Source organism: Schistocerca nitens, chromosome 9 (genome assembly GCF_023898315.1).
Source record: "Schistocerca nitens isolate TAMUIC-IGC-003100 chromosome 9, iqSchNite1.1, whole genome shotgun sequence".
Lineage (NCBI taxonomy): Eukaryota > Metazoa > Arthropoda > Insecta > Orthoptera > Acrididae > Schistocerca > Schistocerca nitens.
The window spans coordinates 395,906,421-396,130,454 of NC_064622.1; the positions used below are offsets into that span (position 1 = coordinate 395,906,421).

Here is a 224,034-nt window from a genome sequence, read left to right on the forward strand (position 1 = left end):
TCTTAGTTGCACCTAGTTACTCGAGTAAACATGGCTGGCGCAAGGCTCACATTCGATGAAAGGAAGTCAGTTTTGAAGTGGTATTTTAAGTACGAAAACAATGAGGTTCAACGGCAATGGCGAAATGAGTATCAACCAGAGCGACTGTAAAGCAACAGACATAGCACAATGACTAATAACCGACAATAATGAACACAGGAGAGCCAACATTTTATCGGTGGTCACCCGTAGTGTTAGTGTGTACAACTCTTCTCTGTCTTATACACTTCTTTCACGAGTCCTACTTTTTTCTGAGGTTATTGCTGAAATCAGCGAAGGTACTTTAAATCTGTCTTGCGCCTCCAAGGAAATGGGTGTTTTGCCGGCCGCGGTGGCCGTGCGGTCCTAGGCGCTACCGTCTGGAACCGCGCGACCGCTACGGTCGCAGGTTCGAATCCTGCATCGGGCATGGATGTGTATGTTGTCCTTAGGTTAGTTAGGTTTAAGTAGTTCTAAGTTTTAGGGGACTGATGACCTCAGAAGTTAAGTCCCATAGTGCTCAGAGCCATTTGAAGCCCATTCGAGACAAATTTGAAGCCGAAGGCTGTGTTAAAGAGGTACACAAACAACGATATGGACGACCTGTAACAGTAACAAGTCCAGCTAACTCCCGTCGTGTGTTACAACAATTCACTCGCTCACCACAGAAGTCTGTGAGACAGTGTGCCCGTGAAACTGGAGTGAGTCGCGAATTTTGAAGACAGCCAAGTGGAAGTGCTCCATCCCACGATTGCTACACGCAATGAACAAGGACGACCCAGATCGTAGAATGTAGTAGTGCGAGTGGTTTACTAACATAGTGCACAACGATGAAGAGTTTGCAGAGATTATTGTGTGGTCTGATGAGACACAGTTCAAACTCAATGGTACAGTAAATCGCCGCAATTGCATGTAAAGGGCCGCCGGAAATCCGAACGTCCATGTAGACAAAGCCATGAATTTGCCAGGAGTAAATGTGTGGTGTAGTTGTCTTACCGGGACTTGATTGGGCCATTCTTCTTTGACGGCACAGTTACCGGAGAGGTGTACCTTCACAAGCTTCAGAGATCCATTTTATCTGCATTCCGAGACTTGTATGGAGACGGAAGATTTTACTTTCAACATGATGTGCCCCAGCCACTACCAAAATCGTGTTAGGGCGTATCTCGACGAAAATCTACCAGGAAGATGGATAGGCCGTAGAGGTGCTGTGGAGTATCCACCACGTTCCCCAGACCTCTCGTCTTTTACCTGTGGGGAACACTAAAGGACGTCGTTTATCGACAAAAGCCACTCACATTGGATGAACTTCGAGAATCCATCGTGCGAATATCCAACTGAACACGTTGTAGTCAGTAGTTCCTGCTGCAGTTCGGCGGCATCGTTTGTGTGTGGATGTTAATGGTGAACATTTCGAACACCTACAGTGATATCTTTAAGTCGGACTTTAAGCTAGACTTTCACCTAAAATGAGACAACTCCGTCAATTAGTTTGCAAGTTACGGACTTTTAAACAGAGGATACATTTTTTTGGACCCCTCTGTATATACATATTACGTATATCAATAGTTCCTACGTCAAATCTTCAGCGTCACTGAAAGAAGGTAGTGCTGGCCAGGGATACGCTATATTCTCTCACGAATATCAGCACTGCTTGACGTTAGAAAGGATTGTTCCTCCCTGCACTGCCCTTCGCCTTTCGGGAGTGCGTGTCGGTGGGCGGAGATTGTCTCCCGCACCCCCCTCAGAAATCATTCTTGTGAACAGACTGTACTGAGGAGCCGCTATTCAACAATGTGCGACGAACGGTGTGCTCCGAACACCTGTGGCTTAGCATTATACCCTGTCTACAGATCCGCCAGCCCGCATCTCGTGGTCGTGCGGTAGCGTTCTCGCTTCCCACGCCCGGGTTCCCGGGTTCGATTCCCGGCGGGGTCAGGGATTTTCTCTGCCTCGTGATGGCTGGGTGTTGTGTGCTGTCCTTAGGTTAGTTAGGTTTAAGTAGTTCTAAGTTCTAGGGGACTGATGAGCATAGCTGTTAAGTCCCATAGTGCTCAGAGCCATTTGAACCATTTGAACAGATCCGCCACATCGCCGCCTATCCTGCTTTGGTTTCACTGCCCTTCAACAAACTTTCCGTAGATATGACAGTAGCACGCGAACAATACAATAGTCTAGCATCTCCGTTTCCGAGATGTTCCCTCCCAGGAGGCAGACCATAACAAGGTCACGTATGTCAGCGGACTTCCGCATTTTCGGCCCGTATCGTTTCTGCTCCGCTTACGTACTTTCCTTAGCGCATCAAGTGCCCAGAGCGATGGGCGGTGGTCACAGTGTTTTGGTCACCACTGTGTGATGGTTCCTTGTCAATTCTTAAGCAGTTCAGGTCTAGGCAGCGCGATCAGATGCGACGCGGAGCACGTGCCAGAGCGTGTGTAGAGGCGGCGTTTATCAGCGGCCTAGGCGGCTGTGATTGGCGGCTGGCGCAGCCACCAGACCGCGGCTGATGGTCGCGGGCAGCTATCGACTTCAGACGCCGGTTTATCTGCTGACTGGACGGGCCGCTGCCGGGCCGTGCGCTTGCCGCTGATAACTGCGCTGATAGCCGTTGCTGATAGCTGGCGCCGCCATGGACCGACCGCGCGCTACACTCCTGCTCCAGGTATGTGAGCCGCTGAACACATGTCTGTCACCCACACCCAAACTGCGTCAGTACGCTGCCGGTCGCCGGGGTCTTCCGTCACGAGATAACCTCCCAGGCGGGGCTACAAAGCCGCAGCATTAGCAACCAGTCGGTCGGCCGATAAAGCTGGAATACATGCATTTCAGACGGAAGTAATGTCAACGGTTCAAAACAGTGTTAATTTATGGATGACATCCAACGCTTGTTTGCCCTGGGTCCGGTTTGCTAGGCATTCGTGACAGATAAAGCTGGATTGCAGCATTAAGAACTCGCTTGTTAGACAGTACTGAACGGAGAATTGTGAGTAAAGAAGAGCCTAAATTACAGTCGTAACTAGACACTTTCATGTCCAGTTCCCGGTCTTTAGGGCTCTTGTTAAAGCTGAGATTGTAATCTGGGCATAAATATCAGCATTTCGTGCAAAGTCACGGTTCAAAACTGGATGCGTTTGATTTATTTGCGTCTTGCGAGCCACGTGTACCCAGGTGCTAGGCCTTTTTTTACGAATTAAACTGGATTACAGGCTGAAATACTGGCATCTAAGGCACCACTGAACGCAGATTCGTGATTGAAAGGCAAGCAGGATCTGGTGCTGTGTGAAATATGTCAAACATTTGCCCGGGACTCCTTGTTAGACCACCAGTACAGATGGTGGAAAGAAGCAGCAACGAATATGGTCATTATGCTCGAAATAAACAGGAAGGAACATTAATGTTTAACACCCCATCGATTGAAATAAACAGAGTATTGCTATTTTACAACTGACTATATTTGTTTTCTGTGTGGAATTCTCCAGATTTTGAGGGCTAGCGGTTACATGATAACACATCTGCATCTCAGCTAGTGACGCAGATACCTCTGCGACGTGCTAAGGTTAACACGTTCACTGCCACTGTAATTGGCCTTGCTTTGCCACGTAACCAATATTTTTCTTAATAGAATCTGAAAATATATTGCTAAAAGTAATATAACATGTATTTATTTTATAAGTACACAATCAAATTTACTCTCGTGAATCAAAGTTGTTTTGGGGCGCACTAAGGCGTCAGTGGCATATCAGGCCATATTCTGTAGCGGGTGGCCGTGGACGCGCCAATGCGTCTAGTGTATTGTTCCTGGTTAGTGTGACAGTTTAGGTTACTACAATTTCATTTTATATTCATAAATGAAACGAAACATCCTACTGACAAACGACATATTTATTGGACAAAAAATATAGTAGAAACATTCAAATACAAACACAAGATCTCGAAGAAACTTCTGAAATAAAATGTATGTCAAATCTAAGAAAAATACAATCTAGAGCTTTATCCATTACTCTCAAACAAATAAAATAAATACAAAGTTTAAGAATAGTACCGACACATAACTGTCGAAAAATAAATGAGCAACGAAAGTGCTATCTGCCTTTAGAGGTGGTGAATAACACAACAATTCAAACAATATCCTGCTTTATTTGGGCAATCTAGGCACTCGTAAATCGTGTCTGTTCGTTGTCCACGGCTGGCGCATGATCTGCACTTTTTTCGCGGTGTTTTTGATTTTCCATTTGATTCTCGTTTTACCACAACATGTTGGGGATTTCTGACTGGCCGTTCTACCTGCTTTCGTGGCAATAGTGCTCTTATAATACTGAGTCTAAATTCTTGGAGGGGCATTTTTGTGCCACAATATTTATTGTGTAGGGCATGTGCGTTTGTCAGTATCATTTCCACAACGTGGATAAAAAGTTTCTTGTACCAGCGTATGGTTTTGCGTTCCGAGAGGTAATATGATAACATCTGATCGTGCCGATCAACTCCCGCCATAAATTTATTGTAGTTTACAATGGCCAAGGGCTTAGATTTCTTCTCCTTTCTTTTGGTTTCAACCTCAACCATTTCATTTGTAAATGCATTAGAAATGTAGCAAACCTCCCTCTTATCACGCCACTTACCTATCATAACTCCTTCCGCAAATCTGGCAACGGCTTCACCTTTTCGTAGTTTTGCTTCCTGTATTTCCTTGGGTGTATCCTTCCTATTCGCCCTCAGAGTTCCCGTGCAGTGGGTCTTCTTATCCAGGAGCAGCTTTGCCAATGCGAAGCTGTTATAGTAATTGTCCATGTACACATGGTGACCAGCATTCAACTTTTCATCTAGTAAATGAAGAACAATTTTTTGCGCATGGCCTCTTCCTCCTAAATCGTCCAGCATGCCAGTGTATACCGCGAATTTTAGGACCATTCCAGTGGGAGTTGTCAAAATATATAGCTTTATGCCATATTTGTGCTTTTTGTTTTTGATGTATTGGCGGAAAAGTAATCGTCCACGCCAAAGGATCATTGATTCGTCCAGAGACAGTTCCCGTCCAGGGTAGTAAACTTGGCACATCCTTTCATTGAAAAAATTGATAACGGGACGTATTTTATACAACCTGTCGGATGGTGTTGGTTTGCCCTGTTTTGGATTTTCAGAAAAGTGTAATGCACGTAGTATTAGCAGAAAACGATTTCGTGAAATACTATCGGCAATTCCTTTCACGTTGAATAAAGCGTCCTTTTTCCAATAGTCCTGCAAATTCCTCATCTTTACATTTCCCATGTGCAGGAAAACTCCCAAGAACACTAACAATTCGCCAACAGTCACATCTTTCCAACAGTTTATTCGTGATTGTCCTTTGGTTCCCGCAGAAAGGAATAATTCAATCGCGTTTCGATTTGTTTCTTCTACAACTGTCAATAGAAATTCGTCCGTCAGCAAAAGACGAAAATAATCTAAGGGAGTGTTTTCCGTCGGTTGAATAAGCAGTCCCTCTTTTTTTATAAATGGGCAATTTATCATTCCAACTGGCTCTCTTTCCCACGCAACAGTTGTATCAGCTGCGTTATCTCTTGTTACCACTCCTTCTGCCATTTCCCTGTCGCTAGGATTCACAGCCATTTCTACAGTCTCATCTAAAACAAACTCGGCTCCGTCAGACTCTTCACTGGATTCCACGCCGTCCTCCTCACTGGCCAGTTCCGTTTCCGAATCGCTTTCTTCTAATATTCGTAATAATTCCGCATCCGTTAGTTTTTGTACGTTTCTTGTGTCCTGTGTTTTACGTTTCTTAGGTTCTGAAGGGCCCGCCGTGTCACGATTGTCTTCCATTTTCAGTCCCACAACAGAGAAAAACTGTAGGGAAAACACACGAACCGCACCCGCAAAAATTGAAAACAATACGTTCTTAGAGTGCCTGCGCAATGAACCACACCGAATGGCTGTGCCCGACTAAACTGTGGCGCTGAGAAACAGCTGAGTGTCTCGCCGCGCAGGCGCGTCGACGGCATATGCACTAGTATCGGCCGGACGCGCTGGTGCGCCGATGGCAGTGAACGTGTTAATGCGGTAGTACCACAATAAATCTCGAGCTGTGTTATGTAATTTGTCAGTACAGATCGTTATAATGCACAGATTTCTGTTTCTCTGCCAGAAAGTGCATTTTATTTCTAGTAAAAGGGTGTCAATTTTTAGTTCACATTTCTGTTGCTCTGGCTTCTGTGATGCATAAAACTCGATCCTTGAGAGGGCTATATCAATGGCAGGGCTATGCTTAAAAACGAAATAAACATAACCTGACGGTTTTTCTTTTCCTACATTAGACGTTCAGTAACATAATACCAGTCTCATGGGCAACTGGCTAATCCTCGGTGGTGACACACATAATTTAGGCAGAAACAAACCTACGTTCACACTGCGTTTTGATCTTTAAACATTTATCAGTAGAAACACAAACTATACGTGTTATTAACTCTTTATATAACTTGTGAAACGGTTTCAGTTTCACAGGATCGTGAAAGAATACTGTTAGCAATCTGCATTGTCTTGCGATGCCATTGCAAGCTGAAAATTGCTTCGCGGTATAAATGTTATAGAACATTCGCAGACTGTGTTTTAATTGACAGATACGAAATTGTTCCAGCAAGTAGCTACGGGAGACTCCATCAACATGTTAACATGTTTTGTATCCCACCACAGACGTGAAATGCGGTAAGGACTGAGCAGAATGATGCCTGCTTTAAAAATAATGTGTGAAATATGACAGCATAAATGAATATGTGATATGGTACTATTATTGTTTATCTGTAGCATACGGCTGCTACGGCTCCGTGATGTGAGCTGTCGAAATATTTCAGAAATATCGTTTTGCATCCAATCTCCTTAAGTAACTGTATTGATAAACCTGAGTCCGCCATGTTGATCACATATCAGCGCTTTCCATTTCCTTTATGTGGCAGTTTAGTTAAGCTGCTCGTGACGCAATTGGTAGCTGGTCACACAAGAATTTTTATATTTGTCAGTTGTCGTCATATGAATAGTACGAAAACATGTAGCCGGCCGGAGTGGCCGAGCGGTTCTAGGCCATACAGTCTGGAACCGCGCGACCGCTACGGTCGCAGGTTCGAATCCTTCCTCGGGCATGGATGTGTGTGATGTCCTTAGGTTAGTTTAAGTAGTTCTAAGTTCTAGGGGACTGATGACCTCAGAAGTTAAGTCCCATAGTGCTCAGAGCCATTTGAACCATTTTTTTAAACATATGCGGGAAAAGATATTAAACTTACATGTAACATCTTATTGTTATAAAGGCGGTTTCAGAATTCCTATTACAGACTTCTAGGAGTGGCGCAGGCACCTGGTGCATGATGTTCTGGGAAAGAGCACATGTCGGGAGGGGTACCGTTTGCATATAAAATACATCTGCAGATGAGTCCACTTTCAGATCTCCCGTTTCACGGTATGCACTTAGAGGATAGCGCGGTCGTCGGTCCCCGTTATAAGAAGGGCATGACATATAATTTTCATCCGAGTGCAAGAAGCCAGCGCGTTCGCAACTGGTGTGAGTGGGCTTCTTCTGTGTTGGCAGCGCTGTGTAGCGCTTTGCATTGGATCTCTGACTGCGCTTTCTTTGTAAGAGACTCTGTGGCTGGTTGAACTCGTTGTTGGAAGTTAATCGCCTGTAGTGTTGGGCAGTTGGAAGTTAGTCGCCAGCAGTGATGGAAGTACTGTTGGGCAGTTGGATGTGAACAGCCAGCAGTGATAGATGTCAGATGTGAGAAGTTAGCATTCACGGAGATCCGAAGCGTTAGCTTAGGCTAACGATCTGTACATGTTCGACTTGGAGACTGAATATTATTCATGATTGTATACGTTTGTACTAGATGCCAATGACGATTTATATTCGTGTCTGATGTCACATTATCAAGGTAAAAAAATACACTCCTGGAAATGGAAAAAATAACACATTGACACCGGTGTGTCAGACCCACCATACTTCCTCCGGACACTGCGAGAGGGCTGTACAAGCAATGATCACACGCACGGCACAGCGGACACACCAGGAACCGCGGTGTTGGCCGTCGAATGGCGCTAGCTGCGCAGCATTTGTGCTCCGCCGCCGTCAGTGTCAGCCAGTTTGCCGTGGCATACGGAGCTCCATCGCAGTCTTTAACACTGGTAGCATGCCGCGACAGCGTGGACGTGAACCGTATGTGCAGTTGACGGACTTTGAGCGAGGGCGTATAGTGGGCATGCGGGAGGCCGGGTGGACGTACCGCCGAATTGCTCAACACGTGGGGCGTGAGGTCTCCACAGTACATCGATGTTGTCGCCAGTGGTCGGCGGAAGGTGCACGTGCCCGTCGACCTGGGACCGGACCGCAGCGACGCACGGATGCACGCCAAGACCGTAGCATCATACGCAGTGCCGTAGGGGACCGCACCGCCACTTCCCAGCAAATTAGGGACACCGTTGCTCCTGGGGTATCGGCGAGGACCATTCGCAACCGTCTCCATGAAGCTGGGCTACGGTCCCGCACACCGTTAGGCCGTCTTCCGCTCACGCCCCAACATCGTGCAGCCCGCCTCCAGTGGTGTCGCGACAGGCGTGAATGGAGGGACGAATGGAGACGTGTCGTCTTCAGCGATCAGAGTCGCTTCTGCCTCGGTGCCAATGATGGTCGTATGCGTGTTTGGCACCGTGCAGGTGAGCGCCACAATCAGGACTGCATACGACCGAGGCACACAGGGCCAACACCCGGCATCATGGTGTGGGGAGCGATCTCCTACACTGGCCGTACACCACTGGTGATCGTCGAGGGGACACTGAATAGTGCACGGTACATCCAAACCGTCATCGAACCCATCGTTCTACCATTCCTAGACCGGCAAGGGAACTTGCTGTTCCAACAGGACAATGCACGTCCGCATGTATCCCGTGCCACCCAACGTGCTCTAGAAGGTGTAAGTCAACTACCCTGGCCAGCAAGATCTCCGGATCTGTCCCCTATTGAGCATGTTTGGGACTGGATGAAGCGTCGTCTCACGCGGTCTGCACGTCCAGCACGAACGCTGGTCCAACTGAGGCGCCAGGAGGAAATGGCATGGCAAGCCGTTCCACAGGACTACATCCAGCATCTCTACGATCGTCTCCATGGGAGAATAGCAGCCTGCATTGCTGCGAAAGGTGGATATACACTGTACTAGTGCCGACATTGTGCATGCTCTGTTGCCTGTGCCTATGTGCCTGTGGTTCTGTCAGTGTGATCATGTGATGTATCTGACCCCAGGAATGTGTCAATAAAGTTTCCCCTTCCTGGGACAATGAATTCACGGTGTTCTTATTTCAATTTCCAGGCGTGTATATTATTTGGTTTGCAACAAAATCTTTTCTTTGCTAACCACATGCCTATTAGTAGTTAGTGGCTTTAGTAGTTAGAATCTTTTATTTAGCTGGCAGTATTGACGCTCGCTGTATTGCAGTAGTTCGCGTAATGAAGATTTTTGTGAGAGCCGGCCGGAGTGGCCGTGCGGTTCTAGGCGCTACAGTCTGGAGCCGAGCGACCGCTACGGTCTCAGGTTCGAATCCTGCCTCAGACATGGATGTGTGTGATGTCCTTAGGTTAGTTAAGTTTAATTAGTTCTAAGTTCTAGGCGACTGATGACCTCAGAAGTTAAGTCGCATAGTGCTCAGTGCAATTTGAACCATTTAGAACCATTTTTGTGAGGTAAGTGCTTAATGAAATGTATAGGTTATTGTTAGGATTTCTTTTTAGTTAGGGCCATTCTTTTGAGTTAATTTGGTAGCAGTCGGATTGAGTTACCGTTGTATATTAAGAATAATTAATGAATACGAAAAGTTTGAGTTCTGTTTGCCAGGGCAAAGTCAGTAGGTCAGTGTTGTAAGGATAAAGACTAGAAAAGTGACACCTGCATTCAATTTCATTCTGCAATTTAAGTGCAGACACACTCATTTAAATAAAGAAGTTTCACTGGGAACAATGATTGTGGTGCATTCTTGGCGCCGCATTCTTGACTTTCAAAAGGACTTCCTTCGTCTCGCAGAAGAGAACCCTACCACGATTGTACTAGAAACACTGTCCATGCCATTGGCTCTTGTGGGCGCACAGGTCAGAGCACATTGTCTCCGCTGTATGCGGAGCGTGAGAAGGAAGAACTGAAAGTGAAACCATCTTCAGCCTTATTTTACGCCCAAACCAGACAATTCTGGCTATGGGCTCTTTATCAAAATTTTATCTTCTGGGTATGTTCTACAGCCCCTAAAACCTGTAGTAGGACCTGTCGAACACACTGCGTAATTATAGATGTCGCTTTTAGGTACTGAATTCGCCATGCTGTTTGTAACAGGTAAAAATTGACATTGCCTGTGTTTTATTACAATGATGTTATATGCATCGCATCAAATTGTTAGCAGGTGGTTACATGACGCAAATCTCTAATCCCGATAACAGCGGTGAGCACCACTTCGTACGTAACACATTGAACTCCGTTGCAGATGGGCAAGAAATCATGCCGAATGGACGCCCCACGATTGGCGTCGGCTGTTGTTTATGGATGGAACTCAGATCGGTTTGTACCCTGATAATCGCAGACAACGTGTTTAGGTGACAACCCGAAAGTATCGGAAGCACCAAACACTGTGCCCCACATGTGCAACACGATGGTGATGGAGTGATGTTCTCGGGGTGCCACTGTACAGCTCTTAGTTTTTGAGGACAATTTTAGTGCACTGCCGTACAGGAACAAGAGTCTGCAACCGATAGTGGGGCCATGTCACCAACATTTTCGTGACATAATTTTGGTGGATGATAACTCGCGTGGTTGGGATCGCCCTAATGGAGTGCCCTGTCTGTTCCCCCTACCGAATATGCTTGAGACCGATTGGAACTACCAGTTTGTGGACTTTCACAGATACCACGTACTGCGCAACCTACGCAGAATGGCCTTTGAAGAGTGGGACAGTTTGGATCAGGGGTGACGTGACGACCTCATCGATAGTGTGAGAAAAGGGATTCAAGTCTGCATCCGAACAAGGGTGCGTTCCGCCACGTATGAAGGCGCGCAGCAGTGCTGTGAAAAACTATTCAAGTAAAACAGAGACTTTATTGTAAGAGAAATTTTTCTTTGATTTGGTGATCTGGACACACTTCAAATGAATATATAGGCATCCCTCGGAGCCAATTTTTGTTTTCTGTGCCACGAATTTAGACAAACAGGAGGGAGGGGGGTGATGCATAATTCTTGTTGATGTTTATGTAGAGAAATGAGGATTTTTTAAAAATTCTTTCGTGGAAAATGTTACGATTTTTACAAAATCATGTTATAATAAATGATGTTTCTAAAAGAACGCTTCGCTGGACTTCATTTTGTTTTTCAAACTTTATTAATGCTGCCATATTACTATTAAAATATAATCACCGATGATAATGTGAATGATTTCCGGTAGGAGTCGATTCTTAAGGTATGTAGATGCAAGGGAAATGTAATTTGGATGTAGTGGGGCAGCAGGGTACTTGGAGTGCGATACTGGGTGCCTAGACTCGCTTTCGCGGCTAATGTATCAGATTCGAAGGTGCTCTAGGAAGAGGAGGTGGTGTGGTAAGTGGTTGAGATGGTATAGATGCGAGATGCGGAAGGTAGGAGGATATCAAAGGATATGTAGAATGTAGGGGTGGAGAAGCTAGGAGATGTCGAAAGACATCGTCGCATTCACTTGCAGAAGGCTATTTTCCCGTGCTTTTTCGGGGAAGCGGAGTTAGTAGGTACAAATCTTACGGCTGCTATAGGTAGACCGTCGTCATTGGACAAATTCTGAAAGCCGATAACAGGGTGGGGAGGGGGGTGAGGAGGAATCCAAATTATTATCCTTGTTGTGTCACCTCAGTTGTTTCCTGGTAGCTGCTCATGTTCCTCGCTTGTCGTGACTTGATATTTACTTAACTGACAGCGCGTAGCCAGGAAAAAGGAAGTCTGCTGTTGTTATCCGTATTGAAACTGTACTTATTCTTCGATATTTCGACAGCCTCTCTGACGTTCCTTCTGTAAATATTGCTTTCTCTACCTATACCGCGTTAGGTTCTTAAATAACATAGCCTGGTCACATTCTATTTTTAGACAACATAGTTGTGTGGAGATAACAGCGATTCGTTTACTTATAATCAATTATTCAAAATGACAGTCACAATCGCATTATTTATTTTGCCGCCAACCGGTTTCAACTCGCCATGGGGTATCTTCAAGGCAATTTACCAGCGGGCGACCAAATTGTGTAAATTGCCCTGAAGATGACCCCATCGCAGGTTGAAACCGCTTGGCGGCAAAATAAATAATGCTATTGTGACTGTCATTTTGAATAATTGGTCACATTCTTCTTGGTGCTCCACTGCCGCTGATTTTACATTTTGTGTTACACGTGTGTGACCTTCGTGCTCTTTAACGCCGAGCAGTGAAATAGTTTGATAAGGAATATAATTGTATCGTACTTTCGATACAACCACAGGAGGAGATTTTACTCATCGCCACCATCAACAATTTATAGTGCATTGAGGGAAATACTAAGAAGAGAACAAGGAGAACGCAGAGCCCCGATAATGATCGGTGACAGGAACATAGACATTTAATGACGAGAAGTCAACTTTGTACAAATTGGCTCAGGCATCAGATCCTGAAGTTCAACTACTATTCCAGAAGCTAAGGCTGCACAGTTGGGTTGGGTTGTTTGGGGAAGGTGGCCAGACAGTGAGGTCATCGGTCTCATCGGATTAGGGAAGGACGGGGAAGGAAGTCGGCCATGCCCTTTCAAAGGAACAATCCCGGCATTTGCCTGGAGCGATTTAGGGAAATCACGGGAAACCTAAATCAGGAAGACCGGAAGCGGGATTGAACTGTCGTCCTCCCGAATACGACTCCAGTGTGCTAGGGCTGCATAGTAAACACTTCTTGTCCCACTAGAGTGTTCACTGAAGATGGGCCGGTGTGAACTCGCTAGAAGCAGACGATGCGGCGCGAAGTACCCGAGTAGAAGGCGGTCTTCTTGGTATTCGAGCTGACTTGGAACTGTCCGCTCTGCCGTGGCGCCGGCGCATTTCTCTGGCGGCGCCACCGCTGCAACTTCTTAGTGTGGCAGTCACTGGGCTATACGGAGTGGGTTGTCAACCTATCGATGCCTGTCGTGCTGTCTGATGGTGCGTGCTGTGCTTGCGACACCACATCCAGGCCCCCAAATCTCCTGGTCGTGGTCGCATGTGGTTGCGGTGTGAGCTGACGGCGAGGGGGACGTCTGGGTGCAGATGCAGCAGATGGGACGAGAACCGGGACTGAAGTCGGCGACAAGCTCCAGAGCCCCATGGGAACACCTGGAAAACTGCAGGAAGGGTGCACGCCTACATCCAGGGTCGGAGTCTCGAGCGCTGGAGGATCCCTTCGGAGAGGAAGGTGGCAGAGCGCAGGCGCGTCGCCCACGGCGGCATGGGCTGCTGTGATGATGGCATCGGGGATGATGGCACGTCCACCTCCACAGCAAGCGCCTCAGGCTGAGATGTCATCCTGTCCGCGGCAGACACGTGCGACTCTGGCTCCTGGGAATGTGCTGATCTGTAATACGAAACGCAGCGGTAGGAGCACGGAGCCTCACAGGGTAAGGCTGGTTCCAGGGTCTATTGAGCAGCAACCCTGTGCAGAAAGAAACCAAAACATGCTGTATCCAAGGACATGCAAAATGGTCCCCTGTTGCCATCGCTGTCTGGGCTGGAAGGTCCTGAAGAGACCTGAAAATGAGAATCTTTATACTGACCAGTACTCCTTGTTAGAGCGTGTAGCAGATGAAACAGAATGTGACGCTGGTGGCCACGCAGGAGTTCAGCCGGGGACGGTCCATTTCGAGACATAGCACGAAAGGTGGGCAGGGACAGTTGCAAGGCCTGTTCTCGTGAGTGAGTTGAACAGAATTTACTTATCTGCCCTTGATTGTTCGCACGAAACAACCAGCTTCACCATTTCATTGTGGGTGGAACGGCGCTGTAGTCTCATGTTGGCCACGCAAAATTGTTCAGATTCCTGTGAGGTGAACTGCGGTCCATCATCAGACACTAACACTTCCAGCAAGCCCTCGATGCAAAAAATTGACGTAAGTGTTCTGATAGTACTGACCAAAGTCGTAGAGTTCATCGGAACCACAAAGGGAAAATGACTGAAAGCATCCTTACAATAATCCATTATGTGTTCCACAAAGGTCCAGTAAAATCAATGTGGATGCGTTTCCACGTACTGGTGGGGCGTGGCCAGTCATAAAAGCGTTGGGGTGGAGCCGCTCCATGCGAGCGATGCAGTGTGACGTCATGTCCTCATCCTGGGAGTCCGTTCCTGGCCAAGAACAATGGTGTCGAGCAAGCTGCTTTGTCTCACAATACCCCAGTGTCCCTGATGCCACAACTTTAACCTGCTGAAGGGTGCTTGGGATGATGGACTAGAACTGGTCATTCTAAAAAAGTACCGTATAGCGATCGCACGGTTCCAGACTGTAGCGCCTAGAACCGCTCGGCCACCCCGGCCGGCGGTCATTCTCAGTGTGGAACAGTGGGACGCCATGCTGTACTGACAACGCTTCACGGTGAGCGAAGTATCGACGTACTTGCGACGGAACAACGTCTTCCATTCTCCTTGGCTACCCGTGGGCATGTACGAGGTGCGGCTAGAAAAAAAAAAAAAAACCGGACTGATGCTGGAAAAAACATTTATTTACAATTTCATGTTATCTCCTTCAATGTACTCTCCTCCTCGGTCTCTACACCGCTCCATACGAATTTTCCACTGTTCATAGCAATGCTGCAGATCATTTTCGGTAAGTCCATACATTACTTCCGTCGCTTTTTCTTTTACTGCTTCAACAGTCTCAAATCTAGTTCCTTTCAAAGCTGACTTGACTTTAGGGAAAAGAAAAAAGTCACAGGGGGCCAAATCAGGTGAGTAGGGTGGATGATCTAAGATGGGAATGTTGTGTTTTGCCAAAAACGTCTTCACTGACAACGCACTGTGAGCTGGGGCATTGTCTTGGTGAAGGATCCATGACTTTTTGCTCCACAAATCGTTCCGTTTTCTCCGTACTCGCTCACGTAGGGTAGCCAGGACGCTAATGTAGTAATGCTGATTCACTTTTTGTCCCTCTGGTACCCAATCAATGTGCACAATCCCTTTGATGTAAAAAAAACAATCATCATTGCCTTGAATTTCGATTTTGACATTCGTGCTTTTTTTTGTCGTGGAGAACCAGGAGTTTTCCAATGCATCGATTGGCGTTTAGTTTCGGGATCGTAAGTAAAAAACCACGATTCATCGCAAGTAATAACATTTTGTAAGAAGGTGGGATCACTTTCAATGTTTTCCAGGATGTCAGAACAAATCATTCTTCGGCGTTCCTTCTGTTCAATTGTGACACACTTTGGAACCATTTTTGAACACACTTTGTTCATGTTGAAACTTTCATGAAGAATCTGCCTAACACTTTCCTTCTCAACTCCTGTTAACTCAGACACTGCTCTGATTGTTAAACGGCGATCTTGTCGAACAAGTTTACCGATTTTTTCAATGTTTGCATCAGTTTTTGCTGACAATGGTCTGCCAGTGCGAGTGTCATCACTGGTGTCTTCGCGGCCATCTTTAAATCGTTTAAACCACTCAAACACTTGTGTTCGCGATAAACAATCATCGCCGTACACTTGTTGTAACATTACAAACGTTTCACTTGCAGATTTTCCTAGTTTGAAACAAAATTTGATGTTAACACGCTGTTCTTTCTGTACTCTCAACATTTTCCGACGCACAGACAAAACGTCAACTACTTAAAACAGACGCCACGGGCAGACTGAGTGCAGGAGGCAGATGAAACTCGAGCAGTAGGCGGAGCGAGAGTCACGTGACAGGCCACGCGACTTTCAGCCTTATTGCATTCGTTTTATTGTTTCACCAGTAGTAGTCCGGTTTTTTTCTAGCCACACCTCGTAATTCATGCTTAAATCTGCATCCTCAGTTGTCCGTCGTGCTCTGCGACGAAAGTCCATGGTAAAACTGAACTGCGGAAGCATCCAGAGCATTTATCTGACAACACGATGTTCAGAAGTGTCGAACTGATCATCCTTGTCCACTGGTAACCTTGACAACACATTGGCGTTGGAATGTTGAGTCGTAGGGCGGTACAAGATTTCATAGTTGTAGTTCGACAGCAATAGGCAACTCGTTGCAATTTCTGTGCCGTGTGTGGCGCAACGGGCTTGGTTGGGTGCAAGAGTCGAGTGAGTGCCTTATGATCCATGACCATGTAAACTTCCTTCCATAGAGGTAATCATGAAACTTCGTTACAGCATAAATGATCGCCATTGCTTCTTCTTCAGTCTGGCTTAATCTGCCTGAGTCTTACAAGTTTGGAGGCAAATGCTATTGGACGATCCGTTGATCTGAAAGGACGCGACAGAACGGCGCCTAGCCCAATAGGAGAGCCATCGGCCGCTGATACCACTGGTTCAGCCGGATTAAAATGTGTGAGGCACGTGTTGCTAAGTAGCGCCCGTTTCAATTGAGAAAGGCACTCGAGATTGGCTAAATGTTATTCTGCAGAACGTCATGACTATGTAATCCAGGTAATTTGAGCAAGAAGGCACCTTGGCAGTCACTTGTTATAAAGCGTTGAAAGATCAGCGGTGCTGAGGCACCACCGAAGGGCAGGCGTTGAAATTCAAATAACACGAGGTGAGTGTCAATAACCAAAAATTTCTTTAAATAATCATCCAAAGGCAATCGGAGGTAAGCATATGCCAAGTCTGTCTTGAGAAAAATAACAAGCCTTGTCTGATCTGTCCATCAGTTCCTCTGGGCAGGACAAAGGGTACGTGTCTATCACTGTCAGAGTCAAATGGCTCTGAGCACTATGGGACTTAACATCTATGGTCATCAGTCACTGTCAGAGTCCACAGGCGACTTAACACACAGTCGAAGACGTCCTAAAGATTTACGAAGGATAACTAATTGGGAAGACGACTGACTTGAACTGATCGGCTTGATCACACCACCAGCTTGCCATTGCCGTAATTGTTCAGCGACCTGTTTCCTACTGGCAGTGGTCACTTGCCTAGCTCGAGGAAACTTTGGTTGTGCACTGTCTTCGAGTGACACAAAGACTAAAAGATTGTTCGTACAACCGAGACAGTCGCTAAAAAATTCATTAAATTTGTCACACAGAGTTTGAAGCTTGTCTATTGGCACACCAGTTGAAATTTGCAACATTGACTTGTGGATTGACAGTCCGAAAATGTCAGAAGAATCTAAGTCAAAAATATGCTGCGAAGATTTGGCAGAAAGCACTGTGAATACAACTGCCTTTGTTACACCTTGAAAAGTAGCTGGCGTACTGAAAGTTTCTGAAACTGGAATTTCCTGTCCGTTACAAGCTGACAAAACATGCGTAGCTGGACTCAGTATTGGTGAACCTAATCATTCATAATTAAGTCTGCTCAGAAGTGTAACTGAAGCATCAGTGTCCAGTTGCAGTCTGACATCTTTCGTAGCTACAGTCAAAGTAACAAACACCTTGTCCTGACTACGTTCCACATCTAAGAGAAAAAAAATGGCTCTGAGCACTATGGGACTTAACATCTGTGGTCATCAGTCCCCTAGAACTTAGAACTACTTAAACCTAACTAACCTAAGGACATCACACACATCCATGCCCGAGGCAGGATTCGAACCTGCGACCGTCGCAATCGCGCGGTTCCGGACTGCGCGCCTAGAACCGCTAGACCACCGCGGCCGGCATCTAAGAGAGAACTATCACTTCTAGCCCGTTGCTGTCAGCTACTACAATGTGTGACAGGCGAAGTGGGCAAAGATTTGTTAGTGGACATTTGTTTGCACCGGCGTGACTTGTTCGGCACACGAAAATCACCCGACTGGTGTTTTGTATTTGGGGGACCTTTCACAAAATTTACTGCAGCCACCGGGTCGTACTGTTCCGTGGCTGCCTGTGGCATGACGACATTAATGATCTGCACTGGTTGCTTGGGAACTTGCTGTCCATGCAGCTTTTTCATGCACACTGACTGAACATGACGTTTTGTGTTGCAGAAACAACAAATATCGTCGCGACTTCGGCACTGAGCACGATTATTGCGACTAAAGCAGTTTGGGCAAGACTTAGCTATGTTTTCCTAACTACGGGCGTTCTGCCGGCGCGGCATGGTACTGTTTGTTTCTGTACGTGACGTCACATGCTGTGTGTCAAGGGCTACGCGGGGACGGGACTGCTTGCGTTCTACCGCACTACTAACACGGTCACTATGCAATTCGTTGATATTTGACACTTGCATCTCATACTTCGCCAAATCATAAGTGTCCTGAGCCTCAATTACCTCTAACACTGGGTATCTAAAGAAGGATAATGTTTCAAAATGGCAGCACGAATTCTATCGTCACAAATATTTTGAGTTATAATGTCATGCAGCATGACATCACTGTATGACTGTCCTTAACGACACAAAAAAAAACTGTAGTGCCCAGTTAAACCTTGTAATTCAGTGCTCTGCTGTTTATGAGTTTGACTTGCTACCGGCTGAAGGCGGAAAAAATTGAACCTTGCAGCAGCCACCGAGTGTTTGTTCACCAAAGTAAGTGGTTAAAGCTAAGTAATGTCCTCTAACTGTTCTGATTGTTTGTTAGGAAATAATTTCACTATGAGTCTGTAAACGTCCGTGTCCAATACGGAAAGAAAAAATACTTTGCTCTCCCTACCTTGCAGCTGGTATGCATCAATATGAATCATCAATTCAGCTAAGTATTCCGACCATTCCTCATGCTTTTGCACGTCCATCCTTTTAGCAGAAGGTCTTTGGGATGACAGCCGTTTGCTATTGTGAGAAAATAAAACGAATACAGCCGTCTCTGGAGTGAGTTGCCGATCTATCGACGCCTGTGGTGCTTAACGGTGGCGCGTGCTGTGGTTACGACACCACAAATAAGATGCGGCCTACATCTACATCTACATCCATACTCCGCAAGCCAACTGTCGGTGTGTGGCGGAGGGTACCTAGAGTACCTCTATCGGTTCTCCCTTCTATTCCAGTCTCGTATTGTTCGTGGAAAGAAAGATTGTCGGTATGCCTCTGTGTGGGCACTAATCTCTCTGATTTTATCCTCATAGTCTCTTCGCGAGATATACGTAGGAGGGAGCAATATACTGCTTGACTCCTCAGTGAAAGTGTTTTCTCGAAACTTCAACAAAAGGCCCTACCGAGCTACTAAGCGTCTCTCTTGCAGAGTCTTCCACTGGAGTTTATCTATAATCTTCGCAACGCTTTCGCGATTACTAAATGATCCTGTAACGAAGCGCGCTGCTCTCCGTTGGATCTTCTCTATCTCTTCTATCAACCCTATATGGTCCAGATCGCACACCGGTGAGCAGTATTCAAGCAGTGGGCGAACAAGTGTACTGTAACCTACTTCCTTTGTTTTCGGACTGCATTTCCTTAGGATTATGCCAAAGAATCTCAGTCTGGCATCTGCTTTACCGACGATTAATTTTATATGGCCATTCCATTTTAAATCACTCCCAGATAATTTATGGAATTAACTGCTTCTAGTGACGAAGCAGTCTTTACCATTATTTTTGTGTTGTGTTATACTGTTTGAGTATTATGGTTTCTGGGTAAAATGCCACTTGTTTGAACAGAATCCATTCACTGGGGTTTTTGGCGATCGGTAAAACTGGAACAAAGACAGAGAAATAGAAACACTCTGCAGAACTACACAGAAAATCGTGGTGTCCGTAAATAAAAAGAGAATCCACTTCACTATTCATATAGCAGCGGTAAAACTACCACACCTGAGGTTCTACACATAAAATTTCTAGAGCTACAAGATGGCTTTTTTTTAACTTTAAATGTGGGATTTAAAAGTAGTTATGTTTCTCTGACTGAACTAGTCAAGTTGAGTGGATAGAGCACAACGCGTGGAGTCTTATGTCCTAACTGTGAATAGGAATTTATATGTGAGGAGAATACTAAGTGCAAATCAAACAGTTTCCGCACAAAATGCGAAGGAGGTTCAATAACTAATGCAACAACTTTTATTTCTGCCAGTTTCAGTAGACAAAGTGCGGAATTTGTTGTGGGTAATTGTCGAATATTCCTGTTTCAGCTCCTATAGTACATGCAGTTCCGATAGGTGGGGGCTCTGAACATAGCCTTCTAAATTGGCGTCTGTAACGGAGGAGCGTTCCAAGTAGAGAGCTGTCACTGAATTTCTTTTGGCGGAAAACCAGAGCATCGAAGGTATTGATAGTCGCTTGCAGAATGTTGTCGAAGACCTGGCAGTGGACAAAAGCAAGGCGAGTCGTTGGAGGACACGACTGACATCGTCGCAAGGTCCGCTCTTCCTCGTGCTGGCTGGCAGCACACACCTGCGGCTCCTGGGATGTTGGAATGTGCGGACACGCATTCGAAGCGACCCACGGATCACAATGAGAGACGTCGCTGCTCAACTGGACTTCGCTGTTGGCAGTGCTGACACACTTTTTCCACTAGTTGAGGTACTCAAAGGCGTGTGCCCTCTGGATTCCTCGCGCCTAACAGATCTTCCGACTTCAATTGTTTGGCCCAACGAAGGACGCACTCTGTGGAAAGCCGTACGTCGCTGATGGGGGTCCTATTGTTGCAGCAAGATGTTGGCTCAGACGTCGGCCAGTAGAACGATACCATGCAGGCATACAGGCCCTCACAGTAAGATGGCGTAAGGCTGTTGTACTGAATGGAGGTGATGTTGAAAAACAGGAATTATGTAGCCAAAAGAGTGGGAAAAATATGGTGGATTGGAATTCACAATAAATCCAAACTGCGTGCAGAAAATAAAGTGCTGCACTACTTATTGAACGTCCCTCTTATGTATCCGTGACTAAGAAGCGTATTAAAAGAACAAAAATCCAAGCCTAATGCTTCACCTTCAGGTGCCACCAAACAACTATGGAAACATAAATGTGTGGCGGTCGGGCCAATCAGTCACGGGGTATCACACCAACGTCAAACAAATGCATGCTAGCGCAGGACCAGCGACCGTGGCGCCCGCCTCGGCAGCACGATCCGGAAATGACTGGCCCGACCGTCACGCATTTATGTTTCCATAGTTATTTGGCGGCACCTGAAGACGAAGCTGTATACTTCGAAACCGGTCGTACCATAAATTACTGGCAATTGAAGCGGATTTTTTATTCTGTTAATGGTTTTCTACGTTTATTAATGTTTCATCATTTCCACAATTTATGAAGCGGAATGATGGGATGTAGAAGCTATTAACGTATTTCATTATCATGCTGAGTACTTGTAACCCGTCTGCAGACTAACAAATTCCATAATAATGTCTAACAATAGTTTCATTTCGATTTTGTCTCATACAAAAAGGGGTGAGTGCGTGTAGGCTAATATGAACAGTATAATCGTTGCCAAAAAGACACGAAGCCAGCACTCACCACAGTAGTTTAAGTTATATGCCAACTGTCTCGGCAAATGATGATGAGATTGAGAGAATGTGTGATGAGATAATTGAAGTTACTCTGACAGATACAAGAGACGAATATTGAATTGTGATAGGAGGCTAGAATTAGACAGTAGCAAAGGGATGAGGAGGAAAAATAATAGGAGAGCATGGACTGTGGGAAAGGAATGACACCGGAAGCCAGCTGGTACAATACCGCACAGAGCATAATTTAATCGCAGTGCGAGGTAGCAGTGCGGTATAGGGCGCCCTGCCTCAGTACGCACAGCTCCCTGTCGGAGGTTCGTGTCCTCCCTCGGACGCGCGTGTGTGTGCGTGTGCGTATTTTGGCCTTAGGGTAAGTTAGATTACGTCGTGTGTAAGCCTCGGAACCGATGACCTCAGCAGTTTGGTCTCATAGAGATCCGAACTGGGGGCTATTCTGGAATCTGTTGCCAATGGAGAGATCATCATGACACTTCTTCAATTACAGGCCACATGTCCTGAGGATACACGTTACGTGTCTTTAAAGCAGTGCTCTCCATTGCCTTCTGCATCCTCATGCCGTTGATCATTGCTGATTCCTCCGCCTTTAGGGGCAGTTTCCCCATCTCTAAGACAAGAGAGTGCCCTGAAACTCTGTCCGCTCCTTCGGCCTTGTTGACGAGGCCGTTGGCAGAATGAAGGGTAATTTCTTATGCCGCAAGTCGTCGGCCGCCAATGCTGATTAGTAATCAAAATTTAAGCAGCTGTGGGATTCGAACCCGGGACCGAAGACGTTAAAGATGCTACCCCTAGACCACCGGTGCATCCCGTGCAACTAAGGTAATGGAATGCAATCGAATTAAATCAGGTGATGCAGATAGAATTAGATGAGGAAATGAGACAATAAAAGTAGTAGGCGAATTTTGCTATTTGGGCGGCATTGTAACCGACGATGGCGAAGTATACGAAGGTCACTCCAAAAGAAATGCACACTATTTTTGTAAAATTACAGTTTTCGTTCTGCAAGTGTGAAAGTTTTATACTATGTAGATACATCCTTCCCGCTTGTTTTCAAACTTACTTCAACCTGATTCCGTGAGTGGCGCCGTCACAGCATGTCTTCAAGATGGCTGCTACACTTGACGTTCGTTAGAAGCAACGTGCTGTCATAGAATTCCTGTGCTGTGAAAACGGGACAGTGGGAAACATCCACAATAGGTTGAAAAAGGTGTGTGGAGATGCTGCTGTCGATCGCAGTACAGTTAGTCGGTGGGCAAGCAGGTTACGTGATGAAAGCGGACACGGCAATATTGAGGATTGTCCTCGCAGCGGCAGGCCTCGTACTGCACACACTCCAGACAATGTGCAGAGAGTTATCGAATTGGTGGCTGCTGACAGACGCATCACAGTGAACGAATTGTCACGCTACGTTGGGATAGAGGAAGGAAGTATTTGCAGAATACTGAAAATTTTGGCGTTAAAAAAGGTTCTTGCCAGGTGGATTCCCAGGATGTTGACAGTGGCTCACGAAGAAACACGAAAAACGGTATGCAGCGAACTTTTGGAACAGTACGAGAATGGTGGAGATGAATTTCTTGGAAGAATTGCGACAGATGATGAAACATGGTTCCATCATTTTTCACCAGAGACGAAGAGGCAATCAACGGAGTGGCATCATGCAAATTCACCCAAGAAAAAAAAAATCAAAACCACACCTTCTGCTGGAAAAGTTATGGGTATGGTGTTTTCGATTCCGAAGGACTCTGGCTTGTGGACATCATGCCAAGTGGAACCACCATAAATTCTGATGCATATCTGTTTGTTACGAAGGTTTTCTTATGGTACTTGCCTGGCGTTTATCCTTGTACAGAAGTTAAATCTGGATGATAAATAGTTCAGACAAGAAGAGACTAGAAGCCTGTGAAATGTGGTGCTACAGAGATAACACTGAAGATTAGATGGCTATATCGAGAAACTAATGAGAAGGTCCTACATCGAATTGGGGCAAAATGAAATTTATGGCACAACTTGATGAAATAAGATATCAACTGCCAGAACACATCCTGCGGAATGAAGGAATTGTTTGGTGATGGAGAAAAAAATGGTTCAAATGGCTCTGAGCACTATGGGTCATCAGTCGCCTAGAACTTAGAACTACTTAAACCTAACTAACCTAAGGACATCACACACATCCATGCCCGAGGCAGGATTCGAACCTGCGACCGTAGCAGTCGCACGGTTCCTGACTGCGCGACTAGAACCGCGAGACCACCGCGGCCGGCCGTGATGGAGAAAAGAGTGGTTGAGGGGAGGAGGGGAGCAAAAATTTTAGGAAAAGGTGATGGGATAAATATAATAAGCAGTTTCAAACTGATATGCATCAGCCGAAGTTATTCGGACGTGAAGAGGCTTACACAGGAGACAGTGGTGTGACGGACAGAATGAAACCAGTCTTGGACTGAGGACCACGCCAACAAACAACTCTTATGAACACTGTCTTTGTTGATGTCTATGTTCACAGATTTTGGACAACTAGAAACAATATTCTGGCTCCTTATACGCTTTTTTTCCATTACTGCTACAGTTCTGGTAGTACACATTTTTTTACAGCTTCAACTAATCTGTAGATAATTAAACCATCTCCATTTATCTTGGCTTACATTACTTCACTACTTCCTCCTGCTTCCATGAGGACTTTATTGTTAGAGGGCGGAAGTGCTGTAACAAACGTATGAGAAGGCCGCACGCAGAATCATAGTTTTTTGAGCTACGAACTGGGGTACAAAGTTTTTGGTTTAGCCCACACTAGCGACCATTTATAGAACCATTACTGTAGTCATGTTACAGTATATTAAGGAAGGTTTGAACGATGGACCAGAGTTGGCGCCCAGGCAAATTGTGCGAATCAATTAATTCCTTTTGTATAGGAATGTAATTGGGCCGAAATTAACGCTCAGCAATGGCACAATTTTTATGTGCAGATTTCGGATTTTACTTGCAAAAACAGTCAAATTTGTTCAGGTTTTACGTACAAAAACGGTCGCCTTCGTTCGGATTTTACGTGCAGAAACCGCCACCCTTTGTATGCAGTACACTTGCAGGCCTCTCTGGTTCTATGTTGCTACATTTAAGTCTGCAGTGTATAGTATGTCAGGACTCGCTGCCCTCCGCTTATTTCCACTCCCCAGTGATGAGACGGAATACGTTCTTTATGTAAAAATACTTTACTCCGTTATATGTTGCAAGTGCACAAGGTGATATTCAGTAATACATCGCAAGCTGCCCGCGCGCCTCGGCTCTTGGGCGGTCGAGAAATACGTCTGCTCGCTGCAGTACCTCCAGGCTACCTGAGGCGTGCGCTCTCAGCAGATGCCCGGCAGTGTTCTGCCCAAACAAAGGACCTGGAAAGTCCAAGCTAACCGGTCCAGTTTGCACTTAGAGTGGCAAGTGAGTCACAGAACTCAGCACCTTTAAATAACTCCGGACTGGGGCGAGACTGATGGTTCAAATTTGATCCACCGGTGTATAGGACTTGGGTCTCAGAAAAGTTTTAGCCGTCTGAAAAAAATCCTACTTCGTTTGGATTTTACGTGCAAAAAAACACGTTTTATGGGAGTTTGTCGATTTGCGCCATTGCTATGTGTCAAACTTGTTCAAATCGGTACAAATTTTGTTAGAAAGCAGACAAACACATGTAATTAATGATTGTCCTGTTATTTTGTGAAGACTGTACCTTTCGTCACGATATAAGCACAATTGTTAGAAAAATAATAAAAAAAGCCTTTACCTGATCAGTAGTCGCCGGAGTCAACAAATATCTTCATCGGGTACCAAGTTATCGCCGTCTAATGTCAAAATTGTGGTAGAGTAAATGTCGGGAAACGGAATAAAAAAAGGCGAGTAACAGTTAGGGACATAATAGAAGGGGAGAACCTTTCTGACTTATCTGGCAGCTTCAAAGAGATTTAAATTGTAACATCTTGACATACTCGCGCTTTTTTATGAGATAACCCCAGTGCAATGAGCTCTCTTAGCTGCAAGGTGTTGAGACAGACACCTGCATCTTGCCGTTTATACGCTAACGTCCTTGATCCTGTGCCCAAAATCCAGAAGATTCACCAGGCATAGTAAACAATATATGTAATATCGTACGACTGAAGAGCATACATGCAATAGGTAAAAACGTTTTTCTAGGATGATAAAATTTCTGGGGGTGTTTATGTTACTGGTAGGTTGATTCTTTCCCCACGGTGAGCATTTCTCCCCAAAACCCACCCCCTGTAACATATACGTTGAGAGGTGTAATAAATAAGACACAAATTAAGTGCTTCTAGAGAATGAGACGCACCTATAACAGAATGTATCCGAGAGTGAGGATGCATCTGTGGTAAGAAGTATCCCAGTTTGGATCATAAACTTTAATGACATGTATGGCATTGCAAAACACGACAAATGCTATGTTCAATGAGTTGACACGATGCGTTATATTACATGACAAGGTTACTTATACTAAAAAGTAAAAAAGAGCGATCATCACAAAATGTTTTAATTTAAATGTCTTTGAAGCTGCTGGATAAGTCGAAAAGCTGCTTCCCTTCTTTTACATTCCTAACTCTGGCCAGGACATATTCGCCTTTTTTTGTGTTATGAGAGCACTGCGTCTTCAGGCCACAAGTGGCACCTCGGGACCATCCGACCGCCGTGTCATTCTCAAGTAAGGATGCAGATAGGAGGGGTGTGTGATCAGCACACCCGGTCGTTACGATGGTTTTCTTTGACCGGAGTCGCTACTATTCGGTCGAGTAGCTCTTCAATTGGCATCACGAGCCTGAGTGCACCCCGAAAAATGGTAACAGCGCATGGTGGCCCGGATGGTCACCCATCCAAGTGCCGGCCACGCCCGACAGCGCTTAACTTTGGTGGTCTGACGGGAACTGGTGTATCCACTGCGGAAAGGCCGTTGCCTTGCATTTCTTCATTTCGAGTATAAATTCTCGAAATCAGAACGCAACTAATGCTCACGCACAAGTAATAAGTGTCCCTGAACGTGTTGTAAGATGTATGTTAAACAACATTCTCTCTTCTCGGTTTTCCTTCTGTGCCATTTCTGTTCATTGGTATCACACGACAAGCTGACATTTCCCCATGTGTGCGATTTTTGGTGTTAAAGCAAGATAGATACCTTCGACACATTCCTTCATTCCTTGCGGACCATCTGGTTTTATTTTATTTCACAGCACTGCCGATCCAAGTCAATTTGTATTACTCGTATTCATTCTTCATTTATTTGAGCATGCCATCTACATTCAAATAACTTCCGGGAATTCAGCCAGGTAACACTTTCAGCGACCGCCGATATTTCGGCGGGAGAACACCCCGCCATTTTCAAGGCAAACTGCAACGGACAGGCGGAGTACATGCAAATTTAATACCTCGGTTCTCCGACAGAAGCAGGAAAGATAACACACACACACACACACTGAACACTAGTGCCACCAAAGATGACCAAAGTCAGAGCTATCGATAGTGAGACTATGAATTCGCAGGTGAGGTAGCATTGACTCTGTTCCTCTGTTTTTTGACAAGGGAGAGAGCCGGATTCCAAACAGAGTTTAAACAGAAACCTCCATCCCTGTTAACGAGGTTGCTCGCTAATTTAATCTCAACTGCCTCCCTAATGACACTGTCCCAATAGCTGGACGTGCATGCCAATATCTCGGTGTTATTATATAACATGGGGTGACCAGTATCCAAGCAATGTTCGGCAATTGCAGATCTATTTGGCTGCTGTAATCGTGTGTGCCGTTTATGCTCAGTACATCTGTCCTCCACGGTCCTGATAGTTTGATCAATATATGCCATGCCGCAGCTACAAGGAATACGATATACACCCGCCTTACGCAGTCCAAGATCATCCTTAACGGAACTCAAAAGTGCTCTAATTTTAGATGGAGGTCGGAAAACACATTTCACATCGTATTTCCGTAAATACGACCGATATTATTGGACGTGTTTCCTACGTAAGGCAAAAAGGCAGTAGACTTAGGTGTTGACTCAGAATTATCATCAATCACCCGATGTCCAGTTGGTCGACAGCGCAACGCACGTTCAATCTGTCTATCACTATAACCATTTTGACGAAATGTAACTTCAAGATGGGACAGCTCAGCTGGCAAAGTCTCAGCGTCAGAAACGACATGTGCCCTGTGTACCAAGGTACGAAGTACCCCTTCACGCTGAGCCGAATGGTGACAACTATTAGCTTGTAAGTACAAGTTGGTGTGAGTACGTTTCCTGTAGACTGCATGTCCCAATGATCCATCATCCTTCCTCCTAACCAACACGTCGAGAAAGGGAAGGCAACCATCCTCTTCCACCTCCTTCACTGTTGAGTCCACAAGTAGGACGGTGTGAACATCATATCAGGAACTCAGCTGATTTTTTACGTCGTTTGGAGGGACTGAGGCTGAATGACTCTGATATTTTAGTGAGTTTCGATGTGGTCTCTCTCTTCACTCGTGTTCCTCTGTCTGATTCGTTGCGGTTAATTGAAGCCAGGTTTGCTGCTGATTTAACTAATCTCTTTAGGCATGTGTTGACATCCACTTACTTTTTATTTAATGACCAGTATTACGAGCAGACAGATGGAGTTGCGATGGGTAGTCCGTTGTCTCCTGTGATCGCAAATTTATTTATGGAAGACTTCGAGGAACGTGCATTGGAGTCAGCGCCTTTAAAACCCGCCTGTTTCTTTAGATACGTTGACGATACCTTCGTTGTTTGGCCTCACGGTAGTGAGAATTTGAATGTCTTTCTAGAACATCTGAACTCGATCCACCCGAACATTCGTTTTACGATGGAGGTGGAAGAGGATGGTTGCCCTCCCTTTCTCGACGTGTTGGTTAGGAGGAAGGATGATGGATCATTGGGACATGCAGTCTACAGGAAACGTACTCACACCGACTTGTACTTACAAGCTAATAGTTGTCACCATTCGGCTCAGCGTGAAGGGGTACTTCGTACCTTGGTACACAGGGCACATGTCGTTTCTGACGCTGAGACTTTGCCAGCTGAGCTGTCCCATCTTGAAGTTACATTTCGTCAAAATGGTTATAGTGATAGACAGATTGAACGTGCGTTGCGCTATCGACCAACTGGACATCGGGTGATTGATGATATTTCTGAGTCAACACCTAAGTCTACTGCCTTTTTGCCTTACGTAGGAAACACGTCCAATAAGATCGGTCGTATTTTACGGAAATACGATGTGAAATGTGTTTTCCGACCTCCATCTAAAATTAGAGCACTTTTGAGTTCCGTTAAGGATGATCTTGGACTGCGTAAGGCGGGTGTATATCGTATTCCTTGTAGCTGCGGCATGGCATATATTGGTCAAACTATCAGGACCGTGGAGGACAGATGTACTGACAAGGGGAGGCCGCCAATTGTGAAATTCAGATTCGATTCATACTGTGCATAATAAAAGCTCATGGCCAGAGGTGTAATGTGGCAAAGCACCAAGATGCACTTCTCGGCCGTTGTCGAGAAAATAGACAGTTAAAAGAAATCATGGCGCAGCGGTAAGCGCTCGTGTTCGTAATCCGAAGGTAATCGGATCGAACCTCGCGCCATGCAAATTTTTTATTTTGTTTTTTGTAATTCAAATGTACACACACACACACACACACACACACACACACACACACACACACAGACATATATCCAATCCATCGTTCACCACCAATTGTCTTCTCCGATTTTTGCCGATATGATACGATACGCGTGGTATGCATCAAACCTTACGAACGACAGAACAATTTTTTCAGAATGTCAATCAGGTGTGTTTCCCAACAATTGTTCTTGTAAAAACGCATCGTTTATCAGATGTGCTCGATATCGTGCTGTTTTCTGCTTTCCATGTTTCTATGATAACTATCACTTTGGTTCGTGCGATACTCCAGCTACTTCTGGTCACTAATTGTTAATTATGTGCGATTGTATACCGAACTTTTCAATACATTGTATCCACTTGAATACTATTTGTGATATTGTGTTTTATTTCAAGATATTTTTCCACGACAAACGACTTTCAACAACTTATTACATGCATAATTGTTGCAACTGCTTGCCGGGAATTTTATATATATATATATATATATATATATATATATATATATATATATATATATATATATATATATTGCATGGCGCGAGATTCTGTCCGGCGACCTTTGGATTACAAACCCGAGCGCTTACCGCTGCGCCACGACGCTACAGAAAATTAACAATCGTAGAGAGTATTTCACCGTAACGGTTTCTTTTAACTCGATTTTCTCGACAACGGCTGACAAGTGCATCTTGGTGCTTTGCCACATTACACCTCTGGCCATGAGCTTCTATTATGCGCAGCATGAATCGAATCTGAATTTCGCAATTGGCGGCCTCCCCTTGTGAGCATAAACGGCACACACGATTACAGCAGCCAAATAGATCTGCAATTGCCGAACATTGCTTGGATACTGGTCACCCCATGTTATATAATAACACCGAGATATTGGCATGCACGTCCAGCTATTGGGACAGTGTCATTAGGGAGGCAGTTGAGATTAAATTAGCGAGCAACCTCGTTAACAGGGATGGAGGTTTCTGTTTAAACTCTGTTTGGAATCCGGCTCTCTCCCTTGTCAAAAAACAGAGGAACAGAGTCAATGCTACCTCACCTGCGAATTCATAGTCTCACTATCGATAGCTCTGACTTTGGTCATCTTTGGTGGCACTAGTGTTCAGTGTGTGTGTGTGTGTGTTATCTTTCTTGCTTCTGTCGGAGAACCGAGGTATTAAATTTGCATGTACGCCGCCTGTCCGTTGCAGTTTGCCTTGAAAATGGCGGGGTGTTCTCCCGCCGAAATATCGGCGGTCGCTGAAAGTGTTACCTGGCTGAATTCCCGGAAGTTATTTGAAAGTTGTATACGCCAGGAGAAACTCAGGTCTCACATGCCATCTACAGTTTCACTGAGTTAAAGTAACTGAATGACAAGATTTTATATACTGCAACATTTCTCAAAGGCATCTGACTGAGCAAATTTTTCTGGAGAGGCTTTACGTTTATGGCTTCCGGGTTGCAATGAGTGTAAGTGGTTCACTTCATATTGAGCTGAAAGGAAGCGAAGGGGATGTTACACAGTTCGTGTAACAGTCGAGACGAACCTTCTTCTGACTGAATATAAATTGTTACTAGCATTCAGTATGGCTCAATCCTGAGACCTCTCCTGTCCTGGCTACAGATTAGTGACTTCTCTTGCACCGATAAAGCAGAAATGTCGCCCAATAGTGCGGCGACAACAGGTGGAGCAATACATGAAATGTTTACATCGTCGTTCAAAAATGGCTCTGAGCACTATGGGACTCAACTGCTGAGGTCATTAGTCCCCTAGAACTTAGAACTAGTTAAACCTAACTAACCTAAGGACATCACAAACATCCATGCCCTAGGCAGGATTCGAACCTGCGACCGTAGCGGTCTTGCGGTTCCAGACTGCAGCGCCTTTAACCGCACGGCCACTTCGGCCGGCTACATCGTCGTCAATAACACAGCATCACAGCGGAAAGGTAATATGTAAAATGGATCGTTCAAAATTCCTGTGTGTCCATATTGATCAGAACTTCAACTTGAAATTACATATTACAGAGTTTCTGAAACGCCTCATTCAGCGTATCATTTGCTGTACATGTTATTGCTGATGTTCGTTATTAATATATTACTTTACTTTGATGTCACATGGAATAATTTTTTGAGGCAATTGCACACATAGGCACAAAGTATTCATTGCACTGAAACGTGAAATAAAAATAACGTCTCGTGTCCATCCTCAGAGTTCATGAAGGCAACAACTCAAAAAAATGAACTGACATACTAACAACATCCTCGCAAAACATTTACTTTCTTCTAAAGTTTTCTGTGAAGAATCAGACCTTATTTAAAAATAAGAGGAACATTAATGAATAGAACAGTATGAATAAAGGTAGCCCCCGTTATCGATAACTTAATCTTACACTTGCACAGAAACGGCAAGCTATGCAGCGATAAAAATATTTAACCACCTCCTTTTCGAATTAAAGGTGCGGGTAGACGACAAAAGCTTTAAAAATAAATTGAAACCTTAATTACTTGACAACTTCTTTTATTCGATGGATGAATTTCTAACTGTATGTGGTCGGATAACATTAATCAAATTTTATTATAGAAATTACCAGCAAGTGGTCATGTTATCGCAGAGCATATGTAACTTATTTGTAAACCTTCTGAGACGTTCCATGTCATGGCGAATCTAGTCATCGAAATATCAAAAGACTAAACTAAATCTTGTTTACTTTCTGTTCACCGAATTTCTCAGTCATGGACAGCAAAACAGATGGCATTCTTTCCTTCGGTTATTCAGCTGAATTACATTTATCTGTAAATTTTCTTAAAGGGGAAAAGGAAAAACCTCGTTGCTTGTTAAATTTATGCCTATAAACGTAGCTCCTGACGCTTTATTCTGGCTATGGCAACGTTCCGGTCCTAACGTACTAATACATTTGCAAGAAAAAATGGTTCAAATGGCTCTGAGCACTATGGGACTCAACTGCTGAGGTCATTAGTCCCCTAGAACTTAGAACTAGTTAAACCTAACTTACCTAAGGACATCACACACATCCATGCCCGAGGCAGGATTCGAACCTGCGACCGTAGCGGTCTCGCGGTTCCAGACTGCAGCGCCAGAACCGCGCGGCCACTTCGGCCGGCCATTTGCAAGAGGTAACCACTTAAAAAAAGGGGTATGTTAGAAAGAAGGCAGGTTAAGGTTTACGTCTCGTCAACGACAAGGTCATGACCCAACGGGGCTTTGAGACCAGGTCTTTCCGAATGCGAGTCCAGTGTTCCAATGATGGTTAGTGTTACAATAGTGTAACGATGTAACGACAACGAGAACTCCGCTGTCATTTAGTCAGATAAGTGAGAGAGGACAACTAAGGAAAAAAGTACTTCTTTTTCTCTTTTTTCTGTAGCTCAGCTGTCGGCATATTACCATTGCAAATATTGTTTCTGTTGCACTAACGCCGGCCGCGGTGGTCTAGCGGCTCTAGGCGCTTCAGTCCGGAACCGCGCGACTGCTACGGTCGCAGGTTCGAATCCTGCCTCGGGCATGGATGTGTGTGCTGTCCTTAGGTTAGTTAGGTTTAAGTAATTCTAAGTTCTAGGGGACTGATGACCACAGTAGTTAAGTCCCATAGTGCTCAGAGCCATTTTGTTGCACTAACGAAGCAACTGTAGGTCTGTTTCTATACCATTGCTCTATTCTCGATTGTTTGCAATTAGCCGTTCTTGTTAATAAAAGAGGATGTAACTGTTCGACTGAAAACACAATAAGTTCTGCGAAAGTGACTCACCACTGGATTGCGCCAACAGCTGTAGTTCGACATCCCGGTCGAATATCTGTGTAGCGCGCTTTCTAGATAACCTCTGCGATCTGTTTGCTTAGTGAGCACCGATAAAGGATCAGTTGCTATCAAACGCGCAAATAGTTTGGAACATAAAACGTGACAAATTTGTATTCGCGCACAATTAGATCCTGTTCGAAGATAAATATTGGATGCATTGGTATGTGTGATTTATATACGTGACACCTTAACAAAAACCTATTGTCCTTACGACAAAGCCGGCCGCGGTGGTCTCGCGGTTCTAGGCGCGCAGTCCGGAACCGTGCGACTGCTACGGTCGCAGGTTCGCATCCTGCCTCGGGCATGGCTGTGTGTGATGTCCTTAGGTTAGTTAGGTTTAAGTAGTTGTAAGTTCTAGGGGACTGATGACCACAGCAGTTTAGTCCCATAGTGCTCAGAGCCATTTGAACCATTTGAACTTACGACAAACATTTTCACAACGCAGAACTGCTCTCCTGAGAACTATCTACATTACCAGAAAGCTATCGCGGAACCCGGTACCAGCTGCAGCTTAGGGGCAACAAAAATCTGATTTTCAGTATTTCGTGTAGTTTTTGACCGAACTTAAAAGCTCAAAATGCCATCGTAGTCTACCCATTAAGAGATACAAACTCATTTTAAAAGTTTAAAACAATAAAACACGTATTAGAGTTAGGAAATTTGTCTTGAGGCAGGCCGGCCGCGGTGGAGGAGCGGTTCTAGGCGCTTCAGTCTGGAACCGCGCGACCGCTACGGTTGCAGGTTCGAATCCTGCCTCGAGCATGGATGTGTGTGATGTCCTTAGGTTAGTTAGGTTTAAGTAGTTCTACGTTCTAGGGGACTGATGACCTCAGATGTTAAGTCCCATAGTGCTCAAGGCCATTTGAACCATTTTTTCTTGAGGCATCGTAAGTGACGGCGAGAAAATACACGGACTACATTCATCCAGTATTTGTCAATAAGAGCACGCAGTGACTTCCAACAAAGTTTACACATGAACCTTTACGAAACTTTTCTCGCTGATAACCACCACTAAATGGTGAAAAGAAAATAGTACGTCGCTTACTACATTTTCACAGTTCATGCAGTCAAACTTTATTATTAGCCATGACGTTTTAATTTATTACCTCTTAAATACCAACTGTATTCGCAACACACTTTTCAGACAGGAGCTACATATATCACAGAAGGTCCCTGCAAAATTTGTATCACTGTACGACACGTAAGTCAGAAGATAACGACGTCATACGTGAAATCCTATCTTTTGCTTAAAATGGCTCGCAAGTTACCCAATTTACATTCATCCACTTAGCGACTTCCAACAAACTAAGCATAATTTCAAACCGTTTCTAAACTGCCTACTCGTCAAATATGGGCTGCGTAGGATACCTGCTTTCTAGGATCGCTAGACAACAATTCAAGCAAATCGTATTAAAGAGTTATTACGAAATGAATCAATGACAAAACTTTGACAATAAAATAGAAGCGTCGCAAGGAAAGGGCGACATGCAAATAAGAAATCCAGTTCTTTTTTTCTAAAAAAAAGTTTGAGGGTACTCCGACATGGGATATAATGCAGCGAAAATTAGTTATCTGAAGCATAGGATACCACCCGTCTGCTTTTAGCCATGACGTCATCAACATGTCGAACTAAAAAAAAAGTATCGGACTCTTCCGTTGACTGCTCAAATGAAGCAGGCGATACCGAAACACATACAAACATACAAGAGAATGTGGTATCGAACACTTCAGTTCACATCACATCAAATGAAGCATGCGATTTGAGCGTTATGCATATCCGTTTAGCACTACCATCGACCATTAGCGAGGCACTACATGCTTGTTGAGCTGGCTGCCAGCGATTCATTTGTCGAGAACGCTTGCCGCAGCTTCGAAGTGCTTGAAACAGTCAATGACACCGATTTTCCCACCAAAACCTGCACTGGTATCGTTCGTATTGCAATTACCAATATGAAAAAATGAAATAAAAAAATGTACGTTTATGAAATAAATCTTTGGCACTCTTCCAAGTTCTCAACAGCGTAAAACATTACTTTGTCGACGAAAAAGTTTAGGGGTACGCATCCCCCAGCGTTCTCCCAGAAAAACAGCACTGAAGAAATCTCTTCAGCATATACAATTCCTATAGAAGTGAAGTAATACAGTGGATTCTTCTATCCAGGTCGCTGGTCTTTGCGTTTTTGTAGAACTCGTACATCTCGGTGCGGCCAGATGTGTGCAGCACTTCTCTTCGCGTAGAGGGCGCTGCTGTCGCGTTGTCGTGCTAGAGAGTGGTCGGTCCGCATACAATTGGCTGACGTCTTCTTCACGGCCGGCTCTGCTCTAACGTTGCCGAGCGGCCTGCTGGCGCTTGACTTTACGCCGGAACATAAACCTTTGTCGCTTACATGCTTAAAGGCAAATAATGAACATGCCGATTCATTTGTGAAGTAAGTAGACGTTTGAAGCCGTTTTATACATAGCTGTGCCACTATTCAAAGTGTGGTGTCACAGCCAGACACCACACGTGCTAGGTGGTAGCTTAAATCGGCCGCGGTCCTGTAGTACATGTCGGACCCGCGTGTCGCCACTGTGTGATCGCAAACCTAGCGCCACCACAAGGCGGGTCTCGAGAGACTGACTCGAACTCACCCCAGTTGTACGGACGACAGAGCTAGCGACTAGACGTACGAAGCCTTTCTCTCTCATTAGCCGAGAGACAGAATAGCCTTCAGCTAAGTTAATGGCTACGAACTAGCAAGGCGCCATTAGCCTTACAGTGATTGTAATTAGAGTCTCACTTGTGTTCACCATAGAGATGTACAAGAAGAAATTAAAGATAAGTATATGAGAAACTCCGTTCTTTTCTTCATAGCATTAATTACGTATCCTGTTCCAGTACTTCACGCCCGTCTGCGTTAGTCTCGCGTGCATTAAGCCACCTCTATCTACAAGGTGTTGGCCCAGCTGCCGACACATCACAAAGTATCGGGGTTTTACTGGTATGGTACTATTCTTCAGAGGCAAAGAAACTATCTCCCTGCTAATATCACGAAGTTTTTTTCTTGTCACTCCTTAACGTCGCAATGAAACTGAACAACATTTCGCAACCAGCAGGATGACGCTGTGTCTGCTTTACCATGAAAGAATGATCAGACATCTATTTGTAGCAGAATTCTACTGGTACGGAGTTACTTAACAGCTGTTTTGTTTAACCTTTAAATCTAAAGGGGGTGGATGGGCTGACCCAATAAAGTGAACATTTCAATTCCAATGGGTTTATTAATTAACCAAAACAATCCCACTTAAAATCAGTCAAACGCCACTTGGGCAAGATTATTTAAGAGACATTCATTATATAAATCACGAGCAAGTTAATAAATAATTTTAGCAAACTATTCTAGTTAAGACATTATTTAGGACCTTTTCAATTAACATTACATGTAGCCCACGATTTCCCACCAAAATAGACAGGAGCTACTGAGGCTGAATTTAACCATAACTTTAACAAACAGTTCTAGTTAAGACACATTATTTAATACCCTTTCAATTAAAACCTTACATTACATGCAAAATAACGTTTGACACACAGCTTCAGCTTTAACACGAATACTTAAAACATATTTATAGCTAGGTCAATCTTACAGAGCGACCCTGAAATTATTCAAATGCCCATTGACTTGTAGGATGGACTTTTAGGGCACAGAAAGTTACAACTTGGTGCAATGATGAATGTGTAACAACAGAAGCAAGGTCCAAGCTTGGAACGCCGAAGTTTAACCACGAACGGTGGAACCGACTGAGAGAAGTAATACTTAACTTCTACATCTACGTATATACTCTGCAAACCACCATGAGGTGTATGGCAGAGGGTATGTACCCTTGTACCGGTTATTAGGGTTTCTTCCTGTTCCATTCATTTATGGAGTGCGGGAAGAATGATTGTTTGAATGCCTCGGTGCATAAGTAATTATTCTAATCTCACCTTCATGATCCCTGTGTCAGCAATACATTGGGGAATGTAGTATATCCCTAGAGCAATCATTTAAAGCCAGTTCTTGAAACTTCGTTAATAGACTTTCTCGGGATAGTGTACGTTTGTCTTCAAGTGAATGCCAGTTCAATTTCTTCAGTATCTCTGTTACATTCTCCCAGGAATTAAACATACCTGGGACCATTCATGCTGCCCTTCTCTGTATACATTCAATGTTCCCTGTATGTCCTATCTGGTACAGGTCCCACACACTTGCGCAATATTCTAGAACTGGTCGCATGAGTGATTTGTAAGAAACCTCTTCTGTAGACTGATTGCACTTCCCCAGTAATCTACCAATAAGCCAAAGCCTACCACCTTCTTTACCCATGACTGATCCTATGTGATCATTCCATTTCACATTCCTGCTGGGTGTTACACCCAGGTATTTGTATGAGTTGGCCAATTCAAGCAGTGACTCACTGATATTATAGTCATAGGATACTACATTTTTTCGTTTCGAAGTGCAAAACTTTACATTTCTGAACATTCAGAACAAGTTTCCAATCTGTTCACCTTACTGAAAGCTCATCAAGATCTGACTGAATATTTAAGCAACTTCTCTCAGATAGTACTTTATTATAGATAACATCACCATATTCAAAAACCTGATGTTACTATTAATATTGTCTTCAAGGTCATTAATATACATGAACAGCGGGATTCCAAACACACTTCCCTGGGGCACACCCAAAATTACTTCTACATCTAATGATGACTCTCCATCAACTTCGAACCAGGACGTGAATTCGTTTGCAACCCCACGTCGCGTAGGCCACCAAAATGTGAACCAAGCAAACGCTACCGAAGAGGAACACACGAGCTCAGGAGAAGTCCACCGCCCGTAAGCCAAACTTGTAATCTAAAGGAAGCCCTGCGCTTCGGTTGCCCCCTGCCTCAGCTCACTGAAACACAGACCACACCCGACAACAGAAGACAGAGAAACCTTTCTTAAGCTTAACATTTAAGATTGACCAGTAAATGAACTCTGTAAAATCAAGGTTAAACAACAACTAATTTGACTAGGAAGTGCTTCCTTTAACTGAAACAGTGCTTGGTAAACAAACTCTGAGAGTGGAAAATGAACTAGCTCAGAAGAACCGGCACTCATTAGAACTTAATGACACACGTCTGCAAATACATCAGTATTATGCGGAAGCAGTGCACACTCTTAGTAGGAGGCCTCAAATGAAAAGGAACAAGCATAACACCACACGTCGTGCAACGTCTTACTGTACCAAGAGCGATCACAATCACAGTTAACAAAGCGCTCTTAGTAACTAGCGTACTTAACTGGGTGTCTTGATGCTGGAGCGATTTTGCGAAGATGCCAGACCATCACTTCGCAAGACCTTGGCAGCGTGTGCCTCCAAGGAAGCGGGCACATCCACAGCTCACGAGGCTGCCGGAGAATGCACAGCACAGCGCCGGCCAACTCCCGCCGCCTCCAGTACAACCACGTGATAACCACCGCCCGGCCTCGGGCGCGCCGTCTTCTCTTCTGCCGCCAGCCAATCGCCGACTCGCGCACCGCCGCCTTCCGTTCTCAAAGCGTTGTGTCCTCTCTCCCTACTCGCGGTCGGCACTTCATTATACACTACTGGCCATTGAAATTGCAACACCACGAAGATGATGTGCTACAGACGCAAAATTTAACCGACAGGAAGAAGATGCTGGGATATGCAAATGATTAGCTTTTCAGAGCATTCACATAAGGTGATGACGTGAGGAAAGTTTCCAATCGACTTCTCATACACAAACAGCAGTTGACCGGCGCTGCCTGAGGAAACATTGTTGTGATGCCTCGTGCAAGGAGGAGAAATGCGTACCATCACGTTTCCATCACGAGGTCGGATTGTAGCCTATCGCGATTACGGTTTATCGTATCGCGACATTGCTGCTCGCGTTGGTCGAGATCCAATGACTGTTAGCAGAATATGGAATCGGTAGGTTCAGGAGGGTAATACGGAACGCCGTGCTGGATCCCAACGGCCTCGTATCGATAGCAGTCGAGATGACAGGCATCTTATCAGCATGGCTGTAATGGATCGTGAAGCCACGTCTCGATCCTTAACAGATGGGAACGTTTGCAAGACAACAACCATCTGCACGAGCAGTTCGACAACGTTTGCAGCAGCATGGACTACCAGCTCGGAGACCATGGCTGCGGTTACCCTTGACGCTGCATCACAGACAGGAGCGTCTGCGATGGTGTACTCAACAACGAACCTGGGTGCACGAATGGCAAAACGTCATTTTTTTTCAGATGAATCCAGGTTCTGCTTACAGCATCATGATGGTCGCATCCGTGTTTAGCGACATCGCGGTGAACGCACATTGGAAGCGTGTATTCGTCATCGCCATACTGGTGTATCACACGGCGTGATGGTATGGGGTGCCATTGGTTACACGTCTCGGTCACCTCTTGTTCGCATTGACGGCACTTTGAACAGTGGACATCTCAGATGCGTTACGACCCGTGCCTCTACCCTTCATTCGATCCCTGCGAAACCCTAAATTTCAGCAGGATAATGCACGACCGCATGTTGCAGGTCCTGTACGGGCCTTTGTGGATACAGAAAATGTTCGACTGCTGCCCTGACCAGAACATTCTCCAGATCTCTCACCAACTGAAAACGTCTGGTCAATGGTGGCCGAGCAACTGGCTCGTCACAATACGCCAGTCACTATTCTTGGTGAACTGTGGTATCGTGTTGAAGCTGCATGGGCAGCTCTACCTGTACACGCCATCCAAGCTCTGTTTGACTCAATACCCAGGCGTATCAGGGCCGTTACTACGGCCAGAGGTGGTTGTTCTGGATACTAATTTGTCAGGATCTATGCACCCGAATTGCGTGAAAATGTAATCACATGTCAGTTCTAGTATAATATTTTTGTCTAATGAATACCCGTTTATCATCTGCATTTCTTCTCGGTGTAGCAATTTTAATGTCCAGTAGTGTATTTCGAGCCGGCCCAAGCCCAAAGACAAACGTGTGCACTAGGAAATCGATCGGACTCATGTCAGAGATACTAGTCCCACAGCTCATCTACGACATGCTCGTAGAAGCCAACGTCGGGAAACATCGTGCTCATATCCCTAGTAAGTGGATAAAGGATGGAAAAGGCCCGCTATGGTTTAATAACGAAATTCGGAGGACACTGAGGAGGCAATGACTGTTGCATTCTCGGTTCTAATACGAACTCTTAAATGACCAGCGAAGGTTAGTGGAGATTCGGGCGTCTGTGAAAATGTCTATGCGGGAAACACACAACTACCACAGTCGCACCTTGGCAGAAGAGCTGACAGAGAACCTGAGGGAATTGTGGTGTTATGTAAAAGAGCTACGCAGGTCTAAGGCTGCCATTCAGTCCCTTGTTGACCGGTCTGGTGTAGCACTTGAAGACAGTAAAACGAAAACCGAAGTTTTAGATTTCACGTTCAAGAAATCGTTCACACACGAGAATCGCACAAACATACCGTCATTTGACCATCGTACAGAATCCCACATGGACGACATAGTAATAAGCATCCCTGGCGTAGAGAAAGAACTGAAAGATTTGAAAACAAATAAATCACCAGGTCCGGATGGAATCCCAGTTTGATTTTACAAAGACTACTCTACGGCAGTGACTCCTTACCTAGCTCGCATTTATCGAGTATCTCTCGCCCCGCACAATGTCCCAAGCGACTAGAAAAATGCGCGGGTGACTCCAGTATGTAATAAGGACAAAAGAATGGAGTCGCAACATTACAGACCAATATCTCTAACTTCTGTTAGCTGCACAAACCCTGAACATATTATCAGTTCAAATATACTAAAACTTTGTTGAGACTGAGAACCTTGTGTCCACGAATCGGCATGGTTTTAGAAACCATCGCTTGTGCAAAACTCAGCTTGCCCTTTTATGACTTGATATACTGCGAAATATGGATGAAGGGCAACAGGCAGATTCCATATTTCTTGATTTCCGCAAATCATGTGACACGTTGCCCTATTGCAGACTGTTAAACGTACGAGTATATGAAATAAATTCACAAATATGTGAGTGGCTCGATGACTTCTTAAGCAATAGAAACCAGTGTGTTGTCCTCGACGGCGACTACTCATCAGAGCCAAGGATATCGCCAGGAGTGGACCAAGGAAGTGTGATAGGAGCGCTGTTGTTCTCTGTATACACAAATGATTTGGCGGACAGGGGTGGGCAGCAGCCTGAGGTTGTTTGCTGATGATGCCGTGCTGAATGGTAAGGTGTCGAAGTTGAGTGATCGTAGGAACTTACGTATAAGACGACTTAGACAAAACTGCCAGTTGGTGTGATGAAAGGCATCTAGCTGGAAATCTGGAAAAATGTGAGTTAATGCTGATGAGTAGGAAGAACAAACTTGTAATGTTCAGATAAGTATTACTAGTGTCCTATTTGATACAATCAATTCGTTTAAATAGTGGGCGTAACGTTGCAAAGCGATATCACATGGAACGAGCGTGTGAGAACTGTGGTAGGAAAGGTGAATTGTCGACGTCGGTTTATTGGGAGAATTTTGGGAAAGTATGGTTCACCTGTACAGGAGACAGCATATAAGACGCTGGTGCGACCTATTCTTTAGTACTGCTTGAGTGTTTTGGACCCGTACTTGGTCGGATTGAAGGAAGACATCGAACCAGTTCAGAGGCGGCCTGCTAGATTTGTTGCTGATACGTTCGAACAACACGTTAAATATTGCGGAAATGCTTCGGGAACTCTCTGGAGGGAAGGCGACATTCTTTACGAAGAACAATATTGAGAAAATTTAGAGAACAGGCATTGGAAGCTGAGTGCAGAATGATCCTACTTCCGCCAACATACGTTTCGCGTAATGACCACGAAGGTACGATACGAGAGATTAGGGCTCATACGGAGGCATGTAGACAGTCGTCTTTCCCTCGCTCTATCTGCGTGTAGAACAAGAAAAGGAAACTAGTTGTGGTAGAAGGTACCCTCCGTCACGCACCGTACGATGGCTTGCGCAGTATATATGTATATAGATGTAAATGTAAGAGTAGGTGTAAAATACAGGATAGAAGGATGTCAGTGATAAAGTACGCTGAGGACACTTCGATCGTTAGTGTAGTCTGGGAGAACTACAGAACCTGTTGAACGGAAGATAAGGTATACTGAGCACAGAATATGAAGGTAAGCCAAAAAGAGCGGAAAGTATTGAGGAGTAGCGTAAGTGAATTAGCGATAAACGTATCGAAACTGCGGGCCAGGTAATAGGTAAAGAGAAGGAATCTGTTACCTAGGCGAGAAAATAACCCACGACGGAGGAATTGAGGAGCACACAACAATGAAACTTGTACAGTGAAAGAAAGTGTTCCTGGCCAAAAGAATTGTGCTAGGACGAAGGATACGTCTTAACTTGAGAAAGTTATTTCACTTCATAATAAGCTGATTTTTACAGAAACCATTTTTCACAACTGTGGTGACATTGGCGATTTTACGATTTCCATGGGGATCTAGTCCACCATAAATGTCACTTAGATAGTTCTATTCACCATCAGTTCTGACCAACCGCCATATCAGCAGGTGATATGAAACACACATGATAGCTTTACACAAAATCCTATGAAGCCTTAACAAGGCGTTAGACGTCATTTGTAATAATAACTCTGCAACTGAGACTGTTCTTTTATATAGAAATTTTTTGAGGCTGTGTGTCTGGAACGCAGTACTGGATGAGTTATCGACAGTGAGAAAACTGGAAACCAAAAGAATGGCGGGTTTTGCATTGTGGTGTTACTATCAACTTGTGAAGCTCTATCTCCTGAATAGATCATCCAGTTGTTCTGAAATTGTACTCGTTTGTTTGTCTGAACACGCACATCATATCTACCAATATCCGTCCCATTCTTGATGCGTCGTTTTTATGTCGTAGAAGGTATCTCAAAAACAGCGCATCGGTTTAAAAACGGAAAAATACGTGTTCAGTGTTTTTGTAAATGCTATGCCGTGATACCGATGTTGACGAACGCCGACCCACCGTCATGGTGTGGCGCTGTGAACAACTGTGAAATCTTAAATACCAAAATCCTATTTTTACTGTAAAATCTGATTCTGTGAGACAAAATACGTAACTTTTGTATGGGGTACTTTTGCCGTCGCGGGACAGATGGCGCAGAAATTAACAAATAACACAATTTATTTCCAAAGCGATGTCATCTCGAGAAAAATGCATTAGATCAATAACACAAAGACGGACTTGAGTGGCAAATGACTTAGTGTTTTGTAGATTTCTCCGTGTAGCTGTTTTGAAACATTCATTCATTCGTTCGTTCATTATTTGACTTGATTTCATTGCATGCAAAAGTCGTCCCTCATTTCTTAAATACGTTCTTTCATAACCTGAGCACGTTATCAATTAGACTGCAGGCTATTTACGATAGAAGAGAAAATTAGAATGGTTTACACTTTTGAGAAAGTGGCAGGAGCGCCGATAATGCTGTAACCCTTTATGCTTAACATTTTTCAAACACGGTGCGATCACAGGCTTCTTTTTGTTGCGTTCTTCGACAGTTCTCCTCCACGGGAACTGTACAACCAAGGAAGAGGAAGCATCGAAGAAAAATTACTGGAGAGAATTATGAAACTGCGATATTAACTGCAGTGAATCATAACCCTCACATTGGAACTCGGCAGTAAATCGTGAATCGTGTAGCGAATTTTGAAACGTGGAAAACAACATCCGTTTCGCACTTCCCTCCATCAGGCACTTCATAGCAATGATTTACAGAACCGAGTAACATATTGCCAGTGGTAGCTTCAGCAAATACAGAGAGGCCCCAATTTCTTTGCCCGACTATGGTTATCTGGCGAGTCGACCATCTCGAACCACGGTACGATTGACACAACATGCATCATTGGGAACACACTTTGGTTGCGCCAAGATGAACATCTTCCGCGGAATGTGAATGCTTGGCGTGGAATAATTGGTTGAGAAACTCATTGGTTCATTCTTTATCGATCACCCCTTAAATTATGATAAATATTTTACATACTTGGAAGATGAGCTCCCAGTACTGCTCGAAGACCTTCCCTTGGAACTGTGACAAACAACGTGGTTTCAATATTATGATGTCCAGCACATTAGTCTGTAGCAAAACGGTATTAAGTTCCGTGTGCCATCATCTGTGGATCGGAAGAAGCGGTCCAGTGTCCTGGCCTGCAAGACGGCCAGATTTTACTTCGCCTGAGTTTTGTTTATGGGTTCACCAACTTTTGTTTATCGGTTTACCAGGAGAGTGAAATTTATATGAAGTACCAACATTGAGCAATAACTTGATTCAGGGTATCACCTGGCATTCTCACATGTTTCGAATGGCTTCATGGTTCAAATGGTTCAAATGGCTCTGAGCACTATGGGACTTAACAGCTATGGTCATCAGTCCCCTAGAACTTAGAACTACTTAAACCTAACTAACCTAAGGACATCACACAACACCCAGCCATCACGAGGCAGAGAAAATGCCTGACCCCGCCGGGAATCGAACCCGGGAACCCGGGCGTGGGAAGCGAGAACGCTACCGCACGACCACGAGATGCGGGCGAATGGCTTCATGCACGGATAAATAAGTACATCGAAACATGCCGCGATACCTTTGTGCACTTACTGTGAAATAAGCACCGCGTTCGTGACAGCACATCTCAAACCAGCGCCCCGTTGTTGAGAGATGAGAGAACGCACTTCTAACATGCTATTTTCATAATTGCTGAACACATCTGCCTGTCTTTTTTTGGTCCAATGTTATTTGCTGGAGATAATAACGTTTTGGAACTCAACTTTGTTATTTGTCGACTACAGCACCATCTATCGCCCAACGATAGTGTTAGATACAAAGGTTACAATTTTTTTACGTAGAACCCGAGTCTACAACAAAAATGGAATGTTCCTATTTAAAATTTCAGAGTTGATTTTCCGCTACACCCTTGAGGGGTGAAGCACGGGGGTATCGCCGGATAGCATTTTTAAAAGCACAGAACACGTATTTTTCCATGTTGTAATCCGACGCATAGTTTGAGATATTTCGTTGCCCCAAGATAAAAAACTCATCCTCCATGCAACAAGTAATTGAGAATTTTTGGTGTAGGTCCAGGTGCTTCAGTGAGATGACACACACACACACACACACACACACACACACACAGAGAGAGAGAGAGAGAGAGAGAGAGAGAGAGAGAGAGAGAGAAAGGGGGGGGGGGGAGGGATCGTGGCAAACTCTGTCAAACCAGCCACGAAACTAAAGACCTTTACCCAAAAGAATTCTAAGGATTTCTACTGCCGAAGGCAAGAAGTTACTCGCATTTTGCCGCACATAACGTCATAGCCGAAAATAGATAGACGTCGATCTGTGAATATCCTATCGGATAGCTAGCGCAGTTCTTACTCGTAGCTCTCGGTCGCTCGAAAGCTCTGGTTCCTTTCTTACAGGAAGTGTCGAAAACATCCTAAATACTAAGACAACTTGTTCAAGGCCACTCCGAAATTCCAGAAGCGGTTTATCGACAAAGACGCGCTAAAATTCCAATCCAGTTGCAGCAAAATAGTTCAGAAAATTATGAGGACAACTGTCCTGCCAAAACTAAATGTTCCGCACAGTCGAAATTTAGCTATGTACAACGTAAATTTAGGTTATGTGCAAAAAAAAAAAAAAAATTCCAGGCTGCAGGAGATGTTCACTTATCGATCATGTACATTCTGATTGTATTTTGTGTGTGAATCTCAGCAGATAATGGAATTATATCACAACGTTTATCGGCAGCCGACTGAGTAAATTACAGATTGTCTAATTTTATATTAAGCTGTAAACGGGGCAGGCTGTGGAAACCAACATGCGGTCATATTAACATGCAACTTTCTCTTTACACCTTCCACAATCTACTTATCAGTCATTAGATAAAGATATCGGCCATGCTGTTCTATAGCCTTATACCACTTTCTATCTTATTCACAATAATGTGTTTCATAAAGTTCGAATCGTTCACTGTACTTCGGTGCTCAGTGCTTCCACTGCTAGACTTTATTTGGAACACTATTTATAAACTGTCCCATTACTGTCTCGTTACCCTGTATGCCAATTAATAGCAAAGCTCTAAATCCAATCAACGCTATGGTTAGCATTAACCGGCAGGAACGGCAGAATCCTAAACCGTACTGTACGGACCGATACTCGCACATCCTTGACAAATACTGCCCAGTGCCCCCGTTGTGGATCAGGTGTAGCGGTCGGAATGGTAAGTCAGGCTGGTCGTCTTGTTTATCAGTGATAAGAAGGAATGCTCCACGCTGCTAACAGTGATGCACACAACACCGTTTTTGCTGCAGAGTTAACGTACAAACTGTAACTTTATAAACACAGTAACGGAGAACATTCCAACGCAATTAAATAAAAGAATGTACACAATTCCATAACATGCGTGAATTAAATAGGGTACAGTAAGTGATCTACTGGACATTTTGAAGTACAGAACATTGGGCTTGCTAAGTCAGATCACGAAAATTCTTGCGTGAAAATTCTCTGCCGAGTTTTGAGATTCTACGTTGTGTTAGACTGTTTATTTTCACTCTGTTTCCTTAATTTATTACTTATCGCATATTACGCACTGTGTACCCATTTCACGCTCCTATGAGACATTATTTATCACACAAGATTTAACATCTGTTACTTTTACTATCCATTTGGCATGTAGCACCTCTCGAGCCTTCGTGGAGTTCTTCAATTAAGGAAGATCTGTGGAGAAAATGGTTCAAATGGCTCTAAGCAATATGGGACTTAACATCTGAGGTCATCAGTCCCCTATACTTAGAACTACTTAAATCTAACATAAGGACATCACACACATCTATGCTCGAGGCAGGATTCGAACCTGCGACCGTAGGCAGCAGCGCGGTTCCGGACTGAAGCGCCTAGAACCGCTCTGCCACAGCTGCCGGCATCTGTGGGGACGACGGGAAAAAATTTACCAATTCAGATAACAACAGCTCGGAACCGTATGTGCAGAAGGAAACGTCCATTCACGTGCAGCTGTTAAAATTTACAAACCTAAGTTAATTACAATATAAACTACGAATTTCTTTTTTCGTTACAAGAGGTTAACTTTACGGAATAAACAAACTTGACAGATTGTTAGAGCTACGTCGAAATTGACCAACTCGCTATTAAGAATTGATAACAATGCTTTGTCTCGCTATCGCAGATTATATCAGGTGAACAGTTCTGCAGATAGGTTGGTATCTTTCTTCTTCAGCGCCCAGTCACTTCTTTTTCCGCTGCGCTAAAATCTGCTTATTCGTCGCTGTGTCTGGTTTTATCCTGCGACAATGTCAGCAGAAATATCCTGTCATTTCAAATGCCCTATAGGTGTGAAAATACTGATTCAGGAGGCTTCTTCACATAACAAACAAACGCCATGACAATCCGTCTAGAAACCACTCTGTAAACAAAGATGTAAAATATCGGCGACATTGCGAAACAACTCAGCCACAACACGCAAGAACTTTTACTTCTTCGTTTTCGGTTTCTATTTCAACTAAGCTTCTGCAGGTATTTTAGATCTCTCTCTCTCTCTGCTGCAATTTTTCTTTATTTTTCTATATACTAATAATGCGAAGACGCCATGCAACGAACTTCGCCTTGGTATGAAGCAAACTACACACTAGGATATGGCCGTGCGGTTCTAGGCGCTGCAGTCTGGAGCCGAGCGACCGCTGCGGTCGCAGGTTCGAATCCTGCCTCGGGAATGGATGTGTGTGATGTCCTTAGGTTAGTTAGGTTTAATTAGTTCTAAGTTCTAGGCGACTTATGACCTCAGAAGTTAAGTCGCATAGTGCTCAGAGCCATTTGAAGCAACACTAGGATATGCAAATGATAAACATTTTTGCGCAATCACACGAAGTAGGAAGGAGTAATGCTATTTAACATCTGTGTACTGGGCAATTTAAAATTAGTATCGCGGTTTTAAGGCTTTGTAGCATTTATTATATTCAAATTACAATTATAAATAATGCATCAAATGTAAGAGCAACGCAAACAGTTTTTCTTATAGTGTTCAATGTGAGCACCATTCGTGTCACGGCACATATCGAGACGTAGGCGAGTTCTTCCCAAACCTCGATCACTGTGCCTGGAGCAACTGCTTCAATCCTGTTTCTTACGTCGGATAAATCCGCTGGTAGCGGAACCTCTATGTACCCCCAAAGGTTAAAAATTGCACGGCGTCAGATCGGATGAACGTGGAGGCCATGCGAGAATACGCTCCGTAATCCAGCCCCTGATGGCCAATCCAGAGGTCGGCTGTAACGACATTTAACCAATCGTGTACTGAGTTATGCCAGCGAGGCGGCGCACCATCTTGCTGCCAAATAAAGTTCTGTGGTTCTGCTTCTTTCAGTTCAGGAAAGAGCCACAGTTCTAGCACATCGAGATAAGAAACACCAGTTACAGTAAGGCACATAAATTTTCCACCGGGATATGGCACAAGAAACATTCAGTTTAGGGGAATCTCATTGCAACTGTACAGTTTACTTTGGAACACGATACAATAAATCTTCGTCGTCATACAACTGCATTTCGTTTGCAAACTTAGTGCGTAGGTTTTAGAGATTGCAACAACTGCAAACGATAAGAACGTTGTCCTGTCTCCTTAAAAGTTTCCACAGAAACACCACTGGAACTGCTAATTCGCGAAAGCCTTCCGAAATGATTTCTTGGGGCAGTGTGTGAAAAAGTCTCTCACTCATTCGACGCGTTTCTGAGTCACTCCTGGTCGTGCCGTACTCTTTCCTTCGCTAAAACAATCGGTGTCTTCAAACTCATGATACCATGTATGGATGTTATTATCATTTGGAGGTTAACAATGGAACTTTATACAAAACACGCGTTGCGCTATAACAACAGATTCAATCCTTGCAAACTGTAAAACACAAAAAGCTTTCTGTTCACTGGTCGCCATCTTTTCTACTCTCGCTTTCTAACGGAAGACACAGCAAACAGTGCATGGACATGCGCACAGGTATAGAAACAAACCTCAATTGTTGTTTCATTTGATGTATTTTTTATATTTGTAAGTTGAAGCACTTCAAAGCTTTTAAATTCTGATATTCGTTTTGACACACCTGGTATGAGAAAAGATTATGTAGCGGGTTTCTCACTCGGAAATCATATTTAACTGATAGTTGTTTTCAAGAAAATCATGTTATGCCGTGTGGGAGACGGAGAAACATCTTCCAGCACACGTTGGCAGTCGACAGTGGTAGGATGGAGTGTTTTCGAGATTACTGTTTATCGTTCCGCAGTACTGCTCCACGTGTTGACTGAGATCCCACACCTGTCATGCGAATATAGGAGGGAAGTACCCAACGGCATGCAGGGCCTCAGTAGCGCCGCACGTCTAGCGCCTGAGGGGACAGACATTGTTCATGCAGCATCGTATAGTCATGTCACGTACCTCCAGCCTCGAAACGGGCTTATTTGCAGCATAACAAATGTCAAAATGGGTTCTGTGACGACATCTGGAGCACAATGTACTGTCAGCACATCAATTATTGTGTAGGCTTATTTTGATACGGCAATAGAGAATGGCGCACCTACAATGGTGCGCCCGAGACCAACACTGGGCCGGCCGAAGTGGCCGTGCGGTTAAAGGCGCTGCAGTCTGGAACCGCAAGATCGCTACGGTCGCAGTTTCGAATCCTGCCTCGGGCATGGATGTTTGTGATGTCCTTAGGTTAGTTAGGTTTAAGTAGTTCTAAGTTCTAGGGGACTAATGACCTCAGCAGTTGAGTCCCATAGTGCTCAGAGCCATTTGAACCATTTTTGAACCAACACTGGAGACAGGATACACACAACATCATAATGACTTATACACTGATCAGCCAGAACATTATGAGCACCGACCTACCATCGATGTAAACCCGTTCAGGCGATAGCAACGTCACCTGGCGAGGAATGACTGCTAGTCAGACATAAGCACGGTTCATATACTATCAGTGGGTAGAATGGGAAAGATGCGTGATCTGTCCAAGTGTGACTGAGGGTAGATTATGATGGCACGAGCATTTCGGAAACTGCACAGCTCGTCGGGTGTCCGAGGATTGCTGTGATGAGTGTTTTCAACACACAGCGAAACCAAGGTGAAAACAAGTCCAGGCGTCGTGGGATTGGGCGGCCAGCGCTCATAACAGATGTTACTTGTCAGGCTGGGCAGACTGGTAAAAAAGGGTAGGCGTTGCACTGTGGCGGAACTAACTTCAGCCTTTAATCTGGGCAGAGTACGAGTGTATGAACACTAAAATTGCACATGTGCACGTGCCAATGTTAACACAATAACATCAGCAACTACGACTGAAATGGGCACATGACCATCGGCACTAGACGTTGGCGCAGTGGCAGACCGTTGTATGGTCTGATGAATCCCGATGCCTTCTTCACTACATCGATGGGAGGGGACGAATCCATTGTCTTCCAAGGGAACAGCTCCTTGATACGTAAAAGGTGGGGTGGGGACAAGATGGCGGCAGCTCCATTATGCTCTTGGGAACAATCACGTGGGTGCCCATTAGTCCAGTGGAGATCGTGCAAGACACCACGACGGGCAAGGAGTATCGTACACTGGCCGCCAAACACGTACATCCCTTCATGAAGATCATGTTTCCCGAAGGCAGTGGCATTTTTCATCAAGATGCGCTATGTTACAAGGCCAGGAGTGTGATGCAGTGGTTTAAGGAGCACAGTGGCGAGTTCCAATTGAGATGCTGGCCCCCAGCTCACCAAATCTGAATCCGATCGAGCACATCTGTGATGTGATGGCGGCAGAACTCGTCGCCCACTCTACGCAGTTTACGGGAAGTCAGTGACTTGTGTGTGCAGACGTGGTGCTAATTCCCTCCAGCGACCTACCGAGGCCTCAGTGCTTCCATGCGATAACGCGTCACTGCTGTTATCCGTGCCAACGGTGGACCTATCGTCTATTAGGTAGGTGGTCAAAATGATCTGGCTGATCAGTGTGTGAGTATGGAAGCTCAGATGAGAACAAACGTTCGATTCTACACAGAGTACGCGAAAGAGCTTGCCCCCCTTCTAACAGCCATGTACCGCAAGCCTCTAGAGGAACGGAAGGTTCCAAATGATTGGAAAAGAGCACAGATATTCCCAGTCTTCAAGAAGGGTCGTCAAGCAGAGGCGCAAAACTATAGACCTATATCTCTGACGTCGATCTGTTTTAGAATTTTAGAACATGTTTTTTGCTCGCGTATCATGTCCCCCCCAAGAACCATGGACCTTGCCGTTGGTGGGGAGGCTTGCGTGCCTCAGCGATACAGATAGCCGCACCGTACGTGCAACCACAACGGAGGGGTATCTGTTGAGAGGCCAGACAAACTTGTGGTTCCTGAAGAGGGGCAGCAGCCTTTTCAGTAGTTGCAGGGGCAACAGTCTGGCTGATTGACTGATCTGGCCTTGTAACACTAACCAAAACAGCCTTGCTGTGCTGGTACTGCAAACGGCTGAAAGCAAGGGGAAACTACGGGCGTAATTCTCCCCGAGAGCATGCAGCTTTACTTTATGGTTAAATGATGATGGCGTCCTCTTGGGTAAAATATTCCGGAGGTGAAATAGTCTCCCATTCGGATCTCCGGGCGGGGACTACTCAAGAGAACGTCGTTATCAGGAGCAAGAAAACTGGCGTTCTACGGATCGGAGCGTGGAATGTCAGATCCCTTAATCGGGCAGGTAGGTTAGAAAATTTAAAAAGGGAAATGGCTAGGTTAAAGTTAGATATAGTGGGAATTAGTGAAGTTCGGTGGCAGGAGGAACAAGACTTCTGGTCAGGTGAATACAGGGTTATAAATACTAAATCAAATAGGGGTAATGCAGGAGTTGGTTTAATAATGAATAAAAAAATAGGAGTGCGGGTAAGCTACTACAAACAGCATAGTGAACGCATTATTGCGGCCAAGATAGACCACGAAGCCCACGCCTACTACCGTAGTACAAGTTTATATGCCAACTAGCTCTGCAGATGACGAAGAAATTGAAGAAATGTATGAGGAAATAAAAGAAATTATTCAGATAGTGAAGGGAGACGAAAATTTAATAGTCATGGGTGACTACAATTCGTCAGTAGGAAAAGGGAGAGAAGGAAACGTAGTAGGTGAATATGGATTGGGGCTAAGAAATGAAAGAGGAAGCCGCCTGGTAGAATTTTGCACAGAGCACAACTTAATCATAGTTAACACTTGTTTCAAGAATCATAAAAGAAGGTTGTATACATGGAAGAAGCCTGGAGATACTGACAGGTTTCAGATAGAATACATAATGGTAAGACAGAGATTTAGGAACCAAGTTCTAAATTGTAAGACATTTCCAGGGGCAGATGTGGACTCTGATCACAATCTATTGGTTATGAACAGTAGATTAAAACTGAAGAAACTGCAAAAAGGTGGGAATTTAACGAGATGGGACCTGGATAAACTGAAAGAACCAGAGGTTGTACTGAGTTTCAGGGAGAGCATAAGGGAACAATTGACAGGAATGGGGGAAACAAATACAGTAGAAGAAGAATGGGTAGCTTTGAGAGATGAAGTAGTGAAGGCAGCAGAGGACCTAGTAGGTAAAAAGACGAGGGCTAGTAGAAATCCTTGGGTAACAGAAGAAATACTGAATTTGATGAAAGGAGAAAATATAAAAATGCAGTAAATGAAGCAGGCAAAAAGGAATACAAACGTCTCAAAAACGAGATCGACAGGAAGTGCAAAATGGCTAAGCAGGGATGGCTAGAGAACAAATGTAAGGATGTAGAGAGTTATCTCACTAGGGGTAAGATAGACACTGCCTACAGGAAAATTAAAGAGACCTTTGGAGAAAAGAGAACCACTTGTAAGAATATCAGGAGCTCAGATGGAAACCCAGTTCTAAGCAAAGAAGAAAGCAGAAGGTGGAGGGAGTATATAGAGGGCCTATACAAGGGCAATGTACTTGAGGCCAATATTATGGAAATGGAAGAGGATGTAGATGAAGATGAAATGGGAGATACGATACTGCGTGAAGAGTTTGACAGAGCACTGAAAGACCTGAGTCGAAAAAACAAGGCCCCCAGAGTAGACAACATTCCATTAGAAGTACTGACGGCCGGGGGAGAGCCAGTCCTGACAAAACTCTACCATCTGGTGAGCAAGATGTATGAGACAGGCAAAATACCCTCAGACTTCAAGAAGAATATAACAATTCCGATCCCAAAGAAAGCAGGTGCTGACAGATGTGAAAATTACCGAACAATCAGTTTAATAAGTCACGGATGCAAAATACTAACGCGTATTCTCTACAGACGAATGGAAAAACTGGTAGAAGCTGACCTCGGGGAAGATCAGTTTGGATTCCGTAGAAATATTGGAACACGTGAGGCAATACTGACCCTACGACTTATCTTAGAAAACAGATTAAGGAAAGGCAAACCTACGTTTCTAGCATTTGTAGACTTAGAGAAAGCTTTTGACAATGTTGACTGGAATACTCTCTTTCAAATTCTGAAAGGTGGCAGGAGTAAAATACAGGGAGCGAAAGGCTATTTACAATTTGTACAGAAACCAGATGGCAGTTATAAGAATCCGGGGACATGAAAGGGAAGCAGCGGTTGGGAAGGGAGTGAGACAGGGTTGTAGCCTCTCCCCGGTGTTATTCAATCTGTATATTGAGCAAGCAGTGAAGGAAACAAAAGAAAAATTCGGAGTACGTATTAAAATCCATGGAGAAGAAAGTAAAACTTTGAGGTTCGCCGATGACATTGTAATTCTGTCAGAGACAGCAAACGACTTGGAAGAGCAGTTGAACGGAATGGACAGTGTCATGAAAGGAAGGTATTAGATGAATATCAACAAAAGCAAAACAAGGATAATGGAATGTAGTCGAATTAAGTCGGTTGATGCTGAGGGAATTAGATTAGGAAATGAGACACTTAAAGTAGTAAAGGAGTTTTGCTATTTGGGGAGCAAAAAACTGATGATGGACGAAGTAGAGAGTATATCAAATGTAGACTGGCAATGGAAAGGAAAGCGTTTCTGAAGAAGAGGAATTTGTTAACATCTAATATTGATTTAAGTGTCAGGAAGTTGTTTGTGAAAGTATTTGTATGGAGCGTAGCCATGTATGGAAGTGAAACATGGACGATTACTAGTTTGGACAAGAAGAGAATAGAAGCTTTCGAAATATGGTGCTACAGAAGAATGCTGAAGATTAGATGGGTAGATCATATAACTAATGAGGAGGTACTGAATAGGATTGGGGAGAAGAGAAGTTTGTGGTACAACTTGACAAGAAGAAGGGATAGGTTGGTAGGACATGTTCTGAGGCATCAAGGGATCACCAATTTAGTATTGGAGGGCAGCGTGGAGGGTCAAAATCGTAGAGGGAGACCAAGAGATGAATACGCTAAACAGATTCAGAAGGATGTAGGTTGCAGTAGGTACTGGGAGATGAAGAAGCTTGCACAGGATAGAGTAGCATGGAGAGCTGCATCAAACCAGTCTCAGGACTGAAGACCACAACAACAACATCATGTCGTTTCTGGAAAACCAAAATCTACTCTTTGGGAATCAACATGGATTCCGGAAACAGCGATCGTGTGAGACCCAACTCGCTTTATTTGTTCAAGAGACCCAGAAAATATTAGATACAGGCTCCCAGGTAGATGCCATTTTCCTTGACTTCCGGAAAGCGTTCGATACAGTTCCGCACTGTCGCCTGATAAACAATGTAAGAGCCTACGGAACATCAGACTAGCTGTGTGGCTGGGTTGAAGAGTTTTTAACAAACGTAACACAGCATGTTCTTCTCAATGGAGAGACGTCTACAGACGTTAAAGTAACCTCTGGCGTGCCACAGGGGAATGTTATGGGACCATTGCTTTTCACAATATATATAAATGACCTAGTAGATAGTGTCGGAAGTTCCATGCGGCTTTTCGCGGATGATGCTGTAGTATACAGAGAAGTTGCAGCATTAGAAAATTGCAGCGAAATGCAGGAAGATCTGCAGCAGATAGGCACTTGGTGCAGCGAGTGACAACTGACCCTTAACATAGTCAAATGTAATGTATTGCGAATAAATAGAAAGAAGGATCTTTTATTGTATGATTATATGATTGCGGAACAAACACTGGTAGCAGTTACTTCTGTAAAATATCTGGGAGTATGCGTACGGAGCGATTTGAAGTGGAATGATCATATAAAATTAGTTGTTGGTAAGGCGGGTGCCAGATTGAGATTCATTGGGAGAGTTCTTAGAAAATGTAGTCCATGAACAAAGGAAGTGGCTTACAAAACACTCGTTGGACCTATACTTGAGTATTGCTCATCAGTTTGGGATCCGTACCAGGTCGGGTTGACGGAGGAGATAGAGAAGATCCAAAGAAAAGCGGCGCGTTTCGTCACAGGGTTATTTGGTAAGCGTGATAGCGTTACGGAGATGTTTAGCAAACTCAAGTGGCAGAGTCTACAAGAGAGGCGCTTTGCATCGCGGTGTAGCTTGCTGTCCAGGTTTCGAGAGGGTGCGTTTCTGGATGAGGTATCGAATATATTGCTTCCCCCTACTTATACCTCCCGAGGAGATCACGAATGTAAAATTAGATTCGAGAGCGCACGGAGGCTTTCCGGCAGTCGTTCTTCCCGCGAACCATACGCGACTGGAACAGGAAAGGGAGATAGTGACAGTGGCACGTAAAGTACCCTCCGCCACACACCGCTGGGTGGCTTGCGGGGTATAAATGTAAAAATGGTTCAAATGGTTCTGAGCAGTATGGGACTTAACTTGTAAGGTCATCAGTCCCCTAGAACGTAGAACTACTTAAACCTAACTAACCTAAGGACATCACACACATCCATGCCCGAGGCAGGATTCGAACCTGCAACCGTAGCGGCCGCGCGGTTCCAGACTGTAGCGCCTTTAACCGCTTGGCCACCGCGGCCGGCAGTATAAATGTAGATGTAGATGACAGACACCATGGTATTTGGGCCCAGCACCTTGTGTGATGGTATGGACATCACTGGGTTCGTAAGCCTCTGGCTCGCGTAACTGCTAGTTTGGACACCAGACGTTACTTCTGTGAGATATTAAGGCCAGTGGCTGTGCCACGTCTTTGAGGTCTCCATGACACACTCTCTCAATAAGGTAACTCGATACCACATATTTCCCTGTTGTCCTGACCTCCCTCAGTACGAATGATGTTTGATTGTCCTGAGCCATGCGTTCTCCGGATGTCTTACCCACTGGTCATCGTTTACCTGAGAGGCTAGTACGTCGCAACTCATCAGTCTCTGTGACTGATGGACTCTGGCATAAGGTGAAACACTATTATTCAGATAGCTTACAGAATCAGCAGGTGGGTCAATTTGTACCAAAGAGCCTCGAGTTTCACATTATGTTGTCAAGGGTCATTTTGGTTCGATGTGACTACCATTTCTGATGTGACAAACATCCCACCGGTAACCAATTTCTTCCCACATTCGTTGCAGCAAATCTGGCGTATCTCGTGCAACAGCAGCGCAGATTCGATTTTTCAGTTCAGCTAAATTGTTTGGTAGGGATGGGACATAAACTCGGTCTTTAATGAAACCCAGAGAAAGAAATCCCGTGAGGTCAAGTCAGGGGAGCGAGGTCATCATGCGACTGGCCTTTCACGGCCATTCCAACTACCTGGGAAGCTATTATCTAGCAAATTCCGAACTTCCGTGATGAAATGAGATGGCGAATCGTCTTGCTGGTAGGAAACCATCCAATCTCTGTTGTCTTCGTCGATCTGTGGAATTAACTTTCAGTTTGCTAAGGGCATAAAGCACACCGAGCGAGGTGGCGCAGTGGTTAGCAAACAGGACTCTCATTCGAGAGGACGACAGTTCAAACCTGCGTCTGGTCATCATGATTTAGGTTTACGTGATTGCCCTTAATCGCTTCAGGCAAATGCTGGGATACTTCCTTTGAGTGGACGCGATCACTTCCGTCCCTATCCTTCCCTGATCCGATAGGACCGGTGGCCTCGCTGTTTGGTCCCTTCCCTCCAAATCAACCAACCAACAATAAAACACATTAACTTTGGGGCTGTTACAAACATGTTGCACGTGGATTCTCGCTGCCCCATATTCTATAGTTGTGGGTGTTCACTATGCCGCTGATATGAAATGTTGACTCCAGGCAAAACTCTTCGTAGCCTGTTCGGCATAATCATCTACATGTGAGCGATATGGTGATTTATAATGTCACAGTGAACAACAATCCATCTCAACAAAGTTCTTGTGCTAAGAGAAAATCGTAGGCCTGTTGGAAGGTTCTTTAGCATATTCGGGGGGAAATTTATGCCGAACAGTTGTAGCAGAGTTTGTTTCATGAAATCAAAACGCACAGCGAGCACACTGCGCACAAATGAAATTAGCCATTTTGACAGTGCACTATACTGACGCTCCTGGTGGCCGGATAGGGTACTGATGCACTACGTGAAACAAACTTGAGGTTGAAACTTCCTGGCAGATTAAAACTGTCTGCCGGACCGAGACTCGAACTCGGGACCTTTGCCTTTCTCGGGCAAGTGCTCTACCATCTGAGCTACCCAAGCACGACTCACGCCCCGTCCTCACAGCCCTACTTCTGTCAGTACCTACCTTCCAGACTTTACAGAAGTTCTCCTGCGAGACGAGATACTGGCAGAAGTACGGCCGTGAGAATGGGGCGTGAGTCGTGCCTGGGTAGCTCAGATATTAGAGCACTTGCCCGCGAAAGGCAAAGGTCCCAAGTTCGAGTCTCGGTCCGGCACACAGTTTTAATCTGGCAGGAAGTTTCATATCAGCGCACACTCCGCTGCAGAGTGAAAATCTCATTCTGGAAACTTGAGGTTGTTTGCTGTAAAATGACACACCGATTCTATAAGTAATATGAAATTTCTATGTCATTCCAAAGTTGTTCTTTTTGACTCACTCTTTACATAAGCTGAGTTCAATTCTATGCCCAGCTATGTTCGAGTCATCGTTGCTAACCACAGACTGCACAGTTGTCTACTAAATTTCGCACCCTGTATACCCCAAAACAACCTACAAATTTAATCATGTATTATTCCTGCTAAACTGAATATGTACAATAAGTGAAATTCTTTTTTATACTGCGCCAATAACTGATATCGACAGCAGCGCAGAGGTGCTACAGGTAGCAGTTGATAATTGCCACCAGGGGGGGAGGGGGGGTGAGCGTCATGTCATATGGGCTGAGCCGCTTGCAGTAACGGGACCAAGCAGGCAGCCGTGATTCAGTCTAGTACAGTCCGTTACATGTGCTACTATCCACCACGCCGTTCTGCTTATTGGATTTCGACCTCGCATTGTACCTCAACTTTGTTCTCGTTATTGGCTTTCATTTAGTGTTCTGCTTTATGGGTTACATAATAGTGTAGACAACAGACAGAAAACTAACAATGACGTCTTTCTCTCTCTCTCTCTCTCATACACACATACATACACACACACACACACACACACACACACACACACACACACACATACACACACACACTGCCAGTGTTATGGATCCCAAGTTTCTGGAAATAACTACAGCAACGGTTTCCAGCTCAAGAGTAACAGCGACACTAACAGTAACAGCTGTGACCGCAACAACAGAATACCAAGAAAGCATCTCCTGCAGTTCTTGCTTCAACAGCAGTAGCGCCAGTCGGTGGCCCCTGTTTACCTCCACAGCCGTTCGAGTTCTTTGATGAGAGAGGTGTTAAACTGCTTTGCTTACAGTTTTTGTAAGAACCAAAGGGCTTTGCTCTTGTCTTCCAGCAACAGTATGTACGCAGTGGTTCAAAAGATGCGACCACTCCCACCACTCCCGAACCCTAATGATTTATCTCACAATGAACTATCTAAACCGAATACTATGGTTGGCAGACCCATCTTGTTGCAGATAGGTCCCATGTGAATCAGTGTCACAAACAACATGAGCAGTCTTATGCAGCGTGGGCTCTCGACTTGCAGAATTTTGCACGCTTCTGCAGTTTCACTTGTCAGAGCCGTCAAGTTTGCCATGCAGAATCAATGGTTCATGATGTGGTTGTGCGTCTATTCTCCGACAGGGAGGTTACAAATACAGCATTCCTCACATCCAATTCTAGTCTTCGTGAAGTTCTTAAATGAGTTAAATCTTTTGGGGTTGCTTCTGATGCTACACTGTGAGCATGTTGGGTGCTATTCTGTCATTCTGCGCAACGGATCAATCTGAGAAGTACCCTTTACCCTGTGGCTCCTGCAAGATGCAATTTCCACCCCCACAGTACTACAGAAGTCAGACAGACGCTCCTAACTTTCTAAAGAGAAATGCCTGAAAAACTTTCAGCAATAAATATCTTCTGGAGTCGTCCGCTGTAAGGAAATGACACAAAAATTCACAAAATTTCTTACATAACTAGTGGGATACTTGGGTACTGGAGTAGTGCTAGTTAGTGTAAGAAAAACATGAAACTAACGAAAATTATTATTTATTTTGCAAAAATTCTAAGAAATCACAATGGCACCTTTAGTTATGAACTCAACAAGTTATTTCCGGTTCTTTTCAGGATGTGAAGTTACCTCTCAAGGATAGGATTCGCTAATGAAATTTCTATACAAAGTTTAAGGTTGTTATTGACTTGGCAGAATGGCTGAGAGCTGCGCCTACTCAACTTGAATAATTATCCATTAGAATGTTGCTAGGTACAGCTGAGGCTGTCGCGTGTGAAATGCAAATGAAGTGTTCTGTCGTGGAGGAAATGTGGGTTCGCAAGAGCTGTACCGCCCAATACCGTAAGCTGCGATGACTGCTGTTTGCACTGCTCGCTGCTGACAAATAAGATAAGTCTCGTTCTATCTGGATTGATCTTCGCCAATAAAACTCTCCCTACGCCTTGATGAAGTCAAGGATTCCTATTCGCCCCTATTCTAACTATTGGCATGGTACACCGGTCAGATAACCAGTCCACCGTGATGCCACTCAAAAATTCGCTCGCAGGCTTTTAACTATAACTCTGTACGTTCACACCACACAATTAGTGTGGCGGCCAATACTGTGAACAATGCTTAATCGACTCAATAAAGAGTCGCACTCCGATTCGCTCTCGACAGTGGTCCTCTCCCAGTGAAGTACTGAGGAGAGGCTTGCTCCTCACTCTTTGTGTACACGTACAAGCGAGCACGCTCTCGTTACGTGTTCTCGCTCCAAGAGCGACAACGGAACGGCCCCTCTCCACGCCAGACATGAAGGGGTATGTCTTTTGGTCTCTTCCATTACTCCTTCAGCTCAAGGCGTCTTTTAAAACGGGAGAAAGACGTTTCCTTTAAGGCAACCAATCCGGAAATCTGTAGCATCGGCGTTTGGCGTTTGCTGTCTCCCTGTGAAAATCTCTGAAACTGCGTGCTATGTTGTAAAGAATGCGTAGGCTGGGCGCTCCCTCACAATGTAGCGGAATTTGCTTTTAAGCCGAACACAGGGGCGTTCTTCCTTTCACTCGGGCAAACGCTGTCCGCTGCATGGGCGGCCGAGTTTGACTCGTCCTCTGAAGAGACTGGCGTACTGTTGTGTGGTTTGCATCTCCCTAACTAAAAGCTCCTGTGACCGTCGTGTCTGGAATGTATGTGTGTACGCCAGCCTCGAGTATTTCACCCATGGTGAGCTTACTTGTTATTTGTATATCGTTTACATGAATTCATACAACACTGATTTTATCTTATCGAGTTTGGGTTCGAATGAAGCGTCTTGATGTGCGGAATATGATTGTGAGGGCGGAATATGTAAGCAATGAAGGTCAGGAGACCACGACGTCTTACAACGCATACCTTCACTAACGAAATTCAAGTGTCTAAAGTAGTTACTAGTTTCGTAAGCAACAGCAGGCTGATGATTCTGATTCGCGTCATCTTTTTACGCCCACAAGTGTCACCTTAGTTCACAGTCGCCCAGATTGCCGGCGTTGCGTGACACACTAGACGTGAGTGCAGCTTGATGGGGAGTGGGCAGAATGTTCGACGAAGTCAGAAAGAGAGCTGACGCTGTGGTGTCGAGAGTTCAGCGGTCTGTACAAGGTGTACATAAAGTACTGGAACACTTTCAGTTATTTATTGGACAAGAACTAAATATTGTACAGATGTAATACATATTGCATTTTGAAGAAAAACACTGATTTTTTTTTTCTCTTACAAACATTCGCTATGGGCACCATGAGTGACCCGGCAGACGTTAATATGGTAATCGAATTCTTGCCGTACCCGTCCCAGCATGGGATCGTCGACTGTGGCAGTCACTTCCCATATTCTCTCCAGGAGCTCTGCTACAGCACATGGTAGAGGCGGTACATACACCAGATCTTTAATGTGTCCCCACAGAAAAAAAGTCACACGGAGTGATATCTGGTGATTGGGGAGGCCATTTCATGAAACAGCTGTACTCTTCTGTAGCACTCCATTTTGAATGGTTTCATAGACAGCTTCTGTTGCAGAACTTTCCACACTGTTATTGGAGCCATTTCCAGTTCACGGGATGCACGACACACCGATTTCTTTGGACTCCTTATGAATGTCTCTCGTACGCGCTCCACATTCACTTCACTCACACTGGGATGTCCGCTTCTCTTTGCCAGGCACAAGCAACCTGTCGTAACGAATTTGTTGTGCCAGTGGTAAATGGCCTTCCTGATTGATGGCTTCTTACCGTACTTGATTCTAAACATCCGTTGAACAGCTGTAGCACACTTGTTTTTGTCGAACTTCAACATACAGAAAGCTCGCTCCGCACCTGAACTCGCCATGTTTGCGACTAGCGCTGACTATCGGCAAATTACCAAACTACGTCTTGACGGTACCCTTGTCGGTACACATGAAAAACAACTTTCTGGGTTTCTCATCAAAATGACATTTTTGTATTTATGCGACACCTTTTACAAACAATATAATTACGTTGCCAGAAGATTTTCGGATGAGATGCATAGAGTTGCAGTCTGACATCCAACTGAAATAAAAATTTGATCATGTATTTTTGGTGGATTTTTACAAAATTTATCTGCCCAGAGGCAAATATTCCTTGCTGCACAATCATGCGTTGTATGTGTCACCTTTGTTTGGAAGCAGATACGTTTGTGAACAGTTATTTTCAAGTGTAAAGTTAACAAAGAGTAAACATAGAATGAAAATCTCAGATGAACGACTTGAGAACATCCTGTGAATTGCTACCACTTCGATCGTACCTGATGCTTGTACATTAGTTTCACAAATTGAAAGTCAAACATCACATTAATTCTCTGACTTGTAATTATTTATACATCCGACCAGTTTTTTTTTTCTCCTTAGCGGTTGTTGATAGTGTTAAGTATATAATGTGCGGCTCAAAAATACTGGAAAAATATACGTCTTTTCCCCAACGTGGCTCATTTAAGCAAAAAGGTTGGCCACCCCTGGCTTAGATGATGATCCACGTACTGGTTGCCCAAGATGTGTCACTGCCACAGAAACTGTTCAAAAATGGCTCTGAGCACTATGGGACTCAACTGCTGAGGTCATTAGTCCCCTAGAACTTAGAACTAGTTAAACCTAACTAACCTACGGACATCACAAACATCCATGCCCGAGGCAGGATTCGAACCTGCGACCGTAGCGGTCTTGCGGTTCCAGACTGCAGCGGCTTTAACCGCACGGCCACTTCGGCCGGCCCACAGAAACTGTAAAAGTGTATACAATGGTCATGGAGGATCGCCCACTTAAAGTGCAAGAAATTGCTGAAGTTGTACAGGTGTCATCCGAACAGGCATGTCACATTTTAAGAGTGGAACTGAAAATGAAATAAATATCTGCTTGATGGGTTCAAAAATGGCTCTGAGCACTATGGGACTTAACTTCTGAGGTCATCAGTCCCATAGACCTACTTAAACCTAACTAACCTAAGGACAGCACACACATCCATACCCGAGGTAGGATTCGAACCTGCGACCGCAGCGGTCGCACAGTTCCAGACTGTAGCGCCTATAAACGCTTGGCCACTCCGGCCGGCGCTTGATGGGAAATGATTTTTTGCGCCGGTTTGTGATCAAAGATGAAACTTTGGTCCACTACTATACCCCAGAGACAAAAACAGTGAAAGCAATTGAAACACGTTGATTCAGCAGCACCAAAGACAGCGAAGGCAGTACGGTAGGCCGGAAATGTCACTGCGTCAAATTTCTGGGATGCGATTCGAATTCTGCAGATAAATTGTCCATCAGCTTCCCATACAATTCCTGGACGGTACTAAGCTAACGTTCTGGGCCAACTAGAGCAAAGTATAGGCGAAAAAAAAGCCGGGTTTCATCAACACAATGCACGCCCGCACAGAAGTGTCATTGTCACGGCAAAAATACGTGAAATAAGATACGAACTATTGCTACACCCGGCTTATTTGCCTGCTTTGGCTCCATCGGACACCCACGTACTCTCGAAGCTCAAAATTTTCCTTGATAGACTGAGATCCTCCTCGGACGAAGCACTGACAGCCAAAGATGAAGACGTGGCGGAATATAATTTTCAAGATGGGATCAGGACATTGGAATATTGCTGGACCTGGTACATTAGTATAAGGGACACTACATTGAAAAAAAAAAAAGTTTCACTGAGGTACGTCTTTTTTCTCTATTCCATTCCAAGAGCTTTCCAAACCACCCTCGTAGATGCGAGTACTCGACGCACATGCGCGAATCTTCCACCGCAGCGACCATATTTAAAAACAGTGCTTGTTTATTAAAAAAAAACGCCTCATATCTAACTGCTGGTTGCTGCTGTGTGGACTGTATTGTGGTGACGGGCGGCTATGTTTTGCAGGGTGCGGTGCTGCTGTGCCTGGTGACGCACGCCGTGCTGCAAGATGGCGAGCAACAGGAAGGCGGAGACGGTAGCTCGTCGGTCTGCGGCGGTTGCTCGTGCGGGGGCGGCCTGCTGGACTGCTCGGGGCTGCCGCTGGAGGGCGGCGGGGGCGGCTCTTGGTTCTGGCCGCGCTGCGAGTGCGCCGCCGCCTCCAACCTCACGGCCGTCTTCCGCGCCTGCGGCATCAAGGTCAGCGCCCACAGGCTTCATTAAACACACTCTGCTCTGCAAAAAAACGGCTCTGAGCACTATGGGACTCAACTGCTGAGGTCATTAGTCCCCTAGAACTTAGAACTAGTTAAACCTAACTAACCTAAGGACATCACAAACATCCATGCCCGAGGCAGGATTCGAACCTGCGACCGTAGCGGTCTTGCGGTTCCAGACTGCAGCGCCTTTAACCGCACGGCCACTTCGGCCGGCTTCTGCTCTGCATAAACTTACATATGTTGCAAGAATGCAATCTCTGACAAGGGAACCTCCCCATCGCACCCCCCTCAGAATTAGTTATAAGTTGGCACAGCGGATAGGCCTTGAAAAACTGAACACACATCAATCGAGAAAACAGGAAGAAGTTGTATGGAACTATGAAAATGTGGTGTCACCGCTAGACACCACACTTGCTAGGTGGTAACTTAAATCGGCCGCGGTCCTGTAGTACATGTCGGACCCGCGTGTCGCCACTATGTAATCGCAAACCTAGCGCCACCACATGGCAGGTCACAAGACACGGACTTGACCTCGCCCCAGTTGTACGGACGACATAGCTTGCGACTAGACCTAACAAGTATTCCTCTCAATTGCCGAGAGACAGATTAAATAGCCTTCAGCTAGTCCATCGCTACTACCTAGCAAGGCGCCATGTGTATCATTGCTAATTGCTTACTACTATGCAAGAGATGTATTTCAACAAGAACAAGACTACATTAAAGTTAAGTATATTAAAATCTCTCATCTTTTCTTTATAGTTTTCATCCAGTCTCCTGTTTCAGAATTTACGCCCGTCTGCGTTAGTTTCGCGTGCACCTAGCCACTCATTGTGTCGAGACCTTAGGGAATCGACACAACAATATTTTGGCGACGAGGATGGGATGCCGCGCCCACGTTGCAGTCTTTGTGTTCTATTTGCTCTAATTTGCTTGTGTCATGGCTTCGCCGCATTCTCCAGATGTACTGTCCGAATTTTTTCGCTTGCAGAATCAGCAGACGCAGGCGTTATTGGAAGCCCTTGGACAGCTCGTCCAGGGTCAACGTGCGCTGCAAACCGATGCGGCACCCGCCGCTTCATCGCTAGCGCAGCCACACAACGCTGTCGCACCGCCATTTAGGCCCTTTGAGGCCCATAACGAAAGCTGGACTGAGTGGGCCGATCAGTTCACCTTCCACCTCACTGCTTATGGAATTCAAGGTAAAGAGCGGCAGCCGTTTTTGCTTTCTTGTGTCGGTGTGTCTACCTACCGGGTGATAGTGAAATTGTTTCCCCGACGCGACGTCGCAACTCTGTCCTACGAAGAAATTTTGTCTGCTTTAGATGCCTATTTCAAAGAAACAGTTAATGTTGTTGCCAAACGGTATACGTTTTTTCGTACAAAACGTACGGCCGGTCAGACTAATAGGGAGTGGGTAGCAACTTTGCAAGGACTTACTAGAGACTGCGCGTTTGCCTGTGAATGTGGCCTCCCATATTCAGATACTATGGTGCGTGATGCAATTGCACAAAACGTTTCTGATGTTCGCATAAGGGAACAGATTTTGAAACTCGTTAATCCCTCCCTGCAACAAGTGATAGACATATTGGACAGGCAAGACACACTTGACTTTGCTCAGGCATCATTTGAAACTTCGCCGGCAGTGTGTCACGTTAACCGGCCCGCCCGGCCCGCTGCACGGGACGCTAAGCGGCCCTCGCGCCCGACTTCGCTGCGGCCGCCTCGCTTGCAACCACGTGCGCCGCGTAAGCAAGCAAATGCAGTGAAATCTTGCCCGCGGTGTGCTACTAGACATTCGCGTGCAAATTGCCCGTCACGCCAAGCTATTTGCTTTTACTGCCAAAAGAAAGGACATGTACAAAGTGTTTGCCAGAAAAAGCTTAGATCAGACAATCACACAAATTCCAGGCCCTTTGCTTCGCGCCGGAATCGAACCCAGGACAATCAGGCTCGTGGACCTTCGCCCATGGACATTCATGTCGTTCATTCCCACCCGTCCAGTGACATTTTAGCTAACAGTGACTGTGTTCGTCCCACCCAACGTGTGCGTCGACGTCGCCGGAAAGCCCGTAAAGTTGCACGTGCTTCTGGACCTGTATCAGTTCACATTGCACGAGACAGTCGCTCTTGTCGTCAACAAGACAATGAACTTTTTGTGGACTTAGACTTTGCAGGCAAAGTGATCCCATTCCAGCTCGATACCGGAGCTGCAGTTTCATTGATTAATCACGACACGTACAAACAACTGGGCGCCCCGCCATTGCGTGCCGCAAATGTTACGTTAACTAGTTACTCGGGACAGCATATACCTGTGTTAGGACAGTGCAGCCTTCTTGCAACATACAAGGGACAGACAAAACTTGTGTCATTTTATGTTCTTCGTTCCTCTAGTGCAGTGAACTTGTTTGGATTAGATTTGTTTCAATTGTTTAATTTGTCTATAGTAAATCAGGTCCTTTCAGTGAATCAGACTGTGCCTTCCGCCAGTGTTTCTAGTCTTTGTGAAGAATTTGCAGACATTTTTGCACCGGGCCTTGGTTGCGCTAAGAACTATGAAGCGCATTTGGAACTGAAAGACAACGCGCAACCGAAATTTTTCAGAGCGCGCAATGTTCCCCACGCATTGCGTGATGGGGTCGCAAACACATTAGCCGAATTAGAATCTCAAGGTGTAATTGAACGTGTGCAGGCTTCTCTCTGGGCCTCACCCTTAGTCATTTTGCCGAAACCTTCCGGAAAACTGAGACTTTGCGTGGACTTCAAGGCAACTGTGAATCCACAACTGGTGACTGCTACTTTTCCTTTGCCCCGCCCGGAAGATCTTTTTGACAAACTGTGCCCGGGAAAATATTTTTCAAAATTGGACCTAGCAGATGCGTACTTGCAACTACCTGTGGACGAAGAATCCCAGCGCGTCTTAGTGGTAAACACGCATCTTGGCTTGTATCGCTTCAAAAGACTGCCATTCGGGTGTGCATCCGCCCCTGCTTTATTTCAGCAATATTTACAAACTATTTGTGCGTCGGTCCCTACGGCTGCGAACTATCTGGACGATATTGTGATCTCAGGAAAGACAGAAGCCGAACATTTGCAGACTCTCCGAACATTATTTCAGGTATTGCGTCAGCATGGTCTTCGCTTGAGGAAGGACAAATGTGTGTTTTTTGCTCGTGACTTACCGTACCTGGGGCATGTCATAAATGCCCAAGGTATACATCCGAGTCCAGAGCACCTTCGTGCCATTCAGGACTTGCCGTCACCGCCGAACTTAAAACAGCTACAGAGTGTGCTGGGTAAGGTAAATTATTATTCAAAGTTTGTGCGCAATGCTTCTTCCATTTCAGCTCCGCTTCATCGCTTACGCCGTAAAGGTGTTCCGTTCGTCTGGACGACGGAATGCGAACGCGCCTTTCGCCAGTTGAAATCGGCGTTACTTTCAAATACTTGCCTTACGCCATTCGATCCCCGAAAACCCCTTTTGTTGATGGTAGATGCATCGGATTTCGGGATCGGTGCTGTGCTTGCGCACAAGGATGGCTCGCATGATCGCCCTATTGCCTTTGCGTCCAAATTGCTCTCATCTGCGCAACGAAATTATTCACAAATAGAGAAGGAAGCTTTGGCTCTTGTGTTTGGTGTCACAAAGTTTCACGATTTCTTGTATGGTCGTCACTTTACCATCATCACGGACCACAAACCTTTGACATCACTTTTTCATCCGAACAAGCCTGTACCTCCACGTACAGCGCAGAAATTCATTCGCTGGTCTCTTTTTCTCTCGCAGTACCGCTACGATATCTTGTATCGGTCCACTGCTAAGCACGGAAACGCTGATGCGTTGTCCCGTTTGCCTGTTGCTGAGGATAAAGCATTCGATTCTTCCGAACTTGCTTGCATGTTCATTGATTCGGAAGCCGATGACGTGGTCGCATCGTTTCCGATTGATTTTCGTCGTGTAGCTACAGCCACAGCTGCTGACCCTGTCCTTGCTCCTGTTTTGCGTTTTGTTGCTACGCAATGGCCCTTGTCAAAGTCACGGATCGAGGATCCTTTGGTTCGCCGTTTTTTTGCTCACAAGGAGAGACTTTTTGTCCGACGTGGTGTTTTGTTGTTGCGTTCCGATAATGATCAATCCCGCGTCGTGGTCCCACGTTCGTTACAGTCCTCTGTCTTAAAGCTTCTTCACCAAGGACATTGGGGTATAGTGCGAACGAAACAGCTTGCTCGTCAGCACTGTACTTGGTTCGGAATCGATGCTGCGATTACGAATATGTGCTCCTCTTGCGTGGCGTGTGCCGAACAACAATCCGCACCGCCGCGGAAATTCTTTGCATGGCCGAAAGCCACTTCCCCTTGGCAACGCTTGCACGTCGATTTTGCTGGTCCATTCTGGAATGCTCGATGGTTGGTTGTGGTCGATGCTTTCAGTAATTTTCCTTTTGTTGTCCGGATGTCTTCCACGACGTCTTCTGCCACAATCCGAGCCTTGTCTGCTATCTTTTGCATTGAAGGTCTTCCGCAGACTATTGTTTCCGACAATGGCCCACAATTCATGTCCGCAGAATTTCAGTCGTTCTGCAAGGCCAATGGTATTCAACATCTGACGTCCGCGCCGTTTTCGCCTCAGTCAAACGGTGCCGCTGAACGATTGGTCCGGACTTTCAAGTCGCAGATGTTGAAGTTGAAAGAGTCGCATTCTCGGGAGGACGCTTTGTTGCTCTTTTTGTCCTCATATCGCTCTCAGCCTCGCGATGGTCGCTCGCCGGCTGAGTTGCTTCATGGTCGTTCTCATCGAACTTTGATGTCTTTGCTGCATCCGCCACATCAGGTTCCTGTGCTGCGGCAGTCTCCTGCTTTTGCTCCTGGCGACGTTGTCTATTATCGCAACTATCGCGGTTCACGGCGTTGGCTCGCAGGGCGCATTCTTCGCTGCCTCGGCCGCGCGATGTATTTGGTTTTGGGGGCCTCTGGTGAGGTGCGTCGGCATCTCAATCAGCTGCGCCTCTGTCGTCGCCTGGGTTCTGCCGCTCCCCGTCTGCTTTCAGCGACGGAGCCGTCCGGTCAGCGCCTTGGGGACCCATCTACTGGCTCGCCTCATCCCCAGGTGTTACCGACGATGCCTTCCATTTTGCCTCATGGCGTCGCGCCGCCGCAGCCGCCGCCGGCGCCGCCAGCAGCGGACGCTTCGCTGCAGCCGCCTCGCGCCTCCCTGGGTCACGCGCCGCCGCTTGCTTCCCGTGACCAGCCGTCCTCCGCCATGGACCTCTTGCCCGCTCCGGACCAGATGTCGTCTTCGCCCGTCGGGTGCTCCGACCACATGGAGGTCGACCCCGCGGCTCCTCTTATATCATTACGTGCGCAAACACCTCATGTTGACGTGCACCCTGGACTAGGTTTGCAGGCGTTTCCTAGCTCCCCTCGGACCGAATGGCCGGGTGCGGGTGGCACAGCCTCGCCTGTTGTTAGGCTCCCCACCTCATCGCATACGTCACCATGGGGTCCTCCCCACGGCGGGCGGAAGCCTTATCTCACGACCGTTCGCCGATTTGCGGGGGAGGAATGTGGTGTCACCGCTAGACACCACACTTGCTAGGTGGTAACTTAAATCGGCCGCGGTCCTGTAGTACATGTCGGACCCGCGTGTCGCCACTATGTAATCGCAAACCTAGCGCCACCACATGGCAGGTCACAAGACACGGACTTGACCTCGCCCCAGTTGTACGGACGACATAGCTTGCGACTAGACCTAACAAGTATTCCTCTCAATTGCCGAGAGACAGATTAAATAGCCTTCAGCTAGTCCATCGCTACTACCTAGCAAGGCGCCATGTGTATCATTGCTAATTGCTTACTACTATGCAAGAGATGTATTTCAACAAGAACAAGACTACATTAAAGTTAAGTATATTAAAATCTCTCATCTTTTCTTTATAGTTTTCATCCAGTCTCCTGTTTCAGAATTTACGCCCGTCTGCGTTAGTTTCGCGTGCACCTAGCCACTCATTGTGTCGAGACCTTAGGGAATCGACACAACAGAAAAAATAAGCAAAATATACAAACTGAGTAGTCCATGTGTAAGATAGGCAACATCCAGGTGGGTGTAAAAATATGAGCGCCGTGGTCCCGTGGTTAACGTGTGCAGCTGCGGAGCGATAGGTCGTTGGTTCAAGTATTCCCTCGGGAGAAAATTTTAATTTTTATTTTCAGACAATTATCAAAGTTCAGGCACTCACATATAATCATCTTCGCTCTCCAAAATTCCAGGACATGTTCAGATTTGCTTGGACATATGCAGGATTTGACGGTTTACACACGGAAAAATTTGAAAACGTTAAAAACATATGTTTTGACAGAGCACAGACAAAACTGTGCGACTGTGAAACTGTTGCATTCATTTGTTGCAGTTTATGTGACAAACTCTTATGTTTTCACACTTTTTCGGAAGTGATTATCACATCCACAAGAAAACCTAAATTGGGCAAGGTAGAAGAATCTTTTTACCCATTCACCAAGTGTACAAGTTAGGTGGGTCGACAACATATTCCTGTCATGTGACGCACATGCCGTCACCAGTGTCGTATAGAATATATCAGACGTGTTTTCCTGTGGAGGAATCGGTTGACCTATGACCTTGCAATCAAATGTTTTCGGTTTCCATTGGACAGGCACGTCCTTTCGGCTACTAATCGCACGGGTTTGCGGTGCGGTCGCAAAACACAGACACTAAACTTATTACAGTGAACAGAGACGTCAATGAACGAACGGACAGCTCATAACTTTGCGAAAATAAAGAAAGAAAAATTTTCACTCTTGGGAAGATTTGAACCAGGAACCTCTCGTTCCGCAGTTGCTCACGCTAACAACGGGACCACGGCGCTCCTGAACGCAGATTGTCCTAGACGTTGCCTATCTTGCACATGGACTATATATATTTTGCTTATTTTTTCATAGTTCCACACAACTTCTTCCTGTTTTCTCGATTGATCTATGTTCAGTTTTTCAAGGCCTATCCACTGTGCCAACTTATAACTAAATCTGAGGGGGGTGCGATGGGGAGGTTCCCTTGTGAGAAATACAAGCGAAGCACCCTGAAGCCGTAGTCTGCTGTCAATGTAACTAAGTACCCTTACACTCTATCGGCGAGTATGTAATTGATTAACGACCACCGTAGTGCATTAATGTTGTTACCAGGCCTGGTAGGCTATACAGAGTGTCCCGAACTTGTGACAAACTTCAAGGGCTTATAGAGGGTGTCTTCAGGAACAAATCGAGGATACGAACCCGTGTCCGGAAATGTCATCCAACGATGCAACAGAGCAGCAAACTTAGAGACAGCAGCGCCTGACACTAGGCCACCATTTCGGCAGCAAACGTGACTTTGTGCGTTGACGCCTCGCAGTGTTGTTTCTTATTCGGTGAGCATGACTGACTGCCACGATCTTCATTGGAAAAGCTGGAGGTAGCTGTTGCGTATAAAGGTTTGTTTCTATGAATACAGTGCTCTATTGCTTCAGTGGATGACTATTTTGGACACTTTTCCATCCACAGTTCGTTTTTCTTCTGGAGCCGTCTAAAATCTCCAATGCTTTTCGGTATACAGGAACAAAATAAACTCCAGACGGGAACCAATATTCAAAATCGTTGTCAAAAAGGCAACGGAGCATCGTATTCACAGAAGACGCTGTATACGCAGCAGCTACGTCCATCTTCTCCACTAATGATCATTGCCATCAGTCGTTATCACTGAATAACAAAGAACATAGCGAAACGTTCCACCTACGGTCAACCAGCGTACAAAGTCACGTTTGCTGCCGAAAGGGTGGCCTAATAGCAGGTGCTGGCACCTATAAGTTGATGCTCTGTAGCGTCGTTGGATGAAGTTTTCGGACACGGGTTCCTACGCCTCTAAATTTGTCACAACAGTTCCGGGACACCCAGTGTAAGAGGTATAAACAGGGTCTGATGTTGAGTGATTACTGTGAAAGATGAGACGCCGAATAATCGTGTGGAACAGCGCTAGAATGAGTTCTCTTCGTGGATCAATAGCATGATGTTGGACTGCGTGGGCAGATACACTCATCGTGAAGGATCTGGTCGACTACGTATGCCCACCACACGAGAGGATCGTCGTCCCATGCACCAAGCACACCTTCACATCTGCAATTGTCAGCCATGAACTAATAATGCACTCCCTACATCAGTGCTTGGAGGTCAGCAGCAGGAGGACTAGGTAACGACACACACACACACACACACTCTTAGTGTCTCTGTCTCTCTCTCTCTCTCTCTTATTAGGAGAGAAGGAGAGGGGAAAGGAGGAACTTGATAAAGCTGAGGAGATGGAAAGGGAAAGGGGGGGAGGAAGAGGATGGACGGAGAGAGGGGGAAGGAAAATAGATATATATGTTCCATTTTCCTCCACCCCTCTCTCTGCCCATCTCCTTTCTTCTTTCTGTCCATCTCCTCCTCTCCCCTCCATCTGTCCATCTCCTCCTCTCCCCTCCATCTGTCCATCTCCTCCTCTCCCCTCCATCTGTCCATTTCCCCCTCTCCCTCTCTCTGTCCATGTCCACGTCGATTGGCCGGCCGGAGTGGCCGCGCGGTTAAAGGCGCTTCAGTCTGGAACCGCACGACCGCTACGGTCGCAGGTTCGAATCCTGCCTCGGGCATGGATGTGTGTGATGTCCTTAGGTTAGTTAGGTTTAAGTAGTTCTAAGTTCTAGGGGACTTATGACCACAGCAGTTGAGTCCCATAGTGCTCAGAGCCATTTGAACCATCCACGTCGATTTCCGCACTATTTGTTTCCATCTTCCTCTACACTCTACCACCCCCCCCCCCCCCCCCCGCCACCGCTCCTCAATGGGAGGCGGGTGGTTCTTAACGTCACAGTATTTCTTTCCATACTGTAACTAACATGTATAGCAAATTTGGTGGAAATTGTTCTAGGGGCTTAGGATGAGGTCTTTACCCGTAGCTTTGCCCACATACTTACATTTGAAATGTATTTAACAAATTGCACATGTATATGTAAACATCTCTACCGAGTTTCACGCTGGAGTTTCATTTTCACGCAGCTCAGTGCTTATTGCGTCATATCTCCTGAACTGTATGTCCTAAAATGATATAATTTTGCAGGTAATCCAGTGGCGAATTGTGTTGTGTATAGAGTTAGTAGTGAAGAATTAACAAATTTAAACGTCATGCATGTGCAGTAGTTTTTCATCCAGCTTAATGTTTGTGATGTAATACCTCCTAAAATAAGTATCTTATAATGATATGATCTTGCTAGTACATTCAGTAACATATAGGAGGGTTGGAACTTTAATAGTGGCACCTATTTTATTTACAGCTCGTACAAAATAGATGTGTGTTTCAAAGTTTTACTGACCTTCAAAGTAGTCACCAGCTTTGTGTAACCCGTTGCCAGCGATGTGGAAGTCGTAGGATACTCTTAGCAGTGCCAGTTGTGTTGACAGTTTGAGTGGCACGGTCTATTGCCCGACGAATATGTAGCAGTTCTGAAGCGAATTCCGTGAAGTGTTTCCTTCCGTTCAGAAATCGAGTTGAACTCACGAGGGCTTAAATCAGGGGAATGCAGTAGGTGGTATAGCAGTTAGCAGCCCCATCAGTCGAACAAATCTCTATGCTGTTCATTTTTGAAACACACCCTACGACCAGCCTAGAGACAGAAGTGATGACACTTTCTGCAGGACCTGACCCTCATTTCGCAGGACAATGCTCAAGCACGTCCAGTGCAAGCTGTTACTGATTTGTTTGACTGATAGGGCTGCTATACCATCTACTGCGCTCCCCTGACTTAAGCCCTCGTGAGTTCAACTCGATTTCTAAACTGAAGGAAACACTTCACGGCATTCGCTTCAGAACTGCTACAAATTCGTTGGGCAATAGACCGCGCCGCTCGAACTGTCAACACAACTGGCACTGCTAAGAATATCCCACGACTTCCACATCGCTGGCAACGGGTTACACACAATGCTGGTGGCTACTTTGAAGGTCAGTAAACTTTGAAACATGTATCTATTTTGTACGAGCTGTAAATAAATAGTTACCACTATTAAAGTTCCAACTCTTGTATGAGTACTGTCTGCAAAATGTGTCGGGAATACAGTTAGTAGTAAAGGAAACGTCATAACGTATGCGGCAGTTTTACTGTCTAAACAGCGAAAATGTTGTAAGCGATACAATTATTTTCTTTCATCATTTTGTGGGGGGTGGTCAGCGAAGAAGAGTTTCGTAAAGGTTTGAACTTAACGTGTGAAGTTCGTTGCAAATCACTAAGTGCTCTCATTCTCAAATACTGGATGAATGAAGTATGGATATTCATGCGTCATGGGCTACCTGCTTTTTCACCCCAACCCTGTGATAAGACAGGTGGTTCTTAAAAAAAATGGTTCAAATGGCTCTGAGCACTATGGGACTTAACAGCTGTGGTCATCAGTCCCCTAGAACTTAGACCTACTTAAACCTAACCAACCTAAGGACATCACACACATCCATGCCCGAGGCAGGATTCGAACCTGCGACCGTAGCAGTCGCGCGGTTCCGGACTGCGCGCCTAGAACCGCGAGACCACCGCGGCCGGCGGTGGTTCTTACCATCACAGCGATTCTTTCCAGCCAGTAAGTGGTATGTGTAGAAGTTTGGTTGAAATCGGTCCAACGGTTTAGAAAGGGATGTGGAACATACATGCATACATACATAAATGTATATGTACATCCATTTCTATAATACGTTTTGATATCAATAAGGTGTCGACGTCCAAAAATCCTGCCTGTCATTGTGGATGCACATCATGAGCGATCTCTTACGGGAATCGGGAACTGCAAGTGAGGGCTTTATTGGTAGGTGACGGTATGTCAGTACTCTGTGACAGGCTGAGAATCTGGGTCAGATGGGAAGCGTGATCGGATGGCCAAGGCGGTTAAAGCGACCGCTCGTTTTAAGGGGGAAATCCGGGTTCGAGTACTGGTCCAGCACAAATTTTTACCTGTTACCAGATTCATTTCAATGCTGAAATGTGGCTAACGTCACTGGAACCTTTGGACTAGGTAATTCTTGCCCCGTGCGTACGCTGCCGTTAAAACTACACAAACGACTTCGTTTTGACTGGTGCCGCAACAGAGTAGCATGGGTGGCTGGTGAATGGCGTTCTGATCTAGCTCAGATAGCCATCGTCGGAAGAGAAGATTGGTAAAGATACGGAATAAGGTTCTGCGTCTAATTGGCTAGGAAAGTAATATGTGGAAGACGACTAGTAAAAGAAATGGCGGTATGTCATTCACTAAGACATCGTGGAATAACTTCCTCGGTTCTAGTGAGAGACGTAAATGGAGAGAATTCCAGAGTAAGGTAGACTGGAATACACAGGATGGTCAGAAACAGTCTGGAAAGCTTGTAAGAGTTGTTGTGCTGAGAATAATTCTTTAAAAAAAAATCGACGCTTTGTGCCGTTTGTGAATTGATTAGCACTGAAGTTAGCCAATTAGGCCACTGCGCGCGCAAATTCAAGCAGCCCGCCAGATACAAGTAGTGTCAGTTGTTCTCAAAGATTAGATGATAGCGCACGAGACAGAGCAGCCTTTGGCTCGGGTTCGATCTCATATCGAACTTTTGTATCGCTATTTTGTTCGGTTATACGAAACCAATCGAACAACACGTCTGGCGATACCATTTCTGGCAGGCCGCATGAATTTCCACGCGCAATGGCGTGACTGGCTAACTTCAATGCTAATCAACTCACAAACGGCGCAAAGCATCGAATTTTTTCTTATCAATTATCTCTCAGCCCAACCTACCCGGCAACACCTTTATATGCATTTCAGACTTTCTGTCCCCACTCTAAAAAACAAATAATTTACGATTTTGCGTATAAAGTGTACAGAGGAAATCGCATGAAGCGAATCAGGAGACCGATGACTTGAAAAGGAGAAAAGAAAAAAAGAAAAAAGGAGAAAGGAAAAGGGAAGAAAAAAGAAAAGGAAAAAATAAAGCGGACTGGGGGACTAAATTTCATTTGCAATATACAGCCAGAGTTGCTAGTAAATGTTCCTCCGCACACGTCGATTCTGGTTAGTCTCAGGTACAAAGGGCCAATAGTAAACATCTGGCATGTGTGTGACGACGCTTAGGTGTAACTTATCATCTGTAACAAATTGTAGTATGGCCCTATCGCTCAACGGATCTCAAGCGAATTGACTTTATTAACAAAGGAAACTGGTACCCAAAGGACTCCGTGATCACATTACCTATATGAATTAATTCGCCTAGACCAATTACAGTTTTTTTTAATTACATTACTTTGCACTGTACCTCGACTCTATCTTCGGATACAAACTTAGACCTTTCGAAATAAAGTTCAGTGTCGGTATACGATAAATCATACAGTGAAGCAACGAGTCAACCGTTCCTTGCAACAACATAAGAGGTATAGATAATTTGTAGACACTGTTTTGCAGCCAGAATATGGTTCTAGAAATTCACAGTGATGTGGTCAAGACTATAGTAAGCTTCTGGTTTACTCTTCTTTAGAAAATAGTGTAAATATTCTGAGAGACTGGGTGAGACCGTACATGTGACTAGAGTTGTGCTCTGGAAATACTAGCTGGACTAAAGATGCTCGGTAGCACTACGTTGAAACGGACGCAATACGTGAAAGAGGTGCTTAGATAAGAGTTTTGGGCAACCATTTCTACAGACTTAAATTATTCTTTGCGTCCACGGAACAGTTTTCCGAAGTTTACCAGAAACCATGCACATTTACATCAAATGTTTGCCTTAGTTGCTGACGTCATCGATTTGTTTCTTCCCTCCCAGATATGTCCTTCCTTTAAGCGACCATTTCATTTTGTGTTTATACAATATCTCCTGCCTTCGTATTCCATCAATCTGAGTACGAGTTCTGTTGACTTGTAGATCTTGATGATGCCATACCCCGCATCCTTGCCGTTTTCTGAGAGCTGATTCACTACTTGAGGTGTTTCTAGCTTTTGTTGTGGGCTAGGTCTTGCTCAAAAGTGACGGCCGTTGTGTCAGGCACCGATGAAACTACTCCAGATAAGATAGATTAGCTCGTATCTGGTACAAGCTCCGCTTACCTTCCACGAAAACACTGTTGTCGTGGAGACGAAATATTTTTCGTGTTTTTCCATGAACTAAATCCCTCAACGTAAACGAAAATGTTCGTATTTATTACGTTGACGTGTCACGCTTGAGACTCTGTCTAGTGACTGGTCTAAATCAATTTAAGCGCTGCGTTCCTAAACAACCTGTATACAGAGAGCGGTAATACCGATTTTCCGGGTAAGGACTGAGCTGTATGAGCAAAATGACCCAGAAGAATAGAGTTGTGATCTAGAGCGTATCATGGTTGTTTGTTTTGCTTTTAGGGCGCAAAAACAACTAAGGTCATACGCGCCCATGTCAGAGCTGTAGAACACGACGACAAAGAGAGGAGTTAAAAACGACGACACTTTAATGCCAATCGACGAAAGAGAAGACAGCTAAAAACAGGAACGTGGAGAAAGGTCTATAAAATACGCCATAGGTCCTGAACTAAAAATTAAACGGTGTTCGCCATATTGCTAAGACGGATAAAATTAAAACGCGGTCGACAGCCCAACGTCGTTCGCTGAAAGGCTGAAAACTCACAAGGGGAGGCCACGACGTTTGGAACGCGGATTTACTGCAAACTTCGTACACTCGTAGTACTCCATGAGGACAACAAAATGTGTAAGCAGTAGCGCGTACTTCTCAAGCGTTATTGAGAAAATCGCAAGATAATTTCGGTCGTCAAATATATACCTGTGTGTGGCCATTTTTACCATGAAGCGGCGGCAGCCGAGTGGTCCTCTGTAATAAAAAAAACGGAGTTAATGGATCAACAACGAACTGCAATGGATGTCTTTCGACGTCTGCCCCGAGCAGATACAACGAACTAAAACGAACAAAATGAGATTAAAAAAAAACAGTGGTTAGCGTTCAAGCCCCGTAATCGCTGGATCGATGGGTCAAGTCCCGTTCGTCTGTTTTTTTATTTTCAACACAATTTTTTATTATATTTACAATTTTATCTGGCTGTCTACAAATTTTCACCATCACAAATAATATAATATTCATAACTATCGACTATTATATTAATATTTATAACTATCGACTCCTCCCCCCATGAACCATGGACCTTGCCGTTAGTGGGGAGGCTTGCGTGCCTCAACGATACAGTGGCAGGAGGAACAAGACTTTTGGTCAGGTGAATACAGGGTTATAAATACAAAATCAAACAGGGGTAATGCAGGAGCTGGTTTAATAATGAATAAAACAATAGGAGTGCGGGTAAGCTACTACAAACAGCATAGTGAACGCATTATTGTGGCCAAGATAGACACGAAGCCCACACCTACTACAGTAGTACAAGTTTATATGCCAACTAGCTCTGCAGATGACGAAGAAATTGAAGAAATGTATGAGGAAATAAAAGAAATTATTCAGATAGTCAAGGGAGACGAAAATTTAATAGTCATGGGTGAATGGAATTCGGTAGTAGGAAAAGGGAGAGAAGGAAACTTAGCAGGTGAATATGGATTGGGGCTAAGAAATGAAATAGGAAGCCGCCTGGTAAAATTTTGCACGCAGCATAACTTAATCACAGCTAACACTTGGTTCAAGAATCAGGACAGGAGATTGTATACATCGTAGAACCCTGGAGATACTGGAAGGTTTCAGATAGATTATATAATGGTAAGACAGAGATTTAGGAACCAGATTTTAAATTGCAAGACATTTCCAGGGGCAGATGTGGACTCTGACCACAATCTATTGGTTATGAACAGTAGATTAAAATTGAAGAAACTGCAAAAAGGTGGGAATTTAACGAGATTGGACCTGGATAAACTGAAAGAACCAGAGGATGTACTGAGTTTCAGGGAGAGCATAAGGGAACAATTGACAGGAATGGGGGAAAGAAATACAATAGAAGAAGAATGGGTAGCTTTGAGGAATGAAATAGTGAAGGCAGCAGAGGATCAAGTAGATAAAAAGACGAGGGCTAGTAGAAATCCTTGGGTAACAGAAGAGATACTGAATTTAACTGATGAAAGGAGAAAATACAACAATGCAGTAAGTGAAGCAGGCAAAAATGAATACAAACATCTAAAAAATGAGATCAACAAGAAGCGCAAAACGGCTATGCAGGGATGGATAGAGGACAAATGTAAGGATGTAGAGGCTTATTTCACGAGGGGTAAGATAGAGACTGCCTACAGGAAAATTAAAGAGACCTTTGGAGAAAAGAGAACCACTTGCATGAATATCAACAGCTCAGATGGAAACCCAGTTCTAAGCAAAGAAGGGAAAGCAGAAAGGTGGAAGGAGTATATAGAGGGTCTGTACAGGGGCGATGTTCTTGAGGACACTATTATGGAAATATAAGAGGAGGTAGATGGAGATGAAATGGGAGGTATGATACTGAGTGAAGCACTGAAAGACGTAAGTCGAAACAAGGCCCCGGGAGTAGACAACATTCCATTAGAACTACTGACAGCCTTGGGAGAGCCAGTCCTGAGAAAACTCTACCATCTGGTGAGCAAGATGTATGAGACAGGGGAAATTCCCTCAGAATTCAAGAAGAATATAATAATTCTAATCCCAAAGAAAGCAGGTGTTGACAGATGTAAAAATTACCGAATTATCAGTTTAATAAGTCACAGCCGCAAAATACTAACGCGAATTCTTTACAGATGAATGGAAAAACTGATAGAAGCCGACCTCGGGGAAGATCAGTTTGGATTCCGTAGAAATATTGGAACACGTGAGGCAATACGGACTCTGCGACTTATCTTAGAAGAAAGTTTAAGGAAAGGCAAACCTACGTTTCTAGCATTTGTAGACTTAGAGAAAGCTTTTGACAATGTTGACTGGAATACTCTCTTTCAAATTCTGAAGGTGGCAGGGGTAAAATACAGGGAGCGGATGACTATTTACAATTTGTACAGAAACCAGATGGCAGTTATAAGAGTCCAGGGACATGAAAGGGAAGCAGTGGTTGGGAAGGGAGTGAGACAGGGTTGTAGCCTCTCCCCGATGTTATTCAATCTGTATATTGAGCAAGCAGTGAAGGAAACAAAAGAAAAATTCGGAGTAGGTATTAAAATCCATGGAGAAGAAATTAAAACTTTGAGGTTCGCCGATGACACTGTAATTCTGTCAGAGACAGCAAAGGACTTGGAAGAGCAGTTGAACGGAATAGACTGTGTCTTGAAAGGAGGGTATAAGATGAACATCAACAAAAGCAAAACAATGATAAAGGAATGTAGTCGAATTAAGTCAGGTGATGCTGAGGGAATTAGATTAGGAAATGAGACACTTAAAGTAGTAAAGGAGTTTTGCTATTTGGGGAGCAAAATAACTGATGATGGTCGAAGTAGAGAGGATATCAAATGTGGACTGGCAATGGCAAGGAAAGCGTTTCTGAAGATGACAAATTTGTTAAGATCTAGTATTGATGTAAGTGTCAGGAAGTTGTTTCTGGAAGTATTTGTATGGATCGTAGCCATGTATGGAAGAGAAACATGGACGATAAATAGTTTGGACAAGAAGAGAATAGAAGCTTTCGAAATGTGGTGCTACAGAAGAATGCTGAAGATTAGATGGGAAGATCATGTAACTAATGAGGAGGTACTAAATAGGATTGGGGAGAAGAGAAGTTTGTGGCACAACTTAACTAGAAGAAGGGATAGGTTGGTAGGATATGTTCTGAGGCATCAAGGGATCACCAATTTAGTACTGGAGGGCAGCATGGAGGGTAAAAATCGTGGAGGGAGACCAAGAGATGAATACACTAAGCAAATTCAGAAGGATGTAGGCTGCAGTAGGTACTGGGAGATGAAGAAGCTTGCGCAGGATAGAGTAGCATGGAGAGCTGCATCAAACCAGTCTCAGGACTGAAGACAACAACAACTATCGACTAGTAAACGACCAAACGCATGAAGTGATACTGAAAATGTATGCTTGTCCGTGGTTTGGGGAATCCTTTATACCTGGAAGGAGCCCGAAACTACCTGTTACCTACAAGTTTCGACCGGCACACACGGCTTTCGAAAGATGTAAAATTAATCGTCGCTTTCGACGTTGTGAGTACAAGTTGCAGGAAGGTATTTTTCGTCAAAACATGGAAAACATAAAGTTATGAATATTGTATTATTTGTGATGATAAAAATTTGTAGACTGCTAAATAACATTGTAAATTTAAAAAGTTTCAACCGATTATACGTATTTTTCCCATTATATCAATTGTAATATAAATAGTAAAGAAAATGACTGTGTTGAAAATAAAAAAAATTGACGGTCGGGACTCGATCCAGCGATACAGCGATTACGGTGTTTGAAAGCTAACCACTCTGCGACCGAAATTATCTTGCGATTTTCTCAATAACACTTGAGAAGTACGCGCTATTGCTTACACATTTTGTTGTCCTCATGGAGCACTACGAGTGTACGAAGTTTGCAGTAAATTCGCTTTCCAAACGTCGTGGCCTCCCCTTGTCAGACGGCGAACACAAATGAGAACGTAAGTGGTTAAAAAAAAAAAAGGGGGCATTCCGTCAGGAAATGGCGAACCGCCAAAGGTCGAGCGCAATGAGTACAAGGTGGTGAGGGAGCGCCATTTAAGGAAAGGCGATGGCTAAAGAGACAGTGTCCGATACGCAACCTAGCTGAAATCATCTCCTCACGGCGAGAGGGCCGAGAGGAGTTCGTCCAAGGCGCTGGGAGAGGCTTAATAACCCGGAGCTTGTTCCCGTGAAGGGAGGACCAGTGGGGGTGCCAAAATGACACCACTTGCTGACAGAAGGCACCACAGAGACTATAGGGAATAGCGGGCTGAGGTAGGAGGACTGCAGCCTTGGCAGCAGCCTCCTTTCCTGTCAGACCGACGTGACCGGGAACCCACATAAACATCACAGTGGTTCAACCAAGAGTGAGCAAGTGACAGCTTTCCTGGCCCCGTTTCTTTAAGGAATGGACGGTGTACAGGGCACATTTGAAGGGCACTATGAGTTTCCGAGCAGATGACGCAATTGAAAAGCCTCTCTCTCTCTCTCTCTCTCTCTCTCTCTCTATATATATATATATATATATATATATATATATATATATATATATATAGATAGAGAGAGAGAGAGAGAGAGAGAGAGAGAGAGAGAGAGAGAATGTTACAAAAAGGTACGGCCAAACTTTCAGGAAACATTCCTCACACACAAAGAAAGAAAATATGTTATGTGGGCATGTGTCCGGAAACGCTTACTTTCCATGTTCGAGCTCATTTTATTACTTCTCTTCAAATCACATTAATCATGGAATGGAAACACACAGCAACAGAACGTACCAGCGTGACTTCAATCACTTTGTTACAGGAAATGTTCAAAATGTCCTCCGTTAGCGAGGATACATGCATCCACCCTCCATCACATGGAATCCCTGATGCGCTGATGCAGCCCTGGAGAATGGCGTATTGTATCACAGCCGTCCACAATACGAGCACGAAGAGTCTCTACATTTGTTACCGGGGTTGCGTATACAAGAGCTTTCAAATGCCCCCATAAATGAAAGTCAAGAGGGTTGAGGTCAGGAGAGCATGGAGGCCATGCAATTGGTCCGCCTCTACCAATCCATCGGTCACCGAATCTGTTACTGAGAAGCGTACGAACACTTCGACTGAAATGTGCAGGAGCTCCATCGTGCATGAACCACATGTTGTGTCGTACTTGTAAAGGCACATGTTCTAGCAGCACAGGTAGAGTATCCCGTATGAAATCATGATAACGTGCTCCATTGAGCGTAGGTGGAAGAACATGGGGCCCAATCAAGACATCACCAACAATGCCTGCCCAAACGTTCACAGAAAATCTGTGTTGATGACTGATTGCACAGAGCAATGACTCGCATGTCAACACAAGCACCGAAGTCAACATTACCTTCCTTCAATTGGGTCGACTGGCGGTGAATCGAGGAAGTACAGTACATACTGACGAAACTAAAATGAGCTCTAACATGGAAATTAATCGTTTCCGGACACATGTCCACATAACATCTTTTCTTTATTTGTGTGTGAGGAATGTTTCCTGAAACTTTGGCCGTACCTTGTTGTAACACCCTATATATATCCTAGTTGTGAGCTACTAGGGAGCTGGGAGGGGGCGGAGGGGGAGGGGTGAGGGAGGACAGTGTTGACGAGGGTTGTGATGAATAGGATGAGGGGTCTCTTACTGATTTCGTGAATTACAAAATTAAACTCAAAATCAGCAATCTTGATGCCACTTTATTCTAGATACATTCTACCTACAATGCCTTGAAGGGTATAGTTTGCGTCCGGTGTATTCATATTCTTCCGCTGTCAAGCAGGCAAGCACTGCTGAAAGCTCTGAGAACCCTGAGCCATGTGGTATTTTCAGTTGCAAGGAGAACAGCGGCGGATGTGGAAATGAAACCATTGGAGCAATAACCATATAATTCACGTTTACATACTTCGAAGTAAAACACAAGAAACTGCAATGGAATTCTAAAACTTATAGGTCACGTCTTTTCCCGATATTTATTTAGGCCATCAACACATCTTAACAGCTTATCATATAAAGAAACGATACTTATTAAGTACAAAAAAAAATTGGACCTGCTTCACTCTTGCACCAAACAACTTTATTTTTTAAATAGGTCAAAACAAACCAGTAATTTAATACGACGTTAATCCCAAAAGTAATGTCTCCTATTTTTTGTAAGTACATAGACCTGTTTATTTCTACAATGGTTTACAACAGTTTACAGCTTGAACATTTAGCTATTTTTCGACATAATCACCATTTCTGTCAATGCATTTTTGTAGATGCTGTGGCAGTTTTTGTATACCCATGTCATACCAGCTCGCCGCCATGCTGTTCAGAAACTTATGAACCTTTTCTTTTACCTCGTCGTCGGAGCTGAATCGCTTTCCTGCGAAATGTTCTTTTAACCTAGGGAAAAGGTGTTAGCCACTGGGCGCCAAGTCAGGACTATAGGGTGGGTGGGTGATTATGTTCCACCGAAACTGTTGCAGGAGAGCAACCGTTTGTCGGGCGATGTGTGGGCGAGCGTTGTCATGGAGAATGTGTACGCCCTTGCTCAACACTCCCCCTCTCCGGTTCTGAATTGCCCGTTAGAGTTTTTTCAGTCTCACAGTACCTGTCAGCGTTAATTGTGGTTCCAGCGATTCAGCTCTGACGACGAGGGAAAAGAAGAGGTCCATAACATTCTGAACAGCATGGCGGCGAGCTGGTATGACATGGGCATACAAAAACTGCCACAGCGTCTACAAAAATGCATCCACAGAAATGGTGATTATGTCGAAAAATAGCTAAATGTTCAAGCTGTAAATTCATGTAAACCATTTACAAATAAACAGGTCTACGTACTTATAAAAAAAATAGGAGACCTTACTTTTGGGATTACCCTCGTAAACAACAACTACTACCACTTTCCAGGTCACTGGTTATTTAATATGATGAGTCTGTGAGTTGGCTTCCACCTCCGCTCACTGAAATATTTCAAATAAAACTTTACCAGAATCAGCTTTGTAAACGCCCCAGATTAGTTTTTGGGAGCAGCGTAACAGAGGATGTGGACTAATTTTAGAAAATGTTAATTGCATTATCATGATTTAGTAACTGCTCTGTGCTTTATGATTGATTAAAAAACAATCTCTGACTACTACTCCAAATGACACCACGCTCTTGTCGTACGATAAGCAAAAATGAAAAAAAATTGCCGATTATTAATAAAATCACGTCAACGGGCGTATCGGTGCTACATCAAAGTTTTGCTTTCCCCGCGAGAAAAGCTGAAAAGTAGAACTTGGCATAAACGTGTGATTACGCGTTACAATAAAGCTGCAACGTGTTCGTAGTACAAAGTCAGTTCCTCATCTTTGGAATCACTTAGAGCTACATGCCACGGCTTGCATTCTGACGGCGCGGCGGGAACAAGACAGACAAATGCGAACAGCCAGGCTGCTTCTAGATGTTCTCTAAGAAATTTGAAGCCCGCGTCTTCTTTTATTACACAAGCATCTCTGACATTTAAATCAATAGATGAAATCTCTACATAAATACAAAAAATAGCTTTTTAGAAAAGCATATTTCAAGTCTAAGAATTATACACACAGAGAAAATGCGGATATCCTAATAAAAGTCGTAGGTGCGGAAGGCTAATAAGAAGTTCATTGCGCTTCTCCTATTGATGTACTGCATGTAGCATCCGTAATAATTCCGCTACAGCCACTTCATTATAAAATACCATGTCAGAGGCTGGAAGATACTTCTTGGCAAGTTTCGTGGTATCTTCATACAGCTTTAACTGAATGGGGCACTTTATAAAGTTTTTTATCAGGAAACGTCAGTGTAATTTAGGCTTTTTGAATGACGAAATCACCACAGGTAAGTTGTAATAATGGCGCACTACAGAAGACTACATGTTTGTGTGTAGTAGTGTACTCAAGGAACTTTTAAACAGTAAGCGTCTATCAGCACTCTTAATAGTAGACCGAAACAGCTTTTTCGGGTGGAACAAGGATTCTAAAAATGGATTTTGTGCAACATTAAGCACAGTGAACTTCTTAGGTGTATTTCACATGCCAAAGTCTGACTATTGTTTGAAGCAATGAGAAAGCAAGCCCTGGACCTGTCTGGTTCTTGCCTCAAACGCATGACGTCAACAGGCCCACTCCCTTCGTTATTCTGAATTAATTTCATGGATAGGTCTCTTTCTTGCACAAAACCACAGAGCAATTTTCAAACTATGCAGTTCTAGTGAAATCTCATTTTCGGTCAAAAGTGGACGCGCCAATGCCTTGAAATACGTCTGATATTTCACAACGTGTGGCTCTGGCAATACGTACTGTGGCTTTTTAAAACTGATAAACCTTTGTTTGTAGTTGTGGGGCAGGATGCGAGTCTGATTTGCGAAGATGATACTTTTTTATTTTTTTGGTGGGGTTGGGGGTGGGAGGCGCTCTTCCCTTGGCAGTCATCTTACACGAGCTCAGGATCACATCGACCAACCTACTGACAGTTGTCATTACGGAAAACTATTGCTTGAGCAATGTTCGTTGAAGTGCTCACTCTGACGCACAGGCGTTTCCCAATGCTGTCTGATATTCCAACAAATTTAAATTCTGACTAATCTTTTAACTCTAATTGTGTGCACGCAATTACTAACAAATTAGCTTTTGCCACGAGAAACAGGTAGCAGACAAAACTGCTTTTGACTATATCCAAAGACATATCCCTTACATAGGTAAATTTATGAGTGAATGTTTGTGCCTGCAATGAATACTGATTTTGTTCTTCGATATCTCCCGATAGTTTCGTGACTCAGACAGTCGGCATTTTGTAGCAGGAGGTATCAGCTACCTTGCTTTATTCTTTTTACGAATAATACGGTCTACATCTCGTTGTTTATGCAACGTTATTACTTTTCTTCTATTTTATTAGCGATAACTATTGGTGAAAGCCTACTGCAGCAAAAACACCGCTTTGTATGTTTGTATATATCGTGGCATATAAGACACCATGCTTCCTACGTGTGACCTGCTGTATTATTCTGATGCCTTTGCTATAGTACAAGGGCACACTATTTGTAATTACCGATCTGTCTTTCTCCACCACCGGCGATTTGGGAAAAAAAAAATTTACTTACCCTGTATGGATTTCTTGATGTCCTCTTATGCTGTATAAAATGTGGTGTCACCGCCAGACACCACACTTGCTAGGTGGTAGCCTTTAAATCGGCCGCGGTCCGCTAGTATACGTCGGACCCACGTGTCGCCACTGTCAGTGATTGCAGACCGAGCGCCGCCACACGGCAGCTCTAAAGAGACGTCCTAGCACTCGCCCAGTTGTACAGCAGACTTTGCCACAGATGAATCAATGACAAATACGCTCTCATTTGCCGAGACGATAGTTAGCATAGCCTTCAGCTACGTCATTTGCTACGAGCTAGCAAGGCGCCATTACCAGTTTATATTGAGATTATAATTAATGTATCATCAAGAGCGATGTTCTCCCATTATGGATTAAAGTTAAGTATTCAAGCAACTCCGTACTTTATTTAGTACTCAACTACTTTACCTTGTTCCAGACCTCACGCCAGTCTGCGTGAGCTTAAACGCGTGCATTTCGGCCTCCTCTAGCAACACGGTGTTGGCTCTTCTGCCAACACATCATAATATGTATGAGTTTCTGCGTAAGAGGGCGACAAGTAATCTGTTAGAAAAATTCACCATTAGACTTATCTACAATATACAGAAACATACATCAGGCATCAGTAATCAGAAAACCATGCGTATTTATAGCACAATAAGGACACTAAAATAAGGAAGCAGCTCAGGCATTGGAAACTCGCTTCTAAAGTGTCATGACGCTCGAGAAACGGAATTGACAACGGGATTTACGTCCAGAAAAATAAAGGAAAATCGTAACGGGAAACAGCATATGTTATTTTATAACGAACAAGACCATTGTAATTACCGATTTCGATCGAGTTGCAACGACGTTCACGTACTGTCGCCGATGGCAGCAACCATACTGTATTTTAGTTTTAGTTCTGAAGAGGGCGTAATTCGACCGAATCTTGTAGTTAGTTTCATGCTTTTGTAGAAGCAAATTCAGTTGTTTTTACATGCTAGTATATAATTAAGACTTGTGTAAATGTATGCATACAACAGGATAGAAATCAACAGATTATAAAATATTTAGAAATATTTTACTGAGAAAATAGCCATCCTTGATGCAAACATGTATTTGTGATTCATGAATGTGTGTACACAATTTCTGGAAGTGAAAGATAAATAAAAAAGTCACCTCTGAAACAGTTCATTAAAAAGTGGAACTCCGACCAGCAATTTTACATTTTAATCTTATTTTTTCCTTAGTTTTGTCGCATTGGCGTTCATATTTGAGTTAGTGGTAACTGGTTTCCAAAATATTAGTTCAGTTTTGAAACCATTACTTGAGTCGCTTTCGTATGATTAATGTTATAAAATTGTTTCATTAATGAGATGAGAACGATGAGGTAATGGTTTGAAAAGGAACATATACGTTGGAAAACGGTCAGTATTAACTCAAATATGGACTTAACTAAGACGTTAAACTAAAAGAAATAATGTAATTAAATTCTTACTATAATCATATTTCTACGCAAACTGGAGACTCTTACTATACCACATCTAATTCCGTATACCTACGTCGCCCGGCTAGCTCAGTCGGTAGAGCATGAGACTCTTAATCTCAGGGTCGTGGGTTCGAGCCCCACGTTGGGCGTAAATTTTAACCTAATACTACAACATCCTCATCCAGCAAGTACGCTCTAATCGAAGTTAAAAACCCGCTTAGAGTTTCATCATTATGGTATTTTGAACATTTGCCTGACGAGGCATGCCATCAAATCACAGCGGCTCACGGTCGTCGGCCGTGCACGGTATGATTTATAGGGACAACTATACGCCAGCTGCGAATCGCTACGCATTATCTTGAAAACAGACTGAAATTTGGACATTTTTCCAACGTACAAAGAAATACATTGGTGTCCAAAATTAAAACAACAAACAGCTACTTCCCCGTCCTGTGTCTAATTCACGATACAATCACACAAACTGTCAACACTTGTTCATACATACACTTGTTCGTACAATCGTGTTCTCCACGGAAGATGGCATTCCGGTGAACGGGCAACCACGCCAACGATGACGTCAGGGTATTTATCAAATGAGGTAGTGTTTGCCGGGCAGTCCCACATCCGCAATCGCTGTGTACACAGCCACAGACGGTGCAGTATGACGCAGAGAAGACATCTACCACACACTGCGACGGAGGGCCATAGCAAGAATGGAAGCAGGACAGTCGCCAAGTCATTCGGCCGGATAGCTTAATGTGAATCGCTCTGTTGGTTCTCGGATGTGGCGACATTTGATAGAGACCGAAACTGAATCCTGGACCCAGGGCAGGGCCGAACATGTGTGATATCAGAAAGAGAAGACAATTGTTTGGCTGTAAGGGCACGACAGTACCGCCGTAGTACAGCACGGCAGCTACCATCCGACCTCAAACATCCACTGGACATATTGTATAGAGGTAAACAGTGTACAGAAGGCTTCAGCAGAATGGCCTTTATTGTTGTAGACTTGCTGTTGTGTTTACCTCAGACGTGTCTTCACAGAAGGGAACGTCTAGAGTGATGTCGTCATCATGCTACCTGGACGGTCGAACAGTGGAGCAATGTTCTTTTCACAGATGAGTTCCCGTTTGGTCTGGAGAGTGAGTCTCGGCGCATTCGCTTCTGGAGGGAACGTGGAAAACAATTTCTGGACTCAAAAATTGTGGAAAGTGAGCGATATGGAGGACGATCCCTCATGGTGTGAGCAGGGATTACGTCGACCACTCTAAACACTTCTGCATTGAATTGTATGAGTGAATCGGCAAGGTTTACCTGCTGTCAGGTATAGTGATGAGATCTTGGGACCTCATGTACGGTTGCTGCGAGCTGCTGTGACCAAGACTCCCTTATTCATGGACGATATGCTCGACTTCATAGAGGAGGGGTAGTTTATGTTGCGTTGCCTGCTCGCTCTCCCGGTTTGAATCCACAGAGCATGTCTGGGATTCACTAGGCAGACAAGTTGCATCACGTTAGTATCGACCAAACACTCTCCAAGACTTGCGAGTAGCTCTGCGGGAAAAAATGGGCGTTATTGCCTCTACATGCGATCATTCACAAAATTGTATTGCTACCAAAGGTGGTAACACCCCATACCGAGCACATTAACCAATCGTCGGAATGTGTGTGCTAATCAGTAAGTTGGAAAAAACGAAGAATATTTTTGCCTATCGTTATGCATGCTGCAGTTGTTTACGTTCTGTATTCTTGACATTGTTTCTACTTTACCATCACCCGTTATGCTGTTTTGTGGCAAAATAAACACAACCTTGCAAAATTTCCGTTTGTTGCTTTAATTCTGGACTCCAGTGTAGTATTAACAGTATCTGACTTTGCTCCACCACAGCATAATTTTCAGATCCACTTGAAAATGTAGTAACAATATAAAGTCGAAAACAGTCGTGGAATAAAATAAAGAACTTTTGGCACTTGCAGCGACTATTCATTAATTTTGTACATGGATGTGTAGCAGTGGCGCTCTCCAGACGTGGAGAAACCAATAAGACGTGACAGTATCAGAAATCGGAAACTACGACAGTGGGTAGAGTTTGAAGGCTCTGTTTCTCCAATTACTTTGACCGACGCAAAGAAGAAAACCATTTCATAGCAGGTGGCTGTATTCTTAGTGAGATAGGTCCACTGTTTCGTGTGTTAGTTTAGGCCTTGTGGGCATTTTCAAATGATGCATTTAACACTTGCATCTTTCATTTTTGCAACAACAAAACAATCTCTCGCAAGTATGTGACAAGTACCCAACTGGAATAAACGAAAGAGTGTATTATAAAGGTGAACATAACCAGAACGAGTAATGTGCGCACAAATGTTAAAGGCATGAAACAAATATCAGGAAGTCCAATTGCCCAGCACGTAAATGATTGAGGTAATATTTAATTTCGTAACGTCGAATACAGCCTTGTTAGAAGCGATAGAAATTGCAGTTCTTTTAACAGCATACTAACGCAGGTCGCTAGATAAATGAAGCGTTACAAAAGATAGCAAACATGCGCAGGTCATTGTTTTCATAGAAGGTCGTCGAATAGACTCTCACAAGTATAGAACTATATCGGTATCGTCAGTTTGCTCTAAAATTATCGAACACGCTTTATGTTCGCGTTTTATGACCTTTTCGGGGACTAAAAATCTCTGTAGGAATTAACATGGAAGCCGTAAACAACGATAGCGTAAAACTCAGAAACCCAGCTGGCTCTGTTTATTCACAAGACACGGAAGGCAGTAGATACCAGATTTTACTTCCAGAAGGCGCTCGATACAGTTCCGCTCGCAACTAAAAGACAGTTAGGTCCGTCTTCTGAGGGTAGAGTCAGTCTGTTGCACTCATCCCATTTACATGGGCCTCCCAAAACCGGATTTCGTAAACCGATCTCGCAATACCGCTTCTGGGCGGTCATGTAAACACTTCAAAATCTATTCCGGAAATGCGCCTCTGGTTGCCGGTTTTACAATTCCGCAATCGATTTTCGCTCCCATATAAACGCAACCAGTTTTGAAACGTCCTTTGGCTGTCAGGTGTTTTTTTTTTATATACAATTCGTCTTGTTTTTACAAATTTTCGGCCAATATGGACGGAGTGGCTTTTTGTAAAGGTAAGCACAGGACAATCAGCCTCATTTCACATGCAGCGAATGTGATGTTAACAATAATTAATAAGAGACTTGAAAAAGTAATGGAGGAGAATCTTGGCGAGGAGCAGTTTGGCTTTAGATGGAATACGGGCACCAGAGATGCAATAGGGCTCCTACGAATCTTGGGAGAAAGGTTTATTGAACAAGGAAAAGACCTATATATGTGCTTCATGCATCTAGAAATGGCATTTGACAATGTGGTTTGGGACAAGCTGGTGACTATAATGAGGGAAAAGGGAGTGGACTGGAAAACCAAAAGCCTTGTAAACACAATGTATCTTCACCAAACAGCCTCAGTTAAAGTGAGAGGAGAAAGTACAAATTGGATCGGACTAGGAAAAGGAGTAAGACAAGCACGCTGTCTATCAACTACGCTTTTCAACCTCTACCTGGAAAATATGATTGACCAATGCTCATTAGATGACAAAGGATTAGAAACTGGAGGAAGAAGAGTAGGATGTTTGAGGTTTGCTGATGACATGGTTCTTCAAGCCACAGGGGAAAAAGAATTACAGGATTTGGTGGACACCATTGAAGCTAACGGAAAAAATTATGGAATGAAAATTATCACAAAGAAAACAAAAGTATTGGCACTAGGAGGAAATAAAGAAATAAAAATTAAGCTGAATGGAGAAATATTAGAACAGGTGCAAAATTTTAAGTATCTAGGAAGCAGGATAGACACCAACTGGAAGTGCACCACAGAAATTAAAACAAGGATAGCAATGGCAAAAGAGGCATTTTATAATAAAAGGAGAATTTTCTGCAGCGGTCTGGACAGAGAACTCAGGAAAGGACTCATAAAATGTCTTGCATGGAGTGTTCTTCTGTAAGGCACTGAAACATGAACTTTGAGGAAAAAAGACAGAAAGGCTGGAGGCTTTTGAGATGTGGACATGGCGGAGGATGGAAAGAATAAGTTGGATGAACAGAGTAAAAAATGAAGAGGCACTGAGAAGAGTGGGGAAGAAAAGACAGTTACTAGATGTAATAAGAAGAGGAAAAGGAAATTGGATTGGGCATATATTAAGAGAGAGTGACGGACTGATAAAACAGTTTTAGAATATTTTATGTAGAAGGGAGAAGGAAGCGAGGAAGGAAGAGATTTCAGATACCGGATGACGTGATGGACGATACAACATACAGCAGCCTTAAGAAGGGAGGAATGGATCGCAGAAAATGGAGAGGCAAAGGACCTCCTAATATAGCAGAAAACTGATGATGATGATGTAGTATAAATATTACACTTACTGTTTACACCTTGTCTAACCGTAGAGAAACAGCGTTTGTGCCGATTAATCATAAAATGAACAGCGTTTTCCAGGCGCCATATTTAGCTGGGCTGGCAAATTCGCTTCAGTCCTTAACATGTAAACGCGACAGCGAAAAACGCTTTCCCAAATTCGGTTTTCGTCTTCCGAAAGAAATGTCGCATATAAACATAGTGACTGAAAGTTTCTTTTAAAAATAATGTTCATTTGTTTTGAATTCGCTGGCTTGGTTGGTTGGTTGATGGTAACTTTGCTGTTGTTTAGCATTGGGTGACTGCATTTCCAAGTGCGAGAGAAACGAAATGTATCTGCTTGCGAGAATACAACATGAATTTGCCCTGTGTTATAATTTTTCTAAAAATGTGCAAATTCATTAAATCCTGAACTTTACTATAACTCTCTCTAATTAAATAAAAGTAGTCCCTGTGCCTTAATAATCTGCCTAATAATGCTATTCATGAAACGGTCCCTCTGCGTTGATAATTTTCGTATCAAACTGATCCTGAAATCAAAGTATCTTACCTCGTGATGAATTGCTTGGAAACGCGGTGCTTTGCTGTTCTCTGTGGGCCAGCTGCAAATTTCTACCTGCAGTTGCTGAGAGCTTTGTGCAATGCTCCGGGCTGCAAGTAAACTATTTTATACACATCATTGAGTGAGACACCTTTAAACAAAAATGACTTTGATCGAGGATGGGGGCAGCGCCCTTAGGCGAAATATTTCTTTAACAGACTGTTTATAAGTTATCTGATATTATTGCTTGTATGAAATTAATGTTACAACGCTCATTAACATTGATAAAGGGCAACATTTATATCAGTCTCTTACTCTCACAAATGTTAGACAAATAATTAATAAACACGAAAAGTACCTTACAGTGAAAATTACTCAGTCCTCAATGAAAAATCTGAAGTTCCCTGATATGGATGTCTCATTCAACAATGGCTCCAAACGAGGCGCTACTTCAATGCAGCTAAATAAAAAATACGAGGGCGGTTCAGAAAGTAGCCTCCGATTGGTCACAGTGCGGGTTGTGGGGGGAGTAGCGACGCCATCTGTGCGTTCACGCACTCAACAGGTCAGTCGGCATCAAGCCGTGGCCGAGTGAACGTCGTACCTGCGCTAGTTTAGTTTTTGTGGCAGTTTGAAATGTGTGCTGCAATAGAAAACCCCGCCAAATGTGAAGTGCGTGCTGTCATAAGGTTTTTTACAGCCAAAGGATATTCTGCAGCAGCTATTCATCGTGAGCTTTGTGCCGGGTACGGACCAAGAGTTATGAGTGAAGGAGTTGTCCGTGAATGGGTACGTTTATTTAAAAGTGGACGAGAAAACGTTCATGATGAAGAGAGGAGTGGTAGACCATCATTGGTGACTGACGAACTCGTTCAGACAGTTGATGCAAAAGTTCGTGAAAATCGACGTTTCTCAATGTCGGAGTTGTCTACTGGTTTTCCACAGATTTCTAAGACTCTCTTGTACGAGATAGTGACAGCAAGATTGGGTTACCGTAAGTTCTGTGCACGATGGGTGCCCAAAATTCTTACCGACCACCACAAAACTCAAAGAATGGCCTCTGCATTAGACTTTCTGTCACGTTATGAGGACGAAGGAGAACCATTGTTAAACAGAATCGTGACCGGTGACGAAACCGGGATTAAGTACATGAACCCTGAGACAAAAGAACAATCAAAGATGTGGGCACATTCAAATTCGCCTACCAAACCAAGAAAAGCCTCGCAAGATTTTTCTGCCAGAAAACTGATGGCAACGGTGTTTTGGGATCCCAAAGGGGTGTTGTTGGTTGAATTCATGGAATGTGGTACGACCATTAATCAAGACGTGTACTGTGAAACAATAAAAAAGTTACGACGGGCTATACAGAACAAACGCCGTGGTATGCTGACTTTCGGTATCGTTTTTTTGCACGGTAACGCCCGTCCTCACTCTGCTCACAGAACAACGGCCTTTCTTGAGTCCTTCAAGTGGGACGTTATCAACCATCCACCTTACAGCCCAGACCTGGCGCCAAATGATTATCACCTCTTCATGCATTTGAAGAAATGGCTCGGGTCACAGCGGTTTGATGACGACGAAGAGCTCAAAGATGCGGTCACAGGCTGGCTCCAGGCACAAGCGGGTGATTTTTATGCAGAAGGAATTTCAAAGCTTGTGAAGAGATACGATAAGTGCCTCAATCGCTATGGAGACTATGTAGAAAAATAGTGCAAAGATGTAGTTGTAAGATGTATATATTAAAATATTTTTATTTAACTTGGTGTATTTTTTTAAATCAACCGGAGGTTACTTTCTGAACGGCCCTCGTAATACCTTAACTCCTCTTCATATGATTTTCTAGTATCATTACATACCACTTCATTCTAAATCACTAATGGAATCTTTCTCCTCTGTTTCACAATATTCAAACAACTGATTTACTTGAACACAGATGCCCGTAACATTGCCACGTGCCCTCTCGTCGGCGTCTGTCTCATTACTCCCCTAAGGATAGAAATCCCGCGCTCATGGTTGCCAAGCAGCGTTGACAAAACAAGCATATCTCCAGTGACACAGCTACTCTGACCAAAGATTGCGCGCAAATAATTAACAATTCAAAACTGTCGCTTAGCGTTTGCGACATCCAAAGTATGTACAAATTCTAGAAATGCAAATCACAAACTCCCAATAGACCTGTCTCAGCACGTACAGAATATGACAAGCTCTGTAACTGAACTGGAGCGTCCCTTTCAAATCGAACGTGTTAGAGTATTAACAGAGTGAAATCCTAGGACTAACAGTAACTTCAGGCGAACAGTAACGAAATATTTTCTTTTTTTTTAGTTTATCTGTCTTACGTCAGGATTCAACTGAAGGTTCTCCGTGTACTGTTCTGAGCATCTTCCTTCACCTGTTCGGCCTCTTCTGATATCGACTATTATTCCAATTCTTTTCCTACCTCCTCTGCTCATTCCCTCCACTTTTCTCTAATTCTTGGCTGGAAACATTTCTACACAGTATACGGCCCAGGTAAGATGTTTTTACTCTTTCCGAACACTTTAAGACTCTTCTTTCTTTCCCCGTTTCCTTCACTGCCCTTTCATTCTTAAGCCTGACAGTCCATATCACCTTAACTATTTTTCTGAATATCTTCTTTCTTTCTTTCTTTCTTTATAACTGCCTATGATTCACTAATAGCTAACACTAATAACTAACACTTGGTTCAAGAATCATAAAAGAAGGTTGTACACATGGAAGAATCCTGGAATCAGATACATTATATAATGGTAAGACAGAGATTTAGGAACAAGGTATTAAATTGTAATACATTTCCAGGGGCAGATGTGGACTCTGACCACAATCTATTGGTTATGAACTGTAGATTAAAACTGAAGAAACTGCAAAAAGGTGGGAATTTAAGGAGATGGGATCTGGACAAACTGATTAAACCAGAGGTTGTACAGAGTTTCAGAGAGAGCATAAGGGAACAACTGTCACAAATGGGGGAAAGAAGTACAGCAGAAAAGGAATGGGTAGCTCTGAGGGATGAAGTAGTGAAAGCAGCAGAGGATCAAGTAGGTAAAAAGACGAGGGCTAGTAGAAATCCTTGGGTAACAGAAGAAATATTAAATTTAATTGATGAAAGGAGAAAACATAAAAATGCAGTAAATGAAGCAGGCAAAAAGGAATACAAACGTCTCAAAAATGAGATCGACAGGAAGTACAAAATGGCTAAGCAGGGATGGCTAGAGGACAAATGTAAGGGTGTAGAGGCTTATCTCACTAGGGGGAAGATAGATACTGCCTACAGAAAAATTAAAGAGACCTTTGGAGAAAAGAGAAACACTTGTATGAATATCAAGAGCTCAGATGGAAACCAAGTTCTAAGCAAAGAAGGGAAAGCAGTAACGTGGAAGGAGTATATAGAGGGTCTATACAAGGGCGACGTACTTGAGGAAAATTTTCTGGAAATGGAAGAGAATGTAGATGAAGAGGAAATGGGAGATACAATACTGCGTGAATAGTTTGACAGAGCACTGAAAGACCTGAGTCGAAACAAGGCCCCCGGCGTAGACAACATTCCATTAGACCTACTGACGGCCTTGGGAGAGCCAGTCCTGACAAAACTCTACCATCTGGTGAGCAAGATGTATGAGACAGGCGAAATACCCTCAGACTTCAAGAAGAATATAGCAATTCCGATCCCAAAGAAAGCAGGTGCTGACAGATGTGAAAGTTACCGAACAATCAGTTTAATAAGCCACAGCTGCAAAATACTAACGCGAATTCTTTACAGACGAATGGAAAAACTAGTAGAAGCCAACCGTGGGGAAGATCAGTTTGGATTCCGTAGAAATATTGGAACACGTGAGGCAATACTGACCTTACGACTTATCTTTGAAGAAAGATTAAGGAAAGGCAAACCTACGTTTCTAGCATTTGTAGACTTAGAGAAAGCTTTTGACAATGTTGACTGGAATACTCTGTTTCAAATTCTAATGGTGGCAGGGATAAAATACAGGGAGCGAAAGGCTATTTACAATTTGTACAGAAACCAGATGGCAGTTATAAGAACCAGGGACATGAAAGGGAAGCAGTGGTTGGGAAGGGAGTGAGACAGGGTTGTAGCCTCTCCCCGATGTTATTCAATCTGTATATTGAGCAAGCAGTAAAGGATACAAAAGAAAAATTCGGAGTAGGTATTAAAATCCATGGAGAAGAAATTAAAACTTTGAGGTTCGCCGATGACATTGTAATTCTGTCAGAGACAGCAAACGACTTGGAAGAGCAGTTGAATGGAATGGACAGTGTCTTGAAAGGAGGATATAAGATGAATATCAACAAAAGCAAAACGAGGATAATGGAATGTAGTCGAATTAAGTCGGGTGATGCTGAGGGAATTAGATTAGGAAATGAGACACTTAAAGTAGTAAAGGAGTTTTGCTATTTGGGGAGCAAAATAACTGATGATGGTCGAAGTAGAGACGATATAAAATGTAGACTGGCAATGGCAAGGACAGTGTTTCTGAAGAAGAAAAATTTGTTAACATCGAGTATAGATTTAAATGTCAGGAAGTCGTTTCTGAAAGTATTTGTATGGAGTGTAGCCATGTATGGATGTGAAACATGGACGATAAATAGTTTGGACAAGAAGAGAATAGAAGCTTTCGAAATGTGGTGCTACAGAAGAATGCTGAAGATTAGATGGGTAGATCACATAACTAATGAGGAGGTATACTTGGAAGGAGAGACAGCATTGGTCGTATATTTTTGTTTATCATCGCAAAATCGATTTTCGGTCACGTAGTGACCATCTTCAGTGCTGTAATATATAACTTAAATTAGTAAGCACTGGTGTCAATAAGCTTACGGCGATCACATAGACTCTATCACATAGACTATGTGATCGCCGTAAGCTTATTGACACCAGTGCTTACTAATTTAAGTTATATATTACAGCACTGAAGATGGTCACTACGAAACAGAAAATCGATTTTGCGATAATAAAAAAAAATACACGACCAATGCTGTCTCTCCTTCCAAGTATACCCATTATCTGGTCGTAGTGCACAGGACACTATGGAGTCGCCAATCAATAATGAGGAGGTATTGAATAGAATTGGGGAGAAGAGGAGTTTGTGGCACAACTTGACAAGAAGAAGCGACCGGTTGGTAGGACATGTTCTGAGGCATCAAGGGATCACAAATTTAGCATTGGAGGGCAGTTTGGAGGGTAAAAATCATAGAGGGAGACCAAGAGATGAATACACTAAGCAGATTCAGAAGGACGTAGGTTGCAGTAGGTACTGGGAGATGAAGAAGCTTGCACAGGATAGAGTAGCATGGAGAGCTGCATCAAACCAGTCTCAGGACTGAAGACAACAACATGATTCACTTCTGTGTAACAGAACACTCCATCCTATAATTTAGCAGACCTTTTCCTCAGTTCCATAGGAATGCTTCCAGATGTTAATAACTGCATTTTTTTTTCAAATGCTCTTCTTCCCACAGATATTGTCCTCCTCCTGTACAGCTTCCGTTAAATGTCATTAAATTTTCCAAGTACAGAACAGACTTCACTTGTTTTATCTTTTTCCCATGTAAGAATATGTTAGCTGGAGCTTGCTTCCTGCTTATGCTCATCCCTTTTGCCTTTCCCATACTCCTCACACCTCACTGAAACACTCTTCAACCTCTGCTGTAGTTTCTCTTCTGATTCCGCTAACACAGCTTGATAATCCGCGTGTTTTATAGTCTTTAGCATTTCCCCTTCAATTACAAAGCGTCTTGCGTCCTCTAGCCATACACGGTGAACAGCTTCGGTGACAGTGAGCATCCTTGGCTTACAGATCTTCAAATATACACTTCTTACAATTCCTCATTCCCTACTGTTACTTTTTGCTGCACATCTGTTTTATCATGGAAGTGTTATAAAATTAGTGGTTTCGCGTCATCTGCCCACAAGGGCAAAAGAAGACTAATAATTTTTTTACCACGTTTGAATACCACTGTAGCACGTGATGTACAACAGGAGGCCTTTTCTGGGTTTTGTTTCAGCTTCCTTTTCTGACCAGATTAATTTGATTCTTTCAGAATGGGATCTTTTCCGCTCGGCACAACAGGTTGTTCCTAGACTCACTTTGTGTTTATTTGTCTAACCAACTGTCCAGTCGTCAATTTCCTGACCAAAAATTTTTATGTCCGGTACGTCAATTTCTGTTATTCATACTGCCTTCAGACCAATTTTTACTGCACCGACCCGTTTTCTTGTTTCATTATTAGCTTTACTGCGAGTTTTGTAGAATTTCACAACTCCTCTAATTAACCTGGTTACTTCCATTCATCCGGCCGGTGTGGCCGTGCGGTTCTAGGCGCTTCATTCTGGAACCGCGTGACCGCTACGGTCGCAGGTTCGAATCCTGCCTCGGGCATGGATGTGTGTGATGTCCTTAGGTTAGTTAGGTTTAAGTAGTTCTAAGTTCTAGGAGACTGATGACCTTAGAAGTTAAGTCCCATAGTGCTCAGAGCCATTTGAACCATTTTGCTTCCATTCATTTAATATGCCCATATAATTTCACACTGTGCTTTTCATAACCGAAAAATTGTCGATATACTTTTCACTTTCTTTATTATCAGGTTGGTTTAAGGTAATGGCTTAGGATAGGTAAAGATCCAGAGAGGCAGTTCTAAAGTTGCGTTTGATACCGGAAACCAGACAAGAAAATCAGGATGCGCTCATAGGATTTCTCGATGTAGAACAAGCTTTCGTCAATGTGAAATAGTGCAGGATGTAGAAATTCTGAGAAAAATATAAGTGATGTACAGTGTGTACATGAACCAAGAGGGAACAATGAGATTGGAAGATCATGAGCGAAGTTCTCTGATTGCAAACGGATGCCGTCTTTTATCTTTACTGTTCAGTCTATACACTGAAGCAGCAGTGACGGAAATAAAAAGCAAGGTTAAAAAGTGAGATTAAAATTCAGAGTGGAAGGATATCAATGATAAGCTTTGCTGACGATATTGCTAGTCTTAGCGAAGATGAAAAATTGCAGGATCTGTTGAAGGGAATGAACTGCCTACTGAGTGCAGAATATAGACAGAATGCAAACCGGAAAAAGAAAAGAGCAGTGAGAAGCAGCAGAATTGAAGACAGCGAGAAACGTAACTTGAAAATTGGTGGTCACCAAGTTAAAAAAAAAAAAAAATCAATGAATTCTGTTGCCTTGGAAGAAAATAGCCAACGACGGACGAGGCAAGCACGACCAAGAAGGCATTCCTGGCCAGCGTAGGCTTTAATTTGAGGAAAAAAAATTCTCAGTATGTACGTTTCGACCACAGCGTTTCATGGTAGTGAACCATGGACAGTGGGGAAAATCGTAGCAGAAGAGAATCAAAGCATTTGAGATATGGTATTACAGAAAAATGTTTAAAATCAGGTGGAGTGATAAGATAAGGAATAAGTGGTTTTCTGCAAAATCGGCGAGAAAAGGCATATATATGGAAAACACCGACAAGAAAATTACGCAAGATGATAGGACATGTAAGGCATCAGGAAATCCCTTGGCACTAGGGGAATTGTAGGGGTTTAAGAATTGTACGGGAAGACAGAGATTGGAATGCATCCAGCAAGTAATGCAAGCAATGGGGACGTAGCGTGCAAGTGCTGCACTGGTGAAGAGGGGGAGGGGGGTGAGGACGGAAGCATTTCATTTCGGAATGTAGAATCTTAAGCCCCATAAAACCACACAGAATTGATGACTGTGTGGTAGTGTCTCAGTTCGTGTTTTGAGATGCATTTTATTGTTGCATCTATTTTTTGTTAATCTGAAATCGGTTTCCACTTATAGAGCACGAATCTCGTAATAAATCTTTTCCATCACATATTAGTGAATTGTTTCGTCTAAATATATGAACTGAGAAAATCTCTCGATTATCCCTTACATAGGTTTTAAAATTTTGGCTGCCAGATTGTTGCCCAGTATGAAATTTGGAGCCATTTCTTGTGATTCATTGAGAATTTTTATTTGCTTTTGTGCGGCTGTAGTGTTTTGACAGACTAATTTATATGCTCATACACTTGCAAAATGACAGTTTATTTAGATAACTGCGAGTCTTTCTACCACTATCGTGCCAGTAAACTATCACACCGGCTAGTTATGTTGGTTTTATTTATAGAAATCTATTGTCATCAAAAGCACTTGCACAGATATGCGATAAAAATGAGAGCGCTAGTTTTGCCGTGACCAGGATTCGAACCTGGGTTATTGCGGCCACAACGCAATGTCCTAACCACTAGACGATCACGGCTGCTGCTGCTCCACCTCAACATTCCCCTCATCTTCTGGTCTCCTTCGCACCCTACAGCAAGGGGCAAAAAATCGCCCGCTGCGCTCCGGTGAACACATCGACGCAGTGGGTCAATTCGCAGAGCTACTGCGGGAAGAAGCGCACCGCCGCAACCACTATATGACTCCACAACTACATCTAGATCCTGTCATCCAACTGCTGCTCTTGTACTTTTCGTTGTCACTGTAGCGCCACATACACTACCTTCATATACGATGCAGCTTGCAGAAAACGAAGTTCGAAACGGATTTTCGCTGTCATCTTTAAGCGAACAGATTTTGATAGTCGTTTCAAATAACTGTACAACTTTACGACTCATCAGCGTGATCAGCGGTATCTTCGTCGTAATAATTCATAAAGAGAGCTTTCGATTTCCGTACACATGTCGAAAGAGTTAGAAGGAAGAGACTGTTCAAGAAGAGATGTTTAAAAATATTACCTACGCCAGTTTATGCTTGTGGGACAGTTTTATTACATCTGCCTAGAACATCTGGTTTGTCAAAAGTTCGAAGTATCACTGCTGGAAAATTATTGTATACCAACATTTGAAAGATTCTGAATGGCTAGAAAACTTACGAATAAGTGAAGACGCATTCCCATTCCCATACACCGATTTTCGATTATTCTGTCGCCAGGCACCAATTGTGTGTGAGAATACAACCACTAAAAGAAGGAATGAAATTAGCCAGCTGTGTAGTTAATGATCAAACAAATAGGTTTTGCCGATTCTAGGAACATTGTCGAACATGGTCGCTTAGGTGGTGCAGGTGTTATGGTGCGGGGAGCCACAACATTGCATGGACGTACTGACCTTGAAACCGCTGAGTGCGGTAAACTCATAGGTCAATGTTATTGTGACACTATACTTGGGCGTCTTTTCAAGGGTGATAATGTGCGACCGCATCGAACAGAGCAGAAGGAGCAGCTCTGAAACGAGAGGATATTTGGCGAATGGATTGGCCTGCCCGTATCCCCGGCTGAAGTCTAATGGTTCAAATGGCTCTGAGCACTATGGGACTCAACTGCTGAGGTCATTAGTCCCCTAGAACTGATAACTAGTTAAACCTAACTAACCTAAGGACATCACAAACATCCATGCCCGAGGCAGGATTCGAACCTGCGACCGTAGCGGTCTTGCGGTTCCAGACTGCAGCGCCTTTAACCGCACGGCCACTTCGGCCGGCGGCTGAAGTCTCATCGAGTACGTGTGACACGCGTTGGGAAGGTGTACTCAAGGACGTCCACATGGACGCAACTACCATTCAGTACTTGGTAACCGCCCTGGGGGAGGAATTTAATGTCCTACCGCAATAACTCCTTGCCAACCTCGTGGCCAGCGTGGGAGACAAAAAGCATGCACTGTCCTCCGTGGTGAGTACACACCTTATTAAGAATAATGTATCGTCGTGTGTAACGTCCAGAGGACCACCATAAATCGCGGCGACTTCAGTGCAATTACTGTCTTTCAATAAAAATGTCATTTGTGTTCGTCTCACAGTGCATTTCGTTCAGTTACCTTCTCTACTAGACTGTAGCGTTTCTTTCTGTGTATGGTACACGTTTCATTGAGCTATGTTATTTGGCAATGACAGACATACCACGCGAAAGTTACTTTCGTTTTTAAGCTTTGCCCACCAGCATAAGATCTCGAGGTGTGCAAACGTCTCGACCATGAACATGAGAACGTTCGTCGCAGTTCGCGTCCACACTATACATACTTCCCTCGTTAGTTCCCGTAAGTAATATGCAATATCACCTTAATTCCTCAAAGTTACGTTTCAAGAAAGAAAATGTTTTAATTGAGAACAAGTAAACTGTCTTGCATGTGTAAAAACTGTAACCAACCACCTTCAGTAAAATTCCTTATGGTACTTCGTTTCGAGTGGAAAAGCAAAATGAATATATATTTACAATGTACATATATACAATATATATTAAGTTTACATTTTGTAAGAAGTCACAAGAAAATTGTGTTTTCGCACAATTCACGGTTCAAGAGCTGCATTAAACGTTAAGAACGGTTGATCGCACGAAAATACGACAGACCATCGTTGAGTCATCCTTTTCGCTGGGTAAATTGCTGTTCTTACTCAACCATTATATTTCTACAGTAGGGAAGTAGCTTAAAACATCTATTACTGATAAAACTAGACCTTTTCTGAACTGCTCAATCATTTACTTTTGCGATTGGAAACGACTGCCTTACATTAGCAATTACGATATATTGAGCGCGAAACTGAGTCCACATCAACGGTTTTTTCATCGCTTGCAACGTTTTCTTCCTTTTATACTTTGCTGCTGGAACATCATTATAGCAAGTTTAAATAACTCTACATGTGTCTAGCACGCGCTAATTTTATTCTGTAGTTCTAAAATTAGAGACTGAACTGTATTAGAAAAGTTGCTGTTTGTACTAATATCAGAATTGCTTCTGTGTTATTTTCTCCTAAGAATCTTAATTACTTTGGCGTTATCAGTTCAGTGTTGTTTATCGCGTCCCACGATGTATCATTACCGAGCATTGCCAGAGCATGTTAGTTGTAAGACTGACACTTCTACAGGTATATCTATGGATAGCTTCACTGCCGACAAGTAGTGTGTCCATCATACCGATTCTGAATAGTTTGTCATGTATCAGTCTTTTGCATCTTAGTGCTAAATCTAAAGCAGGTTGCATATTTCGATACTTCGCCTTACTGTGTTCCACTTAAGGCTTTGGGTTAGTGTTATACGAGTATATTGTTCTTTTTTAGCGTCGGAAGAAATTAAGACATATATCTTCCTTATACATTTACTGGCAGTTATTTGCCATGCAATTTTGTCATTTGATGACATGGTTGAAGACCGTGGCTGTTATTTGAAAACCAATGTTCATGGTGTTGAGACAGCAACCAGCCATAAATCTATTTTTAAGTTCCTTTATTCAAAAGGTACCATTACCGGTTTCGAATCATACAGTTCCTCGTCAGACGGCTTTCATGCTTTCATTAGAACATGTGGTGCGTTTTTTTTATTGATTAGTTGTCCTAAAATATAAAAATGGTTCAAATGGATCTGAGCACTATGGGAGATCATCAGTCCCCTAGAACTACTTAAACCTAACTGTCGCGCGGTTCCGGACAGAAGCCCCTAGAACCGCTGGGCCACCGCGGCCGGTCGCAAAATATAAACAATACGTAATTATAAGCACGCCACACAGATGGTTGCGATACAGATTTGCACTGGAATGTGACTTACGTGAAATGTCGGTCTGTAGTATTTGCTTTCATAGTTTTCGTTCAAGAAATGATGTTCGTAGTTTTTACCACATTCCTATCGTTGTACACATAAATTTGTGTCAATGAGCACTTTAGATTTGTCACAGAATACATTTCTACGATGCTTTACATGTTTTGGTAGATACAAACTGTTTACAAGTGCGTGAGTGTGAAAGAAGCTATGATATATCGTAACATTATGAAGATGTCCCACGTCTGGAAAAGAATCATATATTTTACACTAGCATAGAGACACATTGATTTTGTGAATTTTAGTGCGAATACTGTTACATTATAAAGATGTTCCACGTCAAAGATTTTTTTAATATCTATGGATATGATAGTACATTACTTATTTACATTTAGCATCATAAAAATTGTTAACATATAAATTTGGTACTTGATGTGCAGATAGGTGTAGGAATATTATTGCTTTGGAGGGTGGAAATTAATTTTTGGAAACTTTTCCACCATGAATACACCATGAATTCACTGGACTACATTCCATTTCCATTGTTTTACTTTTGTTGATGTTGATGTAACAGCCTCTTTTGGAGACGTTATACAATCTGTTGAAATGCTCTCCTACGTCTTTCGTCGTCTGATAGAATTACAGTGTCATCAGCAAACCTCTTAGATTTTATTTTTCTCTCTGAACTTTGGTTCCCTTTCCAAATTTATTCTTGGTTCCCTTTCATGCTCTTCGATCTGCAGTTTACTGTTTCCGCAAGTTTAGATGACTTTTTCTCCTCGTATTTTAGACCCGCTATATTCAGAATATAAAACACAGTATTCCACTCAACATTGTTGAAAGTGTTTAAAAATCATACCACGAGGATACAGTAAAAACGAGAGCACTTCGGTTTGCCGTGACCAGGATTCGAACCTGGGTTATTGCGGCCACAACGCAATGTCCTAACCACTAGACGATCACGGCTACTAGCTCCCTGTGAGCGTGTGCTCTTACACAGAAGAAACAGGTCGCCTTTCCGCTCCGCGTAACACAATGGTTCGATTCACAGCGAGGTGGCGCGCGAGGCGCGGGGGAGAAACGGGGGAGCGACGCTGCCGCTACGTCATCAAACAGAAGGCGGCGCTGTCATGCTTAGCAGTAACGCCGCTCCTGAATGAGGGACACCATTTTCTGTAACCCTGTCCAGATGAAAACCACCGACTAGATTACAGCTTTCACGTGACGTGCCAGAACGAACCGTCTGCAAATCGGCTCACAAAGCGCCGTTAGTTTTCCTGAACATGTCAAATGGTTCAAATGGCTCTGAGCACTATGGGACTCAACTGCTGTGCTCATAAGTCCCCTAGAACTTAGAACTACTTAAACCTAACTAACCTAAGGACAGCACACAACACCCAGCCATCACGAGGCAGAGAAAATCCCTGACCCTGCCGGGAATCGAACCCGGGAACCCGTGCGTGGGAAGCGAGAACGCTACCGCACGACCACGAGATGCGGGCCTTGAACATGTCGTTGGACAAAAATATGTAAATACTGGGAGAACTGTGCGCTTGAAGATGAATGAAACCTCAGGCCAAACCAAGCTTCATGAATTCCAACAGGGGCAAACAGTTGGTGCTCTTATAGTGGGTGCTTCCCTAACCAAGGTCGCTGAAGAGTTGGTGTTTCAAGAGCACCGTTTCGAAGATTTATACTGCATACAAGGAAGCGGGAAAACACCATCCGCTACGTCACAACGTGGACGAAAGCGTGTGGCAGACGGTCACTAAAGAGGACTGTGACGAAAAATAACAGGACGACAGCCGCAAAAGACATTGCAGATTTCAGTGCCGCACATGCGAACCCTCTCAGCATTACAACACAAGGAGAGCTCCACAGACGGAAAACTACAGGGCCAGCTACAATTTCAAAAAACCACTCACCATTGACGCAAATGACCATAAAATCGGGATAATCGAGCAATGGAAGAAAGTTGGTTGGTTGTTGCACACTGTCTGCAACTACTGGCTGAGAGTGAAACATGGAGGGGGTTCGGTGGTGATTTGGAGCAGCCGTATGGTAGTATTCCCCGGGAGCCATAGTTCCTCTGCAAGGTCGTATTACTGTCAAGGATAATGGCCCGTCTTGGCTGATCAGGCCTATCCCATGATATAGGACTACGATTTTTGTTCCCCTACAGTGATACCTTGTTCCAAGAGGACACGGCCACTGATGACACAGCTCGCATTGTTAGGCATGGTAATGTGTTTCTGGTTGTCCCTGTACTCCTCCACTTCTCGCACTCCGTGGGTGTTAGGAAGACTGGTGGAAGGGTCAGGGCAAAGGCAACGGCATGTAAGTGCGAGAAATATCGCACTATGGCCTTGACACCTCATGAGTGCGAGTTGTTGACAAGAATCATACACAGAAGAACGGAAAAGAAAACTGAGAATCCAGTGGATGACTATCAGTCTGCTGGCTTTAGGAAAAGTAAAGACACAAGAGGCAGTTATGACGTTGTGCGTAATAATGGAAGCAAGACGTGAGTAAAATCGTAAATTGGTGCAAGGTGTTCAAAATTCGCAAGGAACAAGCTGTAAGCTATAGGGAAAAACCAGAAATATTCAACACACACGGGAACCAAGAGGGGGGGGGGGGGGAATAAAAATGAAGGTTCAAAAATGGTTCAAATGGCTCTCAGCACTATGGGACTTAACTTATGTGGTCATCAGTCCCCTAGAACTTAGGTTTAATTAGTTCTAACTAACCTAAGGGCATCACACACATCCATGTCCGAGGCAGGATTCGAACCTGTGACCGTAGCGGTCGCGCGGTTCCAGACTGCAGCGCCCAGAACCGCTCGGCCACTCCAGCCGACCAAAAATGAAGGAACAAGAACGAAGTACTCTGAATAGAAAGCATATTTATGCCCTTTCTAATAAGACTACTTCGTTCGTATACCCTTTCTAATCCTAGTACTTCGTTCTTGGTCTTCTATTCTTATTTTTCCCTTCGGTCTTTCGCACCTACTGTCCAATCGAAGAAGAAACGACAAAAATAAAAGATTAAATTTCAGGGGATTCAAATTCAGGGAAAAAGTATCTCAATGATAAGATTCGGTGGAGAGGCTAATGACCATACACCGAAAGAAACTTAAGAAAGACGTTAAGTAATGAAGGTTAGCAGAAATGAGATTAGTGGTAAACTTATCAAAATTGGGGACCACGAAGTAGGTCAAGTGAAGGAATTCTGCTGCTTCAGAAGCAAAATGGTACATAACGAAAGTAGCAGACTACCACGGGCAAAGAGGTCATTCCTGGCCAAGAAAAGTCTGCAACCGTTCAGAAGACGGATTAGAAAAATAACACTGGTGTTGCGTCGTTTTTACTACAAACAGCTGTGACTCTTTAATATACAGTGATGTATCGATAAGAATTACACAGAATGTTTGTTCTACATGTGATGTATTACACACAGCAATATTTTATGATCTGAAGATCATTGCTGGCACAATCGAAACAGGTCACATTTTATAAACTCCCGATCTAGACAAAGTTCATATTGAAAATTAATATCGCTCTCCCGCTTTCTTGACCACGTCAGTCCTTAGAAAACTTAACATAATTATTGTTAATAATTTATAGGTGTTCTATATGACTCCTGTACATCACACGAACAACATCCAAGCGTTATCCACTGTACGCCTACATTTTGAAGCATAAATTGAGTCAATAATTCCGTTCATTACAAATGCACATTTTGAATCCTGGAATAATTTTTAGCAAAGGCGGCGTACCCACAAGGTCATTTATAAGATCTCATAAAATGAAATCCGTAGCTGTCAGGTCCGGGGATCTAGGTGGCCATCAGCAAAACACCGCATCATCATGTCCATCAAAAGGCTTGCTTGATGCTATTTAAAGACGACAACTGTTAAAAACACACAGCAGGTTTTCTGTATAGGAATCGCCATTTTCGAGCACGACCTGGAACTTTTCACTTTAGCATCACCGCGCATGAGCCGGTTTGCGGTTCACTGTGCTTGTGCAACAATCGAGAATTTGAACTTACTTATTAGTGTATCGCTACGCATTAAATATTTATAGCCGTTTGTCATCGTCATATTCATATTCATTTTGAATTGACCTGTGTTTTGTCGCATAGCGACGCTGCTCTCCGCTTACTCTTCTGAATTTAACAGGCGGCAGAGGAATATGGTATAGCCGAGCGGTCTAGGGCGCTGCAGTCATGAACTGTGCGGCTGACCATGGCGGAGGTTCGAGTCCTCCCTCGGACAGGGGTGTGTATGTTTGTCCTTAGGATAATTTAGGTTAATTAGTGTGTAAGCTTAGGGACTAATGACCTTAGCAGCTGTCCCATAAGATTTCACACACATTTGAACATTTTGAAGATGGTATGGGCTACCACGTCACCTAGTATTAGAAACTAGTCAAACGAGAAACAGTTCAAAGGACGGAGAAATGTCGTTCTAGTTCGTGTACTACGAGAAAGTTCATTTATTAAATCTTTCCTAAAAGTTAAATTATAACGAAGTGCTCTACTCTCTTAATATTTACTGTTACGTGAGGAAATAGAAGTAGTTTTATATATGGAGCACGGCAATTCAGCCCTGAATAAATGAAATTTTACATTTTTGCAAAACTACTAGAATACAATGTCTAATAAATCTTTTGTTGATGTTGGCAACTTTAAAGATCCAGTCACGCTTTCTTTCTTTCCCGTAGAAAATTCACAGTCCAGTAAAACAATGTGTTGTATTAGTTAGGAATTCATCTTGGGTGTCACACATTTCGAAAAAAACTATGCGTGTTCGTAACTTTGAGGAGGAGGAGGAGGATATTAGTGTTTAACGTCCCGTCGACAACGAGGTCATTAGAGACGGAGCGCAAGCTCGGGTGAGGGAAGGATGAGGAAGGAAATCGGCCGTGCCCTTTCAAAGGAACCATCCCGGCATTTGCCTGAAGCGATTTAGGGAAATCACGGAAAACCTAAATCAGGATGGCCGGAGACGGGATTGAACCGTCGTCCTCCCGAATGCGCGTCCAGTGTGCTAACCACTGCGCCACCTCGCTCGGTCGTAACTTTGATTACTAGCTACAATTGAAGTCACGAACGATGGCGGTCACATTTAGGCTTATTCTGCGCATCTATGTCACGCGTTCTTCGACAGCCAATGAGCGTTGAGTAGTGTTAATGAGCGCTCTGCTGTGAATGTTGTACGCAGTTCGAGTATTAAACATGACTGTAGCGAGTTATTTAGTGAATTTTTATTCAATTTGTTGTGAGTTGTCATGACTTATGTTGGTGGCGAATGACAAATTCTACACAAGCAAGCGAGAGACATAATTTGCAGAACACACGCTTCCACGAAATGAAGAGCACGCGCACACGGCTGCAGCAACTGTCGCTTGGAACGGGCAACAATGCAATCCCCGTCCTTGTCTCGACCAGCGCGAACCGCCATCGTTCGTGGATATGACTACAGTCGAGGATGTGGTACAGTGTGAAACGCCTTGCGGTAATTACGAAGACGGAACGTACCTCTTCACCCGCGTCTACTGTTTGCAAGATGTCGCGTACGAATAATGCACGCAGTGTTCCACATGATGGTTTCTCCCGAAACCGTGCTGATTCTTTGAGCTAAGGCTCAGTTCGTTTTGATGCTTTCCATACACTAAGTGGTGAGCCCCTGTGAGATGTGGTGCCCAAACACTATATAAACGCTGCAAAGTCGCCTGAGGTGTCATAAGCAGAGATTAAAATGCTTGGATGGACTCACTGAACCACATACACGATCTCATCAAACTTATCTAGACACCTATTCGTGGACACTAAAATGGGGTATATCCAACTTTCGCCTTTATGACTTGAAGACTGCTGGGGACACATTCAATGACGTGCCTAAATGACAGCCCATTCGTCCTCAAGAGCTGAAATAAGAGGTGGTGATGTCTGGAGCAGCGTCATCGTTTTAAATCATCCCAAAGACGCTCCAATGGATTCAGGTCGGGGCTCTGGGCAGACCAGTCCATTTCAGCAATGTTCACGAACCATCGCCTCAAATGCTGCATTATGGCAGGGTAAAATGTCATTTTAATACAAAGTCATCTTCCCCGAACTGTTCCTCTACTGTATACAGCACACACTGCTATAAAATGTATTCGTATCCCTCCACATTCAGCGTTTCTTATGTACAACAGGGGGTTCACACCACAACCACGAAAATTGTTCAAATGGCTCTGAGCACTATGGCACTTAACTTCTAAGGTCATCAGTCCCCTAGAACTTAGAACTACTTGAACCTAACTAACCTAAGGACATCACACACATCCATGCCCGCGGCAGGATTCGAACCTGCGACCGTAGCGGTCGCGCGGTTCCAGACTGTAGCGCCTTTAACCGCTTTTTTTATTTTTTTTTCTTTCGCTACCCCTTTTTTTGCTTTTTTTTACAGAGAGTACGTAACCCTCTTTTTTTAATTTTTTTTAAATTTTTTTGTAGCGGCAGAACCGCTTTTTTTTAACAAAAAAAGATTTTTTTTCAAAGCCAAACTCAATTTTCTTTTTCCTTGAAGAACAAATTGTGAGGAATAAATAAGGAAATTTTTTTTCTTTTTTCAAAAGAAAACAAAGACTCCAATTATACTGGTTTCTCCTTCCAGTAAACAAAAATGAGTCTCCTTCGTCTTGTTGGCGAAGAAGCAATCTTTTGGAACAAAAAAAAGTTTCTCAAAGCCAAAAGCAAATTTCTTTTTCCTTTAAGAACAAATTATGAGGAATAAATAAGTAAAAGCTTTTTAAGTCGTCGTGCGACTTGTAGTTAAAGTCCAGTTCTTACAGGAGCTCCTGAAGTGTATCCGCCGACAGCATGCCAGCTCGTCCATACCGCTTGGCCACCACGGCAGGCCGTACCTTAACTGAACTACTCTGTACTTCACCTTCGGCACTGCACATGGTGATAGGTAACGTTCTACAGGCCTTCGCCATATCTTTATCCCTCCATCGGATTGCCAAAGGGTACAGTGTGGTTCACCACTCAAATTTATTCGTCGGTCTTTACAAAGAGTGCTGACTAAAGAAATGCGTGACTTACGAGGAGGTGCTCGACAATTGTACCATAATCACTGTGCTAGCTGGATTGGTGGAAGCACTTTGTAACTCATCAGTGTTTCCTTCCGCTGATTTCATGCTATTTTTTACAATCACGCTCTGCAATAATCAGCGGATGCTGTCCGTCAGTACATCAGCTCTATCTGCTCTTCCTTCAGCTGTGATTGTTCCTTGGCGTTTCGTCGCCATAGTCAGATCACCAACACTTGACTTGTGCAGCTTTGGATTGATTGAGATGTCCCTGACGGATTTGTTACCGAGACATCCAGTGTCCAGTCGACGTTAGAAGTCACTAAAGCTCTCCTGGCTGAGCCACTTTGCTCTTACTATTGCGCTACTGACAACACAATACCACCACCACCACCCTCACCCCCCCCCCTCCTCCTACTATAATGGCGGATCCCCCTCTCGTGACAACTAGTCATCAGTTCCGCATTACATACGAATTTGCCGAAACTTTTGATCGTGTACTTGATTGCGTCTGAAACGTAAATGAACAGAAGTGTTATTAAGGAAGTCCTCACAACTTCAAAAGCTGTTGTGTCTGCTATTCCATGTAATGGTCAATTCAATGCATTTGCTGCATCTTGCCTTTTACACGGGTATGGACCCTTTTGCCTGTCTCTCTCAGTCTTCCGTTTCCTCCTCTGGTAGACTTCCCGTCTTTGTTGCTGTTATCGTTTCTCCTTTCTCACACCGTGCGAGGTAGTGCAATGGACTCGCATTTGGAGGGGAGGTAGTTCGAACCCCGCCTGACCATGCAGATTAAAGTTTTCCTTGGTTTTCCTCCACCACTCACGGGAAATGCCTGGATAGTTCCTTGGAGTCGTCACGATCGTTTTCCTTCTCCATCTTTCCCCAGTCTGATATTGTGTCTAACCTAAAAAAATGGTTCAAATGGCTCTGAGCACTATGGGACTTAACTTCTATGGTCATCAGTCCCCTAGAACTTGTAACTACTTAAACCCAACTAACCTAAGGACATCACACAACACCCAGTCATCACGAGGCAGAGAAAATGCCTGACCCCGCCGAGAATCGAACCCGGGCGTGGGATGTCTAACCTACAATGGCCCCTACGTATGCGGAACATTGGACCATTGTCTGTTTTTCCTGCAGGTGCTGTTCCCACTTCCGGAGCAGAGAGGTGTCTCCAGCCTGTCGCTGCGTCACAACCGTATGGCCGACATACACGACGGAGCCTTCGCCAAACTGACCGGACTCGTCGAACTGGACCTCAGCCACAATCTGCTGCAAGGTACCGCACTCGCATAGTTTCTTGTGTGAGTACCCTGCTATCGTAAGACAGTACTCACTAACGCTGCTTTTCTCCACAAGCTTCTCGTTTTCATCTGTACAAATAAGTACAAGGCAGCCTACTTAGTTGAGCGGCCAGCACGCCCGAACACCATGCGGAGAACCCGGGTTCGATTTCCGGACTCGCCAGGTCCTGTGGACGCAGTTTACATTTCGGAAAAATGCCCTATCTTCTTCGCCTCAAAATAGGAGATCATGTCGTGAGTAGGCTAGAAATCCTTTGGCAAGATTCAAGAGTCATTCTAATATTCTGAGCGTTGAGGACATCGTGAAAATCTCTCATTAGCTGCCTTGCGAGGATAGCAAATTCAAAGTTTATTATGACACGAATGTACTCTAAAAAAGTACCTCAAACTGCATGGAACAGTACGAATACGCATTTCCTCGAAAGTGGCATATTCTAATATTTAATAATCTTTGATCAGTATAAGGAATCGACGTTTAGACGACCTCAGTTTATATCTGACTAGTTAAAAAAATCGGTGTGGCGGCGACCAAACTTTTAACTTCTCCAGTCAAGATAAGGGAATAAAATTTGGTTCACGGGAGACGAACGTTCAATGAAGAGATTTCATATGTACTATCTTATCGGCAAAGGTTCGTGATGGGTGAGGACAGAAACGGGAAAGTATTTTTAACAAGGAGACTAAAGTGCGGTTCTACTTAAGGAAACGCAACTCTCTGAATATTATAATCATAGGCTTCCGAATGCTGATTATGGCATGAAATTATTAGAGGGCCATACTAGAACTAATGAACTCGTGGGGAATATGCTACTCTTAGAGGAGCAATTTGAAAACATTACAGCAACGTAAAGCGTGAACCCATGTCACGGTGATTCAACCCACAGATCAAGCGAGATTCAGGGCTGACTGGAACTGTCAATACGTCAGGGCATAAATGGAATAGTTTTTACCAACATCAACTTGGCCTGTGCTACAAAATGGTTTGACGGATTTTCGACCAGCGTAAAAGCCATTCTCACAATCGGTCTCACATACACAGGGTTCACAAAAAAATGGAAACACACCAAAGACATAACACAGTACCTGCCCGTAGAAATACTGCTGGTGTTCAAAATAGCTTCCAGCCGTCTCGGAAAGGATGACTACAGATCTTTTATTGTTTTCGAGAGATCATACCATTCTTCCTGCCCTATTTACTCCGTACAGTTCCTCTATTCTATGCTGGGCCCGACGCAAATCTAAGGCTGGCCAGGTAAGATGTTAACGCGTATTCCTTATCCAAATGTTCAAATGTGTGTGAATTCCTATGGGACCAAACTGCTGAGGTCATCGGTCCCTAGACTTACACACTACTTAAACTAACTTATACTAGGAACAACACACACACACCCACGCCCGAGGGAGGACTCGAGCCAGCCGGAGTCGCCGCGCGGTTCTGGGCGCTACAGTCTGGAACCGAGCGACCGCTACGGTCGCAGGTTCGAATCCTGCCTCGGGCATGGATGTGTGTGATGTCCTTAGGTTAGTTAGGTTTAATTAGTTCTAAGTTCTAGGCGACTGATGACCTCAGAAGTTAAGTCGCATAGTGCTCAAAGCCATTTGAACCATTTGATTTTGGAGGACTCGAACCTCCGGCGGGAGGGACCGCGCGCTCAGTGACATGGCGCACCAAGCCGCGCGTTCACTCTGCGCGGCTATTCTTTTTCCATCCCATTTAAATGAATATAAGACCTGTTCCAAGGATGTGGGAAATAGTTTTGGTGAAACGGATTCATTTCGATTAAATCCTTTCTCATCTCCAGATGTAGTCGAAGGTGAGATGTAAATTTGTTGCATAAACTGAAGAATCTGTTGTAGTTAGATTTTGTTCCTTGACTGTCAAGTCCCACCAGCACAGACTTTAATGTAACAGAGTTAAATGCTTTGTCATCCTTTACGTATTACACAGAAAATGGTACATGATATATGTTGCTTCTTTCTATAATTTTGTTGATATGTGTAGATGGTCCACTGTGTTACACTCAGCTTAGAAAGCCAACTTGACCTTTGTTCTACTTACGGCCTAAACTTATCGTTACATAGTAATACCTCTGTTTTGTCAATTACCGTCATAACAGAAAATTCTTGAAAAACAGTACCATGAAAATCCAATTACAGTAATGAGAAATATTCGTATGCTTTTGTGCAGCCTTCCTGTCTTGTGTCAGAAACGTGCTCCAGCTGGAAACAGCAGTCAGTCGATTGCCAACATTGAACTCACCTTGACCTGTGGGGGCACTCTCCCGTGCAAGTTGATCATAACATGTCAGCTGATTGTTGACACAGCAAATTCAGTTGAAATTAAATAGTGACTATAAAAGACAGCCTAGATGGTATATCTCAATGATCATCCACTGTCCGCTTCCTTACCAAAGCTACTTACAACTGCGATAAGGACGTCGCAATAGAAACAGCAGCCCACCTGTAAAGCATGGTTCGTACTCTTAGCTGATCAACGTGACATATCTCGGCTCAACACTGTGCTGTGGCCAGCAGTGTAGACTCGCGACGTTGCAAACTCCTCACACAACAAATGCTCACTAAACTGCTTGGCTAACACTTTTACCAGTGTTGCCGGTTTGGTTCCTGTTTGCTATCGGCTGGACTTCAGCTTGAGTGTCGACTTTCCACAGTGGAGGACGTGCGGCCGACAGTGCTGCGCGGAGCTTACAGTCCCGTCCGCTACGAGCCGATGGCGCTGCAGCTGCTGGACCTGTCGTACAACCAGCTGCACTCTCTGGACCCACAGGCCTTCGAGCACTGCCCCAGACTCACGGTGCTCCGGCTGGACTACAACCCGCTCAAGGTCATCGACGGCCCAACGCTCAGGGCGGTGGGCACGCCTCACCTGCAGGTTCGTTACCAGCGCTTCGCCACAGATCAACATTCATCAGTCTAGCTTCCCCCTCTCGACTAGCTTGCTATGGTATTTCCATTGTTGTGCTGTTACTCAGTATCTCATGCTTTCGCTTGGATGGGTATCAAATGCTAACACGTCCTTTTTTTTCCATCAATATTCTGGCACCTCAGAGTGGTATTTGTGCCCTATGTCGTCAATAACTTGTATGTTTTCCACTCTCTGTCTCCCCCTAGAGTTGTTACCTTCTACAGATCCCCTATTGCCGGGTGGTTATAATTAGAATGCAGCTACTCACAGTGGTCCAGTGTGGACTGAATTTATCGTATGGCAGCGAAACTGGGTAGATATGTTAATGCATTAATGTAGAACTGATTTATGCTGGGAAAAAATTAGTGCCAATTTTGGCCACCAGGCGCAAATCTGGCGCTGTACAGCATCTCGTTGACATCTTCAATGCTCATATTAATCAAGTTGTGTAAGTGGTGGTTAATAATAAAATCAACATTATGCCTTCCTCACTTGTTTCATCTTTTCTGCCCAGTGCTGTTCCTAATCGACTACATGTGGAAAACTTTCCTGTGAATCTTTCTTGCATTCACAGACCCATATTTGCATCTAGTGGCCCAAACTGTAACTATTTTTTCCAGCGTAAATCGGTTCCGCATTAACACATTAGAGTATCTCCCAAGTTTCGTTACCATTCGATAATGTGGTTAGTTGTACTTTAATTATAACCACCCAGTACCATGGAACTTATTCTCTTATCACTTACCCTGCTATCCTGTTCCTTCTTCTGGTCAGTATCTCCCATATGTATCTCTCCTCGCCGACTCTATGGAGTGCCTCCCTACTTCTTATCAGTCCACCTAACGATCAACGTCCTACAGCATACTTCTCAAACGATTCGATTCTATTCTTATCTAGTTATCCCACACTCCACGATTTACGATCATACCATGTTGTGCTCCAAACTTCAAATCCCTAGAATTTCTTAGATTAGGCCGATGTTTGATACTAACGGATTTCTCTTGGCCAGGAATGTCCCCTTTGCCTGTGCTAGTCTCCGTATGTTCTCCTTGCTTTGTCCGCCATGTGTCGTTTCGCTTCCTGGATTTCTTAACTTCCTCTACTTCGTGGTCCCCAGTCCTGATGTTAAGTTCATCGCTAATTTCAGTTCTGTTCTCATTACTTTCGTTTTTCTTAGATTTCCTCTCAATCGATATTCTGTACTCATTAGACTATTCATCCAATTCAGGAAGTCTCTCAGTTCTTCTTCACTTTCACTGAGGATAGGAGTCTCACCAGCGAATCTTATCATTGATCTCCTTTCACTCCAAATTGTACTAACATCTGAAACACCCCAATTTTCTTCTAATTCTTCTACGTATTATTCTTGTCAACAACTTTGACGCATGAGATGTTAAGCCGATTGATTCACTCACGTTTCTTGCCTTACTCTCTTCCTGATTGTGTCGATCATATTTTCTCAAGACTCGTAGATTCTACAAACCAACCTGAATAGGTTTACCTCAGTGACTTCGGAAATTCCAAAGACATGTTACCTACCTCTTCTGCCTGATTTTATCGCTTTTCTATTGGCTGCCATTTTCTGACTAACGTCACGTAACTTCGTGCCAGTCGACCACGGTTTCTCCAACCACGTTGCACGTGTGTGTCAGACCAATACAGGTGACTTTTTTTTTTTTTAAGCCATTTAGACTGGCGTGACAGTTTTAATATTTTCACTGCCGCCGAAAACAAATTACCCCACGACACTTTATCAATGGGCTGCGCAATTCTGTGTTGGCTTCCCTTTTTTGCGTCCTACGGGACTGAAGAGCGGGAAATTAAACGTGTCCTGTGACTGCAGACATATTAACAGCAAAGAAACAAAACATTAATTACTTAACTTTAATTTTCGAGTTGATAATTGGAACTATGACTGCACTCTCACATGTATAGACGTTTGATGTCTTGTAAACAGTTAAAATTTCAGCAGCAAACGTTCGTGAGGGCGGGGGGAGGGGGGGGGAGAGGGCTGGCGACTGGAATAATATTCGTTCCACTGTCATCGATGGTAAATTGCTCTCGATATGAACGAGTTTCAGAATCGAGAAATTTACTACAGTAAAATATTACCTAAAATCGCCGCAGAGTACAACGTACTTTCGGCGAGACAGTCGAAGTTGCTGAAATCCGTCGCCTATGGCATCTGGTCTGTTGAGCTTGCACCGCAGTCCTGCATCCACGAATCATCATCATCCTTCCTGGTGTTAGATCTCTTGACCTGTTATGGTCTCGTCTAAGAGGTCCTGTAGCCATCTTTTCGCTGGTCAACCCAGCGATACTACGCCCCTAGGGTTGTAGGTTTCGCGTACGCACCACTAAGATAAGATGCGAGAAATTAGGGCTCGTACAGAGGCTTCTAGACAACCGCTCTATTCGCGATTGGAACAGGAAAAGAAATGAGTGTTAGCTGTACTTGGTAGACTCCGCCATGCACAAAACGGTGGCTTCCGGAGTATGCATATATGTAGATGATATGTAACTAGGATTTTTGGATCCTCTGAGCTCATGCATTGTAGATGTTTTCTCGAGTTGTTTTGGTAGGTCTGTATATAATTTGTGATGGGTTCCATTTCCAGGTCCTTCACCATTCCTTTTGTGATCCCATTTAGTGTGACCAGCTGTTCGTCTCAAGAACTTCATTTCACAGGCTATTAGCTTTTCGCATCTTTTGTCTATTGCCCAGGCTTCGCTACTGTAGCACAACACAGGTCTTACTAAGGTCTCAAGTCGTTTTCTCGCGTCCTTCTGGACTATGGAAGCTTCCATTACATTACTTATAGCGCCCATTGGTTCTTTATACCTAGTGGCTAGAGCTGTTTCTCCCGGAAAGGATAGTTTACTGTCAAAATATTTGATGATGTTCACTCTTTCTAGAACTTTAAATTTCAAAAAGGTTTTACGTTGTACTAAGTATTTTCTGCAGGGGGATATAGTTTGGTTTTTCAGTGTTATGCTCACGCAACTTTTCTCGGATATTATCAGTACATTGTGTATAGAAATCTGCAGGTCATCCTCTGAAGATTCTACAAGAACTAAAGCCTACATGGAAAGTGAGGCTTCTAGATGGAACCACGCACTCCTGTCTTACTCCAACAAACATTCTGCCCCAGTCTGATAATTTTCTTGACAAGATTAAATAAATGTGTCAGTTTGCCTCACACAGGAATGGACTCTACCTCTGGACAGTACTGATCCAACGGACGGGGCCTCATGTCGGCGTGATATGGGCAGGCCGGACCCGTAAAAAATATCCGCTGAACTTGCCGCTGTTCTGGCTCATTTCAGAAATCCGCTTTTGTCAGGTCAAATAATTTGGGACTTACATATGTGCGCAAACCTTAAAGAAGAAAGCAACCTTGTGTGATGTGTCACTGACAAGTCATATAACTCGACAACACTTTTACCATGCATAGAAAGAACTGCTACAATGTAGTTCAGAAGGTAACAGAGCGAAATACGCAGTGAGACGAATAGGAATGATACTTTTATTCAAAAACAATAATTATATTTAAGCCAAACGATTTATGATGGTCCCGTGAACATAGCCAATGGTGAAACATGGTTCCTAATATGGTGTGTGTGATCACCACGTACTGCTATGCATGCACTGCAAAGTTCTCCAATGCTAGCCACAAGACTGGCAAGTTCTTGTGGTAGGGCGTTCCATTCCTCCTCAACGCGGTGGATGGTCGTTGGTGCATGTGTACATGCTGCAGTACGTCCCCCCAACGCATTCCATACGTGGTCGATCAGATTTAAGATGGGGGAACGGACAGGGCAGGCCAGTCCATTCGTCGAATATCCTCTCGATCCAAGACTACTCGACCTGCGCAGTTCGATGTGGTCTCCCATTCTAATCCACAAAAATCATATCGCTGCGAATTCATCCATGGAAGGATGCACATGGGGAAGGAGTACAGAGTCACAATGACGCTGAATGGTGAGTGTACCGTGTTCAAGTATGTGGAGGTCAGTATGCCCATGCAACATTATGGCTCCCCACAGCGTAACATCTGAACCACGAAAACCATCTTGTTTGACGTCGTTCCTGGGTGCATTACCTGTCCCCACGTCTCACCATATGATGGTACATCCAGACTGGGATTGCTTTTATCGGAGAAGGAGAGGAGACCCCACTCTTCGTTCGTCCAGTCCCTTGGCTCTTGGCAACACTGCATACAGTGCCGCTGATTTGCTTGTGTCAACAGAACACAACATACTGGGCGTCAGGCAAAGAGACCACCACCATGAAGTCGCCGTACCAATGTGGAGCGTGAGATTCCGTGCCTTGCAGGCATGTAAGAAAGTGGTTTCAGCTGTCCCCGATGTTTGACATGGGTCCCTTCTTGCCTGTTGCACAATGTGGCAGTCATCTACTGCTGTGGTCTACCATGGTCGACCGATTCCTCTACTTCAGGCAGCCAGTCTCTGTGGTTTGGAACACACTAATGCATAATGCTGTGAGGAACATTGAACTTCTGGGCTACGCTCCTCACACTTCGTCGTACCTGTAGCTTTCCGATGATTCTCTCCACGTAATGTCATTCAAATGTTAATCACTCGTCCTTGTTGCAATAAAGGGAACCACTATAGTAACTGCACGCTTTTGGCACACCCCGTCTCTTCCCGTTTCTCCAACTGCCTGGTTTTGAGTCGCCAGCTCCATTTGCTGTTATACTGATGCTGACCACACGCCAAGAGACGCCCAGCTTTTTGTGCGCTACTAGGAGGGCTCTGGTAACATGTTGCCGCACTTTTATCGTCCGTTTCCACAGAGTAGTTAATTCAATAACGGAAAAACCTCCCAAGACAATTCTTCTTCTTGTGGTCTTCAGTCCTGAGACTGGTTTGATGCAGCTCTCCATGCTACTCTATCCTGTGCAAGCTTCTTCATCTCCCAGTACCTACTGCAACCTACATCCTTCTGAATCTGCTTAGTGTATTGATCTCTTGGTCTCTCTCTACGATTTTTACCCTCCACGCTGCCCTCCAATGCTAAATTTGGCCGGCCGAAGTGGCCGTGCGGTTAAAGGCGCTGCAGTCTGGAACCGTAAGACCGCTACGGTCGCAGGTTCGAATCCTGCCTCGGGCATGGATGTTTGTGATGTCCTTAGGTTAGTTAGGTTTAACTAGTTCTAAGTTCTAGGGGACTAATGACCTCAGCAGTTGAGTCTCATAGTGCTCAGAGCCATTTTTTTGCTAAATTTGTGATCCCTTGATGCCTCAAAACATGTCCTACCAACCGATCCCTTCTTCTAGTCAAGTTGTGCCACAAACTTCTCTTCTCCCCAATCCTATTCAATAACTCCTCATTAGTTACGTGATCTACCCATCTAATCTTCAGCATTCTTCTGTAGCACCACATTTCAAAAGCTTCTATTCTCTTCTTGTCCAAACTGGTTATCGTCCATGTTTCACTTCCATACATGGCTACACTCCATACAAATACTTTCAGAAACGTCTCCTGACACTTAAATCTATACTTGATGTTAACAAATTTCTCTTCTTCAGAAACGCTTTCCTTGCCATTGCCAGTCTACATTTTATATCCTCTCTACTTCGACCATCATCAGTTATTTTACTCCCTAAATAGCAAAACTCCTTTACTACTTTAAGTGTCTCATTTCCTAATCTAATCCCCTCAGCATCACCCGATTTAATTTGACTACATTCCATTATCCTCGTTTTGCTTTTGTTGATGTTCATCTTATATCCTCCTTTCAAGACACTGTCCATTCCGTTCAACTGCTCTTCCAAGTCCTTTGCTGTCTCTGACAGAATTACAATATCATCGGCGAACCTCAAAGTTTTTATTTCTTCTCCATGAATTTTAATACCTACTCCGAATTTTTCTTTTGTTTCCTTTACTGCTTGCTCAATATACAGATTGAATAACATCGGGGAGAGGCTACAACCCTGTCTCACTCCTTTCCCAACCACTGCTTCCCTTTCATGCCCCTCGACTCTTATAACTGCCATCTGCTTTCTGTACAAATTGTAAATAGCCTTTCGCTCCTTGTATTTTACCCCTGCCACCTTCAGAATTTGAAAGAGAGTATTCCAGTTAACGTTGTCAAAAGCTTTCTCTAAGTCTACAAATGCTAGAAACGTAGGCTTGCCTTTTCTTAATCTTTCTTCTAAGATAAGTCGTAAGGTTAGTATTGCCTCACGTGTTCCAACATTTCTACGGAATCCAAACTGATCTTCCCCGAGGTCCGCTTCTACCAGTTTTTCCATTCGTCTGTAAAGGATTCGCGTTAGTATTTTGCAGCTGTGACTTATTAAACTGATAGTTCGGTAATTTTCACATCTGTCAACACCTGCTTTCTTTGGGATTGGAATTATTATATTCTTCTTGAAGTCTGTGGGTATTTCGCCTGTCTCATACATCTTGCTCACCAGATGGTAGAGTTTTGTCATGACTGGCTCTCCCAAGGCCGTCAGTAGTTCTAATGGAGTGTGGTCTACTCCCTGGGTCTTTCAGCGCTCTGTCAAACTCTTCACGCAGTATCTTATCTCCCATTTCATCTTCATCTACATCCTCTTCCATTTCCATAATATTGTCCTCAAGTACATCGCCCTTGTATAAACCCTCTATATACTCCTTCCACCTTTCTGTCTTCCCTTCTTTGCTTAGAACTGGGTTGCCATCTGAGCTCTTGATATTCATACAAGTGGTTCTCTTATCTCCAAAGGTCTCTTTAATTTTCCTGTAGGCAGTATCTATCTTACCCCTAGTGAGACAAGCCTCTACATCCTTACATTTGTCCTCTAGCCATCCCTGCTTAGCCATTTTGCACTTCCTGTCGATCTCATTTTAGAGACGTTCCTTTTTGCCTGCTTCATTTACTGCATTTTTATATTTTCTCCTTTCATCAATTAAATTCAATATTTCTTCTGTTACCCAAGGATTTCTACTAGCCCTCGTCTTTTTACCTACTTGATCCTCTGCTGCCTTCACTACTTCATCCCTCAGAGCTACCCATTCTCCTTCTACTGTATTTCTTTCCCCCATTCCTGTCAATTGTTCCCTTATGCTCTCCCTGAAACTCTCTACAACATCTGGTTCTTTCAGTTTATACAGGTCCCATCTCCTTAAATTCCCACCTTTTTGCAGTTTCTTCAGTTTCAATATGCAGTTCATAACCAATAGATTGTGGTCAGAATCCACATCTGCCCCTGGAAATGTCTTAAAATTTAAAACCTGGTTCCTAAATCTCTGTCTTACCATTATATAATCAATCTGATACCTTTTAGTATCTCCAGGATTCTTCCAGGTATACAACCTTCTTTTATGATTCTTGAACCAAGTGTTAGCTATGATTAAGATATGCTCTGTGCAAAATTCTACAAGGCGGCTTCCTCTTTCATTTCTTCCCCCCAATCCATATTCACCTACTATGTTTCCTTCTCTCCCTTTTCCTACTGACGAATTCCAGTCACCCATGACTATTAATTTTCGTCTCCCTTCACTACCTGAATAATTTCTTTTATCTCGTCATACATTTCATCAATTTCTTCATCATCTGCAGAGCTAGTTGGCATATAAACTTGTACTACTGTAGTAGGCATGGGCTTTGTGTCTATCTTGGCCACAATAATGCGTTCACTATGCTGTTTGTAGTAGCTAACCCGCACTCCTATTTTTTTATTCATTATTAAACCTACTCCTGCATTACCCCTATTTGATTTTGTATTTATAACCCTGTAATCACCTGACCAAAAGTCTTGTTCCTCCTGCCACCGAACTTCACTAATTCCCACTATATCTAACTTTAACCTATCCATTTCCCGTTTTAAATTTTCTAACCTACCTGCCCGATTAAGGGATCTGACATTCCACGCTCCGATCCGTAGAATGCCAGTTTTCTTTCTCCTGATAACGACGTCCTCCTGAGTAGTCCCCGCCCGGAGATCCGAATGGGGGACTATTTTACCTCCGGAATATTTTACCCAAGAGGACGCCATCATCATTTAATCATACAGTAAAGCTGCATGTCCTCGGGAAAAATTACGGCTGTAGTTTCCCCTTGCTTTCAGCCGTTCGCAGTACCAGCACAGCAAGGCCGTTTTGGTTAATGTTACAAGGCCAGATCAGTCAATCATCCAGACTGTTGCCCCTGAAACTACTGAAAAGGCTGCTGCCCCTCTTCAGGAACCACATGTTTGTCTGGCCTCTCAACAGATACCCCTCCGTTGTGGTTGCACCTACGGTACGGCCATCTGTATCGCTGAGGCACGCAAGCCTCCCCACCAACGGCAAGGTCCATGGTTCATGGGGGGTCCAAGACAATTAATATAAAGTAAAAAGATTTCGGTAATCCATCTGTCTAGGAAACATATTTATGTGCTTAACGTTGCAAGTTCCCACGTTAATGTAAGCGCTATAAAAGCCTAGGCGAATGTGATATGGTGTTACATTAATAACCGTTATAACGACCAGCATGTTTAATTCAAGCATGTAAACGTGCATGCACTGTGTTGTGCAGGTGCTAGGTGTCAGTTTGCGGGATGGAGTTTCATGCCTGCTGCACCTGGTGAGTCAATACAGGAACGGTTATTGCTGATAGTGGATGAGTCAGGAGTTTTTGTCCGATGATGTCCCATAGATGCTATACCGGAGACAGATCTGGTGATCGAGCAGGCCAAGGCAACAGGTCGACACTCTGCAGAGCATGTTGGGTTACAACAGAGCTACATGAGCGAGCGTTATGCCATTGGAAAACAATCCCTGGAATGCTGTTCACGAATAGCAGCACACTAGGTCAGATCACCAGACCAACGTACAATTTTGCGGTCGCTGCGAGCGACAACCAAGAGGGCACACCTGCAGTCCTACGAAATCGTATCCCAGACCATAACTCCAGGCGTATGTCCGGTATATCTAGCACGCAGACAGGTTGGTTGCAAGCCCTCTACTGGCCTCTTAATCAACACACTACCTTCACTTAGACCAGGGGCGCGCAGGAATCCTGCACATGTGCGGTGCACTTGCACGTGTGCAGTTAACAGGTGTTCCGCGCGCACACAGGGGCAAGCTGGCCACCCGCTTATCTCCCATCCCCACCATACCTTCTGTCCGCTCCTTCCTCTGTAATGCGTTTTGTTTCCTAGCTTGCTTTATTGAGTGAATCAATAAGGTTAGTAGGAGTGCTTGAAAGAAATCATGGTTTGAAAGAGTACCTATTACCTACGATACGTTTTATTTAATTATCACAGGTGGAGTTTACAATACGTTTAATATCTGGAACAAAATTTCTACATACAGAGAAACACAAACAGTTACGTAAATTTTCATCACTGATGTTTGCTCTTAACCGAGACTTATTAATTCAGCAAATGGTTTTCCAACTCTCGCTATATTAAGCGCAGTCTTATAACTTGCACATACCGCTGGGCTATTATTGTTGTCGTCCTGAAAACTTGAAAACAGTGCTCCATAAAATGTTAGATCAGTTAGATGAGAGACATGACGAGAGAAAGTCGCAGATCTCTCGTGACAACAGCAACTACGACAAATTCAAATGGCTCTGAGCACTATGGGACTTAACTGCTGTGGTCATCAGTCCCCTAGAACTTAGAACTACTTAAACCTAACTTACCTAAGGACATCACACACATCCATGCCCGAGGCAGGATTCGAACCTGCGACCATAGCGGTCGCGTGGTTCCAGACTGTAGTGCCTAGAACCGCTCGGTCACTCCGGCCGGCCAACTACGACAGATTCGACTGGTATCGTCAGATCGGTCTTCTTAAGCTCAGTCAATTCCCCATCCGCTCAGAATCCGACAATAAATTGTACTCGTCCTTGTGAAATTTATTATAATGGCCTTCAATACTAAACTTCCGTGGACCAGCGAGAATACTGCCACATATTAAACATTTCGAATTTTCACGTTTTTGCACAAAGAGAAAATGATTCTCCCATTACTTTTTAAAAGATAGCAAATCTCCACTTCTCCGTTTCTTGAAATACAACGTTCACTACATAGTGCTCGCTTCGCATCAACGTCCGCAGCTTAGCCTGGCACTACACTGCCGCAACCTGCCGGCTGTCGCCACTGCCCCGGTCGACGATTGCACGCGAGCAGCACACGTGCAGCGCTGTGAGCTCATGAGCCGCGTGCAACTTTTGCCCGCCCCTGACTTAGACAGAGGCACACGCCGCTTTCATCAGAAAACAAGACACATCTTCACCCTGCCCTCCAATGAGCTCTCAGTTGAACCACTGCAGTAGTAAACGGCAATGGTTTGGAGTCCGTGGAATGGATGTTACAGGGCGCCTGGCTCGGAGCTGTCTTTGAAGTAACCGATAGGTGACATAAGAAACTATCAGCATCGATTGCGGTAATGAAACTAACCTTTACCTAGCTTTCAGCCCAGATAATTGAGCCTTCTTCACAAGGTATACCTGATTCTGTAATTTGTCTAAGAGGACATGGTCTAGAAATAAAACTGAAACAGCCTGAATAGGCGTAGTCACATTTTATCTTCTGAAGAAGGCTCAATTATCTGCGCTGAAACCTAGGTAAAGATTGGTTTCACTACCGCAATCGAGGCTGCACGATTGCTGACTGTGCTGTAATGTTTAAAGTACAACAATTTTTACCTACCGCGATATGTAACACTTCGTTGTGTCACTTTAGTACCAACTGCTACTCTAACTGCTGTTTTAGACGCAGTACAATGCGCCACAGCAGTACGTCGAACACTACGGTCCCCACGTGGCCGTCCAGAGCCCGGTCATCTTGTGACTGTTCCTTCCCGTGACCACCACTGGCACCAATCACGTACAGTGGCTACATCCCTATCCCGTCTGTCTGCAATACTGCGAAAGGAACATCCAAGTTCTCGTAGCCCTACTACACGATCTCGTTGAAACTCCAAGCTGTTGATAATGGCGTCTTTGTCGTCTTCAAGGGATTCTGTACTATCAACTCACTACGTGCCATCTCGAAAGTAACTAACGCTCAAGATCGTTACAGCGCATATTTAAAGCATACCTACTAGCGCCAGTCTTACGTGACTGGCGAGAAATTTAAATGGGCGCCTTTCAGACGTAAAAACACGCCTACCAACTCTCGCACAACTACTTCTTGGTGCTGGGATTTTTTTTTCCGTCACTTTATGTCGTGTTACTTTGCGTATCTCGTATTAAGCTTTTGTGGAGTGGTGTATATGGAGCCGTATTGCGCATCCAAATCTTTTCCACGTACCATTAGGAATCAAAATACACTACTGGCCAGTAAAATTGCTACACCACGAAGATGACGTGCTGCAGACGCAAAATTTAACCGACAGGAACAAGATGCTGTGATATGCAAATGATTAGCTTTTCAGAGCATTCACACAAGGTTGGCGCCCGTGGCGACACCTACAACGTGCTGACATGAGGAAAGTTTCCAACCGATTTCTCATGCACAAACAACAGTTGACAGGCGTTGCCTGGTGAAACGTTGTTGCGATGCCTCGTGTAAGGAGGAGAAATGCGTACCATCACGTTTCCGACTTTGATAAAGGTCGGATTGTAGCCTATCGCGATTGCGGTTTATCGTATCGCGACAATGCTGCTCGCGTTGGTCGAGATCCAATGACTGTTAGCAGAATATGGAATCGGTGGGTTCAGGACGGCAATACGGAACGCCGTGCTGGATCCCAACGGCCTCGTATCACTAGCAGTCGAGATTACAGGCATCTTATCCGCATGGCTGTAACGGATCGTGCAGCCACGTCTCGATCTCTGAGTCAACAGATGGGGACGTTTGCAAGACAACAACCATCTGCACGAACAGTTCGACGACGTTTGCAGCAGCATGGACTATCAGCTCGGAGACCATGGCTGCGGTTGCATCACAGACAGGAGCGCCTGCGATGGTGTACTAAACGACGAACCTGGGTGCACGAATGGCAAAACGTCATTTTTTCGGGTGAATCCAGGTTCAGTTTACAGCATCATGATGGTCGCATTCGTGTTTGGCGACATCGCGGTGAACGCACATTGGAAGCGTGTATTCGTCATCGGGATACTGGCGCTTCAGTCTGGAACCGCGCGACCGCTACGGTCGCAGGTTCGAATCCTGCCTCGGGCATGGATGTGTGTGATGTCCTTAGGTTAGTTAGGTTTAATTAGTTCTAAGTTGTAGGGGACTGATGACCTCAGATGTTAAGTCCCATTGCGCTCAGAGCCATTTGAACTGGCGTATCACCCAGCGTGATGGCATGGGGTGCCATTGGTTACACGTCTCGGTCACCTCTTGTTCGCATTGACGGCACTTTGAACAGTGGACGTTATACATTTCAGATGTGTTACGACGCGGTGCTACCCTTCTTTCTATCCCTGCGAAACCCTACATTTCAGCAGGACAATGCACGACTGCATGTCGCAGGTCCTGTACGGGCCTTTCTGGATACAGAAAATGTTCGACTGCTGCCCTGGCCAGCACATTCTCCAGAACTCTCACCAACTGAAAACGTCTGGTCAATGGTGGCCGAACAACTGGCTCGTTACAATACGACAGTCACTACTCTTGATGAACTGTGGCATCGTGTTGAAGCTGCATGGGCAGCTGTGCCTGTACACGCCATCCAAGCTCTGTTTGACTCAATGTCCAGGCGTATCGAGGCCTTTATCACGGCCATTGTTCTGGGTACTGATTTCTCGGGATCTATGCACGCCGGCCGCGGTGGTCTCGCGGTTAAGGCGCTCAGTCCGGAACCGCGCGACTGCTACGGTCGCAGGTTCGAATCCTGCCTCGGGCATGGATGTGTGTGATGTCCTTAGGTTAGTTAGGTTTAAGTAGTTCTAAGTTCTAGGGGACTGATGACCACAGAAGTTAAGTCCCATAGTGCTCAGAGCCATTTGAACCATTTTTGATCTATGCACCCAAACTGCGTGAAAATGTAAGCACAAGTCAGTCCTAGTATAGTATGTTTGTCCAATGAATACTCGTTTAGCATCCGCATTTCTTCTTTGTGTAGCAATTTTAATGGTGAGTAGTGTAAGTAACGCTCACAATCGTTACAGCGCATATTTGAAGCATACCTACTAGAGCCACTCTTATGCGACTGGCGTGAAATTTAAAAGGACTTCAGATGTAACAACACGCCTACCAACTCTTGCACAACTGCCCCTCGGTGGTCATGTCATGTTACTTTACGTAGCTCCTCTTAAGCTTTTGCGGAGTAGCATATATGGAGCCGTATTGCGCATCCAAATCTTCACGCAGCATTAGGAATCAAAATAGGAATGGCGCAGGCACAGCGTGTAAGCTCGATCTCTCATCTTGGTGAGTGTACGGTGACACGGTGGCACTGTTGGCAGGAGCTGGGCCTGGCGGGCGCGCAGCTGTCTGCGGTGCCGCGGCGGCTGCTGGAGCAGCTGGCGTCGCGGCGCTCGCTCAGGGCGCTGCGCCTCAGCGACAACAACCTCACCGCCGTGCCGGACGGCCTGCAGCTGCTCGGTGAGTGCTCTCGCCTCCATTCACACCTCACTCGGCGCGGTGGCTGATGGGAGCATTTCCCGTTTACAGTCGCTCCCATCAGCCACCGCGCCGAGCGTCAACTTCGTTTGCGCGAATGTTACTTCAGTCCGTTCACACAGACGCGATGCACACGGGACGGGGAAGTCAAATTTTATAACGTCACAGCACGAAACTTCACGTTCCACGGCATTATGTAGCGCGAGAGACCGAATAACGCAAGTCAGACTTTTGCTTCGTGAAGAGGAACGCGCTCAATGAGATGCAAGGCCATACAACACAAGCAGTACTTGGGAGACGCCATATTTGATATCGTCAGTTCAACTGAAGCTCATATTTGGTGCATTTTATAACTTAAATCTTACAAATATTTGCTGTTTCGAAGCAGTAGCGCATTGATGATCTCTTGACAATATATCGTTATTGTTGTAATTTCTTGCAATAAAATAGTGGGAAAGGTCATACTGGTGGTTACAGAAATTTCTTACCTGGTTGTTTTCGTGTCTTAGCTTTTGTTATGGAAGTATGCTAATTCAAGGCAAAGGAGTATTAAAAATTTATCAAAAATGAAGCTGTATACGTTAATACCACCTTTTGCAACTGTAATAACAGCCTTATTGCAACCATACACATTTCATTTTATTTTAAAGGGGGTGTATGCAAAATTGCAGTACTTTAAATAAACTTTATAATGTTTTACTGAAATTCTCACAAAGTTCGACACAGTTGTTAAGAAATGTTAGACAAGTTTTCATGTTTATTGACATTATACGTTTCTACAAGTAAAGATAAACATTCTTAATTTTTTTCAACAAGGTGACTATGAATGTTCTCTTTTTGAAAAATCCATCAGAACAAAACACATGCATTGTTGTACAAAATTTGGTATACCTTTTTATAAACATTGTGGAACAGAATTTTGATTTCTTCTTTTGCTGTGTTTACAGCTCTCCAAATACCTGGGGGGGGGGGGGGGGGCGGAATGCACGTAATTTCAGGGCTTCTCTCTTACATAATGCCTTACTATTGTATTAAATGAATACTCTTCCACAGAATATTTCACTCTAGTATTGACTTGTTGCATCGTACATTTAAATACTCGAACGTCAGTTGTTTGTGAGGAAAAGGTACATGAAGTTTTTAAAATGTTAAGTTATGGTAAACCTGAATCAAAGATATAACAGTGTTCGTATAAAGGCCTTATCTTCTGTGCGTAAACTGGTGTAAATTGGTGTAAACAACATGCATATTCCTCTTCATTCTCAAACAATATTTTTCTTTGCTTGTTGTCTTCGGTTAATCTGATTTTCGAACTAATTAGCAACAATGTCAGCTGCAGCAACTCTCCTGTTATCTGTTTCCTTCAACATCGACAGTGTGAAAGCGCCTTGGCTGAAATCTTAGCCTATGTAGAAATCATAGTCTGCCAAGATTATTACAGTGCAGTAAGTACACTTCAATGCAACGAGTTATCCTGCAGACTTCCATAAACTTTACACTTTGGTAAACTTTACTCTTTTGCGAACTCTTGGAAACAAACACCACTAACCAAAGAATACAAAATAAGTGGCAGCAATGCTATTCCACAGCCTTCTTGATGTACTACAGAAATATTTCCTGCGTAGTGTTTGAGTGAAACTAGAAGAAAACGCCTTAGGAATGAATGAGGAAATACAGAATAAGAATGGAGCCTTTTGCCAATTATTATTTCTATCACTCTCAGGAGTGAAATTGGAACATAATATTCAGGAATTTAGATTTCAATACCATGTAGTAAATGAAGACCTAATAATTTTTTTTCATTATTTTTGTCACATATGTCTCCTGTAACTGCATCTTTAGTGGTCATTGTAACACTATCGCTTCTATTACAGTTAGATCAACAGTTCACATGGTTAACCTTACTACCATGAACAATATTGAATTATTATCATTACTCACATTCTTAAAATTCTTATAGTCATATGCGTGTCGCTTTCACTTTCACAAAATACACACTTCGAAAAATGTTTTGCATCACCTCGGTTCCAGAACCTGTACAGGAAATTTGAATAGAGATCAACATAAACATCATTTCCGCCCTTTTCATTCCTCATGGAAACCACACATTTCATGTTGTAGCACCATATGGCGAGACCTTCAGAGGTTAGGTTAGTGTTGTTGAACGTCCCGTCGACAACGAGGTCATTAGGGACGGAGCATAAGCTCGGGTTAGGGAAGGATGGGGAAGGAAATCGGCCGTGCCCTTTCAAAGGAACCATCCCGGCATTTGCCTGAAACGATTTAGGGAAATCACGGAAAACCTAAATCAGGATGGCTGGAGACGGGATTGAACCGTCGTCCTCCCGAAAGCGAGTCCAGTGTGCTAACCACTGCGCCACCTCGCTCGGTACCTTCAGAGGTGGTGGTCCAGATTGCTGTACACACCAGTACCTCTATTACCCAGTAGCACGTCCTCTTGCACTGATGCCTGCCTGTATTCGTCGTGGCATACTACCCACAAGTTCACCAAGGCACTGTTGGTCCAGTTTGTCACACTCCTAAACGGCGATTCGGCGTAGATTCCTCAGAGTGGTTGTTGGGTCACGTTGTCCATAAAGAGCTTTTTTCAATCTATCCCAGGTATGTTCGATACGGTTCATATCTGGAGAATATGCTGGCCGCTCTAGTCGAGCGTATCATTATCCTGAAGGAAGTCATTCACAAGATGTGCACGATGGGGGCACGAATTGTCGTCCAAGAATACGAATGCCTCGCGAATATGCTGCCGATATGGTTGCACTATCGGTCGGAGGACGGCATTCACGTATTGCACAGCCATTATGGTGCCTTCCATGACCACCAACTGCTTACTTCGGCTCCACATAATGCCACCCCAAGACAGCAGGAAACCTCCACCTTGCTGCACAGTGTGTCTAAGGCGTTCAGCCTGACTGGGTTGCCTCCAAACACGTCTCCAACGATTGTCTTGTTGAAGGCATATGCGACACTCATCGGCGAAGAGAACGTGATTCCAATCCTGAGCGGGCCATTCGGCGTGTTTTTGGACCCAACTGTACCGCGCTGCATCGTGCGGTTGCAAAGATGGGCCCCGAATGGACGTCGATAGTGAAGTTGCGTATCATGCAGCCTATTGCGCACAGTTTGAGTCGTAAAACTGCAGTAGCAGCCCTTGGGCGGCCTGAGCGAGGCATGTCATCGACAGATACTGTCTATCTCCTCCATGTCCGAAGAACATCGCTTTGGTTCACTCTGAGTCACCTGGATGCTTCCCTTGTTGAGAGCCCTTCCTGGCACAAAGTAACAATGCAGACGTGATCGAACCGCGGTATTGACCGTCTAGGCACGGTTGAATTACAGACAACACGAGCTATGTACCTACTTCCTGGTGGAATGAAGGGAACTGATCGGTTGTCGGACCCCCTCCTTCTAATAGGCGCTGCTCATGCATGGTTATTTACATCTTTTGGCGTGTTTAGTGACATCTCTCAATAGTCAAAGGGACTGTGTCTGTGATAGAGTATCCACTGTCAACGTCTATTTTTAGGTGTTCTGGGAACTGGGGTGATGCAAAACTTTTTTTGGCGTGTGTGTGTGTGTGTGTGTGTGTGTGTGTGTGTGTGTGTGAGAGAGAGAGAGAGAGAGAGAGAGAGAGAGAGAGAGAGAGATATCTAGGGTGGATTCGTTGCCTAGTTTGTGACATGCTATTTTTGTGGTGTTAAGAGGGTATTTTGTATTACTTTAAATAACGTTTAGCTGTTAATGTCTGGTCATTTATTGTGTTTTTCATTTCTACGATTGCCTTTTGGATTTACAAGTTTTCTTGAAGGTGTAGGCGATGTTTCTTGTTACTGAATCAGATTATTTACTTGCCTGTATCTAATGTGGTGAGGTGTTGGCTTTGTTGTTATAGGTATTCTACAGATGTTGAGTGTCTGGTGCCATATTTGCATGCTCTTATGTTCTTTATACCTCATTTCGAATATTCTACTGACCTGTCCTGTGTATAGAGCATCGCAACTGTTACACTGAAGTTCGTAAATGGCAAATTTCGATATGTATGTCGGTGTCATCGTCCTCCCTTAAACATTTCTACGTTGCACATCGAATGAAGTCGCAATTGCGAATAAGAACTGCCATCTGCTGTAAAATGGAATGACAACAATGAAAATTCGTGCCGGACCAGGACTCTAACCTGAATTTCCCGCCTATTGCGAGCGGTCGCCTTACCGTTTGGCTACCCATGCTCGACTCACGGGCAGACCCAAACTTCCATGTCGTCAAGCATACGTCTACGAATCAGGCGTAATCAGAGTAACACAGGCACTGCTATATCGTATATACACTCCTGGAAATTGAAATAAGAACACCGTGAATTCATTGTCCCAGGAAGGGGAAACTTTATTGACACATTCCTGGGGTCAGATACATCACATGATCACACTGACAGAACCACAGGCACATAGACACAGGCAACAGAGCATGCACAATGTCGGCACTAGTACAGTGTATATCCACCTTTCGCAGCAATGCAGGCTGCTATTCTCCCATGGAGACGATCGTAGAGATGCTGGATGTAGTCCTGTGGAACGGCTTGCCATGCCATTTCCACCTGGCGCCTCAGTTGGACCAGCGTTCGTGCCGGACGTGCAGACCGCGTGAGACGACGCTTCATCCAGTCCCAAACATGCTAAATGGGGGACAGATCCGGAGATCTTGCTGGCCAGGGTAGTTGACTTACACCTTCTAGAGCACGTTGGGTGGCACGGGATACATGCGGACGTGCATTGTCCTGTTGGAACAGCAAGTTCCCTTGCCGGTCTAGGAATGGTAGAACGATGGGTTCGATGACGGTTTGGATGTACCGTGCACTATTCAGTGTCCCCTCGACGATCACCAGTGGTGTACGGCCAGTGTAGGAGATCGCTCCCCACACCATGATGCCGGGTGTTGGCCCTGTGTGCCTCGGTCGTATGCAGTCCTGATTGTGGCGCTCACCTGCACGGCGCCAAACACGCATACGACCATCATTGGCACCAAGGCAGAAGCGACTCTCATCGCTGAAGACGACACGTCTCCATTCGTCCCTCCATTCACGCCTGTCGCGACACCACTGGAGGCGGGCTGCACGATGTTGGGGCGTGAGCGGAAGACGGCCTAACGGTGTGCGGGACCGTAGCCCAGCTTCATGGAGACGGTTGCGAATGGTCCTCGCCGATACCCCAGGAGCAACAGTGTCCCTAATTTGCTGGGAAGTGGCGGTGCGGTCCCCTACGGCACTGCGTAGGATCCTACGGTCTTGGCGTGCATCCGTGCGTCGCTGCGGTCCGGTCCCAGGTCGACGGGCACGTGCACCTTCCGCCGACCACTGGCGACAACATCGATGTACTGTGGAGACCTCACGCCCCACGTGTTGAGCAATTCGGCGGTACGTCCACCCGGCCTCCCGCATGCCCACTATACGCCCTCGCTCAAAGTCCGTCAACTGCACATACGGTTCACGTCCACGCTGTCGCGGCATGCTACTAGTGTTAAAGACTGCGATGGAGCTCCGTATGCCACGGCAAACTGGCTGACACTGACGGCGGCGGTGCACAAATGCTGCGCAGCTAGCGCCATTCGACGGCCAACACCGCGGTTCCTGGTGTGTCCGCTGTGCCGTGCGTGTGATCATTGCTTGTACAGCCCTCTCGCAGTGTCCGGAGCAAGTATGGTGGGTCTGACACAGCGGTGTCAATGTGTTCTTTTTTCCATTTCGAGGAGTGTATCTGCCGTTACTGGGCAAGTGACTTTGAAGTACCAGCGTCTGACCTGTAAGAGGCTGTACATAACGGACGTAAGGGTCGTAGATGTGTGGTTGACGACATATGGAAGTTTGGGTCTGGCCGTGAGACGTGCACGGATATCAGAATGGAAAGGCGACCGCTCGGGATAAGCGGGAAATCCCGGTTCGAGTCCCGATCCGGCACTAATTTTCATTGTCGTTATTCCATTCTACATCTAACTGTAGTCCTTATTCAAAATTGCGACTTCATTTGATCGTTTCGTAACGGCTATGGTCGTCGCAGTGCCTGATCGTTTTTACATGCATACGTGTCCAAAGGAACTTTGTATCGTAATTAGAATAACACAAGCACTGCAGTATCGTATTTCTGTGTTAAATTATTGGTTTCATATTCTTAGCAAATCCATGTGTTGGTATGTTTCAAAATGTGAGTCTGTATGGCCTTGTTCTGGGTCCCTGGATTTGTGTGGTGGCTGTTTCTTTTTTACTTTTATGTTTTCTGGAATTTCTTATTCAATTTTTCGAACCAGAAATTCTCGATACCCATTATTTTTGTTAGTTGAATTATTATGTCTAGCTCCATATTGCATCTGTGTTTGCCACTGGTATTGTGTTTAGTCTGTGGGGCACCTATCGAGTGAGTGCGCGCCAGTAGCCCTGCAGAAGTTACAGATATTCAAGGGTATGAGAAAAATGCATTGGTCCCATGTCCGCTAAGGGTTCAGAGTAAATTATTACAAAATTCTAAAACATAGGTTCTTTTGAAGTGCAGTGTGGCAGAGGGAGGAAAGCAGTTGATCTGACATCTGTCGAAGATGTGGCCATAGCATTCCAGGAGGGGTCGAGGCGGTGGCGTGCAAACATGCAATGCACGGGGAATTTCCCCGAATGTTGGACATGCCTGAAGGCACGACGCATAAAATCCAACCGAACATCCCACATTACTATACATACAAAACCACGTATGTTCAGGAGTTGCTTCCTGCTGACCTGCCAGCACGACAAATGTTTGCTATGGAATTTCTTTCTTGCACGGAAATGGACAATGAATGGCCGTGCAACGTTCTGCTGACATTTCAGTACGCAGAATATGGGCAACGGAAAATTCGCATGCGCATCAACTGGTACTACTTTATTCTGCACGTCACTGTGTGGTGTGGGTTGACTGCGTCATTTATCTTAGACCAATTATTTCGGAGATGAGTCTTGTAGGTCCTATTACCTATATAGTCTCTGGTAAACATTACGTTAGAGAGTCTTTTGCGCACCAACGTAAATTCCAACCGTTCAACAACGTGGTTGTGTGGGTAGGATCATTTTTATGCAAGACGGCACTCCTCCGCCCACTATATAGTCAGTGAAGGGGCTGCTGCAGAGGCATTTCGGGAATGCAGTTATTTCCCTACAGCCTGGCCATCCAGATCACCTGATCTTAATCTGCCTGACTTCTGATTGGGGGTTTATTTGAAAGATGGTGTGTTCAGTGCTCCAATTACAAACATAGCTGAACTGAAGCCACGCAATTCGCAACGCATTCTTAACGTGAACCCCCCGAGAGATTCCAATTGATTGTGGAATATGGTGTTTCTTCGAGTTCAACTTGAGGCAGAAAACGGTGGCCTGCATACTCAACATGTATTGTATCAGTTTCACGAAAATTAGAAGCCGATGTCATTTTGCTTTATATGCGGTTTTTGGTCCCAGGACAATTAAAAAACGATTTTAGCCATCCGATGTGGTACGTACGACTTTGCTTTCGTTGATAAGCCTGCCCTGGCCCTCTTGTTTTCCGTTCCAGATGGTGCTGATGAACGTCCCTCATATTTCGACTGCTAATTCACGTCCATCGACCATTAATTTTGCTTTCCCTGTTTCGACACCTGTCCTGAGTATAACTGTTGTCCCTCATCGTATTTCAGCATCTATATTGGTGAAGCCGTATCCTGGTACCCATCCTAGTTATGACATGACTACTACTTTTAGTAGAGCTATGCTGGCTGTGCTACAAGGTGTCAAAGAGCGTGTAATTTAACTGTGAAGCTCATTCTGTTGACGTTACATCGGTGATCGCGTATTCCGTATTTCAGTGCATTTCCAAGGCGTTAGGGGTCTCGTGGGGTGTCTGGTATTTGATATGAGCTTAGAATGACATCCCTCAGGTTTGTCGTTCGCTATTTTTGTGATGTGTCCGGCGCCTCCGCATCGTATGTACCCATCTATAATCCTTTGTTTTCCTAGCTCAGCCTTGTTTGCCTGGAGGCTCTTTTTCGCTTTTCCCAGTTAAATTTGTTTTCTTTGCATTCGTGAAGGAATTCCTTTAGGATTTGCGCTGATATCGATGTCTTTATGTTCTATTCGCGCATCTCGTTGTTCGAGGTGGGCGTGTGGGCGCTGGGTCCGGCAATCTGACTGCCTCCAGCGGTTTCCTGGACGACTGCGCTGGGCTCCGTAATTCTCTGTCGACTGGTTGGTGGGGAGGGAGGGGGCCGGTTCGTTCTCCATTGTAATATCGCCCTGGGAGTCGGAGCAGACGTTTCCCCTAGCGCTACCTGCGCCGGGGCTGGGCGCCTTTACATCTCAGCGCTCTATAGTGTAGCTGGCTGTGTCAGCCTGTTGCGGAGTATTCTCATTTTCTCACCTTGGCAGTTGAGCTGGCCGTTTGCTAATTGGGCATGTTTGTCGTGTATGTTCTGTGGAGCTGCAGATGCAGCACGTCTGAGGCTTGCCATTTTACTGAACGACACCTCTGTGTCCACCTATTGTCAAAGGCGGCATCTGTTTCTGTAGCTGACCAGTCGGACGCCTGAGTCTACCTTTTAGATACCCTTTACATCTCGGAAGTCTCTGGTCACGGACAAAAACTCTCCATACACTCTCAGACAATGTCCTACCTCTTCATTAGTGCCTGAAATGGTAGGTTATACACCTTTACGTTTAGCACGCTTTGACCGCCACACAAAATTTTTATTTCGCTAACAGCAGCGTCCCTTTGCTTGAACTTCCGTTACTAAAGCTCCAATCAGATTTCCAATCTGAGATTTAAGGAGCCACACATTGAAGTCCATCTGTAGCCGATCTATTTCGTTGTCATTGAGCTGTGCAGCGGCTTGCGTTGGTGCTGTTTGTAGGTTTCTGTTCTCTGTTGGTGGCCAGACCGTATCGTTTAGCTGACATGGTTGCGGTTGTTTGCCTTCTTCTCGTGTTGACTGGTGCCATTTGGTTTCGCAAGTGTTGCCTGTCCGCTAGTGGCAGCAGCGGCCGTTATCGATATGTAGTAACTGTGGCCCTATCTTTGGACTGACATCGTGGTTCTACCGCGCAGTGTCAGTGTGTAGTTCAGTTGAGGACTCAGGAGCAGCCTGGGCCGTACAGTGCGAGAACGTGCTGGGACTGCTGGCGGTGAGCATTGACTGACAGATGGAAGGCCTCTCTTTGGTCACGAGGGTGCACGACTTCGTCGTAAACTTGATCCAGCAAGCCTTAAGATGAGTGCATTTCAATCATAGTGATATCCCACAATTCTCCAGTGACTTTGGTTCCGTGTTGCTGCCAGTAGTGTCGCCGAGGCAAAGAGCAGCGAGTGCTTGGAGAAGGCGGATCTGATTAGCTTTCCCGCACTTCTAATTACTATTTATTGCTTTCAGTTTGTTACTATTTGATAAGTTCAACCAGTGGTATTTTTCCTGCCTCGTGGCCACCATCATCCCAGTTACCTGCCCTGGGGGTTTGTATGTAACAGCAGTGTTTCCTCGCCATGCCGCTGCTGTCCAGTGTGCGCGTATTTTTGACAGCTTTCTTAATTGTAGGTTGGTTGGTCATTCTTCTACTCTGGTGGTAGTGATTCCTTTCTTGTTCCGGGCACTCTAAGCACAGTATTCTGCAGGTGGAGTCCAGATCGCCGGTTCTGGCTTTGGCGTATATTTACATCTTTGCATTTGGTTTGAAACTTTCTGGCAGATTAAAACTGTGTGCCGGACAGAGACTCGAACTCGGGACCTTTACCTTTCGCGGGCAAGTGCTCTACCGACTGAGCTAACCAGGCACAACTCACGCCCCGTCCTCACAGCTTTAATTCCGCCAGTACCTCGTCTCCACACAGTTTTAATCTGCCAGGAAGTTCCATATCAGCGCACAATCCGCTGTAGACTGAAAATTTCATTCTGGCTTATTGGACATCAGATAGCCTCAGCTAGATCATCATTAGTCATTCGTTAGACTGTCACAAGTCTGAGTTACCATCTTCTGAAGTGAATGCGACTCTTGGCCGGCCGGTGTGGCCATGCGGTTCTAGGCGCTTCAGTCTGGAACCGCGTGACCGCTACGGTCGCAGGTTCGAATCCTGCCTCGGGCATGGATGTGTGTGATGTCCTTAGGTTAGTTAGGTTTAAGTAGTTCTAGGGGACTGATGACCACAGATGTTAAGTCCCATAGTGCTCAGAGCCATTTGAACCATTTTTTTTTTGTAACTCTTGGCTGCCTATGTCGTCGCTCGCGAAAGTTGATTTTTTTTTTTTTTTCCGGACCTACTCAGAGGTCGATTCCTGGTGCACCGTCTGTTACTGGCTCTTTTGCGTTATCACTGTATGTTTCTAATTTTTTTTTATGGTATTACCATTCTTGGCGTTACAGCAGGTTTAAATGTTTGTGCCACCAAGTTTACCATCATTCTGTCTGACCTGTTTGGTGATCAGTTGCCTGTCTTTTTAAATTAACCTTGCTATTGTATTGCTGCTTTATAGTATGTTTGTTAATTTTTTTTTATAATTGCCTTTCCTGGCGTTAGACCGATGACCTCTGCAGTTTGGTCCCTTTCATCCCTAAACCTAAAAACCTTTCCTGGCGTTAACTGTCTACAGCCGTGATTTGGTTATTTGCCTTAAAATTCTAATTAGCATCACATTGGCTTGTTTTTAAAACATCATTTTCTGTCTCTGTATTTTATGCTCATTTGGTAAATTGTAGCGCACTGAAAGCACTATTAACTACACAGTCGTTTATTCCTTCATTAATAACGTGTGATATCTTTATATTGCTGAGTCTGGAATTACCGTTTTAAAATAAATGTGTGTAATTGCAAAAGGGAACCAACAGTAACTGGCTACGGCCCCGTGCACAATCGTAACCGAATCCTGCCTTCCTTGACTACTAGGTTAGTAATTTTTCAGTTCGTGATGCGTCCACACCTGAATTCCATAAGACGATGGCATTTCGTAATCTGGGTTGAAAGCACACTGCAGCGTGGTGTTTGTTCTACTGAACGCTGCCATATTGCTGGTGTGAATCACCAAATCGTTGAAAACGGAGAGAGAATCGCCGACGGCGAAACAGCTGTGGTGAGGCGCGGCGTGGTCACCGGCTGGTGTCTACCAACCGACCACCTTCTGCTTACCAGTCTAGTATGCTAACAATCAGGCTATGAGTGACAGACGTTTTTTCACTGCTGCTATTCTTTTAAAACCTGCCGCCTTTATACATGCCACGGGTTCTACGAGGTGTGAGAAAGGTAGTGAGTGATTTTTTATCTACCAAAGTTTTTATTTTTATTTTTTTGTTTCAAACAACAATGACGCCTCCTTGAAAGTAGTTGCAACTATATACCTGCGAAGTCTGTGTCCCCAGTGTTGGTAGCACTGCTGAAATGTTTCAACTAATAGGGACTTCAACTTTTTCGTCACATTTTTTTCAGTTCTGGCCTGAGTCCCAAAATGACATCATTTTAAGACATTTTTTTTTAATTTCGGGAAAAGAAAAAAGTCACAAGCACTCTGATCAGATGAATAGGGAACTGTGGAACAGCAGGAATGCCTTTTGAGGTAAAATATTCTGCGATTGCTGTGGCCATCTGTTATGGCGCTTTGTCATAATGCAGCATCCACCTGTCTACATCTACATCTACATGATTACTCTGCAATTCACATTTAAGTGCTTGGCAGAGGGTTCATCGAACCACAATCATACTATCTCTCTACCATTCCACTCCCGAACAGCGCGCGGGAAAAACGAACACCTAAACCTTTCTGTTCGAGCTTTGATTTCTCTTATTTTATTTTGATGATCATTCCTATCTATGTAGGGTGGGCTCAACAAAATTTTTCGCATTCGGAAGAGAAAGTTGGTGACTGAAATATCGTAAATAGATCTCGCCGCGACGAAAAACGTCTTTGCTTTAATGACTTCCATCCTAATTCACGTATCATATCTGCCACACTCTCTCCCCTATTACGTGATAATACAAAACGAGCTGCCCTTTCGATGTCCTCCGTCAATCCCAGCTGGTAAGGATCCCACACCGCGCAGCAATATTCCAACAGAGGACGAACGTGTGTAGTGTAAGATGTCTATTTAGTGGACTTGTTGCATCTTCTAAGTGTCCTGCCAATGAAACGCAACATTGGGCTCGCCTTCCCCACAATATTATCTATGTGGTCTTTCCAACTTTAAGTTGATCGTAATTTTAACACACAGGTACTTAGTTGAATTGACAGCCTTGAGAATTGTACTATTTATCGAGTAATCGAATTCCAACGGATTTCTTTTGGAACTCATGTGGATTGCCTCACACTTTTCGTTATTTAGCATCAACTGCCATCTGCCACACCATACAGCAATCTTTTCTAAATCGCTTTGCAACTGATACTGGCCTTCGGATGACCTTACTAGACGGTAAATTACAGCATCATCTGCGAACAACCTAAAAGAACTGCTCAGATTGTCACCCAGGTCATTTATATATATCAGGAACAGCAGAGGTCCCAGGACGCTTCCCTGGAGCTCAATTGCTGTTGCTACTATATCTTTGAATTTGAGCCACATCTCGTCTACATTTGCATAGTCAGTTCGGAAGGAATGGAGATTTTCTCTTAGAAAGGCTTCTTGTGACAGTTTATCCGCTTTTTTAAATAAAATTATTTGCATTGGTTACTGGTGAATTTGAAAGAAACGGTATTGAGACTAGCTACAACGACCCGTGATCACTAATCCCTGTATCACTCATGATGCTCTCTATTAGCTCTGGATTGTTTGTGGCTAAGAGGTCAAGTGTGTTTTCGCAACCATTTACAATTCGCGTGGGTTCGTGGACTAACTGCTCGAAATAAGTTTCGGAGAAAGCATTTAGGACAATCTCGGAAGATGTTTTCTGCCTACCACCGGTTTTGAACAAGTATTTTTGCCAACATATCGAGGGAAGGTTGAAGTCCCCACCAACTATAACCGTATGAGTGGGGTATTTATTTGTTACGAGACTCAAATTTTTTCTGAACTGTTCAGCAACTATATCATCGGAGTCTGGGGGTCGGTAGAAGGAGCCAATTATTAACTTAGTTCGGCTGTTAAGTATAACCTCCACCCATACCAATTCGCACGGAGTATCTACTTCGACTTCACTACAAGATAAACCACTACTGACAGACACAAACACTCCACCACCAATTCTGCCTAATCTATCTTTCCTGAACACCATCTAAGACTTCGTAAAAATTTCTGCATAACTTATTTCAGGCTTTAGCCAGCTTTCATTACCTATAACGATTTCAGCTTCTGTGCCTTCTATTAGCGCTTGAAGCTCAGAGACTTTCCCAGCACATCTACAACAATTTACAACTACAATTCCGACTGTTCCTTGATCCAAGTATTCCCTGTATTTGCCATGCACCCTTTGAGATTGCAGCCCACCCCGTACTTTCCCGAGGCCTTCTAACCTAAAAAACCGCCCAGTCCACGCCACATAGCCTCCGTTACCCGTGTAGCCGCCAGCTGAGTGTAGTGAACTCCTGACCTATGCAGTGGAACCCGAATCCCCACCACCCTATGGCGCAAGTCAAGGAATCTGCAGCCAACACGGTCGCAAAACCGTCTGAGCCTCTGATTCAGACCCTCCACCCGGCTCTGCACCAAAGGTTCGCAGTCGGTTCTGTCAACAATGCTGCAGATGGTGAGCTCTGCCTTCATCTCGTAAGCAAGACCGGCAGCCTTCACCAAATCAGATAGCCGCTGAAATCCAGAGAGAATTTCCTCGGATCCAAAGCGACACACGTCATTAGTGCCGACATGTGCCACCACCTGCAGCTGGCTGCACCCTGTGTTCTTCATGGTATCCGGAAGGACCCTTTCCACATCAGGAATGACTCCACCCGGGATGCACACGGAGTGCACACTGGATTTCTTCCCCTCCTTATCCGCCATATCCCTAAGGGGCCCCATCACGCGCCTAACATTGGAGCAATGTCCGAGGTCTCAATCGATTCACTCTACTCTTGAGCCTTCAAGGACATCACTCTAAAACAAGTAGTTGACAGTTTATACAGAAGTAACAATTTCACAAGAGCACGTACAAGTTCGACGTTTTCGTTGGTTTCTGAATCTGAAGGTTCAGCTTCAATGTGTTCTTGGCCTTCCAAATATGATTTGTGCTAGGGAAAAACTAGTGCTCTTGAAAAGGGTTGTCCCCATAGGCCTGTTTCAAATTTTCAGATGTCACACTCGCGGATTCCCGAAGTCTAACACAGAACTTTATGGTACAACGTTGCTCTAATTCCACTACTCCATTTTCGTAACACACAACAAAAACATCTTCACTGATGGCGCTCTCAAGAATCACGTGAAGGCTGTACGGTGCTGAAACACTGACAGAGCATCGGGAAGGGATAAACACACCATTCTACACAAACACACAGAACACAGCATTGCCAGATCACTCGCAGTGTTGCCTTTCTCATTACGTTTCTCACACACCTCGTATTTCACACAGGCTGGTTTCTTAGCTGACACACGAAGCAATCCTGCTGTATGTGGCGTTGTCCGTGTCCCATCACGTGGAAGTGGATCATTGTGCCCTCTGTTTAGTCATTGTTTGCAGCTTCGTCTATTTTCTTTAAACAAATATAAACTGGTATTGACTTACAAAAATTTTCACTATGATGCAATAGTTTAAAATAAAAACTGCAAAAAGAAATGTTATTCCATGCCTGGAAGTTTAAGTGGTTTCATTCGCTGTTATTTCATTCACAATGCCTGGATATAAATTTGAGTTTATGATTATTTAAACAGTTGACAATACTGGTAGGTAGTTTTTGGATTCATAGTACAAAGGTGTCTTGGAACTCCCATAATCATTTGTAATCACATACGATTGTCTCTAGTCAAAGTACAATAGTTCAGTTTTTACACTTAACACTCAGATTCTTGATGCTCTGCAATATTATACTTGACGTTCTGAACTTCTATTCTGAACCCTGCTAACTGTTTTACTAAGACTAGCTTTAAGTCCTGTACGATTTATGTTAGGTTTTGGGTTTTTATCATAGCTACTTTTAACATAAGAATGTGAATTATATTCCCAGATAACTATATAACTGTAACCTTAAATAACAAAATCTGGGTATTCCACCACCTTGCCACCTGATGTAGTAGAGTCCGCAGCTCGTGGTCGTGCGGTAGCGTTATCGCTTCCCACGCCCGGGTTCCCTGGTTCGATTCCCGGCGGGGTCAGGGATTTTCTCTGCCTCGTGATGACTGGGTGTTGTGTGATGTCCTAAGGTTAGATAGGTTTAAGTAGTTCTGAGTTCTAGGGGACTGATGACCATAAATGTTAAGTCCCATAGTGCTCAGAGCCATTTGAACCATTTTGAAGTAGTAGAATATTGAAACGTAAAACTTTAAAACATGTAAATGCTTAAACATGTAAATACCTATTTTAAAATTTTACCCCCACTTATGTCCAAGCCTCAGACTCAATTTTAAAACATTAATACATTAAGAAGCTGAAGTATTCCACCTAACTTAAAACACACAAAATATTTAGGAGACTGCATGTTATTTATCAGCTTGTTAATTCTTAAAACCTTAAGAGAATTTAAAATATGACAACATTGTAATTAAAATAAAAGATTAAAACCTTTTAACTTTTAGACCTTTAAATTTACATCTTTAAACCGTAAGATACTAAGAGTGTTTATCACCTTTAACACGTGTCACATTGGTCATGACAGTTGTATATATGGTGACAATTTACATTATTTCTTCATTGTTTCCACAGGTGTTAATGCTGTCTTGCTTTTCTGTACTGCCCTTGGGCTCTTGCCTGCAGCTTCAGCTAATTATTTCCGTATCTCTGGATCCCACATCGATTGATTTAAGTCATATTGTGACAGCTGGATTTGCCATCTTGGTTCCTGTCTGTTGCACGTCAAAACAATGTGGCGTACCCTGACGTCGACATCTGCAATTACCTCCGCAGCCTTGGTTTATGCGGGTTATGCACATTGTGTATGGTCCACAGCTTTTTAGGAAGTGGCTCTCTTCTCTGCTTGGATCATGTTCCATACGAAATCCTTCCTCGATGTTAGGGAAAAATGAGTACAATCTTCTAACGTTAGCGCTGGCATCATAGTGTTGTTGTCAGGCAGTCACCCTGTATCTTTTTCGATAGTTTTTTGTGGGTATGCCTTCCTAATCTCAGCCAATATGTTCAACTCTACATTTAACGGTATGGTCAATTGAATAGGTGACAAGCAACAAACACCGGGCTTCGATGTACGTTGTTCCAAAGGCTCCTGATAGCTGTACTACACTTCGATGTCCTCGGCGAGCAGCATTTACGATAGTTGATAGGTTTAGTCTGTGTGCCCAATTACTCGCAGCGAGAAACACTATGGACTCTTATAATGCATAGTAATAGGTCTTAAATCGGAATTAGAGGCATTCTGTATTCGATGGTATTTATTCTCGCCAATTTATGCGGTATTGTGACTGCCTTTTCTGTGACGAGTCTTATGAGGTTGTTTATGATAAGTCTGTCATGCAAGTGAACTTCTAGGTATCTAGTAATCTGCTTTCTTACGATGTTGTTTCCAAGACGTGTAGTAGGGTCTTACCACAAGTTACCTTTCATTAGCATGTATAAAGTCTTGTTCAGGGCTAGGCTAAGCTTATTCTTCCAGCACCACTATTTCATTTCAAGGATTGTTGCTAGCGTTGCGTTGAAAGTCTGCTCTTGAATCGTCGGCATATCCCACTATCCTGATGGTGTTTGCGTCCTACTCCCCAAGGTTAACGAGTGGAACTGTTATGTCCCAAAATACGTGCCCCAGGTAGATCAAACTGTGGACATCCCTTTGTTATTTTATTTAATAGTTGGCAGTTTCCTGCTCTCCGTTGTACCACTATCTCGGCGGTAGCCCCTTTAACTATGATGCAGGTATGCTGGTATTTGCAACTTCTTAGGCGCGCAAATAATGCGGGCCATCACGTATTGTCGAATGCACTTGGAATATTTATCAGTATTACGAGCCCATATTTCCAGTCTGTTTCGTGGGTTAGCCGTAATGCTTGTTTAATGTGATTCACAGCGTCTATTGACTTGTTCCTTTGGAACCCGAACTGGTTATCACTGAAGCCCATAAGTTCTCTGCGTGCTTTTAAGAGGTTAAACGGCAGCCGTTCTTGCGCTTTGCCTAAGGTCGGATTTTTTTTTTCTATGAACTTGTTGATAAGATGTGTATTGGCTGTTTTTAAAGTCGCTGGTACTTATCGTAATATCAGAGCTTCATTTAGTATGTCTTTTAGGAATGGTGTTATTTGTTGAGCGACCTCTTGTAGTGTCTCCAAGTGAATCCACGAGCTCCAGGGGTTTTTTTCTTCATTTGAAAAACTGCTATTAGCACCTCCCTTTCTGCAAAAGTAAATGTTGCTGTCCCAGTCTCATGGTCAGCGTCTAGATTTCTCCACAATTCTGTATGCTCTGGGCCATTTGACATCCAGTTATAGTCTAGGAGAGGCTTGTGAAGCAGTGCTCCTCCAGTGCTGCTGTCTTATGACGATTAGTTTCTCTCTGTATTTAGCTTTTGCTCTCTAGTCTCTCGGTACTATGTTTTCCAGCACAGTTAATACCCTGTGGTAAAATTTACGCTTTTCGTAGAGTCCCGACGCAGTAGTGTAAGCTCGTGGGTCCAAGGTTTTCTTGCATTTAATCTATTCTTAAACTTCGGAATTGCTCGGTCCTGCGCTCTTACTAGCAATTGCGCGACGACATGTGCTGTGGGGTCGACACTGCTGTGTCCCATGTCCAAATTAGCTGTTTCCATTATTGCCTTACTTTTGCCCAGTTTGCTTTTTGCAAGTTTAATTGCTTGTCATTGTAATTCTCCCTCTAGTAAGTTGCCTGCAGCTCTATTACTATTGCGTCGTGATTGCTGTGTGTCAGATATTGATGTACATCCCGTGTATGACAGCAAGGGAGTGCTGTGATTGGCTACTGCGATATCTATGTTGCTCTGTACCCTGTTACCAATAGCTGGCCTGTATTGACGACATACTGGTTGAACTGAGCAAAGGCCTCGATGAAGGTTTCCCTCTCGTTACTGCGTCACAAGTGCTACCATGCCAGAGTGCTGACCGAACATTTATATCAGCTAGTCAACAGCTTTCTCCCCTTTGCATACTTTGCCCCAGTCCATCCACTGCACATGTGGTTGGATCGCGTTGAAGTATTGGGCATGCACTGAAGCTACAGTATAAGCGTCATGGAAGCTCATTACTCACTAGCCTGCTCTCCATCACATTAAGGGGCTCCGGAACGCCCTATACTTGCAATGTTAAAATAACGCTTATAAATTACATCTTTCCTCACAAAGAAATTGAGGTAGGAAGTTGAACTTTTTACAGATTATGTATTGGAATATGGGCTACAACTTAACACAGGGATTTTACAAAATTTTAGTTCAGTTATTAAAGATGATTTTTTTTCAATTGTAATGAAAATTCACAACTTTTTTTGCAATTTTTTATTTATATATTCAAAAATATACAGTTTTTTGGAAAAAGGCTGTGTTAAATTATGCAGAAGGTACTGTGTAACATTTACTGAAAGTTTGAAACAAATATGTTTGGAAGATCCTTAGAAAACATGTAATTAGTATGAGAAAATAAAAGTTTTGGGAATCGAGCGACAAAGATTGGATTAACTTTTTAGTGCATTCCAGGTCCATAGGATCTTCATCCTCTGCAAACTCCTCCTCCAGCTTCCTCTTGTTCCTCCTCCTGTTTACTCTTGCTTGTATTTCTAGACTCTTTACAGCCCTGTCTGCAGCCCGAAGGCGTTCCTTGTCTAAAGCAAGCATCGCTCGTACCATGTTAGAACCTATCTTCATTCCCATATTTCTAAATACCTTGCACCTTACAATGTTACCATCATTGAAAGTCGCAACAGCATCATACACACCAAAGTGAAGTGTTTCTATTCCAACAAATACAGTCTTGGGGATTCTCGACCATATAACACTATTTACACTTTCATTGGGGTTTTGAGTTTTTCCGTGAATACACTTTTTCAACAGTTCAGGTGCTGCTAAGTCTCTGAAAATAGGTTTTATCACCTCCATTATTGCATGAGGCAGACTATGCTTATGAGTGTACACTTCACCAGTTAGCAATCCTTTGTTATATTTACACCAACTGTCTTCTTCTTTGGGACACAAGCTATGTTGGGGATTTTCATCGTCTTTATTGTTTACAGTAATAACACATACCTTTGGCTTTCCAACATTTCTCCTTTTCTTAAAAGCCTTCAGAGGATTTCTAATAACTTTACTTTTACTCATTATTATACTTCAACAAAACAGAGACTCAAGAAACAGAATTAATTACGAATATTTTCGAGATAACGACAGAGTAAATAAACATGAAACAATCGACAATCACACCAGCGATATATATTGAACGATCACAGGTTAGCCACAACACATACTTTATCTCACATCACTAAAATGTACCTGATGAACACGGACGTTAATAATAACACCATTTGACAGCAGTTTAACAGCGCCACAGTGGGTCACGCCCATGTAGAACACATTTCAAAAAAAATTTAAAAATAGTTGTAGTCCTCGGAATTGAATAAATTATATATATATTAAAAGGTAATAGTCTGCAGATTCATAAAACGCAAAAAAGTAAAAATTGAACTTTTCATGATTTTGAGCCTTTCCGGAGCCCCTTAAGTTGAAGTAGTCTCAGTTGCTTTCCGTCTTCGCGATAACTCAGACGGCACTTTTCCGATCAGTCGGTCGTGTAGTTGTCTGTTGGTGGGGCACTCTGGTCCTTCGCTTTTTTGTAAGTTATGTTTCTTTGTTTACACGGGATGCAGTCCACAGGAGAATCCCTAATATGCAATTTGCTTTTAAATGTCCTGTTTCTCCACACTTGGCGCCAGTTATCTGTGTCTCTCGGCGTATTTAGTCACAAGTCCCAGAACGCAGCACTTTGTTGCTACGCCATAATCCTCTACGTTCGGTGCCATGAAGTTAATAAAAACACTTTCTTTATTCAATAGAATTGTATAAACTTTTGGTGTGACTTCCAGGATTATATTTGTTGTGTTTCGTCCTTGGGGTCTGCTTTGAACTTCAAATTCTTCTCTGGTTAGATTGTCAACCATGTTTAGTTTGTGGAGCTACATGAATTCGTCCTCAGTTACTGTCCTTGGAACCTTGTACGTAACTACGCGCTGTTTGTGCTTTTTTCCTCTCTTCACACTTAGTATACACTGTCCTTGTCTTTGCTAGCAGCTTCTTACAGTCTACTTATATAGAAATCTACCGTTGGTGTGATTCTAATCGCTTTGATTTTTAGTTTTCACTGTTCTGGGTCTATTTCTGTAGTCATAGTTTCTCTGACGTCGTCTATGTCTTTATTATTAGTACGTCTTATGAATATTATCGTGGCCTGTTTTTCTTTGGCCTCTTCTTTCTGTGGTGTTTTTGCTGTATTTTTGGCTTCCAGCTGCTGCAACAAATACGGAGGACTAGGCGAAAATTTTGTTTTCAGTACTTCGAGCTCGATTTTCATTTAGTGCCTCTCGCAGTTCGTCTTCAAAGTGCTGTATTTTTTCTTTGGCATTGGGTACAGAGTCGCAAAACAACTCAACTCCTTGTGTTTACCGCCGATTTTCTTCTAAGCATCTCATCTGTCCCTCTGGTCTTTAACGGCCGAAGGCTTCAGGGACCGTGATCCCTGTACCAATATGCACTCTGAGGTCAGTACTTCTACTCGTTGCATCAGCTTAGTGTTCTCTGTGCTAAGTGCCTCTACTTACCCTTCTAATTTTGCCTGTTGTAGCACTGATTTCCATATTTTGTTCTTCACTAGGGGAGAAGTATTTGAAATGCCTTTTTGCTTCAGAGTTCGGCCGAGATGTCGCCTGTACACCACAATGGCTATATTTTCGGGATTTGATGAGCTTTGTACGGCATCAAAGGTCGCCATGTTAAGCCCTGTTGTTTCGTCATCCTATATGACTTGTCATGGCGTACTACTGAGTTCTGGATCACAGAGTTTAGTGTAACTGCTAGTGCACATTCTTGCCATAGTAATTATATGGTACTGCTTATAACTGAATCACGTATTTAAATTCTGAGTTCATCTTATGGCTATCAATGGGCGGAAACAAAATCTCTGTAGCAAATGGATATTAGAAAATGGTCGTAGTAACATCCTTGCACTGTGAAACTGCTGGAGTACCAACTTGCCTGAGGAACCGTTTATTTCCAGCGACATAAAATTTTATAGAGAAATACATACCCATTTCTTTAACAATGGAATTAACACAATGTCGTCAATTACATGTTATATTTATTATCACCAATGAAACTACACAGTCAACTGGTAACAACAACAAAATCAAACGCTAAGAGTCGTAACACAGTTGAACATAACGTATGCGTTTAGTTTTTAAAAGTAACACTAATAACACTGTAACCAATGTCGCAGTCTAAAAACTACTATTTACAAAATGTCCAACAATTTCTCAGCTAGTCCTCAGAGTAGAAAAACCACTGCTTACGGGGGAGACAAAATTATTTTTAAATCTAAAGGAAAAAGGGCACTCACAGTGCCAATGTCAGTGATGACCAATCCAGAATGTATTGATGTATAGACAGATGCTGATGAAAGTTTGACTTAAAGGAACTTGTCACAGAGTTCATATGTTCACAATTAGAGTATAGATTTACGTTGGAAAAAAAAAAAAATCTGACAACACTGTGATCCAAATTATCTGTTCTAAAACATAATGCGTGTAAGGATTCGATTATTATCTATTTCTGCAACAGAAGAGTTACTCCTGATGACTTAATGATTTCCTCAGGCTTGACTCCCAGTCTCAACAGACCGAAGTTAGTGTTAGTTTATTATGAAACCATTTTCCGTAATATCATAATAAAATCATTTCAAAATATAATTCTCTCTGCATAGGGAACATTTTGCACATTATTTTATGTTTAACTTAAAAGTATGTGCGTTCATCAAAATATGTGGCACAAAGTGAAAGGTTCATTGATGGTGAATATAAGGAATTTGCCTTTACAAAATGTAGCCAGTGTAATTTTGCTTTTCTTCCATTGAAACTAATGTCATATAGAATATAATGTTACTGTGAATCTCTTTAGCATTTTTGCTAACTGTTTTTCTACAATTGTATTCATAAAACCTGAACGATGTCAAGTGTATAGATAAGCAAGGCACTTTCAATTCCATTTCTTGAACTATACACATGGTAGTTTTTCCCATCATATACAAACTCAAGGAATTGATCGATGAGAGGATGCAGAACAAAAAAGGTCTGATGAACTTTTGTCCTGAAATACATTGTTTCCATTCTAGGGACCATTTATTCAATCATACGTTGTTACAGAGACGAAGATGATTCCCATGTGCTTCAATGCATGCATGTTCTGTATCTCACGTTTACATCGCCTAGGCTGCATCCGAACAGTGTCAAAGGCAGCATGAATACACTGCTCCAGTGTCTCCACATCTGGAATAGGCTCTGCATACACGATACTTCTGAGATGGCCCCATAACCAGAAGTCGCGTGGGTTTAGATCTGGTGAACGAGCATCCATGCAACTGGACCCCCTTGTCTAATCCATCGACCAGGGTGGACACGATGCAGATGCACCTGGACGTTAACGGCGAAGTGGGTTGTAGCACCCTCATGTAGCAGCCACATAACCCTTCGAAACATCACTTCTTCCAGCAGGGGGCAAAAGGAACGTCGATAGGTCCGGTCTGTTAAGCGACGTGGAAGGAAGACTGGTCCCAAAATATAGTCGCCAGTTATCCTGGCCCATACATTCCAGCTGCACCGATGCTGATGATTCACTGTCACGATGCCATGAGGGTTCTGCGTACTATCCCACAGATGACTATTGTGAAAGTTGAAAATACCACTCCGCATAAAGGCGGCCAACTGCCTGGCACTGACACGGCAGTCGCCTTCCACAGTGTTAGTTACATTTTCTTCCAAATCTGGTGTCCGAACATTTCGGGTACGTTCTTCACGATTTCCTGCTTTCTGAAACAAGCCTGTCTCAGACAAATGGCGAAACACTGTTGCAAGCATTGAATGCTATGATTGTTCTCGGTGGGGATAGGTCTCCTGATATAACATTGCTCCCTGCTTGCTATTGCCATTTGTCTTTCCATAAGTAAACACCATGTCGGCGAGCTCTCGATTCGAATACGTAACCATTGTGTACAACATTGTGTCACGTCAACTACAAGGTCAGTCAGCAAGAGAAGTCACTCGGACATAACATTACCGGTTACAATGGCAGGAGAGCACGCTACGGCATGACGTACGAGGTACAGTACCACCGTCTAGGAGAAAACCAAGCATAGTGTAACAGTGGCTGCACAGTATAGTACGTATTGGACTGCAGTCTCAAAAAAATCACGCGCACACTATATATTGAACCCTTTGCCAGGCACTTTATTGTGAATACATTGTTGGAGTAATTGCTAAGGTTACTCTTCAGTCTGCCTTTTAAAGTGGTCTTCTGAAAAATCGATTTACAACTCTTACAAATGTGGTTGACATACGAAGATGGTTGCACCAAACCCACACGGTTTTTAATTGACACCAAACTCTTAGATTATTTTAAAGGGCTGTTCTCACTGTCCATGGAGATAGATAGCCCTTAAATATGCTTTACATTTTATTTTCCAATCTAGGTTTCGTGCACCGTAGTCTGCAATGTATTCCACAACATCCAACACAAAAGTTAAAAAAACTGGTTCCACTATTGCAAGGAAGTCGTCTTCATTGCTTTCTGTTGTAGCTTCAGAATCTAACAGAACTGATTTTTGCACAGATAAAATAAACTTATCTTCACTGATTAATTTACTGTCTGTGCCTAGTCCAAGAAGATCGATTTTGTCAAGTGCTGTTGCTTTTCCACTATTAGCATCGCTGTCATGTAGCTGTTTATGTGTATTTTCATGGCAACTGGCAGAACTCGTAGGCACCTGGGTTACCGTAGTTCACTCCTCTCCTCCCGATTTAACGGAACAGTCGTTTTAAATAACTGTCTTCTCTTACACATGGGTATGTACTTCAGTAATTTGTAATGTTGTTACGTCTCTCACATATTGCGTACACTACTCATACCAACAAGAATATCCATTAAACCATGTTTCCGGGAGCCACTGCGCTCAAATCTGCCAGTTCTCTTTCAGGCATTGGATGTAATTTTCTGCCTTCTCAAACGTGAGAAAAGCCTCAGCTTTGTTACTTTCGTTGCTGGCTTGTTTCAAACATCTTTCTCTAATGCTTCTTGAGTTCAGAATGTCAAATAAGTTATTAAAAATTGTAGTGGATTCGATTGTACGTCATCGTCTTCGAACGCGGTTGTGTTCTTTACTTTACAATACTTTAAAGCATCCACAACGCTTCTACTTAACAGTTGAGCTGCCGACTTAAGTTCCTCTTTTTGATTCTTCAACCATACATGTTCTTTTTTAATTCGATTTTTTCGATTTCTTGCAGTTGCAATAATTTTTGAAAAAAAATTCCAGTCGGTCGCTCTGCCATTCGAGTCCATTACGTTTTCGTTGTCATGCAAAGAATTTTGCACTAACTTTAGTATGTGAAGAGTAAGCCTACACGGCTGTTATCCGGATCTGGTACAAACCGCCCTCTTGAAGAAGCCTTACATGGTGAGATTCAGTTGTTAAATGTGTCAACAGTTGTTTCGGGTCTTTCAAATCACAATTAAGCCTTTCAAAAGAAGAAAAATTCCATGACGTACCATCGCGAGTGATTGGGGCGACTTTGATGTTCATATTTGATGGATGCTGCAAACACTGAAATGTCAGCGCATAGCCGGCGTGGGTGGCCGAGCGGTTCTAGGCGCTACAGTCTGGAACCGCGCGACCGCTACGGTCGCAGGTTCGAATCCTTCCTCGGGCATGGATGTGTGTGATATCCTTAGGTTAGTTAGGTTTAAGTAGTTCTAAGTCTAGGGGACTGATGACCTCAGATGTTAAGTCCCATAGTGCTTAAAGCCATCTGAACCATTTGAACTCCGTACTCCGAGATTTGGACTCCACCCCCTAGCCCCTACAAACTATAGCATGGGCGCCCTTGGATGTTGATAGCTGTAAATGTGGTAGAAGTCCTGAAACTATCGATGGACCGGCATCCTTCCTCAAACGTCTTCGAAAACGATAATCGTCAATCTTCTCTTAAATGGGCACTGCAAATAGGATTGTGATTCGATGGTTTTGCAGTTCTCCCTCCTGATTGCTCTAACCAATTTTTCTTTCATTTCTGAATATTGAGGAAACAGCTGGAAAATTTTTTTATTCCCTTTATCCCCCCCCCCCCCCAAACACACACACACACACACACACACACACACACACACTTTAAAGCTGGATAATGTCGATACAAAGTGACAGAAGCATACAAAGCTCAACTACTGTCTCAAACATTCCCGAAAGCCACTGTTTACTTCTATGCTCTGTGGATAGAAGAGCCAAATTTATGAAATGATGTACCCACTACAGTGCAGATTCTTTTGTGATTGTTAATAAAAATTTCAACTTCAGGGCTCAGGTTCCTCGCACAGTATTTCCTATGTAGATGTGTCACTAAACTACCACGCAGGTGACTGCAGCTTTCTGTCTCAATACAAATTTATATTCTTTAGGAGTTCAAAAAAGAATGCACGAAGTTCCACTTTTTATTCAAAGAACAATCCGACCAATCCACAGAAGTAAAAGTTGAAATTAGAAAAAAAGTCTTCATTAATTTCATGAAAAATACATCTAGAGATTAAAATTTATGGGTATCCTACATAAAATCTTATACCTCCGTGCCATAAAAATAATCGACCCTGCCAGGATTCGAACCTGGAATCTTCTGATCCGTAGTCAGACGCGTTATCCATTGCGCCACAGGGCCACATTAGCTAAGTGTGTCATCTACCCGTATTACCCTATCCACGAATATTAGCATACTTGTATTTCTACATAGCATGCTTGTATTTTTGCTCTTCGCTGGTTTCATTACTCACTCAACATGAAATGCATAGGTTGGGTCTGACTTCACGCACGAGCAGTGATGCTCGCACACAAGATGGCGGCTTCACTTTCTGCGAAGCTCTTTCTCTATCAGGCAACTAACGATCGTAACATATCACAGCGTTGAGGGTGGGGATACAACATTTTGTAGACTGTAATTAAACAATTAACTTGTAAGAACGAAGGAAAAACGACATAATAGTAATTCAATGAACAACTGATCTGTCACGCACGTCACTGTTTGACTTTAACCAGTTTGAGGAAACGCTGAGCCCGTAGCTCCAGTGGCGCAATCGGTTAGCGCACGGTACTTATAAGACAGTGGTCGTGAGCAATGCCGGGGTTGTGAGTTCGAGCCTCACCTGGAGCATACTTTTATTTCGTCTTGTCATAGCGCACTACTCATGAACCAACAGTTTCATTAATTTGATACATTATGCAGATCATACCTGTTCAAAGTGCGTTCACTTCCTTCTAGGGCAAATTGTCATTTTTACACTAACAGAAAGCTTGTACCTGTATCGCATTTGTTCATAACTGCAACTACAGTTGCTTCTCTGGAATAAGGTATGTTCATGGTATCCGAAAGGAGGAGAAAAACGTGGATTTGTTAATTTATTGTATTCTTAAAAATTTATAGAAGTTAAAATACATAAGTTCCTTGTTGTGGCCATTTTCGCAATACTTTTATATAGACTGTAGTTTACAAGAAAATCGCCTTCGGTATGCTATATATTAATTGTTTTATTTTATTTATCAGCACGCGAAAGATGTTTTTCACGTAAAATTACTGCAAATTAGAAGAATATACTAACACTGAGCTGTTCACAACTGAGTGCATGAACTACTTCTTCTGGCACTAAATGAGCTTCGGAACTAAACTCTGCACACATGCGGCTAAATAACTACTATTCACGCAAAGGCGGAAATGGTTATGAAACAAAGATTCCCAATTTTCTTGGCAAAATGATTGAGATATCCTATACAAATATAATGAATTACTAACTCGAACGTAGGTCTACATGTCGGTATTAATAGCAGTCCTAAGAATTTGTATTTCTTATTTTTTCATGTGTGCGTTGATATGAAAGCCATATAACGCTACTACAATACGATTAAAATAACTTTCTAATCGACGTATTTGCGAGTCGAGTTGTAGGAGCCAAACACACGTCTTACAAATTCTCCACCCGCTAACTTTGTTGCCGTTTTTGTCAGTAGAGTACAGGTACTTGCGAAACTTTACCAGGCAAGGCAGGTCCCACAGCGTGCAGGAAGGTGACTATCGCCTAATACACAACTATTTTAAACGAGCTATGTAACCCTTTCAGGATAATGGATTGTCTGCATTATCCATTGGTTTTGGATCACACCACTTGGCCGTAACTATAATCCACTTCCTACAGACAACTTGAGACAGGAGGGATAAGAACATCTTGAGAATTATTTCAGTTATTAAAGTTATGTATAGGAGTATGACTAAGAAAGGACTATTAACTTTGGGGAACACCGGGAAGCATGAAAATTCAATTCACATACAAAATAATGAACTGTGTCTTGCAGAGGATAAGAAGAAATATGCTAAAGAATAGTTGAGTGCACCTTGTGGAAAATGGGGAAAAAAACTCTGGGGGCGAGTATTTCGGCGAACCCAGTCCGTTTCACAAAAGCACTAAAATGATCAAAGGTACGGAATGTTCATTCTGAGAAGTGGAGATGTGTCATTCATATACAGTAATGTACTCCGGTTGAACTGCTGGTGAGTATAAATAGATTGGGGGAGGGCGTGGCGGATACGCGGCTGTTCACAACAGGGAAACCAGTTGATTGAAATAAAAAAATACGATATGACCACAATTTTTATTAATAAAACTCCAATATATGAGGTAGAACTAAATATAGGTGGCTAGGTCATCGAGCAGTCATCGGTGTTGCGTACTGCAGAAAAGTTAGTAGGAAGATACTTCTCAAAAATGTTACTGGATTCTGATGACAATACATGGCAAAACTTTTCACTGAAATGTGACAATTCAAGGTAATCGAATAAAACAGAACACCACAAAGCATGGGAAAGTGTGCCACGATGTTTCAAACAATGAAGTATATCATTGTTTCATTTTTCTAATGCAAGGCTTTTTTTTTAAGAAAAGCAACACAAAAATTTTACGGCACATATATAGGCCATGGAAAAAAAAGAAAATTTTGTCTGAAATAGGGGCAGTAATCTGCAGATTATTGAAGCTTCCGTTGTGACTTGTTGACGTATTGCGTGTTTACTTTATAAAGACGTTCGGCTGGCATTATGTTTAATGATTTTTTCCTGACATTTCTCCTGCACGAGTGGCTGGCATTGTCAAAGAGTCACCTTCTTTTGCAGGCGGAAGAGTGGCGTCGAGCCTGTGGTTCTAGACTACAATTATACTTGCTGCGCCAACTTCAGGGGGACTTTCAAGGTCATTATAGGTGTGGTTCTCCCCCTGTTACCAGCAAAATTTGTTCGCTACAGCAAGGGAATTCAGGATCCGTTTCTCTTGAGGGTTTCTTCATCAAGCTATTGTCACGTTTATGGATTTAAATGGCTTGCCTGGCGCTGATTGTCCGGCCATTCGAACATTAACACCAAGACCATCGAACACACACTGTATTAAGTATATCCATTACGGGTATTTTAGAACCCGTGACAATTGAATGTCAATAAGTGACATAAAACTGCAAATAGTAACTTTTTGAATAATTATGTTTTATTCCATAAACTGGTTTTCGAACCTGTTTTATTCAAAAAATCGGTTTTCGAACCTTTTCATGTTCGTCTTCAGATGACGGAAGCCCCAGAATTTAACCGATTCATGGAATCAGACAATTATTCAAAAAAGTGGCTGGTTGCAGTTTTATGTAACTTATTTAAAAACGGTATTGGAGTCTGGTTGAGATGGAGAAATAGGTCGTGGCGAAGCACGTGCTTTGTGAGACCAAACGGGATATAAAATCGACCCACGAGCACATGTTCTCGCCGTGGAGAAGAGCTACCACGTTCCTTTGTTCGGGAATGCCATTCACAGGCAGGACGCCAGTCTTATCAATAAAGAAAAAAGCCTAAAGATAAACGGATCACGCCAATCCGTGATGCAGTGAACGATCGCTGCATTAAAATGGGGACAACCACAAAGGTAATGACTAGGGATGTGCAAGTTCATTAACGAACTAGATCAAATGAACTGCTTCGGGAAAGAAACTGTTCAGAGCGATCTTCCCTTCTAGCTTCCTCTACCCACAGGAAGTTAGGATGCCCATGAAAGAAGCTCTCCTTCCGTGGTAATGAGTACAGGCCTCTCCCAGGGCCTAAGCGTTCCAAATACTGGACTAAGGATGGCAGTTATCGCTGAAACAACCAGTTTTCGTCTACATCGTGTTTTTCACCATGCTATTTTAACATGACTGTTAAAGCCGCTCAAAAAAACCGGTTTCTGAAATAATCGATTTTCGGTTTTTTATTCCTATAACTTCCTGTGATAAACGTAGAATCGGACAAAAACTGAAAAAATTTGATTCTCTCAATGTCAACAAACATACATTAAGTAGGCAAATAAAAGAAAATTAGTCGTCCACCGTTCGCTGCTTTTCCCGAAAAGTGGTACGTGTTTGAATACTAAAAAAAACAATCAGTATTCTCTAATTGATTACAATTTTTTTTTAATCTCTGCTCAAAAATTATGCTGTAATCGGGAACCATACCACTATTTGGGTATTACGAATGGACAGTGCTAAACGTTGAGAACAGATATTTAAGAACTCTGTTTTTCGTGTTAATTTGTCAGCTTTCAAGGCCTACACGATTACAATTTTTTTTTAATCTCTGCTCAAAAATTATGCTGTAATCGGGAACCATACCACTATTTGGGTATTACGAATGGACAGTGCTAAACGTTGAGAACAGATATTTAAGAATACCACTATTTGGGTATTACGAATGGACAGTGCTAAACGTTGAGAACAGATATTTAAGAACTCTGTTTTTCGTGTTAATTTGTCAGTTTTCAAGGCCTACAAGCAGGTAAAAGCATGTTACGTAGACATAGGTAGTATATCAGCTGCTTTCTATTTCTACTGTGTACTATGAACGAATTAGTGGTTCAAATGGCTCTGAGCACTATGCGACTTAACGTCTGAGGTCATCAGTCGCCTAGAACTTAGAACTAATTAAACCTAACTAACCTAAGGACATCACACACACATCCATGCCCGAGGCAGGATTCGAACCTGCGACCGTAGCGGTCGCTCGGTTCCAGACTGTAGCGCCCAGAACCGCACGGCCACTCCGGCCGGCGAACGAATTAGTGTTGGGCTTTTATTACTGTTAACGTAATTTCCTTCACTTATTACTTCATAGACATGGCAGTCAAACGTTTAATATTTTAAATCAAATCAAGCATTGTACTACATTGCTACGACACTCCGTAGCGGTCGGTGCCATTTAGCAATACAATGGATGTCCGGCGACGGCAGCGAGAAATCACGGTACAGACCAACTGCGGCAAGTTCTGTATCCTCCACGTGCACGCTTAGGCCTACCTTAAGCACCGAGACGCAGCAAGAGGAACACATCTCATCACCGCTTTACCAGCTGTTCTGCCATGTGTTTGTTGCTCGTTTCTATCGGTAGTGTTACTAAACTAGCACTGATCGCGTCTCCCATTTTCTATAATAACGCAATATTTCAAACCCATGCAAATTTTACAAATAAAATTACTGTTCTCTAAGAAATGTTTACTAGAAAATGAAAAAAAATTTCCACTGCTGTCATGGCTAATCGATATTTCAGTTTTTACTCGGTTGGTAATAAAAAAATAAAACACCTGTTACAACACGGACCAAACAAATACTGAAAAATATCGGTTTTAAGAAAAATGCAGGTACCGGTTTTTCCCATCCTTAGCTGAACTCGTAACGGTTAACGGTGCGAAAAGCTTCTGATCGGAAGACCTAAACCTTTACGACAGTTCACTTAGTTGCTCTGACTCCTTTTCCGCCCTCTCCTCCCTTGATCCTGAGTACATCCCTCATGTCGCACAGACTAGCAACAGCTACACATTGCACGAAGTCTTCCGATTTCTACTGACAAGTATGGATCAGAACTATGGGGCTCGCAGGTAATGGAAACATGAAAAACCAGTAGATATTCTCTAGTTTTACATTTTTATATTTAGAAACAATTATAGTAAGTATGCCATTGTTTCCTGCCATTTTCTCCTGGTTAACCGTAGCTCAAGAATACTTTCCTGCACAGCGTATGCTTCTCAACGGTTTATCATAGTTCAGAGAGTCGTAGAATTCATTGCAACTAACATGTCTAAAATTATATTCTAGGCTCTACACTCACGTTCAAATTCGTCCCTGTTACGTGCAAAAAGGGAATACTTTTCTTGTAATTCTTTAGTGAACTTGCAGTTTCTTTTAGGCGTGTTAGCAATTAGTGGCTTATGAAACACCAATAACTCACTGGAAACGACGTTACTGTTAACCTCCGCAGAGTGATAGGCGGTGCGGGGAAAGAATGTCTTGCTCAGCTCTCACAACATGGTGCTTTCACTTCGTACTCTTTACCTACCACGTCAGAAATTACACGTGATAATAACAAGGATTAGTGAGAGCGCAGTATAAAAACACGCACACTGTGTTTGTTCGTAAGAATCATTAAGTTTTTGTAGACTAATTTTGCTTTCTGATTTAACAGTTTAAGCGTTTTCTAAGTGCTCTTATTTATTTGTCCTTCAATATTAATAGTGAACCAACTGGTTCACTTGAAGTAGCTCACTGAACTAGTACAATAAGAACTACATCTAGGTCCTCAGATTTTCCCATTACAGCAACGGGCTCGGCTGCAGTGCTACACCAACAAAGGTCGGCGAGTCTTTTGACAATTCCAGCCGGATAGACGCTAGAAAATCACTGAACAAACCTTGACCGAAGATCCCTAGATGGAAGCCAATAGGCAAACTATGCTGCCAATTTAACCGATTTTCCGTCAGACCTACCGATTCAAGATCATGCTGAAAGGGGAAATTTTCTTTACCGGCTGACGAACTTAACGGCAACTGCGTTCTTCCTTACTGAAAATTCCGCCTTCAGCTGCACTTTCAACGTAAAATACTGTTAAATTTTAAGGATTCTCATGATAGTGCAGTGTTCAGTTTTGTAGTAGATACAAGGACGCAGTTAATTTGTTCATTTGCAACACTGCTGAGTGCAAATAGCCTGTCGCCAATTTCATGATCGAGCCGACTTGTGCGATAGTACTCTAACCGAGCAACAATCGTACAAGCGTTCAGTACTCACGTCTTTAAACAGAACATAGTGAAGCCACAGCTTACAATTTTTCGTGTCTTAGCTGCGTTATCTGTTAAAAATGCCTAATGTCTGATTAAAGCGCACGTTTCTCAATGAGAGCTCTAACAATGGGAGGCCGCCAATTGTGAAATTCAGATTCCATTCACACTGCGCATAATAAAAGCTCATGGCAAGAGGTGAAATGTGGCAAAGCACTAAGATGCACTTCTCAACCATTGTCGAGAAAATCGACAGTTAAAAGAAACCGCTACGGTGAAATACTCTCTACGAGTAATAATTTTCTACAGCGTCGTTGCGCAGCGGTAAGCGCTCGGGTTCGTAATCCGAAGGTCGCCGGATCGAATCTCGGGCCATGCAAATTTTTTATTATTAGTTTTTTGTAATTCATATATATATATATATATATATATATATATATATATATTAATGAATTGCTTATGCACGTTGGTGAAGGCGGATCGCTCTCCAATTGTACCGCCTCCATTTTTCCGTTTGTTTAACAGGGTGTAGCGAAGCTCTCACGTCCGCACTGATTTTCGACGATGTTAGAAGTTGCGCTAGGGACCGCATCTACCTTCTTTCGAAGTTAGCAGGCAACTACGCTGTTATGCGGCGGCTCGTTTCGGCCCATTCAACATCTGTCCTTCAAGTGTAACGAGCGAGTAACGGAGTTTATATTTCATACCTGCCACAGCAAATTTGCGTTCGTGGGGTCTCTATTCTAATTCGAACGTTTGACTTACGCTATACGTATTCGTTTCGGAATATAGTTTTTACGTCTTCCGTTAACTATATGTGGTTAACATTATGAGGACAATTAATAACATTTATGAAATACAACTTTGTTTGCGGAAAACATAATGATGTTCGAAGTCGCCAGTTTTTCCACGACAAACGACTTTCAACAACTTATTATATGCATAATTGTTGCAACAGATTGCCGGGAATTATATATATATATATATATATATATATATATATATATATATATATATATATATATATATATGTGTGTGTGTGTGTGTGTGTATACACACATTTGAATTACAAAAAACAAATACTAAAAAAAAGGTTGTATGGCGCGAGATTCGATCCGGCGACCTTCGGATTACGAACCCGACTGCTTACCGCTGCGCTAAGACGCTGTAGAAAATTATTAATCCTAGAGAGTACTTCACGGCAGCGGTTTCTTTTAACTGTCCATTTTCTCGACAACGGCTGAGAAGTGCATCTTGGTGCTTTGCCACATTACACCTCTGGCCATGAGCTTTTATTATGCGCAGTATGAATCGAATCTGAATTTCACAATTGGCGGCCTCCCCTTGTAAGATGAACTCTTAAAGACTGGATTGTTAAAACAGAGGATAGTTTTGGTAAACACTTTCCAGGGTGCAAATATTGTCACTGTATAGTGAGCAGCAATAACAAATATTCAGATCTGAAACAAGCATGTTAAGAACTGCAAATTGTCGAAACCAATGCGCCAAAGAGTTATTGATTACTGGCATTTTAGTAATACAGTACACCAAGATATTTAGAGAAAACAATTTTATTTTTAAAGCTCCCAACATTAACCGAATTACTGCAGACGGTACTGTTTACGCACTTAGCCGGCCGGTGTGGCCGGGCTATTCTGGACCCTTCAGTTTGGAACCGCGCGATCGCAACGGTCGGATGTTTGAATCCTGCCTCGTGCATGGATGTGTGTGTTGTCCTTAGGTTAGTTAGGTTTAAGTAGTTCTAAGTTCTAGGGGAATGATGACCTCAGATGTTAAGTCCCATAGTGCTCAGAGCCATTTTATAGGTGTGGTATTCGAAACATGTCACGCACAATGGGGTAATAAAGGAGAATAACGCAGCCGAAAATGAATTATTTACTTGCTACATGTATCAACAATACGGCTATGACACCCCACCCCCCCCAGAGTGGTTGCAGTATTTTTGATACTCGTATTAGTCCAGTCAGCGAAGGAAAATTAAGGGAAAATAGTGTAAATATTTCCTAGTACAAAAATAAACTATATTAAAATGCCTAGAAAAAGGTCCTATTCATTTTTTTTCCGTGTTGCTGGGGCTGGAAAAATCGCAGATTATTAAAAATAGTCACCACATTCGTCATCTTCACAGTCACTCAAGAACAGCACTTCTCCAGTTACAGGTTGCCAGAACCTTGAAAATTAGTCCCGTAGATACGGTGAAGATGAAATAAAAAAAAATAACAGATGGTTAATATCGCTGTAACTCTGCGTTCGAGAGATTAGAGAGCAGGAACAAAAGTATGATACAATTAAAAGTCTATGTTCTACGTACTGAGTACGGATTTAGCCTTAGATCATAATATGTATTCATATCCTAGGGGTGAAGATGGGGAAGGAGGGGGGGAAGGTAATTTGCAGTAATGAACCTGTTTCTTGATCAGAGGTTATTTCGAATTATGTGTGTGCTAGGTAACTGGTGACATTAGAGTGAAATTAAGCTTAGAGAAAAGCTATTTTTTTTAACAACGATGTTCCACTTTAGGGCAAGTCCTTTCTAATTAACACGAATACTCATGTGCACGTCATGAATTCAATAATATGTCCCGACAAAATTATATGCGTCACTTTTCCGTCTTTGACTCCACCTCATTGCTGGCATCTGTCTCAGTTCAGATGGTCGAACATCGTCTGAAGACAGTTCGCATGTATAAGGAAGTTCCCACGGCTTATTTAGAATCGCTGCACTGTACTTCTGACATTGTTCTGCCACCTGGATAATGGTGGAGCTCTGAGGAACATTACAGCTACGCTCTGAAAACGCCACGGCGCAGACAGTACTGAATAAAAAACACCGTCTGCAATCACGAACGTTACAGTTTTTTAAAAATATTTTATAAGAATTGAAAATTAAATTGTGCCATATGCTTTCATATCCAACACAAAACAACAGTACCGGAAGACTACCATCGACTTTTACTTATTATGGGCTAGAAAAAATTCGACAAATAACACAAAACTGCATATCGTCTATCAAAAATATCACAGGAGGGCAGAAAGGAAGGGGAGTATAACTTAACTCTTGCTGGCAAATATAAAAGTGTTCCATATGAACACTGGCTTCCCTAATATTTATTCATTCAGTTTCCCTTGACATGCACAATAGTCTTACAATGGTGTGGTTAGGATGTAATATGTGAACAATTATTACAAGGCCATCCAAGTTTAACGCTTAAAAATTAACACCGGGAAACATGTAATTAAAGCTTTCGTTCTCGTCATATGACTTATTTATTCGATTCAGACTTGCGTAAAAATGCTATAGCTGGGAGTTATCGCTAAGCAAGCTCACTGCTTCCGTAAACAGTTGAAGGAGAGAAAATTTAGTGTGCATACTATAACCCATTCACGTGTAGCATGCAATGACTGCGAGCACTAGTAAGATTGCCGCAGAAGCTACGAACCAAAGCCCCTTGTGAATTATTGTCTTAATTAAATTTTAAAAATCCAAATTCACAAATCAATATGGTTAAATGAAATGCGGGCAGTTGTGGAGTGTTGGCTCCACAGCATTACAAGAGTAAGATGTTGAATTGATTTCTTTCGTTTCCCTCCGTCTTACAACTACAGGTATATCTAAAACCAACCAACCTTGCTGTGCAGTAACCAGGCCGCTTTTTCCGCCGATGGAGTTTCCGATCGGTGGACAACGTCCAATATTGCATGCACTACGCTTATCACTCCAGAAGTAAACTACTAGCTCCCTAGCGCACTACAGCTGCACCTGTCGCGCATTGACACACTGCTTCATTTTACTACGGGAGTCAGACATCGCTTTTGAACACTGCCGTTCGCTTATTCTTGACTCAACAAAGCCCCGCACGCTTCTGAAGTTAGCTGGTGTTGTTTGCTCAGCCAAGGACTATGTAAAGAAGAAAGCAAACTAATACTTACGCAATTGGACATGCTGCCTCATGCGAACAGAGTAATTGTCTTGTAAACGTAAATGTTTTATTCTATTTATCGGCCTCAGGGACGGAACATGGTCCATAACCGGTTTCTACTTCTTAACAAGTCATCGACAGACAATCCGTTTAGAGAGTAAATAAAAATGGGGGCAGTAAAATGCGAATAAACTAAATTATAAAATCAGACTAACCTCTATTCAATGCTCGACGCACATTAATGCTTTACGTAGTAACTCGTCTAATATAGCTGAATATGTCGGGTGAGGACCACAAGGTAAACATATAACTACTCTCTGATTGTTGGAAGTAATGGCTACAGTTAATTACGGAATAGCATAAAGCTAGCAGTTTTTAAATCACAAATATAGAATTAAAAAATTCAAATATAAGTTTGATTGTTAGATATGGCCTTCTCAAAGTGAAAACTCGTAGTAAACAAATTACAAAACAACTAGTCAGGTAAGGTAGCGGCCACAGACGTAGTCCGTGAGTGACGAACGGGTCACCGATGACCACAAGTGTACACAAAACAGTCAGTAGTATGGAATGACTTTTAAATCGGTATAGATGGCAATAAAAGAACCACAACAAAGTAAGAAATAAGAGGTAGGACTTAACAGATCCTAAAATATTTCAAGTAAGGCTTAGTTACGGAAATTGCTTTGTTCATTAAACAGCTGATCTGGCTATTTTAAAAAATTGGAAGCTGTTCCAGACAGCTTCATTTAGGAACGTACTGACATATCTAGATGTTAATCATGCGTCCTACTTTATGCCCGCAGTTTCTAAATCAAGAAGTGTCTTATTACTGCTTGTGTTACAATGTTCTCTAAAACAGGCATCGAAAGATCTTTCCGTTCGGCGTACATAAAATTTAGAACAAGAGACACATTTTATCTTATACGTCCGACTTCGTGTATTTGTTATGAACACTCTTTCGTTACGCCGTATTTCATCTCAAAGTTCATTACCAATAAAGAAAACTGTGGTGTCACCGCCAGACACCACACTTGCTAGGTGGTAGCTTAAATCGGCCGCGGTCCATTAGTACATGTCGGACCCGCGTGTCGCCACTGTCAGGATCGCAGATCGAGCGCCACCACACGGCAGGTCTCGAGAGACTTACTAGCACTCGCCCAGTTGTACGGACGACATTGCTAGCGACTACACGTACGAAGCCTTTCTCTCATTTGCCGAGAGACAGTTAGAATAGCCTTCAGCTAAGTCCATGGCTACGACCTAGCAAGGCGCCATTAGTTACTTCATGAATCTAAAGAGTCTCACTTGTATCATCAAGAATGCTGTATACCAAAGGACGATATAAAAGTTAAGTGTTCTAGTAGCTACGTTCTTTTCTTTATCACATTCATCACGTATCCTGTTCCAGACTTCGCGCCAGTCGGCGTGTGTGTACGTGTGCCCTTTCGGCTACCCGTCTCTGTGGACTGGCTGCCTTGTCAGTCCACTACAAAAACTATTCTAGTTTTCATCTTGGGGAAAGGTCAATTAAGTTAACGCAATGATTTAGTTTATTATAAATCTAGTCAGGGCCACAGAAGTTTCTTAATCAGATAATTAATTTCGGTCAACATCTTCAAACCTGACTTAATCCAGTTTACATCTTGTCTTTAAACCGCCAACATATAGATGTCCATGGTACAGAATTTTCTGTGCGAGTGTGACTGCACCATCTACAGGGTGTCAAATTATTGAACTGTATGAAAAAAAAAAACGTAAATTAGTTACAAACTACGGCGTGCACACACTTTAGTAAATATGTAAAAGTCACTACAGATATTCGGATTTAGGTTATGACATGTTCGATATGCCTGTCATCAATGGCGATGATGCGGCACAGACGAATAGCGAAATTCTTCATGGCCCGCTGAATTGTCAGATCATCGATGCTGTCGATGCTCCTGAATAGCTGTTTTCAGCTCAACAATGGTTTTGAGGCTATTGCTGTACACCTTGTCTGTAGTACAGCCTCACAAAAAGGAGTCGCACGTGTTCAGATCCGGAGAATATGGCGACCAATCTAGGCCCATCCCAGTGGCCTCTGGGTACCCCAGAGAAAGAATGCGGTCCTCAAAGTGCTCCTCTGGGAGATCACTCTCCTTCTTCGATGGGGTCGAGCCCAGTCTTGCGTGAACCACATCTTCTCGAAATCAGGGTCACTTTGGATAATGTGGATGAAATAATCTTTCAACACCTTCACGTCCATCAAGGAATATTCAGTGAGTGGACATTGCACAGCACAGTCACCCTTTGAGAGTGAAGAGGCTACTCGATCGCGAAATTCGGATTCTCAGTCCCCCAAATGTGCCGATTTTGCTTATTGACAAACTCATCCAAACGGAAGTAGGCTTTGTCACTAAACCGAACCGTGCATACTGTGGTGTCACCGCTAGACACCACACTTGCTAGGTGGTAACTTAAATCGGCCGCGGTCCTGTAGTACATGTCGGACCCGCGTGTCGCCACTGTGTAATCGCAATCCTAGCGCCACCACATGGCAGGTCACAATACACGGACTAGACCTCGCCCCAGTTGTACGGACGACATAGCTTGCGACCAGACCTACCAAGTCTTCCTCTCATTTGCCGAGAGACTGATAGAATAGCCTTCAGCTTATTCCATAGCTACTACCTAGCAAGGCGCCATTTGTATCAGTGCTTATAGCTTACTACTATTCAAGAGATGTATTCCAACAAGAGAATAAAGTTAAGTATATTATTCCAGCTACGTACTTTTCTTCTTATTCATTAATAAGTCTCATGTTCCAGTACTTCACGCCCGTCTGCGTTAGTTTAGCGTGCACTTTCAGCCACTTCGATCTACAAGGTGTTGGCCCCGCTGCCGACACATCACATACTAATTCCCATCATGCACAGCGGCCAATCGTGCAGTTTAGACGTCCTAGCGCAAACCGTTCAGAAATTATGACAATAATTGTAACCCTATATATGTTCAATGACTCAGGTCTGAAGACGGTCATCTTTGACCGAAATTAATTACCAAATTAGTAAACTTTTATGGTGCGTGACACGATTTATAATAAAATAAATATTTCCTGAATCAATGTGGAATCTTATTGCAAATATGTTGCAACTCGATAATACAATGCATTTATTTCTCTGAGTTTCTCGTTTATCAGATACATGCTTGTCCGGTTAAATTAACTTCTTATGTATTTTTATGTTCGTGTGTCATTGCTACTTGTTTTAATATGGCATTTTACGAACTACAAGACGCTTCAGATTGTGTGACGCATCTTAATTTTCAAGCAGTTTTTTAGAAAAAGACACATTTTTACCATTTTTGTTATTAGATTGCAAAGCCAGGCTAACAAAATTTTAGTTTATAAAACTGAACTGACCTTTAAAATCTCTGAAAATCGTCATCTGAACTTTCTTCTTCTTCTTTTTTTTTTTGCCTTTTCGTCATCATGGTTGTCCTCATCATATCTATGATAGTCTTCAATGCCGCCGAGTACTTTATTTATGCCGCACTTCTTGAAAGATTTAACAATAATGTCTTCTCTCACTCTAGGCCACGATTGTTTTATCCACTGATACACTTGCTTGATTGTAGGTCGTAATAAAGCTCCCTTCTGGGTGAATTCATGTTGGGTTTGATCTATCATACATTCGTCCCATTCCTCTCTCATATACACTTTAAATGGTTTATTTTTCGAGACATCAAGAACTTGATGTCCGCAGCTCGTGGTCGTGCGGTAGCGTTCTCGCTTCCCACGCCCGGGTTCCCGGGTTCGATTCCCGGCGGGGTCAGGGATTTTCTCTGCCTCGTGATGACTGGGTGTTGTGTGCTGTCCTTAGGTTAGTTAGGTTTAAGTAGTTCTAAGTTCTAGGGGACTGATGACCATAGATGTTAAGTCCCATAGTGCTCAGAGCCATTTTGAAGAACTTGATGTCGTGAAGTAAGTCCTCCCGGAATAAAAGCAAGCTATGTATTTCCCTCCCTCAACTTCTCTTTCACAGAATTTTTTAAATGACTACTAAACTGATCTAGCACAAACAGATGCTTCTTCAATAAAGCACCTTTCCTTCTCCCCACACTCTGTTAATCCATAATTTAATATCAGTCTCGTCCATCGAGTCCTCGTCATGTACGTGAACAACAACACATGACGGTGTTTCAGAAGGTTTTGACATTGTTTTGCGACTGAAATTGATCATTGGATTAAGTTTAGTAGCGTCAGAACAACATGAAAAGACAACCGTGTAGTGCATCTTTTCATGTCCCCTTGTTTTTATACTTACAGCTTTAGCACATTTCATGGCAACAGTTCTGTTACTTGACACATCAGATGTCAGAGGAGTTTCGTCCATATTAGCAATTTGGCTTAGTCCCACACTGGTTTTCTTCCGATGTTGAATAATAAAGCGATGGAAAGATAATATTTTCTCTTCATACTCTTGTGGCGTTTTCTGAGATATTTTGGCTTTGGTCCGCTTCATGAACCTGCTACACCAATAAACTCCACCGTTAAAGACTTTTAATTTTCCCTGTAATGCTAGTTTACGAGCGTGTATTTGAATCGTTTTTGTATTAATTCCAGTACCATTGTGGCGGTGTCCTAGAGTCCATTTCAAAACGCCATCTTCCAGTTTTGGCCATTTTATGTCCAATCCTCTATTTGCACATTTAGTTTTCCTCATTTTTTCAGTTCTTCTTTATTAGCCCGCCAATCGCGAATGGTTTTTTCCATGTTCTTCTGCATATGCTCTTAGTTTCAATTTATAGCCTGCATTATATGAATACCTTTTATTTTTTCCATTACGAAACTAGCTACTGACAAAAATATTGTACTTTTAGCGATAACACAGATCACTTTCAGCTCAAGCTCACTGGCACCGTAGACTGCAATGACGCGTCGCAGGCTAGACAGTGTTCTGGGTTTGTGGTGGGAGGACGGGGGCAGACATTGTTAGCAAGCTTGTGAATCACCGCGACTCGTGTTCGTCGCATCATTGCATGGCTGCTGCCAGTCGAATCCAATATTGGCAGGTAGAGACAGGTTTCCCACGGCGTCGAATATATGGCCATTTGAAGACTGGCGGGAATTTGAAATCAAATACTGGACATTTTTGTATTAATTTCGAGTATAAGACGCACCTGAATTTTGGAGGCAATTTTTCGAAGAAAAATGTGCGTCTTATAGTCCGTAAAATACGGTATATCAGACTCCTCATACGAAAAGACTTGAGAAAATAAGTTACATATGCTGTCCCACGCTAAGACAATTGCGCAGCAACAGTGGCGCATCCTCAGACGAGAGTATATTCCGGGTTTCCTGGAGAGGCAGTTCTAGTGCGGAAGGGCAAACATGTGCATAACAGTGTGCGAATGAAATGATGCGGTAACTGTAAACGTCTTCCAAAGCTGAAGTACGTGGGATAGTACAGTTCTTTTTAGCAAAACTTTAAATTTGCAGACAGATTCACCGTGAAATTCTCGTGGTATGTGGACCAAGTGCAATGTCGCGTCCAGCCACAGTGGAATGGTGCAAGCAGTTTTACCAAGGCCGCATAGACGTAGCTGATGCTTATCGGGGAGGAAGGCCCTCGACATCGACTACAGACGAATATGTCCAGACAACCGAGGAACTGATCCGTAGTAATCGCAGATTTTCGAACGATAAGGACGTTCACACACGTTTCTCTGTTTCCTACGTAAATACGTTTTTAGGGTAATATACATTCAGCTTCTTCGTAGGCGCCATTAATTCCTCTACAGTACTTATTACAAAAAAATGGCTCTGAGCACTATGGGACTCAACTGCTGTGGTCATAAGTCCCCTAGAACTTAGAACTACTTAAACCTAACTAACCTAAGGACATCACACACATCCATGCCCGAGGCAGGATTCGAACCTGCAACCGTAGCAGTCGCACGGTTCCGGACTGCGCGCCTAGAACCGCGAGTACTTATTACAGTATGACCATATCGTCGACACAACTATCAATAATACACTATTTCTTTCTTAATCTCTGTGTGCTGAGTGAATAAACTATTTTCAAAATTATTGATCAAGATTTCGTCCGTTTTGGTTCAAATGGCTCTAAGCACAATGGGACTTAATATCTGAGGTGATCAGTCCCCTAGAACTTAGAACTACTTAAACCTAACTAACCTAAGAACAGCACACACATCCATGCCCGAGGCAGGGTTCTAACCTGTGACTTCAACAGCAGCGCTGTTGCGGACTGAAGCGCCTAGAACCGCTCGGTCACAGCGGCTGGCTCGTCCGTTATGCTCGGCAGACTACTACCCATAGCAAGCCCTTCAGTTTGTTGATACATTTTACTATCAAAACTGAAGTAACTGAACCTGAGAGACGGCTCTAATACCTCTATTAACTCAATTGTCTACTCTTAACTCATGTTAAACGCTGAAGCAAAAATACGTCTAAATACAAAGAGTCTCACCTTTTGGTACATGGGAAAATCGACCAAAAACATGCACCAAGAAGGAATTATCCTAATCGGTAGATGTACAGACAGACAAGTTATTACAATTTCAGAAAAAAATTGGATGATTTATTCAACAGAAAAAACTTCAGAAATTGAGCAAGTCAATAACGCGTTTGGCTGTCTCTGGCCATGTTACAAGCAGTTATTCAGCTTCACAATGATTAATAAGAATTGTTGGATGTCCTCCTGAGGGATTTCGTACCAAAGGCTGTCCAATTGGCGCTTTAGATCGTCAAAATCCCGAGCATGTTGGATGGTCCACCCATAATGCACCAAACATTCTCAGTAGTGGAGAGATACAAGGACCTTGCTGGCCGAGGTAAGGTTTTTGGCAAGCACGAGGACAAGCAATAGCAACTGTGGTCGAGTGCGGAAGGACGTTATCTTGCTGAAATGTAAGCACAGGGTGGCTTACCACGAAGGACAACAACGGGCGTAGAATATCGTGGACGTACCGCTGTGCTGTAAAGGTGCTGTAGATGAGAACCAAAGACGTCGTGCTATGAAATGAAATGCCACCCCGGACCATCAATGGTGGTTGCCGGGCATCACGGCGGGCGACATTCAGGTTGGTCTCCCACCGTTGTCTGGAGCGTCATCAGACACGTCTTCGCCGCGCATCAGGGTTTCAGTTCGAAGCGGGACTCATCACTAAAGACATTTCTACTCCAATGAGTATCCAGCCCGAAGGCGCACTGTCCTGTATCACTGTTTAAGCAATTTAAGGAAATTGTTGTTACTGAACGCACCGAATGAACGTTATGTTAATTGATCTACATACGAGGGGCGTTTGAAAAGTCCGTGCAAAAATAAAAACTACTTACTTGTTTGGGGTAAACCTTTTTTATTTTTTGACATAGTCTCCTTTTGGACTTATACACTTTCTCCAACGTTGTTCTATTTTGTTGGTCCCTTCCAAATAATGGGAATTGTCCAAGTCTGCTAAGTAGCTATTAGTTGCTGCTATCAGCTCATCATTTGAATAAAATCTTTGTCCCACCAGCCATTTCTTCAAATTGGGGAACAAATAGTAGTCCGAGGGAGCCAAGTCTGGAGAATAGGGGGATGTGAAACGCGTTGGAATCCTATTTCCATTAATTTTGCGACCACAAATGCTGAGGTGTGTGCTGGTGCATTGTCGTGATGGAAAAGGACTATTTTGCGGTCCAATCGCCGGCGTTTTTCTTGCAGCTCGGTTGTCAAACGGTCCAATGACGATGAATAATATGCACCTGTAATAGTTTTACCCTTTTCCAAATAGTCGATGAGGATTATTCCTTGCGAATCCCAAAAGACAGTCGCCTTTTTTTGGTGCAGATTCTCCCTTGGTAACCCATTGTTTAGATTGTTGTTTGGTCTCAGGAGTATAGTAATGTATCCATGTTTCATCCACAGTGACGAAACGACACTTACAGTCCTGCAGATTCTTCCTGAACAGCTACAATCCATCATTGCAACACTTCACACAATTCCGTTTCTGGTCAAGTGCGAGCGATCACGGAACCCATCTTGCGGATAGCTTTCTCATGCCCAAATGTTTATGCAAAATATTATGTACCCATTCATTCGAGATGCCCACAGCACTAGCAATCTCACGCACCTTACCTGTTCTGTCATCGCCGGCCGCAGTGGCCGAGTGGTTCTAGGCGCTTCGGTCCAGAACCGAGCGACAGCTACGGTCGCAGGTTCGAATCCTGCCTCGGGCATGGATGTGTGTGATGTCCTTAGGTTAGTTAGGTTTAAGTAGTTCTATGTTCTAGGGGACTGATGACCTCAGCTGTTAAGTCCCATAGTGCTCAGAGCCACTTGAACCTTTTTTGTTCTGTCATCCATACCATATCATGGATTTTAGCAATGATTTCTGGAGTCGTAACCTATCATACAGTAATGTTTAATCACCACACGAAATTCTTTTTCGTCTATTTTTTGACAATCACTCGACTTCCTTGATTCACACGAATGCCAAACACAAAGAAATAGACCAATATGGCTTAAACTTCATGTGCGTTCTTTTCAAAGATGCTACTAACTAAACATGACTCGATACGCGCCGGTGGTACCATCTCTCGGACTTTTCACGGACTTTACAAACGCCCCTCGTTTAAAAATTAATTTGATTCATTTTATGCAGGTTGGATATAGATGTGGTAGTCGAAACATGTACGCACAATGGGGAAATAAAGGAGAATAACGCAGCCGAAAATGAATTATTTACTTGCTACATGTAGCCGTATTGTTGAATACGGCTATGGCGCCACAGAGTGGCTACAGTATTTTTGATACACGTATTAGTACAGTCAACGAAGGAAAATTGAGGGAAAAATAGTGTAGTCGCAAAGTTTTGTGCAGAGGTAGGATGATTTTTGTGCAGTGGTGCGAGGCAGTGTCATAAGTAACATACTAAAATTTTGACCTGCAGTGTGTGAGCATTGGGTAGGGAGGGGATGTAAAGGTCACTTTTTTCTGTTTTTCTTTAATAACTCGAAAACCGCGGGTTCTAGCGGAAATATTTCCCAGTACAAAAAATTAACTATATTAAAATGCCTAGAAAAAAGTCCTATTCATTTTTTGCTCTACGAGTAATATTTTCCGTGTTGCAGGGCCTGGAAAAATCGCCGATTATTAAAAATAATAATGTTGCAATGGTATAAAATTAATGTTTACTGTTAAATGAATGGGATAAGAACACACATTGAATGTGAGCACCACTTCTACACTCATGCTCATAAATTAAGGATAAATGCTGATACAAGGTGAAACAACGCTCTGGTGGGCGGTTTGCGGATTTAAATCACTTCGGGGTATGACCATGCGGTGCATTTGACCTGCGGTCGTCGCACGGTGGCGTTGGCAGCAGTCCACATACGCAGAGGTGTGTTGGTGCATGTCAGAGTACGGAGCAGCGAGTGAGTGTGCAGACGTTTTCAGACGTTATAATGGTGACTGTGTGTTGAAAATGGCTCAAAGAGCACATATTTATGACGTTATCAGGGGTAGAATACTAGGGCAACTGGAGGCTGGTCAAACACAGCAGGTCACAGCACGGGCCCTCCGTGTGCCACAAAGTGTGATCTCAAGATTATGGCAACGATTCCAGCAGACAGGAAACGTGTCCACGCACTACAGTACGGGACGTCCACAGTGTAAAACACCACAAGAAGGCCGATATCTCACCATCTGTGCCCGCAGACGGCCACGGAGTACTGCAGGTAGCCTTGCTCAGCACCTTACCGCAGCCACTGTAACAGTTGTCTCCAGACGCACAGTCTACAGACGACTGAACAGACATGGTTTATTCCCCCGGAGACGGTCAAGGTGCATTCCATTGACCCCTGGTCACAGGAGAGCCCGTAAAGCCTGGTGTGAAGAACACAGTACGTGGTCATTGGAACAGTGGTCCCAGATTATGTTGACGGACGAGTCCAGGTATAGTCTGAACAGTGATTCTCGCCGGGTTTTCATCTGGCGTGAACCAGGAACCATATACCAACCCCTTAATGTCCTTGAAAGGGACATATATGAAGGTCGTAGTTTGATGGTGTGGGGTGGGATTATGATTGGTGCACATACACCTCTGCATGCCTTTCACAGAGTAACTGTAACAGTTAGGTGTATCGCGACATCATTTTGCACCAGTATGTCCGCGGGGTGCAGTGGGTCCTACCTTCCTCCTGATGGATGATAACTCACGGCCCCATCGAGCTGCCATCGTGGAGGAGTACCTTGAAATAGAAGATATTAGGCGAATGGAGTGGTCTGCCTGTTCTCCAGACCTAAACCCCATCGAGCACGTCTGGGATGCTCTCGGTCGACGTATCGCTGCACGTCTTCAAACCCCTAGGACAGTTCAGGAGCTCCGACAGGCACTGGTGCAAGAATAGGAGGCTATACCCCACCAGCTGCTCGACCACCTGATCCAGAGTAGGCCAACCCGTTGTGTGGCCTGTGTACGTGTGTATGGTGACCATATCCCATATTGATGTCGGGGTACATGCGCAGGAAACAGCTGCGTTTGGTAGCACATGTGTTTCGGGCCCGTTTTCTGAACTTCAGCAATACCGTGGACTTACAGATCTGTGTCGTGTGTGTTCCCTACGTGCCTATGTTATTAGCGCCAGTTTTGTTTAGTGTCACGTTGTGTGGGACTACATTCTGCAATTATCCTTAATTTATGAGCATGAGTGTAGGTGCAGTAGAACCGTATTGAATGACAAATGGTGTTCTGGGGGTGCAACAGGGTGTAGGGGCCAGGGGGCATGGTAGAAGCAGGAGGGAAGGTAGGCTGCCGGATTGTGAAGACGGAATTTCCTCCTCTATAGATCTGCAGACTGAAGAGGTGATTCCCCACGCTATCTACTCCACTACGTCACGAGAAGCAACTACAGGGTGCTTCACAAAGTCTGCATTTTTCAGTCGGCTACTCATGCAGGCATCCCCTAACGGTTGCATGTTGTCACAGACGCGACGCTGGAGGAGCTGAACCTGTCGGCGACGCAGCTGGAGCAACTGGACGACGATAGCCTGCTGGGGGAGTGGCCGCGCCTGCGCAGTCTGGCGCTGAGCGCCATGCCGCGCCTGCGCAGGCTGGGCCCACGCGCGCTCTCCTCCCTGACGCAGCTGGAGCAGTTCCTGTGCGCCTTCAACGGCCAGCTGCACGAAGTGCACCCGCTCACCACCGCCGGGCTCGAAAACCTGCGCTGGGTGAGGCTCGCTTCCGTCCGTTAACTACCATTATGTGCCTAACCTCGTCACATCTGAACGGCGGCTCTATATCTCGTGATAACTGTGTAGTCCCTCACTGTGAGACCTATTTTGTTGTATGGAGTAATGTGCTACAACAATTCGGTTCTAGGGAAGGTGTTAAGAGTGTATGCTTCTCCCTCCCCCCCCCCCCTGTCCCCATTCCCCTCAAACATGACTATCCGTCACCCACACTTTCAATGATAAAAACAGTGGTATACGAAGGGGTACCCAAAAGAAACGAAACTTATTTTTTTGAACTTATGTATTCACATTTTAAGGACAAACCTTGAATCCCCTTCAAAGTACTCTCCACTTGCATACATACACCTGTCTACTCTTTTATTTCATTTTGAAAACATTGTTTAAATTCATCTTTTGTGATGCTACATAGCGCTCCCGCCTTTTTTTCACCTCAGTAAAATCAGCAACACGATTTCCTTTCAGGTCACTTTTCATTCTAGAAATGATCTAAGAAAAAAATGATTCTTACTGAGGACGGAGAATAAGCTCTATCTCTGCTATACCTCTACATACTGTCGTCGCTTGCTGCTAATAAACATATCTAGGTGTCGAAACTTGAGAAGATAAGCAGTAACTGTCAACATCGGATATCTCCAGACTTGCAGAGCTGCGCTGAAGTTGGTTGAGGCTTATTATAAAGTAATAATAATAATAATAATTCACTTTGGCTCAACGAGCTTCTGCAAGTCTTTCAATCGCAACGCCACTTCGGCGAACAGAGCGTCCCTAAGGTACCTCAGAAATCATGCTGAGGAAAGAGGACCTACTGTTTGGCGTGGTATCAGAACCAAATGGCGTTCCTGGCGTCCAATCACACAGTGAGAGGAAAAGGTGAGGTTAAACGCAAACGGGTATATTCTGTGATTCTACTGCAATTGGATCCCGCGAAACTTCGGTTTGCAGACCATCAGCTCCGACTGCATTAAAGATAATAACTGCATATTTAGTGAAGGAATTTTACGGTCTAATTTTCCGTCGGCGCCGTCATTATTAGAGACAGAGACCAAAAGTTAAGTTTGGACAGGCAAATAACAGGAAATCAACCACAGTCTGAGAAAACGAACCCAGTTTTCACAAGGATTTATTGTGAGGAAACCTCAGGGAACTTAAATCAGGATGATCGGAATGGCATTTGAGCCCTGCTCACCCTGCAAATCGTCACTTTCTGAAATCACACTCCGTTGCAGATATCGTCAGGATCTCATGCAGCACGACCACGAATCAGAGGCCGATTACTGTTACAGAAATCCATCATAGCAGCAATCACAGCAATTGCGGGGGAAGCAAGTAGTACCAAAAGGTACGGTAAAGTCTCATGAATTAATATTCGACTCCACCTTGACCTACAGACAAGGTGATATTAAATGATATCGAAGGCAATGGAACGATTAGTATTTCTCAAATTAATGAAAGGGAAATTCAATGGAACGACGACGCCCGCACTAATGTACACATATTGTAGCTTCATACGACCAACTTTGGAGTACGGGGCAAACATCAAAAGCAAACACGCCAAAAAATTGTAGTACAGGACGGAGAATACCACGGATAGTCGTAAGAACTAGTCCTAGAACCAGCAGTGGAGATCTATACCAGCTAACCAATATTCAGCCCATAGAACAAAGACTGTTACAATTAACAGCTAACTATGGGCTACTAAGAATTTCCATAGAAACTAAAACAAAAGAACTCCTCAGACAGCCATGAATACATTTAAATTTTCCAAGATACAAGTACCCATATCTGCAGCGCTATCGCTAGAGCGATACAAACAATATATCGGGGACTGCACGATTTCGAAGGAGTTCAACAATAGGAAGATATACTGAAGCATGTACAAGATCAAAATGAATGGTAATTAATTGAAAACCTCAGCTGCCGACAGGTGTTGTTGATATACCTCGATGGGGACAGCTGAAAATGTGTGCCCCGACCGGGACTCGAAACCGGGATCCCCAACTAAAATCCTCCATATACTATCTGAAGGGAACTTCAACAGGCTCTATCTTCCTAACCCACCACACTGCGCTGACATCTACCCATTCTATCACATCTACCCATTCTATAACCTGTAGCCTTATCTCTCAGGACCCCTCCTTAGATCAAGCCTCCAGTTTTCCTCTCTGGCCTCCATAATGTTACCCTCGCTCCTACCAATTCCAGTCCCTCCTACTAATCAGATACTTTAGATTCAAACATCGCCTCCCCCCCCCCCCCTCCCTTCTGCATCCACTCATAGCGATCCATGGTGACACGAAGGGCGTTTACCACTATCATTGCCAAATCCGACAATTAGCATCCCAGACCCATAAAAATACGGCAAAAGGTAAGGGAAAAAAGACTTCAATTTTCTTTCTCGTGTATTAGAGTGACCTGTGCAACCTTCCAGACCATAGGTGCCGATATTTCGTCGAGCGAGCGGTTGTATACGATTCCTAAGTATAGAGCTCTTACATCAGTACAGTTCGAAAGGAACGTAACTGGTATACAGTCTGGACCGGAAGACTTGACATTGTTATATGATTTAAGTGGCTTCGCTACACCCCAGTTATCTACACGCTCTGCAAAACTGAAAGACGGCCTAGATATAGTAACATAACGTATTAACTACTCGGTGGAGATAAATGAAAGTGCGGGAGCGTGTTGCCACAGGTCTCCCAGTCGTGCACAGAAAGATGGACGTCTCGTAGTGTGTGGTCAGAGTGACTATAGCGCAAATGAAGCACGAGGCAGTTGAAGGAACAGGAAAAGACATTATGTATCAGTTCCATGATTTTTACGTGCCAACATGGCGAACAACTTTGTCATACGCGCCGTATGTGGCGCTGCTGCGTTGAACTGTTCAGTGAGTTTAGGTAGTTGACATTTTTGGAAAAATATAAATCGGGTGATGCTGAGGGTATTGGATTAGGAAATGAGACGCTTAAAGTAGTAAATGAGTTTTGCTATTTGGGTACCAAAATAACTGATGATGGTCGAAGTAGAGAGGATATAAAATGTAGACTGGCAATGGAAAGGAAAGCGTTTCTGAAGAAGAGGAATTTGTTAACATCGAGTATAGATTTAAGTGTCAGGAAGCCTTTTCTGAAAGTATTTGTATGGAGTGTAGCCATGTATGGAAGTGAAACGTGGACGATAAATAGTTTAGACAAAAAGAGAATAGAAACTTTCGAAATGTGGTGCTGCAGAAGAATGCTGAAGATTAGATGGGTAGATCACATAACTAATGAGGAGGTATTGGGGAGAAGAGAATTTTGTGGCACAACTTGACTAGAAGAAGGGATCGGTTGGTAGGGTATATTCTGAGGCATCAAGGGATCACCAATTTAGTATTGGATGGCAGCGCGGTGGGTAAAAATCGTAGAGGGAGGCCAAGAGATGAATACACTAAACAAATTCAGAAGGATGTAGGTTGCAGTAGGTTCTGGGAGATGAAGAAGCTTGCACAGGATAGAGTAGCCTGGAGAGCTGCCTCAAACCAGTCTCTGGGCTGAAGACCACAACAACATAATTTTAGTGTTGGCTTGTACTGTTACTGTATTAATTCTTGTATTTTTGGTGGTTAGAGAATATTTTAATAAATACATGAGATTTCCAACATCTTGATAAGGCTCCCAGTTTCCAATGTTTCCTTTCGGCAGCAGAAGGAGTAGACTGCCAATTATCTGTATGTGCTGTAACTGTTCGTTTGCGTATTTTTGACATGGCTTTTGCATTTTCGGAAATACCGTTTTTGATTTTGTTACGCAGGTCGTGAAACGATATGTTCTGTATTTTTTGTATGTGCTTAAAAAAATTGCTGATACCTCCATCGTACATGACTGTACATTTGCTTTTCTGCCCTGTACGATGATCTGAGAATGGCTCCCGGCCCGAAACTAGTCATCGAGCGAATAAAAAAAAATTTGCAAATTTGGCTGGTTTTTCGTTGTGCTGATTGCTGACCCACAGCTATTCCAGCGTGCTGGAAGTTCGTAGACTTTCGCCTTTTCTAATGTCATGATGGCTAGCAAAGCTCCAGGTGCTGAGACTGGTCTCGACGGTGCGCGACAGGTGCGGCTGGACAACAACGCGCTGGAGCGTCTGGGCGCGGACAGCCTGCCCTGGTCGTCCCTTGCGGAGCTCAGGCTGGAGGGCAACCCGTGGCGCTGCGACTGCAGCGCGCTCTCCTGGCTCTCCCAGCAGGCGGCCGACGCCATCACGGACCAGCCCCGGTGAGTGGCCAGCCAGCCACAGCGCCTCCCTAGTTTGCAGCAGTAATTTGCAGGTTCAGGGTAATAATAATACACGGCACTCACAGCATTAATGGACGTTTTGTCGATGCTATACTAGTTTTCTTTGCTGATCGAGACATTGAAAGCAATGGAAACTTAAATAGTAAACTTTGCTCACCGTCTTCCAACAGTTTACTTTATTAATCTATGCATAACTTCCAGAATGAGATTTTCACTCTGCAGCGGAGTGTGCGCTGATATGAAACTTCCTGGCAGATTAAAACTGTGTGCCCGACCGAGACTCGAACTCAGGATCTTTGCCTTTCGCGGGCAAGTGCTCTACCATCTGAGCTACCGAAGCACGACTCACGCCCGGTACTCACAGCTTTACTTCTGCCAGTACCTCGTCTCCTACCTTTCCAAACTTTACAGAAGCTCTCCTGCGAACCATGCAGAACTAGCACTCCTGAAAGAAAGGATATTACGGAGACATGGCTTAGCCACAGCCTGGGGGATGTTTCCAGAATGAGATTTTCACTCTGCAGCGGAGTGTGCGCTGATATGAAACTTCCTGGCAGATTAAAACTGTGTGCCCGACCGAGAGTCGAACTCGGGACCTTTGCCTTACGCGGGCAAGTGTTCTACCATCTGAGCTACCGAACCACGACTCACGCCCCGTCCTCACAGCTTTACTTCTGCCAGTACCTTGTCTCCTACCTTCCAAACTTTACAGAAGCTCTCCTGCGAACCTTGCAGAACTAGCACTTCTGAAAGAAAGGATATTGCGGAGACATGGCTTAGCCACAGCCTGGGGGATGTTTCCAGAATGAGATTTTCACTCTGCAGAGAAGTGCTCTGTAAAGTTTGGAAGGTAGGAGACGAGATACTGGCAGAAGTAAAGCTGCGAGTACCAGGCGTGAGTCGTGCTTCGGTAGCTCAGATGGTAGAGCACTTGCCTGCGAAAGGCAAAGGTCCCGAGGTTGAGTCTCGATCGGGCACACAGTTTTAATATGCATATCTTAATTCCCATAGCTTCAGCTGAGTAAGGAACGTGCGATACCAGAGCAGTGGAAAAAGGTGTGGTGAAATGTGAAATTGAAATAAAGAGAAATGCAGCAATGGTGTCAGAATATGCAGGATGATTTTGTTCAGTCGGAATAAACTGTAGAAAAGGGTGGATAAGGAGCAAAAAAGGTCGTATGGACACGTGGCTGTAAATGTGTCCCATGGGAGGGACGTGGAGGCGGAAATGAAAGACCTTTGGTAGTGTAAGTTTCAATGAATGAAGGCACGCATGAGGACATACCAGACAAGTGGAAATATGCCATTTGTACTAGTGTCTTACTTAGCTGCACACTGCCGGCCGCTGTGGCCGAGCGCCGGCCGGGGTGGCCAAGCGGTTAAAGGCGCTACGGTCTGGAACCGCGCGACCGCTACAGTCGCAGGTTCGAATCCTGCCTCGGGCATGGATGTGTGTGATGTCCTTAGGTTAGTTAGGTTTAAGTAGTTCTAAGTTCTAGGGGACTGATGACCTTAGAAGTTAAGTCCCATAGTGCTCAGAGCCATTAGCCACTTTAGAAGTTAAGTCCCATAGTGCTCAGAGCCATTTGAACCATTTTTTTGTGGCCGAGAGGTTCAAGGCGCTTCACTCCGGAACCGCGCTGATGCTACGGTCGCAAGTTAGAATCCTGCCTCGGGCATGGATGTGTGTGATGTCATTAGGTTAGTTAGGTTTAAGTAGTTCTAAGTCTAGGGGACTGATGACCTCTGATGTTAAGTCGCATAGTGTTTAGAGCCATTTGAACCATTTAGCTCCACACTCAAGTGTGTGATCGGACTAAACAGACTTGTAGCAAGCTGAACATAGCAACCATTACACTCTGAATGGAGAGACTCTTGAGACGCAAAAGTAACTTCAGGCATGTCCCAGAGAAGTGTCCACGATCTTTGGTTTGTGAGGCGCTCAACTGCGCGGTCATCAGCGCCCGTACAAAGTCTCAGTGCTTACACAGTCCAATTTTTACACAATCCAATCTAGCTACTGACACGAATGATGATGTGATGAAATGATGAGGAGAACACAGACACCCAGTCCCCGGGCACAGAAAATGCCCAACACGTTCGGGAATCGAACCCCGTGATCCAGAGGCAGCAACGCTAGCCACTGGACCACAGGCTGCGAACCCAGAGAAGTGTAATAAAGCCATTACTTCTCACAATATATATATAAATGACATAGCGGATAAAGTTGGAAGTTCCACGAGGCTTTTCGCGGATGATGCTGTTGTATATACAGGAGTTGCGACGCCGGAAATCTGTAGCGAAATGCAGGAAGACCTGCAGATGAACTGCGCTTGGTGCAAGGAGTGGCAACTGACCCTCGTGTTAAAAATGTATCGTATTGCAAACACATACACAGAAAGACCCTTTATTGTTTGATTACACTGGAAACAAGTTACTTTCATACAATATCTAGGAGTATGTGTGGAATCTGGTATCGCAGGACAGAGCGGATCAGGTTGTGGAAAGGGGCCAAGGTCAATTACACACAACTTTATTACTCAAACCAATGTACAGTTTTCTCTTTAAAACAACAAAGATCAATTCACGGCTGTGGGCCCAAATAACTTCTCCAGAATAAGTTTAAATGATTGATTTTAAAACACCAGGATTTAGCGTAACGGCTGAAGGTCTTACTAAAGTAAAATTACAATATCTTTTCGGCTAAAGGCCGAAATAATTTTTCACATCAGCTAAAAGCCAAGCATTTACAAATTCCGGCTAAAGGCCATATTAAGGAAAATTAAAGTTAATTCTTCGGCTAAAGCCCAATTAAAAAAATTTCTTTACATAATAAAAGAGAGACTTTAAAGATAAGCCTTTACACAGCACAACAGAAAAACATCTTAAGAAAACTTGAAGTATCTTGTCGGCTGAAGGCCCAAGCAATTATTCAAGAATAATCAAAGACAACCTTAAGATAAACATTTACAGAACAGGCTGAAGGCCGTTTCAAGAATTCAAAATACGAGGGCAGTTCAATAAGTAATGCAACACATTTTTTTTCTCGGCCAATTTTGGTTGAAAAAACCGGAAATTTCTTGTGGAATATTTTCAAACATTCCAGCTTCGTCTCGTATAGTTTCATTGACTTCCGACAGGTGGCAGCGCTGTACGGAGCTGTTAAAATGGCGTCTGTAACGGATGTGCGTTGCAAACAACGGGCAGTGATCGAGTTTCTTTTGGCGGAAAACCAGGGCATCTCAGATATTCATAGGCGCTTGCAGAATGTCTACGGTGATCTGGCAGTGGACAAAAGCACGGTGAGTCGTTGGGCAAAGCGTGTGTCATCATCGCCGCAAGGTCAAGCAAGACTGTCTGATCTCCCGCGTGCGGGCCGGCCGTGCACAGCTGTGACTCCTGCAATGGCAGAGCGTGCGAACACACTCGTTCGAGATGATCGACGGATCACCATCAAACAACTCAGTGCTCAACTTGACATCTCTGTTGGTAGTGCTGTCACAATTGTTCACCAGTTGGGATATTCAAAGGTTTGTTCCCGCTGGGTCCCTCGTTGTCTAACCGAACACCATAAAGAGCAAAGGAGAACCATCTGTGCGGAATTGCTTGCTCGTCATGTGGCTGAGGGTGACAATTTCTTGTCAAAGATTGTTACAGGCGATGAAACATGGGTTCATCACTTCGAACCTGAAACAAAACGGCAATCAATGGAGTGGCGCCACACCCACTCCCCTACCGAGAAAAAGTTTAAAGCCATACCCTCAGCCGGTAAAGTCATGGTTACAGTCTTCTGGGACGCTGAAGGGGTTATTCTGTTCGATGTCCTTCCCCATGGTCAAGCGATCAACTCTGAAGTGTATTGTGCTACTCTTCAGAAATTGAAGAAACGACTTCAGCGTGTTCGTAGGCACAAAAATCAGAACGAACTTCTCCTTCTTCATGACAACGCAAGACCTCACACAAGTCTTCGCACCCGAGAGGAGCTCACAAGACTTCAGTGGACTGTTCTTCCTCATGCACCCTACAGCCCCGATCTCGCACCGTCGGATTTCCATATGTTTGGCCCAATGAAGAACGCAATCCGTGGGACGCACTACGCGGATGATGAAGAAGTTATTGATGCAGTACGACGTTGGCTCCGACATCGACCAGTGGAATGGTACCGTGCAGGCATACAGGCCCTCATTTCAAGGTGGCGTAAGGCCGTAGCATTGAATGGAGATTACGTTGAAAAATAGTGTTGTGTAGCTAAAAGATTGGGGAATAACCTGGTGTATTTCAATGCTGAATAAAACAACCCCTGTTTCAGAAAAAAAATGTGTTGCATTACTTATTGAACTGCCCTCGTAATTAAAGAGAAACCTTACAGACAAGGATTTACATATTAAAGCCACAGATTCTGAAACAAACTCGGCTGAAGGCCTAAATACAGAGCAACAAGAATTGTAAATGAAACACGGCTGCAGGCCTAATCTTAAAGTTGTTATGAAGTTCGGCTGAAGGCCATATACTAAACATAAAACAGGCAATATTAATACATGGCTGAAGGCCTGGCACAGTACCTGCGACCAAATAAAATGACAATCACAAACAACAAACAGTGGTGCTCAGAAGTGCTCCAAGGGTCGGCCTGGGGAGGAAACTCTAACCACAGTTTAGGTGAGACAAACAGCCAAGCGTAACACTAAACAATCGGGTTGCAGCACGACCTACGGTCGGCTGACGAACCAACCAACCGCCTAATCAATTCTCTTCCACCGGACCAAAAGCACGACAGCCAAAAGTACCAGCGAAGACGAGGATCGCAGCAGTATTATGTCTTAATAACTGGCGTATAAACACAGTCAAGGCACAATAAACACTCAAAGAGAAAAGGAGAACAACACCAAGCTGTCGAACTACACGCCGTGCCGGAGAGCATCAACACGACAAAGAAAAGACACACTCGCTGCTCTGTCGCAAGCGACCGACTGTCTCCAACACGCAGAGAACGTTCCGATAACTGGTCAGTCAAAACCACAAGCTACACACGGTTCCGCGGAAACACTTGCACAAACAACTCGAACGATACTAAAACCAGTGACTGTGGTACAAAGGACGAATCACAGGTCGACACACACGGAGAACCCAGAAGCGGTCGGCGACCAAATACACGTCGTTCGATGAGACGACGGACTGAACGACCAACCAAGGTCGTTCCAACTCAGGTCACGTGTGGCGGCAACGGTTGGCCAAGTCATGGCTGTCAGGACCTCACTGCTGCTCCGTCACCGACTACCTTGATGTCCTTTCGCAACTCGGACGACCCCCCCCCCCCCCCCCCACCTCCCCGGAGACACTGGCTCGGACCCAACCATGCAGAGGGAACACCGGCCCATTGGCCACCCGACATCTCTGCAGAAGGAAGGAACCGACCCAAGTCCCGCAAGATGACCAATTGAAGGGACCCGGAAGCCAAATATACGTCGCCCGATGAGGCGACCGACCGAACGACCAACCAACGGTCGTCCCCGCTCGAGTCTCCTTCCGCCAGAAAGTGCATGTGAGTCGCCAGCGGTCGGCGAGTACTGGCTGTGCAGACCTTACTGGAGCTCCATCCCGACTGAACTCCCGACACACAACGACTCGGAAATACTAGCGGTCGCTCCAAAGATAGTACGACAGTGCTCTTGTCGATAAGCGCTGCTGCTGCCACTCACGGGCAGGCAAGCAAGTAAATCGAATAAGAAACGGGACGGCAGCATCGCAAAGACAAGATGTCAAGTAATAAACGGCACGAAAACGATCCGCGCACTGCTCAATGTGTACGGAGCGATTTGAAACGGAAGGACCACATAAAATTAATTGCGAGGGACACAACAGATTCATGGAAAATGTAGTCCATGAGCTAGGTTCGTAGCTTGCTGCAAAACACTCGTTCGAACAGTGCTTGAGTACTGCTCGTCACTTTGAGGCGATTGCCAGGTAGGATTGGTAGAATAAATAGAAAAGATTCAAAGAAGAATAGCGCGTTCTCGTGACAGTAAGCACTTTACGAAAATGTTACAGAGACGAACAACCAACTCCAGTGGTAGACGCTGCAAGAGAGGCATTCTCCATCACAGTATGGTTCAAAAAAATGTCTCTGAGCACTATGGGACTTAACATCTGAGGTAATCAGACACCTAGAACGTAGAACTACTTAAACCTAACTAGCCTAAGGACATCACACACATCCATGCCCGAGGCAGAATTCGAACCCGACCCTAGCAGTCGCGCGGTCCCAGACTGAAGCGCCTAGAACCGCTCGGCCACACTAGCCGGCTCAGTATGGTTCATTATTACAATTCCGAGAGAGTACGTTGTTAGTAGAGTCAACAAATACGGTGCTCCTGCGTGTATCTCGCGGAAAGACCATCAAGATAAAATTAGACAGATTCGAGTCCACATGGAAGTGTAATGATTCCTCCTGCGAACTACGAGGTGCGACAGTAAAGTAATGAGACTGATTTTCTTTGCAAGATGTGGCAACCCTGAAGGCTTGCATAGGCACAATATCTTTGACTTTGGTCTATAAGCTGCTTCTAGTCCAAGCGGCACATCGATGCAACGGCTCAGTCTTGAGTTGTGCTGTAATAAGTTAACACGTGTTTGTGTCTCTCGTCACGGAAATTGAACCGCATAATATTGTGCAACGGTATGTCATTTCTTTTTGCGTTAAACTGGGTGAAAACGCGATGACAACTTACGATAAGCTTCAGAAGGCTTTTGGAGAGGAGGTTATGTCAAGAGCTCAAGTTTTTCATTGGCATAACATGTTTAGTGAAGGCTAAACGAATGTTGAAGACCACAGTGGACGACCATCAATCTCACGGACGGATGTCAACTTGGCCAGGTTGCGTGAACTCGTACGATCTGATCGAAGATTATCCGTGAAAATGATTGCCGAAGAACTGAACATCAATCGAGAAACGGTACGTCTAATAATAACTAAAGATCTTGATATGAGAAAGATTTGTGCAAAAATGGTCCCCAATGCGCCATCCCATACTGCTCTCTCAGTACAGCAATTTTTAACCTCAAAACAAATTTCAGTACTACCACAGCCACCTTATTCACTAGATATCGCTCCGTGCGACTTTTTTCTATTTCCAAGTGTCAAAATGGCGGTCAAGGGCCACCATTTTCAAACAACACAAGGAGGAAGAGGAAATTAGTGTTTAACGTCCCGTCGAGAGGTCATTAGAGACGGACAACACAAGAGGTCCAAAAAGCTGTAACGAGGGTCTTGGAGGATATTACAGAAAGTGAGTTCCAGGAATGTTACCATCAGTGGCAGAAGAACTGGAAAATGTGTGTGCAGTCAGAAGGGAACTACTTTGGAGGAGACAACACTAATCTTGACTAAAACGGTAAGCAACATTTTTTTTTCACATCAGTCTCATTATTGTCGCACCTCGTATTCGCGGCTCGAACAGAAAAGGGGGGCGGGTGGGGAGTGACAGTGGCACACAAAACACCCTCCACTACACACCGCAAGTAGGCTTAAAGAATAAAGACGTAGATGTAGAAGAGGCAGTTGTGGTGTCTGTGACTGCGGAGCACTCGCACTTTGATACGAGGGGGCATCCGCCTCACTACAGTTGCCGAGTCGCTCTGGTGTAGTGCAGCACTGAGACGTGATGGCCTGATGTGTCAACCAGGAACATGCCTTGATGGTCCTTACATAGGGTTCAAATGGCTCTAAGCACTATGGGACTTAACATCTGAGGTCATCAGTCCCCTAGACTTACAACTACACTCATGGTCATAAATTAAGGATAATGGTGATACATGGTGAAACAACGCTATGGTGGGCGGTTTGCGGTTTTAACCCTTTGTTGCCTGATGGTACTTAAAAGTACCAGTAAGTTTTTACTCTCATTACTTTCTAGTGGTGCAGTTTCGTGATCTGAGAGCCTGTCGGTACGTAACAGTAACTCTGCTCTACTGTTTCATAGATGTTATTTTGCAATACATAGACCTCTCTGGCTGTGAGAGCTTGAAATTGTTTTTCGCACGCTGCTGTGAAAACAGAAGATTGTATGTGCTTGTTTCCATGGTGTTGCCTGAATTTGTGCGTAATTTATTGAAACTTCCGCTGAGTTTTCCATTGTAAGTACTTACCTTCTTTGTTTTTTTATAATAGTTTGAAGCATTACGTTACAAGTGAATGAGATAAAATGGAAAATATAAAGCGGACTTATTAGTACCGTCAGGTTGTGCGAACACTTTATTGCAGCAACACTGCGTTACCTCTCACTAGTTGTTCTGTCCACTTTTTCTCACACAGATGGACGAAAATCGTAAAACTGGTGGCTACTTTCGACCTTTGAGTGATGCAGAGATTGAAGCAATTTTGTATGAGGACATTCCTTCTGATATTACAGAGGATACTGACATCGAAGATGATGATGAAAATGTTAATAATTTTGACAAAGCTTTTTCGTGCGATTTGCAAGAGGCAGATTGTCAAACAAACTCCACTTGTTCGAATAATGATGCCTCAGAGTGTTCTTTGCCGTTTACACCTTCACTCAATGTGAATACCGGACACACAGAATGTGGAGAGACAAACACATAGTAAGGTAAATTTATGCGAATTTAAAAAAAAATTCAGAAATATCATATTTTTGATAATTAATTTTCCAATGTAAAAATATTTAATATTTATGTGGAATAAAGTACAAGTTATAAAAATTGGAGCATTTTTCTGCGCATGTTGTGATTCTGTCCATGGAGTCTGACGGTACTTCTGAGTACCAGGAGTGAAAAAAGTTGTAAAAAATAAAATAAAATTTTACAAAAAATCCTACCGTCATTTGAGGCCACAATAGCATAAATTCTGCAAAGAAAATGTTAAAAATAAAATTTTTTCTTATGTCAGGAAACAAAGGGTTAAATCACCTTGGGGTATGACCATGCGGTGCATGTGTCCTGCGGTCGTCGCACGGTGGCGCTAGCAGCAGTCCACATACGCAGAGGTATCCTGGTGCATGTCAGAGTACAGTGCACCTAGTAAGTGAGTAGATGTTTTCAGACGTGCTAATGGTGGCTGTGTATTGAAAATGGCTCAAAGAACACATATTGACGACGCTATGAGGGGTAAAATACTAGGGCGACTGGAGGCTGATCAAAGACAGAAGGTCGTAGCACGGGCCCACCGTGTGCCAAAAAGTGTGATCTCCAGAGTATGACAACCATTCCAGCAGACAGGAAACGTGTCCAGGCGCTACACTATGGGACGTCCACAGTTTACAACACCACAAGAAGACCGATATCTCACCATCAGTGCCCGCAGACGGCCACGGAGTACTGCAGGTAGCCTTGCTCAGCACCTTACTGCAACCACAGGAACAGTTTTCTCCAGATACACAGTCTACAGACGACTGAACGGACATGGTTTATTCGCCCGAGGAACTGCAAGGTGCGTTCCACTGACCCCTGGTCACAGCAGAGCCCGTAAACCTGGTGTCAAGAACACGGTACATGGTCATTGGAACAGTAGTCCCAGGTTATGCTTACGGATGAGTCCAGGTATAGTTTGAACAGTGATTCTCGCCGGGTTTTCATCTGGAATGAACCAGGAACCAGGAAGCAACCCCTTAATTACCTTGAAAGGGACCTGTATGGAGGTCGTGGTTTGATGGTGTGGGTGAGATTATGATTGGTGCACGTATACCCCTGCATGTCTTTGACAGAGGAACTGTAACCGGTCAGGTGTATCGGGAAGTCATTTTGGACCAGTATGTCCGCATTTTCAGGGATGCAGTGGGTCCCACCTTCCTCCTGATGAATGATAACGCACGGCTCCACCGAGCTGCCATCGTGGAGGAGTACCTTGAAACAGAAGATATCAGGCGAATGGACTGGCCTGCCTGTTCTCCAGACCTAAACCCTATCGAGCACGTCTGGGATGCTCTCGATCGACGTATCGCTGCACGTCTTCAAACCCCTACGACACTTCAGGAGCTCCGACAGGCACTGGTTCAAGAATGGGAGGCTATACCTTAGCAGCTGCTCGGCCACCTGATCCAGAGTATGCCAACCCGTTGTGCGGGCTGTGTACCTGTGCACGCTGATCATATGCAATATTGATGTCGGGGTAGATGCGCAGGAAACAATGGCTTTTTGTAGTACATGTGTTTCGTGACGGTTTTCTCAACTTATCACTAATATCGTAGACTTACAGATCTGTGTCGTGTGTGTTCGCTATGTTTCTATGCTATTGGCGCCAGTTTTGTGTAGTGCCGCTTTGTGTGGCACCACATTCTGCAATTATCCTTAATTTATGAGCATGATTGTACGTAAACCTAACTAACCTAAGGACATCACACACATCCATGCCCGAGGCAGGATTCGAACCTGCGACCGTAGCAGCCGCGTGGTTCCGGAGTGAAGCGCCTAGAACCGCATGGTCACAGCGGCAGGCGTCCTTACATATGGACAGGAAAATGGTAATAGGTGTGCCGTAGTACGATTGTGTGGAAAAAGTATCCACTGACAACAACCACATCGTAAACTGTTTGCAACAGTGTTCACAGTTTGTGCCCGCATCTCGTGGTCGTGCGGTAGCGTTCTCGCTTCCCACGCCCGGGTTCCCGGGTTCGATTCCCGGCGGGGTCAGGGATTTTCTCTGCCTCGTGATGGCTGGGTGTTGTGTGCTGTCCTTAGGTTAGTTAGGTTTAAGTAGTTCTAAGTTCTAGGGGACTTATGACCACAGCAGTTGAGTCCCATAGTGCTCAGAGCCATTTGAACCATTCACAGTTTGTGTGAGACAGGCTCATTTATGGGAATGGGTTACCTTGATTGTTGCGTGCTCCCAGTACCTTCAGAGTCCTTGGAGGAACATGTGCTGAACACTAGAATATGACGGTAGTATCGGCAAAAGGCATGTGTCCCACCAGCATGGGGTAAGCCGAGATATTGTGTAGACCATTCTCCATGTCAAATGCCACTATCCGTGTCTCTTACAACCCGTACAGGCCCTTTTACCTATGGTCTTCATGGCGATGAGTTCGTCGCTGTTTCGTTGCACAGGCTATCACAGTGCTGGGATTTCTGTCATATATCCTACATGCAGATGAGACTGCCTTTGCGAGGCTTAGTATTGTCAGTCTTCACAACGACCACCTGTGGCTTATGGATAAGGCCCACGGCATTGTGGCAGCGAAGCATCAGTACTGGTTCAGCCTCATTGTGTCGGCGGAGACTATTCCCAACTGCCCATGGGACCAAACGTCTCTCCGCAACACTCACAGGCGAGGCGTAACCACACTTCCTGTCAGTGCCCCTGCCTCCTCTGCTGGAAGACGTGCTATTGGCGGTATGAAGGGTAATGTGGCTACCACATAATGGTGGTGCACCTCACTTCCTCATTTCCATGTGGAGACATCTCGACAACGCCTTTAACTTCTTTCTTTGGGAGAATCTGAAAGACGCGTTTTCTTTGGTTTTTCATAGTTAAATTCTGAAATTCCTTGCTTGTTTATGTCTGTAAGAGGCGTAATCTCGCTATTCAGTAACGTAAGTGTAGATTCGTGCAGTCGGTAGCACTTCTTTTGAACGGCCAGCTATACAATTCAATAAGGCGTCAGGCTCCATTGGGGACATATCAGAGGCTAGCAGATTACATATTTAGTTTTCTCTGCATGCATTTACAAACAGCGCTAGTATGTATAGGGGTATGTGAGCTGTATGTGAACACAGGAGGACCTGATCATAGTTTGTGAAAAGCTGAAGACGCTTTTGGGCACAGGCAGCTGTCTTCTGGCTGCTGTCTGAGGGTGCAGCACTGACAGGATCTGGCATGTTGAGTGAGACACATGTGTCGCTTGTTTCGCCCATACGGTCTGTTGCCGAGGCACATTGCATTGTCATCGACGCTGTGGATCTGCCCCCACTGCAGGGGTGAGCGGCAGATGGTAACACATTTGCGTCGCTCTAGGCAGAGAGTCAATATAGAGGCTGGCTGTTTGGCCCATTCACCCTGTGAGTAGACAAGTGGCCGTCCTTGCAACGGGGTCCGAGCAGCACATGTGGGGAGAGGTTTGCTAGTTATCGGGAGCTGCACTGTTGGGCACGTTATGGAACCACTTATGTAAATATCATCAAGGGGGGGGGGGGGCTCATCAGAGATATGGAAGAAGCTCTGCCTGTAGCTGTTGAGCATGCAGGGTGCAGTCGTCTGCAAGTTGTGGTCCACGTCGGCACCAATCACTTCTGTCACTTGGTTCTGAGACTATCCTCAGTTCATATTGGTGTCTGCCAGGAGTGGAGAAGATTGCTGGCTTCGCATTCAGACTACAAGCAGAGTTCAAAATCTGCAACAGCGTTACAAGAATTGATTTTGGCCCTTTGGTTTGGATCCAAGTGGAGGGCCTCAACCAAAGGCTCCTTAGATTCTGTGGCGGTACTGGCTGCAGATTTCTGGACCCGCATTGTAGGATGGAGGGTTGTAGGACTCCCCTTGACAGGTCAGGGGTTCACTTCACAAAGGAAGCAGATAGCAAGATAGCAGAATACTTGTAGATTGCACATTATTTGTTTTTACGACATGTTAGTTTGAGGTCCTCTGATAAAAGCTCACCAGTCAGTACGCAGAGAGCGAAATCAGCCTGTGTACAAAGTAAAGATGCTTTGAGAGTCAAATTTTTAACAGTAAATTGTCGAAGTATTTGTAATGAAGTTCCTGAATTTGCTGCCCAGATTATTCTCGGAACCGAGAGCTGGATGAAACCTGAAGCAGAAAGCTATGATTACTCACGAGACATGGAACGTACATCGAAAATACGGGCTACGCCATAAGAGCAAAAGCAAAGCTGAAGTTTTAAATTTCACGTTTCAGAAATCTTTCATGCAAGAGGATCATACTACACTACTTGCCATTAAAATTGCTACACCAAGAAGAAATGCAGATGATAAACGGGTATTCATTGGACATATATATTATACTAGAATTGATATGTGATTACATTTTCACGCAATTTGGGTGCATACATCCTGAGAAATCAGTACTCAGAACAACCACCTCTGGCCGTAATAACGGCCTCGACACTCCTGGGCATTGAGTCAAACGGAGCTTGGATGGCGTGTACAGGTACACCTGCCCATGCAGCTTCAACACGATACCACAGTTCATCAAGAGTAGTGACTGGCGTATTGTGAAGAGCCAGTTGCTCGGCCACCATTGACCAGACGTTTCCAGTTGGTGAGATATCTGGAGAATGTGTTGGCCAGGGCAATAGTCTAACATTTTCTGTATCCAGAAAGGCCTGTACAGGACCTGCATCATGCGGTCGTGCATTATCCTGCTGAAATGTAGGATTTCTCAGGGATCGAATGAAGGGTAGAGCCACGGGTCGTAACACATCTGAAATGTAACGTCTACTGTTCAAAGTGCCGTCAATGCGAACAAGAGGTGACCGAGACGTTGAACCAATGCCACCCCATACCATGACGCCGGGTGATACGCCAGTATGGCGATGACGAATACACGCTTCCAATGATGTTCACCGCGATGTCGCAAACACGGATGCGACAATCATGATGCTGTAAACAGAACCTGGATTCATACGAAAAACTGACGTTTTGCCATTCGTGCACCCAGGTTCGTCGTTGAATACACCATCGCAGGGGCCTCTGTCTGTCTTGCAGCGTCAAGGGTAACCGCAGCCATGGTCTCCGAGCTGATAGTCCATGCTGCTGCAAACGTCGTCCAGCTGTTCGTGCAGATGGTTGTTGTCTTGCAAACCTCCGCATCTGTTGACCAGCGATCGAGACGTGGCTGCACGATCCGTTACAGCCATGCGGATAAGATGCCTGTCATCTCGACTGCTAGTGATACGAGGCCGTTGGGATCCGGCACGGCGTTCCGTATTACCCTCCTGAACCCACCGCTTCCATATTCTGCTAACAGTCATTGGATCTCGACCAACGCGAGCAGCACTGTCGGGATACGATAAAGCGCAATCGCGATAGGCTACAATCCGACCTTTATCAAAGTCGGAAACGTAATGGTACGCATTTCCCCTCCATTCACGAGGCATTACAACAACGTTTCACCAGGCAACGCCGGTTAACTGCTGTTGGTGTATAAGAAATCGGTTGGAAACTTTCCTGGTGTCAGCACGTTGTAGGTGTCGCCACCGGCGCCAACCTTGTGTGAATGCTCTGAAAAGCTAATCATTTGAATATCACTGCATATTCTTCCTGTCGGTTAAATTTCGCGCCTGTAGCACGCCATCTTCGTGGTGTAGCAATTTTAATGGCCAATAGTGTAAACACCATGGTTTGACAGTCGCACAGATTTCCGAATGGAAGGCATAGTAATTGGTATCGCTGGCATAGAGAAGTAACTGAGTTGAAAACAAATAAGTCGCGAGATCAGGATGGAGTTCCATTTCGGTTTTATAGAGAACACTCTAAGACATTGACCCGTTATTCAGCTTGCATTTATTGCGAGTCTGTCGCCCAGTGCGAAGTTCCAAGCGACTGGAAAAAAGGGCAAGTGACACCTGTGTATAAGAAGGATAAAAGTAAAAACCACAAAATTACAGACCAATATCCTTAATACCGGTTCGTTGCAAAAATCTTGAACATATTCTCAATTCGAACATAGTAAATCCCCTTACCAGGGAAAAGCTTCTGTTCACAAATAAGCACGGCTTTAGAAACCATCGCTAGTCCGAAATTGAGCGAACCCTTTTCTCAAACGACGTCCTGCGAACCATAGACGAAGGGCAACAGACAGTTTCCGTGTTCCTGGTTTTCCGGAAGACGTTTAGGACGGTGCTTCACTGCAGAATGTTAACGAAGGTGTGAGCGTACGGAACAGGTTCACAGACATGTGAGTGGCTCGAACATTGCTTAAGTAATAGAACTGTGTTGTCCTTGACGCACTCATCAGAGACAAGGGTACTGTCAGGAGTGCACCAGGGAATAGTAGTAGGACCGCTCTTATTCTTTTTATACACACATCAAAAAAAGTTTTGCATCACACCGGTTCCCAGAACTCTTGAAGATAGACGTTGACTGTGCATATTGTATCACAGACACAGTCCCTTTACTGTTCAGAAATGTCACTAAACCCGCCCAAAGATGTAAACAACCATGCATGAGCAGATCCTATTAGACGGAGGGGGATAGATAGCCGATTGGTTCCAGTCGTTCCACCAAGAAGGAGGTACACGGCGCGTATTATCTTTCAACCATGCCTAGACGGTCAATACCGCGGTTCGGTCGCGTCCGCATTGTTACTTTGTGCCAGGAAGAGCTCTCAACACGGGAAGTGTCCAGGCGCCTCGGAGTGAACCAAAGTGATATTGTTTGGACTTGGAGGAGATACAGAGAGACAGGAACTATCGACGACATGCCTCCTTCAGGCCGCCCAAGGGCTACTACTGCAGTGGATGACCGCTACCTACGGGTTATGGCTCGGAGGAACGCCGACAGCAACGCCACCATGTTCAATAACGCTTTTCGTGCAGCCGCAGGACGTCGTGTTACGACTCAAACTGTGCGCAATAGGCTGCATGATGCGCAATTTCACTCCCGACGTCCATGGCGAGGTCCATCTTTGCAACCACGACACAATGTAGCGCGGTACAGATGGGCCCAACAACATGCCGAATGGACCGCTAAGGATTGGCATCACGTTCTCTTCACTGATGAGTGTCGCATATGCCTTCAACCAGACAATCGTCGGAGACGTGGTTTGGAGGCAACCCGTCAGGCTAACCACCTTAGATACACTGTCCAGCGAATGCTTTTGTGGTGGCATTATGTGGGGCCGACGTGCGCCGCTGTTGGCCATGGAAGGCGCCGTAACGTCTGTAAGATACGTGAATGCGATCCTCCGACCGATAATGCAACCATTTCGGCAGCATATTGGCGAGACATTCATGGCCGACAATTCGCGGCCCTGTTGTGCGTACATCTTGTGAATGACTTCTTACGGGATAACGACATCGCTAGACTAGAGAGGCCAGACATGAACCCTATCAGACATGAACCCTATCAGACATGCCTGGGATAGATTTAAAAGGGCTGTTCATGGACGATGTGACCCACCAACCACTCTGAGGGATCTACGCCGAATCGCCGTTGAGGGTTGGGACAATTTGGACCAACAGTGCCATGAACTGGTGGCTAGTATACCACGACGAATACAGGCATGCATCTATGCAAGGGGACGTGCTACTGGGTATTAGAGGTACCGGTGTGTACAGTAATTTGGACCACCACCTCTGAAGGTCTCGCTGTATGGTGGTACAACATGCAATGTGCGGTTTTCATGAAGAATAAAAAGGGCGGAAATGATGTTTATGTTGATCTCTATTCAAATTTTCTGTCGAGGTTCCGGAACTATAGGAACCGATGTGATGCAAAACCTTTTTTGATGTGTGTACATAAACGATATGACGGAGAGGATGAGCAGCAGCCGGCGGCTGTTTGTTGATGATGCTGTGGTGTAGGGGAAGGTGTCGTCATTGAGTTGGCTTAGGAAAAATTTCTTTTTGACATGATGATGGCAGCTTTCTCTAAATGTAGAAAAATAAATTAATGCAGCCGAGTAGGGAAAACAGTCTCGTAATATTCGAATACAGCATTAGCTGTGTTCTGCTTTACACAGTCCCGTCGATTAAATATCTGGGCGTAACGTTGCAAAGCGATATGAGATGGAACGAGTACGTGAGAATGGTAATAGGGAAGGCGAATGGTCGACTTCGGTTTACTGAACGAATTTCAGGAAAGTGTGTTTCATCTGTAAAGAAGACCTCATATGGAGCACTGAGCGACCGATTCTTGAGTACTTGGTTCAAATGGCTCTGAGCACTATGGGACTTAACATCTGAGGTCATCAGTCCCCTAGAACATAGAACTACTTAAACCTAACTAACCTAAGGACATCACACACATCCATGCCCGAGGCAGGATTCGAACCTGCGGCCGTAGCAGTCGCGCTGTTCCGGACTGAAGCGCCTAGAACCGCTTGGTCACCGCGGCCGGCTCTTGACTACTGCTCGAGTGTTTGGGATCCCCACGAGGTCGGCTTGAGAGGAGGACATATAAGAAATTCACAAGCACGCTACTAGATTTATTGCTGGTAGATTCGTTTGTCACGTGAGAGTTACAGTGATGCTTTGTAACTCCAATACGAATCCCTGCAGGGAAGATGACGTTCTTTTCGAGCAATGCTGTTGGGAAAATTTAGAGAACCAGCATTTGAAACTGACTACCGAACGATTCTACATACCACATTCCGCGTAAGGACCACGAAGATAAGAGTATTTAGGACTCTTACAGAGACAAAGAGTCGTGTTTCTCTTTCTCTCTGTTTGCGAGTAGAACAGGAAAGGAAACGAATCGTAGCGGTACAAGCTGCGTTCTGTCATGCGTCATACGGTGGCATGTCGAGGCCTATGAGAAAGACAGGCGCATACGTCACGAAGGTAGGCTTGACTCACTCGCTCGCTCGCTCAGATCAGCAGAAAAACTATGCTTCTCCATCTATTAACTCGCAATTGCGTCTTTACGTACAAATGAGAATTGCATCTTCTACTGGAATCCATCATTATGGAGTCTTATTGTTTATTAGTCCTACAATGATCGAGAGTCCATATACCTACTAATACACTCCTGGAAATTGAAATAAGAACACCGTGAATTCATTGTCCCAGGAAGGGGAAACTTTATTGACACATTCCTGGGGTCAGATACATCACATGATCACACTGACAGAACCACAGGCACATAGACACAGGCAACAGAGCATGCACAATGTCGGCACTAGTACAGTGTATATCCACCTTTCGCAGCAATGCAGGCTGCTATTCTCCCATGGAGACGATCGTAGAGATGCTGGATGTAGTCCTGTGGAACGGCTTGCCATGCCATTTCCACCTGGCGCCTCAGTTGGACCAGCGTTCGTGCTGGACGTGCAGACCGCGTGAGACGACGCTTCATCCAGTCCCAAACATGCTCAATGGGGGACAGATCCGGAGATCTTGCTGGCCAGGGTAGTTGACTTACACCTTCTAGAGCACGTTGGGTGGCACGGGATACATGCGGACGTGCATTGGCCTGTTGGAACAGCAAGTTCCCTTGCCGGTCTAGGAATGGTAGAGCGATGGGTTCGATGACGGTTTGGATGTACCGTGCACTATTCAGTGTCCCCTCGACGATCACCAGTGGTGTACGGCCAGTGTAGGAGATCGCTCCCCACACCATGATGCCGGGTGTTGGTCCTGTGTGCCTCGGTCGTATGCAGTCCTGATTGTGGCGCTCACCTGCACGGCGCCAAACACGCATACGACCATCATTGGCACCACGGCAGAAGCGACTCTCATCGCTGAAGACGACACGTCTCCATTCGTCCCTCCATTTACGCCTGTCGCGACACCACTGGAGGTGGGCTGCACGATGTTGGGGCGTGAGCGGAAGACGGCCTAACGGTGTGCGGGACCGTAGCCCAGCTTCATGGAGACGGTTGCGAATGGTCCTCGCCGATACCCCAGGAGCAACAGTGTCCCTAATTTGGTGGGAAGTGGCGGTACGGTCCCCTACGGCACTGCGTAGGATCCTACGGTCTTGGCGTGCATCCGTGCGTCGCTGCGGTCCGGTCCCAGGTCGACGGGCACGTGCACCTTCCGCCGACCACTGGCGACAACATCGATGTACTGTGGAGACCTCCCGCCCCACGTGTTGAGCAATTCGGCGGTACGTCCACCCGGCCTCCCGCATGCCCACTATACGCCCTCGCTCAAAGTCCGTCAACTGCACATACGGTTCACGTCCACGCTGTCGCGGCATGCTACCAGTGTTAAAGACTGCGATGGAGCTCCGTATGCCACGGCAAACTGGCTGACACTGACGGCGGCGGTGCACAAATGCTGCGCAGCTAGCGCCATTCGACGGCCAACACCGCGGTTCCTGGTGTGTCCGCTGTGCCGTGTGTGTGATCATTGCTTGTACAGCCCTCTCGCAGTGTCCGGAGCAAGTATGGTGGGTCTGACACACCGGTGTCAATGTGTTCTTTTTTCCATTTCCAGGAATGTAATTTATTACGGCTGTACTGGGTACAATAAAATTTTATCGGTTGGATGAGGCACTACATCTTGTGTGAAATGAGTACTGTGAATCAGTAGAGACTAAATGCTATAAACGAGCTGTTACACCATTTATGCAGAGCATAGATATTAAATTACAGCTACTGCACAGTTGTGTATTTTGTTGTAGTACTAGTAATCAGTAAGACTCTATAAAAGCAGATTTTAGTAGACTGCGCAATGCTCGTTAGTAGGTAAACACCTAGTTACGAGTTAAGCACGATTAGAAACGCATTTCGTTCGCTGAGCTGAGCGAGCGAGCTAGCTCAGGCCTATCCTCGTCACGTACGCGCCTCGGTGGCATGTGGAATGCTTATGTCGATGTAGAAGTCGTGTGTGGGGAGCCCATCCTGGACGCACAGACACTGAAACAGTGGAATCATGCTGCCTGTGACGCCATTCAATTGCAGAATGGCACGTTTGAACATGTGTGTCAGTTGCTGCTGTGTTCTGTTTGAGCATGTTTAGAGGCCTCTTCGAACACCTTGTCTAACGGTGGTGTCATCACAACATGTCATCCATTGTACTGTATAAATCAATGTGTACCCTGTAGCCTAAACACTATGTATTTCCGGCCCCATGTAGATATGGTTTTCTTATTGCTCTTTGCCGGCCGTTGAGGCCGAGCGGTTCTACGCACTTCAGTCTGGAACCGCGAGACTGCTACGGTCGCAGGTTAGAATCCTGCCTCGGGCATGGATTTGTGTGATGTCCTTACGTTAGTTAAGTTTAACTAGTTCTAAGTTCTAGGGGACTGATGACCTCAGATGTTAAGTCCCATAGTGCTCAGAGCCATTTGAACCATTTTTTGCTCTTTAGTCTTTCAGCGCTTGTTTCCTGCAGTTTTTCCACATTTAGTGAAACCACTTGGTGTCAGTATTATATAACCTTATCATATACAGTAAAAGTTCATCTTGCTCAGGGTTCAAGCTGCCACCATACCAAATTTCATCGGAAACAGATCAGCACTACAGTCGGAAAGCGTAACAGAGTTACTTCCACATTTAGTAACATTAGTGTGGAAGTACGGAGTAAACTCGTTGAGGATTGTATGAGCACTATTTTCATTATGTTCAATCATATTATCTAGAACACATCAGTCAATAAAAGCATTTTCACGCATGTGATACCGAGCGAGATGGCGCATTAGTTAGCACACAGAACTCCCATTCAGGAGGACGACGGTTCAAACCCGCGTCCGGCCATCCTAACTTAGGTTTTCCTTGATATCCCTAAATCGCTTCAGGCAGATTCCGGGATGGTTGCTTTGATAGGGCACGTCCGACTTCCTTCCCCGTCCTTTCCTAATCCGATGGGACCAATGACTTCGGTGTTTGGTCCTTTCCCCCAAACCAACCAACCAACAAACAAGTTCAAATGTCAAAGAGTAAACAGTTTTTTCAAAGAGTAAATTTGTTCCCTATGCCATGTTCATTTTAAACTAGTATAATTTTTCCGTGATACGATTTTGATTAAATGAAGTCTATATGTTGCCCCAAGGTACGCTCGAGTTAAGTGTGGAAACCCCACGAAAATTGGTGTAGTAGTTTTGGAGATGAGCGTGTTGAAACAGAGGGATATGGTAATTTTAGATAAACTTTAAATTACGATATCTTTTTCTTCGTGACACGATTTTGATGAAATAAAGCCTATACGTTGCCCGAAGCTACACTGCAGTTAGCTGTCAAACCACCATAGAAATTCGTCTAGTAGTTTTGGAGATCAACGTTTTCAAACAACCAATCAGACACGACGGATTTACAGTATTATTACTCGTATAGACTAGCTGATTACTCGGAGTTGCAACCTCGGAGTTTCGCTGCCATACAATAACTGCAGTCCTCTGTGAGCCAGCTGTGCTTTAATTATAGCTACCCGGTACATACATACATTTCTGTGAAGTGTATGGACATATTTTTTTCGTGATTCCATTTTGATGAAATAAAGTGTACACGTTGAAGCAACCTACGGTGTAATTACCAGTGAAAACCCCATAGGAATCCGACTTGTAGTTTTGGAGAGTAACGTGTTCAAAGACAAATAGAAACGCTGGGTTTTACGGTTTTGTTGTTACGTATACGGGGTGTGGCTAGAAAAAAACCGGACTAGTACTGGTGAAACAATAAAACGAATGCAATAAGGCTGAAAGTCGCGTGGCCTGTCACGTGACTCTCGCTCCGCCTACTGCTCGAGTTTCATCTGCCTCCTGCACTCAGTCTGCCCGTGGCGTCTGTTTTAAGTAGTTGACGTTTTGTCTGTGCGTCGGAAAATGTTGAGTGTACAGAAAGAACAGCGTGTTAACATCAAATTTTGTTTCAAACTAGGAAAATCTGCAAGTGAAACGTTTGTAATGTTACAACAAGTGTACGGCGATGATTGTTTATCGCGAACACAAGTGTTTGAGTGGTTTAAACGATTTAAAGATGGCCGCGAAGACACCAGTGTTGACACTCGCACTGGCAGACCATTGTCAGCAAAAACTGATGCAAACATTGAGAAAATCGGTAAACTTGTTCGACACTTTCCTTGTCAACTCCTGTTAACTCAGACACTGCTCTGATTGTTAAACAGCGATCTTGTCGAACAAGTTTACCGATTTTTTCAATGTTTGCATCAGTTTTTGCTGACTCAAACACTTGTGTTGGCGATAAACAATCATCGCCGTACACTTGCTGTAACATTACAAACGTTTCACTTGCAGATTTTCCTAGTTTGAAACAAAATTTGATGTTAACACGCTGTTCTTTCTGTACACTCAACATTTTCCGACGCACAGACAAAACGTCAACTACTTAAAACAGACGCCACGGGCAGACTGAGTGCAGGAGGCAGATGAAACTCGAGCAGTAGGCGGAGCGAGAGTCACGTGACAGGCCACGCGACTTTCAGCCTTATTGCATTCGTTTTATTGTTTCACCAGTACTAGTCCGGTTTTTTTCTAGCCACACCTCGTACGTAGAGATAAGAGGTTGTCAGGTGGTGCAGCGAGGTGGTGGCTGCGGCAGGTGCGTGGCGCCCGAGTCGCTGCGCGACGCGGGCCTGGCGTCGCTGAACGCGAGCGCGCTGTGCGCGGCGGAGTGGCGGCGCGGCGCTGCGGGGGCCGCGAGGGGCCGCAAGGCGCGCGCCAGGGCCGGCATGAGCGTCGCGCAGGCGGCCGGCCTCGGCGCCGTCGTGGCGCTCGGCAGCGCGCTCGGCGTCGCACTAATCCTGCGCTCCAGGCGGCGCCGCCGCGACGACGAGCGCCGGCACTCCGTCTACTGCGTCAACGTGAGTAGCCGCGGCCCTACATCTACACCGTACTGCGCAAGACACCTAATGGTGCGGGATCGTACCTGTGGTGTCACAGCCAGACACCACACTTGCTAGGTGGTAGCCTTTAAATCGGCCGCGGTCCGTTAGTACGAGGGCAGTTCAATAAGTAATGCAACACATTTTTTTTCTGAAACAGGGGTTGTTTTATTCAGCATTGAAATACACCAGGTTATTCCCCAATCTTTTAGCTACACAACACTATTTTTCAACGTATTCAGTGCTACGGCCTTACGCCACCTTGAAATGAGGGCCTGTATGCCTGCACGGTACCACTCCACTGGTCGATGTCGGAGCCGACGTCGTACTGCATCAATAACTTCTTCATCATCCGCGTAGTGCGTCCCACGGATTGCGTCCTTCATTGGGCGAAACATATGGAAATCCGACGGTGCGAGATCGGGGCTGTAGGGTGCATGAGGAAGAACAGTCCACTGAAGTTTTGTGAGCTCCTCTCGGGTGCGAAGACTTGTGTGAGGTCTTGCGTTGTCATGAAGAAGGAGAAGTTCGTTCTGATTTTTGTGCCTACGAACACGCTGAAGTCGTTTCTTCAATTTCTGAAGAGTAGCACAATACACTTCAGAGTTGGTCGTTTGACCATGCGGAAGGACATCGAACAGAATAACCCCTTCAGCGTCCCAGAAGACTGTAACCATGACTTTACCGGCTGAGGGTACGGCTTTAAACTTTTTCTTGGTAGGGGAGTGGGTGTGGCGCCACTCCATTGATTGCCGTTTTGTTTCAGGTTGGAAGTGATAAACCCATGTTTCATCGCCTGTAACAATCTTTGACAAGAAATTGTCACCCTCAGCCACATGACGAGCAAGCAATTCCGCACAGATGGTTCTCCTTTGCTCTTTATGGTGTTCGGTTAGACGAGGTACCCAGCGGGAACAAACCTTTGAATATCCCAACTGGTGAACAATTGTGACAGCACTACCAACAGAGATGTCAAGTTGAGCACTGAGTTGTTTGATGGTGATCCGTCGATCATCTCGAACGAGTGTGTTCGCACGCTCCGCCATTGCAGGAGTCACAGCTGTGCACGGCCGGCCCGCACGCGGGAGATCAGACAGTCTTGCTTGACCTTGCGGCGATGATGACACACGCTTTGCCCAACGACTCACCGTGCTTTTGTCCACTGCCAGATCACCGTAGACATTCTGCAAGCGCCTATGAATATCTGAGATGCCCTGGTTTTCCGCCAAAAGAAACTCGATCACTGCCCGTTCTTTGCAACGCACATCCGTTACAGACGCCATTTTAACAGCTCCGTACAGCGCTGCCACCTGTCGGAAGTCAATGAAACTATACAAAACGAAGCGGGAATGTTTGAAAATATTCCACAAGAAATTTCCGGTTTTTTCAACCAAAATTGGCCGAGAAAAAAAATGTGTTGCATTACTTATTGAACTGCCCTCGTATACGTCGGAAATGGCTCTGAGCACTATGGGACTCAACTGCTGAGGTCATTAGTCCCCTAGAACTTAGAACTAGTTAAACCTAACTAACCTAATGACATCACAAACATCCATGCCCGAGGCAGGATTCGAACCTGCGACCGTAGCGGTCTTGCGGTTCCAGACTGCAGCGCCTTTAACCGCACGGCCACTTCGGCCGGCCGTATACGTCGGACCCGCGTGTCGCCACTATCAGTGATTGCAGACCGAGCGCCGCCACACGGCAGGTCTAGTCTAGAGAGACTTCCTAGCACTCGCCCCAGTTGTACAGCCGACTTTGCCAGCGATGGTTCACTGTCTACATTCGCTCTCATTTCCAGAGACGACAGTTTAGCATAGCCTTCAGCTACGTCATTTGCTACGACCTAGCAAGGCGCCATATTCAGTTACTATAAGTAATATCTTCAAGAATGTATTCTGAACAGATAATATTGTGAATCATGTACCGTCAAGAGCGACGTTCATCATTAATGGATTAAAGTTAAGTATGTAACTAATGACGTCCGATTTCTGGATTCTCATTCCTTGTCATGTTCCAGACCTCTCGTCACTAAGTTCTTCTCACGCTAGCCTGCTTGAGCTAAAACGCGTGCATTTCGCCCTCCACTCGTAACACGGCATTGGTTCTTCTGCTAACACAAAAGTACCACCATCTGATTCCTCCAACCCTGTTCCACTCGCGAATATTGCGTAGGAAGTATGATTGTCGGTAAGCCTCTGTATTGGCTCTAATTTCTCGAATTTTCTCCTCGTGCTCAATACGCGAGATGTATGTGAGGGGAAAGTTATACCGGGTGATCAAAAATTCAGTATAAATTTGAAAACTGAATAAATCGTACCTCCATATCTACATTATTCCGTGATTTATTCAGTTTTCAAATTTATACTGACTTTTTGGTCACCCGGTACTTTGTCCGACTCCTCCTGAATAGTGCTGTAGATAGAGAGGTAAAAATTGACACACCTGCTTGGAATGACATGCGGTTTTATTAGACCCAAAAAAATACAAAAGTTCAAACAAGTATAATCCTTGACGCGTGAAAGATCTCTTGCGCGCGTCGTTTGGTGATGATCGTGTGCTCAGCCGCCACTTTCGTCAACCTTGGCCTCCCAGGTCCCCAGACCTCAGTCCGTGCGATTATTGGCTTTGGAATTACCTGAAGTCGCCAGTGTATCGTGATCGACCGACATCTCTAGGGATGCTGAAGGACAACATCCGACGCCAATGCCTCACCATAACTCCGGACATGCTTTACAGTGCTGTTCACAAAATTATTCCTCGATTACAGCTATTGTTGAGGAATGATGGTGGACATATTGAGCATTTCCTGTAAAGAACATCATCTTTGCTTTGTCTTACTTTGTTATGCTAATTATTGCTATTCTGATCAGATGAAGCGCCATCTGTCGGACATTTTTTGAACTTTTGTATTTTGTTGGTTCTAATAAAACCCCATGTCATTCCAAGCATGTGTGTCAATTCGTACCTCCATATCTACATTATTCCGTGATTTATTCAGTTTTCAAATTTATACTGACTTTTTGATCACCCGGTAATTTGTCCGACTCCTCCTGAAAAGTGCTGTCCCGAAATCTCAATAGTATCCGTGATGCAAAACGCCTCTCTTGTAACGTCTGCCAGTGGAGTTTGTTTAGCATCTCCGTAACGCTCTCTCTCCAGCTAAACGATCCCGTGACGAAACGCGCCGCTCTTCTTTGGATCTTCTCTATCTCCTCTATCAGTCCTACCTGATAGGGATAGGTTCTCAGGTGTGATGCAGCACACACCATCGATGACGCTTCATACATACAGGTGTTGACAGACGTGAACAAAGGCCAGAGCTCAGTTCATGTGAGGTGTAAGGTGGCTTATTTGCTACTATATTTCACTAAACTCTGCCCAAGGCCACTGCAGACGGGTCACACGGTGGGAAGGTCGTAATCTCTCCCCATTGCCCACATCTTACCCCTTCTCTCGACGACTCTGCAGTGGAGGTCAGAATCGCGGCGCCTTCCGATGAAATCCCGCCGTTTTCTTACGGGTGGCTAAGGAGGACATTTGAGGCACACCGCCGCTGAGAACTGATACGAAAAGGTCTCAGGAGGTGGCATAGAGCGCGTCAATGAAACAGCCCCTTCCCTTGGGACGTTCATCTCCATACATTTCGTACTGGGAAACAACACTCTATAGTGCGATGTGCAACAGAACGACGTTCTTTGATACTGCTGACAGACCTCAGCGGTTCAGCCCTTCTTTAAAGATTGTTTTTTTTGGGTTACAGCGGCATGAAACATGATGTGACCCTTCGGGGTGTGGTCCGACTGTTCCTCGGCTATAAAGGGTGCAATGAATAGGACTGATCAAAACCGACCAAATTTCAACGCGATCCAACTAAATGGTTTCAGTCCTCCCGTTTCGCGCCTTCCTGTGGTATGATCACCGAGTTAGTGGGGTGGGCGAGGAGTGCGACTTTGGCATTTGCTGCTTGAATAAAAGAACACCCTGGAGTTGAGCAACACACTCAGCGTCACCACCGCACCTTTCCTGAGCGCTTTAAAAACAAACCTGTGCAGACACAACCCTTGACGGATTCCTAGGTGTGTGCATGCAGGCAAGCCCTTCGATAACCCTCAGATTCCGAATGTCTGCAAGCTGCAAACTGGTGCTAGATTAGCAGCATAGTGCCGCTCAGCTAAGGATGTCAAAGGGATTACCCGCCCGCAGACACTTAGGTGTCGGCAATGGTTGTCTCTGTACAGGTCGTCTTAGTGGCAACCCCTACTCAAGCATATGACAATGTCGCAACTTTTCCTTCCCCCTCCCCCCCTCCGCCCCCCTCCTATTATTGTCAGAAGCAAAACAAGCAGCAGCTATTTCTAGTTCCACTCCTTCCAAAACTAACACATGTATTTGGTTCAAATGGCTCTGAGCACTATGGGACTTAACTTCTGAGGTCATCAGTCCCCTACCGTAGTCGTCGCACGGTTCCAAACTATAGCGCCTAGAATCGCTCGGCCACCACGGCCGGCAACACACGTATTTGCTTGTTTTCTTATTTATACTTGCGTACTACGAAAATATGTAGTTTCAGTGACACACAGTATTAAAGATCTGTCCTAAATGTATCGTTTATGGTTTGTATTACCGTTTGTTGTGCTACAGTTGCGGGAGAAGCAGATTCAGTGTATAAAGGTTGTTGTTGTTGTTATTGTGGTCTTCAGTCCGGAGACTGGTCTGCTGCAGCTCTCCATGCTACCCTATCCTGTGCAAGCTTCTTCATATCCGAGTAGCTACTGCAACCTACATTCTTCTGAATCTGTTTAGTGTATTCATCTCTTCGTCTCTCTCTACAACTTTTACTCTCCACGATACCCTCCAATACTTGATGCCTTAGAACGTGTGCTACCAACCGGTCCCTTCTTTTAGTCAGGTTGTGCCACAGTTTTCTCTTCTCCCCAATTCTATTCAGCACCTCATCATTACTTACGTGATCTACCCATCTAATCTTCAGCATTCTTCTGTGGCACCACATTTCGAAAGTTTCTATTCTCTTCTTGTCTAAACTGTTTATCGTCCGTGTTTCACTTCCATAAATGTCTACACTCCATACAAATACTTTCAGAAACGACTTCCTCACAATTAAATCTTATCTCGATGTTAACAGCTTTCTCTTCTTCAGAAACACTTTCCTTGCCATGGCCAGTCTACATTTTATATCCCCTCTCCTTCGAGCATCATGAGTTATTTTGCTCCCCAAATAGCAAAACTCCTTTACTACTTTAAGTGTCTATTTCCGAATCTAATCCCCTGTGCATTACCTGACTTCATTCGACATTCCATTGTCTTCGTTTTGCTTTTGTTGAAGATGATGTTGTATCTTCCTCTCAAGACACTGTCCATTCCGTTCAACTACTCTTCCAGGTCCTTTGCTGTCTCTGACAGAATTACAATGTCATCGGCGAACCTCAAAGTTTTTATTTCTTCTCCATGGATTTTAATCCCTGCACCAAATTTTTCTTTTGTTTCCTTTCCTGCTTGCTTAATATACAGATTGAACAACATCAGGGATAGGCTACATCCCTGTCTCACTCCCTTCCCAACCACAGCTTTCCCTTCATGCCCCTCGACTCTTGTAACTGCCATCTGGTTTCTGTACAAATTGTAAATAGCCTTTCGCTCCCTGTATTTTACCCCCGCCACCATCATAATTTGAAAGAGAGTATTCCAGTCAACATTTTCGGAAACTTCCTCCAAGTCTACAAATGCTACAAACGTAAGTGTGCCTTTCCTTGATCTATCTTCTAAGATAAGTCGTAGGGTCATTATTGTCTCACATGCTCTTACATTTCTACGGAATCCAAACTGATCTTACCCGAGGTCGTCTTGTACCAGTTTTTCCATTCGTCTGTAAAGAATTCGCGTTAGTATTTTGCAGCTGTGACTTATTAAACTGATAGTTCGGTAATTTTCACATCTGTCAACACCTGCTTTCTTTGGGATTGGAATTATTATATTCTTCTTGAAGTCTGAGGGTATTTCGCCTGTTTCATACATCTTGCTCACCAGATGGTAGAGTTTTGTCAGGACTGGCTCTCCCAAGGCCGTCAGTAGTTCCAATGGAATGTTGTCTACTCCGGGGGCCTTGTTTCGACTCAGGTCTTTCAGTGCTCTGTCAAACTCTTCACGCAGTATCGTATCTCCCATTTCATCTACGTCCTCTTCCATTTCCATAATATTGCCCTCAAGTACACCGCCCTTGTATAGACCCTCTATATACTCCTTCCATCTTTCTGCTTACCCATCTTTGCTTAGGACTGGTGTTGTATTCCATCTAAGCTCTTAATATTCATACAGGTGGTTCTCTTTTCTCCAAAGGTCTCTTTAATTTTTCTGTAGGCAGTATCTATCGTACTCGTACTGATATATGGCTCTACCTCCTTACATTTGTACTCTAGCCATCCTTGCTTAGCCATTTTGCACTTTCTGTCGATATAATTTTTAAGACCCTTCTATTCCCTTTCATCTGCTTCATTTACTACATTTTAATGTTTTGTTCTTTCATATATTAAATTCAATATCTCTTCTATTACCCAAGGATTTCTACTAACCCTCGTCTTTTTACCTACTTGATCCTCCGCGGCCTTTACTATTTCATCTCTCAAAGCTACCCATTCTTCTTCTTCTGTATTCCTTACCCCTCTATTTGTCAATTGTTCTCTAATGTCTCTCTGAAACATCTCTGCAACCTCTGGTTCTTTCACTTTATGCAGCTCCCAACTATTTAAATTCCTACCTTTATCAGTTTCTTCAGTTTTAATCTCTGTATTGGCTCTAGTTTCTCGAATTTTCTCCTCGTGTTCAATACGGGAAATGTATGTGGGGTGGGGAAGTAATATGTTGTCCGACTCCTCCTGAAAAGTGCTGGCCCGAAATTTCAATAGCAAATTTCTCTGTGATGCACAACGCCTTTCTTGTAACGTGGCCAATCAACGCCCCAAGGAAAGGGGTCGTTTCAGTGATGCCCTTTATGCCATCACATGATGCCTTTTCGTGTTGATTCTCAGTGGCGTTATGTCTGAAATGTGTTCCTCGGTCGCTCATAAAAACGCTGTGTTTCGCGGTTCTGGGCTCCATGGCAAAGACGTCAAAAGAAGGGGTGAACTGTGTAAGACGGAGTGTTTGACCTTCCCATCGGCTGACACGTCGTGGCGTGGTGCAGAATTGTGCTGCACTTTGATGCCAGCGTGACTCGTTAACCTACATTGCAGCTCACAGGAACTTCCGAGCTATGGCCTTTTTTCCGCATGTGTCGAAACCTTGCTGTTTTAAGCGTCACCGAAACGATGGATAAAGTCGCAAGGTGCCACGCTTTTGCACCCTTACAGAGGCACGGTGTAGGCACCTTTGAGCCAAATTTCGAATTTAAATTTTGCAGTGGGTGATAGTTATGTTGTTCCGAAAAAGTAATCCTTTAATTTTGTTTCACAATGTATTTGCGTGGCTGTCTTCTGCAACTGATGTTACCTTTCAGTTATTATTGTTTTTAACTGTCAAAACATACTGCCATTTATGAGAAGTTTTTCACGTCGCGTTTGCTTTTATTTACAAATTTAAAATTATTCTTTATTTCCATCTTAGGTTTACTGCGATTTAACACAAATCTTTCGCCAGACACATTTCACACATATACATAAAGCATCGTCTATGCTCATTGGTATCTCTTTCCTTGTTTACGTGTTTTAAAGTCACTGTATTTTTGGTGTTATCAGAGGTTGGAGTCGTCAAAAAACGTAAGTGCAAAAGTTTCGAGTGTGGAACAAATGAAATTCAATCCCTATTTCCATGAAAACAACTTTTGTGAAATTTAGAAAAGTTAAGCGCAAAAAAATCGCGAATGCCACAAAAGAAAAAGAGATTTTGTAAAAACTGAGAAATCGTGACTCACAAATGTGCAACCATGCATTTTTCATCCCCAACTCGCACTAACAACGTAGGAAAATGCAGTGGACTTCAAAACGTTAAGTCAAAATGTAATTTATATCAGGGCCATTTATGCTTAGGTATTTAAAACTGCAGCCTAATATAAAAGAAATAGTGTAAGCTTCTCTACACTGAAAGAAATCTTCAATAGAAATTAAAAAGTATGTTGACACTGTGACACAAAGTATTTAATACACCAGTAACATGAAACTCAAAATAAAACAAGTCTAAAAATTAAGGTACAAATGGTTCTTTTATTCCTTCTTGCCGATGCAAAATGAACGGCTGCATGTTGAAAAGTATGTAGACAGGAAACACAGCAATTGCAAATAAAGATTTATTTATCAGACTGTATCAATTACAGAAGGCAATTTCTGAAACAGAATATGTTTCATTGCTACATATTTAACTTACATAAATACAACAGAACAGATTGACACATTAAATACTGTTTATGTAACTGGAATGTTCAAATGCAAAATTAATTACAAAGATTTTTTTGTTGGGTATTCTCTGAAATTTTGTCCCATTAACTTTTTTTACAGTAGCGATCGGAAAATATGTTGACACCAACCGAAACAACCCTTTCGTTATTGTCTGAGATGAATGTCCGTTGGAGCAAAACCCATAAAATAACACAAAGTGGGTTTCTTTGACAGCAGTAAGTGGTACTGCATATGCAGTAGCGTATTGATTGCTGCAGGAGAGAATATATCATTCATGATCTTTAAGCAATTTAGTGTAAAAAATAATGTTCAGACAATACCCGATGGATATTTTAATCCTCCATAGTCAAGTCGTGGCATTAAACTAAACTGTTCATTCATTAGCAACTCTTTATCAATAACAGTTTCATGAAGGCTCAATAGCCTGCAATGAAAGTGAAGGATGCTATAAATATCTTTCAATGAAAGAATGTCTACCTCATCTACATTGACTTGTGTATGTTAGATGGTAGTTTTTTTCAAAACTGTTCAGTAACCTGTTTAATAATCCAATATCCAGAACTGACTAGTAAATTGAATCAAAACATTAATGCTATCTGAGAACTGCAGCATAATAACAAATGTCAATGACTCCAACTCTCATTACCCCTATCTTTCTTCCCTTTGATAGGTATAGAACTCTTATACTGTGCTGCAGCCTGGGGCTTTTAGCTGGCTGGCGAAAGGCTAAAGTCATCACATTGGTCGTCACCACGTGGGTCGTAAAAATGTTACTGCTGAAAGCCAAAGTCTCTACCAGGAACTCATTGGGCAATGCAGTCTGCTGGCCAAGCACAACAGAAATGACGGGCAAGAACAGCCCAGTTCGTTATAAAGTTTCATTGTGCATGAAGCACAGAGAATGGCTTTTAACAAAACAAAATGTGAAAGACAAGGGGAAAACATGACACTTCTAGCGTGGGACACAGCAATTAGGCACAGAGGAGACTACCTGGAGTTTTTATTAAAAATTTGGAAAGGAGTTATCTGAATGGCCCATAGCAATTATTTTGGTAGTGGGAGAGAGTTCACACGTGTGTGTGTACACGAACCCCTTCTCATTGGATGTAACTAGAAGTCTGATACATAGTGGGGGGACATTTTTGGCCTTCTACCATGCGGAAGAAATGTACTTCATTGGTTAACCACAGCAGAATCCGTAAGAGTAGGGAATTTGTTAACATGTTTGTTAAGGGGCTCCGGAACGCCCTATACTTGCAATGTTAAAATAACGCTTATAAATTACATCTTTCCTCACAAAGTATTTGAGGTAGGAAGTTGAACTTTTTACAGATTATTTATTGGAATATGGGCTACAACTTAACACAGGGATTTTACAAAATTTTTCTTCAGTTATTAAAGATTTTTTTTTCAATTGTAATGAAAATTCACAACATTTTTTTGCAATTTTTTATTTATATATTCAAAAATATACAGTTTTTTGGAAAAAGGCTGTGTTAAATTATGCAGAAGGTACTGTGTAACATTTACTGAAAGTTTGAAACAAATATGTTTGGAAGATCCTTAGAAAACATGTAATTAGTATGAGAAAATAAAAATTTTGGGAATCGAGCGACAAAGATTGGATTAACTTTTTAGTGCATTCCAGGTCCATAGGATGGATTATCTTCATCCTCTGCAAACTCCTCCTCCAGCTTCCTCTTGTTCCTCCTCCTGTTTACTCTTGCTTGTATTTCTAGACTCTTTACAGCCCTGTCTGCAGCCCGAAGGCGTTCCTTGTCTAAAGCAAGGATCGCTCGTACCATGTTAGAACCTATCTTCATTCCCATATTTCTAAATACTTTGCACCTTACAATGTTGCCATCATTGAAAGTCGCAACAGCATCATACACACCAAAGTGAAGTGTTTCTATTCCAACTAATACAGTCTTGGGGATTCTCGACCATATAAAACTATTTACACTTTCATTGGGGTTTTGAGTTTTTCCGAGAATACACTTTTTCAACAGTTCAGGTGCTGCTAAGTCTCTGAAAATAGGTTTTATACTTTATCTCACATCACTAAAATGTACCTGATGAACACGGACGTTAATAATAACACCATTTGACAGCAGTTTAACAGCGCCACAGTGGGTCACGCCCATGTAGAACACATTTCAAAAAAAATTTAAAAATAGTTGTAGTCTTCGGAATTGAATAAATTATATATCTATTAAAAGGTAATAGTCTGCAGATTCAGAAAACGCAAAAAAGTAAAAATTGAACTTTTCATGATTTTGAGCCTTTCCGGAGCCCCTTAAATTATCATTAGTCGGGACTCACAAGATCTGTAGCAATTGGCAGTGAAGATTCCACTTCTGGCTGAACCAACTACATTTTACAGAGGAGAGTAAGAAGCACTATTTCTCTGGGCATCAAAACAAGCACGTCTCTTTACGGCAGCATAGCGAGCATTTGCTCCAGGGGCTTCATAGAGAAGACCTCTCCAGAGGCCTTGACACAGTGTGCTGCAGAGCGAGATGTCTCCACATTAGAGCGCAACTCAGCTGCTGGTACTGAACCTGGACCGAGCGAGGTGGCGCAGTGGTTAGCACACTGGACTCGCATTCGGGAGGACTGTCGTCCGGCCATCCTGATTTAGGTTTTCCGTGATTTCCCTAAATCGCTCCAGGCAAATGCTGGGATGGTTCCTTTCAAAGGTCACGGCCGACATCCTTCCCCGTCCTTCCCTAATCCGATGAGGCCAATGACCTCGCTGGTCTCCTTCCCCAAAAACAACCAACTGAACCTGGAATTCTCAGCCATTACTGCAGCCATCCACTTTCCTCATACGTCACTAAAGTGGACTGTGGGCTGTATTTACATTCACAGAGACGATTTATCATGCATAAAGGTTTCATTTTGCTGATCTGATTGTCACAGCCAGTATGTGCTTAGACGAGACTACTGGCATTTGTTCATGCCTTTCTGGGAGTTTTCCTTGACACATTAACTTATTCCGCAATCATTACTCATATCTGTGAACACAGCTTTATAGTGTTCCTATCATTATGCACCCACCTATGCCAAGGTTGTCAGAAATGTTTCCAATCCCTTGTTGCACTGATAATTGATTGTATTCTTTATTCAGTGGATGAAACGTTTTTGGTATCTTTTAGTAGTAAATCAGACTGTTGTAGTGACAGTTTCTTTTCATAGTCTTATGCAGCCTATTATAGATATGCCTGTGTGAGGTGTGATACCCACATTTCCATGCATAATTGGCCTACCCCTAATAATCTGATCAAATAAGCAGTTATACACTGTGCGACCGTTTCTTTTAATTTGCTTAGTCTTATGGAGAGTTATCTATCACTGTAGGTCACTGGGAATAGATTCTGCTGCTTCTCACTGGTATGCTAAATGTTCCACTGACACCTCACATATGTCTAAAGTGTCTAGCCCCTCAAACTCTGAGAACATTAAATTTTGACTGGTCCCTAATGTGGCTTTGCCATAAGAAGAATTTGGAAGCAGAGGCTATATACTTTGATATGAAGTTGCTTTCCTGCTTCATAAACCTGTGTACTGAAATGTTATATTGTAACCTCCTAGCAGTCGGTATTTGCCAAAACGACACTTGAGCACATATGTTTGAAGTTTGGATTTCAGTAAGTGCGTCGTAACTTGCTCTTCAGTGCAATAGCGATAAATTTCTGTAACAACATATGTTGTGTTCCAATACGCAAAAAATTTGTCTGCTGTAAGAAATCCACTTGACAGACCTTTAGGTTTCCACTCATCAAGCCAATCTACAACATTTTGAAAAAATTGCATAGAAACACTTTCAGTTGTCAAAGCATCCATATACGTATCCTGATTGTGTTTCCTTTTAAACACTGATTTCACATTCATCACCTCAAATCATTTTGCTGTTATTCTAACGTACTCAGCCATTAATGATCCATGTTGAAAACTGAATTTACAACTATCTACTTCGAGGACATCTGAAATACGTCGATTAAATATTTGCAACTCAAGTTTCATGTTCTGTTTCTCCAATGATGTAGGACAAAGTGATTTCAGAGTAAGTATGTTTTAAACATGACTGTGCTTCAGCAATAGTGCACGTAGAAACCTGGTTGACGGGAAACCAGGTGCAGAATTAAAGGTTTTCTTGAAAGTTGGCTCAAGTCACTAGCCTTGTATGTGGCATTCTAAACGTCTACTGGAGCCAAAACTACAATTGTTTTATTTTATGTTTTATGACAAAGCCCTTCAGTATTGGATTACTACCTTCAGATATGTGTTTTAACTGCTAATGTTTGTGGGTGAGATTCACATTGACCTAGACGAGAGCCTTATGGATTCGACATCTGGTTAGGTGAATGTATGATTTTATGAGTCCATTTTCCTTCTGAAGAAGACGAATTCATATTAGTCAAAAACCATGGTAAAGGATTAATAAACCTTTAATCTGTAACTGGGTGACCGTTATTTACAATCCTGTCAAATGGCTCAAATGGCTCTGAGCACTACGGGACCTAACTTCTGAGGTCATCATTTCCCTAGAACTTAGAACTACTTAAACCTAACTAACCTAAGGACATCACACACATCCATGCCCGAGGCAGGCTTCGAACCTGCTACCGTAGCTGTCTCGCGGTTCCAGACTGAAGCGCCTACAATCCTGTCGAGTCTCATAAAGCTCTTTTAATGTTTTAAAAGAAGCTACTGAAAATTTATTTTGTTCAAATTCCTCTCTGGCTGGAAAATCAGTATAGAACATATCTATATCTTCATTTTCCTGATTCAGCCAAATATTGCTTATGGATTTCAAGATGTAGCCTGGATTGGTTAGTAATAAAAGTGGATTATCAGGTTACATGGATGTTTAAAAGAGATATTAATATCTTTGTCCACATAACTCAAATTATTTTCCTATTAATCTTGTTGCCAGTTGCAACACAAAGTCTACAGCTAATACGTTCAAGGCCATCTATTGTGGCTAATAGCACACCATGTAATAACTGAACAGAAATGGTCTCCATTCTGCAGCATAAACACAAATACTGAATTTGCATGTTCTGATTTACATGACACGCCCAATATGCTACCACCTCTGTATTCCAAATAAGAGTAGATGAATTTCATTAACATTCAAAACAACATTAACATTATTGATATTCAAATACTGAAATTTCGGTTTTTTGTAAGATTATAAAATCACAAGTGAAAATCTCATTCTGTAAGATTATAAGTTACTTCCCAAAACTTTTCATGTGACGGGTTTACATTAAATATGCCGCAGATTCTGTGTAGAGCACTTGGCTGTGGCACATTCATTAATGCCTGCTATATACAAACTTACAAGCATGAGAGAGAATAGCAAACACAAACATCAAAACACCATTAATATGGAACCAAACTTACAGTTAAATTTTTGACAATTATAAGTATTTGTTCAGACAAAGTCCAACGTGTCCTTTCACACTCCTCTACTTAATCTTCCAACACGCCTAAATTCTCTGTCCCTGTCTCTTCCATATATTCTATACAACTTCCTGAGCACCCAGAATTTGTGTCTGAAGCCTCTTGCAATCTGCTCACAATTTCATGGATGTTATTTACAGCTAGGGGAAAAGATCTTTTTCCAATGGCTTAAGCTGCAAATTTTTGTTAAGTAATGGCATATTTAAACCTGCATCTGCAATAACAGAATGGGTAATAAATGACGCTGGGTTTCTTGTGATCTTCAAAAAGTACCAAACTTACTCTTTCTTTCACTTACATTCCAAGTACAGGGCAATGTCACTATCTTGGCATGCAATAGTAGCTCTCCTAAAGAACTGAAGCTGAAAGTATCACCAATTTTTTTTAGTACATAAATTGTGTTGTAACGCTGCTACTAACTGTTCATCTTCACGTCCCAACTTTTTCTCCTCTGGCACGTCACGTCTCCTCTCCTTTTTTTGAATTGTAGGAAGGACACTTTTGGAACAGGAATGGAACTGCACCTGGCTTCAAACGTGGTCTTTGGAGGGGCACTTAATAACTGACCTACCCATATACCCTGGTTTGTGTTTCCTAAATTACAGCATCCTTTGGAAAGTGTCTATTACATACTGGTAAATAAATATCAGTAAATACTAGTAACTGCATGACCAGGTAGTTCAAAATGGCTCGAAGCACTATGGGACTCAACTTCTGAGGTCATTAGTCCCCTAGAACTTAGAACTAATTAAACCTAACTAACCTAAGGACATCACACACATCCATGCCCGAGGCAAGATTCGAACCTGCGACCGTAGCGGTCTCGCGGTTCCAGACTGCAGCGCCTAGAACCGCACGGCCACTTCGGCCGGCCAGGTAGTTCAAGCAGGGTATTAATACTTCTTGACAGATTTACCAGACCACTGCAAGAAATACCCATGAATGTCCACGCGGTCCTTTCTACGTAATGTCTGTGACTGTGTAATCGCTCTGCTTATATAAAATTACTGTGGTGATTTAAAAACACAACAAGACTCTCAGCACAGAGGCAAGGATACATACTCAAATGTGAAACATGAGGAAGGGGCAGCTACGCCATGCATTAATGCAGCATGGCAATAAAATCAACAGAATAACTGAAAACAGGTGGACGAGGAAAGAAGACAACTTGTCCCATAGTAAACTATAGGCATTTAGTATTGTAAGATGCCAAAATATTATACATTAGTAATGATGATGAAACAAACGTCTATGGCTTTGTAACATGAATCCCAGAAATCTGGTGAGGACTATATGGTTATGCACTGAGGTGACAAAAGTCAGCCGGCCGCGGTGGCCGTGCGGTTCTGGCGCTGCAGTCCGGAACCGCGGGGCTGCTACGGTCGCAGGTTCGAATCCTGCCTCGGGCATGGATGTGTGTGATGTCCTTAGGTTAGTTAGGTTTAAGTAGTTCTAAGTTCTAGGGGACTTATGACCTAAGATGTTGAGTCCCATAGTGCTCAGAGCCATTTGAACCATTTTTTTGACAAAAGTCATGGGATAGCGATATGCAGATACACATGTGGCGGTAGTATCGCGCACATGAGGTATAAAAGGCCAGTGCATTGGCGTAGCTGTCATGTGTACTCAGGCGATTCATGGGAAAAGGTTTCCGACGTGATTATGACCGCACGACGGGAAGTAACAGACTTTGAATGGGAGATGGTAGTTGGAGATACACTCACCGGGCATTCCACTACGGAAATCCGTTATGGGATTCAATTCTGCAATATCCAGAGTTGCTAGAGTGTCGAGAATACCAAATTTCAGGTATTACTTCTCACCACGGACAACGCAGGTACCGACAGCCTTCACTTACCGACCGATAGCAGCGGCGTTTGCGTCGAGTTGTCAGTGCTAACAGACAAGCAACACTGCATGAAATAACAGTAGAAATAAATGTGGGACGTACGACGAACGTATCCCTCAGGACAGTCGGCGAAATTTGACCTTATTAGGCTGTAGCAGCAGACCAGTGATGCGAGTGCCATTGCTAACAGCATGACGTCGTGTGCAACGCATTTCCTGGGCTCGTGACCGTATCGGCTGGACCCTAGTCGAGTGGAAAATCGTGGTCTGGTCAAATGAGTACCGATTTCATTTGGTAAGAGCTTATGGTAGTTTTCAAGTGTGGCGCAACCCCCACCCAAAGCCATGGACCCAAGTTGACAACAAGACACTATGCGAGCTGGTGGTGTTTCCATCATGGTGGGGCTGTGTTTACATGGAATGGACCGAGTCCTCTTGTCCAGGTGAAACCGTCTATAAATGTCCAGTTTTATTTTACTTGCACTACCAGTTTCAGCGGTACATTATGCCATTTTCAGCCACCCTGACCGTCGAGTGGGAAGATTCACACCTTTAGTAGAGTCGAAATAGGGTCCAGCATACAATCACTGTTATCTGTAGACTTTATTTTTAACAAAGCGATCCCTCTGACTATTATTTGGAGACTGAACACTGATGAGTGATGATCGAAGTGATGGTTTTGTTAAAAAGAAGTCTATCGATTCCAGTGTCTGTTTACTGGCCCTCTTTCGACTGTACATGAGGTGGAATTCTGGGCTGGGCTGAAAATGGCGTAAAGTAACGCTGAAACTGGTAGCACAAATAAAATAAAACTGGAAATTTAGATGGCTGAAGGCGTTTCGATTTGACAGTTGAGCAGAAGATTGGTGACTTTGTTGGATCCAGCCACCTTCTAGGGTTTTAGATGTATAACTTCTTCAACGTCCTCTGGTGTTACCAGCTGGAAACGCCGTAAGGCATTTTCGTTGTGTTTCCCCATTCGTCTCTGCTCCGCTTATTACACTTTCCATACGGCGCCTTACCGCGCCAAGTGCCCGATAACGCCACCAGGCGGTATTCATTGTCACGGTGGGCAGTAGTCATAACGTTTGACTCATCATTGTATAACTCTTTTGTGAGGCTAACAAATTGTGGAGTAAAAATACTTCACATATGGGTATTTTGTGCTGAACGTTAGTTTAAATTTTTTATTTTTCCACAGGTGCGGTACTCTCAGCTGGCGGGCGCTATGAGCAGCGTGACTGGGGTTCCGGTTGCCCCCTGACGTCATCTTCCGCGTGAGCCTTCCTTCGCTCCTCGCCGCATCACTTGCTGTGAACTCTGCATTGTAATTCCAACTCGATCATTGTATTCAGTGTTTATCTGAAATGCTTAAAATACTCCCCACCGCACCGGTTGTGGAGGAAGAGGGATAATCGTGTTCCATATTCTGACTGGCTGTGCTACCGATCGTCCTGAAACACTTTCTAGAACATGTTTCTCAATCAAAGCATCTAACGAGGACGTGTTTTATGTGAAACCTCTGAGTGCTCCTTGGACAAAATTTACTGGAACTGGTGTCCCACACTGACAGATTTCACTCTTGAATCCTGATTGCTCATTAATTTTCGAGAGAAATAATGGAAAACAGAAGTGTGGAAAAAAATGAATGAACTGGAGTCAGTACTAAATAAAAATACAGTGGTCTTTTTTTCTTTTTTTTTAAGCTTGATACACACCTAGCGACAAAGTCGCACGACATTGTATACGAACAGTCCCATTGCATTGTACCGTGACAGTTTCTATACAAAGCAGTGCGTTCGCATCTTTGGAGTCGGTCCGCATTAAGTCATAGGCAAATGTTGAAAGAAATAGTTTACAACTGTGATCAAGCGACAAAGATCAGATAAACACTTAAAAATCACACTCGAAAACGAGATATTATAACATGAGGTATCAATATGCAGATGAGGAAGTATTAATTTACTGAATGTGTATACATACAATTTTTAGTCTGAATTAGAAATACTACTTATGTGTGTATGCATGTACAAATAATATTTCTCAATATACTACAGGTAACGTGCTGTATAAATTGTGAAATAAAATGAAATGTACTTAATATTTAAGGAATGGTCCACCGGTAGGTGGAGGAACATAGACATATTAAAAACTTAAACACATAGTATTGATGTTCCACAATAATATTTATTTTACTGTTCATTATGAATCGTCTTTAATCTATCAGGGTCATCCTCAGATAACTTAAGACTACACAGTTGATCCACAACACATCAGCGAGAGTTTATAGCTGTGCAAACATTGTTTATCCAAAGATATGTGACCTTTTGCAACTATATAACTATACACAAACACATGCATAATCAAATTCACAAAGGATTTCATTACTTTACACTCAGAGGTTAAAAGTGCAATAATGTATGGGCCAAAAACGGTGTACAGACTCCTATGTTATTTGGACAAAATATCTGATGAATGTGTGAACGAACTAAAAAAGGGGAGCAGAGGGGCAGAAAGGAGTCAGTGAAATGTGGGCGCGAAACTGTTATACTGTTTACATCAAGAATACTGTATAATGATGAAAAAAACTTTAACTGGTTGCTGATACTTTAGTGAGGGTGAGTAATGGAATGGTGGTTGGTGCTAAAGGATCAGGTCGGAATCCGTTGAATGGTGTTTACTGATAGTCGGAATTTCAGTAATGTTAGTGTTTTGCCTTTGGTCCTTTGTGGAGAATATTTTGTAATGTGGATGTGTTGATAGACATGGCCTTCAGTTCTCATTGCAGCATGAAAAATGCTTCGTCAGTTTTTTATTATTTATATTTTTCTTATTGTTAAACGTTACTTATCAAGATGTGGCCAATGTGGGGGAAATTAGTAATTCCGTATATAAAAACCACAACAACAAGAAGTTGGTTATTGAGGTATCAGTTTGTGAAGTTGGAACAAATCCACGATCTGAAAACAACTTTTTATCAGGATCATAAAAATATTAACCAGGCGAAGAAGAGTAAATAATATTTGGTTCGCATATGACGACTTGTTATTTTTCCTGCAAGATTTAAAAGCACTCTTATTTATTGTTCATATACAACGAAAAATTAAGGTTTAAATAAATACATTCTTCTAACAATTAAATAGTTCTGACAGTGTTTAAATAATTTTTTAAGAGAAAGTGTTCTGTACTGGAAGATAAATACTTGTCTTGACAAGTCAGTCTCAGTGTGTCTCCTTTGTTTGTGTATGAAATTTTAAAACAGTTTGCCGAAGCCTTTAAATAATGAGTTGCTGGAATATTGTATTGAGTTTCATCACAATACCCATTTATTTCTACATTCTTGACACACCTTTTACAACACAACTTGTTAATGACAAACATTGTGTAACATTTCAAAACAAGACAAACTTAATTAATCAGGGAGTCACATGAACCAACTTCGACTGCTAAAGCCACTCCGACGCCATCCAAGGCTGTCTCACGCTACTCTAACGTGCTTGGCACCAAAAATCTCTAAAGTATTATGAACTCAACATGTAGTGCATTCTGGAACAGGATGTAGTGCAAAGATGACTGTCTTAATCGAAATTGTTTTTCAAATTAAATTTAGATAATGGTTTCTGAAAATAAGTATTTGTGTGAAGATTTCTACACCTAATGGCTCATAAACAAGGGTTACAAATTTTGACAGTTTAGAAAATAGCAGCACCTTGTAATTGTAAAAGATTGACTTTATGGTCAACAATAAAATCAGGAAAATTATGAACGAAAACAGGAATTTTGTTTGCATCACACCTGAATCTTTACTGTAAATTAGTTTTTAGATCATTTAAGTTTACAATTGTGATTACTAATTTTCGTAGTTCAAGATCAATATTACACAATGGATCGATATGAATAACAAAAAGTATACTATCAGGAAAACAATTTTTAAGCACTCAAATATATTCAAAATAGCTTCAGATGAGGAATATATAATTTAATTAAGGAAATAAACCCAAATCTGGCCAAAACTTGTACAGAATCGAATATTTCAATTGATGTATGAAAGTTTTGAGGAGGCAAGATTCATCACAGAGGACCATTTAAAATCAAGAGGCAGCAGAACCACTGACTGTCATGAAGAAAGAAACAAGGGATCAGCAAGCACTGAAGATGATGTAAGTACATTACAAATACATTTTTATTTAAATTTTCATACATGACAAAGAGCGAAAACAAATTTATTAAAATACATAATTAA

At 43.9% G+C, this 224,034-nt stretch overlaps 1 protein-coding gene, 5 non-coding genes and 1 pseudogene across 6 annotated transcripts; 3 read left to right on the plus strand and 4 right to left on the minus strand.

Annotated features, from left to right (window-relative positions):
• Positions 1 to 2,534: 2,534 nt before the first annotated feature.
• Positions 2,535 to 221,955, plus strand: LOC126203380 (chondroadherin-like protein). The gene is made up of 8 exons (XM_049937677.1): positions 2,535 to 2,680; positions 63,887 to 64,117; positions 113,108 to 113,246; positions 115,944 to 116,164; positions 129,562 to 129,700; positions 177,109 to 177,350; positions 181,467 to 181,627; positions 220,993 to 221,955. The coding sequence occupies exons 1-8, from the start codon at positions 2,648 to 2,650 to the stop codon at positions 221,021 to 221,023; spliced, it is 1,197 nt and encodes a 398-aa protein (XP_049793634.1). The 5' UTR covers positions 2,535 to 2,647; the 3' UTR covers positions 221,024 to 221,955.
• On the minus strand, positions 26,357 to 26,474 carry LOC126204663 (5S ribosomal RNA; annotated as a pseudogene).
• Positions 88,425 to 88,497, plus strand: Trnak-cuu (transfer RNA lysine (anticodon CUU)). The gene has a single exon. It is a non-coding gene; the product is annotated as a tRNA-Lys (tRNA).
• On the minus strand, positions 101,538 to 101,609 carry Trnah-gug (transfer RNA histidin (anticodon GUG)). Its single transcript has one exon. It is a non-coding gene; the product is annotated as a tRNA-His (tRNA).
• Trnah-gug (transfer RNA histidin (anticodon GUG)) lies at positions 105,771 to 105,842 on the minus strand. The gene has a single exon. It is a non-coding gene; the product is annotated as a tRNA-His (tRNA).
• On the minus strand, positions 155,673 to 155,745 carry Trnar-acg (transfer RNA arginine (anticodon ACG)). Its single transcript has one exon. It is a non-coding gene; the product is annotated as a tRNA-Arg (tRNA).
• On the plus strand, positions 156,143 to 156,234 carry Trnai-uau (transfer RNA isoleucine (anticodon UAU)). Its single transcript is given in 2 exon segments — positions 156,143 to 156,180; positions 156,199 to 156,234. It is a non-coding gene; the product is annotated as a tRNA-Ile (tRNA).
• Positions 221,956 to 224,034: the final 2,079 nt, after the last annotated feature.

Bases quoted from the DNA above. Each gene is read 5' to 3' on its own strand.
- LOC126203380 (XM_049937677.1), top strand. From the start codon at position 2,648: ATGGACCGACCGCGCGCTACACTCCTGCTCCAG. The intron at 113,247-115,943 runs GTACCGCACTCG...GACTTTCCACAG, and splicing joins CAGCCACAATCTGCTGCAAG to TGGAGGACGTGCGGCCGACA. The intron at 181,628-220,992 runs GTGAGTGGCCAG...ATTTTTCCACAG, and splicing joins GCCATCACGGACCAGCCCCG to GTGCGGTACTCTCAGCTGGC.